The following is a 270,240-nucleotide window of genomic DNA, read 5'->3' as shown; positions in this document are numbered from 1 at the left end:
GTGGAGAAACAGCAGCTCTGAGGCTCAAGAGCTGTTGGTTTTGCTCCCAGACCCTCTTCCCTCTGAGAGAGGTTTACACACATGGAGGGTGTGGAGGCTCCTTCTCGGGAGGTTTCCAACCCCCCCTGGACACGTTCCTGTGCCCCCTGAGCCAGGGGCAGCTGCTGGAGCAGGGGTTGGGGCTGGAGCAGCTCTGCAGGGCCCTGCCAGCCCCCACCATGCTGTGACTGAGCCACTCTCTTCCCCCTCATCCTCCTCAAACATCCCCACAGGAGGTCTGAGCCTGCCCAGGAACGGGGAACAGCAGCAGAGACCAGAGGGAGGGCTGGGCTGTGAGACTCCTTCCCATGGGCAGCACCACAACTTGCCTTTGGCTTTTGTGTACTGCAGCCACCAGGCAATGGGTCCCCAGACAAGGGGATCAGAGCAGGAGCAGCTCTCACCCTCGAGGGTCCCCAGCACCCAGAGAGGCACCACATGATGTGGAGCTACAGCCCTGCCCCACTCCCAGCCTGGAGCTGGCTCTGCCTCATGTTTCTGTAGGCTGTTGCCCTAATCACAGATACTTTCTATGCACTTAGCAATAGGTTGGCTCTTCCTTTATTTTTTCCTGGTTTCCCCCATTTCTGGAAGGACTGGCACCCATCTCTTCTCCTTTCCCATCTTCTGGACAATCTGCCCTTTCCTCACATCTCCCCACTGACAGCTCAGCACCCACAGCCTGGAGTCTGCCAAGCACCAGCAGAGCTGATCCCTGGGCTCCTGCCCCTTCACCAAACCCCAGCAGCTACAGCTGCACCTTTTTGTTGATGTTCATGAAAGGTGAAGCAATGCTCAGCCTCCTCTGTCCTACCCCAGGCTCCTTCCCCCTTCTGGGACAGGGCCCCCCAGGCCAAGGTGAGGGTGATGATGTCCCTCATGCTGAGTGGGGCACAGCTTTGCCTCAGCAGCCCACAGGCTTTTTGCAAAGCATCGTGGTCCCAAGAGCCCAGGTACCATCCCCCAGCTGCAGAGCCAGTGCCCCACAGGTCCTCACCATGTGCCCACCTCAGGGAGTGGGGAGACATGTGGTTATCACACCTCTCTGCAGCTCACTGCAGCAGAAGGAGGGTTGGACAACCAGGGCCAGACCTCCCTGCCCATGCAGAACCCAACCAACCATGCACAGACCCCTCAACCATGCACAGTTCCCACCCCCCCCACAACCATACACAGCCCCCTTGACCATGCACAGCCCCTCTGTCTATGCACAGCACCCCTGAACATGCACAGCCCCCCTGAGCATGGACAGACCCCCTGAGCATGGACAGCACCCCTGACCAGGCACAGCACCCCTGACTATGCACAGACACCTCTGGCCAGACACAGGACCCCTGACCATGCACAGAACCCCTCTGGCTATACACAGCCCCCCTGAGCATGGACAGACCACCCCAACCATGCACAGACTCCTAGTCAGGGACCCTGGGAATGGGAGCTGCTGGGAAAAGGGCTTCAGGAATGGGAATGGGAGGGCTGTTGGCATCAGGAACTGGTAAGGGGCTAGTTGGGAATGTGAGCAGGCACTGGGGCACTGCTGGCCCCAGGAACAGGAACAAAAACTGGGAAGGAGAACCATGAACAGGAACTGTCAGTGGGTGGGGGAGCTCTGGTGGCACTGGAACCAGGCACTGGGAACTGAGGGGGCTCGGGTGAAAATGCTGCTGGGCAGTGGAGAGTGGGGCTGGGAATCAGGCACGGGGGCATGGGTGTGGGGATGGGGTACTGGGGAGGGGATGCCTGGGGATGGGTGCCCAGGATAAGTGCCCAAGGATGGAAGGGTGAGTGGGGAGAGTGCACCCAGGGAGGGGACCCAGCTCAGTGTCCCAGGCTGGGGTGCTGGGGGGTGGGTGCATGGGGATGGGGGGGTGACAGGACCCTGGCAGTGGGTGCAGCACCCAGGCAGCAGCAGCCAGACCCTGTGTGAGGCAGGTGAAGGGCTCAGGGCCACTGGGATTCATCTCCTGGCTGCCCACAGCAGCTGCCCCTGCAGCATCCCCAGCTCCTGCCCTCGATGGCATCTGCAGAGCAGCCCCGTGCCTCAGTTTCCCCACCTGTGCAGAGCAGCCTGAGGCCAGCACTGCTGCCCCATCTCCCCTCTGCCCAGGAGAAGGGACAATCCTGGGCTTAGGGTAGTGATGCCAGCCCTGATGCCTTCCCATTGCTGCAGGAGCTGAACCTGGCTGCAGCCTCAGGGCACTTCCCAGAAGAGAAGGAAGAGGATGCTGTAGTCACTGAAACAAAACCTTAGCTGGTGGCTGAAGGTCTCCACAAGCCTGCAGGACTTTGCTTGCTGTTTTCCCTGGTGTTTCCTTTGCCAGGGTGGCAGTGGAGGCTGGGGCTGTTATCACAGACCCCACTGAGTGTGGCTCTGGGTGTCCCTGGGAAGGGGGAGAGTCAGTGTCAGGCTCTGGTGCTTCCCTGAGAGGAATGTCACAAAACAGCAGTGTCATTGGCCAGGGTCAGTTGTGAGGGGGGTTTATGGTGAATTAAACACAGGTTTGTGCTTACATATAACAGAAAAATATGATGAATGATGCAGGAGGCAGTCACAGAACCCCAAAAGCACGGAATGGGGGCTGTGAGGGCCCTGCAGAGCTGCTGCAGCCCCAGCCCCTGCTCCAGCAGCTGCCCCTGGCTCAGGGGGCACAGGAACGTGTCCAGCTGGGGTTGGAAACCTCAGAGAAGGAGCCTCCACACCCTCCCTGGGCAGCCTGGGCCAGGGCTCCCTCCCCTCAGCACCAAAGGACTTGCTCCTCCTGGGCCAGGGGCACTTGCTGTGTCCCAGCCTCTGCCCCTTCCCCCTTGTCCTGCCACTGGCCACCACACACCCAAGTGGCAGCTCCTGAGCCTTTCAGCACCTTTTAGGACCCTTCAGATCCTTGTGAGTGTTGCTGAGGTGCCCCTGAGCTCAGGCTTCTGTTCCCCAGGCTGAGCAGCCCCAGGGCTGCAGCCTTTCCTCCTCACACACATGTTGCAGACCCTCAGCACTTTGGCAGCCCTGCACTGGCCTCTCTGCAGCACTTCCCTGTCTCTCTGCAGCTGGGCAGCCCAGCCCTGGCCACAGCACTGAAGAGTCACAGAATCACAGAATCTGAAGGGTTGGAAGGGATCTCAGCTACTCCAATCCCCTTGCCAGAGCAGAACCACCTAGAACTCTACCACAGTAACCAGTGCCACAGGAGTCTGCAAAGCTGCATCACGAGCTGATGCACCTGCACTCGTCCCAAGAGCAGAGCAAGTGCTTGGGATACCCCAGCCAGGCCTGGGGTCCATCTCCCACCCAGGTCTGCTGCCCAGAGGTGGCTCCTGAGCCCAGTTGGGTCCCTGAGCACTCCCCTTCCAGGATGGATGCAAGGTCATCCAGGAGCATCCTAGGAAACTTCACTGCCTTCAGGGAGTCCTTCTGCCCTTGCACTGCTGCCTCCAGACAGATTAACCCCTTCTTGCCATCAGGCTGCCTAAGCCTTCCTTGCCAGGTCTCTCCCCAGTAACAAACCAGCACTGCAGAGCCATTGCACTCAGACTTTCCCCTTGAGCGGCCCTGGCAGCTCTTGTGCTGCAGGGCACAGGCTGAGGCAGCACAGGCAGCTCCATGGAGCACAGAGCTGCCGTTCCTAACACACACCCAGGATGTGGGGAACTCACAGAACCCCAGGAGAACACCTGAAGGACCATAGAGACAGAACCACAGGATGGTTTTGGTTGGAAGGGACCTTCCAGAGCATCTCATTCCAACCACCTTCCCCCAGCCCAGGCTGCTCCCAGCCCCAGCCAACCTGCCCCTGGGCACTGCCAGGGCTGGGGCAGCCACAGCCTCTCTGGGCAGCCTGTGCCAGCGCCTCAGCAGCCTCCCAGGGAACAGCTTCTGCCTCCCAGCTCCCCTCAGTCTCCTCTCTGGCCCTCTGGAGCCAGCAGCCCTTGTGTCACAACTTGTGTCATGTGCAGACAGGAGGGCACTGGATACGCTTCTGCAAAGCTGCCTTGATGCCAACCCCTCTCCCTTCCCACCCCTGGATGGTGACCAAAGTGCAGACAAAGGCAAAATGCTCCTCCTGGCTCATCACAAGCAGCACTTTGTGTCCACAGGGAAGATGTTTGCCCAACGCTGCACTGAACACGCTGGGTAAACACAGCCCAGGAACCGTTTCTGAGGGTCACAGAGAAAGGTCCTAATGGGACCTGGGATGGAACATGAAACATGTCACTGTAAGAAAAGCAGGAGCAAAGGGCTCAGGTTGCTCAGATAACACAGCCCAGGTGGCTGCTCCTGTTGGGAATGAGGAGGAGGAAGCTCAGCCACAGCCCAGCCTGCAGCCAAGGTGTTGGTGCTGCAGCAGCAAAGGTCAGGGCAGCAAACAAATGGGATGGGGGTGTTTGAGTGTGTCCCTAGGCAGAGCCTGCTTGGGCACAGCTGACAGCCCACAGGACAGACATCACCCCTGCTCAAGCATGAGTGATGCAATCCAACTGTTCCCCACAGCCTGAACCTCCTGTGCCTCACGTCCCTGGGGGCTTCCAGCTATGCTGCAGGGGCTTCATCCTGCTGAGCTGGGGCTGAAACCACGGCTTGGTGCCACTGGTCCCATTGCAGACCAGCCTGGGAGCGAGCCCAGGGACCAGCTCAGCAATGGGGACATCCTCACCTGGCTGTGTCCACCCCTCAGCCGTGTCCTTCCCCCCCTGCAGGCTGCAACCAGCCAGGCCTGATGCAAGGTACCTCACGTTTGCCTCGGGGGTTGGCAACTGCCTCAAACACACACCCCACCTTCCTCCTGCCAGAGCATGCAGCGTGAGATCTGTGTCCCAGTGCAGCACCCACCACCTCCACCAGCCCCCAACAACCCCCCTTTGTGAGCACAGCCCTCAGCAGTGTCCCCATTGCCCCAGCAATGGCTCAGACCTCAGCTGGGAGTGCCAGGGGGATGCTCAGGGCAGCCCAGGGTCCTGCTCTCCTGCTGCTTCCAGATCCAGGAGGCTGAAAGGTACATCAGCATGGGCAGAGGAAGCAAATCCCTTTGTAAATCCCAGCGAGCAGGGGGAGTGCAGAGAGCAGAAACCCGGCACGAGCCACACAAAACCATCTCAGAGCAGAAGCCCAGCACGAGCTGCACACAGCCACCTCGGAGCAGCTGCTGGCTGCTGAGTGAGGAGCAGCAGCAACCCGTGCATGGGGGCTGATGGAGTTCAGCGGGTCACACGCAGCACAGCAGAAGCCAGAGCGTTTGCTTCGCCTCCATCACCTCAGGAACAGCAGCTTGTCCCGGAGCTGGGGCTGCCCTCAGCACCCGGGGCTGCCCTCAGCACCCACCACTCCCGCAGCCCAGGCGGGAGGGTCTTTCCCCGCCTCCCCTCTGCAGACTGCTGACGGCTCCGATGCCATCTGGTGTGTTTCACACCCCGGCGAGCACGGTCACACTCGCACACGAGCTGTAGGAGCGGCCAGACCTCGTGGGTGCTGAGGAAAAGGCTTTTTCTCTGCCTCCCCGCTCTCCATCTGCATTCGCATCTCAAGCTGCGGGTTGGGTTTTGTCGGATGTCAGATTTGCTGCTTCCCTCCCTCCACGTCCCTGAGCAGCCCCTGAACGGCCCCGTTTGCTCTGGCAGACCCCAGCAAGCGAAGCTCGGGGTTCCTCACGCTGCTCCGTGGGGAGACAGTGCCCAGGCTCCACAGCAGGGCAGGACAATGAGCTGCAGCCCCACACAGCTGCTGCAGCTGCAGAGCTGTTTGAATCACAGAATCACTGGATCCTTTGGATGGAAAAGCCCCTGGAGCTGCTGGAGCCCAGCCCTGAGCTCACCCTGCCACAGCCAGCACTGAGCCACAGCCCTCAGCACCTCACCCCAGGGCTTTGGGATCCCTCCAGGGCTGGGCACTGCCCCAGCTCCCTGGGCAGCCTGGCACAGGGGCTCACACCCCTCTCAGGGAAACAGTTCTGCCTCAGCTCCAGCCTCAGCCTCCCCTGGGGCAACTCCAGCCCCTTTCCTCTTGTTACTTGGGATAAGAGATGGACCCCCAGCTCCCTGCAGGCTGCTGTCAGGGAGTGTCAGAGAGTGCTGCTGTGTCCCCTCAGGCTCCTCTTCTCCAGGCTCAACACCCCCATTCCCTCAGCCCCTCCCCAGCCCCTTGTGCTCCAGCCCCTTCCCCAGCTCTGTGCCCGGCTCTGGCCACGCTGCAGCCCCTCAGTGTCCCTGTGGCAGTGAGTGAGGGGCCCAGCACTGACACAGCCCTGGAGCTGCAGCCCCTCAGTGTCCCTGTGGCAGTGAGGGGCTCAACATTTAACACAGAGAGGTGTCAGGACAGATGCTCAGAGACTCAGAGACCAAGCTCTCCCTCCCATAGGCACAAACCACCATCTTCCCCAACACATCACAGACCAGCAAGTCAAACCTGAGCAGAGTTTGGACTCAAGCCTCAGGTGCACACAGTGACCTAGATGTAGTCCCAAAATTAACACCTTTGACCTTGGTCCTCAACAAACCAGCCCATGGGGCATCTCCAGGGTACCACCAGCATCCCATCCCAGTCCCAGCACATTCCACTTCCAGGGCTCACTTGGGAGAGTCGGGAGCATCCAGAGACTGTGCTGCTGAGGAACCAGATCTTCTGCCCTGGAGGTTCATGACCACTGACAGCTGCCCTGGAATGGGGCACCTGCAATTAACCAATTCACAGATGAAGTGGAGAAAGGACTTTCCAGTCCCTCAGCTGCTCCTTCCTGTGCACATCCAGGATGAGACACGATCCCAGCTTCTGGAAGAAAGATGCCCAGTGAGCTGTCACCTTACTGAGCATCCCTGAAGCCTGAAAGGGGCTGCCAAGCTCTGTGTGTACAGCCACAGCAAGGTGGGGGTGACAGGGATCCCAGGGGGCAGGTCCCATGGCATGCAGACACATGTGTGTGTGTCAGCTCCTGCTGAATTAACTACAGCAAAATATTTCCACAGCACCCATAAAATGGCAAAGAATTACATACCATGACATGAGTCACACCAAACCTGAAAGCCCTTCTCATCTGCCAGATGCAGGGGAAGAGCAGCAGCTTCCCAAGCAGCCAGATAAACAGCAATTCCCCCACTGAAACCCACCTCCCCCAGCCCGTTTCTGGGGGTCCCCGAGCTCCTGGCTGCTCCCTGCTGAAGGTGGGAGCTCCCTGCCTGGTGTGTGCCCCTCGATGTGGCCTCAGCCAGGGCTGTGGCAGAAGAAGCAGGAGCAAGGACCATGAAATAGCAGGATGATGCTGCAGGCGTGGAGGGCTTCGAGCTGCATCTCCCCTGCAGGACAGCCCCTGTGTACAGGGCACTGGTCCCTCTGGGAGGAGGGGGCTGCTGCACCAGCCCCTCAGGCACTGCAGCGCCGTGGGGCACGTGGTGTGGCCCATGGCTGGGGCTGCAGATGGGCAGGAGCGTTGGTGCTGTGGCTGCAAAAGGGGTGATTCGCCCCTGGGGTGAAGGAAGAGCAGCCAGGTGAGAGGGGCAGGGATGGGGGCTGCTGGGTGTGATGCAGAGGGTGCTCCTCACCCAGGGCACTGCAGCAGCATGGAGAGAAGGTGAATGTGGGACCAGGGCAGCTTCACCTCATTGCAAGAAGGAGAAACAGCCAAGAAGGGCCAGAGACAAGGTGGATGTGTGGCACAGATGGGAGTGGAGACCCCAGTGAGCTGCTTCCCTCGATGGGGCAGCAGCCAGGACACTGTGGGTGGGCAGGGCTGGGAGCTTGCCAGGCTTAAAACCTCTCACTGGGTTTGTGCACAGGGGCTGATGTACCCCAGGCACTTACAGCATCCCCAGGGCCCTGAGCAGGCACCATGATGGTTTTCCCCATGCCACACTCGGGATGAGCTGGGGCTGGGCTCCAGGCCCCTGTGCTGCCCACTCACAGCAGTGCTGGAGGCTTGGGGTGATTTCCCAAGCACATCTGCGTTTTGAGATGATCCTTTCAGCTGTGGGAGAGCACTCACTGTCAGTCCTGACTGGAGAAAGGCCAATGTCACTCCAGCCTTCAAACAAGGCAAGGAAGGAGGAGCCAGGAGACTACAGGCTGGTCAGCCTCACCTCCATCCCTGGAGAGGTGATGGAACAGCTGCTCCTGGATGTCATCACTGAACAGATGAAGGAAAAGATGGTTATCAGGGGCAGCCAACATGGATTCACCAAGGGGAAATCCTCTCTGACCAACCTGATGCCTTCTGTGACAGTAGAACTGTCTGGCTAAATGAGGGGAGAGCAGCAGATGGCATCTGCCTTGGCTTCAGCAAGGCTTTGGACACTGTCTCCCACAACACCCTCATCAGAAAGCTCAGGCAGTGTGGCTGGATGAGTGGAGGTGAGGTGGATGGAGAGCTGCTGAGTGACAGAGCCCAGAGGCTGGGATCAATGGCACAGAGTGGAGCTGGAGGCCTGTGGCCAGTGCAGTTGCACAGGGATGGGTTCTGGGGCCAGTCTGGTTCAACATCTTCATCATTGACCTGGGTGAGGGCACAGAGGGAGCCTCAGCAAGTTCCCTGCTGGCACCACACCGATGGCAGGAGCTTGGTTGTGACGCTGTGGCAGCATCATCCCAGCACAGCAGAAGCCACGGTGATGGGCTGGTGAATTTAGAGCTGTGATGTTTCTCTTCCACGCCCTTCAAAAGCCTCAGACACCCCCCCAGTCGGTACCACTTGCCAGAACATTCTGGCAACAGCTGCTCTTTGCAGGTTTAGCCTCAGGCATCGTGTCCCCTGCCCTCACCCTCCCCTGCAGCCCCACCAGCCAGCCCAGCTCAGCTTGGCTCCCTCCTCCTGTGCCCACGCCTGGCTGTGCCTGAGGGTCCGAGGGTCCTGCTCATTGCCCTTGCAGACAGAGCTGGCACATCCATTACTCCGTGTATGATCCCACAAGGACCCTGAAAAGGCATCAGCCCCTGCTGCCCCTCTCCCAGCGCCTACCCAAGGCTGGAGATGTGCAGGGTTGCCTTTTTCTCCTGCTGCCTTTTGCTGAGGCTGCTGTAACTCTACCTCAGGAACTTCTTGGAGGGTGTCAGGGCACTGGGGACGTGTCACAGCCCCACAGCAGCTCTGCCCAGCCCCAAACCCCTGGGGCTGACACTCAGGAGCAGCCCTGAGAGTACAGGCTCTGCCTGGGCCATGCTGCAAGCCAGCAGGTTTAACAGTGGCTCTTTGCATTAGTTACACTGGGGTTTAAAACTTGGTTATCCATCGGGGTTTTGTTCCAATAACAAACAACAAAAAGTGGCTGTTTTTAGGTGCTTTTGCTGCAATTTCATGCCTGGCTGTAAGCACTGCCTGTTTTCATCTCCACTGGCACTTGTTTGCACTTCTTTAAGCAGCTTAATCACAGCAGTTATTGTTCCTGGGTGTGTTCTTTATCTTCCCCCTTTGCATTTTCTGCTGGTATCTGATTTTCCCCTCCCAACACTTCCTGTGCTTTCCCACTTCATTATCCCTCTAATTAGCAGCCAGCCTGCAGTGGCTGAGGGTGGTGCAGAGGAGGAACAACCCTGGGGAGCCTCAGATGGATCCTGCAAAGCAGCCAGAGCTGGAATTGCAGGTGGAAGTCGATCTGCATCAACGTGGGGTGATGCACATGAGAGGCAACGGCCCCAAACTCAGCTGCAAAACCCATCTCTACCGTCCCAGCCCAGGGGGTTGCCCCCACCCAGCTCCCCCATCCTTCTGCACAGCTCCTCACCCTCCTCGTGTGGGTGTCACAGAATCACAAGGGCTGGAAGGGGCCTGCAGAGCTCATCCAGTGCAGCCCCCTGCCAGAACAGCAGCACCTAGAGCAGCACACAGGGACTCATCCAGCTGGGTTGGGATGGCTCCAGAGAAGGAGCCTCCACAACCCATCTGGGCAGCCCCTGCCACTGCTCCCTCACCTCAGCAGGGAAGGAGTTTGTCCTTGTGTTGCTTTGGAACCTCTTCTGTTGCAGCTTGTTGCCCCTTGTCCTGTCATTGCCCATCCCTGAGCACAGCCTGGCTCCAGCCTCCTCACACCCACCCTTGATGTGTCTGTAACATGACTGAGCTCAGCCCTCAGGTTGCTCCAAGCTGCAGAGCCCCAGCTCCCTCAGCCTCTCAGCACAAGGCAGATGCTTCACTCCAGCATCTCTGTGGCCCTGCACTGAGCTCTCTCCAGCAGCTCCCTGTCCTCCTGCAACTGAGGGGCCAGAACTGGACACAACATCCCAGCTGTGGTCTCACAGGGCAGAGCAGAGGGGGAGCAGCACCCTCTGTTTGCTCCCCAGCCAATGGCATCCTGGGGTGATCAGCAGCTCCCACCACAGGACCTGAAGTCTCAGAGGCTGCAGGTTCCCAGCCCGTTTGTCTCCACTCGACCTGGCAGAGCACACCAGCAGAAGGCAGAGCCTGGTGAGTGCCCCCAGCTCCCCACAAAGGACAGGGCTGGGGATGGTGCCAGGCAGGGGGTCCTGGCCCCAGTGCCCATGCACACAGTCCCTCTCCCCTGCCTCCTGGCACAAGAAGTGCTGAGGTGTTGTCTCCTAATTAGCAAACTTGGGTTAGTCCAGTAGCATTGTCTAAAACCCCTTTGCAGGGGAAGCTGCTGTCTGGGGACAGACCTGGGCCAAGGGCTGAGGGTGATGGCTGCAGACCCTTCCCTGGTGTGAGTCCTGCCCTGGCAGCAGCCCTCCTGCTCTGTCTGCCCTCAGGGCTCTGCAGGGGGAGAGGGAAAGAGCAGGGAAGTGCCACCCCAGGCAGGGGACAGCGAGTGTGGCAGTTCACAGGCTCCTGGTGGCATTTGCTCTCTAGGATTTGCATCAGGAGCTGAATCATTAACCCATTAACCAGAGTGATGGCTCATTTCACCCCTGTCTTTATGGGAACAGAAGCTCCAGGTGACAGAATCAGAGAAACAGAAAATCAGAGAGTCATTTGGGTTGGAGAAGCCCCTGAAGCTGCTGGAGCCCAGCCCTGCCCTCACCCTGCCACAGCCCCACTGAGCCACAGCCTCAGCAGCTCTGGTTGTCTCTGTTGAGGCGTCTGGGTAGGAAAACGTTGGCATATGAAATCCTTCCATTTCGGTTGAAGATCAAGGTTGACCTTGAAGAGCATCAGGTCTAAAATACATACACAATACACAGGCTTTGGGGGCAAATCCTGTATGGGAAAGTTCACCTTGTGATGTCAGACACCTCCAAAGAGGGGGAAAACAACTAAGGGGGAGCTTTATGCTGGAGTGTGGAGCAACAGCAGCACTGGCAGAAGAAAAGGCTGCAGGCTTGGGAGCAAAGGCCTGGAAATGGAGTGTCCCCTGGTGCAGAAGCCTCACAATGGAGTGTCCTCTGGTGCAGAAGCCTCACAGTGGAGTGTCCTCTGGTGCAGAAGCCTCACAGTGGAGTGTCCTCTGGTGCAAAAGCCTCACAGTGGAGTGTCCTCTGGTGCAAAAGCCTGACAATGGAGTGTCCCCTGGTGCAGAAGCCTCACAGTGGAGTGTCCTCTGGTGCAAAAGCCTCACAGTGGAGTGTCCCCTGGTGCAGAAGCCTCACAGTGGAGTGTCCTCTGGTGCAAAAGCCTGACAATGGAGTGTCCTCTGGTGCAAAAGCCTCACAGTGGAGTGTCCTCTGGTGCAAAAGCCTCACAATGGAGTGTCCTCTGGTGCAAAAGCCTCACAATGGAGTGTCCTCTGGTGAAGGACTGGAAAGGGCCAGAAATAGCAGAGCGTGTGTGAATAGAGAAGGGAAGCAAAGGGGTGGTGGGTGTGCGTCAGCAGCGCTGCCAGGGGCTCAGGATCCAGATGAGAGCTGCAATGTGTGGCTGTAATTGACAGCACCAGTGTAATGAGTCTCCTGGAAACTCAACAAAAGGGAGAGGGCCAGGAGGACACAGATACCAAACAACCTCCAGGAAGGAGCCCATGCTGCAGCGTGGGGCATGGCTGGGCCCAGCAGAGCTTCACATTCAATTGAGTCAGCAAATTACATTCCTCAGCAAACAATGAAACACACCTGGGCTGGTATTCAAACCCTGGGAGCTCAGGGCTACGTCTGCAGCAGCAGCAGCTGCCCAGCAGTGAGGTGGGAGGGGGAATGGGGCAGACCTCCCCTGGGGACAAGGCCATGGGCACGCTCAGTGTCTCGTGGAGCAGCTCTTTGGGAGCTCCAAACTGCAAATAGCATCTGGGTTTGGTCACCAGGAGCTGCTGCAGGGAAGAGTAAAGCCAGCAAGTGTGAGGAGCTGGATCTCCATCCCAGGAGAAGGAAAGCCCCACAGTCAGTCTGGAGCCACAGGAGGGGCAGAGGGGAGCCAGCCTGGCTGAACAGAGGGGTGAAAGGGACAAAAATGCTGCAGGCACCTCCCAGAGAAGAAAAATAGGTGCAAGCTGTGGTGGGCAGATGTAAGGCAGGCTGGAAGCTACTTGGGCAAGCAAGCCTTAGGCTCTTCTTCAAACCCACTTGGTGCAAACCAGCCTTAGACCCTTCTTCAATCACATCTGGAGCAGGGAGCAGGGCAGAGAGCTGATGGTCCCAGCCAAAGGAGAAGATGGGGCCTTCGAGGAGAAGGTGGGTGAATTATTTGCATGTATCACTGATGGATCATTTCTTCTGCAGGAGAGCCCTGGCAGACCCTCCTGGGGCGGTGGGCTGCTTCCCAGCATCAGAGCACATCCCAGCAGGACCAGCTCCATCTGCCAGCCTGTGTCTGGCGTGGAAAGACTAGTTGCTGTTGTCTCTTCACCAGCGTTCTGGTGCATCTCACCAGCTTTAGGAGGCCCTCAGGCAGCATCTTCAGCGTGGGTCTTGTTCACAACCTCACCTTGAGGGTCTTCATCACAACCCATGAGTGAGGCACCACGATGTGAGACGCTGCCAGCACCAGCAGCCAGACTGAAACGCTGGAGAGAAGCTGAATTCAACAGGTCTTCTCCTTCCAGGGTGGTCACCACTCCCTTCTGAGCCAGGGGAACTTCACCCAACCCCACCACGCTCACTCTGCCCAGTTCCAGAGCCAAATCCCACCCAACAGTGTCCAACTCGTCCATCCCTTGTGCTCCCATCGCCTTGGCCTGGACACATGTTGTGTTGTGTCGTGTTCCTCTGGGGAGGAACCAGCCCCTGCAGCAGCACAGGCTGGGGGTGAGCTGCTGGAGAGCAGCTCTGCAGAGACAGACCTGGCAGTGCTGGGTGATAATGAGCTCAGCAGGAGCCAGCAACGTGCCCTCGTGGGCAAGAAGCCAACGGCAGCCTGGGGACAGCAAGAAGAGTGTGGGCAGCAGGGCCAGGGAGGTTCTGCTCCCTCTCTGCTCTGCCATATCTGCTGAGGCCTCATCTGGAGTCCTGTGTCCAGCTCTGGGCTGCCCAGCTCCAGAGGGACAGGGAAGTGCTGCAGAGAGGCCAGTGCAGGGACACCAAGATGATCAGGGCACTGGAGCATCTTCCTTGTGAGGAAAGGCTGCGGGCCCTGGGGCTGTTCAGTCTGGAGAAGAGGAGACTGAGCTCAGGGGCAGCTCATTAACAGTGACAAACATCTCCCTGGTGGGTGTCAGGAGCTTGGGGCAGCACTTGTTGTATCCAGCAACAGGACAAGGGGTGATGGGATGAGGCTGGAGCACAAACAGTTCCATTGAAACACAAGGACAAAGTGTTTCCCTGTGAGGGGAGGGAGCCCTGGCCCAGGCTGCCCAGGGAGGGTGTGGAGGCTCCTTCCTTGGAGGGCTTCAAGAGCCCCCTGGACACGTTCCTGTGTGACCTGATCTAGGTGGGAGCTGCTCCTGCAGGGTTTGCACTGGATGAGCTCTGCAGGTCCCTTCCAGCCCCCCCATGCTGTGACTCTGTGACTTTATGGTTTCTTAACCTTTCTCCCTGCATTTGGTACACAGTTTCTCCCAGAGGAAAGAGTAAAACCACCACTGAGTCAATGTGGCTGCTGAAACACCCAGTTTGTCCCCCCAGAGCCTGTGTGGGCTTCTGGAAAGAGCCAGCTGCTGCTGGCAGCTCTGTGCAGAGACATCCCGCTGTCAGGGTCACCCTCCCACGCTGATTTCAGCACAAACACTGTCATGGCCCCTCGTGTTTTGCTGCTTCACGTGTGAAAGGGCCCCTGTGACCTTCTCTGGTCATTGCAGGAAGGGGCTGGAGCTTTCCCCTGGGCAGAGGCATCACTTGAAGTCTGGCTGCTTCCCTGGAGCAGGACCAGCCAAGAGCTTGTCCCTGGCATGTGTTTGCATTGCTGTTACCCTCCAAGCAAACCTCCCCAGGTTTACACCAAACGAGGAGTGAACACCCCACATGCAAGTTCTTGTGACGTGGGGCACTTCCCCCACCCTCCTTTTGCCCACCTTGCAGTCCCTGCCAGCGTGCCAGAGCCAGAATCCGCTCACCCAGCCCTGCTGAGGGCTCAGCCCCGCTGGGGCCGAGGGCTCTGCACAAATACCCGGCGGCTGCAGAAGAGGGAGCTCACAGATTTGCAGATCAGGAGTCACTGCAGCACTCCAGCCCTGGAGTGCGAATCCCTCCCCAAACCTTCCCACCCAGCCCTGGCCAGGACGGGCCTGAGACAGCTCAGAGCAGCCAGGTCTCACCAGCACCTCCAGGTCTGCACATCCCACCTCTGGTCAGCACTAATGCCTGTGTGAAAGCACCTCCCAAGCTGACAGGGGCTTCTCATGCTGGGGATGGCAGCCAGCACAGCAGTGCTCAGTGCAGGCTGTGGCCATCACCCCCCACACCGTGGGGGACAGGGGCTGGGGCTGGCAGGGAGGCTGATGGGTGCTGGTCAGGATGGCACTGGGAGCAGCTCCACAGCCAACAACAGCCCTGGGGCTGGGGCACAGGCAGCAATGATGGGCAGCACAGCAACAGCAGCTCTGGGGGAGGCATAGGATGCATCCAGAAGAGTGTGGGCAGCAGGGCCAGGGAGGTTCTTCTCCCTCTCTGCTCTGCCATATCTGCTGAGGCCTCATCTGGAGTCCTGTGTCCAGCTCTGGGCTGCCCAGCTCCAGAGGGACAGGGAACTGCTGCAGAGAGGCCAGTGCAGGGACACCAAGATGATCAGGGCACTGGAGCATCTTCCTTGTGAGGAAAGGCTGCGGGACCTGGGGCTGTTCAGTCTGGAGAAGAGGAGACTGAGCTCAGGGGCAGCTCATTAACAGTGACAAACATCTCACTGGTGGGTGTCAGGAGCTTGGGGCAGCACTTGTTGTAGCCAGCAACAGGGCAAGGGGTGATGGGATGAGGCTGGAGCACAAACAGTTCCATTGAAACACAAGGACAAAGTGTTTCCCTGTGAGGGGAGGGAGCCCTGGCCCAGGCTGCCCAGGGAGGGTGTGGAGGCTCCTTCCTTGGAGCTCTTGGAGACTCCCCTGGACACATTCCTCTGTGACCTGATCTAGGTGGGAGCTGCTTCTGCAGGGTTTGCACTGGATGAGCTCTGCAGGTCCCTTCCAGCCCCACCATGCTGTGACTGTGTGATCCTGGGATGGCAGAGCCAGGGCTGCAGCTGCACACGATCCCATGCAGCACTCTTCCCTCTGCTCTGCTTCAGGTTTCCAACGTCCCCAGTGTGATCACATCACCCCTGAGACCACAGAAGTCCTCCCACCACCCTGAAATGCAGCCACGGACCAGGAGGGTGGGAGGAGATGGGAAGGACCACAACATGACCCCATGGGAAAGTCACCTGTGCTCCATGGCCACCACACACCCCTCAAAGGCTTTGCAGGGCAGCCTTGCCCTGATTGCTGAGGTCTGTGGCAGGGAGTGCTGGGCAAAGAGAAGCAGGTCACTGGTTTGGTTTGGCAAAGCACCAGTCCCCAGGAGAGATGAGACACAGCCTCACTGGGGGCTGTGACTCGGTACTGCTCCCAGTCTCAGCTTCTAGTGTGAGTTTACATCTAGAGTGTGGAGGAGAGCTGGCTGAGGTGAACAACTCAGCATCCTGGAGGAGGGAGGGTTCATACCAGAGCTGCTTCTGACAGACACTGACCTCCAGCAACGGGATGCAGAGGGTAAGGAGCTGGCCAGACACGTCCTGATGTGGCAGCAGTAACGAAGATCATCACTTCCCCAACCCCCTGCCTGTGGCAAAGGCAGATGTCAGGAGCTCTCACACAATCAGAGAAGCATTTTGGTTGGAGAAGCCCTTTAAGCTCATCAAGCCCAGCCCTGAGCTCACCCTGCCACAGGCAGCACTGAGCCACAGCCCTCAGCAGCTCAGCCCCAGGGCTTTGGGATCCCTCCAGGGCTGGGCACTGCCCCAGCTCCCTGGGCAGCCTGGCACAGGGGCTGACACCCCTCTCAGGGACACAGTTCTTAACAAACACCTTTTAAATGCTTGTGTTCATGAGTTCCCCCTGAGCTCAGGCTTCTGTTCCCCAGGCTGAGCAGCCCCAGGGCTGCAGCCTTTCCTCCTCACACACATGCTGCAGCCCCTCAGCACCTTGGCAGCCCTGCACTGGCCTCTCTGCAGCACTTCCCTGTCTCTCTGCAGCTGGGCAGCCCAGCCCTGGCCCCAGCACTTTGGAAACGTGGCTTTGGAAACTTTGCACTTGTGGACTGAGGTGAGATGGGCAGTCTGGAGGCTGCTGTGAGCAGCAGGCAGGGAGGGAGGCAGGGAGGGGCGAGTTTCCTTACTCATCTGAAGCCATGACAATGCAGAATATCTGGAGAACCGATTCCAGCACTGCTCTGAAAAGCACTGACCTTGAGGAGGTTGGATGAAGAGACAAAGTTGATCAAGTGAGCTCTGCAACTGAGGTAATTAACTAAATTGCCACTCGCCCGTGTCCAGGGTGGCACAAGCATCACTCATCCCGTGCTGCAGAGCGTCTGGGCTGGCTGAGGGATCCATCCAGGGTGCTGGAGGGTCCATCTGGGGCTGCTCGGTGCCAGGCTGGCTCTGCCCTGCCAGGCTGAGCTGTGCTGGCTCTTTGTGCACTCACAGCTCCAGCCCTGGGCGCCTCTGGGGTGATCAGTGGCTGCTCTCACCTCACTGCAGCCTGGACATGCAACTGTGCAGCTCTGCAGCCTGCAGCCAGGGGCTGCCTTCTGAGCAGTGTGGGGGAGAGGTGAAGGGACAAAAAGCCCCAGTCAAGCTTCCAGAAGGGGTCTGAATCACAGAATTGCTTCAGTTGGAAAAGACCTTTAAGATCATTGAGTCCAACCCTGCCCTCACCCTGCCCAGCCCAGCACTGACCCACAGCCCTCAGCACCTCAGCCCCAGGGCTCTGGGATCCCTCCAGGGCTGGGCACTGCCCCAGCTCCCTGGGCAGCCTGGCACAGGGCTGACACCCCTCTCAGGGAAACAGTTCTGCCCCAGCTCCAGCCTCAACCTCCCCTGGGGCAGCTCCAGCCCCTTTCCTCTGGCCACCCCAGAGCTGAGCCCAGCCAGGCTGCCCTTTGCTTCTTGCCCCCCCGGGCACGCTGCTGCCTCCTGCTCAGCTCCTGGCACCAACCCCCCCAGGCCCTTTCCCTGCAGCAGTTTCCAGCCCCTCTGCCCCAGCCTGGAGCTGCCTGGCCTTGGGGTGGCCCAAGGGCAGGATTTGGCCCTTGCCCTTGTCCAGCCTCATGCCATTGCCCTCAGTCCATGGCTCCAGCCTGCCCAGGGCCCTCTGCAGCCCCTTCCTGAGCTTTGGTCACTTGGCCTTTGATGCTGCAGCTTCTGTGAACTGTCACCAGGAGGGAAAATCATCAGGAGAGATGATTTGCCCTTGGTAGGGCTCTGGGACGTGGGGATTCCCATCCCCAGAGCCACAGGGGAGCTGGCACAGGAGGAGGGGACCGAGGGGACACGGGTCACTGCAACGCCTCAGCCCCCAAAACAAACACGTCACAGCAGGTCTGAGCACGGCAGCTCATCATCTGTCACCCAAAAGGGCTTCAGGGAGGGATTAGGAGGGAAGGCTTTTACACACAAGCTGTTGGCTGCTGAGGGGCAATGGCTCAGTGAGGGCAGCACAGGCAGCCACAGCCCCCAGCAGGACTCAGAGACCACCCCCAGCTCACCCTCTGAGACAAGTTACGCTCTGCTTGTTAAAAACAGGCTCCTTGGGATGATTCACAAGACACCAGCCCCATAAATCTGCTTCAGGGAAGCACAGCAGTGAAGGAGAAGGACTAAGTGCTCCGGGGAACGATGCATCTGGTTAATCTCCCATGGAGAAAACCATCAGGGCATTAAGGTGTAGGAGGGACTGAGGCTTCCTCAGCAGCCCCTGGATGGCTGCTGACCCCAGGGGCTCCACATCCAGGCATCAGACTGCTGCCCTGGACCTGGGAATCACAGCTCCTGGATGTCCTGCAGGATAAACACCGTGGGGGACGTCAGTGGGTGAGGTAAATGTTGCTGCTGTGGCTGCCAGCACAGTGCAAACTGAGGCTGGGGAGTCTCAGCTTCAGCTGCCAGGGCTCACCCGTCCCTGTCCCCTCCTCAGCTCCCCCTCACTCCAGGGTCCTCAGAGGCGGCCTCCTGGGGGCACAGGTACAGCCTGGGACGGGTGTCCTGGGAAGAGGATGCCATCAAACGTGGGAAGGGGAACGTGGGGGCTGAGGAGGGGTCGTCTGCCCAGGAACGCCTTTCAGAGGAGGCTGAGCACTGCTGGCCTGGCTCTGTCAGGCACAGGTAGGGCTGTTCCCCAGCCATCACGGTGCAGGGCACAAAGCAGCACCCAAAAGCCAAATTGGTGCAATTCCAAACGATTTGAGGTTAAGCCTGGGCCAGCTCAAGACCAGTTTCAGCAAGCAGGCGAGAGTCCTTGGGCATAAACACAGATAAAGGCATTAAAGCACGGCCGAGCTCTTCCCTGCCTCCGAGACACTGACAGAGCAGCCCTGAAGGAACAGCCTGCTAGGAGCAGCTTTTTACTCCTTAAGCAGAGAAAAACATCTTCTATTCAAAGGAACTTTCCTTGGAGGGCTTCAGGACCCCCCTGGACACGTTCCTGTGTGACCTGATCTAGGTGGGAGCTGCTTCTGCAGGGGGCTGGGCTGGATGAGCTCTGCAGGTCCCTTCCAGCCCCCACCATTCATAAATCCTCAGGCTGAACAGCCACACACTGCCCAGAGTGCCTGTGCCTCCCCCTCTCCATCCCACTCCCCTGCAGCCTCTGCTCCTGGCTGGAGCAGGGACAAAGGGCTCTGTGAGCAGCCACAGTCAGCTCCTTGGCAGACAGCTCTGAAGGACAAATGCAGGATGAGATGTGATTCCCTGGGAGGGCAGGAACAAGGTTTGGCAACTCCAAACCAGAGTTCACAGGCTGAGGCTGGCAGAGACCTCTGGGGTCCATCTGGAACAAGCCCCTGCTCAGCCTGGGACACGCAGAGCCGCCTTATCCCAGCAGGGTCTGAACATCCCCAAGGCACCACGACCTCTCTGGGGAAGTCAGCAGGCAGCCAAATCTGACCAAAGCTGCCATCAGAAGTGTTCAGGTGCCAATGTCTCAGCCAGAGCTGCACATCCAGGCTTGCAGCAGTGCTGCAACGATGGGAAATGGCCACTGGGGAAACAAGGAGGTGGAGAGCTGCTGCGAGGGGCTGCCATGGGCAGTGGCAGGCAGCTGCCTCCCCCTACGCCCTGCCCAGGCACCACAGGCTCGATGCCTGAGCAGCCGTGGCACTGAGGTTTAGGGCTCTCCACGCAGAACACAACCCCTGAGGCAGGAGCCAAGTCAGGCACTGGGAAGAGTCTGAACCTCTGGGATGTGTTTACAGCAGAAGGAGTGACTTTCCTTCACCTTTATTTATTTACTCTGCCATATCTGCTGAGGCCTCATCTGGAGTCCTGTGTCCAGCTCTGGGCTGCCCAGCTCCAGAGGGACAGGGAAGTGCTGCAGAGAGGCCAGTGCAGGGACACCAAGATGATCAGGGCACTGGAGCATCTTCCTTGTGAGGAAAGGCTGCGGGACCTGGGGCTGTTCAGGCTGGAGAAGAGGAGACTGAGCTCAGGGGCAGCTCATTAACAGTGACAAACATCTCACTGGTGGGTGTCAGGAGCTTGGGGCAGCACTTGTTGTATCCAGCAGCAGGACAAGGGGTGATGGGATGAGGCTGGAGCACAAACAGTTCCATTGAAGCACAAGGACAAAGTGTTTCCCTGTGAGGGGAGGGAGCCCTGGCCCAGGCTGCCCAGGGAGGGTGTGGAGGCTCCTTCCTTGGAGCTCTTGGAGACCCCCCTGGACACGTTCCTGTGTGACCTGATCTAGGTGGGAGCTGCTCCTGCAGGGTTTGCACTGGATGAGCTCTGCAGGTCCCTTCCAGCCCCGCCATGCTGTGACTCTGTGTGATTCTATGACCATGCTCAGTGCTACCCATGGCACTCTGCTCTCTGTGCTCCCCGTGACTCCAGACATGGAGCCTGCCCAGGGCCCCCTTGCAGACTGACATCATAGAACCACAGGGGGCTGTAAGGGACCTTTAGAGACCATCCAGTCCCTGCCAAAGCAGGTCCATTGAGCACAAGCTGGGTGTTTCTGCAGCGTTTGGTACCTGGGCACGAGGTAAATGCAAATGACTTTGGGGCAGCACTTGGTTTGTCTGTGGGCAATTGGATTATTGGGTTGTTGGCATGAGCAGCAGCAGTTCTTCCTTTTTAAGATCTTCAGGGAGATGCAATTTCTCCCTCTAAAGATCTCCAGACCATCCCTAATTTCCTAAAGCTCCCAGACAAACGTCTGTGCCTGCGTGTGTTCACCTGGACATGAACCACCCAGCAGACACACAGACCCTGACCAGGGGACCTGCAGCTCCCCTCCTCCTGCCTAGAAGCCAACAGGAGTTTGCCTGAAGGCTTCAGCAGGAAATGGGATGGCTTTTGCTTCGTGGCTGTGCTGGAATGAGGCTTGGCCCTGTCGCAGTGGGTCACAGCTGGAAGGCAAAGCAGGGAGAGCAGAGCAAGGCTTCTGCAGGATGGCCCCAGCCAAGGCATCCCCCACCGTGCTGAGGTGTTAAGTGAGACTAGATGTGTCCTCATGGGCAAGAAGCCAATGGCATCCTGGGGGCATCCAGAGGAGTGTGGGCAGGAGGGCCAGGGAGGTTCTGCTGCCCCTCTGCACTGCCCTGCTGAGGTCACGTCTGGAGGTGTTCAGGGGCTGCTGTTTACTGCACACAACAAGACACTTCCTCACCCTGCTCTGCCATGATGGTGTTTGCCTCTGACAGCACATTTCCTGGTCCTGCCATAGCCCAGCACCCTCAGCCTCGATGCTGCCTGACCCTTTCTGCTGCCAGGACACAGCTGAGTCTCCACACACCCACCTGCACCCTCGCTGTGACCCAGCTCAGAGTCCCAGCCAGGGGCTCGGTGTCCCAGGGGAGAGCAGCAGGGACCCAGCTCCTCAGGAGCCCGTGCTGGGACCAGGGCTGTTTGACATCTTTGCTGGTAACACAGACAGTGGGATCAGGGCACCCTCAGCACGTCTGCCAACGACACCAGCCTGTGCTGTGCAGCTAACACACTGAGGGAAGGGCTGGCATCCAGAGGGGCCTGGGCAGGCTGGAGAGGTGGGACCGTGTGAAGCTTGAGCTCAACAAGGCCAAGTGCAAAGTCCTGCACATGGATCAGGGCAATGCCAGGCACGGACCCAGGCTGGGCAGAGAATGGGTTGAGGGCATCTCTGTGGAGAAGGACCTGGGGGTGCTAGGTGGTGAGAAGCTCAACGTGACCCAGCAACAAGCGCTGGCAGCCCAGAAAGCCACCAGCAGCCAGGGCTGCACCCAGAGCAGCGTGGGCAGCAGGGTGAGGGAGGGGATTGTCCCCCTCTGCTCTGCTGAGACCCCCCTGCAGTGCTGCCTCCAGCTCTGGGCACCAACAGCAGAAGGACCGGGAGCTGCTGGAGTGAGCCCAGAGGAGCCACAGGGATGATGTGAGGGCTGGAGCCCCTCTGCTTTGGAGACAGGCTGAGAGAGCTGGGGGTGCTCAGCCTGGGCAAGAGAAGGCTCCAGGAGACCTCAGAGCAGCCTCCAGCCCCTAAAGGGCTCATGAGAAACATGGGCAGGGACTTTGTGCAAGGGGCTGGAGGGACAGGACAAGGGCTGCTGGCTCCAGAGGGCCAGAGGGGAGACTGAGGGGAGCTGGGAGGCAGAAGCTGTTCCCTGGGAGGCTGCTGAGCCCTGGCACAGGCTGCCCAGAGAGGCTGTGGCTGCCCCAGCCCTGGCAGTGCCCAGGGGCAGGCTGGCCGGGGCTGGGAGCAGCCTGGGCTGGGGGAAGCTGTCCCTGCCCATGGCTGGGGATTGGGATGGGATGAGCTTTAAGGTCCCTTCCCACTCAAACCACAGTGTGATCCTGTGCCTTGTCCTCTCTGTGCACCTTCTGGCCCCTCAGCAGGGAGATGAGCTCCAGTGCCTGCCTGCTCCAGACATTTCCCCTCCCCAGCCTTGGAACCGGTCGTTACTCAGCAATGTGCTTTCCTCCCAGACACAGCCACACCTCACAGCAAGAGCCAGGGCTGGGACAGTCACAGTTGTCAGAACAGCATTGCTAACACACTAATTGATATCAATTGTCACACCAACCCCCACTTTGGCAAACAGGCTGCATGCACTTCTGCAGGAGCAACAGCAGGGACGTGCTCACAGCCAGCACACAGTGCCAGGAAGGACCGTCCTGCCCAAGCACCACTGCTGCCCACCACCCTCCCTGTCCTGTCCAACCACCTTCCCTGTCACAGAGTCACGCTGTTAAGGGTTGGAAGGGACCTGCAGAGCTCATCCAGTGCAGCCCCCTGCCAGAGCAGCAGCACCTAGAGCAGGGCACACAGGGACTCATCCAGCTGGGTTGGGATGGCTGCAGAGAAGGCGCCTCCACAGCCCATCTGGGCAGCCCCTGCCAGTGCTCCCTCACCTCAGCAGGGAAGGAGTTTGTCCTTGTGTCTCTTTGGAACCTCTTCTGTTCCAGCTTGCCCTTGTCCTGTCACTGCCCATCCCTGAGCACAGCCTGGCTCCAGCCTCCTCACACCCACCCTTGATGTGTTTGTAACATGACTGAGCTCAGCCCTCAGGCTGCTCCAAGCTGCAGAGCCCCAGCTCCCTCAGCCTCTCAGCACAAGGCAGATGCTGCACTCCAGCATCTCTGTGTCCCTGCACTGAGCTCTCTCCAGCAGCTCCCTGTCCTTCTGCAAATGAGGGGCCAGAACTGGACACAACATCCCAGCTGTGGTCTCACAGGGCAGAGCAGAGAGGGAGCAGAACCTCTCTGCACCTCCTGCCCACAGAGCAGGGCAGAGGGGCTGCAGCACTTCCTTGTGTTGCTTTGGAACCTCTCATGTTCCAGTTTGTACCCGTCACCCCTTGTCCTGTCACTGGCCAGCACTGAGCACAGCCTGGCTCCATCCCACCATCACTGTCCAACCACCCTCCCTGCCCCGTCCCAGCCGGGGGTTCCCTCAGCCTCTGCCGTGCCCCCAGACCATGCAGGACACCAGACCCAAAGCCTGCAGCACCCACCACCCTCACAGCCCCGGGAGCAGTGGTTTGGCTGCAGGCAGCTTCTCCACTGACAGCTGACCTGCCCCACACCAAACCCACTGCCTGTGCTGTGAGGAGAATCAGCCACAGGAGCCCCAGTCTCAGCTGGAGAGTGGCTCTGCTCCAGAGGCTTCTGGTGCTCTCATGGAGAGCCAGGGAACCCCTTGGAGCCAGATGCCTGGGACAGAGAAGGCTGAGGGGGGACCTCAGCTGCACTCATCAGTGCCTAAAGGGTGTGTGTCAGGAGGATGGGATGCCACTATTTTTCTGTAACACTGGGGGAGCAAGTCCTGTGGTGCTGAGGGGAGGGAGCCCTGGCCCAGGCTGCCCAGGGAGGGTGTGGAGGCTCCTGCTCAGGAGGTTCCCAACCCCAGCTGGACACGTTCCTGTGCCCCCTGAGCCAGGGGCAGCTGCTGGAGCAGGGGCTGGGCTGCAGCAGCTCTGCAGGGCCCTGCCAGCCCCCAGCACTCTATGAGATCCCTTCCCAGAGGACAGCTCAGAGCCATCACAGAGCGAGAAGGTGCAGGGAGGTCCTCACAAGACCTCTCCAACAGCAGGACTGCAGCCTCAGCTGGGTTGTACGTGGGGTAAACAGCACATAGACACATTGTGCTGATCCTCAGTGGCTGTAACCCTGTCCCTGTGCCCAGCTGAGGAAGGCACAGTGCTGTCACTGCAGGACTTCAATGCACAGAGGAGGGAGCAGCACCACAAACCCACCTGTAAAGCAGCCAGAGTTCAAAGTCCCAAAGGGTAACAAGCAGGGGAAGGACTTGGAGTCCCTCTGGGGTCACAGTATCAGACTTCAGACAAGGAGAAAATCGCCTGGGAGGGGGAAACCAGTGAGTGGGTCACAACAACGGCCCCAGGAACTCCTGCTGCTCCCCCTGTGCGGGGCTGCACGTGAGCTACAGACCTCTGGAGACTGGTGGGATGTCCCAGATGACATGATGCACTTCACTCATAGAGGCAGCACCAAGCTTCTTGATGTGAAGCAGGGATTTACCCACTTTGATAGGAGGTGCAGCAGTGGTTTAGCAGAGGACAGGGTCAGGGAGACCTTGCATTGAGTCACAAGGTTCAGGAGGGACCCCTTTGTGCACAAGTGCACAATTGCATGTGCACAATCCGCCTTTCATATCCCTCAACACAGAGCTCAACGTTTCAGCCCGTTTATTCCCAACTTGCTGATCATGTCACACCACAAAAGGCACCAGGAACCCCTTCAGCTGCAGAAATCCTCACCATGGGGCTGTTAACAGTCACTGAACGACCCAGTGCCACAGGAGGGGTGTCCAGGGGGGTAACAGGCAGCGTGTTTGGTGGGCTGCTGCTGCTTTACAGCACTTAAAGGCTGAACCTTGTGCTTGGCCAAGCAGAATCTGCTGTGGGTGACACCACGTTGGCTGCTCTCAACTTGCCTTGCTGCCCTTCCTCTGTTTGCAGACAGGGATCACGGGAGGACACGCTCCACGTCTTTCCAGGCAGAGGCTGAGTGGTCTGGAGCCCTCTGGACTCCCCTCCTGTCCCTTCTGAAAGGCCAGAGCTGTGTCACCCCTTTTGAGGGATTCCTGCAGTCACCTCAGTTCTCTGTAGAGGGAAGACAGGAGCCTGAAAATCACACCAGGAGATCATCTTGGTGTCCCTGCACTGGCCTCTCTGCAGCAGTTCCCTGTCCCTCTGGAGCTGGGCAGCCCAGAGCTGGACACAGGACTCCAGATGAGGCCTCAGCAGATATGGCAGAGCAGAGAGGGAGCAGAACCTCCCTGGCCCTGCTGCCCACACTCTTCTTGCTGCCCCCAGGCTGCCATTGGCTTCTTGCCCACGAGGGCACGTTGCTGGCTCCTGCTGAGCTCATTATCACCCAGCACTGCCAGGTCTGTCTCTGCAGAGCTTCTCTCCAGCAGCTCACCCCCAGCCTGTGCTGCTGCAGGGGGTTGTTCCTCCCCAGCTGCAGGACTCTGCCCTGACAGAGTCAGCCTCTGGGCAATCAGCCAGTGCTCCCAGTGTGGTGCCAGCAGGGCACTTGCTGAGGGTCCCTCTGTGCCCTCACCCAGGTCAATGATGAAGATGTTGAACCAGACTGGCCCCAGAACCCATCCCTGTGCAACTGCCCTGGCCACAGGCCTCCAGCTCCACTCTGTGCCATTGATCCCAGCCTCTGGGCTCTGTCAAACCTCTCCTCACCCTCAGCAGTGATAAGAGACGTCCTTCTGGGACCTCCCCTCCCTGCACTTGGACCATCGGGTGAGGAGAGCTTCTGTTTGCCTTTTGACTTCCCTGTCAGGAGACACAGGGAGTGCTGCAGAGAGGCCAGTGCAGGGCTGCCAAGGTGCTGAGGGGCTGCAACATGTGTGTGAGGAGGAAAGGCTGCAGCCCTGGGGCTGCTCAGCCTGGGGAACAGAAGCCTGAGCTCAGGGGCACCTCAGCAGCACTCACAAGCACCTAAAGGCTCCTGCAAGGTGCTGAAAGGCTCAGGAGCAAGTGCTCTGGTGCTGAGGGGAGGGAGCCCTGGCCCAGGCTGCCCAGGGAGGGTGTGGAGGCTCCTTCTCTGAGGTTCCCAACCCCAGCTGGACACGTCTCTTCACCAGAAACCGTCGCAGAGAGAGGAGCCGAGACGAAAGGAGCCGAGCCGAGGCGAGCCGGGCTTGAGCCGACCCCGAGCCTGAGCCCGAGCCGAGCGGAGCCGAGTGAAACCGAAGCGAGCCGAGCCGAGCCCGAGCCCGAGCCCGAGCCCGAGCCGAGCGCAGCCGAAGCGAGCCCGAGCCCGAGCGGAGCCGAGCGCAGCCGGAAGGAGCCGAAAGGCGCCGATCGTCGCCGCCCGCCCCGCTGCGCTCACTTCCGGCCCCGCGCGCGTGCCGCGGCCCTTTTCCGCCGCGCGGCCGAAATGGCGGACACGCAGGTGGGAGCTGCGGGCCCGGCCCCCCGCCCCCGCTGCCCCCCGCTGCCCCCCGCCCCCGCTGCCCCCCGCCCCCGCTGCCCGCTGCCCCCCGCTGCCCCCCGCCGCCCCCCGCGCCCCCGGGGGACCCCCGAGGCACACACCAGCTCCCCCCCAGGCTGCGGAACCGCGGCGGGGGGCGGCCGCGAGCGGGCTGGGCCCCGGGGGGGCGGTGGAGAGGGAGGCGCTGTGTGGGCGGTAGCGAGCCGGGGGCCGCGGGGCGGGTGGCGGGGTCCTGGGGGTCGCGGGGCGGGTGGCGGGATCCCGGGGGTCGCGGGGTGTCCCGGGGGTCGCGGGGTGTCCCGGGGGTCGTGGGGTGTGTGGCCGTGTCCCGGGGTCCGGCACGGGGCTGGCACTGAGGATCTCTTCTCTCCCCCCTCCCCAGACCGAGCGGGCCTACCAGAAGCAGCCCACCATCTTCCAGAACAAGAAGCGGGTGCTGCTGGGGGAGGGCGGCAAGGAGAAGCTGCCCCGTTACTACAAAAACATCGGCCTGGGCTTCAAGACCCCCAAGGAGGTACCAGCAGGGCTGTGGGGGCTGGGGCTGCACAGCCCCACCGATGGGCACAGGCATGGGATGGGGTGGCTCTGGGCACGGGCAGGGAACCACAGAGGGGGTTGGGTTGGAAGGGACATTAAAGCTCATCCCATTCCAACCCCAGCCATGGGCAGGGACTCATCCCCCAGCCCAGGCTGCTCCCAGCCCCAGCCAACCTGCCCCTGGGCACTGCCAGGGCTGGGGCAGCCACAGCCTCTCTGGGCAGCCTGTGCCAGCGCCTCAGCACCCTCATTGTAAAGAGTTATATCTGTTCTAAATCCACTTCCTTTAGTTACCTCCTACTTTTGGTGATTTTTGACTCCTGGTCAGTAGTTGAACAGGAGCAGCACCGTGGGCAAGAAACCAATGGCAGCCTGGGGGCATGAAGAGAGTGTGGGCAGCAGGTCAGGGAGGTTGTGCTGCCCCTGTGCTCTGCCCCAGCTGCAGCTGTGCCCAGCTCTGTGCTGCCCCTGTGCTCTGCCCCAGCTGAGGGGGCTGTGGGGCTGCCCCAGCTGTGTCCCTGCCCGTGCTGACCCTCGTGTCTCCGCAGGCCATTGAGGGCACCTACATCGACAAGAAATGTCCCTTCACCGGTAACGTGTCCATCCGTGGCCGGATCCTCTCGGGTGAGTCTGGGGGGGCTGTGGAGGGGCCGCCCCTCACACCCAGCCCACGAGCCCTGAGCTGCCTGGAGCAGTGGTCCTGCAGCTGCAGATGATGCCTTTCTCTCACGATGGTCTTCCAAGCCCCGTGGTGAAGGGGCTGTGAGGACAACGCCACACGGCTTTGCTGATGCCCAGCCAAAGGACCAGCTGCTGGCTCTTGTCCCTGCACACATGCCCCTGGGCTGTGCAGGTGTGGACAGAGGAGGGGAACGTGTCCCAGTGAGCTCAGAGGGCCTTGGAGAGGGCGGGAGACATCGTTTGGCTCGTGAGGGAGGTGGTGGGAGTCCCCAGGGAAACGGGGGTAGTGGTTGGTAGGGTTGAATTCCGTGGGCTTAAAGGTGTCTTCCAGCTGAAAGGATTCTGGGACACAGAGCTGAGGTGCTGAGGGCCAGGGGTTGGTGCTGGGCTGGGCAGGGTGGGGACAGGGTTGAGCTTCAGGGGCTCCTCCAGCCCAGCAGGTTCTGTGACGCCATGACACGAGCTGGGGGATGCAGCAGGGTGGGAGGAGAGCCCTGGGCCCTGCTACCCACATGCCTCCCCCTCCCTGGGTGCCCCCAGGCCGTGCCCCAGGCGCAGGGGAGCGGCCTGGCTGAGGGCTGCCTCCTGTCCCCCAGGGGTGGTGACCAAGATGAAGATGCAGCGCACCATCGTGATCCGCAGGGACTACCTGCACTACATCCGCAAGTACAACCGCTTCGAGAAGCGCCACAAGAACATGTCTGTGCACCTCTCCCCCTGCTTCAGGTGCCTGGGGAGGGGGCTGGGGGCTGCTCAGGGGCACACGGGGGGCCCAGGCCGAGCCCTGGGGCGCGGAGCAGGACCCACCCCCGGCTGTGATGTCTCAACTCACGATGGTCTGCAGAGTCCCCGCTGGCACGGGGCTGCTGAGGGTGCCACTGGCAGCTGCTGAGCCGGGAGCAGGGTCCTGCTCAGCCCACACAGGCCATGGGGTCAGGCTCACAGGCACTGTGGGCTCGGTGCTCTGTGTTTGCCTGGTGTCTGGGTTGTGGGGTGGCCAGAAAAGCCTGTGTGAGCGTGGTAGTGCAGCCTTGAGCCTTGGAAGCACAGAGTCCTTTGGGTTGGAGAAGCTGCTGGATCCCAGCCCTCCCCTCACCCTGCCCCAGCCACCACTGAGCCCTGGCCCTCAGCACCCCACGGCTTTGGGATCCCTGCAGGGCTGGGCACTCCCCCAGCTCCCTGGGCAGCCTGGCACAGGGGCTGACACCCCTCTCAGGGAAACAGTTCTGCCTCAGCTCCAGCCTCAACCTCCCCTGGGGCAGCTCCAGCCCCTTTCCTCTTGGCCTGGGGAGCAGAAACCAACCCCCCATCTCCCTGAAGCCTCCTGTGAGGGAGTGTCAGAGAGTGCTGCTGTGTCCCCTCAGGCTCCTCTTCTCCAGGCTCAACACCCCCATTCCCTCAGCCCCTTATGCTCCAGCCCCTTCCCCAGCTCTGTGCCCGGCTCTGGCCACGCTGCAGCCCCTCAGTGTCCCTGTGGCAGTGAGTGAGGGGCCCAGCACTGACACAGCCAGTGAATCCTTGCCCTGTCCCTGCAGGGATGTGCAGATCGGGGACATTGTCACGGTGGGCGAGTGCCGGCCCCTCAGCAAGACCGTTCGCTTCAACGTCCTCAAGGTCACCAAGGCAGCCGGCACCAAGAAGCAGTTCCAGAAGTTCTGAGGGAGGTGTGTGGGGCAAATAAAGCGTTTGTAAGGACACAGCCCGTGTGTGACCTGCAGCCAGCGGCGTGGGGACGCAGCCTGAGCCCTGGGGATGGAGCGGGGGGGCTGCTGTGGGAGGGTGGGTGGGTGAGCCTGGGCTGCAGGAAAGGACACAACTGAGCCCCAGGGGACAGGGTCTGCCAGCCCTCAGGCACAGGGGAGGCTTTGGGTCAGGAGATTGGGGCAGCACTTGTTTCTGTTGCCCAGTGCCAGGACAAGGGGTGATGGGATGAGGCAGGAACAAAAACAGTTCCACTTAAACACAAGGACAAACTCTTTCCCTGTGAGGGGAGGGAGCCCTGGCCCAGGCTGCCCAGGGACGGTGTGGAGGCTCCTTCCTTGGAGCTCTTCAAGACCCCCCTGGACACGTTCCTGTGTGACCTGATCTAGGTGGGAGCTGCTCCTGCAGGGGGTTGGGCTGGATGAGCTCTAAAGGTCCCTTCCAGCCCCCACCATGCCGTGACTCTGTGATTGGAGGCTCATGGAATCATTTTGGTGGGAACCTTCAAGCTCATCAAGTCCCAACTACTGAGATAACAATCCTGCACCTCCTGCTCTGCAGCACCAGCGTGGCTGTGCCAGGCAGCCTGGCTGCAGTGCCCATCTGGTGCCTCTGTCTCCTTCCCCCATGGGTGAGATGCTCCCTCTGGTTCAGTTCCATGGGAGTTGTGTTTCTGGCAGCTGCCTCTCGGCTATGGCACATCAGAGTGTCCTGGGGCAGGGCACCCCGGGCTCCCCCTGCTCTGCACTCACCAGCCATGAGCTGCCAGTCTCTGGCACAAGCTTCTCCTTACCCCCAACTGCATTTCAGTGTGATGGAACTTCATCCTGTTCCCACCACGTGGGTCTCCAAGGACACAGAGTCCCTGCCACTTAGGAATCCTCCTCAGCAAGTTTCACAGATCCACAGAAGCATCTGGGCTGGAGAAGCCCCTGAAGCTGCTGGAGCCCAGCCCTGAGCTCACCCTGCCACAGCCACCACCGAGCCAGAGCCCTCAGCACCTCAGCCCCACGGCTTTGGGATCCCTCCAGGGCTGGGCACTCCCCCAGCTCCCTGGGCAGCCTGGCACAGGGGCTCACACCCCTCTCAGGGACACAGTTCTGCCTCAGTGCCAATCCAAAGATGCTTCTCACTGAGGGGTGACACTGGGGATGCTCCATCTCCCTCATTGTCTCCTCTCACTCCCAGGGGCATCCCCAGCAACTGAGGGGTGTTACTCGTGGCAGGACCCTGATGGGAGTGTTGATGCAGAGCAGCCAGGCCACAGATCTCACCTGGGACCCTCCTGGATGGGTGCTGGCAGCCCATTGTCTGTCCTGCTGTGGGTCAGGGCACGGAGCTGCAGCACAGCTCAACACCACAGCAAACAGCCACAGGTCCCTCCCCAGCTCAGCACCACAGCAAACAGACACAAGTCCCTCCCCAGCTCAGCACCACAGCAAACAGACACAGGTCCCTCCCCAGCTCAGCACCACCACAGCCAATAGCCACGGGGTCCCTCCCTGGTGCTTTGCACCCACCCCATGGCCGTGTGCCTGGGACCACCGGGACCCTTCCCCTGCTGAGGGGCAGGGAATGGTGGGACACTGCCCTGGCTCCAAGCTGGATGGTCCCACTCACGTGGCACCACTGGTGTGTGTGGTTGGGCAGCTTCAGCTCATGCTGAACCACCTGGCATCTTCCAGCACTGTGGAGCATCATCTGGCAGCTTCCAGCACCATCCAGCACCATCCCCATTCCTTCAAAGCCACCACCAGCACCCACCCACTGTCTGGCAGCCCCTTGTCCTAACCAAGGCTGTGGCTCTTGTCCCAGACAAGCCTCATCCTTCCTTTCTCCAACCCATTTGGACCGTGACCTCGCTTCCCTCTGACCCTGGCTCCCTGCATCCCCTCCCACCATTGCCCCGGGTGCCCCCTCCCCACCACAGCCCTCCCCACAGCACGCACCACTGCAGCTCCCCTCCCCTGCCCCAGCCGTGGCTGCTCCCTGCCTGCAGCTCCCTGCCTGCAGCTCCCCTGCCCCAGCCGTGGCTGCTCCCTGCCTGCAGCTCCCTGCCTGCAGCTCCCCTGCCCTGCCCCAGCCGTGGCTGCTCCCTGCCTGCATTGATCCAAACTGTTAACATTTTCACTGCATTTCCCACCCCGTCCCCCGGTGCCGTGTGGGGCTCCGGGTGTGGAGGTTTCCCTGCTCTCCTTCCCGTTGCTGGGCTGTAGATCAAACCAGCTCTACCAGAAGCCCCTGGGTTGTGCAGTGCTGAGCTCCAGCAGCCAGGACACAGCCCATCACTCCAGGACATGACACAGCTCCCCCAGTTCTCCTGTCCCCAGGGAGCAGCCCAGGACCCCCTCCCCACCCTGGAGCCCCCCACTCGCTGCTCCAGCGCCTGGCAGGGTCGGACCAGCCCCTCCTCACAGGGCAGAGGGGAGGAAGCCTCTGAGCAGCCTGTTCCTGCCCCCACACCATTTGGCACCGTTCCATCCCCTCCTTTTGCTGCCCTGGAGCACAGTTCCAGGCTGGGGTGCTGGAGCTCTGGGCTCAGGGTTCTGCAGCCCTTCTGCTGGGTGCGTGAAGAGAAGCCTCAGACAAAGCTCAAACAGAGCTCAGAGCCCAAAGCCTTTCCTTGCTGGTCTCTCAGTTTTCACGCTGTTTAGCGTGGAGGAAAAGCCTCTATTGACAAAACCAAACGCCTGAGGGTGCTGCTGGGAGCCTGGAGGGTGCTGAGGCCACGCTGGGCTCAGGATGTGACTCAACCCCGGCTGCCGTTTGTGGAGGAAGAGATAAAACCAAGCAGAGGAAAGGGCGACGTGCCGAGGAGCTGAAGTGGGGGCTCCGGTGTCAGCAGGATGGGATGGGATGGGATGGGATGGGGTGGGGTGGGATGGGGTGGGAGGGAATGGGATGGAATGGGATGGGATGGGATGGGATGGGATGGGAGGGAATGGGATGGAATGGGATGGGATGGGATGGGGTGGGATGGGATGGGATGGGATGGGGTGGGATGGGATGGGATGGGATGGGAGGGAATGGGATGGGGTGGGATGGGATGGGATGGGGTGGGATGGGATGGGATGGGATGGGAGGGGATGGGATGGGATGGGGTGGGGTGGGATGGGGTGGGAGGGAATGGGATGGAATGGGATGGGATGGGATGGGATGGGAGGGAATGGGATGGGATGGGATGGGATGGGATGGGATGGGATGGGAGGGGGTGGGATGGGATGGGATGGGATGGGATGGGATGGGAGGGGATGGGATGGGGTGGGGTGGGATGGGGTGGGATGGGATGGAATAGGATAGGATGGGATGGGATGGGATGGGATGGGATGGGAGGGAATGGGATGGAATAGGATAGGATGGGATGGGATGGGATGGGGTGGGATGGGAGGGGATGGGATGGGATGGGGTGGGATGGGAGGGAATGGGATGGGATGGGATGGGATGGGGTGGGATGGGATGGGATGGGATGGGATGGGATGGGATGGGATGGGATAGGATGGGATGGGATGGGATGGGATGGGATGGAATGGGATAGGATGGGATGGGATGGAATGGGATGGGATGGGATGGGGTGGGATGGGGTGGGGTGGGATGGGATGGGATGGGATGGGATGGGATGGAATGGGATGGGATGGGATGGTGTGTGCCTGCACAGCACAAGCTCTGATGTGCCCCAGGAGCACCATGTCAGGGCAGGATCTGTCCCCCCAGCCCAACCCGCAGTCCAGGGCTGTGTCCTGCACCACAGGAGCACTGCCCACTGCCCTGCACACTGCTTCATTAGCGACAACTCATTAGGCAAAGCCCCCCCCAGCCCATCCAGCAGCAGGCAGAGAATCACAGCATCCTTCGGGCTCCACAAGCCCCTGAAGCTGCTTCAGCCCTGAGCTCACCCTGCCACAGCCACCACCGAACCACAGCCCTCAGCACCTCAGCCCCAGGGCTTTGGGATCCCTCCAGGGCTGGGCACTCCCCCAGCTCCCTGGGCAGCCTGGCACAGGGCTGACACCCCTCTCAGGGAAACAGTTCTGCCTCAGCTCCAGCCTCAGCCTCCCCTGGGACAGCTCCAGCCTCTTTCCTCTCATCCTGTCACTCGGGAGCAGAGACCAACCCTCAGCTCACTGCAGCCTCCTGTGTCTCCACCTCCCCATCCTGACAAGGTCCTTCACGCCCCCACCTCCCCAGCCCCCCGCAGCCTGTGCACAGTCCAGGTTCATGGACTCAGCCTGAGGGCTCAGAGCAGCGCCAGACCCCCATGCAGCCCCCAGCCCAGGGACCCTCCAGCCATCCCCTCCTGTCACAGCCTCGCTCCCAGCTGCCCGACCCAAGCCCCTGCATCAGCTCGGGGGGAGCCCCCAGCCCAGCCCCCAGCAGCAGCACCGATGCCCTCGCCCAGACCCTTTATTACCGAAGGGCTTTGACACAGCACAGACACACGCAGCCCCCCCATGCAGCCCCCAGCCTGCTGCCCCCCGCCCCGCACAGAGGGGCTGCACGAGTGCCCCCGAGCCCTGGGGGAGGGGGGGAGTGGGGGGGCCCGGGGGCAGAGCCAGCGCGCCCCACAGCGCTCTGCAGAGCCCCCTCCCCACGCTGGGGCTGCCCAGGGTCCTGCCCTGTGCCCCCCCCCCGGCCCCCCCCCCAAACATTCGTCCCCAATAAATTAAAAAGGTCCATGTCCTGGGGTGGTTAAAAAGGCTCCAGCGGGGCCGGGGCGGGGCCGGGGGGTCACTCCTCGGGGGGCTCGGTGAGGAACGGGGAGGTGACGGCGTGGGCCTGGGCGATGGCCGCCAGCTCCTTGAGGAACTCGCTGAAGATGACGGCGCAGTACACGGCGTTGCGGACGCGCAGCGCCTGGCCCTGGCGCTCGGCCGAGCCGCGCAGCAGCGCCGGGCCGTCCCGCGCCTGCAGCGCCTGCAGCTGCGCCGCCTGCACCTGAGCCGCCTGCAGCTGCGCCGCCTGCAGCTGCGCCGCCTGCCGCGCCCGCGTCGGGCTGTTGCTGTGCCGCAGCAGCAGCTCCCCGAGGGACGGCTTCCGGCTCTTGGCTGCGGGCACACGGCAGGAGTGGACCCCTGCCCAGCACTCCGCCCCCAGACCCCTGCTCACAGCCCCTGCCCAACAGCCCCTGCCCAATGCCCCTACCCAGTGCCCACAGCCCCTGCCCAAAGCCCTCAGACCCCTGCTCACAGCCCCTGCCCTCAGACCCCTGCTCACAGCCCCTGCCCCCAGACCCCTGCTCACAGCCCCTGACTAATGCCCCTACCCAATGCCCACAGCCCCTGCCCAAAGCCCTCAGACCCCTGCCCAACAGCCCCTGCCCAGCACTCCCTGCCTGATGCTCCCTGCTCAATGCCCCCAGACCCCTGACCAACAGCCCTTGCCCAATAGCTCCAGCTCAATGCCCCCAGACTCCTGTCCAGTAGCCCCTGCTCACAGCCTCTGCCCCCAGACTCCTGCCCAACAGCCCTTGACCAATGCCCCTACCCAATGCCCACAACCCCTGTCCAAAGCCCTCAGATCCTTGCCCAACAGCCCCTGCCCAGCACCCCCTGCCTGATGCTCCCTGCCCAATGTCCCCAGACCCCTTGACCAACAGCCCTTGCCCAATGGCTCCATCCAGCTCAATGCCCCCAGACTCCTGCCCAATGGCCCCAGACCCCTGTCCAGTGGCCCCTGCTCACAGCCCCTGCCCCATGGCCTCTGCTCAGCAACCCCTGCCCACAGCCCCTGCCCACTGCCCCCAGCCCAACAGCCCTGGGCCCGCTGACCCCTACCCTGTGAAGCCAGCAGCCCACTGTACAGTGCCCTGTGCAGCCCCCAGCCCTCCCCATCACCCACAACCCGCCTCCCCTGCCCTGTGCAGCCCCCAGCCCTCCCCATCACCCACAACCCGCCTCCCCTGCCCTGTGCAGCCCCCAGTCCTCCCCATCACCCACAACCCGCCTCCCCTGCCCTGTGCAGCCCCCAGCCCTCCCCATCACCCACAACCCGCCTCCCCTGCCCTGTGCATCCCCCAGCCCTCCCCATCACCCCTCTCCCCACTACCAATGCAGCCCCCAGCCAGCACAACCTGCAGTCCCCCACCCCTCTGACCAGCCCCCAGCCCCCCGCCACCCCCATCCCACTGCCCCGTGCAAGCCCCCAGCCCCTGCCGCAGCCCCCCGGGGCCTCACCCAGCGCCTCGGCGCGGCGCAGCGAGGGCCCCGAGCCGGGCGCCTCGGCCCAGTCCAGCTTCCCGCGGGCGATCAGGTACTTCTTGGCTTTGAAGAGCAGCGCCGGGAAATCCTCCTGGCTGGCGGCAAAGCTCTCGATCTTGTTCTTCACCGAGCCGAGGACCTGCGGGGCCGGGGGAGGCCGTGAGGGGCGGCCCCGGGAGGGGCTGGGGAACGGGGAGGGGGGTGGTCCCAGGGGCCAGACCTGCAGCAGGGACTTGACGCTGGGCTGGAAGACCATGTTGGTGTTGAGGAGGAAGGAGCGCAGCAGGGGCTGGGGGTAGCAGGCCAGCTGGGCCACCAGCCCCGTCAGCAGGAAGTTGACGTAGAGCGAGTTGTGCAGCATGTTCTCCAGCTTCCCGAACAGCACCGAGACGAAGGGGCCTGCGGGAGGCGGCGCGTCACGGGGGGCGACGGCCGGCGGGACCCCCCCCGCCCCGTGCCGGCTCCCAGCCCCACCTGTGAAGGGCTGGCTGGGGGGCGGCCCCAGGGCCCGCGGGGGGCTGGCCACCAGCTGTGCCAGGGGGTCCGGCGGCCGCAGCGGCGCCCGGCCCGGCGCGTCCCCCTCGGGCAGCGCGGCGAAGCTGGCGAAGGCCTCCTCTTCCTCCCGGGACAGCGGCGGCTCGGGGGGCTCCGGGGGGGCGGCTCGGGGGGCTCCGGCGCCGTTCTTCATCTCGGCCTCGATCTCCCGCAGCTCCTCGGTGAAGGCCTCGATGGTGACGCCGGCGCCGTTGTGCTCGGCCGGGACGCGCGCCAGCAGCTCCTCGATCAGCGAGTCCACCGAGGGCAGCGGCTCCCAGCCCGCGGCGGCCACGGCTCCGTTCTGCGCCGGGGGCGGCCGCTGCTCCCGCTCCGGGGGGACCCCCGCGCCGTCGGCCTCGCCGTGGGGGCTGCGCCGCACCTTCTTCACCGCCACGTCCCCCTGGGGCCGGCCGGGCTGCGCCGGCCCGCGCGCCCCATTCAGCAGCCCCGCCGAGTCCTGCGCCTCGGGGGCCGGGGCCCCCCCGAGCCGGGCTCGGCCCCGGCGCTGCCCGGGAGCCCCCCGGGCGCCTCGGTCGCGCCCTCCTCCGGCAAGCCCCGCTTTTTAGTCCGCGGGGTGGGGGGTGCCGGGGGGCTGGCGCCGGGCTCCTCGCCGTCGTAGGGCGCTGACCAGACGCGGCAGGCCCACGCACAGCGGTCGATGCTGCGCCGAGCGTCCCGCAGGTACTCCAGGTAGTTCCTGTCCAGCTCCGACACGTCGTCGCAGCGCGCGGCACGGGGTCCAGGGCTGCCGCCCGGCGTGCCGGGGGAGCGCGGCGCCGGCCCCGCCGCCTCGGGCTGCCGCGAGAAGAAGGAGAGGCGCGACGGAGTGGAGGGTCTGGGGACCGTCACCACTGCCGAGGAGGAGCCGTCCAGGCCGGGGCTGCCGTGGCCTGCGGGTGACAGCGCAGCGAGGGCGTCAGTGTGGGGCTGGCGATGGGGGGGTCAGTCCCTGGACTGGGAGCAGCTCGCCCCACGACAAGCACGGAGCCTGGCACTGATCTGCGCCCCCAGGGTGAGTCTGTGAACCTGGACCGTGCACAGGCTTTGTGCTGCATGGGGCTGGGGAGGTGGGGGCTGGGGGAAGCTCATCCCACCCTGAGCATGGAGCCTGACACTGATCTGCGTCCCCAGAGTATATGAACTTGGACCATGCACAGGCTTTGTGCTGCATGGGGCTGGGGAGGTGGGGGCTGGGGGGGGTCCCTAGGCTAGGGGCAGCTCATCTTACCTTGAGCATGGGGCTTGGCACTGATCTGTGCCCCCAGGGTGAGTCTGTGAACCTGGACCATGCACAGGCTTTGTGCTGCATGGGGCTGGGGAGGTTGGGGCTGGGGGAAGCTCGTCCCACCCTGAGCATGGAGCCTGGCACTGATCTGCGCCCCCAGGGTGAGTCTGTGAACCTGGACCATGCACAGGCTTCATGCTATGTGGGGCTGGGGAGGTTGGGGCTGGGGGGTCCCTGAGCTGGGGGCAGCTCGTCCCACCCTGAGCCCAGGGCCTGGCACTGATCTGCGCCCCCAGAGTGAGTATATGAACTTGGACCATGCACAGGCTTTGTGCTGCATGGGGCTGGGGAGGTGGGGGCTGGGGGGGGTCCCTAGGCTAGGGGCAGCTCATCTTACCTTGAGCCTGGGGCCTGGCACTGATCTGTGCCCCCAGGCTGAGTATATGAACCTGGACCATGCACAGGCTTCATGCTGCATGGGGCTGGGGGGGTCCTTGGGGTGGGGGCAGCTTGTCTCCCCCTGAGCCCAGGGCCTGGCACTGATCTGTGCCCCCAGGGTGAGTCTGTGAGCCTGGACCATGCACAGGCCTCATGCTGCATGGGGCTGGGGAGGTGGAGACATGAAGGACCATGTCAGGATGGGGAGACGGGAACATGCTCCACCCCCACCCCCTCTGGGCCTCTGCACTGGGCTGATGTGGAAGATGGGGTGATGCTCCTGGTGGGAGCAGCTTCGTGTGTCTGTGGGGGGTGTGTGACCATCCCCCAGCCCCAGGCTGGGGGTAAATGCAGCCGAGGGGGTGACAAACCCGTGAGGGTGGGCTGCAGGGGACGTCCTGGCTTAGAGTGAGGCAAACCCAAGTGAGCCCTGTCTGAGAGCCCCGGCGTTACCCTTGGCCCAGGCCGCGTGCTCCTCGTCCCGTGGCGCCGGCGCCAGGCTCTCAGGGCGGCAGCAACGCGGGATCAGCGACAGGAACTTGGCAGCCGTCTTGCCGTAGATGTCCAGGTCCCTGACCGCCCGCTTCTGGCTCAGCATGACGTGGCTGCAGGGCAGCAGGTACCTGGGGGCAGATGCAGGGCGTGGATGGGGGATCCCACCAGCCCCCAGCGCTGTCCATCCCATGCACAGGGCTGGGGGTGACCCTGGGGAGCTGCGGCCCCGAGGAGGTACCTGAGCACCAGCTGCAGCATCACATCCTCGCAGTTGAGGCTGAGCAGCGTCCGGAACAGGCTCAGGGACACCATGCAGAGCTGGGGACAGGGCAGAGGTATGAGGGCTGTGGTGTGGGGGGAGGCATGGGGCTGAGGGGGGCTTAGGGAGAGCTGCAGGTGTCCACGGGAGGCTGTGAGGGGTCTGCAGGGGGCCATGGGGGGCTGCAGGAGGCTGTGGAGAAGTTGTGGGGGGCTGTGGGGGCTCTGCAGGGGGTCATGAGGGGATGCAGGGGAGCTGCAGGGGTCCGTGGGAGGCTATAGGGGACCATGCAGGTCTGCAGGGGGGCTGCAGGGGTCTGTGGGGGGCTGCAGGGGGCCATGCAGGTCTGCAGGGGAGCGGCAGGGGTCTGTGGAGGAGCTGCAGGGGTCTGTGGGGGGCTGCAGGGGGCCGTGGTGGGGCTGTGGGAAAGCTGCAGGGGGCCATGGGAGGCTGTGGGGGAACTGCAGGGGTCCATGGGGGTCTGCAGGGAGCTGTGGGGAGCTCTGGGGGCTGCAGGGGGCCGTGGGGAAGCTGCAGGGCTCTGTGGGGAGCTCTGGGGGCTGCGGGGGGCCCACAGCACAGTGCAGCAGCTCTCACCCGGGAGTTGCTGTTGATGCGGCCCACGAGGGTGTCGAGGATGGTGCTGTTGTCGTGGCGGTGCAGCAGCACGAAGCGCAGGAAGGTTTTGAGCAGCGCCGTCTCGCTGACGCTGCGCAGGAACAGGTCCAGGTAGGCCGTGCTGGCGATCATCTCCTCGATGGAGGTCTGTGGGCAGCGGCAGCTCGGCGTGGGGCCGGGCCACAGGGGGTGCAGGTAGGAGATCAAGCCCACTGCCCCGTGGGACCCTCACCTTGTGCAGCGCCGGCCCCATGACGGGCACCAGGAACCCGTTGTGGACGTAATCCACCAGCTGCTTCTGCACCAGTGGGTGGGCGACCTGCAGAGGAGGAGCAGTGGGGTGAGGGGGCCAGGGCCGGCCCCACGCAGCACCAGCAGCCGCCACGGCCCGGCCTGACCTGGATGACGGCGTTGCAGAACTCCAGGGAGTTCATGAAGAGCACGAGGGAGGAGACGCCGATCCAGTCCTCGCGGCGCAGGAAGTGCCAGTCGTCCCCCCGCACCTCGATCTTGCGCGGCAGCGAGGAGTACAGGGCGCTCAGGCCCGTGGCCAGCACCTGGGGCGAGGAGAGAGGGGGCACAGCGGGGATCAGCCGCCCGCCCCCGGCGCCAGCAGGCTGAGCCCACGCGGCCGCGCGCCGCCGCCAGCCGTTACCGGGCAGAAGTAGGAGTTGTCGGTGATGGACTTGGCCACGGCGAGGTTGCTGGCGGACATGGCCATGATGAGCAGCAGCGCGTCCCTGGCCTGCTGCCCCAGCACGCCCTCGTGGTGGATGAAGGGGATGAGGAGGGAGAAGATGATGAGGTTGGCGGGACCCTGGTCGGCGTGGCTGTGGAAGAACAGCTCCAGGATGGAGGGTTCCTTGGCCACGGAGACGCAGAGCTGGTTGAGCAGCAGGACCAGGCTGTTCTCCAGCGCGGTGGAGGAGGGCTCGGCGCAGAGGCTGAGCAGCCGCAGCAGCGGCGTCAGCACGGGCTTGTGCCTCAGCAGGGGCTGCCGGGCCTGGCTGATGAGCATCTCGTACAGCTTCAGCTGCTCCACCTTACGCTCCTCGCTGAAGTCTCCCTGCAGGTGCCAGCACAGCAGCCGCTCCAGCAGGTTCTCGGCAGCCACGAACTCGAGGATGGGCCCCGGCGCCGCCGCCTCTCCCCGCGGCCGGTCCTCGGCCAGCAGGTTCAGCATCTGGTAGGTGTTGTTGCGCACGGCGCTCAGGTCGTCGGCAGCCGCCTTGCAGCCACGGCGCTCCAGGATGTGCAGCACCTGCGGGCAGGAGGGCACACGGACACGCTGGGCAGCAGCACCACGGGCACCGGGCTCAGCACCGCCACGGACACCGCCAGGGTCGGTGCAGCTCACACCGGGGCTGCTGCGAGGTGTGGGTTGAGCCTGTGGGTCTGTGGTTCCATGAGTGTCCCCCTGTGCTGGGCCCTGGGGAGGCTGCAGCTGCAGGGCTGTGTCAGTGCTGGGCCCCTCACTCACTGCCACAGGGACACTGAGGGGCTGCAGCGTGGCCAGAGCCGGGCACAGAGCTGGGGAAGGGGCTGGAGCACAAGGGGCTGGGGAGGGGCTGAGGGAATGGGGGTGTTGAGCCTGGAGAAGAGGAGCCTGAGGGGACACAGCAGCACTCTGACACTCCCTCACAGCAGCCTGTGCCTGGGGAGGTTGGTTTCTGCTCCTGAGCTACAAGTGACAAGAGGAAAGGGGCTGGAGCTGTCCCAGGGGAGGTTCAGGCTGGAGCTGAGGCAGAACTGTTTCCCTGAGAGGGGTGTCAGCCCCTGTGCCAGGCTGCCCAGGGAGCTGGGGCAGTGCCCAGCCCTGGAGGGATCCCAAAGCCCTGGGGCTGAGGTGCTGAGGGCCGTGGGTGAGCGGTGCCCATGGCAGGGTGAGGGCAGGGGGTGCTCAGGAGCAGGGTGGGGGGTCACCGCCGCCAGCCCCGCGCCCGCTCACCTGTGCCCAGTGGTTCTTGAAGACCATGAGGCAGGTCTCGGGGTCGGCGGTGACGGGGCTCTGCAGGCTGGCGCTGCGGGGGGCCCGTGGCTGCCCACCCGCCCGCGGGTTCAGCTTGCTCAGCCAGCTCATCCTGTCCATCGGCGGGGCCGGGGACGCTCACGGGCAGCGGCGCGGCGCCGCGACGGATCCGAGTGCCGCCTGGCAGCGGGTGCGCCGCGGGACCCCTGTCTCCATGCTGCTGCCACAGCTGGCTCGGCTGAGGGGACAGCCGCGGCTCAGCCCCGGGGCAGCCACACCAAAACCCCTCCCCTGTGGGCACCCCCAGCACGTCCCGCAGCGCCGGGAGCGGGGCGGGAGCGGTGCAGGAGGAAGGGCGCCGGCACGGCACAGCCCACGCGGCTCCGGCTGCCCTGGCTCTGCCCCCGCTCCCTACACACCCTGCACCGCACTTCGAACCCGGCAGACAGCCTGGCACATGGCACCCAGCTCAGGCAGCACCGGCACAGCCTCTGTGACCATGCTGGTGGGACCACGTGCCCCCCAACAACCCCACAACAACCCCATGGCACGGGGAGGACACACACAGCCTCTGTGCCCACACCAGTGGGACCACAGGCCCCCCAACAACCCCACCACGGCCCCACAGCACAGGGAGGAAATTCCCAGCCCATGAGGGTCCTCAGAGCCAAATCAGTGCCAGGGCCCAGGGGCGACGCCACGAGCGGCCCCAGCAGCCCAGGGACAGGGGATGGGCGGCAGCAGCCTTGGGAAGGAGGGGAAAGCCCATCCCGGCGGCGGTGGCAGCACCAGCAGCACACCCACGGATGGTGTGGCACGATGGGGATATTTATAGGGCCCTGCACCCCGCCACCGCCCGGGCTCGCTGCGGCACAGGGACGGGCACAGCGTGCCGTGCCATGCCGTGCCGTGCTGGCCTGGCTCAGGGGAAGCTGCCCTGGCAGCTCAGCCCCCAGCCTGGAGGCCCCCAGCCCCCCGGGAAGCCGGCAGTAGGGAGAGCCGGCGGCAGCCCCCACAGCCAGGAATAACCTCCCCAGCAGCACGTGGCGGGTGCCAGGCATGTTGGGGCAGGGCTGCAGGCACAAAGCCCACCCTCGTGCCAGCAGCCCCCACACCAGGCTGGGGCACGGCTTGGGGCCGGCAGCAGCCCCATGGCACAGCCACCAGCAGCACCAGGGCTGCCGTGGCAGCCGGGCCCTGGCAGAGGGGTTCCCACGGCGGCTGGGAAGCCAAAGCTGCCACCAAAGAAAACCGAGACCACAAGAGGCACAAAGAGGGAAGCTGGCGGGGCTGGGCAGGGACAGCCAGAAGCTGCCACGGGCAGGGCAGGGCCACGGCCCCTCCTCAGAGCAAACTGCAAGGGGAACGAAGCCCCTGGGCAGCAGCCCACCCCCCACCCCCTCCTGCGGCTCCAGCAGCCACCAGCACTATTTATACCCGGCACAGCCGGTGTCCCGTTGCAGCGAGGGCTGACGGCAGCTGCTAAAGTTAGAGCGTGGTGATGCCGGCGTGCCAGGCCAGGGCCTGGGCCACCACGGCTGAGCCAGAGCAGAGCAGGGACACACAGGCCATGGTGTGGTGTCAGCCAGCGGGGACGGCCACAGCCCTGCACGGGACCCCTGTGCCACGCAGGCAGTGCTGTGCAACACCAGCCACCACGGCACAGCCACCACAGGACCCCTGTGCCATGCTGCCAGTGCCATGCAACACCAGCCACCACAGCACAGCCCTGCACGGGACCCCTGTGCCACGCTGCCAGCACTGTGCAACACCAGCCACCATGGCACAGCCACCAAGGGACAGCCCCATGAGCCAGGGCTTTGCCAGCTCACTGCCGGCACCGGCCCAGCCTCAGCCCCCGGCCCCAGGCAGAGGAGACCCGGCCGGGGCACAGCGCGGTGCCGCCAAGCCCACCCGTGTGCCAGGAGCCTGTGGCAAAGGTCCCAGCTGTGGGACACGGGGAGGAAGCCGGAGACAGGGATGGCGAGGGCACAGACACCCGCCTCGACCCCAGGCCCGGACCCTGCCCCTGCCAAGGCCGGGCAACCGGACCAGTGCCGAGCCCGCGGCACCGGCCGGCAACGGGCAGAGCGGGAGCCCCAGCGCCGGCGGGAGCGGCCAGACGGGACCGCGAAGCCCTCTCCCGGGGCTGCCGACCCCCCGCGCCCGCTGGCCGCACCGCGGGCACCCCCGGGCCGGGAGCGGGACCCCCTGTTCCCGGCCTTACCTGGGGTGAAGGTCGCGGCGCTCCGGTCCCATCAGCGCAGCACCTGCGGGGGCAGAGGCGGCGTCGGACACGGGGCCCGGACCCCGCGGCCCGGCCCCGGCCCCGGCCCAGGCCCGGCCGCTGCCCGCCCCGCCGCACTCCGCCCGGCTCGGCCCGGCTCGGCCCTGCCCGGCCGCCCCCGGCTCGGGCTCGGCGGGGCCGGGCAGCCCCACACGGCCAAGGGCAGGCGGCGGCCGCGGCCCCGCCACAGCCGGCCGAAGGGCGCGCGCGGGCCCCGCACAGCCCCGTCGAGCCCGGACCGGCCCTGCCGAGCCCCGCCGCGTCCCGCCGCGCCGCGCCCCGTCCCGTCCCGTCCCGGCCCGGCCCGTCCCGTCCCGTCTCGTTCCCCCGGGCCCCGCCGGCCCCGCGCTCACCGGCCGCCCCCGCTGCGGGCCCCGCGCTGCCGCCGCCATCTTCCCGCCGCCGCCCGACGCACTGGCCGCGCAAGCCCCGCCCCCAGGCCCCGGCGCCGCCGATACCGAGCGCTGATTGGCTCCGGCCGCGAGGGGGCGGGGAAAGGGGCGGGGCCTGGAGCACCGCGGGGACGAGTGGGACGAGGGGCGCGCGGGAGCCGGACACCGCTGCACCGGGCATCCCTGCACCGGGCACAACCTGCACCGGGCATCGCTGCACCGGGCATCCCTGCACCGGGCACAACCTGCACCGGGCATCCCTGCACCGGGTATCCCTGCACCGGGCACAACCCGCACCGGGCACAACCTGCACCGGGCATCCCTGCACCGGGCATCCCTGCACCGGGCACAACCTGCACCGGGCATCGCTGCACCGGGCATCCCTGCACCGGGCACAACCTGCACCGGGCACAACCTGCACCGGGCATCCCTGCACCGGGCATCCCTGCACCGGGCACAACCTGCACCGGGCATCGCTGCACCGGGCATCGCTGCACCGGGCATCCCTGCACCGGGCATCGCTGCACCGGGCATCCCTGCACCGGGCACAACCTGCACCGGGCACAACCTGCACCGGGCATCCCTGCACCGGGCACAACCTGCACCGGGCACAACCTGCACCGGGCATCCCTGCACCGGGCATCCCTGCACCGGGCATCGCTGCACCGGGCATCCCTGCACCGGGCACAACCTGCACCGGGCATCCCTGCACCGGGCATCCCTGCACCGGGCACAACCTGCACCGGGCATCGCTGCACCGGGCATCCCTGCACCGGGCACAACCTGCACCGGGCATCGCTGCACCGGGCATCCCTGCACCGGGCACAACCTGCACCGGGCATCCCTGCACCGGGCATCCCTGCACCGGGCACAACCTGCACCGGGGATCCCTGCACCGGGCATCGCTGCACCGGGCATCGCTGCACCGGGCATCCCTGTACCGGGCACAACCTGCACCGGGCACAACCTGCACCGGGGATCCCTGCACCGGGCATCGCTGCACCGGGCATCCCTGCACCGGGCATCCCTGTACCGGGCATCCCTGTACCGGGCACAACCTGCACCGGGCACAACCTGCACCGGGCATCCCTGCACCGGGCATCGCTGCACCGGGCACAACCTGCACCGGGCATCCCTGCACCGGGCACAACCTGCACCGGGCATCCCTGCACCGGGCATCCCTGCACCGGGCACAACCTGCACCGGGCATCCCTGCACCGGGCACAACCTGCACCGGGGATCCCTGCACGGGGCATCCCTGCACCGGGCACAACCTGCACCGGGCATCCCTACACCGGGCACAACCTGCACCGGGCATCCCTACACCGGGCATCCCTGCACCGGGCACACCCTGCAACGGGCATCCCTGCACCGGGCATCCCTACACCGGGCATCCCTGCACCGGGCACACCCTGCACCGGGCACCCCTACACTGGGAACCCCTTGCATCGGGCATCCCTACACCGGGCATCCCTACACCGGGCACCCTCTGCACCGAGCACCGCTGTACCGGGCACCGCTGTACCGGGCATCGCTGCACCAGGCACTGCTGTACCGGGAACTACTGTACCGGGCACCCCTCGTACCCGGCACCCCTACACCGGGCATCGCTGCACCCGGCACCACTGTACTGGGCGCTCCCTGTACCGGGCACCTCTGTACTGGCCACCGCTGTACCGGGAGTTACTGTACCGGGCACCCCCTGCACCGGGCATCGCTGTACCGGGCACTCCTGTACTAGACAGCTCTGCACAGGGCACCACTGCTCGGAGCACCACACTGAGCCCTGCACTGGAGACCCCCTGCACCGGGCATCCCTGCACCAGGCACCCCTGCACCGGGTACTCGTGTACCGGACACACCTTGCACTGGGCACTCCCTGCACTGGATAACCCCGCACTGGGTACCCGTGTAATTCGGTACCGGTCACCCACTGCCCTGGACACTTCACCGGGTGCCGCACCGGGCACAGACAAGTCCGTGGTCACGGACAACCGGGCTGCAGGAGGCACCGCGCTCCGCGCTGCCGGCTGTCCCGTCCCTGCTCCCCGTTCCCACGGGCACAGTTACCCCCGCACAGCAACCAGCGCCCCGTTCTCAGCCCCACGTGTGCCCGGTGCGGCCCCGCACAGCACCCGCGCCCTGCCGTGACCTGCGGCTCCCGCCTCGCACGCCCGCGGCCAGCTCCTCGGGGATTTCCCAGCACCCGCCGGCACCGACCCCCTGCGCACCCGGCCCCGGAGCCCGCGCCCCGGCACCTCTGGCGCTGGTTGTTTCGGAGGGGTCACGCGTGTCCCGGGGACTCCTGCACCGCCCGCGGCACGGCCCCGCGCCAGCCCACGGCGGAGCCACCGCCCCGCACGCCCGGGGGACCGGGACCGGGGAGCCTCCCGGGACGCCGCGTTGCCAGGACGCGCCTGGTCTCGCTGAGGGACGCGCTCGGTGCCGTGCCCGGGCCGCAGCAAGCGCTGGGTGCGGGGGGCGGCAGGACCCTCACCGCGGTGCGGGATGCGCGGACTGGACTTCTCACGGACCCGCCGCTGGGTTCGTTCGCAGCCGCCCGCCAGCACCGGTCCCACCGCTGCAGCCGAGCCCGGCACCGGCACCGGACGCGCCGGGGGGTGAGCGGGGTCCGGGGCGCGAGGGCACGGAGGGGACCCCCCCTCCTCGGTCCCGCTGGAGCTGCAGGAGCGGGGGGAGCACCCCTGCCACGGCTCAGCCCAGGAGCCGCGGGCAACCGGGGCACGGTGTGGGGCTGGCAGGCACAGAGGGATGGGGCGGCCCTGAGGTCCCCACGTCCCCCCCACAGAGCCTTCACCCTCTGGGACTGGACCCTGGACCCGTCCGGCGACTGGTACTACTGGTGGATCAGCATCATGGCTGTGCCCATCCTGTACAACTGGATCATCCTCATCTGCAGGTGCTGAAGGGTACCGATGCCCAAGGGAAGGTGGGTGGGTGGGACCACGGTGGTCGGGATGGGGGCTCCTGGCACCTACCTGCACCATCCCAGCAGCAGTGACGCTGCCTGGGCTGTCAGGTCCTGCTTCCCTGACCTGCAGGAGCAGCACGTGGGGCTGTGGCTGGCCCTGGACCATCTCTGTGACACGCTGTACCTGCTGGACATCGCCGTGCACCTCCACACTGGTCAGTGCCTGTACCCCTGAGCCTCTTCCTGCCCATGCCTGCCCCCCACCTGCCCCTGTCTGCCCCCTTCCTGCCCCTTCTTGCTCCTCTCTGCCCCTCGCCTGCCCCTCATCTGCCCCCTTCCAACTCCTTCCTGCCCTCTGCCAGCCCCCCCACCTGCCCCCCCACCTGCCTCTGCCTGCCTGCAGTCTCACACTCACACACATGCTTGCACAGGTGTGTTTATGCACACGTGTGCCCTCACAGGTCCATGCAAACAACCATGCATCATGCACATGCGTGTGCATGCCCCTGCATACGTGCATCCACCCACCCACCCACACACACACACGTGTGCGTGCACACCCACACACACAGAGCAGACCCTCAGGTGCACACACACACAATCCCCCCTCATCACCCCATCAGCCAGACCAGCAGGGGAACCTGGGTGCAGGTGGGCACTCTGGGGTCCCAGCACCCACCACTGGGCCCCTCAGCACCAAGGGACTCCCAGCCATGTCCCAGGGGACACTCATCCTGGGTCCCTTCCAGGAGACCCAGCCCCAGGGACCCCTCTGTGCCCTGTTCCAGTCACACCCCTGGTCCCCTCCCATCAACCTCCTCCCAGCACAGGGAAAGCCTGGGCACCCCAAGCCCCTCACACCTCACGTCACCCCCCCAGCTCTGGGAGATGCCGCAGCCTGCCCTCTGCCAGGGAGCCCCTGCAGCACGGGGGTCCTGACCAATCACCTCCAGCCTTCCTGGAGGACGGCATCGTGGTGCGGGACCGCGGCCGCATCCGGCGGCGCTACCTGTGCTCCTGGCGCTTCCCCCGCGACGTGGCCGCGGTGCTGCCCACCGACCTGCTGTGCCTGCGCCTGGGGCCCGCGGCACGCGCCAACCGCTGCCTGCGCGCACCGCGGCTCTTCGAGGCCTTCGACCGCCGGGAGACGCGCACGGCCCACCCCAACGCCTTCCGCGTGGCCAAGCTCATGCTCTACGTCTTCACCACCATCCACTGCCACGCCTGCCTCTACTTCGCTCTCTCGGCCAAGCTGGGGCTGGGCACCGACGCCTGGGTCTGCCCCAACGCCAGCAGCCCTGGCTTCGGCTGCCCGCTGCGGCAGTACCTCCACAGCTTCTACTTCTCCACCCTCATCCTCACCACCGTGGGCGACACGCCGGAGCCCCGGCGGGAGGAGGAGTTCCTCTTCGTCACCGCCGGCTCCCTCCTGGCCGTGCTGGGCTTCGCCACCATCACTGGCAGCATCAGCTCCGTCATCTGCAACATGAACGCTGCCGACACCGCCTTCTACCCCGACCCCGAGCCGGTGCGGCGCTACCTGCGGGCGCAGGGCGCGGGCGGGGCGGCTGGAGCGGCGCGTGGCCCTCTGGCACCATCACCTGCGGGCACAGCGGAAGCTGCCGGCGGAGCGGGCGGTGCTGCGGTACCTGCCGCGGGGGCTGCGGGCAGAGCTGGCGGCCGACGTCCACCTGCCGGCCCTGCGCCGCGTCGGCCTGTTCCAGAGCTGCGAGCGCAGCGTGCTGCGGCAGCTGGTGCTGCGCCTGCGCCCGCAGGTCTTCGGCCCCGGAGAGTTCGTGTGCCGCAGGGGAGACGTGGGCCGCGAGATGTACTTTGTCCGCGAGGGAAGGCTGGCTGTGGTGGCCGAGGACGGTGTCACCCAGCTCGCTGTCCTGGGCGAGGGGCTCTACTTCGGGGAGATCAGCCTCATCAACATCAGAGGTGAGCCTCCAGTCCCTCTGCCACAGCCCCCCCGGCCCCCTCCCCCCTGCCTCACCGCAGCCCCCACCCCACCAGGGAACACCTCCGGGAACCGGCGCACGGCCAACATCATGAGCATCGGCTACTCGGACCTCTTCTGCCTCTCCAAGGATGACCTGGTGGAGGTGCTGGCCGAGTTCCCCAGCGCCCGGGCCACCATGGAGGCCAAGGGCCGCGAGCTCCTGCTGCGCATGGGCAAGCTGGACGTGCACGCCGAGGCGGCGGCTGCAGCGGCAGAGGAGGAGGCTGAGAGCCGGGTGCAGGCACTGGAGACAGCGCTGGAGGGGCTGCAGACGCGGGCAGCCAGGCTCCTGGCACAGCTGGAGTCCAGCGCCTTCAAGCTGGCACTGCGTGTGGAGCGCCTCGAGCGCCAGCTCCGGCGGGGAGTGCCTGCCCGGGCACAGGGGTCTGCACGGAGACCAGGTCCTGCCACACGGCAGTGGCCTGCGGGGGCACAGGGTCCTGACAGGGCACAGAGGTCTGTGGGGGCACAGGGTCCTGACAGGCCACAGGGTCCTAGGGAGAGAATGGGTCTCACTAAGGTGCAGGGTCCCACCAAGGCACAGCTTTCCCCCAGGGCACAGGGTCCCTCTGGGGTGCAGGGTACGCCCAGGGCACAGGGTCCCCGAGGAGTGCAGGGTCTCCCCAGGGCACAGGGTCCCTCTGGTGTGCAGGGTACGCCCAGGGCACAGGGTCTCCGAGGAGTGCAGGATACCCTCAGGGCACAGGGACCCCCTGGAGTGCAGGGTCCCAGAGGGGTGCAGGGTCCCCCCAGGACTCAGGGTCCCTGAGGCGGTCGAGGAGCAGGAGGAACAGGCCCCACAGCGCTGAGGGTTATCTGGGGCCAGGGACGACGATGACGACAACAGCAGCAGCAACAACTGCCGGGGGACCGGGACAACCGCTGCTAGTAACCGTGACAACCGCTGCTAGGTAACCGTGACAACCTCTGCTAGGTAACAGTGACAACCGTTGCTATGTAACGATGAGTTGTTGGTGAACCAGGACGGCGCGGTGACCGCGGCACGACGGGACGGGACGGGACGGGACGGGACGGGACAGGGAGAGGGATGGGGATGGGGATGGGGATGGGGATGGGGATGGGGATGGAGCAAGACAAGGGGCAGAGGCCGGGCCGGTTGCGCGTGGGCAGTGGCGAGAACCGAGGGGACGGGACGGGCCACGGCGGCGGCGAGCCCGGCAGGAGGGGGCCGGAGCTCGGGTCTGCCAGGTTACCCCACGACCCCTGCCCGGTGACCGCGTCCCGGTGACCGCACCCCGGGACACTCCAAGCCCCCGGCGAGCACCATGCAAGCCCATCCCGAGCCCCTCCATGCCCACGCGCGGGGTCCTGCCGGCTGCGGGTCCGGCGGTCCCCGCGTCCGCCCGCTCCGCTCGCGCTGCCGGTGTCCCCGATGCATCGCGCCCCCCCGCCGCATCCCCCCCGCCTCTCCCCGCTACCGCCCCCCCGCCCCCGGCCCGCCCCGCGCCGGCGCCGCCCCCGCTCATTCTCCCGGCGGCTGCGGAGCGGAGCGGAGCCGCCTCCCGGTGCTGCCGCCGGGGCGGGCGCGATGGGCGCGGGGGGGCTCTGACGGCGGCTCCGCCGGCGCCATGGACCCGCGGCGACTCAACGAGTCGCTGCAGGAGCTGCTCTGCCGCCCCGGGAACGGATCCGGCCCCGCCACCGGCACCGGCACCGGCTCCGCCGGGAACGGCTCCGCCTGTGACCTCCTCCGCAGGGGCCTCCGCGGACCCCCGGCGCCCAAAGGTGAGACCGGGAGGGAACGGGAGGGAGCGCCGTGTCCCGCCGTGTGCGCCCCGCGGCACCCCGCATCGTCCCGCCGTGCCCTTCGCTTCGTCCCGCCGTGCCTCCCGGTGCCCGCCGGTGCAGCCCGCCGTGCCTCCCGGTGCCCGCCGGTGCAGCTCGCCGTGCCTCCCGGTGCTCGCCGGTGCAGCCCGCCGTGCCTCCCGGTGCCCGCCGGTGCAGCCCGCCGTGCCTCCCGGTGCCCGCCGGTGCAGCTCGCCGTGCCTCCCGGTGCTCGCCGGTGCAGCCCGCCGTGCCTCCCGGTGCTCGCCGGTGCAGCTTGCCGTGCCTCCCGGTGCTCGCCGGTGCAGCCCGCCGTGCCTCGCGGCGCATCCTCCTGCCCGCTGCAGCCCCGGTGCCCCTCGTCCGCCTGCCCGGTCCTCTCCGGTGCTACCCGGAGCTCTCTGCCCGCCTGCCCGGGGCAGCCCGCGGACCCCGCCGCGCTCCACGTCCCGCCGCAGCCCCGCCGGCCGCTCTCCCCGGTCTCGGTCCCCGGTCCCGGCAGGGACGCGCCCCGGGCGCTCCGCGTCTCGGCGGAACAGGCACTGCCCGGCGTCCCGGTGCCGGCTCCCGGGGCAAGGCGAGCAGCTCGATGCGGCACCGGCATAGCTGTTGTTCGTCTCCCGGGGAGGACCGGTCCTGGCCAGTCACGTCCCGGGGCTGCCGGGGGCGCGGGAGCCCGAACACCCGGGGGACAGAGGCCCGGGGCAGCCGCGGGCAGCCGCATCCCGCCGGCACGGCCGAGGGCTCAGCGCCGGGGACGGGCAGCACCGCAGCTCCCGGTGCCGGAGCCCAGCGCGGGTGGCAGCGAGGGGACAGCGGGACATCACACGGACACCTGCACGGAGGGAAGCCGGCAGCCTGGTTGCCCACTGATCCTACCAGGCACGGCCGGATCCAGACAGAGCCCAGCGTGCTCGGCAACGCTGCCCTCCCGTGCCGGGGTGACCCCAGGCACCGGGGTACCCCTCCTCAGCCAGCCACCCCTCTGTGCCGCGGTGTTCCAGGGTGCCAGGCTACATCTCCTGAGCCACGCTGCCCTCCCGTGCTGGGCTGTCCCTGAGGCACCGGGGTGCATCACAGCCACGCTGCCCCTCCCGTGCTGGGGTGTCCCCGAGGCATAGGGGTGCATCAGAGCCACGCTGCCCTCCCGTGCTGGGGTGTCCCCGAGGCATAGGGGTGCATCAGAGCCACGCTGCCCTCCCGTGCTGGGGTGTCCCTGAGGCACCGGGGTATATCAGAGCCACGCTGCCCTCCCGTGCTGGGCTGTCCCCGAGGCGCCCGTGACTGTGCCGTGCTGCCCGCAGAGCTGGACCTGACGGTGCGTGTCCTGCTCTACGCGCTGATCTTCCTGCTGAGCGTCTGCGGGAACGCCCTGGTCGTGGCGGTGCTGCTCCTGAACCGCCGCCTGCGCACCGTCACCAACTCCTTCCTGCTGTCCCTGGCGCTCAGCGACCTGATGCTGGCGCTCTGCTGCATGCCCTTCACCCTCATCCCCAACCTCATGGGCACCTTCGTCTTTGGAGAGGCCATCTGCAAGCTCATGGCCTACCTCATGGGTACGTGGGGCTGGTGGGCAGGGGGAGGGCCGAGCCGAGCCGTGCCACTGACCCGCGCTGCCCGCAGGCGTCTCCGTCTCGGTGTCCACCTTCAGCCTGGTGGCCATCGCCATCGAGCGGTACAGCGCCATCTGCAACCCGCTGCAGTCCCGCGTCTGGCAGACGCGCTCGCACGCCTGCCGGGTCATCGCCAGCACCTGGCTCTTCTCGGCGCTGCTCATGCTGCCCTACGCCGTCTACAGCACCACGCGCGCCGTGCCCGCCGCCGCCGCCCGCCCGCCCCTCAGCCAGTGCACCCACGACTGGCCCAGCGAGCACATCCGGCAGGCCTGGTGAGTCCACGGCCCTGGGACCCCCGCGCGGCCTCGGGACCCCCCGCACGTGATCCAGCACCGGCCCCACTGCTACAGCCGGGCTGGTGTGCGGACACGGAGCCATGGGTGCTGCATCTTCCAGGTACGTCCTGCTGCTCCTCATCCTCTTCTTCATCCCAGGCGTGGTGATGATCGTGGCGTACGGGCTCATCTCCCGCGAGCTCTACCGGGGCATCCGCTTCGAGCTGGACATCAAGGGGGAGGCTGCAGGTGAGGGGCTGGGTTCCCACAGCCAGACCACTGCACGGGTAGAGCCCCCTGAGCATGGGACGAGGGAGACGGCTGCACCCCCACCCCGGGTGCCCACTGCTCCCCTGAGGAGCCCTCCCCATGCCACATCCCGCATCCACCGCAGCCCAGGCGGGTCCATGCGGGGCCGCAGCCGTGACCGCAGCCGTGACCGCATCCCCTCCACCCCCCAGGGCAGCGCAACAGCGGCGGGGAGCCGGCGCCTGCCTGCGACGAGGGCGACGGCTGCTACCTGCAGCTGTCCCGGCCGGGCGGCGCGCTGGAGCTGCGGGCGCTGGGCGCCGCGGGCGCGCAGCAGGACCGGGCGCGCATCAACAGCTCGGAGGCAAAGCTGGTGGCCAAGCGGCGCGTGATCCGCATGCTGGTGGTCATCGTGGCCATGTTCTTCCTCTGCTGGCTGCCCGTCTTCACCGCCAACACGTGGCGCGCCTTCGCCCCGCGGGCGGCCCAGCGGGCGCTCTCGGGGGCCCCCATCTCCTTCATCCACCTCCTGTCCTACACCTCTGCCTGCGCCAACCCCCTCATCTACTGCTTCATGAACCGCCGCTTCCGAAAAGCCTTCCTGGCCACGTGCGCCGGCTGCCGCCGCGCCTGCCCGCGCCGCCCGCTCGAGGAGGAGGTGACCCACGCCAACGCCTCGCTCTCCAAGTTCAGCTACACCACCGTCAGCAGCCTCGGGCCCCCCTGAGCCGCCTCCTGTTTTGCCCCAGGCTCTGCCTGAAAGCCTCGTGCCCCCGTCTGCCCCGGCACCCTCCCTGTGCCCGGCACAGCTCGGTGCACCCCCAGCCTCCGGGACCCCCGTGTCGCCCCTCTCCCGTCCTCCCCGGGGCCTTGCTGGCCCTTGCCCAGCCCCAGGACCCTCAGTGCCCCCCAGGACAGCATGCCCAGGGCAGGCTGGGGATGAGGAGCTGGGGCAGGCCCTCGGGGCTAGGCAGGCTGGGGAAGGTCGAGGTGCCCCCAGCTCACACTGGGGTCTCCTCACTCCATTCCCTGTCTCCAGCCGCAATAAACTGTCCCTGTGCCCATCTGCCGCTGCCGCTTCCCACCACATTCAGCCAGAGCCGACACCGGGGGGTCCATGGGGCAAAGCTGGGCAGGATGGGGGGGTGGACACACACACAGACACACAGACACACACACACAGACACACACAGACACACACACACACACACACAGAGTCACACACACAGACACACAGACACACACAGACACACACAGACACACACAGACACACACACACACAGACACACACACACACACATAGACACACACACACAGACACACACACACACACACACAGACACACACACAGTCACACAGACACACACACAGACAGACACAGACAGACACCCACACCCACACCCACCCACACCCACACCCACACCCACCCACACCCACACCCACACCCACACAGACACACACACACACACACACACGACAGGGGAAGGGACCAGCCTCGGGAGGAGAGACCCCAAGGGGACTCCCATCTCCTCAGAACCTCACAGGGTCTCCATCCTCACAGTGCCCAAAGGAACTCTATGCCCCAGCATCTCAAGGTTACTCCATCTCCCCCAGTGCCCAAGGGTCTTGGTTCCCCCGTGTCCAGGGGGACTCCATCCCCCTAGAACCCCAAGGAGACCCCATCTCCCCATAGCCCATGGGGACCATCTGCCCCAATGCCCAAGAGGACTCATCACCCACTGCCCACGGGGACCTCATCTCCCCAGTGCCCCAAGTTACCTCCATGTCCCCCAGTGACCACGAGGACTTCCTCTCCCCAGAATCCCATGGTGACACCTCTGCCATGCCCAAAGGTCTCGTTCCCCCCGTGTCCACGGCGACAGCTGTCCCGCCGTGCCCAAGGGTCTCAGTCCCCCAGTGTCCATGGCGACCACTCTCTCGCTGTGCCCAAGGGTCTTGTTCCCCCCGTGCCCACAGGGACCGGCTCTGCCGCCGTGCCCAAGGGTCTCCATCCTCCCAGTGCGCACGGGGATCCCCTGTGCTGCTGCCGTGCCCAAGGGTCTCATGCCCCCGTGCCCAGGGTGACCGCGCTCCCGCCGTGCCCAAGGGTCTCGGTGCCCCGGTGCCCACGGTGACCCCTCTCCCGCCGTGCCCAAGGGTCTCCAATCCTCCCAGTGCGCACGGGGATGCCCTGTGCTGCCGCCGTGCCCAAGGGTCTCGGTGCCCCGGTGCCCACGGTGACCACTCTCTCACCGTGCCCAAGGGTCTCGGTGCCCCGGTGCCCACGGTGACCGCTCTCCCGCCGTGCCCAAGGGTCTCAGTCCCCCAGAGTCCACGGTGACCACTCTCTCACCGTGCCCAAGGGTCTCGGTGCCCCCGGTGCCCACGGTGACCGCTCTCCCGCCGTGCCCAAGGGTCTCAGTCCCCCAGAGTCCACGGTGACCACTCTCTCACCGTGCCCACAGGGACCCGCTCTGCCGCCGTGCCCAAGGGTCTCGGTGCCCCGGTGCCCATGGTGACCCCTCTCCCGCCGTGCCCAAGGGTCTCATGCCCCCGTGCCCAGGGTGCCCGCGCTCCCGCCGTGCCCCCGGTGCGTGTCCCGGTGCCGCCCCGTCCGTGTCCCGTCGTTCCCCGGAGGCCCCGCCCCGCCCCGCCCCGCAGCGCCCCGCAGCGCCCTCTGGCGGCGGAGGCGCGGCTGGGCCATGGCGGCGCGCGCTGGGCTGGGCGCGGGGGTCCCGCCGCCGCCGCCCCCCGCGCTGCTCCCCGCGCTGCTCCTCGCGCTGTCGCTGTCGCTGTCGCTGTCGCTGCCGTCGGGGCCGCTCCCGACCGAGCGCGAGGCGCTGCTGGCGGCGGGGCAGCGCCTGGGCTGGCGGAACGTCTCGTGCCCGGCCTGTCGCTTGCTCTTCGGGGCGCTGGACCTGGCGCTGCAGGTGGGCACCGGGGCAGGGGGGCACCGGGTGGGGGCACCGGGATGAGCACCGGGGCGAAGGGCACCGGGCGGGGCACTGGGGCGGGAGGCACCGGGGCGGGGGGATACCGAGGCAGGGGACGGGGGGCACCGGGGCGGGGGGCACCGGGGCGGGCAGAGCGAGGTTCCGGGCAGCAGGCGTGGAAGGGACCGGGACGGGGCAGCGCCGGGGCCGGGATGTCACGGGACATTGAGAGGGGATCGCGGCGGGACAGCGACAGGCGGGACCGCGACGGGGCCTCGTGACAGAACGTGCTGGGACACGTCGGGGCTCGTGACGGGCACGAGACGGGGACGGGGACGGGGACGGGGACGGGGACAGGCTGGGCGGGGGGGACGGGCGCCGGGGAACACCCCCTCCTGCCCCAGAGGGGAACCGGTCTGTGGCGCAGGGGGTTGGGGAGGGGGCAGGGGGAGCCGTGGTCTGTGGCGCAGGGGGTTGGGGAGGGGGCAGGGGGAGCCGTGGCGGGGGCCGTGGCGGGGCCGCGGGCAGCCCAGCCCGTGCCTGCCCCGCAGATGGAGCCCGCCGTGTCGCGCGTGGGGCGCGTGGCGTCGCGGCTGTGCCAGGACCTGCGCCTGGCCCGTGCCGAGATCTGCCGTCAGGCCGTGCAGCTCTTCCAGCGCGACGTGGTGTCGGCGTGGGCGCGCTCGGTGCTGCGGCCCGGCGAGGCGTGCGGGCTGCTGCTGGGCCGGCGCTGCGGCCGCTGGGACATCCTGGGCGCCTGGAACGTCACCCTGCCCGACACCCCCAAGCCCCCGGTGCGGCCGCCGCGGCCGCCGCCGCCCGGCGCCCCCACGGCGCGGCTGCTGTTCCTCACCGACCTGCACTGGGACCGGCGCTACACGCCGGGCAGCGACGTCGCCTGCCCCGACCCGCTGTGCTGCCGCGGCCCCGCTCGGCCCGGCCCCGGCGGCGCCGGCTTCTGGGGCGAGTACGGCAAGTGCGACCTGCCGCTGCACACCATCGAGGGGCTGCTGGCGCAGCTGCCCGGCGCCGGCGCCTTCGCTGCCGCATACTGGACGGGCGACATCCCGGCGCACGACGTGTGGCAGCAGAGCCGGCAGGACCAGCTGCTGGCCCTGCGCACCGTCACCGCGCTGCTGCGCCGGCACCTGGGCGACCTGCCCGTCTACCCGGCCGTCGGCAACCACGAGGCCACCCCCGTCAACGCCTTCCCCCCGCCATACGTGCGGGGCAACCAGTCGGCGGCCTGGCTGTACGACGCCATGGCACAGGCCTGGCAGGACTGGCTGCCCCCCTCGGCGCTGCAGACCCTCCGGTGGGGGCGGGGGCTGCGGGGGGTGGGCTAGCAGGGGCTGCAGTGGAGGGGCTAGCAGGGACCTAGGGGCTCTGAGCTAGCAGGGGCTGCAGTGGAGGGGCTAGCAGGGGCCTCAGGGCTCTGGGTTAGCAGGGGTCTGAGTGCTCTGGGTTAGCAGGGGCTGCAGGGGGTGGGCTATCAGGGGCTGCAGTGGAGGGGCTAACAGGGACCTAGGGGCTCTGAGCTAGCAGGGGATGTAGGGGGTGGGCTAGCAGGGGCCTGAGTGCTCTGGGTTAGTAGGGGCTGCAGGCAATGGGCTAGCAGAAGGGCTGCGGGCTGGGGGTCTTTGGGCAAGGAGGGCTCAGGACTGGAGCAGGGTGTGCTTGGGCTGGCAGGGGCTTAGGAGGGCTGAGAGGTGGAAGGGTAGAGAGTGATTTCCATATTGAGAGGGCACAGGGGGGTCCTGGGCTGGCAGGGGGGCTCGCCACTGGGAGGACACAGAGGAGTCTCCACGCTGGGGGGCTGTGGCTGGCAGCAGCTGAGCGGGCTCGCGGCTGGGAGGGTGTGGGGTGCTTTAGGGGGGCAGGGGCTTGGGGGCTGCCAGGCCGGGGAGTTTGGAGCAGGGAGGGTGGCTGTGGGGAGTGGCCACGCTCACTCCATCCCCCCATCCCCGCAGGGCCGGCGGCTTCTACACGACAAAGGTCTGGCCGGGGCTGCGCCTCGTCTCGCTCAACATGAACTTCTGCTCCCAGGCCAACTTCTGGCTCCTGATCAACGCCACGGACCCGGCCGGGCAGCTGCAGTGGCTCGTGGGGGTCCTGGCGGCCGCTGAGCACGCGGGGGAGAAGGTGAGGGGGGCACGGGCGCCCCGTGTGAGGGGGGGTCTGTGCGAGGAGGGTCCCGGGCATCCCGCAGCCCCCCCCGTGCCACGCTGCCCCCCAGGTGCACATCATCGGGCACATCCCGCCGGCGCACTGCCTGCGCAGCTGGAGCTGGAACTACTACCGCATCGTCAGCAGGTCAGCGCAGACCCCCGGCCCCCTCCCCCCTGCCGGGGGGCTGCCGCCCTCACCCCCCGCCCCGGCGCAGGTTTGAGGGCACCATCGCCGCGCAGTTCTTCGGGCACACGCACCTGGACGAGTTTGAGATGTTCTACGACGAGGAGACGCTGACGCGCCCGGTGTCCGTGGCCTTCGTGGCCCCCAGCGTCACCACCTACATCAACCTCAACCCCGGTGCGCCCCGACCCCGCCGCGATCACCCCCCCCGGCCCCCGGTGCCCCCCGGCCGCGGCGCCGCCGCCTGACGCCGCCCCCCTGCCACAGGGTACCGCGTCTACGAGGTGGACGGCGCCTACCCCGGCAGCTCCCACGCCGTGCTGGACCACGAGACCTTCATCCTCAACCTGACCGAGGCCAACGCGCCGGGGGCCGCGCCGCGGTGGCAGCGGCTCTACCGCGCCCGCCAGGCCTACGGGCTGCCCGGCGCCTTCCCCGCCGACTGGGACCTGCTCATCCGCCGCTTCCAGGACGACGAGCGGCTGTTCCAGCGCTTCTGGTTCCTGCTGCACAAGGGGCACCCGCCGCGGCAGCCGTGCCTGGCCGCCTGCAAGGCCGCGCTGCTCTGCGCCCTGCGCACCGGCCGCTCCGCCGACCCCGGCCTGTGCCAGCCCCTGCGCCCGGCGCTGCCCTTCGCCCGCGTCCAGGCGCTGTGGCGGCAGCGGCGGCTCTGCTGAGCCCCGAGCTCAATAAAGGTGTGACGGACCCCGCGGCCACTGCCGGGCCCGGCCACACGCGCCACCGGCCCTGCGCCTCGCGTGGCCCCGGCAGGGAGGCCCCGGGCTGGTGGAATGGGTTGTTTATTAATCATTTAGTACGACACAAGAGCTTCGTTACAGCGTGAGCGGCAGCTCCGGAGCCGGCAGCGCCGGCAGCCCCCCGCCGCAGGTTAGACCGCATGCATCGGGCTGGGGGGGCCCCGCGCCACCATCCCTGGGCTCGACCCCCTGGCCCACCGCCCTGGGGCACAGCTCTGGGCGCGCTTCCCCGGCGCCCCACGGCCCCCTCGCCCCCGGGGACCCCAGCCCCGGCACGGGCTCGCCCCCCCGCCAGCGCCCCGCACGTCCCCGGCGCTGCCGCCCCCTCCTGCCTGGCCTCGCAGCCCATCCTGGCGGCAGCGGGTGGGGAAAGGGGCCTCGGTCGCGTCTCTCGTCCCAGCTCACGGCGTCTGGGCCCCGAGGCGCTTGGGCTTCAGGCTGCCCAGGAGGGTCTGCACGCCGCGGCGCACAGAGGAGCCCACCCGGCGAGCCACCGAGTCGGCCGGCGGCGCGGGCAGGCAGGAGCTGGAGGCCTGGGGCCGGGCGTCCAGGCACTTCTGGTAGCGCAGCTGCGGGAAGCGGGGGTGAGCGCGGGCCCGGGGGGCTGGGGAAGGGGCCGGGGGGCTGCGGGGGGTCGGGACACACACTCACCATGCAGGCGGCCTGCAGCGCCTCGCTCAGCCCCGCGGCGTTGGGCTCGCACCACACCATGTGGCAGCGGAAGGCGCCGGGCGCGCTGGCCATGATGAAGGCGAAGGAGCGCACGTCCCGGCCCACCCCCATGAAGGACAGGAAGCGCACGCGGCACTCGCACAGCACCGCCTCGGTCTGCGGGCATGGACGGTGCTCAGCCACGGCACTGGCACCGGTAGCGCTCGGTCCCTGCCACGGTACTGGCACCGGTAGCGCTCGGTCCCTGCCACGGTACTGGCACCGGTAGCACTCGGTCCCTGCCACAGCACTGGCACCGGTAGCACTCGGTCCCTGCCACGGCACTGGCACCGGTAGCGCTCAGCCCCTGCCACAGCACTGGCACCGGTAGCGCTCAGCCCCTGCCACGGCACTGGCACCGGTAGCGCTCGGCCCCTGCCACAGCACGGCAGCGGCACCACGCACCTGCTCGTGGGTGATGGTGAGCGTGGCGGGTGCCACGTTGACCACAGTGGGGGTCCAGCGCTCCTTGGTGCCGGTGGCCAGCGCCGCCTCCAGCGCCGCGTTGATGACGTCCATGCCTGCGAGAGGAGGGGGGCGGTGAGGGGCTGAGGGATGTCCCACGGCTGTCCCACGGAGGGCAAAGAGTGCCCCCCGCCAACCCCCTGGCCCCACACTCACCCACGGGCTTGGCCACGGGCACACAGCCCAGGTAGCACACCGGGAACTTCTGCACCACCTCATTCTTGGGCGCCGGGAACTCCACTGTGGCACAGGGCAGGGTCAGCTCTGCACCGGCACTGCTGTGCCCCACATCCGCACCACAGCACAGCACCCCACACGCAGCCCCCCAGCACCACAGCCCCCGGCACCAGCACATCACCTCCCCAGCACCCCACATGCAGCCCCCTAGTACCATCATCATCATCCCTCTAGCACCACAGACCCCCAGCACCGCAGCCCACCACACACAGACCCCCAGCACCACAGCTCCCTGGCACCAGCACATCACCTCCACAGCACCCCACACGCAGCCCCCCAGCACCACAGCCCCCTGGCACAAGCACATCACCTTCACAGCACCCCACACGCAGCCCCCCAGCACCACAGCCCCCCGGCACCAGCACATCACCTCCGCAGCACCCCCCAGTATCATCATCATCATCCCTCTAGCACCACAGACCCCCAGCACCGCAGCTCACCACACACAGCCCCCCCGAGCACGACCATCATCACCCTCCCAGCACCACAGCACCCCACGCTCAGCCCCTCAGCACCACAGTCCTCCAGCACCACCACATCACCCTCCCAGCACCACAGCCCCCTGGCACCGCCACATCACCCCCCAGCACCACAGCCCCTCAGCACCGCACATGCAGCCCCCCAGTGCCAGCATCATCACCCCTCTAGCACCACAGACCCCAGCACCACCATGACCCCCTTAGCACCACAGATCCCCAGCACCACCATCATCACCCTCCCAGCACCACAGTCCCCCAGCACCACGGCACCCCACGCTCAGCCCCCCAGCATCACGGCGCCCCAGCACCACCACCATTCCCCTCACACTCCCCAGTAGCATCACATCACCTCCTCAGCACCACAGGACCACCACCATCCCCCTCACACCCCACCACAGCACCCCACATGCAGCCTCCCAGCACCACCACCATCAGCACCGCAGACCCCCAGCACCAGTGCACCGTGTCTCCCCACAGGCACCCCGACCCCCGGCCCTGTACCCTGGAAAGGGATCTCCACCAGCCGGGAGGGATCCATGCACAGCCCGTTCGCCAGCGCCCGGGCGCTGCGCCGCTCCGCCATGATCTGGGGAGAGCAGGGGGGCACCGGCCCCGCCAGCTGTCACACCACAGCCCCCAGCTGCCCCCTGAGGACGCCAGAGCAGGGACAGCCCTGCCTGGGAGCGGACCTTTGAGCTGGCAGGGCGTCTGGCAGGGGTCTCACCTGGGAGCACACCTCGTGCAGGCTGGTGGCGATGTTCTTGGCGGGGCTCTCACAGCGGAACACGTGGCACTTGAGCATCTGTGTCAGCTGGTCCCGGGCCACATAGGCAAAGTCCCTGCGGGCAGGGGTCACGCTCAGGACCCCCCTGGACCTCCCCTGAGCTCCTCCCACCCACCGTGTGCCTCCTCCACCGGCCCAGCGAGGCACAGGGCTGGGGGCTGGCGTGGGGCTGAGCCGTACCTCTCCCTGCATCCCCGGGCAGCGCAGCAGGAGAGAGCGAGAGCCGAGTTAGCGGGGCCAGGACAAGCACAGCCCCCCACCCCCTGCCCCGGTGTCCCCCCAGCAGACCCACGAGACCCTCCCTCTGCCAGACCAGCACCGCTGGGGGCTCAGCCTCAGGATCCCACGTGCACAGGACCCCCACAGCCCACCCCTCCCTCCACCCACATCCCACACAGCCCTACACCCCACATGCAGGGGACCCCCACAGCCCCCCCTGCAAGAGACCCCCACAGCCCTACACACACCAGCTCCCCACACCCTCCGCTCTGCAGCTGCACGGGCCCCCCCAGCCCGGCACAGCGAGCCCCCGGCCCCACCTGCCGCTGTCTCGCCCCACGCCCCAGACGCGGATGGCGGCCACGGGCTGCGCGTGCAGCAGCGCCTGGTCCTGCGGGTCCAGCAGCTTCAGCGTGCGGCCCTCCAGCTGCAGCAGCATGGCCCGGCCCTGGGGGGAGCGCGTCAGGGGGGCTGGGGCCGGGCCCGGGGGGCGCTGGGGGGGGCAGGGGGCCGCACTGACCTCGGCCCCGGCGCCGGGAGGGCCGCGCTGGTGCAGGGAGAGCTGCCGGATGCAGTTGTTGACGGCGACGCTGCTGCGGCCGGGCGCCAGCTCGTCCTCGCTCATCTCCACCCAGCCCAGCGAGCGCACGGCGAAGCGCTGCGGGGCACGGCGTGGCGTGGGGTCTCAGCCGCCCCCCAGCACCAGGGCGGACCCCAGACCCCGCGGAGCCAGTGGGGAAAGCGCTGCCCACGCCGGTGGGGCTCTGACCTACCTTGGAGCCCGGCTTGTCCTCCTCGGGCAGGGCCGCGCTGCAGGAGCGAGGGCACTGTCACCAGCGCTGACCCCGGGACCCCCAGAGCGAGCCCACGCAGCCCCCTCCCGCTGCCTGGGGTCCCAGCTCCCCAGGAGGCTGCACCCCCCATCCCCCCTGTGCCACACACACCCCTCTCCCGGCGAGGCCGGGCTCGGCGACGGCGGCTCTGCATCCTCTGCTCCTGGCTCCTCGTCCACGTCCTCAGCCGAGGGGTCCTGGGGAGGGAGTGGGGGGCTGCAGAGGCCGTGCGCCATGGGGGGCTGCCCCAGGCCACCCACTGCCCCCTCTCACCTTCCAGAAATCACCTTCACCAAAGCGCTCAGCCGGGGCAAAGCCCGTCCAGGCGAGCTGCAGGAACAGCAGGGCTGGCTCAGGGTGTGGCCATGGGGCAGCCCCCCGGCCCCACAGCCCCCTGGCCCCACAGTCCCCCAACCCCCAGCCCCATAGCCCGCTGGCCCTGCAGTCCCCCAACTCCCTGGCCCCCCAGCCTCCAGCTCTGCAGCTCCCCAGCCCTGCAGCCCCCCATCCCCCTGGCCTTTCAGCACCCCAGCCCTACAGCCCCCCGCTCTGCAGCTCCCCAGCCCTGCAGCCCCCCATCCCCCTGGCCTTTCAGCACCCCAGCCCTACAGCCCCCCGCTCTGCAGCTCCCCAGCCCTGCAGACCCCCAGCTCCCCGGCCTCACAGCCCCTCAACCCCCAGCCCCCCAACCCTCAGCCCCACAACCCCCTGGCCATGCAGCCCCCCAGCCCTGCAGCTCCCCAATCCCAGCCCCGCAGCCCCCCAGCCAGGACTCACCGGGGGCTCCTCAGAGGAGGGGGTGATGGCCGGGGAGCCCGGGGCCGAGCCGCGGGCCAGCCCCGAAGGCGGCTGCCACTGCGTGGTGCCGGTGGGGATGTGCCAGTAGTAGGTGCCCGAGGTGTCCTGCACCCGCATCCATCCCGCCGGCAGGTCTGAGTCCGTCTCGAAGGAGTTGCGGGTCCAGAAGGAGTCTGGGGGCACGGGGGGAGAGGCAGGGAGGTCAGTGTCCGCGCCCCTGGGGCAGTCCCTGCTCAGCCCCACGCCTGGCCCCGCGCAGAACTGCCGTGGGGCCCATCCCACCCCCCATCCCAGCAGCCCCCAGCCCCACGGCAGCGCTCACCTGCGCCGGGCTGGACCAGGCGTTGCCCCGGCAACCGCTGACGGCAGCACCGGGATGCGCATCGGGACCGGGATGCGCGGGGGGCGGGGACGGCGGGGGGCGGGACGGGGTTGGTGGGCTGGGACGGGGGGCGGAGGATGCGGGAACGGGGAGAGGGGCACGGGGGGACGGCGCGGCACAGGCTGGGGGGCTGCGTGGGGCAGACGTGACGCGGGGGGGGTACTGCCAGGGATAGGGACTGGGGTAGGGGGTTGGGCTGCAGCCTGGAAGGGTGCTGGGGGGCACAATGGGGCTGGGGGGCACAGTGGGGCTGGAGGGGGGTACAGTGGGGCTGCACTCCCAGACTGGGGGGTGGGTGAAGACAGCACTGGCGTGGGGGGCACAGGGGGGCAGGAGCAGGGAGAGGTGCTGGGGGGCACAGAATGGGCTGGGGGCTCACAGCAAGGTGTCACAGTGGTAACAGAAGATTGTGGGGCTGGAGCGGCCCCCCAGTGGCTGGGGAGAACAGGTATTAGTGGGCAAACAGGCAGGGGTGCAGGGGCTGATGGTAGCCAGGGGCAGCCCTGGGGGAAGCAGAACAGCTGTGGGGCTGGCAGCAGCAGCGGGGCTGGCAGAGGCTGGCAGCAGCAGTGGGGCTGGCAGAGGCTGCCGTGGGGCTGGCAGCAGCAGTGGGGCTGGCAGAGGCTGCCGTGGGGCCAGCAGGAGCAGCCATAGGGCTGGCAGGGACCCAGGGCAGTGGGGGTGGCCATGAGGCTGTCAGAGGCTGCCGTGGGGCCAGCAGGAACAGCCAAGGGGCTGCCAGGAGCAGCCGTGGGGCTGGCAGGGACCCAGGGTTGGCCATGGGACCAGCAGGAGCAGCTGTGGGGCTGGCAGTGACCTGGCAGCAGCCATGGGGCTGGCAGGAGCAGCCGTGGGGCCAGCAGGAGCAGCCATGGGGCTGGCAGGAGCAGCTGTGGGGTCAGCAGGGATGCAGGAGCAGCCGTGGGGCCGGTAGGGACACAGGAGCAGCCGTGGGGCCGGCAGGGGCAGCCATGGGGCCAGCAGGGATGCAGGGGCAGCCATGGGGCTGGCAGGGACCTGGGGGCAGCCGTGGGGCTGGCAGGAGCAGCTGTGGGGCCGGCAGGGACGCAGGGGCAGCCGTGGGGCCGTGGAGCGGCGGGTGCCCACCTGCATCGTCAGGGGAGCTGCCGGCCGGGCTGCCCTGGCTGAGCGTGGCCCAGCTGGAGTCCTCGTCGCTGGCGGTGCCGCCGCGGACACCGAACAGGCGGCTGGCGCTGCGCCCCGGCTCCCGCGCCACGCGCTCCCCGCTCGCCTCCGACTCGGCCGTCGCGGGGTCGCTCTGCACCGGCGTCGAGTCCCCGTCCTCCTCTTCGTCCTCCTCCTCGTCCTCCTCATCCTCGTCCTCGTCCTCCTCCTCCTCCTCGTCCTCGCGGGCGCCCCGCAGCTGCAGGAGCAGAGGCCGCGTCCCCGCGGGGGTGTTGGGGGCCGGGACCCCCAGCCCCTCCTCCTCGGCGAGGGGGGACCCGAGCTCGTTGCGGTTCTGGTCGCGCTCAGCCGCCCGGCGCAGCTGGTTCTGCCCGTCCTTCACCCACTTGGCGTTGGCCGGCTCCTCGCTGGGGGCGCCCGGGTCGCCCCCGGCCCGCGGCTGGGTGCCCTGCGGGGGGCCGGGCTGCGGGTGCCCGGGCGCGGGGGGGTCCCGCAGCCCCAGGCTCAGCCCCGGGTGGCTGTTGTCGTTGGCCAGGTCGCTCCGTTTGCTCAGGGCCCCCGACATGGCCGGGGCTGGTGGTGGTGGTGGTGGGGTGATGGTGGGCGCGCGGGAAGGTCGCGGGGGGCGGCTGCGGTGGGTCCGGCGTCTGCGGTGGCAGCGGCGGCGCGGGAAGGGACCCGGGAAGCCCCTCCCCGGGGAGCCCCCGCCGCCGGGCCCGGCCCGACCCTCAGCTGCGGCCGCTACAGCCCCCGGCGCGTCGGCACCTCGGCCTCCATGGGGCCTGCGGGGAGACGGGCAGCCGGGCACGGGCGGGCACCGACGGCAGCGGACGCCGCGGATGCGCCCCCCCCGCCCCCGGCCCCCGCACACCGGGGACGCCCGCGGACACGGCCCCTTCCCCCTCCGCCGGCCCCACGGCCGCGACCCCCACCCCGACGGAGCTCCCCTCCTCGGGTCCCGACGGAGCCCCCCGGGAGGGTCCCCGCGCCCTCGGGCCCCCGCTCGGCCCCGCGCCCGTGGGATGCCCGCGGGGTCTGCGCCGCCTCCGCCCCCCGCGCTGCGATGCCCGCCCGGAGCGGCCCCGGCCCGCAGCGCGCAGCAGCCCCGCTCCCCCGCTCCCACCCCCGGCCCCGGCCCCGGTGCGGTCCCGGTGCGGTCCCGGCCCCGCCGGTACCTGCGGCGGCTCCGCGGGCGGGGGGGGCGGCGCGGGGGGCGCTTCCGCTTCCGAGGGCGGGGCGGGGACAGCGCCCCCACCGGCACCGGCAGCGGCAGCGGCAACCGGCACCGACACTGGCACCGGCAGCGGCAACCGGCAGCGGCAACCGGCAACCGGCACCGACACTGGCACCGGCAGCGGCAACCGGCACCGGCAGCGGCAACCGGCACCGACACTGGCACCAGCAGCGGCAACCGGCAGCGGCACCGGCAACCGGCACCGACACTGGCACCGGCACTGACACTGGCACCGGCACCGGCAGCGGGGCGGGAGGGGGCAGCGGCACATGGACACCGGCCGCGAGCTCCTGTCAGGGCGGGGGACGGAGCGGGACGGAGGGGGGGGAACCACACACGGTCCGGTGCGTCCGGCCGGGGACACGGGACACGCAGCCACGGGGCTCGGCACGGCTCGGCACGGTGCTATGGGACACGGCACAGCCTGGCACGGTGTGTGGGTCACAGCCCGGCACGGCATGGCACGATGCCACAGGACACGGTGCCACGGAGGCTTGGCATGGCTGGGCACGGCTCGGCACAGTGCCATAGGACATGATGGCACGGAGATCGGCATGGCTCGGTGCGGTGCTATGAGACACGCTGCCACGGGGCTCGGCACGGCTCGGCACGGTGCCATGGGACACGGCACGGCCTGACACGGTGTGTGGGTCACAGCCCGGCACGGTATGGCACGATGCCACAGGACACGGTGCCACGGAGGCTTGGCATGGCTGGGCACGGCTCGGCACAGTGCCATAGGACATGATGGCACGGAGATCGGCATGGCTCGGTGCGGTGCTATGAGACACGCTGCCACGGGGCTCGGCACGGCTCGGCACGGTGCCATGGGACACGGCACGGCCTGACACGGTGTGTGGGTCACAGCCCGGCACGGTATGGCACGATGCCACAGGACACGGTGCCACGGAGGCTTGGCATGGCTGGGCACGGCTCGGCACAGTGCCATAGGACATGATGGCACGGAGATCGGCATGGCTCGGTGCGGTGCTATGAGACACGCAGCCACGGGGCTCGGCACGGCTCGGCACGGTGCCATGGGACACGGCACGGCCTGACACGGTGTGTGGGTCACAGCCCGGCACGGTATGGCACGATGCCACAGGACACGGTGCCACGGAGGCTTGGCATGGCTGGGCACGGCTCGGCACAGTGCCATAGGACATGATGGCACGGAGATTGGCAATGGCTCGGTGCAGTGCCATAGGACATGATGGCACGGGGCTCGGCACGGCTCGGCACGGTACCATGGGACACGGCACGGCCTGACACGGTGTGTGGGTCACAGCCCAGCACGGTATGGCACGATGCCACAGGACACGCTGCCACGGGGCTCGGCACGGCTCGGCACGGTGCTATGGGACACGGCACAGCCTGGCACGGTGTGTGGGTCACGGCCCGGTACGGTACCGGCAGGCAGGCTGCTGCCGGCGCGGATTGGCACCGGGCGCTGCTCAGCACCGTGGCAGGGCATAACCCGGTACGGAACGGCCCGACCCGGGAGTCCCCCAGCTGACACGGCCCGGCCTGAAGCCCCCCGCACCCCCCCGTGTCACCCGGCACGACCCCCGCACGGCCCCGCCCAGCCAGCCCGGGGTGGCACCGGGACCCCCGACCCCCGGCAGAGCGGGAGCTGCTGGGGGTCTGTGCGGTGTTTGTCGCGAGGGGCGCGGGGACACAGCGCGGAGCTGCTGGGGGTCTGTGCGGTGTTTGTCGCGAGGGGCGCGGGGACACAGCGCGGAGCTGCTGGGGGTCTGTGCGGTGTTTGTCGCGAGGGGCGCGGGGACACAGCGCGGGAGCTGCTGGGGGTCTGTGCGGTGTCTGTCGCGAGGGGCGCGGGGACACAGCGCGGAGCTGCTGGGGGTCTGTGCGGTGTTTATTGCGGGCAGCCCAGGAAGCGCGCGGAGATGCTGCCGAGGGCTGCGGGCTCCCGCGCCGCCAGCAGCTCGCCCACGCCATCGTACCGGGCGAAGCGGGGGCCGTGGAACAGGAAGACGCCGTCGGAGGTGCACATGGCCCCGTCCACGGCGTCGTGGGGCAGCGGCACCGCGGGTCCCGCCCACCGCGGCGTCTGCGACAGGTCCACGGTCCGGATGCTGCTCCCTGCGGGACGACTCCGTCAGCCCACGGGCACCGGGCAGCGGGGAGGGGGCGCGGTGGGGGTCCCGCGGCGCGGTGCCCACCTGAGATGAGGTAGAGCTGCGCGGAGCCGGGGCAGGTGAAGGCGGCGTCGGCGCTGGGGACCCCCAGCTCATCCTGCAGCGGCCGCGGGTAGCCCAGGACGGGCCGGTGGCCCTGCCCCGAGAGGAAGGCGGAGACCTGGGAGCCCTGCGGAGAGCGGCGGCGTGGGCCGGGGGCGGCCCGGGGCGGGCCGGGGGCGGGGCTGGGGTCTGTGGGATCCCCGGGGACCTGGGCTGGGCTGGCGCTGATCCCGGCGGTGACGGCCCCGGCGTGCCCCGGCCCCGGGGGTGATGTCCCCTGGGGTCCCGGTGCCGGGTACGACGTGTCCCCCCCGCCTCGGGTGCAGCCCTCGGGGGTGGCCTCACTGGCGGATCAGCGAACGGCAGCGGGGGCGAGACCCCCCGGGGCTGGGGAGGGGGAGAGCGAGGGGCAGCGGCCCCCAGACAGACCTGGATCAGGTAGGAGCGTCCCTCCCAGGCGAAGGCAGCGTCCACTTCCCCCTCCAGTCCCGGCCAGCTCTGTCCCACGGGCCACGCGTGGAGCCCGTCCCGCAGCGAGTCGAGGCGGAAGGACAGATTCCCTGCGGGCTGCGTCAGCGACTCTGCCCCACGGACCTGCCCCACCGACCTACCAAACACCCCTATCCCATGGCCCTGCCCATGGTTCTGCCCCACCGACCTGCCTCACAGATCTGTCCCACCAACCTGCCCCACAGCCCCATCCCATAGCTATACTCCACAGGTGTGCCCCACTGATCTGCCCCACAGCCCCATCCCATAGCTATACTCCACAGGTCTGCCCCACTGACCTGCCCCACAGCCCCATCCCATAGCTATACTCCACAGCTCTGCCCCATCGACCTGCCCCACAGCCCCATCCCATAGCTATACTCCACAGATCTGTCCCACCAACCTGCCCCACAGCCCCATCCCATAGCTATACTCCACAGCTCTGCCCCACCGACCTGCCCCACAGCCCCATCCCATAGCTATACTCCACAGGTCTGCCCCACTGACCTGCCACACCAATCCACCCCTCAGCACAGCCACAGCCCCCACGCCACAGCCCCCCCACGGCCCCACGGCCGCCTGCCCCGCAGCCCCCAGCACTGCCACGGGGGGTCACGGCTGTCCACAGCCCCATAGCCGCCCCCGGTGCCCCGCAGCCCCTCACCACGGAAGGCGTAGATGCGCCCGGTGTCGTCAGAGAGCAGGGCCTGGAAGGGCATCTGGCTGCAGGGCTCCCCGGCATCCCCCCACGAGGCGTTCCCCTGCCCGTGCCCTGCCGGGAGCCGCAGCGCTGACAGCGGGGCCGGGGGGCTGCGGGCAGGGGGCGCAGCCCCCAGGGGGCACGGCGGGGGTCCCGGGGAGGGTGGGGGAGTGCTCACCTCGTCCCGGGCAGGGTATGAAGTAGTCGCGGAGGTCGCGGGTGCGGGCGGGGCTCAGGGGGCCGGTGAGGGGGTGGAAGCGCTGGAAGCCGGTGCCCCGCAGGCAGTAGAAACGCTCCAGCCAGCGCAGGGCAGCCCCGCACGGCCCCAGCCCCGGCCACACGCGCGGCTTCGTCACCCGCAGCGACACGTCGAACGCCCATACCTCGTCCCCTGCGCCGACGGCACCGCACCGGTGAGCCCGCGGGGCACGGCTCCCAGCCCCACAGCCCCCCTCGGTGCCCCACGGCAGCCCCTCTGCCCACCCAGCCCCCACTGCCGCCCCACGGCACCGACGGCACCGGTGAGCCCGAGGGGCACGGCTCCCAGCCCCACAGCCCTGCCACAGCCCTCACCCTCCTGCCCCCCGGCCCCGGCGCCGCTCACCCTTGAAGAAGAGGATACTCTCGCCCCCGCACTCCTCGGCGGGGCACTCGACGGCCGCGTCCAGTCCCCCGGGGACCCCCGGGAACTCGTCCTCCACTCGCCGCGGGAAGCCGGGCAGCAGCTGCCCGTCGGCGTACGCCCAGACCTGCTCTCCCTGCGGGTACCCCACGGGCTGAGCCCCGCGGCCACCACCCCGGGGGGGACACAGGGCCAGACCCGGGGGACACTCCCAGGACAGGAGCCCCCTCTCGAGACAAGACCCTCCAGAGCCCATCCCTCCCGGCAGCCCCCAGAACTGGTCCCGTGGGCCCGCTCAGGGGTCTGGGCAGAGGACCCCCACCCCCACTACATGGCTCCCATGGCAGCACGTGGGGCCACCGAGCCCGGGACCCCCGCCAGCACCCGCCACCCCCCCGCGGCAGTACCTGGAAGAGGTAAAGGCCGTGGCTGTGCCCGGGGTGCTGCCGGAGGGGCAGGCGCAGCGCCGCGTCCACGGGGCCACTCAGCTCGGGCCAGGATGTGTGCAGGGGGCGGACGTGGGGCCGGGGGTCCCTCCAGGAGCTCTCCCACACCTCCTCGCCTGGGCAGGGCAGCGGTTGGCCCCATGGCCAGCGGGCCCTTGGCGCTGCCCTACACCCTGTGCCCACAGCCCTCGGGTGCTCCACAGCCCCCCTGCCCCACTACTCCCCACACAGCCCTTTGTTGTCCTCCCTGGAGCCCCATCCCCAGCCCATTCCACATTTATCCAGACCTCCAACTCAAAGCTCCCTTCTGTCATCTGCCCCCATGGACCTCATTATCCCGCCCATCCCCTCCCTCGTTCCCACCTCCAGTCTCCCAGTGCCAGGCTCGTCACCCCCCATTTCTCACAGACGCCTCAGGACCCACTCCCCAGTTCCCCCAGCCCCACAGATCCAACCCCCTGCCCCATTACAGCCCATTTCTAGTCCTCATTTTGCTCTAGTGTCCCCCAGGGCAGCCGCCCAGCCCCACCTCTGAAGAAGAGCATGGTGCCGTTCTCGCTGAGCGTGGTGGCGTCGAAGCCGCTCTCATCCGCACACAGCTGGGCCAGGTCTGGGGAGAGGGGTGTCAGGGTGGTGCAGACCCCCAAGACAGACCCCTGGCCTCCCACTCCACAGCACTCACTGTGTCTCACACACCTGTGACTCTGCCTCCCTCCCGCTGCCGTGGGCTCTCACCTGTGTCGTTGCCGGGGGTCTCAGCGCCATGGGGGTGACCCCCTCCAGCTGCCTGTTGTTTGCTGTGGATCCTGGGGATGGGAAGCACTGTGGGCTCACAGCTCAGAGCCCCAAACAGCCACATACACACCCCACGTACAGCCCCCACCCCATTTACCCCCTGCCCCAAACAGCCACCCCACCCCATACTCCCACCTCCTCTGTGCCCCCCAGTGCCCCACTCACAGAGGGTGGGCGCAGGCGAGGGCCAGGGCCCATGCCAGGCAGAGAGCAGTGGTGAGGACCCTCATGGTGTCTCCTGAGGCTCTGTCTGCCCCACAGCTCTATATAGGGCAGGAGGGGTGGTTACACAATTGCCCTGCCCCATTGCTCAACCCAGCCCACTCCACGAAACCTTTGGCTGTGCGGGGGGGGGCGGGGGGGCACATGGACAGGGCACTGCATGGGGGGGGCACATGGTCAGGGCAGTGAATGGGAGGACACATGGACAGGGCAGTGAATGGGGGGCACAAGGACAGGGCACTGCATGGGGGCAGAAGGACAAGGCACTGCATGGGGGAAACAAGAGCAGGGCAGTGAATGGTGGGACACAAGAACAGGGCAATGAGTGAGGGGCAAAGGGACAGGGCAGTGAATGGGGGGGGCACAGGGACAAGGCACTGCATGGGGGGCACAGGGACAGGGCAGTGAATGAGGGGCACAAGGACAGGGCACTGCATGGGGGAAACAAGAGCAGGGCAGTGAATGAGGGGCAAAGGGACAGGGCACTGAATGGGGGAGGCACAGGGACAGGGCAGTGAATGGGGGGGGCACAGGGACAAGGCATTGCATGGGGGGCACAGGGACAGGGCAGTGAATGAGGGGCAAAGGGACAGGGCAGTGAATGGGGGGGGCACAGGGACAGGGCAGTGCATGGGGGAAACAAGAGCAGGGCAGTGAATGAGGGGCAAAGGGACAGGGCACTGAATGGGGGAGGCACAGGGACAGGGCAGTGAATGGGGGGGGCACAGGGACAAGGCATTGCATGGGGGGCACAGGGACAGGGCAGTGAATGAGGGGCAAAGGGACAGGGCAGTGAATGGGGGGGGGGCACAGGGACAGGGCAGTGCATGGGGGAAACAAGAGCAGGGCAGTGAATGAGGGGCAAAGGGACAGGGCAGTGAATGGGGGGGCACAAGGACAAGGCACTGCATGGGGGGCACAGGGACAGGGCAGTGAATGAGGGGCAAAGGGACAGGGCAGCGAATGGGAGGTGCATCCCCCCCCATCATCCCCCCCAACCACAGAGCCATTGTGGGGAGTCGGGGGGGACAGGGCTCACACCCCATGGGAGGAGGTGACAGTAGAGCCTTGGCCCTCGGCCCAGGGACACCAGTGGGGCTCAGAACCCAAGGCAATGGGATGGGGATGGGGGTGAAGGGCTGCTCCCAGTGGGGCAGGAACAGGGGTGAAGGGCTGACCCCAGGGAGAGAGTCAGCCCCGAGGGTCCAACTCTGGTAGGGTTGATCAGCCCCCCATGTTGTGTAGTTGGGGATATGGGGAGCAGGGGCGTCCTGGCCCCAGCCCAGCCCCTTCCCAGCAACCCCCCCCCATCCCGGTACTGGGAAGGGCCTTGACCCCACGGGCACTGTTTGCTCTGGCCCCCAGCCATGGGCAGGGCCGGGCGCGGTGCCGGGGCAGCCGGGGGGCAGCCAGGGGGCAGCCGGGGGGCAGCCAGGGGGACAGCCGAGGGTCGCGAGGGGCACATCCCGCAGCTACCGGCGCCCTGGCCCCAGGGGCAGCCCCTGAGCGGGACAAAGCTGCCGTGGGGTGCGGGTCTGCTGGGCAGAGCCCGACAGGGAGGGCGAGCACAGACCCCCCCGCTCCATCCCTCTCCCGGCGCTGCCCATCCGACCCCGTCCCGCTTCCCGTCGGACCGGTCCGTGCCCGCCCCCGCTGTCCCGGCACGGCCAGTCCGTCCCGTCCCGTCCCGTCCCGGGCCGACGGCCAGCGCTGGCAGCGCTCCGGGAGCGGGGCCGGCCCCGCTGCACCTGGCACGGCGGCGGCTGCCCGGACACGGGGGTCCCGCAGCCTCAGGGAGGGCTCCGCGTGGCACGGGGGTCCCGCAGCCCCACGGGGGTCCTGCAGCCCCACGGAGGGCTCAGCGTGGCACAGGGGTCCCGCAGCCCCACGGGGGTCCTGCAGCCTCATGGACGGCTCGGTGTGGCACGGGGGTCCCGCAGCCCCACGGGGGTCCTGGTGTGGCATGGGGGTCCTGCAGATCCTGGGGGTCCCGGTGTGGCACTGGGAGTCTTTCAGCCCCATGAGGATCCTGGTGTGGCATGGGGGTCCTGCAGATCCTGGGGGTCTGGCACAGCATGGGGGTCCTGCAGCCCCAAGGAGTCCTGGCATAGCACCAGGAGTTCTGCAGCCCCACAGGTGGTCCCAGCATAGCATGGGAGTCCTGCAGCCCCAAGGGGTCCTGCAGCCCCATGGGGTTCCCAGAGCAGCACAGAGGTCTCACAGCCCCAAGGGGGTTTTGGTCTGGCAGGAGGGTCTTGCAGCCCCACGGGGCTCTCAGCATGGCACAGGGGTCCTGCAGCCCCACGGGGGTCCTGGAGTAGCACAAGGGTCTCACAGCCCCCAGGATGCCATCAGTGGCACCAGCCCAGCCCCTGAGCCCAGCCCCATCAAGGCTTTGCCGCCGGTGCAGGTGCTGCCGTGGCTGTGACCAGGGTGGGTGTCAGAGGAGCTACCCCCACTCCCCCTGACGTGGGGCAGCGCTGGGGGGCTCAGAGTACCTCCAGAATACTTTATTTGTACATACAGTTTGTCAGCGTGTGGCAGCGGCCCCGCACAGCCCCGCCGCGGGGGCAGGGGCAGGGGCAGGCACCCGCGGCTGCCCCACGGCCAGGGCTCAGGCTGCGGGAGGGGGCCGGGGCGGGGGGCACCCCCCACTGCCCCACGGCCACGAGCAGTGCGAGTCCGGCAGCCCCCCCACATCCCCCCCTCCCATGCGCCTGTGGGGCAGGAGGAAGGACACGACCACGGTCCCCCCTGGCAGCCCCCACCCCGGCCAGACCCGTCCTCGCCCGCGCTCGGGGCCCGGCTGCCCCCGGGATAAAGTGCACATGAAGGGCCGGGGCAGGCACGGGGGTCCCTGCCGTGGGGCTGCCCGCACCGGGGGTCCCTGCCGTGGGGGCACTGCCGGGGGTCCCGCGGACTCTGTCCCAGCACGGGCAGCGTCCCCAGCCCACGGCGGCTACTGCAGGTAGCGATAGGCCTTGAAGCAATGGTTGCCAGAGTCGGCCACCACCACGTGTCCGTCCGAGGTGAGGGCCAGGCCCTGCGGCCCGTACAGGGGGTCGGCCGCTGTGTTGATGTAGGACAGGAAGGAGCCCGAGCTGTCGAAGACCTGTGGGGATGGGCACAGAGATGCTGATGGCCCTGACAGCCCCCAGACCCATGGCAGCACCACCCCTCCCCAGCCCCACAGCAGCACCACCCCTCCCCAGCCCCACAGCAGCATCTTCCCGTCCCCATCCCCATGGCAGCATCACTCCCTCCTCAGCCCCACAGCAGCACTGTTCCCTCCCCAGCCCCATAGCAGCATTATCCCCTCCTCAGCCCCACAGCAGCATCTTCCCATTCCCATCCCCATCCCCACAGCAGCATCACCCCCTCCCCAGCCCCACAGCAGCATTATCCCCTCCCCAGTCTCAGCACAGGAGGGGTTGGGGCTGGTGGCCCAAGCGCTGACCCCAGCACAGGGCTGGGTCCCAGGAGCTATCAGGGCAGGGGCCGGAGGGGCCGCGGTGCCGGTACCTGGATGCGGCTGTTGCCCCAGTCGGCGACGATGATGTTGCCATTGGCGTCGACGGCCACGCCGGTGGGAGCGTTGAACTGCCCGTTCCCCTCCCCGTGCGACCCGAACTTGAAGAGGAACTCTCCGTCCGCGTTGTACACCTGGGCAGAGGCGTCACCACGGGCTGTGCCGGCACTGGCACTGGCACGGCGGGGCTGCACGGGGCCGGGGCCGCCGGCGGCCGCCCCCCACAGCCTGCCGCGGCTGTCACTCACCTTCACTGAGTGGTTGTGGAAGTCAGTCACCACGATCTCGTTCTTGTTGTTGACGGCCACAAAGTGGGGCCCTGCGGAGGGCAGGGGCTCAGTCCCAGCAAGGGGACGGGGTCCAGCACCAGCGCCACGGGGACGCCCCCGGGTCCTGCCCCGGTGCCTGGTTAGTGCGGTTAGTGCCGCGCCAGCAGCCAGTGAGGCCAGCACACGCACGGGGTTAGTGCAGGATGTGCAGGAGACCCCAGAGCCCAGGGCGCAGAGCCCACTGCCAGCACCACGGCTGGGACCAAGAACCAGAGCCCAGAACCCAAACCCAGTCTAGGACCCAGAACCCAACCCAGGAGCCAAACCCGAGCCCAGTCCCGGCTGTGCCGGTGCCCTGCGGTGCGCGGTACTCACCGTGGCGGCCCGGCCCCGGTGCAGCGGGAAGCCAAAGGCATGCAGTAAGGAAGAGGGGACTTGCCAGTCGGTGTATTACCATCGAGTGTACCTGCAAACTGCCGCTCGGCCGTGCCGCGGCTGCCAAACTTGGTGACCAGCTTGCCGTTGGACTGGAAGATGAAGACGCAGCAGGCCTTGTTGTCCACCACGATGATGTGGCCGTTGCGGTCCACGGCGACGCCTTTGGGGCCCATCAGCCGCCCGGCACCGATCTTGGTCTGCAGCCAGGGAGAGGGGTCAGGGCTGGGGATGGGGGCACAGCCACAACCCCCTCCCACCAGCTGCTGGCCCTCACCTTGAACTTGCCCTCGGGGGAGAAGATGCTGACCCAGCGGTTGTCGTAGTCGGCGATGATGATGTCCCCGTTCATGTCCACAGTGACGCCGGTAGGGCGCTGGAGCTGCCCCGGGGAGCGGCCCCGCACCCCGAAGCGCAGCCGGAACTGCCCCTCGTTGGAAAACACCTGGGGGGGCGAGGGCAGGGTCCGTCCGGGCACGGGGAAGGCGGGGGACACGCGCCGGGGCCACGGCCGGGGCCGGGGTCCTACCTGCACGCACTGGTTATTGCTGTCGGCCACCACGATGCGGCCGCTGCTGGAGGTGGAGATGCCCTGGAGGTTGGTGAACTCCCCCTTCTCCCGGCCACGGCTCCCTGCGGTGCAGAGCGGGCTCAGGGGGGGGCCCCAGACCTGTCCCCCCGCCCCATCCCTGCCGCCCCCGCCGCCGCCGCTCACCCACACGGAAGATGAGCTCGTCCTCGATGGGGTTCTCCTTCTTCTTGCCGCTGCTGTACATGCTGGAGGGCCGGCGCACGGCCTTCTGCCGGATGTGGCCGCTGCTGGGCGACTTGACGCGGCGCTTGACGTCGTCGGGGGACGGGGGCACGTCGGAGGCCTTGACGGCGCGGACGCGGAAGGGGCTGCCGCGGATGGGCTGCCCGTAGAGCAGGATGGAGAGCAGGAAGTCGCCCTCGGCGCGGGGGGTGTAGAGCAGCTCGTAGGTGCCGTTCTTGTTGTCCTGCACCTCGGCCTCGGCCGCGCCGCCGTCCGGCGCCGTCACCTGGAAGCGCAGGCTGGCGCTGCCGCTGCGCACCAGCTCGCCGTCCTTGTCCTTGGTGGTGACGCTGAGCGAGGAGGGCTGTCCCACCACGGCGTGCCGCAGCCCCTCGCCCGTGGCCACCGTCTTGTGTGCCGTGGCGCTGGTGGTGATCAGCACGCCCAGGTTGAGGATGGACTTGCGGACGCCCTCAGTCTCCACCACGTAGTCGAGCTGGGCGTTCTCGTGGGGGTGCTCGGGGAACTCGCGGCTCGCCAGCTCGCTCAGCCGCTCGCTCATCTGCTTCTTCACCAGCAGCACCTCGGTGGCGGTGCCGTGGTGCAGCGCCTGCTCGGTGAAGGCGCAGCTGCTGAGGATGCTCTCCTGGCCCTGGCGCAGGGCGTCCAGCTGCGTCTGCAGCACCTGCGGGACGGCGGCCGCGTCAGCCTCGGCGCTGGGACGGGGCCCCGGCTGGTGCCCGCAGCCCAGCGCGGCGCATGCCCGGTTACCTTCTGCTTGGCCCCGCAGGTGGCCTCCAGGTCCCGCACCAGCAGCCCCCGGCGCTGCCGCAGCGCCGCCTCCAGCTCCTCGAAGGTGCTGCCGATCTCAGACACGGCCTCGTTCTTGCGCTCCACCAGCTGCTGGCTGATCTCCGACACCAGCCCGATGGCCGCCGCCAGCTGCGGGAGCCTGCGAGGGGCCGGCGCTGGGTGGGGGGAGTCCCGGTGGCGCCCCGGCCCCGCTGCCCGCGCCCCCCCGGCCCGTACCTGCCGCGGACGGCATCCAGCTGCTGCTGCAGGGCCGCCTTGTGCTGCTCCACCACGTCGCGCAGCGGGACGGTGACGTGCTCCCGGTGCTCGCCCTCGGTGCACTCGCGGCACATGGCCGTCTCGCACGGCTCACAGTAGAACTCCATCACCTGCGCACCGACCGGCACTCAGGGCCGCCCGCGCCGGCCCCCCGCACGCCCCCCGCGCGCCCACCCAGCCCACGCCACACACCTTGCCCTCGTGGTTGGGGCAGCAGAGGGGCTGCCCGGTGACGGCGCTGACGGGGTCCAGGCCGCGGCCGGGGTGGGGGCCGCCGCTGTCGGGGTCCCGCTGCAGAACCTCCATCAGGTTGGTGATGAAGAAGTTGTTCTGGAGGGCGGCGACGCCGCGCTCGGGCAGGATGGAGGTCTGGCGGCAGACGGGGCAGGACAGGGTCAGGCTCTGGGGCGGGATATAGTTCTGGAGACACCTGGGGTGAATGGGGACAATCAGAGGGTCAGGAGCCACGCAGGCGGAGACGGGGCAGGAGCAGAGGGACGGGGCTGGACAGGAGGACAGACAGACAGACAGGAGGGGTTGGGGTGTGTGGGCAGGAGCAGAGGAATGTGGCTGGAGGGGCAGGCAGACAGACAGATAGGAGGGACTGAGGTGTGAAGGATGGCAGCAGAAGGATGGGGTCCGAGGAACAGGTGAACAACAGGACGTACAGACACACAGGAGGGGTTGGGGTGTGTGGGGCAGGAGCAGGGGGACGGGGCTGGAGGAGCAGGTGGACAGTATAGATAGATGAGAGGGGTTGGGGTGTGTGGGGCAGGAGCAGAGGGACAGGGCTGGAGGTGGACAGACAGGGTGGACAGGGGAGATGAGCATAGCCAGGGCAGGAGGAAGGGGGCCAGAGCGGATGGACAGTAGGACGGAGGGACAGAGGGATGGACAGAAGGGCCGCACTGCAGCTCAGCAGGGGCAGCGGAGGGGGCTGGCAGGGCAGCCGGACAGACAGGAGGGCGGCGCAGCAGGGAGCGTGGGGCTGGAGCGGAGGGATGGACGGACGGACGGGGGGGCCGGGCTGCAGCACGCTGGGGGCCGGGGGCAGACAGACGGCGGGACAGATGGATGGACGGGGGGGCTGCAAGCAGTGGCCAGAGCCCCGAGGTCAGCCGGACGGATGGATGGACGAGGGGAGAGCCAGGGGAGCTGGGGCAGGGGCTGAGGGGAGGGGTCTCTGGGGGTACAGAGAGAGCAGAGACCAGTACAGAGCCCACCACTAGCCCCCCCATCACCCCTGGACCTGACCTGGCTGCTGCAGCACGTGGGGGGGGGATGAGGGGGCCACAGGGGCAGGCTGCACAGCCCCCCAGGACAAGTGGAGGGGTGAGGACAGTTGTGGGGGCTCAGCCCCATCTCTCACTTGGAGGGTCAGGGAGCAGAGGGGGGTCTCTGGCTGCCCCATGGCAGGTGGGAGGGGGAGGCATGTGAGAAGGGCTGGCTGGGGAGCAGCTCTGCTCTTGCTGTGGGCCTGGGGGATGCTCTGGGAATGCAGTGGGGAGGGCAGCCTGTGGTGGGGGGCAGCAGGGGGACAGCACAGGTCTAACAAGGTGCTATGGGGATGCAGCAGGGAACAGTGGGGCTGCAGCACTGAGCCTTGGGGCGCGGCAGCCCCAGCTCCCCCTTGCAGCAGGTATAGGCAGTGGATGGAGACCCCAGCTCCCCCCTGCAGCAGGTACAGGCAGGGAACGGAGACCCCAGCTCCCTCCTGCAGCAGCTGCATGAGGAGCTGCAGGACATGGTGGGGGGGGATGTGGTGGGGCTGTAGCATGGCACAGTGAGCCATGGCGGGGCTGTGTGCTGCAGGGGGCTGCGGGGGGCTGCAGGGGGCAGACCCTCACCTCTCGCAGAAGGTGTGCAGGCAGGGCAGCACCTTGGGGTTGCGGTAGCGGTCGAGGCAGATGCTGCACACCAGGAACTGCTTGTCGATCTGCCGCACCACGGGGCTGGCGCTGGCCTCGCGCCTCGCCATGGCGGCGTCCCGCGGCGCTGCGCTCAGCCTGAGCCTGTGCGGCACGGTCAGCAGCCCCCCGAGCCCCCGCAGCGCGCCCCGCGCCCACCGCACCGAGCCCGCCCGGCCCCACGCGCCCTCAGGGGGGGTGTGTATGGGGGGGTCTCCCCGCCTCACACCGCGCCCCGCGCCGCCCCCCGCCCCCCCCATCGCTGCGGACCCCGCGCAACGCCCCCGCCTGCCCCCCGCAAACCCACACCCCCCCCGCGCCCGCCCCACGGCCCCGCCGGGACCCCCCGCCGCACGCCCCCCGTCCGCGTCCCGGTCGGTCCCGGGCCAGCCCCCCGCCCCCGCCGCCGCCCCCGGCCCGGCCCCGCGCTCCAGGCCCGGCCCCGCGCCGGCCGCCATTGTGCGGCACCGCCCGCCCCGACGGCACCGCCCCCGCGGCCGCCCCGCACCGGGCACGGACGGCGGCGCGGGGGGGCAGCGGCTGGGCGCGGGGAGGCACCGCGGGCGAACGGGGGGGCTGCAGCAGCGCCGGCCCCGGGCCCGGGCCCCTCCAGGACGCTGCGGGCACGGCCCGGCCCCACGGGCCGCCCCTCCTCCTGTGTCCCCCCCCCGGCCTCTCCTTGTGCTCCCCGTATCCCCGCGCCCCCGCCCTCTGTGTCCCCTCCGGCTCTGCCCACAGACCTCCCCATCCCTCCGACCCCCCGTGTCTCTGTCCTTCCTCCTTGTCCCTGCGCCCCTTTATCCCCGCAGCCTCTCGCCGCTGCCGTCCCTTGTCCCCGTCCCCCCTCGTCCCCGTCTCCTCGTTCCCGTCTCTCCTCCCCCCGACGCCCCCCATTCCGTGCCCCCGTCCCCCCGTCCCTGCCCCCCACCGCGTCCCCGTCCCCAACCCCACGTCCTGACCCCCATCCCCCCCTCCCCGCCCCGCTCATCCCTCTGCCTCCCCGGCCCTTGACCCCCCCATCTCCCCTCTCCCTGTCCCCCCAATTCTTCTCGCGCCCCTCCAGCCCACCCACACCCCCCCCCAACTCGCGACAGGCCACCGCTACGCCCCCACCCCCACCGCATTCCCCTCGCATACAGCAGGCCTGGCGTGTCCGTGTCCGTGTGCGCCCCCCCGCCCCCTCCCCACGCGTGCTCGCCCCCCACTCACCGTCCGCGCAGAGCCGCCCCCGCGCCAGCCCACGCCGCGGGACCCCCCCCCGCATCCTGGGCCCGGCCCGGCGGGGACTGCGCCAGGGATGGGCAGCGGCGGCGGCTGCCACACCGGACCGCACCACAGCCACACGGAAGGGGGGGGGGCGCATTCCACACGCATCCCCTCTCCCACGCGGAATGAGCGGGGTCTCCCCCACGCGGACCCACGCTCTGAGCGCCGCGTCGCCGTTCCCGAGGGGTCGGTCCGCCTGGGGAGGGGTCCCGTGGGGGAGGAGGAGGAAGAGAGCAGAATCCAAGTCCCCCCCCTCAGCGCGAGTGGTCGCGTCCGGGCTGTGGCTCTGCAGTGGGGGGGGGCTCCGGGCGCACCCCCTGCATCCTGGGGTACCCGGCTGTCGCCATGGCAACCGCATCCCGCTCCGGCGGGGCGTGACACCCCCCTCCCCAAAACCGGGAGGGGGTCCCCTAGTGATTCCAAGTGGTTTTGGGGTGGGAGAGGAGGGCAGTGATGCCGCAGTGGATCTGGGGGGGGGGGGGGATGTCATGGGGAGGGATCTGCAGACCAGGGGGCTGGTGGAGGGGGTCTCACAGTTGGGGGGTGTCGGTGGGAGATGGAGCAGGAGAGGGAAGAAGGGGTGCCAGAGCTGTGAGGGGAGGGTCATTGGAATCCGAGGTGTGAAGCGGGAAGGGGTTGCATCGTGCCACATCCCTCACGGAGCACGTGCTGATGGAGAGACACCCCCCCCCCCCCCCCCCCAGGGAAAGGAGCCGAGGGGCTGCCCTCCCCCACCCCAATAATCCCGGCCCCCAGCAGCGCAGGGAGCCCAGTGGCCATGGCACTCCTGATGTGCACCGTGGCCACGAGGCACCACAGGCCGCTGGGCAGCACGTGTGGGGGGCTGTGGGGCAGTGGTGTGGTGGGAGCTGGTGGAGCCGCTCCCGGAGCAGAGTGGGGGTCTCACTGCAGCCCCCTGCACCGTGGGGAGCACCACAGGGCCCCTGTGCTGCAGGCACACTGAGCTGGAGGTGGCTGGTGGTGCTGGGTACGAGGATGAGGATGGTGTGTGGCTCCTCACAGTCCAGCAGCTCTGGCGAGTAGCCAAGGGGTGAGTGGGGGGCAGGGATGGTGCCCCCCTTCCCACGTGTGTGGGGTCCCGGGGGTCTCTGCAGTGCCACATGCTGATGCCATCAGGATCTGGACGGAGCCCACAGCAGGTCTCTACTGCCAGCACTCACAGCTCCAGCCACCCGCCTTGGGATGGGGGTGTGGGACGGGACCCCCAGCATACGGGACCCCCAGCTCCCACCCAGGCTCCCCCCTTGGCAGGGGCGTGTGGGGCTCGGGGCAGCGGCTGGTGGGGGCTGTGGGGAAGGGGCACAGCGCCTGTGGGCAGAGGGGTGTTGGGAGAGCCCCCGAGCCCCCCCTCCAGCCCTCACCTCCGCGACACCCCACACGGCTGAGGGACACAGCCGCTGCTCCCCAGCAGCCAGTGAGACCCCCGGGGGGCGCAGGGATAGGTACCTGTGATGCCGCCCACGCCAGGACCCCAGGGGATGGGCACACGGGGGCCTCAGGCTGTGTGTGTGGGGGCTGGGGAGGTCTCCCCGGTGGGATGAGACTGTCCCGACACCCCGCGAGTCCCCGGTGGTGCCGGCGGGACGATGGCAACGGGCAGCACCGAGCCCCCCGCCGCTGCCTGTCGGGGCAGCATCGCCCGCGCGGTGCCGAGGCGGGGGAGGGACCAGGGGAGGGGGCGGCAGGGCCCGGGCCCACTATGCCCGGGAGGATGAGCAGGAGCTCCCCGAGCCCTGTCCCGCCTTCCGCGACCCCTCCCCAGGGAGCCCCCTCCCCAGCTCCGACGGGACGGGCAGCGCCGAGAGCTCGGGGCATCCCGGGCAGGGGCTGGGGGTGGGCTCCTCGTCCCTTCGCCCCTGGCAGCCGCGACTCCCCCGCAGGGCAGGACCCCGAGACGGTCGCTGCCACCAGCCCCGTGCACAGAGCAGGGAGGGGGCTCCTCTGCTGCCCCCCCGGACAGCGGGATGGAGTCTGTGCAGGGTCAGCTCCCCCTCGTCCCGCCGCCCCCTCCCCAGCCGAGGGACAGCCCCCAGCCCCACGCACCTGATCCGTACCGTTTTATTCTGGAGTCTTACAGAAGTCGAGGGGAGGGGAGGGGGGGTTCAGACCTTCACCAGGAAAGAAGGGGGGTGGGGGTCAGATCCAGACATTAAATTATCGGGGATTAAATTATCGAGAGAAACAAACGCATCTGTCTCAGGAGAAAGTGCCCAAGTGCTGCCCAGGGCTGGGCTGGGGCTGGGCAGCAGCACGGGGCAGGGACCCCCCACCTGCAGCCCAGGGACCCCCCACCTGCAGCCCAGGGACCCCCGGGGCAGGGACCCCCCGCACAGAGCACAGCAATCCCCCACCTGCAGCTCAGGGACCCCTGCACACGGCACAGGGACCCCAGGGCAGGGACCCCCACCCGCAGCACACGTCAGGACATGCCGGCACTTGGTCCTTGGTCCCAGCCCCTCCTGCTCCCGCTGCTGTCAGGGGTCTGCCGGTGCCCCCCCGGGCTATCAGCAGCACGGCCCCAGCCAGGGGGGTCCCGAGGGGACAAGGGGCACGCCACAGCCCTGGGGATGGCGGCGAGGGGAGTGTAGTGTGAGGCTGGGGGAGTGCGAGACCAGCAGCCTGGGACGGGCCGGGGCTCAGCCAGGAGGGCGAGAGGACAACCCCAGGGGTGGGGGTGAGGGCAGGAGCCCCCCCAGGTGCCGCCCCCCGCCTGGGAGCTCACGGTCCCCCGATGGGACCCATCCCGCTGCCATCGGACCTTCGTCTGCAGCTGGGGCAGGGCAGGGGTATCCTGGGGGGTCCCACGCCTGTCCCACCCCAGAGCTCAGAGGGAGGGTCATGGGGCATCCCCCTCCCCAGGAGTGCAGAGGGACGTGGGGTGTGGGGTCTGTGGTGGGGGCAGGAGGCAGGGGGGGCTCCGGCTGCCGTGCTGTGCCGTGCCGCTGGGCTGCAGAGGAGCAGGGCTGGGCTCTGCCCCACAGACTGGGGAGCCCCAGCCTCTCCCCAGGCAGGGCCAGGCCCCTCTCCCCACCCGGAGCAGCCCCACCGAGCCCGGCGGGCAGCCCCCAGGCGCAGCGGGGCCCGGCCCCGAGCCGGCGGCCACCGTTCAGGTCCATATGGCACCCCCAGGCAGCAGGCGCAGGGGGTGGCACCCGGGGGGCAGCTCACTGCTCCTCCAGCCAGGAGGGCTTCTCGGCACCGGGGGTCTTCAGCTTGATGTTGAACTGCTTGAGGGTCTGCTCCAGCTGCTGCTGGTTCCCGGCGAAGTAGGCAGAGATGGCGTTGTGGAAGAGCAGCAGCTGCTTGTGCATCACCTTGATCTGGGGAGAGCAGGAGGGGTCAGGGCCTGGGGCCTCAGGCAGGGTCCCGGTGTGGGGCAGGGAGGGGTCAGAGCTGCTGCTGGCAGCCCCCTAGATCCCCCCAAAACCCAGGGGAAGGCAGGGCTGGGGGGTGTTGGGGGTGGGCAGAGACAGGCACGCTGCACCCCCTCCCCATCCCTCTGCCCCATGGACCCCCTGGCTCAGGGGGGCAGCTCAGGGCCGAGGGTCCCCCTGAGCGAGCAGTCCCTTCCTCCCCAGCCCCACGGCCCGTCCCCACCTTGTTCTCCTCCAGGAACTTGAGCTTGATGGCCACGTCCGCGCGCAGCTTCTCGTACTTGTCCTTGTGGCTCTGGAACTGGCTCTGCGCCGCGTCCAGCCGACACAGGGTGCCGGCGTCACGGGGGCCCATGCTCAGCTCCTCCAGGTCCGTGCGGTACGCGTCGTACTCCAGCCTGCGCAGGACGGGGTGCTGGAGCCGTGCCGGGGCCGTGCCGTGCCGGAGCCGCCCCCAGCCCCCCGAGCCCCGCTCTACCTGGCCGTCTCGTACTGCTTGACCGTCATCAGCGTGTCCTCCATGGTCTTGTTCACCAGCGTGTTGATGCTGGAGACGAAGAAGTTGACGGCGCCCAGCAGCGTCTCCCCGTTCTTGCACAGCAGCTTCTGCGTCTCTGCGTTGTACCCAAACTCCTCCTGGCAGGGCAGGGGGAGCTGGGGGGGCTGTACCAGCGCAGCCCCCTCTCCTCCAGAGCTGGCCTGGGGGCTGCCGGGCGGTGCTGGATGGGGTCCCTCACGCTCCCCTTGCCCTGTGCTTGAGCTCAGCATCTTCACTATCCCCCCTGCTCCTCCTCCCACCTCACTCCCACCCCTCAGGTCCTTGCTGAGGGATGTGCTTTAGTTCAGGGGTGGGCTCGGCTCTGAAATGTTAGTGTTTGGTCTTGGATGATCCTAAAGATCTTTTCACAGTATCACAGCGTGGTGGGGGCTGGAAGGGACCGTTAGAGCTCATCCAGCCCAACCCCCTGCAGAAGCAGCTCCCACCTAGATCAGGTCACACAGGAACGTGTCCAGGGGGGTCTGAAGACCTCCAAGGAAGGAGCCTCCACACCCTCCCTGGGCAGCCTGGGCCAGGGCTCCCTCCCCTCAGCACCAAAGCACTTGCTCCTGAGCCTTTCAGCACCTTGCAGGAGCCTTTAGGTGCTTGTGAGTGTTGCTGAGGTGCCCCTGAGCTCAGGCTTCTGTTCCCCAGGCTGAGCAGCCCCAGGGCTGCAGCCTTTCCTCCTCACACACATGTTGCAGCCCCTCAGCACCTTGGCAGCCCTGCACTGGCCTCTCTGCAGCACTTGGGCAGTTGCTGCCCCCCAGCAGTGCCAGGTCCCTGTCCCAGAGTTGCTCTCCAGCAGCTCACCCCCAGCCTGTGCTGCTGCAGGGCCTGGTTCCTCCCCAGCTGCAGGACTCTGCCCTTGCCCTTGGAGACCCTCAGGAGAGTTGTGGGCTCAGCAGTGCGAGGTTAGTGTTTGGTTTTGGGTGACCCTAGAGGTCTTTTCCAGCTGAGAGGATTCTGTGCCTCCCTGTGCTGCTGGGGGGCTGCTGAGCCCTGTGCAGCCTGCGCCTGCCCCACACACACCTGCAGCTCGGGTGACTTCTGGCTGAGGTCGGCGAAGGCATCGCCCAGGGCGTGCTGGGTCTGCACCAGGCTGTAGAAGTGGTTGGTGAGGGCCCGTGCCAGCTGCAGCACGCACTCGTACTTGCGCTTGGTCTCCCGCAGCAGCTCGATCTGCGTCTCCAGCTCCAGATCCACCGTGCGGGACCCGCGCCCGAAGCGCTCCGAGATCAGCTGCTTGGTGCACTGTGGGTGCGGGATGGGGGTGTCAGGAGACCCCCCAACCAGCCTCCTCCCCCTACCACTGCCCTGGGGCTCCCAGGAGACCCCACAGCCAGATCCCACCCCCTGCCACTGCCCTGGGGCTCCCAGGAGAACCCCCAGCCAGATCCCACCCCCTGCCACTGCCCTGGGGCTCCCAGGAGAACCCCCAGCCAGATCCCACCCCCTGCCACTGCCCTGGGGGTCCCAGCAGTGTCCCACCTTGTAGGTGTTGATCCCCCACTTCTTGACGATGTCGAACTTCTCCACGGCGATGCCCCGCACGATCTCCTCCCCACTGCCAGCCGGGCCGGGGTGAGGCTGGTGGAGGCTCGTGCCTGGAACACACACACACAGCCCCGGCACGGCTCAGCCCCGGCACAGGAGCTGACCCAACGGCGGGGCTCAGCAAAGCCCACGCACCAGAGCAGCTTCGTGGAGCTGGGGAAGGGGCTGGAGCACAAGGGTGCTCGGGAGGGGCTGAGGGAATGGGGGTGTTGAGCCTGGAGAAGAGGAGCCTGAGGGGACACAGCAGCACTCTCTGACACTCCCTCACAGCAGCCTGTGCCTGGGGAGGTCGGTCTCTGCTCCTGAGCTACAAGTGACAAGAGCAAAGGGGCTGGAGTTGTCCCAGGGGAGGTTGAGGCTGGAGCTGAGGCAGAACTGTTTCCCTGAGAGAGGTGTCAGCCCCTGTGCCAGGCTGCCCAGGGAACTGGGGGAGTGCCCAGACCTGGAGGGATCCCAAAGCCCTGGGGCTGAGGTGCTGAGGGCTGTGGCTCAGTGGTGGCTGTGGCAGGCTGAGGGGAGGGTTGGGCTCCAGCAGCTCCAGGGGCTCTGAAAACCAAAACGATTCTGTGTTTCTGAAGTCCTGTCTGGGCAGCGCCCCCTCCTGCCCAGCTGCAGCACAGCCCTGGGTACCTCACCCTGCCTCGCAGTGCTGAGTGTCCCTTCAGCAGCTCACAGGCATCAGAGCCTGACACCTCGTGCAGGCAGCAGGGCCCCAGCCCCCTCCCCTGCCCCAGCCCCCTCCCCTTCCCCTGCCCACCAGCCCTTCCAGCAGGTCCCAGGCAGGGACCGGCACACGGCCCCAGCGCTGCCCCGTGCTGCTCACATCCTGCCTGACCCTCCTGCCAGGGCTGGAGGGGACAGGAGGTGCTGGGCAGCACCTGGGGGCTCCCCTGCGCTGCTCCCTGCAGGAGCCCCGCACAGTCAGGCACCTGGGCATCTCGCCTGTGGCCCCTGTGCCTTGGCAGCACCGGGGGGGTCTGTGGTGCCCCCCAGGGCCGTGTGGCCGCTGTACCTGCTGGAGCCGTGGCCTGAGCCGCCATCCTGCCGGCGGCCGACGCGCTGGGGCACACGGAGGCTCCTCGGGGCGGGGGAGGACGGACAAGGCAGCCTGGAAACGGAGGGGCTGGCGTGCGGGGGGCAGGGGGCAGGGTGGGGGCGAGCGTGCGGGTGGGAGAGCAGCGGGGACAGCAACAGGAGCGGGTGAGTGACGTGGCACCAGGGCTGGGGGCTGACAGACAGACGGAGCCCCCCGCACCCGGCGCTGCCCCTGCCGTCCCCTGCCCTCCCCAGCATCACCAGCACAGCCCTGGCACGGCAGGGACACGGGCACAGGCGCCCACCGTGGCACTCGCTGCCCCGGCATGGCGGGCTGGGGGCCAGCACGTGAGGCCTCGCTCCTGCAGAGCCCCACATCCCTGCAGCCCCACATCCCTGCAGCCCAGGGCAGGGCTGGCAGTGCTGGGGCACTGTGTGAAACAGCACTGGGGGAGAGCACAGGGGGGCAGCCTATCCCAGCCCCCTGCCCTGGGCCGGCAGGGACAGCATGGCCCTGCCATCAGGCACTTGCAGCCCAGGGACTGGCCCGAGGCAGGAGAAGAGGAAGGAAGGGGAGGGCACGGGGCTCGGAGAAAACCTGCCCCAGCCCACCATAAGTGGGCATCATGAGTGGGCTGTGCCCACCCTCGCCAGGGGGTCCCCAGGCACAGAGCCCTTCCCTGCCAGCAGACCCTGCAGCATGGTGCAGAGCCTGGGCACCACGAGCTGCAGCCGTGGGCAGCCCCCGGGGCCAGCCCAGCCCTCCCCAGCTGGAGGGGACCTGCAGCCCCCTGCCCGGGCCAGGCCCCTGCCCAGCACCTCTCACAGGGGCTGGGCTGCTGGGCCCTGTGGCTCAAGCTGCAGCCCCCTCCCCGCCAGAGCCCCAGGTACCTTTGATGGCACTGGTGGGGATGATGCCCTCGGCCGTGCCCCCGTAGCCGCCAGAGACGATGCTGGTTTCATTGAGGTTGGGTCCCGACACCATCACCTGCTGCAGGTCCTGGGGCACAGGAGCAGCGTGTGAGACACAGCACACATCCCGGGGCAGCCCCCATCGACCCCCAGCCCCCAGCCCCTGACCTGCTCCAGGCCGTCGTCCTCGGGCAGGCTGCCCGTGTCCCCGTTGCTGCTGATGGGGATCTCCATGGTGGCCGCTTTGCTCATGATCCCGTCCGACATCCTCAGGGCCTGTGAGGACACTGTGCTGACGCCCCAGCACCAGGCAGGGATGGAACCGCCCCCCTGCCCAGACAGGGTCTCGGGGCTTCCCGAGGCGGTGCTCCCTGCAGTGGGGGAGCAGGCAGAGGGTGCCCCCAGCCTCAGGGCCTGGCGTTCCCTCGGGGCTGCTGCAGCCCCACAGCCCCCCAGAGCCAGCCCCGGCCCCGCAGGAGCCTCCCTCAGCTCACAGCCGTGGCCGCCCCGAGCACCGGCCGCCCCCCGGCCCCGCAGCAGCCGCCGTCGGAGCGGTGGGTCCTGCCCCGGGCCGGCCGCGGCCCCGCGGCCGAGCAGCCCCTGGCCCAGAGCCCGCTGCCACGTCCGCAAAGGGAGCGCTGGAGGGCCCTGCTGCGCCCGGACCGGTCCGAGCGCATTCCAGGCCGTGCGCGCCGGCCACGGGAGCGGCCCGCCCCGACGGGGCAGCCCCAGGGCACGGCCCGCGCCCCTTCCCCCCGGCCCGGGGCAGCCCCAGGGCACGGCCCGCGCCCCTTCCCCCGGCCCGGGGCAGCCCCAGGGCACGGCCCGCGCCCCTTCCCCCGGCCCGGGGCAGCCTCCGCACCGAGCGCCCGCCCGGGGCAGGGGCCGCCGAGCCCGGAGCCCGCGGAGGAGCCGCGTCCCGCACCAGCCGCGCTCCGCACCACGGGGCCCCGGCGCCCCGCGCAGGCCCCGCCGAGCAGCGCCCGAGCCCCAGGACGCGGCGGGGTTCGGTCCCGCAGCCCCGGCCCGCCCCGGCCGCGCTCCCGGGGCCGCTCCCCCCCGCGCGCACCTGCGGCCGCCGCCGGCACCGGCACCGGGACGGGCACCGGGAGCGGCTCCGGCTCCGCCTGGGCCCGGGACGCGCCGGAATCGCGTCACGCCGCGAGCCCAGCGCCGGGAGTGACGTCGGGGCCGGGCATGGAGCCGGCGGCCGCCGAGCACCGGCAGCAGCTCCGCAGCGTGAGCGGCGCCGGGGGCCGTGGCTGGACCGGGCGGGGCGTGGCGGGACCGGGGGGGTCGGTGGAGGGACTGGGGGGGCTGTGGCGGGAGCGGGCGGGGCGTGGCGGGACCGGGGGGGCTGTGGCGGGACCGGGGGGGGCTGTGGCGGGAGCGGGCGGGGCGTGGAGGGACCGGGGGGGGCCGTGGCGGGTCCCGGGAGAGTCTCGGGCTCGGGGCGGCCTCGGTGCCGGCGGGTCCCGGGGGCTCCGGTCTGGTCCGGGGCGAATGCGTGAGCGCCGGTGCCGCCTGTGCCGCAGCTGCGGGATTTCCTGCTGGTCTACAACCGCATGACCGAGCTGTGCTTCCGCCACTGCGTCTGCAACCTCAACTACCGCCTGCTCACCGGCCGCGAGGTGAGCCCGGCTCCGGCGCCCGCCCCGGCCCGCCGGGCGTCCCGCCGCTGCCGCCCCGCGCTCACCCCCGTCCCCGTGCCGCAGGAGAGCTGCCTGGAGAGCTGCGCCGCCAAGCTGGTCCACGCCAACCACCGCCTGGTGCGAGCCTACGTGGCGCTGATGCCGGGCATCGTCCGGCGCCGAGCCGCCGCCGCCGAGCGCAGCGCAGCGGGGACCGGGGCGCCCGGGGCCTCTCCGGACCCGGCAGCGACAGACGCTCCGGGAGCCGACACGTAGCGCGGCCGCGGCCCGGGGCACCTCGGACGGCGCGGACCGGCCCCGCGCTGCAGCGGCGGGTCGCTGTGTGCCGAGGCTGTGTCTGTGGTGTCTGCGGCGCCGGGCCGTGCCGTGCCGTGCCGTGCCCAGGGGGGCCGCGGGGGGCCGGCAGCGCCTGCCCTCGCCAGGGAGCTCCCACGCTGCTGAGGAGCAAATCCCCAGCGCTAATAAACTGTCTCTTTGTGACGCTCTGGTCTGGTGGGGGTCCCTCCCCGCGGCCGGGGGCTGCTGCTTGCGGGAGCCGCTGTGCCCTGATTTGTCTGTCAGCATGGGACAGGCTGGGGGTGCAGCTCTGGGGACAGCACTGAGGTGCTGGGGGGCTGAGCTTGGGGCCATGGAATCACAGAATCATTTCACCATGAGTCCAACCCTGCCCTCACCCTGCCACAGCCAGCACTGAGCCACAGCCCTCAGCACCTCAGCCCAGGGCTTTGGGATCCCTCCAGGGCTGGGCACTGCCCCAGCTCCCTGGGCAGCCTGGCACAGGGGCTGACACCCCTCTCAGGGAAACAGTTCTGCCTCAGCTCCAGCCTCAGCCTCCCCTGGGGCAGCTCCAGCCCCTTTCCTCTTGTCACTTGTAGCTCAGGAGCAGAGACCAACCTCCCCAGGCACAGGCTGCTGTGAGGGAGTGTCAGAGAGTGCTGCTGTGTCCCCTCAGGCTCCTCTTCTCCAGGCTCAACACCCCCATTCCCTCAGCCCCTCCCCAGCCCCTTGTGCTCCAGCCCCTTCCCCAGCTCAGTGCACGGCTCTGGCCATGCTGCAGCCCCTCAGTGTCCCTGTGGCAGTGGGTGAGTGGCCCAGTGCTGAGCACAGCCCAGCCCTGGAGCTGCAGCCTCCACTGTGGCCTCTCTCCAGGGCTGGAGGCTGCAGCTCCTGGCTGTTGAAGCCACACACCAGCCGGTATCACCCGCGGGCTCTCAGGCAGCTGCTGTGGCACTGCTGGACACCCACCACGTGAGTGGGGCAGCTGAGGGAGTGACTCTGCCCTGGATGACTCCACACTGATGGTCTCTTGGCTGCCTGCCCCAGACAGGTCACCTTCTCCCAGGGAGCCTGGCCACCCCTGCCACAGTGGGTCTGCTGCCCAGGGGCTCGGTGTCCAGGGGCATAGTGCACAGGGTCTTGGTGCCACTGCTGCCCAGGGGCTTGGTGCCAGCACGGGCTGGGGGCTGCAGCCCTGCAGGGGCCTGGTGCAGCCTCCCCTGGTGCAGAGCAGCTGCAGAGCCCGTGGGACGGGACGCAGTGGGGCTGTGGGTCAGTGCTGGCACTTGGGATATGGCAGGGCTGTGGGTTGGTGCTGGCACTCGGTGCTGCTGCAGAGACTAGGACCTTTATACAGCACAGAAATGAAAAAGCAGAGGCTTCAGCTTCTGGCTCTGGCTCTGGTTAAATAAACTCTGTGCATTGTCTGAATTCTCAGTGAGGCAGCGCTGGTTTAACCCCTCCCTGACTGCACTGACACAAACCCAGGCTGGTGTCTGACTCCTGCTGATCCCTGTGCCTGGGAGGACAAACACCCAGAGAGGACAGCTGCTGCTGCACAAACGGCTGCTCAGGGCTTGGGGTGGCCAAAGAGTAAATGGGGTGATAGGAAAACAGGCAAAAGCCACAGTGGAGGACAAATCAGACCCTCCTAGAGGCCCCTCAAGTGGTAGAAGGGTCATTGTGGCAGCAGGGTGGGCGAGGGGCTGGGGCAGGCTGTGCCCATGGGGGAAGGGGCTGCTCAGCACACAGTGCTCACAGGAACCCTCTGCACAGCACAAGGCTTTCAAACCCTTGCTGACTCCAAACCACTGACATGCTCCAGCAAGTGCTTAAGGTCCTTCTGAGCTCCTTCCCCTTCCTTGCTTGCCAAGAATTGGCAGCTTCACAGCTGAAGACACTAAAAAAAAAGTTTTTGTGTCTGAAACATCTCCCCTGGCTGCAGTTTCACGTGGGCTCCCCTCAGCCCTGGGGAAGCAGCCCCAAGGAAGCAGCCCTGAGCCTCCCTGCAGCCCCTGGCGCCTGCTGGCCTGAGCTCCTGGCGTGGGACACAGCAGGGCCCCAGCACTGGGCCCACAGACAGGTTTTTGCAGCACCTTCCGTGCTAAAACTTGTGGACTCACAAGTTCAGGCCCCCAGGGGGGATTTATTCTGGGCTCCCACCTTGAGCTGAGCCGAGCTTTGCAGCAGACCCTCGGCGAGCCTGGTCCCAACATACCTTTGGTGGGAGGCTTGAGCCGAGCTGCCACCTGCAGAGGCAACACACGTGTCTTGAACAGCAAGTTTGTCATTTTCCACGGGCACACGCACTTCTGTTAATCCACATCGCTCCTCCTAATCAGATTATGGGCAGGAAGTGTCTGCAGGTCTCCCTGCACACACACAGGGGACTGTGCACTGTGCTGCCAGGCTGATGCCAGAATCCTTCCTGTAACCAGCCAGCAAAACGTCTGGCAGCGACAGAGAAGACCCCAGGGGCACCTGGGATCCTTGCAGAGTCCAGGCTGGCATGGAGCAGCTCCAGGCAGCAGAAATGCCCTTTCCAGAGAGCTGCTGCTTTGCCTCCCCAGGCAGCTGTCCTGCATCAGAGCTGCTCAGCAGGTTCTGCTGCCAGCTGCAGCTCCTGCAGCCTCCCCAGAGCACGGTGCTTCCCTCTGAGCCCAGCTGCATCTCCTTGTTGTCCTTGCCTGCAGCACAGCCGGTGCCCGTGGCCTGGCAGCGTGCAGGGCAGCTCAGCCCCGCTGCCAGCACATGCTTACGAGGTCTCACAGAGCAGGAGTTGATTCCCAGTGTGCTCCCAGTCTGGGGTCAGCTCTCACACATTATGTGGCAGTCAGAGATCAGCTGCCAGCACGAATTCTCCTGTCCTGGCTCTACTCCATGCTATGTACCTCCTGCCACTTTTGCCTGAGGCTTAAACCTTTTAAGAGCCTGGTATGTCAATGGTGTGTTACTGGAGAGGTTTCTCTCTCAGGACATCTCACAGTTCAATTGTTTTTGAACTGTGTGTGTGTGTGTCTGTCTATGTGTGAGCCCTTTGCCTCGTGCACTCTCGCTACTGCTCCTTGGGAAGGATCTGTCTCCCTTGGCTTTACACCTCCTTCCTGGGATTTACACAAACAGATGCAAACTCCCAGAGCCTTCTCTTCTCCAGGCTGAGCAGACCCAGCTCTCAGCCTTCCCTCATAGCAGAGGCTTCAGTCCCTTCATCATCTTCATGGCCCTTCACTGGGCTCTCCAGTGTGTCCATCTCTCTCCTGTACTGGGGAGTCCAGCACTGGCACCAGCAACTCCAGCTACAGCCTCACCAGTGCTACAAGAGGGGAAGGATCACTCTGATTCTATTCTATGAAGGATTCAGTGATTCCATGAGTGTCACTGCCTGGCTGCAGGCAGCCAGGGGACCAACCCACCCCCACACACCTCCCCTGCCTGAGGAGGGGCAGCAGCAGCAGCAGCAGCACTCCCCCATCACCACCTCTGTCAGACCCCCTGGCCCCTCTTCCAGGGCTGCCTCTCCCTAGCTGGGGAGGCAGCAGCTGTGCAGCCTGGCCCAGCACCACAGCCTCGCTCCTCTGCATCCCAGAGCCTGCATTTCCCTCTCCAGGCTGCCTGGACACGGGCCGAAGGGCCCTGGGGCAACTGGGCAGGGTGTCTGGGGAAATCACCCACCCCCTGAGCAACAACAGCCCCTGCATGTAGTAACAGCAGCCAAACTGCGGGTGGTGGGGTGGGCAGGGCCCTGCAGAGCTGCTGCAGCCCCAGCCCCTGCTCCAGCAGCTGCCCCTGGCTCAGGGGGCACAGGAACGTGTCCAGCTGGGGTTGGAAACCTCCTGAGCAGGAGCCTCCACACCCTCCCTGGGCAGCCTGGGCCAGGGCTCCCTCCCCTCAGCACCAAAGCACTTGCTCCTCCTGGGCCAGGGGCACTTGCTGTGTTCCAGCTTTTGTCCATCACCCCTTGTCCTGGCACCTGAGATAACACAAAAAAGTGCTGCCCCATCCTCCTGACAAACACCTTTTAAACAATTGTATTAATGAGATTCTCCCCTCAGCCTTCTCTTCTCCAGGCTGAGATCAGACCCCTGGGACTGCAGCCTCTGTCTCCAGCTCTGGCAGGGATGAAGGATGTGCAATGCAGCCCTGGACCCAGCAGCTCTGCAAGGCTGCCTTCCCCATGGCCCAGGGCTCTCCTGGGAGCTGCTGCAGCTGCTCTCCTGATCCCCCTATCCCAGCACATGGCAGCCCCAGAGCCCTCAGCAGCCCCAGAGCACCTCAGCAACTCCAGAGCCCCTCAGCAGCTCCAGAGCCTCCTAGCAGACCCAGAGCACCTCAGCAGCCCCAGAGCCCCCCAGCAGCCCCAGAGCCCCCCAGCAGCCCATGCACAGCCCTGGGGCTTGCAGTGAGCAGGGCCCCACGCTGCTGTGGGGCTGCAGCAGGACCCAGGGCTGCAAGAGCAGGAGGCAGAGGCCATCTCCCAGGGGGAAGGTGCCCGTGGGCTGCAGCGTGCCCGAGGCACAGGGCTGCCAGTGGCCCTCCCATGCTGCCTGCACTCCCCAGCCTCTGCCTTCCCACACCACTCCCCAACACCTTCACTACTGGGCAGCCCTGGTGGGTCACAAGCCAGGTCAGGGGGTCCTGCTGCCCTCCCACCCAGGGACACCCTCTGGCCTGTCTTATGCCCCGTGCTTTGTCTCAGGGCTGCCCAGATGGTCGCTGATGCTGTTCTGCTCCCTGCCCAGCCCTGCCCGCTCCCCTCCGCCATCTCAGAGCAGGACAGAAGGAACAGAAGCATCAGCTCACAGCTTTGCTCCCCCTACACACAGTCCTGCAGCTGCATCTCCCTGGGGCAGCTCTACCAGCTGCCCTGCCTGGCCAGCCCTCGGGCCATGCTGCTGTGGCACTGCCCAGCACCAGCCCTCCACTACCCAGAACAAAGCAGCGGGAGTTCACAGACCACGGCACACAGGGCAGAGGATGCTGCACCAGATGTGTGTGCAGTGGCTCCACGGGAAGCCTGTGCCCTCGCCCTTGCTGCCTGGAGCCACACAGTCTGGGCTGCAGAGAGCTCAGCTCGGCTCAGGAAGGGCCTGGGGGAGAGCAGGGGTAAAGAAAGCCCCAGGTACAGAAATAGATCGATATATTAGTGTGTAAAAAACATGCTGCTTCCTCTGTACAGCGCCCAGCCGGGCGCAGGCTCCCCCCAGGGAGGTCACACGTATATAAATAAGGCCCAGATGGGTGCAAACGGTATGTACAGCCCGCGGGGGGCTCGCGCCTGCGCCGGGGCCAGCCCCACCAGGACCAGCCGCTACGCCCGGCCCGCGGGATCCTCCTCCCCAGCCCGGACCCGCCAGGTTCATTTCAGGTCCACATCGAAGTCCAGCACCAGCAGCTTGGTCTCCTCGGTGCCGTTGCGGCTGCCCACGGCGCACACCAGCTTGGTGTTGGAGGCGCGGATGCGCCACACGACGCCCCCGCTGCCCCCGCTCTCCAGGGCCACCAGGTTCCGGACGAACTCGCCCGTCTTCAGGTCCCAGAGCTTGACGGTACCGTCGTCAGAGCTGGTCACCACAAACTTGGAGCTGAACTGCAGGCAGGTCACGGCGCTCTGGTGCTTGCTGGGCCCTGGGATCACAGAAGCATTTGGGTTGTTAAAGCCCCTGAAGCTGCTGGAGCCCAGCCCTCCCCTCACCCTGCCACAGCCAGCACTGAGCCACAGCCCTCAGCACCTCACCCCAGGGCTTTGGGTTCCCTCCAGGGCTGGGCACTGCCCCAGCTCCCTGGGCAGCCTGGCACAGGGCTGACACCCCTCTCAGGGAAACAGTTCTGTCTCAGCTCCAGCCTCAGCCTCCCCTGGGCCAACTCCAGCCCCTTTCCTCTTGTCACTTGTAGCTCAGGAGCAGAGACTGACCTCCCCAGGCACAGGCTGCTGTGAGGGAGTGTCAGAGAGTGCTGCTGTGTCCCCTCAGGCTCCTCTTCTCCAGGCTCAACACCCCCATTCCCTCAGCCCCTCCCCAGCCCCCTTGTGCTCCAGCCCCTTCCCCAGCCCTGTGCCTGGCTCTGGCCACGCTGCAGCCCCTCAGCAGAGGGTCTGTCAGTCAGTTCCCCCACACTCCCACCCCAGGAGTAGGCAGGAGCAGCCCTGCTCCAGCAGCCGTGCCTCAGCCCCTGCACTCACCCTGCAGCGTCTGCAGGCACTGGCCGGTCTTGATGTCCCAGATCTTGACGGTGGAGTCGGCGTTGCCAGACACGAGGATGTTGTCCCGCAGCTCCATGCCGCTGGTGAGCGACTGGTGCCCCATGAGGGTGTGCAGGCAGTTCCCACTCTCCACGTCCCACACCCGGATCGACGTGTCCAGGGAGCCGCTGACGATGTGCGTCCCATCGAACTGCCCCGAGAGACACGGCTCAGCCCCCACCACTGCTGGGGAAAGGGCTCCCAGCAGCCTGCTCCCCACCACTGACCAGAAAGGGGGCTGCTCCTGGCAGCCTGCTCTTCACAACTGCCCATGAAAGGGGGGCTGCTCCTGGCAGCCTGCTCCCCACTACTGCTGAGGAAAGGGGGAGCTCCCAGCAACCCCACCACTGGTGGGGAAAGGGCTCCCAGCAGCCTGCTCCCCATGACTGCTGGAGAAATGGGGGCTGCTCCTGGCAGCCTGCTCCCCACCACTGCTGGGGAAAAGGGGGGCTCCCAGCAGTCTGCGCCTCACCACTGCTGGGGAAAGGGGGCTGCTCCTGGCAGCCTGCTCCTCACAACTGCCCATGAAAGTGGGGCTCCTCCTGGCAGCCTATTCCCCACCACTGCTGGGGAAAGGGGGCTGCTCCCAGCAGTCTGCTCTCCACCACTGCTGGGGAAAGAAGGGGTTCCCAGCAGGCTCAATCCCAACAACTGCCCATGAAAGGGGGGCTGCTCCTGGCAGCCTGCTCCCCAGGCTTGGGCACAGCGCAGTAGGCAATGTGCTCATGGCCCCTCAGGCTACGCAGGGTGCCCACGCGCTCGGCAGTGTCTGCCCCCCAGGAAGCAGAGCCGTGGGGCGCTGCCCCAGGTGTGTGTGGGGCCGGGGCGGTGGGGCAGGCAGTGCCTCAGCGCAGGGACAGCCGGGGCCTGCGCGTCCCCTGCAGCAGGGGAGTGGGAAGGGCCGGGGCTCACCTGCAGGGAGTAGACGCGGTTGGTGTGTCCCTGCAGCGTGTGGGTGCAGCTCTCGCTCTCGGGGTCCCACACCTTGACCGTGTAGTCGTAGGCGCCGCTCACCACCTTGTGCCCGTCGTACTGGACGCAGCGCACGGCGGCCACGTGCCCCATCAGCACGTGCAGGCACTGCCCGCTCTCGATGTCCCACAGGCGCAGCGTGGCATCCCGGGAGCCGCTCACCACCCTGCGGGCACAGCCGAGGCAGCCGGGCACAGCGCCTGCCCTGGCTCACCCTCCACACAGAGCCATCAGGGCTGCAAAAGCCCCTGGAGCCCAACCCTCCCTCACCCTGCCACGGCCACCACTGAGCCACAGCCCTCAGCACCTCAGCCCCACAGCTTTGGGATCCCTCCAGGGCTGGGCACTGCCCCAGCTCCCTGGGCAGCCTGGCACAGGGGCTCACACCCCTCTCAGGGAAACAGTTCTGCCTCAGCTCCAGCCTCAGCCTCCCCTGGGCCAACTCCAGCCCCTTTCCTCTTGTCCTGACACTCATAACTGGAGAGAAGAGACTGGCCCCCACCTCACTACAACCCCCTTTCATGTACCAGGGACACCACATCCCACGTGGCAGGGACACCGAGATGATCAGGGCACTGGAGCATCTTCCTTCTGAGGAAAGGCTGCAGGACCTGGGGCTGTTCAGTCTGGAGGAGACTGAGGGGGGAGCTCATTAAGTGACAAACATCTCACTGGTGGGTGTCAGGAGCTTGGGGCAGCACTTGTTGTATCCAGCAACAAGACAAGGGGTGATGGGATGAGGCTGGAACACAAACAGTTCCATTGAAACACAAGGACAAAGTGTTTCCCTGTGAGGGGAGGGAGCCCTGGCCCAGTCTGCCCAGGGAGGGTGTGGAGGCTCCTTCCTTGGAGGGCTTCAAGACCCCCCTGGACACGTTCCTGTGTGACCTGATCTAGGTGGGAGCTGCTTCTGCAGGGGGTTGGGCTGGATGAGCTCTGCAGGTCCCTTCCAGCCCCGCCTTGCTGTGACTGTGATTGTATGATCTTCCAGTCCCAGATGCTCCCAGCCCCGTCCCCTCCCACACTCCCCCAGCCCCATGGGCTGCCGCAGCCCGTGGCAGCCCCCGCCGTACCTGTTGCCATGCAGGTGCATGCAGCGCACCGTGGACGTGTGCCCGTACAGCGTGTGCACGCACTCGCCCGTGTCCGCGTTCCACACCTTGAGCGTGCGGTCGGTGGAGCCGCTGATGACGACGCTGTCCCTCATCTGGGACGACCACACACCCCCTGTGTGGCCGACCAGCGTCTGCACGCACTGCGGAGGGCGAGAGGCAGGGCTGAGGCGGGAAGGGCTGAGCAGCCGAGGAAAGGCAGCGCCAAGCACAGGGCCCATGGGCACGGGGCAGCGGGGCTCTGCGGGGCAGACTCAGGCCCTACAGAGTCCTCCCCGTGATGGCAATCATAGAATACTTTTGGATGTTAAAGTCCCTGAAGCTGCTGCAGTCCAACCCTCCCCTCAGCCACCACTGACCCACAGCCCTCAGCACCTCACCCCAGGGCTTTGGGATCCCTCCAGGGCTGGGCACTGCCCCAGCTCCCCGGGCAGCCTGGCACAGGGGCTGACACCCCTCTCAGGTAAAAAGCTCTGCCTCAGCTCCAGTCTCAACCTCCCCTGGCTACCTGAAGCCCCGTGGTTTCTCCCCCTTCCCAGATCCCCAGGAGGGATGCCACATGTGCCGACTGCCAGTGCCAAGGTGCAGGGCAGCCCTTGCTCAGATGCTGGTGCAGCCCCAGGCTGGCAGCTCCTGGCAGCTCCTCCCACTGCTCTCAGCTGCCGTATCACCAGATCCTCTGTGGTTGTGCTTTGCCAGGGAACAGATAAATCCCCCCAAAACATCGCTGTTGCATAGGGAGCCCAGGCAGCAGTGTGGGGAGCCCCAGCAGCAGTGTGAGGAGCCCCAGCAGCAGTGTGGGGAGCCCCAGCAGCAGTGTGAGGAGCCCCAGCAGCAGTGTGGGGAGCCCCAGCAGCAGTGTGGGGAGCCCCAGCAGCAGTGTGAGGAGCCCAGCAGCAGTGTGGGGAGCTCGGGCAGCAGCGTGGGGAGCTCGGGCAGCAGCGTGGGGAGCCCCAGCAGCAGTGTGAGGAGCCCCAGCAGCAGTGTGGGGAGCCCCAGCAGCAGTGTGGGGAGCCCAGGCAGCAGTGTGGGGAGCCCAGCAGCAGTGTGGGGAGCCCCGGCAGCAGTGTGAGGAGCTCAGGCAGCAGTGTGGGGAGCCCCAGCAGCAGTGTGAGGAGCCCCAGCAGCAGTGTGAGGAGCCCAGGCAGCAGTGTGGGGAGCTCAGGCAGCAGTGTGGGGAGCCCCAGCAGCAGTGTGGGGAGCCCCAGCAGCAGTGTGAGGAGCCCAGGCAGCAGTGTGGGGAGCCACAGCAGCAGTGTGGGGAGCCCAGCAGCGGTGTGAGGAGCCCCAGCAGCAGTGTGGGGAGCCCCAGCAGCAGTGTGGGGAGCCCAGCAGCGGTGTGAGGAGCCCAGCAGCGGTGTGAGGAGCCACAGCAGCGGTGTGAGGAGCCCCAGCAGCAGTGTGAGGAGCCCCAGCAGCAGTGTGAGGAGCCCCAGCAGCAGTGTGGGGAGCCCCAGCAGCAGTGTGAGGAGCCCCAGCAGCAGTGTGAGGAGCCCCAGCAGCGGTGTGAGGAGCCCAGGCAGCAGTGTGGGGAGCCACAGCAGCAGTGTGGGGAGCCCCAGCAGCAGTGTGGGGAGCCCCAGCAGCAGTGTGAGGAGCCCCAGCAGCGGTGTGAGGAGCCCCAGCAGCAGTGTGAGGAGCCCAGGCAGCAGTGTGGGGAGCCCCAGCAGCAGTGTGGGGAGCCCCAGCAGCAGTGTGGGGAGCCCCAGCAGCAGTGTGGGGAGCTCAGGCAGCAGTGTAGGGAGCCCCAGCAGCAGTGTGAGGAGCCCCAGCAGCAGTGTGAGGAGCCCCAGCAGCAGTGTGAGGAGCCCCAGCAGCAGTGTGAGGAGCCCCAGCAGCACTGTGGGGAGCCCCAGCAGCACTGTGGGGAGCTCAGGCAGCAGTGTGGGGAGCCCAGCAGTGGTGTGAGGAGCCCAGCAGTGGTGTGAGGAGCCCCAGCAGCAGTGTGCCCCCACTCCCCACGCCAGCAGGGCCCGGCATGGGCACTCACCTCCCCCGTGACGGCCGACCACACCTTGAGCGTGTTGTCATCCGAGCCGCTGACGATGCGGTTGCCACAGAACTGCAGGCAGGTGATGACGTGGTCGTCGTGTCCCTTCAGCACCTGCACAGAGCGCCGGGAGTGAGGAGGGTACAGGGCAGATCCCTGCAGAGCCCCCTCAGCAGCCCTTGGGAAGGGAGGGCAGACGGGTCCCTGCCCCTGCCCTGCGCTACAGCAGGAGCCGGGGGGCCCGTGGTGGCTGCTGCTGGGGTACAGTGGGCTCCAGGGACCCCTGTGGCTATGAATGCTGCCCAAGCTGCTGAGCTCAGGGCTGGCGTCCTGCCCTGGGTCTGGAAGCTGTGGCCATGAGCAGAGGACGACCACCAGCTCTGTTCCTGTGGGCAGCAGCCGTGTTCCCCCTGCATGGGGGCAGCGAGGGGGCAGGGTCCTGGGGAAGGAGGGGGCACCTCAGACAGACCCTGCACGAGGACAGGCAGCAGCTCGGTGTGGAAACATGCCCAGAGATGCCTTTTGAGGGAATACACTCAATGTCCCCCCAGCTTGGGGAAGGGACAGAGTGGCCATCTGCGTGGTGTGGGGGGTCTGGGGAAGGGGCTGCCTGGTGCCAGCGTGCTGCTGTGGTGCAGCCCCTGCAGCCACAGCCCTGTGCAGGGCACTGCTGCTCTCTGCCTGTCACATCTGCAGACACATCTGTGTGTCTGTGACACATCTGCAGAGCGGGGAGCAGCGGGAGGGAGGCTGTTCCCAGAGCAGAGAGAAGGGGAGCTGGGGCTCTGCTCTGCTGCCTCTCAGGCAGGGCGACGGGTGGGCAGGGACCATAGTGGGGACTAAACACCCCCATAAGCTGAGACCTCGTGCCAAGGACGAGGTGTTGCTGAGCTGTGGCATGGCTGCACCTCTCCCTGGATGCCAGGAGGCTGCAGCCCTGCCCCGAGGCCAGAGGAGGGACAGGGAGACAGAAACGCCCTGCTCTGCAGCACAGGCTCACGGTGTTGCTGAGCCCAAGCCCAAAGTGCTGCTGGCTGGAGTGGAGCAGGGCAGGGGGCAGGTGGGAGCGAGCAGTGCTGGGGGCTGCAACTCCACATCCAGTTTTTGCAGGTGGATGCTCCTGGCCTGTGCCTCCTGAGGACGGGACAAGCTTGTGAATCTTCTCCCCAGGTGCTTTCAGAATTCCTAGTGTCATTCTCACCCTATTGCTCATGGATGTTTCTCTGCCACTTCCTACCTGCCAGAGCCTGGGGCCTGCCTCAGCAAGGCCCCTGCACACACTCACCTTGGGGGCTTTGAGCTCCCCACTGCGCCAGTTCATGTCGATCTTGTGCTGCCTCATGAAGGCGAATTTCCAGGGGCTGTACATGAAGCCGGGGCTCAGCAGCCGCCGCTTCCGCAGGTTCAGGGGCTCCTCGATGCCTGTGGCAGGAACACACAGTGGGATGCCTCAGGGTGCCCAGGGGGGCTGTGGGCTGCCCATCCCCAGGAGCACACAGTGCGATGCCTCAGGGTGCCTGTGGGGGCTGTGGGCTGCCCATCCCCAGGAACACACAGTGGGATGCCTCAGGGTGCCTGTGGGGGCTGTGGGCTGCCCATCCCCAGGAACACACAGTGGGATGCCTCAGGGTGCCTGTGGGGGCTCTGGGCTGCCCATCCCCAGGAACACACAGTGGGATGCCTCAGGGTGCCTGTGGGGGCTCTGGGCTGCCCACCACTGACCCCCTGGCTGTGCCACATGCTGTGGGGAGAGGAGCTCCTTACCCTCCTCACGGCATTTCTCTCTCCACAGCAGGTTGTCTTCAGCCAAGACCCTCCAGTAGCGACAGGTCTGGGCAGCTCGGAGCAGGTCGCGGGGCTCCAGGAAGGAGAGGACGTAGAGTGCCAGCTGCAGGAGCAGAAGCTGAGTCAGAGGGACACACACCATGGGCTGCTGGTGGGGCCAGTCCAGCCTGTGCCTCGACTCACCTCTTTGGGCAGCAGGGAAATGAAGTCTCTCTGGAACTGGGGCTCAATGACCTGCATCATGTACTTGATCTGGGAGGGCTCGCAGCGGTCGATGAGCTCGTCCAGAGCAAGCAGCTTCTCTGGGCCACTCCATCGCTGAGGAGACGACATCAGTCACATTGCCAGCGTGAGGGGCAGCCCCTGGCAGTGCCCGTGCCCCCACCCCAGCCCTGGCAGAGACAGCCCCAGCACGGGCACAGTGGGCTCTGCCCTTAGATCCCAAGAGGAGCCACAGCAATGGGACTGGGAGCTCCATGAGCCACAGGAGATGGAGCACAATCCTGAGTGATGGCAGACAAAGCAACATCACTGCAGGGCGCAGGGGGCAAGGGGGGGGGGCTCACACTGCCAGTGTGCCCCTTGACCCTGGGCAGAGCCTCACCAGAACCCCGCTGTGGCACCCAAACCCCTGCCTGTGGTGGGCTTCATGCAGGCAAGCTCCCTGGGGCCGGGCTCCCTCTCCTGCCTGCAGCCCCACAGCTCCCCTGGCGCCCCCGAGGCGAGACCCCCAGCCCACCTGGAAGGTGCGGAGCCAGTCCTGCAGCTCGGGCGGAGGGGCCACCGAGGGCATGCAGCGCCGCCGCGCCTGCGCCGCCTTGGCGTTGCGCAGCTCCCCGAAGGTGGTGGTGGGGCTGGGCATGCAGGGACCCAGCGTCCTGCACGGAGCGAGACACACCGAGCCAAAGGTGAGACGCCTGTGCCGCTCTGGGCCACGCTGCGAGCCCCCAGCCCCCACATCGCTTGCACCGGGCCACAGCTACAGGAGCAGCCTGCCCCACGGACTGGTGGGGCTGGGAGCCCCTCGGGACCAGCCCCAGGGGGGTTCTGCATCTCTGCACCGCCTCAGCGGGACAGGGAGGCGGCTGCAAGCTGCGGCTGGTGGCAGAGGCTCCTCCCAGCTCTCACCTGCTGAACTCGGAGCCCTTGCACAGCTTTTTACCGGGGGACAGGGCTCTGCCGTCCAGGCCGTTCTCTGACTTCCGCTTCATCTGCAAGGAGACGACAAGTTAAAGCAGCAGAAGCTGGCCCTCCGTGCCCAGCCAGCCATGCACTGCCCACCCAGGCCACAGGCAGCCCCTGCCCAGGCCACAGGCAGCCCCTGCCCCCTCTGCAGCAGGCACAAGAGTTAACTCCAGTGGGAGAAATGGAACTTGGTCCTTGCGGGGGCAATGTCAAACCTGATGGGAAAGGCAGCAAAACAGCTGCCCAGGGGCAAAGCCAGGGACTGAGAAGATCCATGGGCAGTTCTGCTTGGCCACAGCCCCACACCAGCAGGCAGAGCTGCTCCAGCACAGCCCCACGCTGGGCAGCCACTGTGAGCTGGGCTGGGCACAGACCCAGCCCCGACACGGCTTCATCAGCACGTCCTCCTGGCTCTGTGTACGAGGTGCAGTGACTGGGGATGGTGGGGAGGGTGAGGAGCGCTGGTGGGTAGCTGTGGGGGAGCTGGGGGTCTTTCCCTCCCATCCTGAGCCTGATGCATGCTGCATCTACACTCAGGGGAGTCCAATGCTTCTTGCCACAACATCCATCCCCAGCAGAAACCTGCCTGAGGCCTTTGCTTGATCCCCCAGCTCAGGGACCCCGGCATGCTGGGGGCAGCTCTGTGGGGCTGGGCACGGCCAGGGGCTGCCAGGGGACCACCAGCAGCAGCCAGACGGGTCAGGACCAGGCTCCTTCCCCCAGCCCCACAGCCAGACAGGACAATGGCTGCTGAGCAGCCTCTGTGCCAGGGAGCTCCCAGGGGGTCCAGGCACCTCCAGCTCTTGGCACATGCTGGGGGTCTGCAGCAGCAATGACCCCCCAAGCAGCAGGAACCTCAAATGCTGTGGCAGCCCACGGCCCCCTCCGGCACCACCACTGTGGCGAGCAGCAGGGGTCTGTAGGCTCTGAGGCCACCAGCTACCAGCACAGGACCACGGGTGGCCTGTCAGCATCAGCTGCTTGCAGGGTGCCCCAGCCCCACGGCAGAGCCCGTGTCCGGGCCCCCGGCGTTACCTTGGGCCGCACGTGCCGGAGGAGGCCGCCGTCCTCAGTCCGCTGCAGGTAGTCGATCCAGCGCTCCCCGATGGTGTAATAGAAGTACACGTTGCCGCCATCCTCCCCTTCCTCGCTGTAGCAGCTTCCTTCTTCCTCGTCTTCCTCCTCCTCCTCTTCCTGCTCCCCGCTGACTGTGGGGCCGGCGGGCTCCTGTGCCACTTGCCCAGCAGAGCTGTCGGCCTCTGGGCCCGACCCTGGGCTCCCTTGCCCAGAGCGCTCCGGCTCCCAGGGGCCAGAGCCATCCTCCTCCTCCTCTGCCGCTGGCACCTACAACCCAGGGAGAGGGAGGGTCAGGTCAGGGCTGTGGGGTGTGCTGGGTCTGGCCCACGCCAGGGTTGCTGGGGGAGCACGAGGGTCCCCTCTGCAGCATGGAGCGGGGGGTGATGAACCCAGGGGGCCGAGGGTGGGGACAGGGGAGCAGACTCAGGCACCCAGGCGCTCCCTGGGCTCACACTCAGCTGCAGCCATGCACTGACCTGGGGATCAGGCACTTGCCAGCCCTGCAGGGCAGCGTGGCTGCAGCGGGACCTGAGACAGTGGCACTGGCAGCTCTGTGACTGAGCAGAAGCAGGGACACCCTGGGAGTGCCAGCGAGGAGCTGCCTCCCTGCCTGCAGCCTCAGCAGCCCCTGCTCTCACCCACTGCAGTGGGGACACTGCAGAGCTGATGCATGTTGGGGCTGCTGCAAGGGGCTGCTGCAAGCCAGGGCTGCCGCACGCCAGACACACTGTGGTCGCCATACACAGGGCCACTGTGTGCTAGGGCAGCTGCACGCTGGGGTTGCCACATGCTGGGGCCACTGTACAGGACCATTGCATTCTTGGGCCACTGCAAGCCAGGGCCACTGCACATCAGGGCTGTCACACACCAGGGCTGCTGCATGCTGGGGCTGCCACATGCCAGGGCTGCAGCACAGAGCTACCACACACCAGGACCATTGCATACCGGAGCTGCTGCATGCTGGAGATGCCGCACAGGGCTGTTGCATGCTGGGGCCACCACGTGCTGGGACCACTGCACATCATGGCTCCCACACGAGGCTGCTGCACACCGGAGCTGCAGCATGCTGGGGCTGCTGCATGAGTACAGTGCACTCTGGGGTCACTGCAAGGGGTTGCTGCACATTGGGCCTGCTGCATGCCATGGCTTCCCTACGTGGCCATCACACACCAGGGCTGCCATACAGAGCTTCACATGCCAGGGCCACTGTATGGCCGGGCCCCAGCACCAGAGGGGAGGCACATGCTACATCTCAGACCTCTCCTCACCCTCCAGTCCACCTGAGCAGGAGCAACTGTCACTGCAGAGGCTGGAGCAGTGTGTGCCTGTCTAACACCACCTGAACCCTCCCTGCCCCGAGAGCAGCACTGAGGACACAGCTCACACCAACTGCAGCAGCGACCTGGAGGATGCAGCACAGGGCCCCTGTAGGGCACAGGGACAAGCAGCTGTGCTCCAATGCATCACCCCATCAGCAGCCTGGGATAACTTGCACCCAAGAGTCCTGGAGAGCAGCACAGCAGATCACAGAATCTCAAGGGCTGGAAAGGACTTCAAAAGCTCATCCAGTACAAGCCCCCTGTCAGAGCAGCAGCACCTAGAGCAGGGCACACAGGAACTCATCCAGCTGGGCTGGAATGTCTCCAGAGAAGGAGCCTCCACAGCCCATCTGGGCAGCCCCTGTCAGTGCTCCCTCACCTCAACAGGAAAGAAATTCTTCCTTGTGTTTCTTTGCAACCTCTTCTGTTCTTCCAGTTTATACCCATTGCTCCTTGCCCTTGTCACTGCCCACAGCAGTTACCTCAGGTAAATGCTGGAATGCAGGACAAACTGCAAGGACCAGGAGAGTGAGAACTGTGCCAAAATCAAGGAAGGCAGGAGAAAAACAAGTCTTTCCATCACCAAACACCTGGCAAAAGAGAGGCTGGCACAGGGTCCAACGAGTGATCGATAAAGGACAGGGCCCAGTGTCAAACTGAGATGAGTTTATTCCCAGGTCTTCTCAAACAGAAACAGACAGTTCGGGCAGCACTGAGCCAGCCAACAGGCCCCAAAACATCCCTGTCCATGGGAAACAGCAGATCCTCCATGGCAGGCCCAGTGTAGACCCCCAAGGAGGAGGTGTGGGAAGCCACAGTCTGGTTTGTTTATCATATGGCAACAGATAAAACCTTTCCTGACTGTATCTTAAAACTGACACTTGGGTGGGCAGCAAGGAGAGGGCAGTCAGAGGGTGCGACCTGCAACGCTTGGCAAGCTGGCTGAACCTGGTCAGAGGCCCTTCAGCACAGCCAGAGGCTCTTCAGCACAGCCAGAGGCAAGGCTGGGCAGGCAGGGCCAGGGATGGCTCATCCTGCAGTGCAGGGGCCAGGGAGGAGCGGGGGTCACTGGGGGAAGCTGAGCAGGGAAGCAGAAGGAGCCCCCAGCTGCAAGCCAGCCCTGCACTGCCCAGCCCAGCCCATACTTTTAAAAAGGAAGCTTAAAGCATGAAGATATTGCTCAATCTCCTCCCTGAAACGACTCGAGATCTGCACACAGCATTTTTTGTAAGGGAAGAAGCTGTTTGGTCACATACAAAAACACACCTGGGGAGGGAAGAACCAGCTGCCCTGCAGGGCCCCTGCCAAGCACCACAAGGTTCTCTGCAGCCAGGGCTGGGTTTATTCACGAGGACCACAGGGCCTCAGAGAGCACGTGCCAAGCCCTGGAGTGTCCCCAGAGCAGGGCAGGCTGCTCATCTCCTCACAGCACCCAGCCAGGGCCGCTCCAGCACAGCACATGGGCTTGGAAGAGGCTCAGGCCAGAGGCAGTAGCCAGACCAGAGGTGGGACACCAAAACTCCCCTGGACCCATTTTCTGTGGAGGGAGCACCCAGCCTGGGCTTCTCCAGCACTTCTCTGGTATCCAGGACAGCAGGATGATAACAAACTCGAGGACAACGCTCCTGGGGCAGCACAGGGCCAGAACCACTGCTGACATCTCCCAGGCAGGAATGCAGCTCAGGGCAGCCACCTTCCCCTGCCCACGCTGCCAGGGGCTTGGCAGGGCAGTGCAGGGAACAGCCTCAGCCCCACAAACACCCCCAGGCTGCTGGAGGAGCCCCTGGGGCCGGGCTGGGCACGTGCCAGCCCACACACTGGCCACTGCTCCCACCAGACACAGCTCGGCTGGAGATGTGGGCTCTGGCTCTGGCCTTCCCAGCTGTCAGTCCAGGGGAAGAATCTCCCTCCACACCCAGCCCTGACCTCCCACGGTGAACAATTAGTGGAACTGAGCAAGAGTCTGCAGGAGCTGCTCTGGGGCAGAAGCAGCCCAGGGTGTCCTCTGGGGTCAGGGCATTGCTGGGGACGTTGGGGCTGAGGCACCGCAGCAGCCAGGGCAGCTCCAGCCCAGGCTCAGGCTCAGGGCTCCATGCAGGACACACAGAGCAGAGCCAGCTGGCAGCCTCAGCCTCTGTCAGGACACTCCCATCTCACAGGGGGCTGTGGACAGACCCTGGGGCTGTTGGAAAGGGCGCAGCATTCCTCAGCATCACCAGGGCTTCCTGATTCAGCCTCAAAACAGGTGAGTCTCCTCCCCCATAAACTTCCTCCATCCCTCTGCCAGTGCCAGCTGCCCTCCCCAGCCCCTGCACTGCTGGAGGGAGCATCCCAGGATCCACACCAGGCGGGCAGAGGAGCCCTACCCTGCTTTTCACAGAATCACAAGGGCTGGAAGGGACCTGGGAAGCTCATCCAGTGCAACCCCCCTGCCAGAGCAGCAGCACCTAGAGCAGGGCACACAGGGACTCATCCAGCTGGGTTGGGATGTCTGCAGAGGAGCCTCCACAGCCCATCTGGGCAGCTTTTCCTACCTGGGGTGCAGCAGCTTTGCTGTCTCCTTGCAGACTGGGGTTTGGCCTTGCAGCTTCCGAGTTGCTTGGCCTCCTGCAAGTCATCCGCTGACTGTTCAGCTCCAAGATGCGGGTGGTGATGCCTTTGACGTGGAGAAGATCATCAAGTGAGTTGAAGCCCTTCAGCTCCTGTGAGAAGAGAACCAAGATCTGACATTTACAAGGGCCTGGAGGGACAGGACAAGGGCTGCTGGCTCCAGAGTGCCAGAGGGGAGCTGGGAGGCAGAAGCTGTTCCCTGGGAGGCTGCTGAGGCCCTGGCACAGCCTGCCCAGAGAGGCTGTGGCTGCCCCAGCCCTGGCAGTGCCCAGGGGCAGGTTGGATGGGGCTGGGGGAAGGTGGCCCTGCCCATGGCAAGGAACGGGGAATTAGGTGACCTTTAAGGTCCCTCCAAACTCAAACCATTCTAATTCAATACAGAGCCAAGAAAGCCAGGCACCAGCCTCCAAACAGCACCAAGCTCCCTCAGCCGGGCTCTTTCCTGCCCAGCCCAGCAGCAGCTCCCTGCAGGGAGGAAGGAGGGTCAGGGTGCCAGGGCAGGCTTTGTGCTGCAGGTCCCTGTGCCCAAGGGACACCTCCTGCCCTGAGCAGCCCTGCCCCTGCAACCTCCCCCAGCTCACAAACCTGCCCTGTGCCGAAGGACGGCTGCAAGGAGCAGGCACAGCACCGAGCTGCTGCAGACATGGCCAGCAGCAGCCCAACAGCAAAGGCTGAAGGCTCAGGAAGGGGGAGAGAGCCTCCCAGGCAGCTGGCACCAGGAGTGGGAGCAGCCCCTGGCCCTCAGCTCCAGGGAACGCCAGCCCCTGCCTGCTCCCGGGCACACACAGACACGCGTGTGTGTGGCACCCACAGCCCTGCGCTGGCAGCCGGCCCCACCGGCCGTGGGGTCCCGAGAGGCAACTGCCACGGGGCGAAGGGGGGGGGCAGGACCCTAGGGTGGGAAATGTCCCCCCAGCTGACACGGGCACCGAGGCCAAAGCAAGGTCTGGTTATCCATCCTCTCAGACTCGTCGTTTCAAGGCATTTCTGCTGCTTCTCTCCTGGGAAGGGTCCAGCCTGAAGCGCAGCCCCAGCCCCAGCGCCCAGCCCCTCTCATGCCCCCAGCCCGCTGCTGACACGGCTCCCACTCTCCCGGCTCCGCAGCCTTCACCCTCCTGCTGGGGACCTGCCCCTCGCAGCCCCCTCTCCCAGACATCCCCCCAGCCCACCCTTCCCCGGCCCCGGGCCTCCCGCTTGCCCTGGCTTGGGCACACACCGTGTCCCAGCACCGATCCTGCCGGGCCAGCTCAGCACCGATCCTGCCGGGCCAGCCCAGCACCCATCCTGTCGGCCCAGCTCAGCACCGATCCTGCCGGGCCAGCCCAGCACCGATCCTGCCGGGCCAGCTCAGCACCCATCCTGCCGGGCCAGCCCAGCACCGATCCTGCCGGGCCAGCCCAGCACCGATCCTGCCGGGCCAGCTCAGCACCCATCCTGCCGGGCCAGCCCAGCACCGATCCTGCCGGGCCAGCTCAGCACCCATCCTGCCGGGCCCAGCCCAGCAGCCATCCTGCCGGGCCAGCTCAGCACCGATCCTGCCGGGCCAGCCCAGCACCCATCCTGCCGGGCCAGCCCAGCACCCATCCTGCCGGGCCAGCCCAGCACCGATCCTGCCGGGCCAGCTCAGCACCCATCCTGCCGGGCCAGCCCAGCAGCCATCCTGCCGGGCCAGCTCAGCACCGATCCTGCCGGGCCAGCCCAGCACCCATCCTGCCGGCCCTGCCGCGGCAGCCCCGGCCCAGGGCCGCGGCCGCCCTCCTCGGGGCTGTGTCACGGCTCAGCCCTCCCGAGTGACGACCGCGGGCGGGCGGCTCCTGCGCTGTCATTTGGAGATGACGGGGCCGAGCCGCGGGGAAGGGCAGGAGCTGCAGCCCATCCTGACCACACCGGACAGGCCTCTGCCCCTTCCCGCTCCGGCCCCCGCCGCCCGGCAGCTCGGGCTGTCTGCGCCCGGCGTCCGACGCCAGCGGCCTGGGAGGGCTCACCCGGGACACGGCCGGCAGCGGCCCGGGGGACACGGCCGCAGGCCCCGGCCGCCAGCGAGGCTCTGCCCGGCCCGGCCCGAGCGCGCCGGCCGCTGCCGCCTCCCGCCCGGCTCCGTTCCGTTCCGCCGCCCCCGCCCCGGAGCCCCGGCCCGCACCTCTCTCTTCCGCACGATGCCGCGGGCGCGGCGGCGGCCGATCCCGCTGAGCGCACCCTCGAGCTCGGCCACGCCGGCGCGGTTGATGTCCAGCGGCCCCGCGCCGGGGCCCGGCCCGCCCGGCGCCGACATCGCGGCTCGGCCCGGAACGGAGCGGCCGGGAACGGAACGAGCCGCCGCCGCGCAGGCCCCGCGCCCCGCGCACGCGCCGCCCCGCCCCCGGCCCCGCCCCGCACCAGGCGCGCGCCGTGCGGGATCCGCGCGTTTATTGCTCAGCGCCGCTTGTACAGGCACGGCCGCAGCCGCAGCCCCGGCAGCCGGCGGCAGCGGGCAGCGCCGGTCTTGGAGAACTCCAGCAGCACGAAGAAAGCGTTGGACAGGTCCTGGGGGGGGTACGGCCGCCGCCTCAGCACGGGCCGCGGGACCCCCCCAAATCCATCCCCCACCGCTTCAGCACGGGCTGCGGGACCCCTCCCAAATCCATCCCCCACCGCCTCAGCACGGGCTGCGGGACCCCTCCCAAATCCATCCCCCACCGCCTCAGCACGGGCCCCGGGACCCCCCCCAAATCCATCCCCCACCGCCTCAGCACGGGCTGCAGGACCCCCCCAAATCCATCCCCCACCGCCTCAGCACGGGCCGCGGGACCCTCCCAAATCCATCCCCCACCGCCTCAGCACGGGCTGCGGGACCCCTCCCAAATCCATCCCCCACCGCCTCAGCACGGGCCCCGGGACCCCCCCCAAATCCATCCCCCACCGCCTCAGCACGGGCTGCAGGACCCCCCCAAATCCATCCCCCACCGCCTCAGCACGGGCTGCAGGACCCCCCCAAATCCATCCCCCACCGCCTCAGCACGGGCTGCGGGACCCCTCCCAAATCCATCCCCCACCGCCTCAGCACGGGCTGCGGGACCCCCCCAAATCCATCCCCCACCGCCTCAGCACGGGTTGCGGGACCCCTCCCAAATCCATCCCCCACCGCCTCAGCACGGGCCCCGGGACCCCCCCCAAATCCATCCCCCACCGCCTCAGCACGGGCCCCGGGACCCCCCCCAAATCCATCCCCCACCGCCTCAGCACGGGCCCCGGGACTCCCCCAACCCGGGATGCCCGACCCCATCAGCACCCTGGATTCCACCCGCCCCCACACCGTAATCACCCCCCTGCCCCCTTCAGCACCCAGCGCTCGTGATTCCTCACCCCCATCTCTCAGATCCCATCAGCACCTGGGCCCCATAACACCCCCCATCATCACACAGGACCTATAATCCCCCTCCACCTTCCAAGCCTCCTGACCCCATAACTTCCCACCCCCCTAAACACCCATGTCCCCCAATTACCCCATCACCTCCTGACCTCATAACCCCCCAGCACCATCGGCACCCAGGCCTCATGATCCACCTCCCAAGCCCCCGGTCCCCACCAGCTCCCAAGCCCCGTGACCCCCACCCCACTGCCTCCAGGGTGCTGGGACACCCTGGGGCCACCTCCCACCAGCACCAGGCTGCACCATGCCCTTGAAAGAGACCCCAGCTCCTGTCTCGGGGGCTCCCCGCTCCCCAGAGGCCCAGCACCCCCAGTGCCCAGCACCCCCCACCCGAGGACACACCTTGGAGACGCTTTTGAAGCCCAGCTGAGCCATGGCGTTCAGAAAGGCTCGGATGTCCTCGAAGCGACTGGTCACCTCGGCCACCAGCAGAGTGCCCCTGCGGGACCCCCAGCGCTGAGCGGTGCTGGCCCCCAGCCCGGAGGGCAGCTCAGCCCCGTCCCGTGCCTGGCAGCCTGGCCTGGCCCAGCCCTGCCTACCCCTGCTTCAGCACACGGTTGGCCTCTCCCAGGATCTCCTGCAGGTTGGTGCCCATCAGCGCCAGGCAGAACACCGCGACGTCCACCGACTCGTCCGCCAGTGGCACCTGCCAGAGCCCCGGCCCGGGAGCAGGATGGTGACGGGGCTGGGCAGCTCTGCACAGCCTCGCTGCCCATCGGGCTCCCAGATCCAACCCAAGCCCTGCTCTGGAGAGCCCACAGAGGCACCCCAGTCTCCGAGACACACACTCCTCCTTGCCCGTGGGACCCTCTGGATCCCCCAGCACCCCCTGCCACCCCCCACACGTTCCCCACGACGTGCTGCCTGGCGTGCAGCCTGCCAGGCAGCGCCACCCCGCCGATGCCTGTGGGCGCGATGCCGTGCCGCTCAGCCCCGTGCCCCTACCTCGGCCATGTCGCAGACGGTGACCAGCGGGCTGAGAGGCACCAGGTCAAAGCAGTGAACCTTGTTCTTCACGCTGGTTGCGAGTTTGCAGTCCCCGCACCCAAAATCCGCCACCACGAGCGAGGCCGGCCTGCAGGGGGCAGCGGGGGGCTCAGGGCTCTGCTTCCCCCGGGCCCCCCGGCGTGGGAGCGGCCCCGTCCCGGCCGTGCTCGCTCTCACCGTCGCCGCAGGTAGCGGATGATGCGCTGCACGGGGTTGTGGGGCCAGCGCCCCACCTGCTGCGCGAAGCCGCGGTGGTAGATGTCGAACGCCTCGGGGTCGCTCTGGAAGAGCCGGGCGGCGTCGCGGCTGCTGGACGTGTAGAGCTGCTGGTTGATGTACCGGAACCGCGCGGCCCGCAGCCGCTCCTCCATCCGCGCACGCAGGGCCGCGGACCGGCCCGCGGGAGCCGCTGCCGGGACGGGCAGCTCCGAGGCCGCCGGTGCCGCCGGGAGCCCGTCGCTCTCCTGCCGCCGCTTCTTCTTTCTCCGCTGCTGCTCCCGCCGCTGCCTCCTGCTCGGCCGCCGTTCCGCCGCCCCGGGCTCCGCATCTGCGGGAGCGGGAGGAACGTGAGGGCGGCGGCGGGCGGTCTCCGGCCGGGTTCCCGTCACGGCCGGCCCCGGGGTACCTGTGGCCGGGCGCTGCTCCGCCTGGGGCTGCCCGGGACCCGCCGTGCGTCCCTCCACCGCAGCCCGCTGCCCGCCGGCCTGCCTCCGCTTCCCGACACGCTTCCGCGGGGGCTCCCCGTGCGCAGGCTGCCCCCGGCCCCGCCGCCGCTTCCCCGCGGGGCCCTGCGGGAGGGAGGAGCGGGGAATCGGGTCACCTGCCGCGGGAACCGGCCCGGCGCGGCCTGGCGCGCACAGCCTTACCGGCCGCGCCGGGCCTTGCGCCGCGCTGTTCCGCTGCTCCTCCGCGAGCATGGCCCGGCGCCCGCGGGGCTGCCCAGGACCGGCCCCGGCCCCGGCCCCGGCCCCGGGCTCAGCGGCGCCGGCGCGGCCGCTACACACGTGTGGGGCGGCCGGAGGGGACAGAGCGGCCCCGCGCCGGCAGCGCCCCCCTGCGGCCGGGAGGCTCGGCGGGGCCCGGATCGCTCCGTCCGGTGCCCCCCTCGCTCGCCCCCGGCTCCCCGCCCCGTCCCCGCCCCCGCAGCCGCCGCTGCCCGCAGCGCGGAGCCCGAGGCCGGCGGGCGCGGGGCGGCCGGCAGGGGGCGCTGTCGCGGCCGGGGCGGAGCCCGCGCGCTGCCCGCGAGCCGCCGCCCTGCGCCGCCGCCGGAGCCGGTAAGGGGCGGCCGGGCCGGGCCGCGACGGGCCGGGCCGCCCGGGGACGCGGCGGCTGGACGCTGCGCCGCTGTGCTGTCTGCCCTGGCCCGGCCCCAGGGCAGCGGGTGTGCGGCTGCGGGATGGCTCGGGCCTGGAGCGAGGCCAGGCCGGGACAGGCGGGGGTCGGGAGGAACGCGGCGGGGGCACGACACGGCCGGGCCGGGCCCGTCAGGGCTGGGGCCGGGGCCGGGGCCGGCCCGGGCCGGGTGATGGGCGCGGGGTGCCGATGCGGCGGGAAACGGGAGAACAGCGGCGCGGAGCCGGGGCTGGGCCGGGCAGCGGCTGGGGCTGCCCCGGGTCCCTGTGCCCAGGGCTGGCGTGGGGCCGGTACCGGGCGTCGAGGCACGCTGGGGCCCACGGCTGGGCCGAGTCCCGGGGCAGGATGGGGATGGGGCTGGAGGGGTGCAGGGAGCCGTGGGAAAGGGTCTTGGGACAGGGCTGGGGGCGGGTGGGGGCAGCACGGGGCAGCCTGGGGCAGCCTTGGCCTCCCCACCCTGGGGCCGTGGTCTGAGTGGTGTGGGGAGGGACCCCGGGGGCTCAGCAGGGCTGACGTGGCTACTGGGCAATTGGGGAGCTGGTGCCGTGCTGGGCAGGAGCTGGTGTGGTGCTGAACAGGAGCTCGTGCGGTGCTGGGTTGGGCAGGAGCTGGTGTGCTGGGCAGGAGCTGGTGTGGTGATGAGCTGGGCAGGAGCTGGTGTGGTGCTGAGCAGGAGCTGGTGTGGTGCTGGGCTGGAGATGGTGTGGTGCTGGGCAGGGAATGGTGTGGTGCTGGGCAGGAGATGGTGTGGTGCTGGGCAGGAGATGGTGTGGTGCTGGGCAGGGAATGGTGTGGTGCTGGGCAGGAGATGGTGTGGTGATGAGCTGGGCAGGAGCTGGTGCGGTGATGAGCTGGGCAGGAGCTGGTGTGGTGCTGGGCAGGAGCTGATGTAGTGCTGGGCAGGAGCTGGTGTGGTGATGAGCTGGGCAGGAGCTGGTGTGGTGCTGGGCAGGGGATGGTGTGGTGCTGGGCAGGAGCTGGTGTGGTGCTGGGCGGGGGATGGTGTGGTGCTGGGCAGGATTGCGGCAGCCCCAGCTGAGCAGGGCTGGTGGAAGGGAGGCCGTGGTGACAGCAGGATGCAGGTCCCACAGGGATGAGGTGTCGCTGGGGTGTCCCTTCCCTGGTCCTGTCCCAGATGAGTGAGTGGGGAATCCCATCTGGGGACAGTGCCATCAGCCCTGGGGCTGGCAGGACCTGTGGGATGCCAAGTCAGGGCACGGTCCCTCCTCCCCACAGCCCCTGTGGGCAGGGCCACTCTGTCCCCTGCAGCCAGTGAGACAGGAGCACTCAGGATGCTGCTCTGGCAGTGCCAGGGCTGATTCTGGTGCCTGTGAAGACCCTTTGAGGGTGTGGGCTGTGAGGCCGGTGCCTTGGCTCCCTTGTCCCATGCAGCTGCCAGGCTCAGGGGGGTGTGTGCTGGGGCACCGTGCTGGGTCTGTCTCTGCATCCACGCTGGGGCACTCGCCAAGGGCAGCCCCATGTCCCCCCACCTGCCCTGGGCAGACACAGCCCATGCTCCTGGGGAGCTGTGACAGCACAGCCCTGGGGTCTGTCAGCTCAGTCTGGGGTGCCAGCAGAGCCTGGGGTGTCTGTCAGCTCAGCTCTGAGTGTCAGCTCAGCTCCTGGTGTCAGCAGAGCCCTGGTCTGTCAGCTCAGCCCCGAGCGTCAGCAGAGCCCTGGTGTGTCAGCTCAGCCCTGGTGTGTCAGCTCAGCCCCGGGTGTCAGCTCAGCCCTGATCTGTCAGCTCAGCCCCGGGTGTCAGCTCAGCCCTGATCTGTCAGCTCAGCCCCGGGTGTCAGCTCAGCCCTCATCTGTCAGCTCAGCCTCGGGTGTCAGCTCAGCTCAGGGTGCCAGCAGAGCCTGGGGTGCCAGCGAGGCCACCGCTGTCAAGGCCTTGACAATGGCAGCAGGAGCAGCCCTTGGCCTGTCTCTGTGCTGGGATGTCAGTTGGGAGCTCAGCCGTGCTCGGGGCAGAGCTGGGGACCGGGAGGGCCTGTGGGGCTGCAGGATCCCGTGCAGGGGGGCACTGGCCCTTGCAGCTCTGCCCCCTCCCCTCCCCTCCCCTCGCAGGAGATGCGGGCGCTGGGGTCTGTCTGGGGCTGCAGATAAGCCTGTGGGTGCCAGATCCGCTTCCTGCGAGCTGCTGGAGGCACCCAGGGCGCTGGAGCCCGTCCCAAACTTCCCCTTCAGCCCCGAGTCCAGCTCTGCCTGCGGTGGTCTGAGGGGGACACGCAGCTCCTGCCTTCGCTGCCCCGGGGACACGGCCCAGCCGAGGGCTGGGGGGAGCAGAGGGGCCGTGGGAGCCCGTGCCCGGGCCCCTGGGCTGGTGTGGGAAGGGGGGGTCAGGAGCCCTGCGTCCTCACAGCCCCCTCCCTGCAGCTCCCGCCGCCATGGACGACATCTTCACACAGTGCCGAGAGGGCAACGCGGTGGCCGTGCGGCTCTGGCTGGACAACACCGAGAACGACCTCAACCAGGGGTGAGCAGGAGAGGCCCCGGCTCTGCCCCGGCTTGGCCCCGCCGCTGGACCAGGCCTGGGGCTGGCTTCCGCTGCTCCCTGTCCTGGGGAGGGGGTGGGATTCGGCTCCTCCTGCCGGAGGAAGTTACGGCATGGCTGAGGCATGAGGGCTGCACGTCCTCCGGCCACTGCCGGACGCTGAGGGGCTGGGGGGTGCTGGGCACAGCCCCTGCCCCCGGCCCCTCTCCCTGCCCCCGGCCCCTCTCCCTGCCCCTGATCCCTCTCCCTGCCCCCGGCCCCTCTCCCTGCCCCTGGCCCCTCTCCCTGCCCCCGGCCCCTCTCCCTGCCCCCGGCCCCTCTCCCTGTCCCTGGCCCCTCTCTGGGCAGGATGGGGGGCAGGGAGCTGCTGCAGGGCCAGGGGCTGTGCAGGGGTCTGTGCCCAGCTGGCCCTGTCCGCATCTGCCCCCACAGCATCTCCTTGCACCAGCAGCTCCTTCAGGACCCTGGAGGGGGGGGTGTGTGTGTGTGGGTGCGCCCTGGTCCATGCTGGGTGCAGGGCACAGGTTGGGGAGCTGGAGGGGGCCAGGGATGCTGCAGCCTCTGCTTGCCAGGCCCTAATATCCTTTTAAGGCCCGGCTGGTCTCCTCCTCCCTTACTTGGCCAGGCGCTGCCGGAGCAAGGGGGGCCAGCAGAGGGGATGTGGCTCCTGTCAGCGCCTCCGTGATTCAGCCCTGGAGAAGATGGGACTTGGCCGGGGCCTCGGGGGCCCCCGTGGGGCTGGGATGAGCAGGGGAGGTGCTCAGCCTGTCCCTTTCACCCCCATGGGTCGGTACCCCCTGGCACGGGGCTGTGGGCAGCGCCTGGGCAGCAGCAGCCGCTCAGCAGAGCCCTGCAATCATGGAATAGAATCACAGAACCGTTTCAACTGGACAGACCTTTCAGCCCATGGAGTGCAGCCTCTGTCCCAGCCCCAGCACCCAGCAGCCCATTGCCCTCAGTGCAACACCCACCCGGCTCTGAAACCCGTCCAGGGACAGTGACTGCAGCAGCTCCCTGGGCAGCCCCTTCCAATGCCTGGCAGCCCCTGCAGGGAATAAACTCCTGCCCGGTTCCCCTCGCAGGGATGACCACGGCTTCAGCCCCCTGCACTGGGCGTGCCGCGAGGGCCGCTCCAACGTGGTGGACATGCTGATCATGCGGGGAGCGCGCATCAACGTCATGAACCGCGGCGACGACACGCCGCTGCACCTGGCCGCCAGCCACGGGCACCGCGACATCGTGCAGAAGGTGCCCAAGGACACACACGGCCCCTGCCCCAGCACCCTGCCCCTGCACCCTGCCCCTTCCTCAGCACCCTGCCCCTTCCTCAGCATCCTGTCCCTGCCCCAGCACCCTCCCCTTGCCCAAACACCCTGCCCCAGCACCAGCACCTTGTCCCTTCCCCAGCACCCTGCCCCAGCGCCCTTCCCCAACGCTCTGCCCATTCCCCAGCACCCTGCCCCTGTGTCCAGCCCCTTCCTCGTGCCCTGCCCCCGTGCAGCCCCCAGCTCTGCCTGCCCAGCACTCACCCGCCAGCTCCCTCAGCATGGGTGCACACCATCCCCACCTCTGCACCCCTCAGCACTAATCCCCTCCCCACAAAAGCCTGTGCCCAGCCTCAGCCCCCTTCCCAGGGCAGCACCGAGGGGGTTGTGCTGCTGGTGGTGCCTTTGCCCTGTCCCAGGGCAGGGTGGGCTCTGGGCTGACGGGGCCTGTGTCCCCCTCCCCAGCTGGTGCAGTTCAAAGCCGACATCAACGCGGTGAACGAGCACGGGAACACGCCGCTGCACTACGCCTGCTTCTGGGGGCACGACACGGTGGCCGAGGTGAGCAGAGGCACTGGGGCAGTGGGGGGCATGAGCAGGGAGAGGCAGGGGCAGCCAGGGGCATGGGGAGGGAGAGGCAAGGGGGCACAGGGAGGTGAAGGGTGGCTGGGGGGAGATGGGGAGGGAGAGGCAGGGACAGGGGGGCACAGGGGTGAGGCAGGGGCAGGGGGGCACAGGCAGGGAGAGGCAGGGGCAGCTGGGGGCATGGGGAGGTGGGGGGTGGCTGGAGGGGCACAGGGAGGGAGAGGCAGGGGCAGGTGTCTGGGACGAGGCTGAGGAGAGCACAGCAAGCTCTGCAGGTGCTCGCTGCTCCTCTCTCAGGACCTGGTGGGCAACGGGGCCCTGGTCAGCATCGCCAACAAATATGGTGAGACGCCGCTGGACAAGGCCAAGGCACCGCTGCGAGACGCCCTGAAAGGTAGCAGGGTCTGTCCCAGCCCCCCAGGCAGCAGCAGCCAGCTCTGCTCCTGCTGCCCAACGCCTTGTCCCCTGTGCCCCTGCAGAGCGAGCGGAGAAGCTGGGCCAGAGCCTCACCAAGATCCCCTACAAGGACACCTTCTGGAAGGGCACGACCCGCACGCGGCCCCGTAAGGATGCTGCTTCCCTCGGCCTGGGGCACACGGCAGGGGCTGCACCCCCTGTGCCCCCCGGGGGCTGCACCCACTGTGCCCTCCAGGGGCTGTACCCTGCTGTGCCCCCCGGGGACTGCAGCTCCTCCTTCTCTTACAGGAAACGGGACACTCAACAAACTCGCTGGAATTGACTTCAAACAGCTGAGCCTGAGCCAGAAGCTGAATGAGAATCAGTCAGGAGAGGTAGGTGAGCGTGTTGCCCCCAGGACAGGGCAGCTGAGCCCCACTGCCCTCCTCAGCCCCACAGAGTCTTCCCCAGCCCCACAGCCCACTGCCCTCCTCAGCCCCACAGAGTCCTCCCCAGCCCCACAGCCCACTGCTCTCCTCAGCCCCACAGAGTCCTCCCCAGCCCCACAGCCCACTGCTCTCCTCAGCCCCACAGAGTCCTCCCCAGCCCCACAGCCCACTGCCCTCCTCAGCCCCACAGAGTCCTCCCCAGCCCCACAGCCCACTGCTCTCCTCAGCCCCACAGAGTCCTCCCCAGCCCCACAGCCCACTGCCCTCCCCAGCCCCCACAGAGTCCTCCCCAGCCCCCACTGCCCTCCCCAGCCCCCACTGCCCTCCCCAGCCCCACAGAGTCCTCCCCAGCCCCACAGCCCACTGCCCTCCTCAGCCCCACAGAGTCTTCCCCAGCCCCACAGAGTCTTCCCCAGCCCCACAGCCCACTGCCCTCCTCAGCCCCACAGAGTCTTCCCCAGCCCCACAGCCCACTGCCCTCCCCAGCCCCACAGAGTCCTCCCCAGCCCCACAGCCCACTGCCCTCCTCAGCCCCACAGAGTCCTCCCCAGCCCCACAGCCCACTGCCCTCCTCAGCCCCACAGAGTCCTCCCCAGCCCCACAGCCCACTGCCCTCCTCAGCCCCACAGAGTCTTCCCCAGCCCCACAGAGTCTTCCCCAGCCCCACAGCCCACTGCCCTCCTCAGCCCCACAGAGTCTTCCCCAGCCCCACAGCCCACTGCCCTCCCCAGCCCCACAGAGTCCTCCCCAGCCCCACAGCCCACTGCCCTCCCCAGCCCCACAGAGTCCTCCCCAGCCCCACAGCCCACTGCCCTCCTCAGCCCCACAGAGTCTTCCCCAGCCCCACAGCCCACTGCCCTCCTCAGCCCCACAGAGTCCTCCCCAGCCCCACAGCCCACTGCCCTCCTCAGCCCCACAGAGTCCTCCCCAGCCCCACTGCCCTCTCCAGCCCCACAGAGCTGAGCACAGCTGCCTGGGGCTGCAGGGTGGGCTATGGGGCCGTGGTTTGCTCTTTGGGTGTCGCTGGGGACCGCTCGGTGCAGGGGGCTCCATGGCCCCCCCAGCTCAGTGCGAGGGGCCAGGAGGTGCTGGGGGTCCCTGCAGCCCTGCCCCAGTGCCCCCACTCCCACAGCTGTGGAAGGGCCGCTGGCAGGGCAACGACATCATCATCAAAATGCTGAAGATCCGGGACTGGACGACCCGGAAGAGCCGAGACTTCAACGAGGAGTACCCGAAGCTGCGGTGAGGGGCTGGCTGCAGCGCCCGGGCAGGGCTGGCTGCGGGGGGAGGTGGGCAGGAGCCCCCCGGGGTCAGGGGGGCCCTGGGAGCACAGCTGGCAGCGCTTGTGCTCAGGGCTGTCACTTTCCTCCTACAGGATCTTCTCCCACCCCAACGTGCTGCCGGTGCTGGGCGCCTGCCAGGCCCCCCCAGCCCCCCACCCCATCGTCATCAGCCACTGGATGCCCTACGGCTCCCTCTACAACGTGCTGCACGAGGGGACGAGTGAGTGTGGGGCCAGGGCAGCTCCCCCTCCCCACAGAGCTGCTTCTGCACAGGCTGGGGGGCGGTTGGGGCCCCTCCAGCTGCAGCTCCAGCGTGCTGGGCTCAGCCTGCACCTCCCACACGCATCCTCTTCCTCACTCTCTGCCCTCTCCCTCCCTCCGTCCCTGCAGACTTTGTGGTGGACCAGATGCAGGCGGTGAAGTTCGCGCTGGACATCGCTCGGGGCATGGCCTTCCTGCACACGCTGGAGCCGCTCATCCCCCGCCACCACCTCAACAGCCGCAGCGTCATGGTGAGCGCTCAGCCAGGGCAGCCCCCTGCTGCAGGGCAGCCTCACGCTCCTCTGATATCCCTAACACCCCAATATCCCTCTGACACCCCTCTGATGCCCTCTGACACTCCTGACTCCCATCTGACATCCCTCTGACACCCCTCTGATGCACCCCTGACACTTCAGACACCTGCCTGATGCTTCTGACAACCCCCTGCCACTGCCCTGACGCTCCCGACACCCCTCTGACACCTCTCTGTCCCCAGATTGACGAGGACATGACGGCACGGATCAGCATGGCAGACGTGAAGTTCTCGTTCCAGTGCCCGGGGCGGATGTACGCGCCGGCCTGGGTGGCACCAGAAGGTGAGCAGGGGGTGGCCAGGCCCCTGCTGCTGGTGCTGGGCCCCTCGCTGGCCCCCTGCCCCGCTCAGCCTCTGTCCTGCAGCCCTGCAGAAGAAGCCAGAGGAGATCAACCGGCGCTCGGCTGACATGTGGAGCTTCGCCGTGCTGCTGTGGGAGCTGGTGACCCGGGAGGTACCGTTTGCAGACCTGTCCAACATGGAGATCGGCATGAAGGTGAGGAGCAGGCTGGGCCAGACCCCACGGCCTGGGGAGGGGAAGGACAGACGTCCAGGGGCCTGATCCTGCCCTGATGCCGCTCGCAGGTGGCCCTGGAGGGGCTGCGTCCCACCATCCCCCCCGGCATCTCCCCACACATCTGCAAGCTGATGAAGATCTGCATGAACGAGGACCCGGCCAAGCGCCCCAAGTTCGACATGATCGTGCCCATCCTGGAGAAGATGCAGGAGAAGTAGCGGCTGCGGGAGACGCCTCCCCCAGCGCCGCCCCCGCCCCCGCCAGCCCCAAGTGCCTTCACCCCCCCGGGCCGGGGGGCCGGGGCCGCCCCTCGCCCGGCGCCAGCCACGGACACACGGTACAGACGCTGCCGCCGCCCCGGGCCGGGACAGGGCTGCCCCGTGCCCCTGTCCCCAGGCCCCCAGCAGCTGCCCCCCAGCCGCCTCACACCAGGCAGGGCCCGGCCCCCGGCTCGTCCCGGGGCTCGTCCCGCTGGCACCGTCCCGGCTTCGCGCTTCACCGCCGCCTCCGGCCCGGCCACGGAACAGCCAGCGCCCAATAAACCATTGTTACCGAAACCTGGGGAGGCTGCTGGGGAGGGCAGCGCCTGCGGGGCCTGGGCAGCGTGTGCCAGCCAGCACCGAGGCGGGGGGGCTCGGCACCAGCACCAATCCTCCTCCTCCCCGCTGTGCAGAGCTCCGGAGGGCTCATGGCCAGCTCCCAGGTAGAGGGGCCGGGCTCTGCTTTGCTCTGCTGCTGGTGCAGACCCCGAGTCCCCTCCTGAGCCAGTGGGCACCTGTGGGAACCGGAGATGGCAACAGGCTGGGCGGTCTGTTCCCACTGTGCCAGGCCACAGCTCCTCGCTGGCTCAGGGCATGGCTGAGCCCCCTCTGAGGGGTAGATGGGGCAACAAGATCCCACCAGCAGTGTGCCTTGGGACAGACCCTCTGCACTTGCCCTCAGAGGCACCGGCCCAACTGGTGTCAGAGTAGCAAGAGCAGAGGCCAGGGCAGGAGCAGCTCATCAGGCAGACGCTTTGCAGGCAGGGTGCTGGCACAGGGGCAGGACACAAGGTGCCTTTCCACAAAAACCCCTACCCAGCTGTTTAATGGCACAGAAGTGACCCTAAAACAGTTCCCAGTGACCACCCCTCGGTCTCTATGTGAAGTAATGTGGCTTTTTCACGTTGATGCCGTACTCTGCAAGCGCTGGAGTCAGATCCTCCATGGTCAGCGTGTACTTCTTATCCTGGAGGGACAAGCAGTGCTGTCAGTCGCAGGAGGACGAGCTGCCAGTGTCCCTCACACCCCTGTGGGTTCAGGGCTTTTCCCTGCAGGCTGTGGGGACACATCTGTGCTGCAGGTCAGCTTTTTGAGCATTAACCAGCCCCTGAGCACCACATTGCTCCGTGCCCTCTGCTGCCCTGACACACACACACTGAGCACTGCTCCCTGCCTGCAGCACAAACTGCCCTGACACACACACACACACACACACTGGGCACTGCTCCCTGCCTGCAGCACAAACTGCCCTGACACACACACACACACACTGAGCACTGCTCCCTGCCTGCACTCGAGAGGCCCTGAACCACAAACAGGGGAATTCCCAGACCCAGAGCCGTGCTGCTCCCTGTGCCCTCTGCTCCTTGTCCCCCCTGCTGCTCCCTGTCCCCTTTCCCATTCCGCATCCCTGCTGTGTGTGTGGCTGTCAGAGGGAGGTGGCAGGTGCAGGAGGCTCCATCCCGTGGCCTTCTCACCTGCTCCTGTGAAGCCCCCAAAGTGACATCCCCTCATCCCAGCACCCACCTTGCCCCCCTCAGCGTCCCTCCCACTGGCTCAGCCCCACGGTGTCGCCCAGCACGGTCCCACAGTGTCACCCAGCACAGCCCCACGGTGTCACCCAGCACAGCCCCATTGTGTCACCCAGCACAGTCCCACGGTGTCACCCAGCACAGTCCCACGGTGTCACCCAGCACAGCCCCACGGTGTCGCCCAGCACAGCCCCACGGTGTCACCCAGCACAGCCCCACGGTGTCACCCAGCACAGCCCCACGGTGTCACCCAGCACAGCCCCACGGTGTCGCCCAGCACAGCCCCACGGTGTCACCCAGCACAACCCCACTGTGTCGCCCAGCACAGCCCCACGGTGTCGCCCAGCACAGCCCCACGGTGTCGCCCAGCACAGCCCCACGGTGTCGCCCAGCACAACCCCACAGTGTCGCCCAGCACAGCATCACGGTGTCACCCAGCACAGCCCCACGGTGTCACCCAGCACAGCCCCACGGTGTCACCCAGCACAGCATCACGGTGTCACCCAGCACAGCCCCACGGTGTCGCCCAGCACAGCCCCACGGTGTCGCCCAGCACAGCCCCACGGTGTCACCCAGCACAGCCCCACGGTGTCGCCCAGCACAACCCCACAGTGTCGCCCAGCACAGCATCACGGTGTCACCCAGCACAGCCCCACGGTGTCACCCAGCACAGCCCCACGGTGTCACCCAGCACAGCATCACGGTGTCACCCAGCACAGCCCCACGGTGTCGCCCAGCACAGCCCCACTGTGTCGCCCAGCGTGGCCAGGGGTCCGAGGCTGTGCACAGCCCCCTCCCTCGCGCACTGCGCCCCCGGCCAGGCTCTTCCCCTCCCCTCCCTCACCTTGCTCTTGTTGCGGGAGCTGCCCGAGGCCGTTCCTTTCATCTTGCAGTGCTGCAGCGCGTCGTTGGCGATGTCGGAGATGAACTTCTGCGCGGCCAGAGAGATCAGACGGATGCTGCCCCGCGGAGAAACGAATCGTTCGGACGGGGCACAGGGCTCGGCACCGGCGCCCCGCGCGGCCCCGCCGGCCGCCACTTACATGCGCGGGTCAGAGGCCTCGAAGCCGGCCCTGTTGAGGTAATAGCCCGTCACGGCGTCGGGGATCGTGGGTGTGTAGTCCTCCAGCTGCATCAGGAAGTCGACCAGCGGCGTGCTGGACACCACGGGCTTCACGTCGCCGTTGGCCGCGCTGGCCGGCACGTACACGCCGTTGGAAACGGTCCCCTCCGCGGGAGCGGCGGCCGACACGGGCGCTGCGGGCACAGGCGCTCAGCGGCCGCCGCCGGGACCCGGCCCCCGCCCCGCCGCCCCCCGCCCGCCGCCCGCCGCCCCGGCCCGGCCCCCGCCCCCGCTCACCGGGCCCTCTGCCGCCGGCCGCGCCGCCCTCGGCTCCCCGCGCCGCGCCGCCCGCCGCTGCCGGCGGCGCCCCGGGCAGCCCGGCGCCCAGGCCGGAGCCCAGGCCGGCGGGGCTGTGCTTGCTGTCGGCGGCGGGCGGCGCGGGCGCACCCGGGGCCGCGGGGCCGGGCTCGGGCTCGGCGCTGCCGCTCATCGCGCGCGGCCGCGCACACCGGGGGGGGGGGGGGGGGGGGGGGGGGGGCGCCGCCTCCACCGCGCCTGCGCGCGCCGCCGCGCCCCATTGGCCCCGCCGCGCCCCATCGGCGCCGCCGCGCCCCAGCGCGCCCCCCGGCGGCACAAAACGGACTCGCGGCGCTGGGCGGAGCCGCGCGCTTTATTGGCCGCGCGCCCCCCGGCGGCGTCAGGGCGGCAGCAGCGCGCGCAGCAGCCGCGGGAAGTCGGGGCTGCCCCAGCCCGTGACCGGGTCCCACGACGGGCCCGCGCAGAAGCCGCGGCCCTGCACCGTGCCGTCCAGGCAGGACAGGTGACAGCCCTCCGTGACCTGCGGGGACACACACGGCGCGGCTCGGCGCGGCCCGACGGGACCGCCCCCCAACCCCGCCGCGGGGCGGGAGCCGCCGGGGGCGCAACCCCGGGGACCCCCGGGACATCCCCCCCCGCCCCGCCCCATCAGCGCGAGGGGTGGCCGAGGGGACTCCCGGGCGCAGCCCCCTGCCCGGCCCGCTGCCCCCCGCCAGCCCAAGCGGCCCTCCCGCCCCTGCCCAGCTCACGTCGAACAGCGCAGCGCCGTGTCCCTGCTCCTGCAGCTGGTAGAGCACGGGGTTGAGGAAGCCCAGCGTCGGGAGCCCCCGCTGCAGCCGCAGGTCGTTGACGAGCGCCAGCATCCCCCCCACCACGGGCGTGGAGGCCTGCCGGAGGGAGACACCCCCTGAGCACCCCGCAGCCCACCCCCGCGGGCCGGCCGCGGGCCGCCTCCTTACCGAGGTGCCCGACACCCAGGGCAGCGGGATGCGGTTCGTCACCACCCAGTAGTTGTCGGACAGGGCGGCCAGGTCAGGGTAGGCTCGGCCGCTGCTGTTGTAGTAGGAACTGGGGGGCAGCTTCGAGGCCGAGCGCAGGAAACGCCCAACAGCAGCAGCCTGGGGGAAGGACGAGGTGAGGATGCTCGGCAGCCAGCCCCTGCCTGGCCCCTGCCCTCCCTCCCTGTCCTGTCCCACAGCCCCCGGTCCCTGCCCTCCCTCCCTGTCCTGTCCCACAGCCCCAGCCCCTGCCCTCCCTCCCTGTCCTGTCCCACACCCCCTGGCCCCCGCCCTCCCTCCCTGTCCTGTCCCACAGCCCCAGCCCCTGCCCTCCCTCCCTGTCCTGTCCCACACCTCCAGCCCCTGCCCTCCCTCCCTGTCCTGTCCCACCACCCCCAGCCCCTGCCCTCCCTCCCTGTCCTGTCCCACACCTCCAGCCCCTGCCCTCCCTTCCTGTCCTGTCCCACACCCCTTGGCCCCTGCCCTCCCTCCCTGTCCTGTCCTACACCCCCAGCCCCTGCCCTCCCTCCCTGTCCTGTCCCACACCCCCAGCCCCTGCCCTCCCTCCCTGTCCTGTCCTACACCCCCAGCCCCTGCCCTCCCTCCCTGTCCTGTCCCACCTGGTAGCTGGGCCTGGGGAAGACGTTGCTGAAGCCGCCCCCGCTGATGTAATCCGTCACCTCGGCGGTCACCAGGAAGGGGTTCTTGAAGGCCGTCCCACCCACAGTGGTGACGTAGGGGCTGGGGGCACAGATATGTGCTATGGGGGGTCCTCAGAGGCCCCCCACATGCCAGCCCGAGGTGTCCCCCCCCAGCTCCAAGGGCTGACCCTCGGGGGTCCCAAAGCACGCAGCTCCTGCTGGAGGCAGCGGCTGGGCTCGGGCCGGGGCTCCGAGCTGCAGCCGCCAGCGCTCCCGTCTCCAGGGACACGGAGTCACCTCCCCCCATCTACCTGGAGGCTGGGAAGCTGGGACGGAACGTGTGGTTCCCCCCGGACACCCTCCTGCAGCCGGCCCCGTCGTCACCTGCCGACAGAGACGGAAGGGGCAGCCTGGCAGCAGCCGGAGCCCCACATCCACCAACCCGGCCGGGGTCACCGGGGCAGGGCTCTGCCCCGCTCCCATCCCCTCCCCATCCCGGGGCTGCCCCGTGCCCACACACACCTGAGGCAAACAGGATGGTGAGGCCCCGGGCCGCTGCCTTCATGAACTCGGTGTTCACACGCTGCATGTAGGCCACGGACAGGCTGTCCTCGTCATCCCCGTAGCTCACCGAGTGCACCCAGGGCACGGATGACATGTTGCTGAGCAGCAGCAGCCAGGCCAGGAAGGGCTCCTGGCTCTCGTGCCTCCCTGCAGGGACGGAACAGGGGCGGCTTCAGCGGCTGCTGGGGCCACAGGCTGGAGGGAAATTGGGGAGGGGGCCACACCAGCACCACCAGCACCAGAGCTGAAGGGCCCCCAGCTCCTGCCCCACAGAGCAGAGCCCTGGCACGGCTGGTTTGGAGCTCTGGCTGGTGGCACAGCCGGGCTTGGGGACTGCCATGGTGGGTGGCACCTGGCTCAGGCGCTGCCAGCGGGTCTGGCCAAGGGCTGCCCTGGATCCCAGAGCAGGGGGTCTACCCTCAGCCACTCCTGAGAGCGTTGCAGGGCTGCAGCCACCCTGGGCTTGCAGATAGCCATGAGCCCTCCAGAGGCCCTTCTGCTCCTGACAGCAAGTCCAGAGCCACCTGATGCCCGCTCCATCTGCCAAGGTCACCTCTTGCCCCTCATCACTCTCCATGGGGCAGGGGAGCCCCAGCCATCCCTTGTCCTCAGCTGCTGACGTTTAGTCCTGTTTGCTGCCTTTCCCCGTGACCTCAGCACAACTGCACAGGGGTGGGAGTTAATTCAGGGCTGTGCCTGCCTTCACCATCCGGTGGGCAGAGCTGCGAGCCCCAAGGGCACCCTGGCTCCTGTTCAGCCAGTTCCTGATCTGGGACAGGTTACAGCATCACAGCCATGTTTGTGCAGGCTGTTTCACAACCCTGTTTTCTCAAATTGCCTTACTCTCCTTCACCCACTCTGCTGCCAGGTTCATGGGCCAGAGACCAGCCCAAAGCAGCAGGAGGAACAACAAGGCACAGGCGTTGTGCTCTGCTCCAGGCAGTGGAGAGGGGCAGTGACAGCGTGTAGCTGAGGTGTGGAGGTGTGGGTGCTCCCTCCTGGTGCCCAGAGCTCACACAGGTTCCAAAGCACCAGCCAACAGAAGATATTTCCCCATGACCTGCTGGCAACCAGCACCAGCCCCGAGCTGGCAAGGCCCCGGGGGACATCCCTGCTGTGGCTGGGAAAGCATCCTGGGCCATTCCCACGCCTGTGCAGGCCCCTACAGGCGCTCCCCCGCCCCCAGAGCCCGGGCAGCCTCAGCACAGCCATCCCTGCACACAGCAGGCGTGTCGGTGGCCACGAGCTGGGGATGCCTGGAAGCAGCCACAGGGCAGCCCTGGAGCGGGGTCTGTACCTGGGTTGCTGAAGACCCACGTGGAGATGTTGGCACCGGTGCTCATGATGTATTCCACGTCCAGACTGGCCTCCAGCCCGGCCGTGCCCGTGCCCTGGTGCCCGACCACTCGGTCAACCTGGGAGCGGTGTGTGAAGCTGCTGCCGAAGAGCCGCATGAACTCGGCCACGTCGGCCTGGTGGAAGAACTGCTCCAGGAACTGGGGGCACAAGGACGGGACACGTTGGCTCTCGCTTCCTCTTGACAAACCAAGGTTTCCTCCTGACTTAAAAAAGCTGACCCAGCATGTGACACACTGGCCCAGCACAGGACACACTGGCCCAGCAGCACGTCCCACCAGCAGCTGTGGGATGTGGCCCAGGAACAGCAGAGCCCCGAGGTGCTGGTGAGACCCCAGTGCCTGGGTGCCCCAGCCCCACTGCCCTGCCCCAGGCTGCTCTCCTCATTGCCTGGGTGCCCCAGCCCCACTGCCCTGCCCCAGGCTGCTCTCTGCATTGCCTGGGTGCCCCAGCCCCACTGCCCTGCCCCAGGCTGCTCTCCTCAGTGCCTGGGTGCCCCAGCCCCGCTGCCCTGCCCCAGGCTGCTCTCCTCAGTGCCTGGGTGCCCCAGCCCTGCTGCCCTGCCCCAGGCTGCCCTCCCCGGTACCTGAGCGCAGGCCTGGCTGTTGTTGGGCTGCAGCCCCACGTCTGCCCCCGTCATGTTGTATCTCTTGCGGATGATGGATGGTGTCACACCCAGGTGGAAAGCTGCTTTGCCTCTGTGCTGCTGCCTCGGCTCCATCTCCTTCTTGGCCCAGGCCCTGCTGACCACCTTCCTCTCGGCAGGGAAGCGGTGCAGACCCCCCACTGGTGTGCAGACGAGCAGGGGAAGGAGCAGCTGCTGGGGCCCAGCCTCCAGGAGGACAGTCCCTCCCCTGCCCTCACTGAGGGCAGCCCATGCCCTGCACCTCCTACCCCCAGCACAGCACAGGAGACTGGGAAGTGCTCCCTTGGCCTCCGCACCAGCCCTCACAGGCAGCACAGCTCGGTTTCTCCACGGCCAGCCCACCCCTCTGCTCTCCCTGGGCACCAGCAGCAGGAGCCCACACCAAAGGGACTCACAGGAGGGAGTTTTTCCACCCCAGAAGCAGCTGCATGTCCAGAGACAGGCTGCACCTGAGCTCCCTGCACCGAGCACCCAGGCCCCCAGTAACCAATCCTTTGGCTGCTGTCTGTCCACACCATAAAGCCACAGACTGGTTTGGGTTGGAAGGGACCTTTAGAGGCCATCTAGTCCCAACTCCCTGCCACAGGGAGGGACATGTCCAACTAATGGGGCTGCTCAGAGTCCCCCTCAGCCTGACCTTGAACGCTTCTAGGGATGGGGCACCTACACCCCTGTGCATGAAGCTCCTCGGGGTCCTGGGGCAGCCGTGGCTGTGGCTGGAGGGCCGTCGCTGTGCTCTAGGACACCCAGATGGCCGGTCCTGGCTGCTCTGTGCCTCACTCCCCTCCACCCCCCGGATCCTCTGGGCAGCCTCAGCTGTCATGTCCAACGTACCGAAGTCGATGTGCTGCACCAGCTCCTCAGGGACGGTGTAGGGCAGCGGCGAGCGCACGACGCTGCGCTGGCCCTTCACGTACCGGTGGAACTCGGCCCCTGGCAGGAGGCTCTCGGCCGTGCTGCAGCACAGGGACAGTGTCAGCAGCTGCTCTGCCCTGCCCCATGCAGCCCTGCCACCCCCCTTGCTGCTGGGACAGGTCAGAGACCAGCTCCACTTCCCACCAGCACAGCTGAGCTCGTAAAGCAATGAGCTCCTTCCATACTCAACTGCCTCCCCTCACCAAACTGACCAAAGCTCTGACGCTGTGAGGTCCCCTGCAGTGCCACCCCCAGCCCCCCAGCAGGGACTCTGAGGCCCCATGGAAAGCAGGAGGATGTGCAGGGATGGCCCAAGCACCTAATGGACACACAGCCTTGCAACACGCCCCTGGCACCAGGACCCGGTGTGCAGCCAGCCAGCGCAACTGCAGAGCCCTCAAGCCCCAGCAGAAATGTGGCTCAGCCCTGGGTCACCCAGACGCCCCAGAGCCCGGGGAAGGGGAAGCTGCAGCAGGCAGAGGCAGGGTCTGGCTTCTCCTGTCTTTGCAGGACCAGCACGGCTACCACAGCAGGGCTCATCCCCCTGGGCTCACCCCAGCTCAGGTCCCCGGGCTCACCTGGGCTCAGCCCCCCAGCTCAGCCCCCCATGCTCATCTCCCCAGGCTCACCCCAGCTCAGCCTCCCAGGCTCCCCATAGCTCAGCCCCCCAGGCTCCCCATAGCTCAGCCCCCCAGGCTCCCCATAGCTAGGCCCCCAGGCTCACCTGGCTGGCATGTGGCACTCCAGGAAGTCAAGGGTGGTGACGCTCTGGCACTTGTGGACCCCGTGGCCCTGCAGCCACTTCAGCACCGCCATGAACGTGGCTGGGGACGGCTGGACAAGGTCCCGCAGCTGCTCCAGGGACAGGTACTTGCCTGCAGGGCACGCAGCGGGTCAGCGGGGCAGGTCCCGGGGGGCGGGCAGGGCTCAGGCACGCCGGCCTTACCGTAGGCTGGCGAGAGCGGGTCAGAGACGGCATCGACGAGGCGGGCGAGGCGTCCCACGCCTCGCTGCCGGATGGCGAAGGTCAGCCACAGCTCGTGTCCCGCGTCCACGCGGCCGCCGTGGGTCCATCCCGGGGGCGCGCTGCGGCGGGCGGGGGGGCGGCCGTGAGCGGGGGGCGGCCGCCGCAGCCCCGTCCCGTCCCGTCCCGTCCCGTCCCGCAGCGGCCCCGGCACCTACCGGAACGGCTGGTCGCGCTCCAGGGCCAGCCCCGCGGCACAGCTCCAGGCGGCCGCGCACAGCACCAGCGCGGCGGGGACAGCCCCGCACCTGCAACGGCGGCTCAGCGGGGACCGGGCGGCGGCGGCAGCGCCCGCGCCGGGGCGAACCCGAACCCTGCCCGCTGCCCGCTGCCCGCCGAGCCCCCGTTAACCCCCGGAGTCACTCCCCGGTGTCACCCTCCCGGTGTCACTCCCACCGCGGTGTCACACCCCCCCCGGTGTTAATCCCACCCCAGTGTCACCCCCCGGTGTCACCCCCCGGTGTCACCCCGCGTTACCCGCGCGCCATCCCGCCACCGCCTCCCTGCCACGTGATCGGGGCGCGTGACTCGCCGTCACGTGCCGAGGCCGGGGCGGCCGCCGCTGGCACCAACGCCCGGAACGGAACGGCGCGGAACGGCACGGAACAGAACGGAACGGCACGGCACGGCACGGCACGGCACGGAACGGCACGGAACGGCACGGAACAGAACGGAACGGCACGGCACGGCACGGCACGGAACGGCCCCGCACCGCCCGGGAGGGCTCCAGCGCTCGGAATGGAACGGAACGGAATGGAACGGAACGGCACGGAACGGAACGGCACGGCATGGCACGGCACGGAACGGAACGGCACGGAACGGCACGGCACGGCACGGAACGGAACGGCACGGCACGGCACGGCACGGCACGGCACGGCACGGAACGACCCCGCACCACTCGGGAGGGCTCCAGCGCCCGGAATGGAACGGAACGGCCCGGCCCCGAGCCGTGGAGGACCTGAGCGTGGAGCCTGGGCTGGAGGCGCCATTCACACACCCAGTTGCTCCTTGAACACCATTGAACAGCCTGACTCCACTCCAGCATCTCTGTGCCCTGCACTGAGCTCTCTCCAGCAGCTCCCTGTCCTTCTGCAACTGAGGGGCCAGAACTGGACACAACATCCCAGCTGTGGGCTCACAGGGCAGAGCAGAGGGGGAGCAGAACCTCTCTGCACCTCCTGCCCACAGCCCTTCTAACCCAGCCCAGGCTGCCACTGGCCTCTTGGCCATGAGGGCACGTTGCTGGTTCATGCTTATCCTGCTGCCCACCAGCACCCCCAGCTCCCTTTCTCCTATCACAGAACAGTGGGGGCTAGCAGGGCCCTGCAGAGCTGCTGCAGCCCCAGCCCCTGCTCCAGCAGCTGCCCCTGGCTCAGGGGGCACAGGAACGTGTCCAGCTGGGGTTGGGAACCTCCTGAGCAGGAGCCTCCACACCCTCCCTGGGCAGCCTGGGCCAGGGCTCCCTCCCCTCAGCACCAAAGCACTTGCACCTCCTGGGCCAGGGGCACTTGCTGTGTCCCAGCCTCTGCCCCTTCCCCCTTGTCCTGCCACTGGCCACCACACACCCAAGTGGCACCTCCTGAGTCTTTCAACACCTTTTAGGACCCTTCAGACCCTTGTGAGTGCTGCTGAGGTGCCCCTGAGCTCAGGCTTCTGTTCCCCAGGCTGAGCAGCCCCAGGGCTGCAGCCTTTCCTCCTCACACACATGCTGCAGCCCCTCAGCACCTTGGCAGCCCTGCACTGGCCTCTCTGGAGCTGGGCAGCCCAGCCCTGGACATAGTACTCCAGACGAGGCCTCACCAGGGCAGAGCAGAGGAGGAGCGGAACCTCCCTTGATCTGCTGCCCACACTCTCCTCATGCCCCCAGGATGCCATTGGCTGCTTGCCCACGAGGGCATGTTGCTGGCTCGTTAGTCATTCAGTTTATTATCAACCAGCACTCCCAGGTCTCTCACTGCAGAGCTGCTCTCCAGCAGCTCACACCCAGCCTGTGGTGCAGGGAAGTGACTGCAAGGTCTGAGCAGCCTGTGTGCCCCACTCCTGTGCCTGCCTGGGGCTGGGGCAGCGAGCTGTGCGGGCAGGCTGCAGCCCAGGCTGTGCCCTGCACACAGAGATGCTGTCACCCGTGAGCCCAGTGAGGGCCAGGAGCCATGGAGGCAGTGGCAGAGCCTCACTGCATACCCTGCGTGTCCAGGGCTGCCGCTGCCTGACCCTACCACCATTCCCACCGCTGTGTGTGGGGCCGGGGGGAGCTGTGGGCACAGGGATTCTGGTCCTGGGCAGGACAAGGGGCAATGGGGACAAGCTAGAACAGAAGAGGTTCCAAAGCAACACAAGGACAAACTCATTCCCTGCTGAGGTGAGGGAGCACTGGCAGGGGCTGCCCAGATGGGCTGTGGAGGCTCCTTCTCTGCAGCATCCCAACCCCAGCTGGATGAGTCCCTGTGTGCCCTGCTCTAGGTGCTGCTGCTCTGGCAGGGGGCTGCACTGGCTGAGCTTTGCAGGTCCCTTCCAGCCCTTGAGATTCTGTGATTCTGTGGTCACTCAGGAGTGTAGGGGATGGGGATGCAGCAGAAAATCTGAGGACTGGGGGACAGGAGTGTGGGGGAGGCTCAAGGGGCTTAGCGAGTGTTGTCCCTTGGTCATGGGAACAGGCCGTGAGGGGGCTGTGTGCCTTGTGTCAGGAGCCATGCCCATGTCCCGCTGCCAGGTGAGTGGTGCAGCCTGTGGCCAGTGCACCCCATGGCTGGTGCAGCCCGTGGCCAGTGCAGCCCGTGGTCAGTGCAGCCTGTGATCGGTGCAGCCTGTGGCCAGTGCACCCCATGGCTGGTGCAGCCTGTGGTCAGTGCAGCCTGTGGTCAGTGCATCCTGTGATCAGTGCAGCCTGTGGCTACTGCAGCCCATGGTCAGTGCATCCTGTGATCGGTGCAGCCTGTGGCCACTAGAAACTGTGGCTGCTGCAGCCCATGGTCAGTGCATCCTGTGATCAGTGCAGCCTGTGGCCACTAGAAACTGTGGCTGCTGCAGCCCGTGGTTGGTGCAGCCCATAGTTGGTGCAGCCCGTGGCCGGTGCAGCTCATGGCCGGTGCAGCCCATGGTTGGTGCAGCTCATGGCTGGTGCAGCCCATGGTTGGTGCAGCCCGTGGCCACTGCAGCCTGTGGCCAGTCCAGCTGGCACAGCCACCGGCAGCCACTTGGCTCCCGCAGCTGCTGAGCTGCAGCTCCCGGCTTCCTGTGCTTGTTCTCTCCGGCGTTTGTTCCCACAGTAGGAACTGCTCTAATTAGGATCACACGAGTGGTATTTGATACTTGGGGCTCTTGGGGCTGGGTCCAAGCAGTTTTGCAAAGCTGCTGTGGTAGTGGTGCCCCTGCCCCTGGTGCCCCTGCCCCTTGCCCAGGGGTGCTGAGGAGGGCGCTGCCGTGACCCCATCTGCCCCAGCTTTGGCTCAGCTTGCCCAGTCCTGTCCAGCCCTGCTCACATGTGCAGATGTGATGCATGCCCTGGCTCCAGCAGCTCCTACTCGCCTTTCCTGCTCCTGTGGAGCAGAGTCCAAGCCAGGAAGAGACAGACAATGGGAAAACCACCTGCCTGGCCCCGGCTGCCACATCTCCCACGCCAGAGCTGTGCCGGGACTGCTCTGAGCAGCAGCTGCCAGGGGAGAGAGGCCTAGAAGGTCTCTCCTCCTAGTCACAGAATCACAGCATTGCAGGATCTCAAGAGCTGGAAGGGACCTGGAAGGCTCAGCCAGTGCAACCCCTCTGCGAGAGCAGCAGCACCTAGAGCAGCACACAGGGACTCATCCAGCTGGGGTTGGGATGTCTCCAGGGAAGGAGCCTCCACAGCCCATCTGGGCAGCCCCTTCCAGTAGCATTCACCTCAACAGGAAAGATATTTGTCCTTGTGTTTCTTTGGAACCTCTTCTGTTCCAGCTTGTCCCCGTTGCCCCTTGTCCTATCATTGGACATCCCTGAGCACAGCCTGGCTCCATCCTCCTCACACCCACCCTTGATGGCTTTGTAATATGAATGAGGTCTCCCTTCAGGCTCCTCCAAGCTCCAGAGCCCCAGCTCCCTCAGCCTTTCATCACAAGGGAGCTGCTCCACTCCATCATCTCTGTGGCCCTGCACTGAACCCTCTCCAGCAGCTCCCTGTCCTTCTTGTCTCTGTGGTAGCATGAGGCACTCTTGGAGAAGAGGGCTGATGTGTGAATTGCTGCAGGGCAGGTGAAGGCCCTTTCCCAGGTGAGGCGAGGGCTGCAGCTTGCCCAGCGCTGTGCAGGACGTGCTCTTGCAGCTGCACCGTCTGTGCAGCCCAAAGGTGAGGATGCCCCATGCCCAGGTGGGCAGTGCCTGCTGCAGACCTTTGACTCTGCTCTCTTTTTGGGTGAAGGGAGGCAGCCAGGAGTCCCTGCAGTGCTTCACCAACATCTTTCACATTCACAGAGCACCGCTCAGCCCTGCACTGGCTCGGGCCTCAGCCATGTTCCTCAGGCTCACCCAAGCCTCTGTCTGGCCTCCTCTGCCACCCTGAGGCCAGTTCTCCATCCTGTCCCTTGCAGGACACCAGCACTGCTCTGTGCGTGCTGCCCAGTTCAGCAGCACCTCTGTGAAGCCCCAGGGCACTTCTGGTTCTGGGGACATACGCTGTGTTACGGTGCCTGTGATGCAGTGTGTCTCAGCTCAGCTCAGCTCGGCTCGGCTCGGCTTGGCTCAGCTGGATTTAGCTCAGCACATTTCGGCTCAGCTCAGTTCAGCCTGACTTGGCTCAGCTTGGCTTGGCTGAACTTGGCTTGGCTTGGCACAGCTCGGTATGGCTCGGTACAGTTTGGCTCAGCTCGGCTCAGCTCAGCTCAACACAGCTCGGCTCCACTAGGCTTGGCAGAGCTTGGCTCAGCTCGGCTCAGCTCAGCTCGGCTCAGCTCAGCTCGGCACAGCTCGGCTCAGTTTGGCTTGGCTTGACACAGCTCGCCTCCACTAGGCTTGGCACAGCTTGGCTCAGCTCGGCTCAGCTCAGCTCGGCTCAGCTAGGCTCAGCTCGGCTCTGCTCGCAGCAGCCCGAGCAGTTGCCTGCCTGAGCCGTGCAGCTGCACCGTGCGAGCCAGGGGGAGCACGCAGCTGTGTGTGAGGGGAGACAGCAGGGACAGAGGGGAGGGGGCTGGGCCCGGCGGGGGCCAGTCTAGCAGAGGAGGCTCAGAGGGGACAGCCCCACACAGCCTCACACGCCGCGAGCCCCGTCCCGCAGCCTCACCGGAGGGATTTGCTGCAGGAGGGCTCCTGGATGCGGCGAGGGGCTGCCAGAGTGTGGGTCTGCCCCGCCAGCCGTGCCCCGGGATGCTGCCCCGGGGATGTGGGGGGCTGTGGCAGCTCCCCGGAGCTGCTGCAAACAGAGGCAGCTGCACCCCGGGCTGTGCCTGGCTCTGTCTGGGCTGCTGCGCTGCCTCTGACCCTTGCAGCATCCGTGTGCTGTCCCTGGGCACACACACAGCCCTTTCCCTTGCACACACACACAGCCCTTTCCTTGCACACACACACAGCCCTTCCCTTGCACACACACACAGCCTTTCCCTTGCACACACACACAGCCCTTCCCTGGCACACACACAGCCCTTCCCTGGCACACACACACAGCCCTTCCCTTACACACACACAGCCCTTCCCTTGCACACACACACAGCCCTTTCCTTGCACACACACACAGCCCTTTCCTTGCACACAAACACAGCCCTTCCCTTGCACACACAGCCCTTCCCTTGCACACACACACAGCCCCACCCTCACACACACACAGCCCTTCCCTTGCACACACACACAGCCCTTTCCTTGCACACACACACAGCCCTTCCCTGGCACACACACACAGCCCTTCCCTTGCACACACACACAGCCTTTCCCTGGCACACACACAGCCCTTCCCTTACACACACACATACAGCCCTTCCCTGGCACACACACACAGCCTTTCCCTGGCACACACACAGCCCTTCCCTGGCACACACACAGAGCCCTTCCCTTGCACACACACACAGCCCTTCCCTGGCACACACACAGCCCTTCCCTTGCACACACACAGCCCTTCCCTTGCACACACACACAGCCTTTCCCTTGCACACACACACAGCCCTTCCCTGGCACACACACAGCCCTTCCCTGGCACACACACAGAGCCCTTCCCTTGCACACACACAGAGCCCTTCCCTTACACACACACATACAGCCCTTCCCTGGCACACACACAGCCCTTCCCTTGCACACACACACAGCCCTTCCCTGGCACACACACAGCCCTTCCCTTACACACAGACATACAGCCCTTCCCTTGCACACACACACAGCCTTTCCCTGGCACACACACAGCCCTTCCCTTGCACACACACACAGCCCTTCCCTGGCACACACACAGCCCTTCCCTTGCACACACACACAGCCCTTCCCTTACACACACACACAGCCCTTCCCTTGCACACACACACAGCCCTTCCCTTGCACACACACACAGCCCTTCCCTTACACACAGACATACAGCCCTTCCCTTGCACACACACACAGCCTTTCCCTGGCACACACACAGCCCTTCCCTTACACACACACATACAGCCCTTCCCTGGCACACACACAGCCCTTCCCTTGCACACACACACAGCCCTTCCCTGGCACACACACACAGCCCTTCCCTGGCACACACACACAGCCTTTCCCTGGCACACACACAGCCCTTCCCTGGCACACACACAGAGCCCTTCCCTTGCACACACACACAGCCCTTCCCTGGCACACACACAGCCCTTCCCTTGCACACACACACAGCCTTTCCCTTGCACACACACACAGCCTTTCCCTTGCACATGCACACAGCCCTTCCCTTACACACACACACACAGCCCTTCCCTTGCACACACACACAGCCCTTCCCTTGCACATACACACAGCCCTTCCCTGGCACACACACACAGCCCTTCCCTGGCACACACACACAGCCCTTCCCTTGCACACACACAGAGCCCTTCCCTTACACACACAGCCCTTCCCTTGCACACACAGCCCTTCCCTTGCACACACACACAGCCCTTCCCTTGCACACACACACAGCCCTTCCCTGGCACACACACACAGCCTTTCCCTTGCACAGACACAGCCCTTCCCTTGCACACACACACAGCCCTTCCCTGGCACACACACACAGCCCTTCCCTTGCACATACACACAGCCCTTCCCTTGCACACACACACAGCCCTTCCCTGGCACACACACAGCCCTTCCCTTACACACACACACAGCCCTTCCCTTGCACACACACACAGCCCTTCCCTGGCACACACACAGCCCTTCCCTTACACACACACACAGCCCTTCCCTTGCACACACACACAGCCCTTCCCTTACACACACACACACAGCCCTTCCCTTGCACACACACACAGCCCTTCCCTGGCACACACACACACAGCCCTTCCCTTACACACACACACAGCCCTTCCCTTGCACATACACACAGCCCTTCCCTTGCACACACACACAGCCCTTCCCTTACACACACACACACAGCCCTTCCCTTACACACACACACAGCCCTTCCCTTGCACACACACACAGCCCTTCCCTTACACACACACACACAGCCCTTCCCTTACACACACACACAGCCCTTCCCTTGCACATACACACAGCCCTTCCCTTGCACACACACACAGCCCTTCCCTGGCACACACACACAGCCCTTCCCTGGCACACACACACACAGCCCTTCCCTGGCACACACACACACAGCCCTTCCCTGGCACACACACACAGCCCTTCCCTTGCACACACACACAGCCCTTCCCTTACACACACACACACAGCCCTTCCCTTACACACACACACAGCCCTTCCCTTGCACACACACACAGCCCTTCCCTTGCACACACACACAGCCCTTCCCTGGCACACACACACAGCCCTTCCCTTACACACACACACAGCCCTTCCCTCACGCACACACACACAGCCCTTCCCTTGCACACACACACAGCCCTTCCCTTGCACACACACACAGCCCTTCCCTTGCACACACACACACAGCCCTTCCCTTACACACACACACAGCCCTTCCCTTGCACACACACACAGCCCTTCCCTTGCACATGCACACAGCCCTTCCCTTACACACACACACAGCCCTTCCCTGGCACACACACACAGCCCTTCCCTTGCACATGCACACAGCCCTTCCCTTGCACACACAGCCCTTCCCTTGCACACACAGCCCTTCCCTGGCACACACACACAGCCCTTCCTGGGGCACAGCCCTTCCTGGGGCACAGCCCTTGCCCTGCCTCACTGCCTGTGGGGTCCCTTCCCAGCGTTACAGCCTGCGTGGCACTGGCCCTGCAGCTGCAGATTGGAGGGACTCAGCATTGCTCATTGCTGGCGCTGGGCAGTGAGTGCTGCCAGGGAGCTGCAGCCCACCCAGCCCTCCAGCTGGTTACAGCTTTGGGCAGTGAGTGCTGCCAGGGAGCTGCAGCCCACCCAGCCCTCCAGCTGGTTACAGCTTTGGGCAGTGAGCGCTGCCAGGGAGCTGCAGCCCACCCAGCCCTCCAGCTGGTTACAGCTTTGGGCAGGACTTTAAGTGGGATGAGATTTGCAGGAGATTATTTCCCGGATCTGTCTGGCCAGCACAGATTAGGTTGCCCTGACAGAGCTAATTACTCTATCAAGCATCTGCTGCTTGTCTCACAGGCTGGCCTGCAGCAGGGAGAGCGTAAGAGAGCCTGGACATCCACTGAAGCTGCTGAGGTGTCCAGCAGGGAGCTCTGCTCATCCTGGGTGTGCTCATGCTCGGTGCCTGAGGCAAACGTGGCCCTCCCCGGGCAGTTGGCATCCCCCGAGGTCGGTGCAAGGATGGGACAGGAGCTTTGGGGCCTTTCCTGCTGGCCGGTGACACCCTTGGTCATGGACACAGAGCAGCAAGTTGCTTGCTGGTTGTTGGGTTGTACGTTAAGGAGTGCAGAGAGGCAGCATCAGGCAGAGGCACCACTATAGCAGTGAGGGGACACAGTCCCCAGCTCTATCTGGGCTGTCCCTGGCCCGTGAGCTGGCACTGGGCAGGAGGAGGGAGTGGGAGCTGCCATCCCAGCCGTGCCCAGGCCTGGGGCGTGAAACACCTCATGGGAAGCAGGAAACAGAGCACCCCAAGATTACAGAATCACAGACTCTCAAGGGACCTGCAGAGCTCAGCCAGTGCAGCCCCTGCCAGAGCAGCAGCACCTAGAGCAGCACACAGGGACTCATCCAGCTGGGTTGGGATGGCTGCAGAGAAGGAGCCTCCACAGCCCATCTGGGCAGCCCCTGCCACTGCTCCCTCACCTCAGCAGGGAAGGAGTTTGTCCTTGTGTTGCTTTGGAACCTCTTCTGTTGCAGCTCACACAAGATTGTACAAGGTTTACTATGGGATGTTTAGCAGAAGAACTAAAGGGTGAGGAAAGAGAGGGGTCAAGGTGGTTTGGGGAGGAACAAAATGAGAAAACAGGGGAAAAGGGAATAAAAGTGTCTTTGTCTGTCCATGTCCTGCATCCAGTGACTGGGTGGCCTGTCCTGGCTGCTGCCTGAACACAGTTTCTATCTGTTTTCCTGGGTCAGGGGTACTCTCCTCTGTGTATTTGTGTGTGAGGGCAGAGAAGTCACAGGCCTGTGGTGCCAGCAACTGGAGAGGGCAAGTATAGGTGTGTGGTGAGTGTGCCACGGCCAGCAGTAGCCATCAGGGCAGAGAGAGGTGCAGGGCTGAGGTGGGGGGGGGCTATGGCTACCAGGGGGCTCAGGGGGAGACTGTAGGGTTTGGAGATAGGCTGGGAACTACTTGTGTGTCTCCGTGTCCATGGCTGTGTGTTACCCACAGGGTCTGAGGAGATCCAAAGGCAAACTGCGGGGTGGTCTGATCTTCTAAGCCTTACTGCAGAGACACACAGCGTGTGTCTGCAATGGAGGGGTCTGCAGCGGCTGGAGGGGGGCTGCAGCCTCAGGGACTCCCATGTCCGGGTGTCAGTCACTGGGGAGAGGGAGAAGCCCGGAGCAGTGCCTGGGCAGGCTGCATGTGTGAGCCCAGCTCCTGCAGAGCTCCACATCCTGCAGAGCTCCACAACCCACTGGTGCCTTCCTGCCAGCAGAACTACACCAGCCACTGAGGGAGGAGGAGGGTGCTGGTGCTGTGCCCGATCCTGCTCTGGAGGTGCTGGTGCTGTGCCTGTCTGTGCTCTGGAAGGTGCTGGTGCTGTGCCTGTCTGCTCTGGAGATGCTGGTGCTGTGCCTGTCTGTGCTCTGGAAGGTGCTGGTGCTGTGCCTGTCTGTGCTCTGGAAGGTGCTGGTGCTGTGCCTGTCTGCTCTGGAGATGCTGGTGCTGTGCCTGTCTCTGCTCTGGAGATGCTGGTGCTGTGCCTGTCTGTGCTCTGGAAGGTGCTGGTGCTGTGCCCAATCCTGCTCTGGAGGTGCTGGTGCTGTGCCTGTCTGTGCTCTGGAGGTGCTGGTGCCTGCCCATGGCCAGCTGTCTGCACACAGGTAGAGGCGTCTGGCACACGTGTGTTGGTGCGTGTGTCACGCTGCTGGTTGGAGCTGGGGCCATGGCACTGTGGCACTCACCGGCTGGACCCAGCAGCCTCTCATGACAGGGCCTGGCCTGATGTGATTGTTCCCACGGGCACTGGGGGCCTGGCTGGGGCAATAGCCAAGCCAGAGCCCCATGGCCAGCGATGCCAGGACACGGCAGCCGCACCACATGCCACTGGAGGGCTGGAGGTGCCCAGGCCGCCCATGGTGCTGTGCTCAAGCTCTTCCAGCTGCTTCTCTGTGCTCAAACTGAACTGCCCACACCTCCTGCAGAGGCTGGGAGGCAGGGGCCAGGAGCCCCCAGAGCACAGCCCACCTGCCCAGCCCACGTCCCACCCGAGGAGCTGCTCAGCGCCAGGCACAGGACACAGGTCCTGCCCGGTGCCCGTGGCTGCAGACAGGCCCCGTGCCCAGCCCTGCCATGCCTGGCTCTGTCTCCCCAGCACACTGCCGGCCCGCAGCAGCAGCCACCATGAGCATCTCTATACAAACAAGTGTGGTTTATTAAGGCATTTCATTTGAGAGGTTGGCACTTGGGTCCAGGCTGTGCTGGAGTGGCCCAGGGTGCAGGCCGGTGAGCAGCCCAATACATGCAGCTCAGCGAGACACGATACAAAAGGTACAAACAAAGTACAAAACAGGGATCCTAGTACAATGTGTAAAAATAAATAACAGGAGGCTGGGCTCCTGGCTGCAGGCAGCAGCGTGGCCATGGCTGGGGCTCCTGGCTGCAGGCAGCAGCGTGGCCATGGCTGGGGCTGGGGCTGCTCTGCTGCAGGCAGCAGCGTGGCCATGGCTGGGGCTGGGGCTGCTCTGCTGCAGGTAACAGCTACGGCTGTGTCCCCCAGCCCACAGGCAGCAGTGTGGCCATATCCCCCAGCCCGCAGTGGGGCTGCTCTGCTGCAGGCAGCAGCTGTGGCTGTGTCCCCCAGCCTGCAGGCAGCAGTGTGGCCGTACCCCCAGCCCGCAGTGGGGCTGCTCTGCTGCAGGCAGCAGCTGTGGCTATGTCTGCTGCTGGGGTCTGCTCCATGTGCAAGGGAGTAACCCCTCGCCACCCCCTGCCCTGGACAGGCAGTGATGAGTGGGGCTGTGTGGCCATGGGGCCCATGGCACCCTCGGCCAGCTCCCTGAGAGCAGGACAGCCCGGGGTCGAGAGCAGCCTGCACCAAGAACCATGGCAGGGTCCATGTGCTGCCCTTTCTCCCCTTCCAGAGCTGCCTCGGGTCCCCCGGGAGTCCCAGGGCCCTGCAGCCCCCTCGGGGCCGCCACAGATCCTTGTCCTGTGCCACTGCCCCATGTCCAGGCAGCTCCCAGGGCCCCCAGCACCAGGGACCCACACACATGTGGTGGGGAGCGGGCACAGAGCTGTGCCCAGGTCATGCAGCACCAAGGGAGCCCTGGGGCTATGGACAGAGGGGCTGCAGAGGGGCTGGTGGGGAATGGGGAGGAAGGGTGCAAAAGTGACACGTTTTGGCTGTTGTGATAAAATGTTTGGGGCTGAGGGTGCAGCCATGGTGCTGACGTGCTTTGGGCTGAGGCTACGGAGTGGGTCTGGGAGAAGTGTGACAGGAAGGGAATTCCTCCAGATGCCCCTTCTCAGGCAACCTGGCAGCTCCCTGACACCACAGGCGTGCTCACCCAGGTGTGGGGCTGCTGCCCCTCGCTCTGCATCCACCTCTGCAACTGTCAGCAGCCAGGGCACAGTGCCAGGGCACAGGGCTGCAGCGAGGGGCCCTAGGGCTGCAGTGATGGGCACAGGGCTGCAGTGAGGGGTCCCAGCGCTACAGTGACGGGCCCCTGGGCTGCAGGGATGGGTCCCAGCGCTACAGTGATGGGCTCCAGGACTGCAGTGATGGGCACAGGGCTGCAGTGAGGGGGCCCAAGGGCCATGCGGCAGGTGCCTGTCCCACCATGAGCTGCCATGGGCTGGGGGTGAGTGGGGGCAGGCGCTGGCCCTAGTGTGAGCACGACACGATGCTGCTGTGCAAGTGGTGCTGGGGTGAGGATGGGGACCAGCCCCATTGGACTGTGGCTCTCTCCCATGCTCACAACATGCTGTAAGGAGTGGTGCAGAGCAGCCCCTGCACCGAGGGCTGGGGGCCAGGGACTGGGGGTTCTGGAGGTGTCCCTGATGGCCCCGGCTGTGCTGGTGAGTGCATTGCACTGCAGAGTCCTGGGCTCACTGAAGCCAATACGCTGGCTGCCACCACCTTCAGGCCACCTGGCCCTTTGGGGTCCTCCCTCCCCTCCCGGTCCCCTGCAGCTGTGGGCTGGCCACAGGCCCTGGGGGTGATGCGCCACATCGCTGCCTTTGCTTGGGGCCAGCTCTGCTGCAGCTCTCCCGCTGCTGCTCCCACCAGCTCAGCCACACACCCTGCCAGGCCCGTGCCCGTTGCCCCAGCCAGCCCACAGCCTGGACAGGCAGCTGGCCCCGGGGAAGCTTCCCTAGGAACGGGGCTCTCGTGCTGAGCAGGGCACCTGCCTCCCAGCCCAGGCCCCCAGGAACAGGGCTCTCCAGCACCTTGGGGAAAGAGATCCCTTAAAAGGTTCCCATGTGGTGGTGGGAGGTGGAGGGGCTTTGGGAGGCCCCAGAGGATCCCCTTTACGCACACCAGCCGTGGACATGCAGCAGAAAGCGAGCACGGCCTCGTCCCCCTGCTGCAGCTCGTCAGGGAGCAGTCTCAGCCCTGCTGCCCGGGGCAGGGTGTGCAGACTGACAGGCTGCGGCGGCTGTGCCTGCTGAGCTGAGCACCCCTGCCCCGGGAGCCCCGGCGGGAAGCGGCCAGCGGGGCCAGCTCAGCGTCCTGCGGCACCCAGGCTGCTGCGTGGCTGCAGTCTGCAGTCCCCCAGCCCAGCAGGGAAGGAGCCCAGCCTGTGCCCAGCCTCCCTCAGAGCACAGAGTACCATGAAGCACCATCCTGACACCACGAGCAGTACAAGGAACCGTCGCCCCGGGGTGCTGGCGCCAGGATCGGCGGGTCCACAGGGCAGCACCGAACCCGCCAGAGCGCAGCGAGTGAGACGCCGACAGCCCCAAGGGACACAGGAACCCACGGCCCGGGGTGGCCCGGGCCAGGCACGGCGCTGGGAGAGGAGGATTAGCACCCAGGCACAGCAGCCCTGGGCTCGCCCCCATGCCTGGCCCCACGGCTGCGGGCCGGGGCAGCCGAGTCCACGGCCCAGCTCTAAATCCTGAGCTCGGCCTCCTCGGAGGGCTCCAGCGAGTGCTCGGCACTGATGGCGGAGGCGGAAGGCCCCTGCGAGATGCCGAAGGGCGAGACCACAGGGGAGCGCGCAGCCAGCGGGGACAGCGAGGGGGAGAAGCTGGGCGACATGGCGGAGGACGAGATGGAGCCCTCGTGGCTGATGGGCGAGCGGCGCAGGGAGGACGGGTGCGGGAAGGTCCTGCCCGGCGGCGGCTTGGGGGGCACGGACTTGGCTCCCGGGTGGGCCACCGAGGTGATGAGGGGCGGGGGGTCGATGCGGGGCTTGGGCTCTGCCTTGGGCTTGGTCGGGAAGGGCTTGCGCAGGGAGCTCTCGTCCTTGAGGCGGGCGATCTCCGTGAAGACGCTGGCGAGCGGCTGGAACTGGGGGCACCAGTTCAGCAGGTAATCCCAGTTGTAGCTGCCGCGGAGCTCCTCGTCGCTGGCCACGATGGCGGTGAGCGAGCCCTCCACGCAGGGCTTGCCGTCCTCGGGGAAGGCGTAGTCCTGCGGCTGCGAGGAGACGCCGAGGCCGCAGCGCACGCCCAGGAAGGCGCTGCCTCCCCCGTCCTCGCGGTACAGCGGCGCCGGTGGCCCCGGCAGCAGCAGCCCGGAGCCCTTCTTGCTCTTGAACCACTGGGTGCTCTCCAGCGCCGCCGGCTCGCAGGAGATGTCGGAGAGCTGGTCGGCGTCCTGCTGGATGCCGGAGTCGGGCCCGCGGGCGGAGATGTGCTCCTGCATGGAGGCCGTGATGGAGGCCACGCGCGGGTACTCGTTGATCATGCGGATCTCGTCGTCCTCGGCGGCCTCGGCCGAGCCCCGGCCGCTGGAGTGCGAGGGGTCCAGCGAGCCGCCGCGTGTGTAGGGCCCCGTGGGCTCGGCGCCGTACCCCGGCAGGGCCTGGTGGTAAATGTGCTCGGTGCCGGGAAGCGCCGGCTCCTCGCGGCCCAGCTTCTGCAGGGAGCCGCTCTGCACGCGGCCCAGCGCCCGCTCCCCCTCCGGCTTCTCGCGGCCGCGGCGGTGGTGAGAGCGGACCAGGGCCAGCACGATGGCCACGGCGGCCAGCACCACCACGACCCCCAGCGAGGCGGCCACGGCCACCAGCAGCAGGTTGAGGTCGGGGGCCAGGCCGAAGGAGGTGTGCGTGACGTCGATGGTGACCTGGGCGGCCGCCGAGCGCGAGGCGGGCAGGGGGCTGCGCGCCTGCACCTCCAGGCTCATCTCGCGGGGCTCCCTCTTGGCGCGGCCGGCCCCGGCCTGGGGCTGGCTGTCCACGCGCAGGTAGATGGTGCCTGTGGTCTGGTTGATGGCAAAGTATGGCGAGGGTTTGGCCAGGGAGTACAGCACGACGCCGTCGGCGCCCTCATCCTCATCTGTCGCCAGCACCCGCCCGATGCTCTGCCCTCTGCGAGCGCCCTCAGGCACCTCGAAGTTGAAGGAGGGGCTCAGGAAGATGGGGTCGTACTCGTCCTCTCCCGTCACCAGCACCCGCACGGTCACCGTGGCAGAGGCGTTGCCGGCGTCCGTGGCCTTGACCAGGAGCTGGAAGGCTTTGGCTCGTTCGTAGTCGAAGGTGAGGCGGGAGCGCAGCTCCCCGGAGCTGCTGTTGATGGCGAAGGCGTCGCCGGGCCCCGCAGCCGGCTGCTCCAGCACGGCGTAGTGCAGCTCCCCGAACACGCCGGTGTCGGCGTCGATGGCGCGCAGCGTGGTGACCAGCGTGCCGGGGGGCAGGTTCTCGCGCAGGCTGGCGCTCAGCACCTCCACCGGGAAGTACGGCTTGTTGTCGTTGACGTCCTTCACCTCGATGGCCACGGGCACCAGCGCAAAGTGCCCGCCCGGCGCGTCCGTGGCCTGCACCACAAGCGCGTGCAGGGCCTGGGCCTCCCGGTCCAGGGGCCGTGCCAGGCACAGGGCCCCCGTGCTCTCGTGCAGCTGGAAGAGCCCGTGCTGGTCGCCTGAGCTGATGGCGTAGCGGACGCGGCCGCGGGGCCCCGAGTCGGCGTCGTGGGCCAGCAGGCGCAGCAGCTCGGTGCCGGGCGGCGCGCTCTCGCTCACCGCCGTGCGGTACTCGGCGCGAGCGAACACCGGCGCGTTGTCGTTGACGTCCTGCACCGTGATGAGCACGGGCACCGTGGCGCTGCGCTGCGGCAGGCCCCGGTCCGAGGCTGCCACGGTGAGGTTGTATACTGGGATGGCCTCAAAGTCCAAGGGCTCCACGAGCACCAGGGCTCCCTGCGTGCGGAGCTGCCCCCCTGCCCAGGACACGCGGCTCTCCACCTGGAAGGCGTTGCCGCCGTTGCCGCTGACGATGGTGTAGTCGAAGCCGGCGTTCTGGCGGGACAGGTCGGCGTCGCCCGCCTCGAGCGTCAGCACAGTGGTGCCCGGGCGCAGGTCCTCGGGGACGCTGGCGTTGTAGCGTGGCACCTGGAAGCTGGGGCTGTGGTCGTTCACATCCAGCACCTGGAGCTGCACCGTGGCCCAGGACGAGAGGCTGGGAGAGCCCCGGTCGCGGGCCTCCACCACCAGGTCCAGGGTGGGCTGGCTGGCGTCGAATTCCACCCGCCGGATGGTGAAGAGGGTCCCTGCGAGGGCACAAAGGCAGAGTCAGTGTGGCAGCTCACAGGGAGCCAGCCGGGGGGCTGGGTCATCGGCTGGGGCAATCCCCCCACATCCACCCCACGGACCACCCCGGGCAGCAGCCTGGTGCAGCTGAGCCTGGTCTGGCGGGTGGGCACCACGCTCTGCAGGCGCCACCAGCCCCCCGAGCTGGGCCCCACACGGCAGCCAGCCCCACGTACCATTGCTGGAGTCGATGGCGACATCGGGGCTGGGCACGGCCAGGTGGAAGGTGACGTCCCCGTTGCTCCCCGAGTCTGGGTCGGTGGCGCTCACGGTGAGAATGGCGCTGCCTGCAGGTGTGTGCTCCGGCAGCGTCACCTGCCACAGCGGGAGCCCCCTCAGCGATGGTCCCTGCGCGGGCACCGCTTCCCCCATACTGCAGCCTCGGGGCTGCCAGAAAGGCCTGGGCCGCCAGTAGCCACGGCAGCCCAGCTCACAGCTGGTCGGGGCATCCCCCACCTCTGTGCCAGAGCCATGGCCGGCACACTGAGGGGCCCATCCCACAGGCACAGCACTTCACTGCCTTAGAGTGACTCGCAGCCAGCTTCAGCATCAGGTTACTGATCCTTTACTTTGCTGTCCTACTCTGGAGGACTCTCTAACAGCTGGTGTTTTCTCCACAGAAGGCATTTTACACAGATCAAAACGGCCCTTGTCTTTCTGGTGTGCCAAACAGCACGCTCAGACAGACAGTTCCGCTGCTCTGTGCTCTCACGACCCTCAGGCACGTCTGTGGCTTCCCAGCTTCCTGCGTCTCCGCTCCAGAGACGCAGCACACTGCACGAGGCAGCTTTTATCCACTGATCTGCCCATGGGGCCCCGGACCAGGGCTCACCAGGAACACTTGCCGAGGTGTGACCTATCTCCCACCACTGCTGGCCTCCCCAGTGCTCCTACCATCCCAACACGTGGCCGCTGCAGCCCCACGGCTGCTGCTCCCAGCGCCACACGTCTGGTTCCAGCCTCCTGCCCACGCCACAGCGACAGCGTGAGGCTGTCGGGATGTGGGTGGCAGTGCAGCCTCAGACCCATCCCCAAGGCTGCTCTGCGAGGCCGGGTGAGCCAGGCAGGAGCCGCGATGGGCCGGTGCAGGGCAGCCTCGGTGCGCCTGGGCGCTGGTACCTGGTAGAAGCCCTGGCTGAAGGTGGGCGCGTTGTCGTTGACGTCCTCCACCAGCACGGTGAGGTTGGCCTCGGTGTCGTGGCGGCTGTCCGAGGCGCGCAGCGTGAGCGTGTAGCGGCTGCGCTGCTCGTAGTCCAGCGGCGCCGTCAGCGCGATGCGGCCCCCGTAGCGCAGCACGCTGAACGTGCCCACGGCGTCCCCGTCCAGCTGCAGCGAGTACGACAGCGCGGGGCCCGAGTCCACGTCGTTCCCTGTCAGGTGGGCTATCTGGGTGCCCAGCAGTGTGTCTGGAGAGAAGCCAGGCGTGAGCAAGCGGCCCCAGCTCCTTGGAGGAGACGTGGCTCACGTGGTGGGGATCTGGCTCAGTCCTGAGCCTGGGAGGTGGGGATGAGGAGGAGGTACTGGGGTGAAGGGGAAGCTCTTGGGAAGGTCTGGGCAGGGCAGGTCAAGGCTGGCACTGGTACAAAACACAGGCAGGGAGCTGGAAGGGCGGGGGTGTGCAGCCAGAACCCCCCAGCACAAGCCAGGGCCAAGGCCAGGGATGGGTTTACTTGGGGCACAGCTGCAGCATCAGGGGCCAACAGATCCCAGCCTCAGGCCATTGCAGACAAGACAAGGCTGAGGAGGTCAAGGGGAGCTCAGCCAGAGAGCCAGCACAAGCCAGCCCCTGGCCAGGGAGCAGACAGGCCTCCCCGGGGCTCCCCCCAGCCCACAGGAACCCGTCATGCCTCGGCTCTCACCATCGGTGCCATGCTGCCTCACGGGGCTGAGCTGCACTTACTCTCTGGCACCCGCACCTCCCAGGGAAAGGGGATGGTGGGGCTGTTGTCGTTGACGTCCATCACCACGACAGTCAGCGTGGCAGAGCCCACAAGCGGCGGAGTCCCTCTGTCCATCGCCGTGACCACCAACCTGCAGGCGGGCACAGGACACGGCATGAGCTTCACTGACACATGGCCACGTGTGGGAGTGAGCCTTGGAACAGGCTGGAGGGTGCTGCATGTGTGCATAGGGGCTGGAACATGCTGGGGGGTGCTGCATGTGTGCATAGGGGCTGGAACATGCTGGGGGGTGCTGCATGTGTGCACACAGGCTGAGCGTGTTCACGTGGTGGTGGAGCTGTGCACAGCATCTGGAGGTGCAGAGCATCTGGAGTGCACGTGTGGGACAGCGGATGCATGTAGGGCAGGACAGCGGATGGATGCATGTGTGAGCGGTGTGCTGGGAGGGCACTGGGGTTGTGTCCACCCCTGGAACGCAGGAGCAGGCAGTGCACGTGGGCACCAGCCTCTGCAGCATGTGGCAGGCAGTGGAATTGTGTGCAGCTCTGGCACAGGCACGTGGGACAAAGGTCATGTGCAGGATGGGAGGGTTCTGCAGGGGCAGATGCACCCGTGGCATTTTCAGCCTGGGCAAGGGGCAGGAGCCTGGAAAGCATGAGAGGTGATGCAGGCAGAGCATCCAGTCGGGTGCGAGGAGAAAGGCATTTGGAGCACACCTGGGTGCTGGGGAATGCGTGGAGCCTCTTTGTGGCACAATGATGGGTATGTGAAGAGGCTGGATGCCCCTGGCCTGCCCCATGCCTGGGCTGAGGAGGCAGAGATGTGTAGCCACTAGAGCATGCACACAGGGGAGAGAACATGGCCTAGGTGGGGTGTCAGAAATTGTTCCTTGCATCTGAATGATTAATGTGTAAAAGGGTAGAAGACTTGAATTCATTGTGTGTAATGTTTGCTATTACCTACACATGTGTGGCCAGAGTGTGTGTGTGGTGAGGGGCGCAGAGGACCTGGGCTGAGTTCAGGAGGCCTTGCCAGAGCGCTGAGGGCAGTGCCCAGCACCTGGAACGCGTGTCAGTGCAGAAGGGTGCAATGCACAGGAGTGGGAAGGGACTGAACATGTGTGGCCTGGATTATGCGTCAGGAAAGGGAATGACTGCAGCCACTGAAAAGAGTCCATTGGCCTCTCACAACCTCCTCAGATTTGCAGAGACAGGCTGAAGAGAGCACTGGCTCATCCCATGGCCATCTGTCTTGCCTCCGATACCAGGTGCTCCCCATGTTCACACTAAGCCCCAGCTCCTGCTGTCTGGCAGAAGCGTGGGGCTGAGGCAGCTCGAGTGGCCCCGGGCACTCTGCTCCTCAGCTGTGCCCCTGCCATGGCTGTGGCACAGGTCAGTCTGGCTCCACTCACCGTGTCTGGGACCAGATCTCCCTGTCCAGGATGGCAGCAGTGGTGATTGTGCCAGTCTGAGGGTCAATGTGGTACAGGCCTGTCATTGGCAGGGACTGGTTGATGGCGTAAGTCACCTGCCCGTTTGCTCCCTGATCCAGGTCGTCTGCCAGGACCTGCAAGGCCACAGGAGAGACTCTGCAGTGCAGCTGTGCAGCACGCAGCTGGCAAACCACAGCCCTCCAGGGCTGGAGCTACCCACAGACGCCAGCTCCAGGGCCATGGCATAGCCCCCAGCAGAGAGGCAGGCAGGGGGCCCTGGCTGCGCCCCAGGGATACCTGGATAACCGGCGAGTCGTAGCTCTGTGACTCCCAGATGAACGCCACGTAGTTCTGCAGCTGGAAGCGTGGCAGGTTGTCGTTCACATCCTGCAGGTTCAGGTTTATTGCCATGAAGCCAAAGGAAGCTGCTGTCTCTGCCTGGACCACGAGGCGCAGCCGGGGGCTGGCCTCAAAATCCAGGCTGCTGGAGTCCTGAACCGAGATGGCACCTGGGAGCAGGGCACAGCAGATGGGAGGGTGAGGGGGGCATGTGTGATACCCCAGCACATCCAGCCCTCGCCTTCTCTTTTGTTCCTTTGCACTCAGCCTATCCCTCTGCTCCCCATCCATTCTCAAACAGAGAGAACAAACATACAATCACAGAATGACGGGGGTTAGAAGGGACCTTTAGAGATCATCCAGTCCAATCCCCCTGCAGCAGGTCCCACCTAGGTCAGGTTGTAAACATGCTGAGCTCTTCAGAGCCCTCTCCACACTGACACCCTTCTCTTCAGTCCCAGCCTGGGGTGATAAATCCTGCACCTTACAGTCACAGAATCATTGGGGTTGGAAAAGCCCCTGAAGCTGCTGGAATTCAACCCTCCCCTCACCCTGCCACAGCCACCACTGACCCCTGGCCCTCAGCACCTCAGCCCCAGGGCTTTGGGATCCCTCCAGGGCTGGGCACTCCCCCAGCTCCCTGGGCAGCCTGGCACAGGGGCTGACACCCCTCTCAGGGAAACAGTTCTGCCTCAGCTCCAACTTCAACCTCCCCTGGGGCAACTCCAGCCCCTTTCCTCTTGTCACTTGTAGCTCAGGAGCAGAGACCAACCTCCTCAGCCACAGGCTGCTGTGAGGGAGTGTCAGAGAGTGCTGCTGTGTCCCCTCAGGCTCCTCTTCTCCAGCCTCAACACCCCCATTCCCTCAGCCCCTCCCCAGCCCCTTGTGCTCCAGCCCCTTCCCCAGCTCTGTGCCCGGCTCTGGCCACGCTGCAGCCCCTCAGTGTCCCTGTGGCAGTGAGTGAGGGTCCCAGCGCTGACACAGCCCTGGAGCTGCAGCCCCTCAGTGTCCCTGTGGCAGTGAGTGAGGGGCCCAGCACTGACACAGCCCTGGAGCTGCAGCCCCTCAGTGTCCCTGTGGCAGTGAGTGAGGGGCCCAGCACTGACACAGCCCCGGAGCTGCAGCCTCCCCAGGGCCCAGCACAGGGGGACAATCGCTTCCTTGTTCAGGACAGACAGCTCCTGTTGACATCAAAGCCTGCAGTGGTCCTCCCACTATGGAGACACCATCTGAGGTGTCCAGTTTTAAGAGCTGCTCCATGTCAAGCCTCACACTGCCGCACAAGCACATCAAGCTGTGTCCTCACCCCCTGCACTCCCCGGGTTGGAGCTGGCTGCGCTCCCTCGCCCATCCGGCACCATCTGGTTGCTGGAGCAGCTCCCCAGGGCTGGCCTGGCCCAGAGACAATGCAAGGAAAGCAGCCAGCAGTAGTCTCCCTTCTGAAGGGCTGCTCCTGCCTGAGACAGAAGCAGCAGCACCTGAGGGGCCGCAGGATGGGGCTGAGGTTGCTCCTGTGACATTCTCCTGCTCTGGTCTCAGCCACAGCAGGCACTTTCATGCTCTCCAAGGCAAAGCTCTCACAAGCTCCTGTGGACATCACCTCTGGCCCTCCCTGGGGAGGAGATAAGGCTGGAGATGGCTGAGGATAGCCATGGCCTGGCACCCATTCCCATGCCCATTATCATAGCAGAGCTGAAGCAGTGTGCAGGGTCTGGCTGCAGACCTGGGTGGAAAACTAAGGGAGTGCAGCTGGCACAGGGCTTGGGTTGTGAGCTGCTGCAGGGCTGTACCGGGTCTGCTCAGGGACAGGCACTGGGCAGATCACAGCAGCTGCTCTCCTGCACTGTCTGGTTCTGACCTGGACTCACACAGACAGCCTGGGATGCACTGTCACCTTCATGTGTGCTCAGTGACAGCCACAGGCCCTCAGCAGCACTGCAGTCGCTGCAGATACATGCACAGCAGAGCAGAGCGTGGCTGGCTGGGTGCAGCTACAGGGACACGCACAGCAGAGCAGAGCGTGGCTGGCTAGGTGCAGCTGCAGGTACACACACATCAGCAGAGCGTGGCTGGCTGGGTGCAGCTGCAGGTACATGCACAGCAGAGCAGAGCGTGGCTGGCTGGGTGCCGGCACTGAGTTCCAACACAGGACATGTCATCTGCCCAAATCTGCTCTCTAAGGCAGGGCTTGCACCTAGATCATTCCCAGCCATGGTCCTGGCCTCTGAGCTGGGCCTGGGGCTTCTTGTGGAAGGTCTGGGCAGGAGAGACCAAAATTGTGCACAGCCCCTGGACAATGACAGGCTGGTGTCCACATCCTAATGCCAGCCCTGTGTCAGGGACTGGTGCTGAGCTGTGTCCTGTGCTCCCGTGCCACCGTGGCTCCAGCAGTGGGGCTGTGCCCTGTGCTCCCGTGCCACAGTGGCTCCAGCAGTGGGGCTGTGCCCTGTGCTCCCATGCCACCATGGCTCCAGCAGTGGGGCTGTGCCCTGTGCTCCCGTGCCACAGTGGCTCTGGCAATGGGGCTGTGCCCTGTGCTCCCGTGCCACAGTGGCTCCAGCAGTGGGGCTGTGCCCTGTGCTCCTGTGCCACAGCGGCTCTGGCAGTGGGGCTGTGCCCTGTGCTCCCGTGCCACAGTGGCTCCAGCAGTGGGGCTGTGCCCTGTGCTCCCGTGCCACAGTGGCTCCAGCAGTGGGGCTGTGCCCTGTGCTCCCGTGCCACAGTGGCTCCAGCAGTGGGGCTGTGCCCTGTGCTCCCATGCCACCATGGCTCCAGCAGTGGGGCTGTGCCCTGTGCTCCCGTGCCACAGTGGCTCCGGCAGCAGGGCTGTGCTGTGCCGCGTGCCAGTGGTGCCGTACCTGAGCCAGGCTGGATGCGGAATGTGTTCCTCTCGTTGCCACTGACGATGCTGTAGGTGATGCGGCCCGAGGAGCCACCGGTGTGTGTGGCCTGGATGCTCGCCACGGCTGTGCCTGTTGGGGCACGAGAGGGAGTGTGAGGGGCTGCAGAGCCCCGGGCAGACACAGGGGAGGTGTGAGGAGCAGGAGGAGCTCTGCCCGAGGATGCTGGAAGCCAGGTTTAATGGCAGCTTTGTGTTGGGAGCCTGGGTTCGTGGAGTGTGTCCATGGCCCTTCTGTGGTCCCACCACAAGCCCCAGAGACCTTCCAGGAACACTGTGAGGCAATCCCAGGGGCATAAGCACCCTGAGCAGCCTGGGCACCGGTCAGACCCTGCAGTCCCTCAGGTCTATGCAAAGCACAGTGGTCCCTGCTCAGGACCCTGCAGTGCTTCCAGTAGCTTTGCCAGCCGGGCACCTACCCCCTCTCCTGCCTCGTCCCCTTTCCCCTCGGCAGCCCAGCGCGTACCTGGGGCAGCGTTTTCCGGCAGGGCCACGTCGCTGGTGCTGCGGGGGAAGCGCAGCCCCCGATAGGGCTCCTCCTGCAGATGGATCACCACCACGCCGGTGGAGGACAGCGGCGGCTGCCCCAGGTCCGTGGCCAGGACGAAGAGCGTCCGCTGGCGCTGGCTGAGCGAGCCCAGGGGCTGCAGCAGCTGGATGTCTCCCGTGTAGGAGTTAATGGCGAAGGCAGAGTTGGGGGTGGCGAGGCGATACAGGATGGAGGCGTTGGCACCCGCGTCCCTGTCCTCTGCCCTCATGGTGGCCACGACCTGCTTGAGCGGCGTGTGGCGGGACAGGTTGACGGTGAGGGGGTTGTGCAGGAAGGCAGGAGCGTGGTCGTTGACGTCTCGCACCGTGACCGTGACGCGCACGGCTGAGCTCTTGGGCTCCCACGGCGCCGAGTCCACAGCCTTGGCCAGGAAGCTGTACGTGGGGTGGCGTTCCCGGTCCAGTGCCTGGGCGCTCCTGACGTGCCCACTCTGTGGCTCCACCTGGAACATGCCGAGCGACTCGTTGCCCAGGTAGTAGGAGACCTGCCCGTTGGTGCCCTCATCAGGGTCTTCGGCCACCAGCTGCAGCACCAGGGCACCAATGGGCAGGTCCTCTGGCACCTCCACGGTGTAGGAGACCTGCGCGAAGCTGGGCGCGTTGTCGTTGAGGTCCAGCACCCGCACGCTGACTGACATGGTAGCACTGCGTGGGGGGCTGCCGTGGTCCTGCACCACCACCGTGAGGCTGTAGGAAGCCACTTGCTCCCGGTCAAGGGCGCGTGCCGTGGAAAGGACACCGGAGACTGGGTCTAGGCTGAAATCCTGCCCAGGGTCTCCGTCTGGAAGAGGGGAAATAACAGGACAGCGTGACTATAACTGGTATAACTCGGCATGACCTGCCCCATGCTGCCTAGAGAGGACAGCGTGAAGTCCATCCCATCAGCAGGGAGGGATGGAGTGAGCTGCTTTCTGCAAGGCCACAGTGGCACTAAACCTCCTCGGTCCAGCAACGTGCATGTGTGGCACAGAGAAAGGCTGAGAGGTGGCAGCCATTCCATGTGTTTCAGGAGGGAGCTGCAGTGGACCGGGAGCTGCCACAGGTGAGCACCACGGGCAGCCTGGGTGAGGAGCCCTGACTGCGGCCCGTGCCCCTCACCTGCCACACGGTACTCCAGGCGCCCGTTCTCGCCTCCGTCCGGGTCGGTGGCCCGCAGGGTGTAGAGAGCCACACGGCTCTGGTTCTCAGGGACCTCCACGGAGCAGGACGTGCTCTCCAGGTGTGGTGTGTGGTCGTTCTCGTCCCCCACTGTCACCCGCACGGTGGCCTTGGTGAGGCTGGGCGGGAGGCCGCCATCCCGGGCGTAGACTGCGGGACACAGAAGGGCACTGCAGGCTCCTCTGCTGACGAGGAGGTGCTGTCACATCAACACCCAGCCAGCCACAGAGCCAGCCAGCCACGGGACCATCCTGCACCCTCAAGTCACCCAACAACCCTGTGGCCCCACAAAGCCCCACCAGCTCCCACGGGCTGCTCTCCCTGAACTGCTGCAGGACCCCAGCAGTGGGGAGCACCCACTTGCCCCCCATCCCCGCCTCCTGCTGCACCCCACGTGCCCCAGCACAGCCCTACCTGTCAGCATGTACTGCTCCTGCTCCTCGCGGTCCAGGGCATGTGTGGTGACAATGAGCCCTGTCTGTGGGTGGATGGAGAACGGCCCCCCAGAGAGAATCCCATAGGACACTTGCCCATTGGCACCTGCAGGGAGCAACAGCTTTGGTTTGAGGGCAGCCCAGCAGCAACTCCAGAAGCCTCTCGTTTGGCTCAATGCCCTGCTCCTCCCAGGCTTCCCACCGGGGGCTGTGCAGGATGTGGGAGAGGATGAGCTCGTTCTTGGGCAAGAAAAGCTGGGGCAGAGATGTGTGGTACAGGGAGGTCCCAGCCCAGCTCATGGAAGGGAAGATGAGCCAAGTAATCCCCAAGAAACAAGGGCCATTGTCTTGGGGAGCAGAGGGACTCACAGTCCCTGTCCTCATTCTCAGTTTCTCCCAGGACTCGACCCATCTGTTTTATCTCAGAACAAGGGGTGACGGGATGAAGCTGGAACACAAACAGTTCCATTTAAACATAAGAAAAAACTCTTTCCCTGTTGAAGTGAGGGAGCCCTGGCCCAGGCTGCCCAGGGAGGGTGAGGAGGCTCCTTCCTTGGAGGGCTTCAAGGTCCGTCTGGACGCGTTGCTGCGTGACCTGACCTAGGTGGGACCTGCTTCTGCAGGGGGGTTGGACTGGATGATCTCTAAAGGTCCCTTCCAACCCCACTATTCTATGATTCTATGATCTCAGGCCAAGTGATGATCCTTCTCTCCACAACCAGCCAGGTTCTGCACATCAGGTGGAAGGGAGCAGAGTGCACCCAGGCTCGGGTGCTGCACCTGCAGCAGGGCCCCTGACCCGACTGGGCAGCTCACCCCGGCCCTGCATCCTCACCCAGGTCGCGGTCTGTGGCCAGCACCTGCAGCACAGGGCTGCCAGCCGGCAGGTTCTCCATGACGTGCGCCTTGTACTCCGGCTGCTCAAAGACGGGAGCCTCGTCGTTGACGTCCAGCACACGCACGGACAACAGCTGCGTGGCAGAGCGGCGCGGGAAGCCGTGGTCTGTGGCCACCACGGTCAGGTTGTGCTGCGCCACCTCCTCCCGGTCGAGGGCCCGCACGATGGCGAGCGCGCCTGCGGGCACGGGCAGAGGGGCGAGCTGGCACCACGGCCACCACTCCCGGCACAGAGCTGGTGCCAGGCTGCGGGCACCGCAAGCCAGGGACACCTCAGTCTCCAGAGGGACGGCAGTGTCACGCCAGCCGGGTGCCGTGCTTGGGACTCTCTGTGACCCCTACTGCTCCCTCCGCTGTGTTCCCAGTGCATGCCCTGGTCCCACACACCACACTGCAGCCCTGTACCCCACTGATCTCTGCACCACACTGTGCCCCTGCACCATACTGTGTCCTTGCACCACACTGCACCCCTGCAACACAGTGCCCCTGCACCATGCTCTACCCCTGCACCTTGCTGCACCCCCTGCACCTTGCTGCACCCCTGCATCTTCCTCACCCCCTGCACCTTCCTAACCCCCTGCACCATGCTGCACTCCTGCACCCTGCTGCACCCCTACATCTTCCTCATCCCCAGCACCATGCTGCACTCCCACACCCTGCTGCACCTCTGCACCACACTGCACCCTGCTGCACCCCTATATCACGCTGCACTCCTGCACTCTTCTCACCCCCCACCCCCCCCATGTCCTCGTGCGCCCTCACCAGTGCTGGGGTTCAGGTGGAAGCGGCTGTCGCTGTTGCCCGCTCGCACTGAGTAGCTCACGCGCCCGTTCTCGCCCAGGTCGCTGTCCTGGGCCACCACGTGCAGCACCACGAAGCCAGTGGGCTGGTCCTCCATGACGCTGACGGCGGCGGGCGAGAGGAAGGCGGGCGCATTGTCGTTCTCGTCCGTGACGAAGACGCGCGCCGTGACGGCTGCCGAGTGGCGCTGGCTGGCGTTACGCGCCTGGTCCGTGGCCTCCACCACCAGCAGGAAGGAGGCAGCGGCCTCGCGGTCCAGGCCCCGGCGCAGGGTGAGCAGCCCGGAGCGGCTGTCGAGCTGGAAGGCGGCGCCGGGGGGCTCCTGGTGCAGCAGGGCGTAGCGCACCTGGCTGTTGGGCCCCACGCCGTCCCCATCCAGCGCCTGGAAGGTGAAGATGGACGAGCCGGCCGGGGTGTTCTCGGGCACCACGATGGTGATGGGGTCTTCGGGGAAGGTGGGCGCCTGGTCGTTGCAGTCCTGCACGTGGATGTGCACCAGCACCAGCCGGCTGGAGGGGTAGCCGTGCTGCATGTCCTCGGCGCTCACCTGGAGCACGTGCCGTGCCCCGGCCTCATAGTCCAGCTCCCGCGCGGCATAAATCTCCCCCGTCACGCTGTCAACCACGAAGGTGCCGTCCCCGCCGCCTCCCACCACCGTGTAGGTCAGCTGTCCCCGGGCAGGGGCATCTGGAGGGGCCACCGAGCCGATCACAGACCCTGGCTTGACGCCCTCGAGAGGGTGCAGGGTCAGCACGGTGGCATCGGGCCGCGGCAGCACCCGGGAGGACGGCAGCACCTGTGGGGACGGGCAGCAGTGAGGGGCACGCACTCGCCTGCTGTGTCCCACCGCGTGCCCCCACGGAGCGAGGGGGAAGGGGGAAGGGGGGCCTGCAGAATCGAGGGGCAAGGCCTCAGCTCCTGTGGCCTGACAGATGAGCAGCCACCCGAAACACGTCCTGACGATATGCACAGGTTTGGCAGGGTGAAAGACGGGCCTCATCTGGGGAGCTACAGGACAAGGAGGTATGGAGAGGGCTGCTGGCTGGGCAGAGGAGGCTCAAACGGGATCCCACCAGACGTATATCAATACTCAAAGCAGCGCACAAGGAGGATGGAGCCAAGCTCTTCCCAGCGGTACCCTGTGCCAGGGCCAGAGGCTGGAAGGCAGGAGGGTCCCTCTCAACATTAGGAAACACTTTTCACTGTGAGAGTGACTCAGCACAAGCACAGGATGCCCAAGGAGGTGGCAGTCAAAAGCCACCTGCACACTGTCCTGGGCCACTGGCTCTGGATGGTCCTGCTTTAGCAGGGGTTTGGACAAGGTGAGCTCCAGAGGTGCCTCCCCACCTCAACTGTGAGCCTGTGATCCTGGGGTTGTGCTAGACACCGCAAAGGCACAGACACCAAGCAGGAACAATTCCGTGAAACACAGACTCACAGAATCTCAAGGGCTGGAAGGGACCTCGAAGGATCATCCAGTCCAACCCCCGTGCAGGAGCGGGCAAGAAGAGAGGCAACACTCATCCAGATGAGAAGGACACAGAAAGATCACCCAGTATGACCCAGAGACATATTAAAGATGCTCATATTAAAGATCCGTGAGCTAATTTGTGGATGAGGTGCACTTGTGGGTGGGTGGGAGAGGATGCCTGAAAACAGACTGCAGCAAACCCATCAGCCCATAGGGGAATCCAAACCAGCAACTGGCAAGCAAATAGCTACCCTACAGGGATGGGATGCAAACAGGCACCTCAGGAGAACCAGGCTGCCAGCCTGGCCTCAGCACTGAGGGCTGTACTCTAATGCCAACACCAGTGACAGACAGGGTATAAAAAGGAAATGGTATGAAACGTGTTGTGGAACGGCTAAAGGCAGATGCCCCAGGCTAACACAGTGCCTCTCTCCTCAGGGACAAAGGAAACATGGGGCACCTGCTCTGCCCGGGTTTCTCCAGGCTCTGATGCAGCAGTACACGGGAGATCACTCACTGAGCTGGGGAAAGGTACCGTGTGAGCATGGCTGTGTGACGGAAAGGACTGAAAGGCTGACTGGCTCAAAGAGAGTGACCAGCAGGCCTTTGCAGAGAAGGCTCCTGGTGCTGACACACTTGCTAGGTGCAAGGGCAAGTATGTTATGAACTTGCTGACAATGTCAGAGGGCACTGCCTGCAGAGTGAGGCAGCAGAACAGCAAACAAGGAGAGTCAAATGGCCTTGAGAATGGCGAGAACAGGGCTGGGGAGACGTTAAATAGTGTACTGGGACCGGTGGAAACTGGGTCTGGAAGGAAGCTCATTACTAACAGCAGAGAAGGGCCTTGGTTGCCTGGGCCAGTGCTCCAGACAGTGGCTGTCAAAGCCACACAGATGTAAAGAACACCCTGCATGTCAGGAACCGCTCTCAGTAGGTGCTGGCAAGGAGGAATGTCTCTGAGCAGAGGATCTCTAAGGTCTTCTCTGCAACAGCACATCTGGGACAGGGTTGGCTGTGTGCGTCTGGAAAAGACAGAACTGCTAATCCTGTTGACCACTCTAGAAATTAGAACATGCACAGTGGCAGACAGCCCCAGCCCTTCCCAGCACAGGCTCTCCACAAAGACTTTGGGGCTGGATCTGCAGCTGAGCGAGGGCAGAGGGTGCCCTGCGATGGAGGCGGGCGAGAAGGTGGGGAGGAAGGCTGCCAAGTGCTCTCTGCGAGGCAGAGGGTGCAGGGACAGGAGCTGCCACGCTGCTGGGTACCTGGATGCGGATGATGGCCGAGGTGCTGCGAGGCTCCGTGCCGCGGTCGCTGGCTGTCGCTGTCAGCAGGTACTCGGCGCGATCGGAGCGGCGCAGAACCGTGGCCGTCCGCAGCTCGCCCGTGGCCGTGTGCAGCGTGAAACGCTCTGCCCAGGCCCCTGCAGAGAGGAGGAGAAATGCTGCAGGGAGTAGCAGGGGGAGGGAGGGCAGGGGGCAGGTAGGGATGGAGGAGGGAGCGTGGCAGGGAGGGGGTAGTGGGTGCAGGGCCGTGAGCAGCATCAGTCAGTTCCGCAGCTCATACCTATCAGTGAGTAGACGATGGTCCCATTCTCACCCTCGTCAGGGTCCTTGGCCTGCAAGGAGGCCACCAGAAGTCCCGATGGCTTCTCTTCCAGCACCTACAAGCACAGCCCAAGGAGCAGCTGAGTGGCACAGGGCACCCCTCAGACTACCCCCACAAACCCCCGAGCACAGCACAGGACCTGCACCTTCCTGCACCAGCCCTGCACCTCATGCAAGGCACAGACACCCCAGCAACGTCAACATTTGATCTGCATCGTGCCAGAGGACACACAGGCCATGCTTGAAGCTGGACAACATGGAGAAGTCTGCAGCACAGCTGACAAAGGGAGTTTCGTCCTTGCCAGTCCTCTTCTCATTCTGCCCTGTTTAACAACCAGCTCAGCAGGGCTGGGGCATGCTGCACAGAGAGCTGCAGGGCGGTGGGAGCACATCATTTCACCCATGTTACATCCAGGGCTCCACAACAGTCCTGGTTCCCTTCAGCTGCAAATGCCAAGGTGTGAGCACCAGCAGGCTCAGCTGTCAGCCACCCTGGCCACGGAGGGGGAATTCCTCAGTTCCCACCAGCCAGCCCAGGGAGCTTTGCAGTCTCTGGAAATGCATTTGGGCTCAGACACCCTGACCCTCAGGGCTTTCCCCCTCTCTCCTTTGTTCCCAGCTAGCTCTGCTGTCTGCCTGTCTGCAGGCACTCAGGACCACTGTTTTACACCAGCGCATCACAGCACCATCAAGCCACAAGTCACGCACGTGCTCAGCTAAAGCCCACATTCTGAGGTGAGTCACTGGCTCCCTGACAGGCAGCACACGTAAGGGCACTGCATGCAAGCAGCCTTCCTGGACAGTTCATGGCCAGGGACAGTTCATGGCTGGTCCTCACCACGTGCCAGTTTTTGGGAGCACTCTCAGCAGACAGTCTGTGCCTGCTGGCAGACCCGTCTCTCCTCCAGCACAGACTCCTTGCACCTACCCACCCCTCGCTGGAAGGGCTGGTTCCCCACTCGGCACAGACTCTGTGGGTTTCTTCCACACCAGAAGACCCCAAACTGCCACTCCGAGGTTTCAGAGCTCACATTCAGCTCCTACCAGCACATCCCACGGCACAAACCACCCTCAGAGACCCAGTTGTGCCAGGTGAGCTCTGTGTCGTACCACTTCCATGCCTTCACGAAGGAGACCAGTGGAATCCGAGCAAGCACCCAAGGAAAGAGGCAGCAAGCTCCCAAGAGGAGGCAAGTGTTAATGGTGTTGCACAAGCTGCTGGCACTGCGCTGCTGGCGCTCGGGGAGGGAGGCCAGAGGAGCTGGACTTGTTTAGCCAGGCCGAGCAGTGATGTGACTGCACTCTGTAAACACTGGGGAGAGGGGAGGGAAATTCCGAGGAGAGAGAAGAGCTATTTAAGCAAAAACACAATATTGGCAGGAGAACAGATGAGGATAAAGTGGTCAGAAATTAGTTTAGGCTGGAAATTAAGAGACGGTTTCTAACTACCAGATCAAGGAATCTGGAACAGCATTTCACAGCAGTGATGGAGGCAGAAGACCTTCTAAATATAGCCTGGCTGTTTATGAAAAGGAGTGTCTGCGTGGACACCTCTGAGCAGGGCTGCGCTTCGGAGGCCCCTTCCAACCCCTCCTCTGGAACAGGCTGGGGCAGGGCCTGTCCCCCGGGCTGCCCATCATCACCCTCAGACCCTCACAAGGGGCTCCTGCCTCGGCTGTGTGGTCACGCTCCTCTTCCCCCTGAGGAAAGCAGTGACTCGGCACAGGAGCTAAAGGAGCAGCACCCACACAGGCTCCGTGTACAGACACCACTCCAGATGCACAAACAGACGAATAAACAGCAGCAGAAGTGGGCTTGTCTCTGCAAAACCCTCAGCCTTGGTAAAATTGCTACGAGGCAGGCTTGTTCAGGTCAGACGTCCACCCTCCAAGAAGGCTGTTGCAAACAGCAGCTTGGTCCAAAGACCAGAGAGCCACCTTAACCCCTGGCACAGCTCTGACAGTGGCTGGCACCGGATATACGGAGAAGATGCAAGAAACAGGGTATGTATGGAACAACCCTCCCACGAAACCTTCCCAGCTTCCAGCAGCCTGTGGCCAAGTCACTTCCTGAGCCACAGATCATATTTTTGTTCAACAGCCTTTGATGGATTTTTTTCTTTCCATGAATTCATCTAATTCTGAACCCATGCAACTCTTGGCAGTGACTTCAGCATTTACTTATGTTCTGCATGAAAAAGTATTGCCTTTGTTTATTTTAAACCTGCTGCCTGGTCATTTCTTAGGAAGCTGCCCAGCTCTTGTCCTGTAGAAAAAAGCAACTTTTGACTCCCCTGCGACTTTCTCTGTGCCCCTCACTGCACACCTCTGTCACGTTCCTGCAGTTTCCTCCAGGCCAAGCAGTGTTCAAGTGTTCTGTTTCTGCATGGAAGCCATTATCTACCGGAGATCACATCAACATCCTCTCCTGAACCTCTGCTGGCACCGCTGTGCATTCAGTAGAACAGTGAGCAGTGTGCAGGATTGGAGAGGGAAGGTAATGATGTTTTCTTTCATTCCCTCTTCATTTTATAACAACATCCAGCATTTGATTTGCCTCAGAGAGCATTCAACACCATGCTCCACTCCTCTCCCTAAGCAAGCAGCCAGGTCAGAGCCTACCCCAGTGTGACATCCACAATGCCTGGCATCACGTGTTATCACTTCCCAGTCAGCAACATGGAATTTCATCTCCCATCTTCTCTCTTAATTGAACAGGAAAACAATACCCTTTGACAGCTCTCCACAGGGAGCCTTCCCCTTCATTACTATGGGCAGACCAGTCACACCAACAATCACTCACCTGTCCTGGAGGACATAAGAAAATGCTGCCAGGACACCAGCACCAGTCCTAGACACCCACCAGTGACATCCCCTCTGTGAAAACAGACCCCTCCTCCCTCCCTCTGCCCCCTCTTCCCTTCCCAGGAAGGAGGACCCATTCCTACAGCAGTTCCTGTGAACACCCTGGTGCTGTCAGTGTGTTACCCACAGGCTCATCTCGCCACCCCACAGTGGAGATGCCCCTCAGCAAGGTGCTGAGACAGAAACCTCCCTCTGCTTTGCCTAACACACGTGGATGTGAACACCCCACTGAGCAAGCTGGCCATCAGTCACTGAGCTTTGCATTTATCTTGCAGCTCTTACTTTTCCCTCCAAGCCTTTCTTCCACACCAGAAGTGGGATGAACAGTGGCCTCGTCACGTGCTTCATCCTCCTCTACCAATGTTTCCAGCAGACGAGCTTCAAAGTGCCCAAAGCATTTATCTGCTTTCAGGACCCTCAGCCTGTCCCAGCCTTGCTGCCTCCTGAGGGACACGTTTTCCTCTGTGGTGCCTCTGTACGAGAAGAGACCTCCCGAGCTCTAGAGGGAAGCTCCCAGCATGTCATGTCCTCAATACTGGGGTCAGCTGCGGAGCCTGATGTGTGTGTGCTGCCTCATGTACTGCTGTGCACTGCTCTGCATGCTGTGTGTGCTGCTCTGGGTGTGTGTATGTGCTGCTGAATGTACTGCTGTGTGCTGCTCTGAGTGCTGCTCTGAGTGCTGTGTGTGCTGCAGGTGGCCCTGCACAGGGGACAGGATGCTTGGCAGCAGCAGACACAGTGTGAGTGAGGTCGTTCTGCAGAGCCTGTGTGGCCTCAGCCCCGGTGACACCCCAGGAAGCTGGTCCCTGGCCTGCAGCAGTGACTCAAGGGCCAGGGCCTTGCTCAAACAGAGGACAAGATTAACTTTGCTTTCCTCTGCCTCCACCAGGCCCTGAGAGACGCCTTTATTCAGGCCAAGCCTTTGTTTTGCAAGCAGAATGCCAGCTGGACATGCGAGAAGGAGGCTGGGCAAGGGGTGTCTGGGACTGGGAACAGGAAGGGAAAAACTAATGAGGAGGGATGGCCTGGCTGGTACTGCAGAGTGCTCCAGGTCCCATGCCGACAGCCACCCAGGTGTGTGTGACCTGCCCACACAGTCCTGCCTCTAGTGTGAGGCTCAGCCAGGGCAGCTGCTTAAACCTTGGTGTTTTAAACCCAGCACAGTTTAAGCAACTTTGAGCTCTCTGCCTGAAGCACAGCAACGTGCAGAGCAAGTACATCGTTTCAGTTGCAGGTTCTCCCCACTGTGTGCAGAGGAGATGAGGACATGCCCTTGACTGCCCGTCCTGCTGCTGCCAGTGCCACCCGGCCAGCCCAGACGAGCCCTCGGCACATGAGCTACTGCACAGCAGCCACAGCAGAGCAGAAACAGCCACATAGCGGGAGGGTTGGTCCTCACCCACTTGTGTGGAGCAGCACAGTCACAACTCAGACTGCAGCACACTCAGTGCCTGGGTGACAGTGCTGAGAGGGAAAGCTGGGCTGGGATCCATGGCAGTCTCACAAAACCCTTGGAAGTGCAAAGTCCAGTTGTGCAACACTTTCCTCATCTCCCAGAAAGCCAAGTGGCTAAACCAAAACGTAAGTGGCTGTACCAAAAGTCCTAAGACCCAGAAGTGAATGGCACCCTGTGTCTCCCTGCTTGCAAGTGTCCATTCCGTGGCACTGGTGGGTCAGCTTTAGGGCTTCCTTTTGCTTTCCCTCCTTGCAGGCACAAGTGAGCCAAAAGCTTTTGCCTGCTGGTCAGTCCTACTGGTCTCAGAGCTCCTTGCAGTCCTCACCTGCTCTGTGCACAGGGATGTCTGTATTTCCCAAGGACATGCCCACATTTCAGTCAGATTTACCAGACCGCCCTGGCTGCTGCACGGATGCAGCTTGTGCCTGCTCATCTCCCACCCTGAGACTCGCCTGGATGCCCCTGCCCCCTGCAGAATTGCCTGTCCCCAAACTCAGAGGCGACCTCACCAGGGCTCCAGCCTCTTGCCCCTACCTGCACAGGCAGCTCCTGGCCGCTGGCCACGTGCAGGAACGCGGGCGCGTTGTCGTTCTCGTCCAGCACGGTGATGTAGACGGTGCCGGTGGCACTGCGGGGCGGCGCTCCCCCGTCCTGCACGATCACCAGGAGCTGGTAGCTGGACTGCTGCTCCCGGTCCAGGCTGTGCTTGGTGCTGAGCTCTCCTGTGAGGGAGAGGTGGTGACACAGTTCAGCCCCAAAACCACCTTAAAGAGCCTGTGCTCAGGTGTGTTGCTGGGAGCTCAGCACCACAGGGGCAGGAAGGTGAGTGCTCCATTGTGGCACTGGCCTGGCCCACATCACTTTTGACCTGGCCTGGGCTCTCTTCCCAGCCCAGGGAGCCAGGAAGCTTCTCACCTGTCTGCGTGTGGATGAGGAAGTTGTGGTCGTGCTGCAGCAGGCGGTAGGTGAGGCGGCTGTTCTGCCCAGCGTCCCGGTCACTCGCCATCACCCTGCCCACGCTGCTGCCGGGAGCCTGGTTCTCAGACACAGTGAAGAAGTACCGCTCCTCGCTCAGCCGGGGGCTGTTGTCGTTCTCGTCCGTGACGCTGACCCGGACGGTGCTGGTGCCCGTCTTGCGGGCGTCCGCGCCGGCCGGGGCTGGGCCCGAGGCCGAGGCCAGTACGGTCAGCACGTACAGCTCCCGCGTCTCGCGGTCCAGCGCGCTCTTGACGTAGAGCCAGCCACTGTCGGGCTCGATGCCGAAGCTGGCGGCGTCGCCGTCGGCACGCAGGTGGTAGGTGACGGCGGCGGGAGCCACGGCGGGCGCCAGGGCCCGCACCTGCAGGAAGCGCGTGGACACTGGGGCCCCCTCCTGCACCTCCACGCGGTACGTCAGCGTGTCGAAGATGGGCCCATCGTCGTGCTCAGCTTGCACGTGCACCAGCAGCGTGAAGGTGGAGCTGAGCTGGGGAACGCCGCTGTCCCGGGCCACCACGGCCAGGTTGTAGGCTGCCGCGGCTTCGTACTGCAGGGCCACGAGCAGCCGCACCGCCCCCGAGGAACGCTCCACGCCGAAGGCGCCGTCGCCTCCGGACGCCAGCTCGAATGTCACCTGGCCGTTGGCACCGCTGTCGCGGTCCTCGGCCTGCAGCGTGTACACCGTGGTGCCGGGCTCCGTGGCCTCCGGCAGCAGGATGGAGTCGGTGGGCGCCGGGAACGTCGGCGCGTTGTCGTTCACGTCTGACACGGAGATCTGCACGCGCGTGTTGCTGTAGGCGGGAGGAGAGCCGCTCCGGGCCTGCACGTCCAGCACCAGCACTGCCTGCGACTCGTGATCCAGGGGCAGGCTGGTGCGGAGCTGCCCGGACGCGGAGTCGATGGAAAAGTAGCCGTGAGGATCCCCCGCGGAGATGGAGTAAAAGATGTCATCGGCGTGACCTGTGCAGGAGGAAGCAGAGACAGGGAGAATGATCTGTGTCCCCAGCTCACCTCCCGCTCTGGGGCACACGGCAGCCCCGTGCGTGTGTGCACAGAGGCACACGTGTGAGAGCTGTGCTGAGTGACAGCCGTGCAGGGGTAGATGCCTGTGCCTCCATGCATGCTCACAGCTCCCAGAGCGGGGCTGCTGTGTGAGGAGCATGGCACTGCACCTTCAGGGGGATGTAGTGACAGGAATAAAGCTGGAATACAAAAAGTTCCACTGAAACTTAAGGAAAAACTACTTTACTGTGAGGGTGAGGGAGCCCTGGCCCAGGCTGCCCAGGGTGGGTGTGGAGGGGCTGGGGCCAGTGTTCGTTGTGTGGTGGCCAGTGGCAGGGCAAGGGGGAAGGGGCAGAGGCTGGAACACAGCAAGTGCCCCTGGCCCAGAAGGAGCAAATCCTTTGGGGCTGAGGGGAGGGAGCCCTGGCCCAGGCTGCCCAGGGAGGGTGTGGAGGCTCCTTCTCTGAGGTTCCCAACCCCAGCTGGACACGTTCCTGTGCCCCCTGAGCCAGGGGCAGCTGCTGGAGCAGGGGCTGGGGCTGCAGCAGCTCTGCAGGGTCCTGCCCACCCCCACCACTCTGTGTGATTCTATGACAGGAGAAGAGGGTGTACACAAAAGGGATGAGGCCATACCTGGAGGGTTCTGAGCCCAGACAGCCCCCACACTGGCACCCTGTGGCGTGTCCTCGGGCACTGTGAAGAAGTACTGAGCTTGCTCAAAGACAGGGGGTGAGACCGTGCCCTCCACGATGCTGATGTTCACCCGGGCGTTGGGCTGTGCCTGCAGGCCCCCACCGTCTTGTGCCGAGATCACCAGCTGCACCAGCGTGTTGGCTTTGCCACTCAGGGACCATGAGAGGGAGATGACACCTAGGGAAGAAAGCAGTTTGGAGGGCACTGTGCCTGCACCTCTACCTGTCACCCAGCACCAAAGGAATAGGTCAAACCTGAAGCCGAGCCCTGAACTAAGCAGTGGTGAGGGCTGGGGGGAATGAGTCAGAGGTTGAGGGAAGGAAAGGAGGAGGGAATAGGGCTTCTAAGCTGGGGTGCAGGGTGAGGATCACGACAGCAGGTGGGAGCTGGGCTGTGGGGAGACCCTAAGCTCCATCTTTGACAGGCCTTACAAAGGAAGTGGCCCTGCATCAGCATGGCTTGTAGGCCTGTCTCATCCCAGTCACACTCTGAGAACTTGGGGACCAGTGCGGAGAGACCTTGATGCCTGCACTGAGCACAGGACACCTTCCTGTCCTGCTGAGAGCCCCAGCACCACATACCCGTGCACTTCCCTCCCCTCCCCAGCAGAAACTGCTCTGGCTCTGGCTGCCAGAGCACGGAAGACAGTGAGAAAGGCGGGACTGAGGGTGAAAGAGAGCTATAGGTGTGTAAATTGGGCAGGGGAATGGGGGAGAACTGGGCAGGGGCAAGAAACTAATCAGGATAGAGCCCGCTGGGGCAAAGTGAGCGGTGTGCAGGAGTAAGGGGCAGTGAGTCAGGGCTGGGGAATGAGGGAGAGAAAGGAAAACAGGTCAAATGAGGAACAGAGCAGGGAGTAGAAACAAGAGGTCAAAGACTGAGTATGGGAAGAGGCTGCCAGAGGCTCAAGCAGCCGAGGCAAGGGAAGATGTGTCAGGGAGAGGCTGGTGGCAGACTGTGCTGCTGAGACGGCCAAACGCTGACCCCTGGGCTGGGTTTTACGCCCACTCGCACCCCATTGCCTGCTCTGGCTGCTCTCTTGGCTCTCTCACCCGTGTCCTTGTTGAGGGAGAAGAGGGGAGGTGAGTTCCCCAGGACGATGCGGTAGGTGACCTTCCCGTGGAGCCCCTCGTCCTTGTCGTGGGCGGCCACGCGCAGCACGGCCGTGCCTGGCATGCTCTGGGTGCTGATGCTGGCAGCGTACTCCAGCGGGTAGAACACCGGACGGTTGTCGTTGACGTCCTCCAGGAAAACCTTCACGTACACCATGGAGTTGAGGCCGCCCTGCAGAGGGATCAGCTCAGAGCTGGCGCTGTGACAGCAGCAGCCCTGGTACAGCGCGGAGCCGGCAGTGCCGCGTGCCCACGGCCTCTCCAGCACTAACCCCCTGCTCATGGCCTCCCAAGCACCAACCCTGTGCCCACAGCCTCCCCAGCACTCACCCCATCGACAGCAGTGATGGTGAAGTCGTAGGCAGCCGTGCCCTCGTCACGGTCCAGAGGCTGCACAGTGCACAGCTGGCCTGTGTGCTTGTCGACACTGAACTGTGTGGGGACGACGCTGCCGATGCCAGAGCCGATGGAGTAGGAAAGGGAGCCAAACGTGCCGCTGTCTGCGTCTGTGGCTGTCACCTGCACCAGGGGAGACACTGCATGGGCAGGACCAACAGCACAGACCACCCGCCAGACCCAGACCACCACCATCCCCTCAGTGCTTCCCGCTGCTCCACAGCCACCACACAAAGCCGGCTGGAGTCAATCAGATCGACAGTTACCACCTCAAGCCTCTGATTCCTTCGGACAAATTTGTTCCCTGTTGAGGTGAGGGAGCACTGGCAGGGGCTGCCCAGATGGGCTGTGGAGGCTCCTTCTCTGCAGCCATTCCAACCCAGCTGGGTGAGTCCCTGTGTGCCCTGCTCTGGGTGCTGCTGCTCTGGCAGGGGGGTTGCACCGGATGAGTTTCCCAGGTCCCTTCCAGCCCTTAAGACTCTGTGATTCTTGCCCCAGAGAAGCCACCACTTCCCCTGCAGCCCTCCCTGCAAGAGGACAGGGTGTCCCAGGGGCTCAGTGCTGCAGGTAGCTGTGGGGCACCGCAGGATCAGCCCCTGCTGGCCCAGCCCCTGGGAGGGGACACAGAGATGGTGGAGCACAGCATTGCAGCCTTGCAAGAGTTGCCCTGTGCCTTCTGTCTGCAGTGCTGCCACGGGTCCCTGCAGCACCAGAGCTGCCTTGTTTCAGGTGACACCTCCCTTCTTGCACCCCTGGGGCAACATCCATGACCCAGGACAACAGACTTGCCTCAGCAAAGGAAAAGGCCATATGGAAAGGGGTTGCAGAACAGCCTATAGACATATCGCACAGATACTCAGCAGCCAGGTGTTTTCCCAGCTTTGCAGCAGCTGCCTCAGCCCTCTGCTCCTTCTGTTCTGCAAACACCTTCATGACAAGACAGGAGAAAAGAACAGCCTCCTTTTCACCCTGACCCCATGTCTGTCCTGCTCGCAGAGCTCTGTACCCAGACGCCCTGTCTCGGAGGGTGATGACTGAGGGTGGCATTGCCCCGTGACAGCCAGGGCTCACAGGAGCCTGGGCACAGGAACTGCATCAGCAGTTATGGGCACAGCAGGAGGATTCCAACCTCTCCCGGCCCTGGGCTCCTTGCAGAGCTCAGGTCAGCAGCGAGCGGCTCCCGGCCACAGCGGCACTGCCCACAGCGTGTCCACCAGCCGGGAGCTCTGCGCAGAGAACAAAGCTGGAGCAAGGAGCCAGGAGGGAGGCAGCTGGGCCAGGCCCGGGTGAAGTGGAGTTCAGGCCTCGTCAGCCACGGCTCCTCCCCGCAGCAGCGCTGGGGCCTCGGCTCCCGTGAGCGAGAGGCGCAGGAACGCTGCTCACGAGCCAGAGAAAGGGCCCGGCTGGGGGCTGCAAACAGCCCTTTCCTTGGGCAGGGCCCCAACCTGAACCACTCCCCCAGCACCAGAGAGGGATGAACAACGGCAAACAGAACGGAGAACAGCTGGGACATGGGAGGAAATATAGAGCAGGTAGAGGTGGGACCCCTCTCCATCCCTCCTGTTTGCTGCGTGCCCCAGGAGTACAGGCAGCCCCCAAAGCAGCCCCTTGCCCACCACCCTGCCCCATGACCCAGGAGCACAGGCAGCCCCCAAAGCAGCCCCTTGCCCACCACCCTGCCCCATGACCCAGGAGCACAGGCAGCCCCCAAAGCAGCCCCTTGCCCACCACCCTGCCCCATGACCCAGGAGCACAGGCAGCCCCCAAAGCAGCCCCTTGCCCACCACCCTGCCCCATGACCCAGGAGCACAGGCAGCCCCCAAAGCAGCCCCTTGCCCACCACCCTGCCCCATGACCCAGGAGCACAGGCAGCCCCCAAAGCAGCCCCTTGCCCACCACCCTGCCCCATGACCCAGGAGCACAGGCAGCCCCTGAAGCAGCCCCTTGCCCACCACCCTGCCCCATGACGTGGGAGCACAGGCAGCCCCCGAGGCAGCCCCTTGCCCACCACCCTGCCCCATGACCCAGGAGCACAGGCAGCCCCCAAAGCAGCCCCTTGCCCACCACCCTGCCCCATGACCCAGGAGCACAGGCAGCTCCCAAAGCAGCCCCTTGCCCACCACCCTGCCCCATGACCCAGGAGCACAGGCAGCCCCCAAAGCAGCCCCTTGCCCACGACCCTGCCCCATGACCCAGGAGCACAGGCAGCCCCCGAGGCAGCCCCTTGCCCACCACCCTGCCCCATGACATGGGAGCACAGGTAGTGCCCGCAGCCGCCCTTGCCAGCTCCTCTGCTCTGCAGTCTCTGCGGAGGTCTGGAGCAGAAGCTGAGCCATCTACAGTGAGCATCGTGTTCCCTGCACAGAGCATTTGCTCCCCAAGCCCGCAGCAGCTGCCAGAGGAAGTGCCATGAAACAGGATCCCCCTTCCCTGCTCCAGCTGCAGAGCACTCAGAGCCACAGGTGCCATGACAGCAGCTCGCCAGAAAGCACTTGGGGAAACTGGACCCACCTGCATCTCCCTCGCTCCCCATCCTCCCTCCTGCCACAGCTCCTTTTGCTGTGGAGCTGCTCATTTGAGAGGAAAATCTGAGCTCACTGACGTTGCTGTTTCAGGTGTACTTGGGTTACCTGCACTCTGGCTCCCTGATGGATATTATTACTGGGGTAACAGCCGTGCACCAACACACTTAAGCTGTGCCCTGTGCCTGGGTTTTAGCTGGTTGTGTTCTCTACCACTGCAGATGGAAATGGTCCCGAAACCAGTGAGCTGCCACAGTGACTGGAATAGGCACTATGTGGCATATTAATAACTTATTTCCTTTGAAATGAACTGCTTGTCACTCTGAAAGTGCTCTGAACTGCACACCAGCTGCTTTGACACACTGTACAGCAACAAGCTCTGCAGCAGAGGAAGAAAGTTTTCTTTGGTTCTCAGGCCAAAGTGCTCCCAGAACAGCCTCACTTCCCCACCTTCACCATCCCCTGACATTCACCAGCCTCAGGGAGAGACCCACAGGGCATGCCATCTGAAAATCCAGCTTTCTGCCCCAGGAGCTGGGTCAGATTTTGAGCACAGGGGAGACACAGACAAGCTGCACTGCTCTGCTCTGTACTGCACTGCAGCACCATGCCCTGGCTGCTCCCCAGCACCCAGAGCCATCCCCTCCAAGGCTGCCTCATGAGCTGGTGGTCTGGCATCACAGCCAAGCCCAGCTGCAGAGCCAGGGCAAGAAAACTCATCCTCAGAAAACCTTCCTGTTCACGTGTGTCCAGTACTCCAGCTCCCCATCTGCTGTGGGATGTCCCTGCACCAAAGCTCTGCAGAAGCCCTGCCTCCACAAGCCCACCCAGGGTCTGAGAGGCCACTGGTGCAAGCACTGCTGGACTCCCATTCCTGGTGCTGGTCTCACTTGTAGGGGTGGTGCTAAACTGGTGCCCAGAGAAAAGGCACCAAGAAGATAGCTGAAGGAGCAGTTTGGTGGAAGTGTCAGCTCAGTGTGGGCAGTTTGCTTTGTTTCTCTCAGAAGAGGGAGTGATGCTGTGGCTGGCACATCCCCAGCCTAGGCTCTGCAGCCCACAGGCAGGCGGGGCCTCATCCTACTGATGCTGATGCTGCCCATGTTCAGCAGCCCCGACACAGCCCTGAGGGCAGTGCAGATCCCTACTGCAGCTGGGTGATGCCTCCCAGGACTTGTCTGGGAGGCAAAAGAAGGTTCCCCTGGCCCCTGCTCCAGCAGCATCCCCCAGCCCAGCTGGGACCCACCGCTGTAGCCTCCCCCTCAGCCCAAATGGGATCCTCCTCCAAGCTCAGATGCATCCCAACACAGAGGAACTCAGGCAAAACCATGAGGAGACCTGTGTGGGTGAACAAGCTCCTGGACAAACTCCATCACAAAAAGGAAGCCTCCAGAGGGTGGGGGCAAGGACAGGCAGCCTGGGAGGAATACAGGGATATTGTAAGAACAGTCAGGGATCAGGTCAGGAAAGCTAAAGCCCTGAGGGAATCTGTCCAGAGACATCAAGGGCAACAAGGAAACCTTCTATAGGTAGGTCAGTGATGAAAGCAAGGGATAATGTGTGTCCTCTCTGGCAGGAAAAGGGACATCTGGCTACCCAGGACACAGAGAAGCCTGAGGTACTCCGTGGCTTTATTTGCCTCAGCTTTCACCAGCCAGTGCCCCAGCCACACTGCCCAAGTTACAGAGGGCAAAGGCAGGGAACGAGAGATCGAAGAACTGCCCAGTGTAGGAGAAGATCAGGTTAAAGACCACCTAAGGAACCTGAAGATGCAGAAGTCCCTGGGACGTGAGATTTATCTGCAGCTCCTGAGGGAACTGGGAGATGAAGTGGCTAAACCAGCATCCATCGTATCTGAGAAGTTGTGGTGGTCAGATGAAGTTCCCACTGACTGGAAAAGGGGAAACAAAACCTCTGTTTTCAAAAGGGAAGGAAGAAAGACCTGGGGAACTACAGGCTGGTCAGTCTCACCCCTGTGCTCCTGGAAGCTGTGCTAAGGCAGGTGGAAAACAAGCGGGTGATTGGTGACAGACAACAGGGCTTCACTAAGGGTAAATCAGGCCTGACAAATTTGGTGGCCTTCTACGACAGGGTTACAGCCTCCGTGGGTAAGGGAAGAGCAACTGATGTCATCTACCTGGGCTTGGGCAAAGCATCTGACACTGTCCCACATGGAGCCCTTGTCTCTGAATAGGTGAGATGAGGATTTGACAGATGGACACTGGGTGGATGAGGAATCGGCTGGATGGTCGCGCTCAGAGAGCCCCAGGCAAGGGCTCGAGGCCCGAGTGCAGAGCAGGGATGAGTGCAGCTCCTCAGTTCTTAAACTACAGGGTACATTGAGGTTAGAGCTGAGGCAGAAGCTCCTCGCTGGGAGGGTGCTGAGGCCCTGGCACAGGCTGCCCAGAGAGGCTGTGGCTGCCCCAGCCCTGGCAGTGCCCAGGGGCAGGTTGGATGGGGCTGGGAGCAGCTTGGGCTGTCCCTGCCCATGGCTGAGGGATTAGAACAAGGTGAGCTTTAAGGTCCCTCCAAAGTCAAACCATTCTAAACTAAATGCAGGGCAACCTCAGGCTCTGTATACAGCAACCACTGCAAATCTCGGATCAGCAGCTGGCTTTACTGTCATTTACTTATGGGGCTCCTGATGTTTGCCTGAGAAATATGAAGGAAACGGGCTCAAGCTGTCTATGTGACAGCCAAGGAAACGCTCCATTTGGGGATGTGCAAGGCCTGCCACTTGAGTATGTGGGAGCAGGAGTCAGAGCTCAGCCTGAATGGAGCCCTGGAAGAACCCTCACCTCTGACTTCTTTGTACATCCTGCAGGGACAAGACTGGCTGTTCCCAGGAGGTGCTGTGTGAGGGGAAAGGAGAGAAGGCAAAGGAAGCTGGGAACAAGATATGTGCATGAGACTGCAGGGCCAACAAGCAGATAAAATAAGTGGACAAAGTTGTAGGGTGCACAGGACACCCACACACGTGTGCAGGATCCTCACAGATACACTAGGCACACTGTGCAGAGGCAAAGTGCAGGCTGCATTTCTGCCCAAGGCTGCAGAACGTGCAGCTGCAACCCCACATGCCACAGGGCAGGGAGTGTTTACACAGAGCAAGTGCAGGGAGACTCTGGGTGACAGCATGGTGTGCCATGCTGTGACAGCAGCAATGCCAGAGCACAGCACTGTCCCCGTGGGGTGACTCCAGAGGAGGAGTCTCCAAGGACTCAGGAGGCAGAGAGTCTGGCAGCCCTGGAGCTCTGACACTGAGAGTCCAGATGTTCCCATCCACAGACTGAGGCAGAGCAGCACCAAGGAAGCCATAGTACATCGTTTCTTCTCTAAGACCTACTGCTGCTGCCCCTGAGTCTCATTCTGCCCTTGTAAGACTGTTCTCAGGAACCCTCTCGGTATTGGTTTTGGTGGGTGGACCAGGCAACCCATCCCCTTCCTGGATAAGGCAGCTGCACAGTCAGTGTGTTTTCTGGCCTGTAGCTTTCCTTTTGTATCCTGTAGAACTCTTCTCCAAAGGGAGATGCTTTGCCACCAGGGATAACAGCTGCACAAAAGCATCCTGCTACTGCACATGGGATGTGCTCCTGACAGCAATCAGCTCCCAGTCCTGAAGGGAGAGGGAGGCGAGACTCAGTGTCCTGCAGAGCTTCCTGCTGGAGGCCAGGGTGTGTGAGAAGCACAGGGCCAGTGCTCCCACCTGCCTTTTGTCCTTGTGGAGACGTGCTTGGTTGCAAGCTCGGTTTTTCTCTGGAACCTGCTGCAGCTGTGCACAGCATATGGAACATTACTGTCCTTCCATGCCTTGTCATGCTGCCTGCAGCATGCTCCTGGGATAGCCCAGCCCTCACACAGCCTCACAGAGTCCACTCAGCCCAGGCAGCACTGTTGTCCCCAACACTGCACACCATGCTGGCCATGGCCAGGCCTGGCCTGCAACAGGCTGCTGCACCTCTCCCATGTCCCACAGCACACTCCATCCCTACCTGCCCCAGCTGCTCCACACAGCCCCATCATGTCCCAGGCCCTACACATCTGCTTCCATGGGCACTAGGACCCATGACTTTCTCTTGTCACCCCAGTGACACCTCCATCACCTCCTTGTACTGCCAGCTCCCTCCATCATCCCTCTCCAGGATTTCCTCCTAGCCATACAGTAACGGCCACAGTTTTGCTGTGGCTGTGCAGAGCCAGCACCCGACCATGGGCTGGAAAGCAGAGGTTGGAGAGCACAGCCTGGGCTTGAGGCACTCGGCCTCTCCCCATGTCTGCCTCCTCCCTCCCAGGGCAGCAAGCACAGCAGTGCAGCATGCTGTGAGGCAGTGCTGGCAGTGCTCTGATTCAAGGTACCCAGAGATCTCCAATAGTGCTCTGGTTCAGGGTGCCCACAGAACTCCAGCAGTGCTCTGGTTCAAGGTACCCAGAGATCTCCAATAGTGCTCTGGTTCAGGGTACTCACAGAACTCCAGCAGTGCTCTGGTTCAAGGTACCCAGAGATCTCCAATAGTGCTCTGGTTCAGGGTACTCACAGAACTCCAGCAGTGCTCTGGTTCAGGGTGCCCAGAGATCTCCAATAGTGCTCTGGTTCAGGGTACTCACAGAACTCCAGCAGTGCTCTGGTTCAAGGTACCCAGAGATCTCCAATAGTGCTCTGGTTCAGGGTGCCCACAGAACTCCAGCAGTGCTCTGGTTCAAGGTACCCAGAGATCTCCAATAGTGCTCTGGTTCAGGGTACTCACAGAACTCCAGCAGTGCTCTGGTTCAAGGTACCCAGAGATCTCCAATAGTGCTCTGGTTCAGGGTACTCACAGAACTCCAGCAGTGCTCTGGTTCAGGGTATCCAGAGATCTCCAATAGTGCTCTGGTTCAGGGTACCCACAGAACTCCAGCAGTGCTCTGGTTCAGGGTGCCCAGAGACCTCCAGCAGTGCTCTGGTTCAACAAAACAACAAAAATGTGGAATCCCTTGCTGCAGGGCACAGTGACATCAAATTGTACAGATCCAGAAAGCCACTACCCACATTCACATAGAAAAATGCACTAAAGGCTTTAAAGACAAGGACATCAATGCTGGGCTAGGAAATCTCTGAGTTGGAGCTGCTAAGAAGGCAGCAGCACCTGATGGAAGCCTCTGGATCATAGACCTCAGATCTCACAAACACTTTCCATTTCCTAGGCCAACCAGGGGTGACATGAACTGACTGGGGATGTCGTTATCAGTGGAGACATTGGCACTAGTGACCATGAAGTGCAATGTTCAGGATCCTGAAAGAGGGGTGGTAGATCACAGACAGATTATGCAGGCAACTGGCAGGTGGGACAGATCCCGTGGGAGGCAGCTCTGAGGGCCAAGGGACCTCAGGAAAGATGGTGAGCTTGTTCCAGGCACAGGGACACTCCATCCCAGTACTCAGGAAAACAAGGAGACAGATCAGCAAGACTGCCTTGGCTGAGCAGGCACCTTAGGGCTCTGCTGCAATGCAAAGAGGTAGCACATGGGAGACAGACTCAGAGGCAAGTGACAAAGGAGGGATACACATTGCCCAGGCCTGTAGGGATGGTGTCAGGGAAGTCAAAGTTCAAGTGGGGTTGAGACCTGCAAGAAAAACCGAGGGTGCTGAGAAGAGCCTCTACCACTACATCAGTAGTATCGGGCTGAACAAGGGCCTGTTTCTGGATGTGGTGGGTGATTTAGTGACAGCAAGCACAGGTAAGACTAAGACACTCAATGCCTCCTTTACCTCAGGCTTCACCAACAAGGTATCCCAAGCCTCTGTGCGTTTTGAAAGGGTTCAGAGAGCTACCAGACAGGGATGAAGACTTAGTCAGGATTTCTTCAGTGAGCCTGATCCACACAAGTTCATGGGACTCAAGAGGTTGCATCAATGGATGCTGACAGAAACAGATTTGCAGGGCTGCTCCTTCAAGAGATCAGGGGAGGTCCCTGACAACTGGAGGAAAGCAGAGGTTGCACTCCACCTACAAGAAAGGCCAGAGGATGATCTGAGGAGCTACACTCCTGACAGCCTCACTTTGGTCCCTGGGTGAACCCTGGGGTGAGTCCTCTTGGAGTCTTTGGTGACATGGAGGGGCCTGGGAAGGGAAGAGCTGTCACAGACTGACTGTCCCAGTGGCTTCTGCAAGGCAACAAAAGCCTCTGTGGCTGAAGGGATGGCAAGTGCCTCGACTGCAAGCATTTCCACACCTTCTCCCACAGTCCTCGTATCCAAGGCAGGATGTTACAGTTTGGAGGGCTGGACCAGAGGTGGCTCTGCCCGGAGATGACAAGGGGAGCACCACAGGTATGAGCACAGGGACTTCTCCTGCTTCATGTCATCAGCAACAACCCTGTGCAGGCACAGAGTGTACACTCCTTAAAGTTATGGATAACACCAGTCTGGGGAGGGGGAAGGAGCTGACATATCTGAGAGTGGCACTGGAGGCTGACTGGAACTGCATGAAACTGCAAGGACAAATGCCAAGTCCTGCTCTGGGAAACAAAGTACCCCTGAAACAGCACAGGCCAGGGTGGGGAAGCAGCTCTGGGGAGAATGTGTTGGAGGTCTGGGTGTGCAGCCAGCAGCACATGATCCACAGTGCACCCTGCCAACACGAAGAGCCCAGCAGCTCACATCCTGGTCTGTGTGAACAGGGACACAACCAAGAGGTAAAGAGCAGGGATTGGCCTCCCCTCTACTCACCCCTCACTAAACCACATCTAGACACTGCATCTACTTTTAGGGCCCCAGTACAGGGAAGACTTTGACAAACTGTGGCAAGTTCAGGGACAGCCATTGAGCCACTCCAGAGGCTGGAGCACCTGCCCTGCAAGGAGCTGCTTGCTCAGCCTTCAGGAGAGAAGGCTTGCAGACCTAACAGCCAGCTGCCAACATCACTGGTGAGCTTATCAAGGAAATGGAGCCAGGCTCTTCACAGTGGCATACAACAGCAGAACAAGAGACCACAGGGACTGGTTGAAATGAGAACTTTGGGCTGGATACAGGGTAAAGATCTTTCCCTGTGAGGACTGTCCAGTATTGGAGCAGGTTGCCAAATGAGGTTGTGCAGCCTCTATCCTTGGAGGTTTACAGATGCTACTGGATGAGGTTGTGAGCAGCCTGGTCTGACCCCAGAGCTGCCCCTGCTTCGAGGACCGAAGACCTTCCAGGATCTCTCCAATCTGAATTACTCTGTCAGCTAGTGATCCAGCTTTCCCCAGAACAGACTGTTGGACACTAGTAAAGCAGCTTTGCTATGCAGAGCTTTGCTCTGCTGTACTACAGCTGCTCTTTGGCTCCTCATCCAGCACTCAGTGTAGCCCTGTGCTATGTGGCCCTTCACCTTCCCTATCTCAGGACTCACAACTGTTGCACACCCAGCAGCATCCACAGATTTGCTGCAAGTCCAGCCAGCCCCAGCAATACCTGCTCCCCCTCCTCTTCTTCCACTCACACATGGGGCCAGGCAAACACAGGGCACTAAGGAAGACTCCAGCAAGTGTCCTCAATTCTCTGTCCATTTTCTAAGCAGAGGACTGCAGGACTAGCGGGGTTTTCCTCAGGGTCTGTGTCTCTACAGGAGCTTTGCACCATTGCCAAAGGCAGTGCAGCACCCCAGCATCCCCCTACAAGCACAGAGCACAGGTAGCTGCCTTGCCTCTGCTTACAACCCACAGCAGGGTCACAGCATGCTGAGGGCCAGCAGGGAACAGCGACAGGTACACATTCCCTGGAGGTCTTTCCAACAGGATCTGCATCTGCCAGGCACAACAACATGCATTGACTCTTCCAGGCAGGCAAAGAGCAGTGATTCAATACTTTATAGCCTAGGAAGCCTTCAGTCACATAGCAGAATGCACACACATCCATGTGCTCATTTTCTGCTCCCTTAGCCTCGCCTGCAGGCTGCTTCTCTGCTGCACCACTGCCTTGGCTTCACTGACACCCTGCACTAGGCCTGGGCCCATCTCTAGCACCTCCTCAACTTCTGTCTCCTATGTTTTCAGAGCTTCAGCATGTCCAGGGTCCGTTTAATGCATTCCTGGATCCTAGCAAGGGTAAAGGCTGCTTAGGCTGGCACAAGCTGTGAGTTCCCAGGTAGCCAAAGAGAGGATATACTCCCTGGGGAAGCAAGAAAGCAGCATGAATCAACCCCTTTCCAAGGGCCATGAGACACCCACTGCACTTGGCTGGGAACAAGTTTATACTCAGGCAAGAGACAGAAGTGGTCAGCAGGATCCTGTGCCCTTCATTAGTGTTTCAGTCCAAGCTCATACTTGAGCCCTAACAACATGGGCTGGCAATTTTAAAGCTATTTGGACACAAGCTGTATGCCTGGCTTTTGTTGGTTCCTCCTTACGCCACACAAAGGAAATAAGAGAATACAGGACAGAACAAGGGACACACTGTGCAGCAGCACAAACCAGGAGCTGGTCTGCAAAAGAAAACCTGATGGAAGCAAAATAAGGGTTTTGCTTGCTAAACAAGTGAAGCAGAGGAGAGAGAGGCAGGAGAAGCCAGGGAGGACAGCTCACTTCAGTATGAGGGGCGAACCAGAGGCCAGCATCCTGGTGCTGTTGAAGGCAGCAGACAATCTGGACATCAGGGGCTGGAGACTGATTCCAGGGCCAGAAACCAACAGCATCCCCAGGGGAAAAGCTGCATTTCACTGCAGACTTTGGAGACAAGATGTTTAGTATAGGCAGTTGTTAACCAGTGCTGCAGCCATGCCCCAGAGCAGGATGAGGGAGAGGGGACAAAAGCACATGCTGACAGCTGCTGAGTGGGCAGAGAGCCCTTACAGACAGCCCCAGAAGGATGCTTTATACATTGGGCAGCCTCTCTGTGTCTATAGAAGTTGTTTGTAACCACTACAAAATGGTTGAGGATGTTCTCAAAGTCTATATGCAAGACAAACAGTGAATAAAAGTCCACTTAAATATAAGAAAAAAGTTCCACCTAAATATAAGAAAAAACTCTTTCCCTGAGAGATGAGGGAGCAGTGGAACAGGCTGCCCAGAGGGGTTGTGGAGTCTCCTTCCTTGGAGGTCTTCAAGACCCTTCTGGACATGTTCCTATGCGGCCTGATCTAGGTGACACTGCTTCTGCAGGGGGGTTGGACTGGATGAGCTCTAAAGGTCCCTTCCAACCCCACCATTCTGTGATTCTATGATTCCATAATATTTAGAGGCATGATCAGTCAGATATGGTAAAGTCAGACTTGGGACCTGTCCTGCAAAAGCTAGTATTGATGAGGGAGAGGATTCTCCCCCTCTGGTCCTCTCTGGTGAGTCTCCCCCAAAGCACTGCAAACAGCTCTGGGCACCAACAAAAGAGCATTGAGCTGCTGGAGCGAGCCCAGAGGAGCCACGGAGAGGATGTGAGGGCTGGAGCCCCTCTGCTCTGGAAACAGGCTGAGAGAGCTGGAGGTGTTCAGCCTGGACGAGAGAAGGCTCCAGGAGACCTCAGAGCAGCCTCCAGTCCCTAAAGGGCTCACGAGAAACATGGGCATGGACTTTATGCAAGGGGCTGGAGGGACAGGACAAGGGCTGCTGGCTCCAGAGTGCCAGAGGGGAGACTGAGGGGAGATGTGAGGAAGTTCTTTACTGTCAGGTTAAGGTCCTTTCTAACCCAAACCACTCTATGATTCTGTGTTTTTCTGCCAGCAGGAGAAATGTGCTAACTGAAAAACACACAAACATGCAAAATGTTGTCATGAAATAGCTACAGCTTGGCACATTCACCATCTGTGTGCCCCTGAGGAGAACTGGGAAAGGCCTAAAGGGTGAAAGGCAGAGGGAAAAGGAGTAAGAGGCTAAATGCACAAGGAACTGCACAGTGTGGTGGTGGCATGAAGCTGGGGTATGCTACTGTTATTTCTGCATTAAAAATCAGAATCATAGACTCATCACATAGCTTGGGTTAGAGGAGACCATAAAGGGCACGTAGTTCAACTCCACTGCAATGAGCAGGGACATCTTCAACCAGATCAGGTTGCTCAAGTCAAGTCAGGGAAAGAAACCGTGTGAAAGTGACAGACAAAAGATGTTATTCCTTTCAGATAACAGATGCAGGTGAAATGCCACTGTGCCCCTTGGGATCCAGGAATGTGTTACAGAACTCAGGGGATGAACCCGATGTGTGTTTTGAGGAGTTTTCTGTGACAGGCATAGAGGAGGCTGCTCCCATGGAGAGGCTCAGAGAATGCATCTGGTGCATTTTCTGCTGAAGTCACTGACTGATCACTGAACCAACACAATCTGTCTGCATTCAATTCTAAACGTGATTTGAATCTGGGTTTGAATCTGTCAAGGGATTTCAAAGCCAAGAAGGGCTTCTGCAGTTGCACAGGTGACAAAGGGAAGGGCAGGGAAAATGCAGGCCCACAGCTGAGGGAGATGGAGGTGTAAAAGACTGAGGTACTTAATGCCTTCTTTCCTCAGTCTTTACTAGTAAGACCAGTCTTCAGGAACTGCAGGTCCTGGTGGCTGGAGGGAAGGCTGGAGCAAGGAAGATCTCTCAATGCCCTGCCCTGGCCTTGGGGAGGCCACATCTGCAGTGCTGGGGCCAGGGCTGGGCTGCCCAGCTGCAGAGGGACAGGGAAGTGCTGCAGAGAGGCCAGTGCAGGGACACCAAGGTGCTGAGGGGCTGCAACATGTGTGTGAGGAGGAAAGGCTGCAGCCCTGGGGCTGCTCAGCCTGGGGAACAGAAGCCTGAGCTCAGGGGCACCTCAGCAGCACTCACAAGCACCTAAAGGCTCCTGCAAGGTGCTGAAAGGCTCAGGAGGTGCCACTTGGGTGTGTGGTGGCCAGTGGCAGGCCAAGGGGGAAGGGGCAGAGGCTGGGACACAGCAAGTGCCCCTGGCCCAGGAGGAGCAAGTGCTTTGGTGCTGAGGGGAGGGAGCCCTGGCCCAGGCTGCCCAGGGAGGTGGGGGAGTCCCCATCCCTGGAGATATTTAAAACACACAGAGATCAGGTGCTGAGGAACAGAGGTCAGTTTAGTGATGGGCCTGTCAGTGTGAGATGAGGGGTTGGACTTGATGCTCTTAAAGGCCATGAAGATGATGAGGGGACTGAAGCCTCTGCTGTGAGGAAAGGCTGAGAGAGCTGGGTCTGCTCAGCCTGGAGATGAGGAGGCTCAGCGGGGGAGATCATCCATACAGGAAAGAGAACATCAAGAGGACAGAGCCAGGCTCTTCCCAGTGGTGCCCAGTGCTAGAAACAGAGGCCATAGGCACAAACTAAAGTACAGGAGTGTCTCTCTGAATATCATGAGGTACTTTTTCACTGTGAGGGCAGACCAAGCTCTAGCACAGGTTCTCCAGGAAGGTGTCTTGAGTTCCATGGTTGGAGGTACTGAAAAGCTATCTGGACATGGTCCTGAGCCACCAACTCTGGACAACTTTGCTTGGGCAGTGTGGGTTGTACTAGATTATCTTGAAAGGTCCGAACTCAACCATTCTGTGATGTCCAGCCAAAGGCACTCCTGAATCTCCTATTCCCCATTCAGCTCCGACCCTTCTGAGACAGCTGATATGCCGCTCCAGCGCTGCACCACAGCTCTGACAGCACTGCAGTTCTGCTCAGAAGACTTCACCTGTGTGCCCTACAGCTGCTGGGAGTGCTGCAGCCAAAGCAGAGCACAACTGGATGACAAAGATCAGCAACACAGGCTAGGCAGAAAGAAACAAGAGCACCAGCCTTAGGGAGCTACGACTGCTGTGAGGGAAGGAGGGCAGGTGCTGGGCAAGTATGGCTCTCCCCACTGCATGAGGAATTGGGAGGAGAAAGATGGGCATTGAGGCCTGGTTATTTCATGCCCTTCTCTAGTCCCTCAGCTAGATGGTCCCCAGAGCAGGGGATGGATAGAGAAGCACACTGGGGTCCTCAGCTGCATCACCTGTAGCAGTCAGTTTCTCCTTCTCACAGACCCATCTAGAGGGCAACACTACAGCCCCTGAGACAGAGCCATCGGCTCCCCCAGCCTCACTGCTGGCCTTGGTGAGCCCCTGTACAGCACAGGGAAGCGATGGAGTGCTCAGGCCTCCATCTCTGGCTGTTCTCTCCAGCTCCAGCGAGCACAGTCAGCAGGCAGGGAGCTCATCTGGAGCCCTGCCCTGGCTGGATCTCTGCTACGCACATGTTACGCTGTGGCTTTGGCAAACATCTGGCTCTGGGCTCCCGCCCCTCCGAGTGACGGCTCTTGGTGGGAGAGGAGGGGAGGCTGGCGCCAGTGTGGTCAGCGATCCCACGCACGGCTCCCTGTGCCTGAGTGTGTGCCAGGCATCCTGCCCTCCCCAGCCCTGGCACCACTGCTGACCAGCTAAAAGCAGCCAGGGAGCGGCCACGGCTGCTATTTCAGGAGCCGTCCCGGGCTGGCGGCTGCGCTCAGCCCCCAGCGCACACAGGCCCCGGGGACTCAGGGGTCAGGGGCTGGCCCCAGCTATTGTCCAGCACACGTGGCCGAGGCGAGGGTCAGACTCGAGGCTGCAGGCAGCAGAGTGTCTGGGGAGAGCCCCTGCACAGCTGCAGCACTGCCTAAATCACTGACTCCTGCTGCCACATGGCACTGCCTGCACTGCTGGCTCCTGCAGCCCTGCAGCCACATGGCACTGCCTGCACCGCTGGCTCCTGCAGCCACACAGCACTGCCTGCACTGCTGGCTCCTGCAGCCACACAGCACTGCCTGCACTGCTGGCTCCTGCAGCCACAGAGTACTGCCTGCACCACTGGCTCCTGCAGCCACACAGCACTGCCTGCACTGCTGCCTCCTGCAGCCACACAGCACTGCCTGCACTGCTGGCTCCTGCAGCCACACAGCACTGCCTGCACTGCTGCCTCCTGCAGCCATATGACACTGCCTGCACTGCTCACTCCTGCAGCCCCAGGGCACTGCCTGCACTGCTGGCTCCTGCGGCCCTGCAGCCCCAGGGCACTGCCTGCACTGCTGGCTCCTGCGGCCCTGCAGCCCCAGGGCACTGCCTGCACCACTGGCTCCTGCAGCCATATGACACTGCCTGCACTGCTCACTCCTGCAGCCCTGCAGCCCCAGGGCACTGCCTGCACCGCTGGCTCCTGCGGCCCTGCAGCCACATGGCACTGCCTGTACTACTGGCTTCTGCAGCCCCAGGGCACTGCCTGCACTGCTGGCTCCTGCAGCCATCCCAAGAGATATGCACAGGGCTGCCACACACACACAGAGCAAAGTGTGGAGAACAGGGGCTCCCTGTGGCCTCCAGCACTGCTCTGGGAGGGGGTAAAGCCTCCAGTCTTGAGGAGGTGCAGTTTAATCACAGCCATCGTCTGGGAGGTGGGACTATGGAGGGTGAGACTGACCAGCAGGCTGTGGGAGCCTACGGGCGAACATTGCCTTTCTAAGAGCTGGGGCAGAGCCAGGCACAGGAAGATGAGGAGCAAGGCTCACACATGGGCACCCAGGTGTCCTCTCTGGCGCAGCAGCAGGGAGGAGAAATGAGAGCTGCAGCAGGGAGCTACAGGGCACTGGGAGCTCAGCAGAGAGTGCAGAAGCGGAGAGAGCTGAGCTGGGCATGGAAACCGCGTCCCTGCAGAGGACAAGTGCTCAAGGTGGAGGGCTTGAGTAGGGGAGCAAGAGTGCGGGGTGCCAAGGGATTGGGTCTGGGCAGGACTTCCTGGGGGAGTGCTGATGCCAAGGTCTCCAGGGTGCTGGGCTGGGTTTCGTCTGTGCAGAGCTCAAGGGGAGTGCTCACAGAGTAGGTCAACACAGAGAGATGTGGGACAAGGGCAGGCAGGTGAGGCTGGGGCTCAAGGCAGCATGAGATAGAGCGTCCTGGGCCAGGTAACCATGGAGAAACTGTCAGGGATAGGGAGCAGGGAGGGTCTGGAACGTCCCAAGAGCCACACAGGTGAGGGAGAGCTGTGCTGGGTGCAAAGCTGCCAGGATCCCTGGGGGGAACAAGCAACAGCAGCCGGCAGCAAGCAAGGGGCGTGCAGAGAACCTGAGGGAGCAGAGGCTGAGGGATGGAGAGGCTGAGGGACAGAGGGTCGCTGTTGGGAGGCACAGGGCCGGCGCGTGGGAGGGCAGCGGGCCCAGGTGTGGGGCTGGGGGCTGACACGGAGCAGGGAGGCTGTGAGCAAGGGCTGTGGGAGGAAGAGGAGTTGTAAAGGGCCTGAGGCTGAGGCAGAGGTGAGGGAAAAGGGGCAGCTGTGAGGGGGCTGGGGATCTGCGAAGAGGAAGGAGGGAGCTGTGCGAGGGGGCTGGGGGAGGAGCAGAGCATGGGGGGAGAGCAGTGCGAGGGGCTGGGGCCTCTTGGCTGCAGTGGAAAAGCTGCTGCAGCTCCAGGGGAAATGCTACTTGAATTAATCATGGCGCTGGCTGCTGTGCCAAGCCCAGGAGGAGGCTGCTGGCAGCGCAAGGAAATAACTTTCACAGGAATTTGGAACAAACGCAGCTCTTCTGGCAGTAACAACAGCACTCACCTCCCCCACAGCCTCCCCATGTCCCAGCAGCTCCCTGTGTCCCCGCTCCTCATGCACCCCCAGACTGCCCCACGCTGCAGCCTGCTCTCCCAGAGGTGTGATGCACTCCCTCCCTTCACATTGCTCCCAGCAAGCCCCCATCTTGCCTCCTCTGAGGAGGGGGAGGCCTGTTTCATGTTGTGCAAAGGTCTGGAAATAGGTTAATGCCAAATCCCTTGTCCCAAGAAACCAAATGCATGTAGTCATGTCCTCCCCACCTCCTGCCACTCTCTTTGGCAGTAATGTTGGTGAGCATTAGTCCTGCTGCTGTTCCACTCCTCATGCAGGACTGCTCCTCTCGCAGCTGCCCCTGCAGCAGCAAACCCAGTGCATCGGGACCCTCTTTCAGTGATACAGACCGTGTGGCCTGGTCTATCCCACAGCCCCTCATGCAGGTCCTTCTGTCTGGGGCACAGCCTGTGCATGCAGCACAGCCAGCATGGCCACTCAGGACCCACACCTCAAGCCTCATCAGACTCCTCCTGGGAACTGCAAGGTAAGGCTGGGTGTTAGCTGTGGTGCAGCTCAGTTTTTGACTTCTGATGGTCTGTTCGCCAGCAATGGTGCATATGGATGCAAAGGAAATAGGTAAACCTTGGTTCCAAAAACTATTAATATTGGATCTATGCAAGAATCAATAATCCACCATCTCATCCACAGTTCTGTGGAATCAGCCTGTGCTCACAACATGGGGCTAACACAGCTCTCCGTGCTTCATGCTGGCTGCCAGAGGACAGACAATACTTGATTTAGCATGAGAAGTTAGAAAGGCTCAGAAAGACAATATCTGACCATGCATGCAGCTTGCTGGTACAAAGTCAAATGTTTCAAACAAATTTAAGCCAGAAGGGTGAATTTATACCAGAACAGTGCTTCACATCATGCAAGCATAGCATCTGAATGCAGTCTGATGAGCCCTAAAGCCTACATTTTATCAAGGCCACAAAGAGAAAGAGAGACACCCAGGCAGTGACAATTGCTCTGTTTTCTCCTGGTTTTGTGTTCACTGATTCCCTGGGCTCCTGCTCCACTGGTGTTTCTCTCTCATCTCAGACTTGAACTGCGAGTTGGGTATTTCCTTTGCTTAGTGCTCATGCAGAGTTTGCTACTGTGGGACCTGGCCCATGATAAACACAAGTAATAAATAAAGAAGTTATGAGATACTTTTACTTTCTCAGGAGCTACGGCCAGCAGCATGCTTTGCTCATCTCTGTACACCAAGCACAAACCCCAGCCTGGCACAGAGGATGGGCTGTGTAAGGGAGCAGGGGACCTGCAGCCGTTCTACAAGTCTCTTCTGGCCACTCACACGGACTCCTCCGTTCCCCATCACTCTGTCCAGCCCATGGGGAGCAGATATCACCAACTCAAATATACCTGAGCCTCCCAAGACTTTTTGCTTAGAAACACGGCAGTCTGATGAGAATTGAACCTAGGTCAGCTCTGTGCTGATCCTGGAGGCAGATCATGCTGTGGCTTAAGCACTCGTCACCATCATGCGACCAGATCCAGCCCGTGAGAGAGACCCCTCAACGTCCCAAGGCAGAACAAACCCTGATGCCTGAAGCCACAGGGTGAGAGCAACCTCCCACCGACCTCTGGGACACGATGCTGGCTGCTGGCCCCAGGCCCCAGGCAGCATCTCTGAGCCCGTCCTATGCGGGGCTGCAGGGCTGTAGGGCAGCCGTGCCTGAGCACCCGCTGCCTGCCCCAGCCCTGCCCGGCTCCCCGGCCTGGCCGTGTCCTGCGCGGCGCAGAGCCCAGCCGGCAGCCTGGCCAGCCTCCTTTCCCATCCTCTCACATTTCCCGGCTCAGAGGAAGCAGCAGCAGATGTGTGAGCTGTTTGCTTTGTGCCGAGGCCACGCGGGAGTTACCTGCGCTCAGCCCAGACGCGCCGCTTCCAAGCGAAACACGAGGCCTGAGCCAAGGCCGTCGAGATCTGTCCAAGCCCTCAGTCGCTGCTGGCCGCAGGGCCAGCACCATTCCCTGTGCAGCACGGAGTTGGGCTGGCGCCGGCACCAGCCTCACCACAGCCAGGCAGCCACACGCTGCACCAGCTCCTCTGTCACCCCGGCACCACCCTGGCACCGGCCTCACCACAGCCAGGCAGCCACACGCTGCACCAGCTCCTCTGTCACCCCGGCCCCGGCACCACCCTGGCACCGGCCTCACCACAGCCAGGCAGCCACACGCTGCACCAGCTCCTCTGTCACCCCGGCACCACCCTGGCACCGGCCTCACCACAGCCAGGCAGCCACACGCTGCACCAGCTCCTCTGTCACCCCGGCCCCGGCACCACCCTGGCACCGGCCTCACCACAGCCAGGCAGCCACACGCCACACCAGCTCCTCTGTCACCCCGGCACCACCCTGGCACCGGCCTCACCACAGCCAGGCAGCCACACACTGCACCAGCTCCTCTGTCACCCTGGCCCCAGCACTGCCCCAGCACTGGCCTCACCACAGCCAGGCAGCCACACGCTGCACCAGCTCCTCTGTCACCCCGGCCCCGGCACCACCCTGGCACCGGCCTCACCACAGCCAGGCAGCCACACGCTGCACCAGCTCCTTTGTGCCACCCTGGTCCTGGCACTGCCCCTGCTCCTCTGCAGCCCCGCTGTCCCTGTCCCACACGGCCCAGCTCCTCTGCAGCCCCGCTGTCCCTGTCCCACACGGCCCAGCTCTTCTGCAGCCCCGCTGTCCCTGTCCCACACGGCCCAGCTCCTCTGCAGCCCCGCTGTCCCTGTCCCACATGGCCCAGCTCCTCTGCAGCCCCGCTGTCCCTGTCCCACACAGCCCAGCTCCTCTGCAGCCCCGCTGTCCCTGTCCCACACAGCCCAGCTCTTCTGCAGCCCCGCTGTCCCTCCAGCTTGTCCCGCACTTGGAGGCAGGAGCTCGGCCGCCATCTCCGATTGCATTTCCAGAAAGGCTCCCACACGGCAAGCGGCCCTGAGCAGGAAGGCACGGAGAAGGGGAGAGAGGGGGCCTCCCTTCAGGGGCTGCTGCAGCCCAGACATCCCTGCACACGCCTGGGGCCTCCACACTCGCCCAGGGACGTACAGCCCCTCCATTCTGCCCCTGTCTCTGAACTGACTCCTTCCCCATCTCTGTCCCCAGCCCAGCTCCTGTCCCCATCCCCTCCCACTGGAGACCATGTAGAGAGTTTCTCTGCACCAACCAAAGCCAAATCTTCCCCCACCCAAATCTGCCATCCACTTCTTCTGCCCAGGCTTCTCCTCAAACCCCAGGCTGACCCATCCCCTACTCCCTCAGATCTGTTCCATCCTAAACTTGCTCCTGCCCTACATTTCTTCTCAGAGCTGTCCCTTGCTTCCACTCGATTCCTCCTTCCCCCCACACTCTCCCCCTCACCCCTACCTCCATCCCCTGCACTCACCAAGCCCACCAGCCCCTCCTGTCCCATACTCCCGTCCCATCCTGCCAGTCCCCTGCATTCACACCCCGCACACGGCCTGCACTCACCAGCCCGAACACTCCTACCTGCCATGCCACAGCACTACACCTACAGCACACACCTATACATCCATTTTTCTCAACAGCTCCCCTTCTTCCTCCAGGCCTATCTGGAGGCTCTTTCTCCTGGCCAGGTCATAGGGATCTCCTCCTGCCTTGTCTCACAAGTACCAGAGCTCCTGCTTCCTCTCGCCGCCTGCTCCTGGCACTATGGGCACAGCTCACCACTTGGCCCCAGAGCTCCTCCTGGCCCCTGCCAGACATCCTGGTGCCCCATCACCCCAGCAAGGATGTGCCCCAAACTCTGTGTTTGTCCTGAGGGACAGCCTGGACACTGCCTTGGCTGTGCTACCGCACCAGTTCTCCACTGTCAGCCCCAAGTCCCACGTCCCTCAGACGTGCTGCTCCATCTGTCTCCAGCAACCAGGACTCGAGCTGTGATTGAAACAGCAAATGCAGGGTACATCAAATATGCAAAACACAAACAGCACGGCTGGCACATCTCAGGGTGCACAGAACCTGTCAGAGGGGCAGCACCTCTCCAGGCCTTGCCTCCGACCTCTGACTGCTGATGCAGCCTCTCTTAGCTCAGGTTGCACAGATGTTGTTCCCAGGGTGATATAACAATACCAATTGTGCATAATTAATGCTAATGTTCACAACCAGACTTGCAAACATTGATCAACTTAGGCTAATGACCCCACAGAGGGAGAGAGAGGATAGCAGTGTCACTACAAGCAGCTTCCTAGGGGTCTTACCCATGTCTCAAAGAACCATTCTGAGCATCCTGGACTGCAAGGCAGCTCCACTCTTGCACAAGCAAGGCTTGGCACAGTGGGTCTCAGTATTAACTGAAGTCATCACCCTGCTTTTCACAAAAGGCATCCTTGAGGTATGCCCATAGTATCAGTGGTAGCACCCAGTGCTCACATGTAGAAAGGGTGAAACAGTGCTCTGCCCCTTTTCTGACTCACACTGAGCAAGAGGATCCCTGTTCCAGCATTCCTGCTGCAACTGGTGCCCATCCAAGTCATCACAACTGCACCAAAGGGCCTCTGGTGACAGCTTTCCCACCCCAAGCCTCTCACGGCCCTGGCCGTGGCCTCCTTCAGCTCCGTTCCTGACAGCAGTGCCTACCTGTAAGAAGCAGGTCCCAACAGGAGTGTTCTCCTTCAGGGACACGTTGTAGAAGTTACTCCTGAACACTGGTTCGTTGTCATTGACGTCCTGCAGGGCCACGTGCACGACAGCTGAAGAAGAGAGGGCAGGGGTTCCCCTGTCTGTGGCCAGCACAGTCAGCTGCGGCTGGGGATCCTTCTCGTAATCCAGTGGGGCAGCGGTGGTGATGATGCCCGTGGCAGGGTCGATGGAGAACCAGCTGGAGTGCGTGTCCCGGCCATGCAAGATGCTGTACCGCACCTCCCCGTTGGGGCCCTGATCCTTGTCACGAGCTGTCACCTGCAGCACGAAGCTGCCCGGGTACACCACCTCAGGGATGCTCTGCCTGTACTCCTGCTGGTCAAAGAGCGGAGGGTTGTCGTTGATGTCCATCACTTGCAGCACAAAGGCCGACTCTGCCCGCAGCGGGGGTGTCCCCGAGTCGGTAGCTGTCACCCGCAAATCGTAGGAGTCTCTTTCTTCCCGGTCCAGCAGCTGGTCCACACAGATCAGGTAAATGATGTTGTCTTTGGTAGTGAGGGCGAACTTGCCATCCCCTCCCTCTAGCGTGACGTTGACGTTGGAGTACTCGCCATAGTCTGGGTCAGAAACGGAGATGCGTGCAACGTACTGCCCGGGCTGGGCTCCCTCGGAGATCTGCGGGGAGCCATCCTCGCTCAGGAAGATGATGGTCATAGTGGGCTGGTTGTCATTGTAGTCACGCACGTGAATGGTGACAAAGGCTGTGGTGACCTCGGGATGGACAGCTTTGTCCCTGGCCTGCACCACCAGCTCGTGCACCTTCCTTACTTCATAGTCCAGACCCTTGTTGAGCTTGATGACTCCGGTCCGGGAGTCGATAGTGAAGTACTGGTCGGGATCGCTCTGCCGCCGATTGATCTCATACACCACGTCTCCATTGTCGCCTTCATCCGCGTCGGAGGCAAAGACCTGCAAGATGCTGCTGCCAGGCTTCAGATTCTCCGAGATGAGAGTGTGATAGCGGCTCTGGTTGAAGGCAGGAGCGTTGTCATTGATGTCCTGGACGGCCACATCCAGCATCATCTGGGTGCTGCGGGGGGGAGAGCCCCCGTCATAGGCCTCCAGTAGCAGCGAGTACGACGAGCGGTTCTCCCGATCCAAGACGTTGCTGACCACCAGATCCAAGTACAGGACCCCATTGGGCCCTCGGCGCGTTTCCAGGCGGAAGGCCTGCCCCACGTTCCCCGCCTTGATCACGTAGCCTTGTGTGTTGAGCAGGCCACTGTCAGCATCGAAGGCTGGGTCCAAGGGAAATCTGCTGCCCACGGGGGTGTGCTCCGGGATCTGGAAGGTGCTGTGCTGTTTGGGAAAGGCTGGAGCGTGGTCATTGATGTCATTCACTTGGATGTTCACTTCTACCGTGATGCCCTCCGGGGTTACAGCAATGAAGCTGTAGTGGTCCCGAGTCTCTCTGTCCAGGACACGTGCTGTTTTGATGATACCGGTGTTCTCATCTATCCCCAGGTCGGTAGTGACACCGCTGCCCTCCTGTGCTGAGATGAAATACATGTAGGCACTAGTTCCAGGGGGCAAGCCAGCACTGATGTCCCCAATGATGGTGCCAGCTGGCTGCTCCTCATCTATTTGTAGATCCAGGGTGCCAAGGACAGCAGAGCCCTTCCCTGCTCTCAGGCCTCCGAGAATTAGCAGCTCCAGCAGAAGCACCGCTGACCCCTTCATCTGCTCCATGGCTGGTGGTTTGCAGAGCAGAGGGCGGCTCGATCTCCTTTGCAGCGGGCGCCTTAATCCTGCACGGAATGCAGACCAGAGGATGCTGGTTAAGAGAGAGCAGCAGAAGTAAGACAGAAAGAAAAAACTGGAGAGGGAAGGCCTGCCATGTACCCCCTGTCCAAATGCTCCATGTCACCTGCCCCTCACGAGGCACAAAGGTGTCTGGGCAGAGGGTGCCTGGGACAGCACCTAAAGTCAGCCAAGCAGGTCACAGCCTGGAGTGCACTGAGGCTGGCAACCAGGATCTCATCACATACTCTGTTGTCTACAGAGGGAAATAGTCTCCCCAACCATCCATGCTCCTGGCAATGCTGCAGCCAGCTGCCCTGGAGCACAGTGTTCCTGTGCCTTGAGCAGCTGAATCCTTCCTGCCAGGCTGACAGAGGTTGTCCGCAGGACGAGAGAGACCTCTGGGCAAAACAGCAGCCTAGCACCTCTCCACCCTGAAAAGTGCTGGTCTCAAACTGGGAGAAGGCTCGAGAAGTGGCTGTGCTGAGACCCCCTCCAGAGGCATGCCTCTGAGACCTCCCTCCAGCCCCTGCTCCCAGAGGCATGCTTCTGAGACCCCCTCCAGCCCCCACTTGCAGGACTGTGGGGACAGAGGTGCCAAAAAACCCAAGAGGTGCAAATCTGGTGTCCCTGGGGAGGAGCAGCAGAACTGGAGTGGGCTTAAATCCAGCAAACAATAAATCAGCATGGCTGTGTTCCAAAGGATGCACCCACAGCTGGGAATGCCCAGGATAAAACCAGACAGGCTCATTGTTTGGCCTGGCACAGAGATCTGTGGATGCCCCAAGCTGGTACCATGGAGGGTGGTGGCAATACAGCAGGAACGAAGCAACTCCCTCTGAACTGCCAGCTGCTCTGGCTCCTTCCGAGTCCCACACCCTCCACAGCTCACTCTCCTCCTTTGTCTCCTCGCTGCTCCTTGCTCGTTCTGGCTCCTTCACTCCATTTCCCCCTGCCGTAGCTTCATTTCACTGCAGCAGTGGGGGAGGGACAAGCAGGGAGGAGCAGCTCCTTGCAGCAACACCACCGCTGGACACGCTGGACTCGTTCCCAGTGCCCAAAGGCTGTCAGACCCCAAGGCTCTGCCTATCCTCCCCATGAACAGCCAGAGGAACTCAGCAGTCAAGGAGTTTGTGAAGAGCACCAGCCCCAGCGCCGCATTCAGCCCCTGGTATAAGGGAGGCTTAGTGGTCTGCAGGGATGGCGGCAGCATGAGCTCACACTTGGATTCTCTTGAAAGCATTTGCTGCTGGTCCCATAACCACACTCAGGAGCTGCTCATGTCAGGCGCAGGACGGCAGGGACCTCCCTGTCTTGGGGGATGGAGGTGGCTGACACTGCCTAGTTTGGGGACTAGGAATGTCAGCCCTGGACCTAAAGAACCCCACAGCAGCATTAACCCTTTCCAGGGGATTTAGGGTGATTATCCCTGGGTCCTCTTTCCCACCTTGGGTCAGCTGTTCAGATTTTATTTCCCTGTGGAAATCCTGGGTTAGTGACAGAAAGAAAAACATTAAACAGCCTTTTCCTACATATAAAGAAGTGTTTGTTTACTTCAGTGGGCATCCAGTGTCTGAGGTCTATGGCAAGTCAATTTACACACTCTTCTTCCATCTAGCAAGTACAAATCCTCATTATTTTTCAGAAGCAGAAGTCAAAAAAGACACTTTTATCCCTGGTAGCTGGGGATCTGTGGCTCCTGAGCAGCAAGCAGAAGGGCGTGCAGTGAGGCTTTGTGTGCTGCTGGCTGGGAGAAGAGATGCTTGAAAAGTGAACCCAGGGAGCATGAAGAGCAGCTGAGAGCACTGGGGCAAACAGGGAACAGAGATTAGGGTCCTTGGGGTGGGGAGCTAGTGATGAAAGGCTATGTAAACTTCTCCCTTTCTGTCCTTCCTGGATATAAGTGGGTAGTTTCAGAGCGTGGCTACGTCTTCAAGCAAGAGATGCAACTGTCAGGTTGCCAAACTGCACCAGCCCAGGATGGGCAGAAGGCCATCCATGGTGCCAACAGCCCTCTGTTCCTATGGAGTTTGCAGGCTTGGGTCGTGGAGGAAGACAGCAATGACCTCAGTGGATGCAGAGTCACCAAATCTGAACAGCTGCTTCCAATTAGCAGATTGCTCAGCGCGAGGGGCTGGCTTGGCTGGTCCAGGCCCAGCCCCTGTAACACGAGCCAGGCTGCCCTGCTCCCTCTGTCCCTCCCACCACCGGGCACCCAGTTCACTGGTAAAAATGGCAACAGCAGCCTCTGGAGAAAACTGCTAGCACGAAAATCGGCCCAGAGAGGCGTTTGGAGTCCAGAGCCACAGTAAGGCTGACAGGAAAGGCAGCTAAAATGGAGTGAGCTGCACTATACATAAGCACCTCCAAGCCCAGGGTGCCACCAGAGCCCAGCCGAACTCAGCTGGTAAGTCACATTCAGGATACAAAGGCACAGAATGACAGGAGGAGCACCGCAGGCATCCCTGCCTGCCTGACAGGGGCACCTCACCTCCCATGTTGGCCACGAGGAAGGGGAAGCAGGCCCACAGCGGCCCCAGCAGAGGAGCTGGGAAGACGGCACCCACTGTGCATGCCACAAACAGATGTCAGAGTGCTTGCTGTGCAAAAGCTCCATCAAAGTGGCAGATGCTGCTGATGCTGTACCCAAAATCTCTCATGAGAGGCCATGACTCATGTAACAATGTTTTTGAGACTCCAGTCCAGATGATGAAGGATTCAGAAGCCTGTTTAATCTTTGCTGAGCAGCAATCACTGACCTGGAATACGCTTCTCCCTTCTACATTCACACAGAACTCTCTCTCACAAGGGCTTCAGATTATCTGCCCTGAGAACCAGACACAGCCCAGGCTTGCCTGCAGCGCAGCCTCAGGCTAACAACTCACTTTCAAAATCTACTTAGTCTGCCACTACCTACAGCCATCTCCATACCTCCTGGCCCTCCTACCACCTCCCACCTGGACCTGCAGGACCAGAACTCGACTGCTCACCCCCAGCCCAGCCCCACAGCCTCATTGCCTCTGACAGCAGCTGCAATGCCTCTCTTCTCATGGGGATCCAGTCAAGCTTCACTGCACTCCTGTGCATCCCATTTCTGAGCCATACCAAGGCTTCCTGCAGGCTGTTCTCTCGCTGAAAACGCTTCCCCCACAAAGGAAGCTCTAGCAAAATTTCCTCACACGTTTGCCAGTTCCCACAGCCGCAGCCTACACCCAGCACCGACCTGGCCCTTGCCACCCTCTGTGCCCATCGCAGCGGTGCTGGGGGCCTTGTCTGCTCCTGGCCACCGCTGCCCGGTGGCTGTTGGGCTCCGTCTCCCTCAGAGCTCCCGGGTGGCCCGGGCCGTAGCTCTCGGGGCTTCCCGGCCGTCGGGCCCACCGGCGGCCGCTGCTCCCCGTCCCCGGGCGCTCCCGGGCGTCCCGCACAGTGCGGTGTCCGCGCTGGAGCTCCGCCAGCCCCGGTCCCCGCTCGGCTCGGGCCCGCAGCCCCCGCCCGGCGCCGCCGCCGAGCGCCCGCCCCGCGCCGGGTCTGCCCCGCGGCGCCGGTCCCGCGCCCGCGCCCGCACCGTCCCGCCCGCCGCCGCCAGCGCCGGCCCCGCTGCCATCGCGCCGGGGCTCAGGCCGGTCTGGCCCCGGATCCGTGGCCCCGCGCCGCCGCAGGCGCCCCCCCTCGTCCCCCCGCCCCATTGTCTGCGCGGCGGAGACAGAACAAAGCGCCCGGTCCCGGTACCGCCCGGCCCGGCCCGCGGCGCGGCGGCGCCGACGTGCGGAGAACCGGGCGAGGGCGGCGGGATCGGGTCGGTCCCCGGTGCTGACACTTACCCCGCGCGTCCCGCGCTCACATCCCGCAGGACTCGACCCCGCCGAGGCGTCCCGCAGCCGCTCCGGTGCCGCTCGGGACCCGCCGCCGCCGCCGCTCCCGCCGCGCCGCTTCCCGCCGCGCTCCGGTGCCGCGGCCGCCGCGCTGCGCCGGTTCCCGCTGCCGCGGCCGCCCCGGTGCCGCGGTCGCCCCGCGGAGCGCTCGGCGGCAGGCGGAGGGTCGGCGCTGGCTCGGCGCGGAGGCTCCTGCTGAAACCCGACCCAGCGCCGCCCTCAGCCCCCCGCTCCCCCCGCCGCCCCCATCCCCGCCCCGACACCGGAGCGCGCCGGCAGAGCGCGGCCCCGGGGCGGCCCGGGGCGGGGGTCCGGGGAGACGGGACGGGGTGGCGGGGCTAGGGGTGCTCGGGATGCTCGGCCGGGAAGGAGCGGGAGGAAAGGCTGGAGCCGGGGCGAAGAGGGATGGAGAGGAAGCAATGGGCGCCCGGACCCCGGGAGAATGGGGACGGGGAGGCAGGAGCAAGAGGCAGGGCGGCGATGGGACGGGATGGGACAAGGAGAGGGCTGGGCAGGGGGATTGGGGCAGCTGTGGGTGACATTGGGGGCACGTGGGGACACGATCGCAGAAGCACAGCCCCTTCTCTGCTCTCTGACTCCCTTCCTAAGCTCAGAGCCCAGAGTCCACGTACCTGTCACCTGCCGACAGCCTGGCTCTCATCAGGGCTTCCAACGTCCTTGCTGTAAGGTGCTGGAAGGCAGCCGTCTGTGGGGCCAGCACTGCAAGTGATTGGGGTCTTACCAGTCTATCCTGAGGGACAAACCCAGGCTCTGGTGAGTGACTGTCTAGGCTTTTCCATCAGTGGCTGGCTCCCTGGCTCAGCTTGGGCACTTGGGCTGTTTTCCTCTGCTCCAGGCAGGATGGGTCCCAGCAGTATTGGTGCATATGTTTGGGAGCCACAAAGCCTCCAGGCCAGGGATCACTACTGGGTCTCCCTGTATTTCTTAGTGGAGAAACTGCCATTGACTACTGTCTGTGACGGACTGTGTGCTGGGAAGGCCACAGCTCAGTCTGCTTCATCAGGAACATTTCTAGGTTCTTCCACCAGTGACAATTCAAACAGAAAATATGGTCTACTGGGCTAATTTGGTAGAGGAGGAACCCTTCTAGACCTGTGTCAGCACCCCTTCCCAAATATCACACAGGCTGAGATGCATTTAGAAAGAAAAAGTAACTTTGGGTTACTTTGACTGATGTAAAGGTACTGGAAACAAACAGCCTACTAGAAAGCAACTCTGACTCTAGGGGACAATGAGTCCTTAGAAGCAGGGAGGGGTGGTGGGGCTGTGCGAGGTGGCACTGCCAGGATCGGTCACGCTGCCCCATTTTTGCTTTGGGGGGTGTCTCAGGAAGATTCTGTTTTCTTTGTATTTGCCTGGAACTTTCTCCAGCTGCCCACACAGCCATCCCGACTACCTTGAAAGTTCTTCTGCCATTCTCACTCCCATTTAGCTTTCTCTTGTGCCTGTCTCCTCTTCCCTTTGATGCTTCCTTTCATGCGTTTCTTTTGTCTCTCTTTCTTTCCTCTTAATCTCCAGTTCAGCAAAGAGCTTCATCACCTGTCTGTACATGGCTTCTCTGAAACCTTCAGGATCGTCCTCTCCCATAGCAGGAGGTTTGCCATCCTTCTTCAGCTGCTTCATTTTTTCTTTCAGAGTGTGCTCCACATACTCTTTTCCTGCCTGTATCACCTCCAGAGCCCACTTCTTTTGCCCCTGATAGAGCAGCAGCTTGTTTGCTTTATCTGTGACTTCACACATTTTCTGGGCTCTGTCTGCATCATCTTGATTTTTGTCTGGATGCACCAATATTGGCAACTGTCAGAATCTTTTATCTCTTCATCAGTGGCTTCAGGGTCCACCTGCAGCACCTCAAAAGGGTTCAGGTTGAAATAGGAAGGTCCAGGTCGGGTCAGCGATGCCGTGAAGAAGCCGGTCAGGACTCAGTAGCCAATGTGACTATGAAGCAGGGATTCTTTATTCAGATGGGGAACACGGGGGATTTCTCCACCAAACATGCCCACCTCAGCCTTCGGATTTTCAGTTCATATGAATATTCATCACATTTCCAGGAAAGGGCCCGCCCATAGTCCCGTCTTGGTCCACCCCAGTTACACCTCCATCGCGCTTTTTTTCGGTGTCTTCTTGTTTCCTTCAGTGATCATTAGGCATTGATTGCTGTTGGATTACAACCCAAACTTTCCTTGCAATGTATCTTTACCCCTGGTCCTTAGACAGGATGAAAACTGGCCTAAAAGCTCTGTCATCCCAGATATCAGTTTCGTTTAGAGCTAGGCAGGCCTTGTAATTATCAGTGGTGTACATGTTCAAATGTTCGAGTGTAGAACTAATGTAATAGTTTTGTCATAATAATTTTGTTTAGATACACACCAGCCTTGAAACTGTCAGCGCTAAGCAACAGTTATGTTACAAGAAATAACAAGCTCTGCTTGTGGGCTTACAAGACAAGCAATTTCATAAAACTATATGTGTGACTCTCTAACTAATACTGTAAGTTTTAATAAGCAAGCTTCCATAACCTGAAGTTATCTATCTACCTATGAATCATCAGCCTGTCAGTTTGGTTCCTTGATGTTAGAACAGAGTCCCGTTTTTGTTCTAGAGCCCTGCCCAGGCTGCCCAGGGAGGGTGTGGAGGCTCCTTCCTTGGAGGTTTCCAAACCCACCTGGACACATACCTATGCCCCCCTAGTGAGGGGAACCTGCTTGAGCAGGGGGTTGGACTATATGATCTCTAAAGGTCCTTTCCAAACCCCACCATTCTATGCTTCTATGATTCTTACTGCTATGATCAGCCATGCATTACTGCTTTCCTAGATGCTCTTCCACATGTATGTCTTCTAGTATAATGTCTCCTTAATATAGCAGATCACAATCCCCACTGTTCTGAAGAAATGCCACAATCATAGAATGACATAACCTGTGCCAGGGCCTCAGCAGCCTCCCAGGGAACAGCTTCTGCCTCACCTCAGTCTCCCCTCTGGCAGTCTGGAGCCAGTAGCCCTTGTTCTGTCCCTCCAGCCCCTTGCACAAAGTCCCTGCCCATTTTTCTCATGAGCCCTTTAGGGGCTGGAGGCTGCTCTGAGGTCTCCTGGAGCCTTCTCTCCTCCAGGCTGAACATCCCCAGCTCTCTCAGCCTGTCTCCAAAGCAGAGGGGCTCCAGCCCTCACATCATCCCTGTGGCTCCTCTGGGCTCACTCCAGCAGCTCCTGGTCCTTCTGCTGTTGGTGCCCAGAGCTGGAGGCAGCACTACAGGGGGGTCTCAGCAGAGCAGAGGGGGACAATCCCCTCCCTCACCCTGCTGCCCACGCTGCTCTGGGTGCAGCCCTGGCTGCTGGTGGCTTTCTGGGCTGCCAGCGCTTGTTGCTGGGTCACGTTGAGCTTCTCACCACCTAGCACCCCCAGGTCCTTCTCCACAGAGATGCCCTCAACCCATTCTCTGCCCAGCCTGGGTCTGTGCCTGGCATTGCCCTGATCCATGTGCAGGACTTTGCACTTGGCCTTGTTGAGCTCAAGCTTCACACGGTCCCACCTCTCCAGCCTGCCCAGGCCCCTCTGGATGCCAGCCCTTCCCTCAGTGTGTTAGCTGCACAGCACAGGCTGGTGTCGTTGGCAGACGTGCTGAGGGTGCCCTGATCCCACTGTCTGTGTTACCAGCAAAGATGTCAAACAGCCCTGGTCCCAGCACGGGCTCCTGAGGAGCTGGGTCCCTGCTGCTCTCCCCTCGGGCACCGAGCCCCTGGCTGGGACTCTGTGAGTACTGAGGGAACTGGCAGAAGTGCCCATGAAGCCACTTTCCATCATTTATCAGCAGTCTTGTCTCACTGAAGAGGTCTCCATCTACTGGAAGATGGCAAATGTGATGCCCATCTACAGAAAGGTCCAGGAGGGTCTGGGGACCTACAGGCCTGCCAGCTTGACCTCGGTGACACGGAAGATTGTGGAGTAGAAAATTGTGAGTGCTACCACATGGTACATACAGGACAACCAGGTGATCAGGCCCAGTTCACATGGGTTTATGAAAGGCAGGTCCTGCTTGACTAACCTGATGTTTTATGACAAGGTAATTCAATAGTGGATGAGGGGAAGGCTGTAGCTGTTGTCTACCTGGACTTTAGTAAAGACTTTGACACCATTTCTGGAGAAATTGGCTGCCCATGGCTTGGATGGGTGTACTCTGTGCTGGGTAAAAAGCTGTTTTGCTGACTGAGCCCAGAGAGTGGTGTTAATGGAGTTAAATCCAGTTGCTGGCTGGTCACCAGTGGTGTTCCCTGGGGCTCAGTGCTGGGGCCTGTTCTGTTTAACAACTTCATCAGTGATCAGGACAAGAGGACTGAGTACACCTTTAGTCAGTTTGCAGATGACTCCAAGCTGGGCAGGAGTGTTGATCTGCTTGACAGCAGGAAGGCTCTACAGTGTGATCTGGCCAGGCTGGAGTCATGAGCTGCGGGCAATGGGATGAGGCTGAACAAGGGCAAGGGCCAGATCCTGCCCTTGGGCCACCCCAAGGCCAGGCAGCTCCAGGCTGGGGCAGAGGGGCTGGAAACTGCTGCAGGGAAAGGGCCTGGGGGGGTTGGTGCCAGGGGCTGAGCAGGAGGCAGCAGCGTGCCCAGGGGGGCAAGAAGGCCAAGGGCAGCCTGGCTGGGATCAGCTCTGGGGTGGCAGCAGGCCCAGGGCAGGGATTGTCCCCCTGTGCTGGGCCCTGGGGAGGCTGCAGCTCCAGGGCTGTGTCAGTGCTGGGCCCCTCACCCACTGCCACAGGGACACTGAGGGGCTGCAGCTGCAGGGCTGTGTCAGTGCTGGGCCCCTCACTCACTGCCACAGGGACACTGAGGGGCTGCAGCGTGGCCAGAGCTGGGCACAGAACTGGGGAAGGGGCTGGAGCACAAGGGGCTGGGGAGGGGCTGAGGGAATGGGGGTGTTGAGCCTGGAGGAGGCTGAGGAGGGGCAGGGGCACTCTCTGTAACTGGACATGAGCTGGCAATGTGCACTCTCAGCCCAGAAAGCCAGCCAGATCCTGAGCTGCATCAAAAGAAGTGTGGCCAGCAGACTGAGAGAACTGATTCTACCTCTCTGCTCTGCTCAGGTGAGACCCTACCTGCAGTACTCTATCCAGCTTTGGAATCCTCAGCACAGGAAAGACACGGAGTTGTTGGAGCAGGTCCAGAGTAAGTAATCACAGAACTGATTGGCACACCTCACTTGTGAGGACAGGCTGAGATGGGGTTGTTCAGCCTAAAGAAGGCTTCAGAGAGACCTTTTTGCAGCCTTTCAGTACCTAAAAGGGGCCTATAAGAAAGATGAGGACAGACTTTTTAGTGGGGCCTGTAGTGACAGGAAAAAGGGAAATGGTTTTAAACTGGAGAGTAGATTCACACTAGATGTAAGGAAGTTTTTTTTTTACAGTGAGGGTGGTAAAACACTGGAAGAGGTTGTGCAGAGAGGTGGTAGATGCCCCATCCCTGGACACATTCAAGGTCAAGTTGGATGGGACTTTGAGCAACTGGATCTAGTTGTAGATGTCCCTGCTGCTTGCAGAGGGGTTGGACTAGATGGTCTTTAAATGTCCCTTCCAACCCAAACCATTGTAGGTCTCTAACATTACACTCACCTTTAAGAAAGGCAAGGAGGAACTCAGACCCATTGGTTTGTAAGGGTCAACTCTGTATCCAGAACTCACAGAATCACAGAGTGTTAAGGGTTGGAAGGGACCTGGAAAGCTCATCCAGTGTAACCCCCCTGCCAGAGCAGCACCACCTAGAGTAGTCACACAGGAACTCGTCCAGCTGGGTTTGAATGTCTCCAGAGAAGGAGCCTCCACAGCCCATCTGGGCAGCCCCTGCCAGTGCTCCCTCACCTCATCAGGGAAGTTTGTCCTTGTGTTTCTTTGGAATCACTTCTGTTCCAACTTGTGCCCATTGTCCCTTGTCCTATCATTGGCCATCACTGAGAACAGCCTGGCTCCAGCCTCCTGGAACCCACTCTTTATGGATTTGTAAACAAGAATGAGATCACCCCTCAGTCTCCTGCAAGCTAAAGAATTCACGGACCACATTCTCTCAGAATCAATTTCTGAAGACATGCAGAACAAGAAGGTGATCCAGACCAGTCAGCACAGATTTTTCAAGCACAAATCATGCTTGACCAGCCTGATGAACTTTTCTGACAGAATAACTGTCTTTGGGGACGAGGGGAAGCTGTGGGTGCAAAGTGCTTTGACAGCCTTGACAGTGGCTCCCACAGAATTTTTGTTAATAACCCAAGGAGGTATGGCCTGAATGAAAGGAGCATTAGGTAGGCTGAAAAGTGGCTGCACCTCTGGGCTTAAAGGGTAGGGATTGATGATTCAATATGAGGTTGGTGCTGGCAGCCAACATAGTACACCAAGCACTGATTTGTGAGCCAAGATTGTTCAGTATCTTCATTAATGTTCTATGATGACACACAGTGCAAGTTTGCAGATGACACTAGAAGAGGTGGCTGATATGTTGCATGGCAGAACTTTGGTCCAGAGTTGTCCAGGAACTCAAAGAACTGGATTAGCAGAAACTTCATGAAGTTCAGTAAGTACATAGTTCTGCACCTGAGGCAAAATAACCCCATAACTGGTACAAGCTGGGAAGCAACTGTCTGAGTTGCAGTTCTGATGAGGAATGGGGAGGTAGGGGTGGTCACTGAATCCAAAGTCAGTAGCATCATAGAATCATAGAATGATAGGGGTTGGAAGGGACCTCTAGAGATCATCTAGTCCAACCCCCAACCTTCTAGTGCAGCCTTCCTTGTGTCACTAATTACCTTCTTTCTGAGATCTTTACTGAAAAACAATGAAACAGATGAGCTCCAAAACTGACCCTTGAAGACTGTGCATTTCCTTGAGCATAAATCACAGAATCACAGAATCTTAAGGGTTGGAAGGGACCTCAAAAGGTCGTCTAATCTAACCCCCCTGTCAGAGCTGGACCACCTAAAGCTTCTGAGTAATCCTGGTAATCCTTTTTTTTTGCCAGTCTCCCACTTTTTACAGTTTTCGTATCAATTTCTGTCTTCTCCACGTGAATCAATAATTTCTCCCGTGTTACTGTAGCACTTGCAGTTCAAAAAATCCGATAAACCTTTTTTTTCCCTGGTCCTCAAAAAATCACTCCTAAAGCAAGTTGTGCTGCTCTGGCATGATTTGGCAAACTTGCTGCATTTATCACATCAGACATTTATTGTCATGTTTGCAAGTTACCATTTCCCTTTAAAATCACAGAATCATGGGATGGCTGGGGTTGGAAGGGACCTTCTAGAACATCTCATTCCAACCCCTTGCCACAAGCAGGGACACCTTCCCCCAGCCCAAGCTGCTCCCAGCCCCATCCAACCTGCCCTGGGACACTGCCAGCACTCATGGCTCATGGAGGACCCCACACTGGGGGAAGTGCCTGTGCTCAGAGGGGCTGTGACTCTGTGGGCAGCCAGTGTTGGAGCAGAATGTGGCCCAAGTTCTGCTGCTGCAGAGGAGACCCATAGGGAGAGTCTGTGTGGAGCTGCAGCCCTGGGGGAAGGACTCATGATGGAAAGGTTCACTAAGGACTGTCCCATGGGAGGAACTGGAGAAGTGGATGAATGTGAGGAGTTGTACTCCTCTGAGAAGAAAGAAGCAACAGAGACCATCTATGAGACACTGACTGCATCCCCCATTCCCTGCCCCCTGCGCTGCTGAGGGGGAGGAGGCAGAGGTATGGGGAGCAGGGAGCTGAGCCTGAGAAGAGGGAAAGGTTATGGGAAGGAGGTTTTAATGGGCTGGTTGTATATTTCCCATCATCTGACTCTGGTTTTGCTTTCTGTCTGTTCTGTTTCTAGTTGTCAGTGGATTAAACTGATCCTCTTTTCCTCCCTAAGTTGAGTCTGTTTTGCCCAGAGCCACAATCAGTGAGCAGTCCCACCCTGCCCTTCTCTTGATCCACAAAGCCCTTGGTTATCTTTTCGCCTTCCATCTTGCTGGGGCCCCCATTATCCCACAGGAGGTGGGGGTGGGTGTGAGGTGAGTGAGCAGCTCTGTTGCTGGCTGGGTTTAAACCATGACACCTTTTTGAAGACAGAGGGTTTGTTTTCCCCTTTTCCAGTCAGTGGGAACCTCACCCGACTGCCAGAACTTCTCAGCCAGGACGGATATGGGCTTAGCCACTTCATCTGCCAGTTCCCTCAGGAGCTGCAGATAGATCTCATCAGGTTCCATGGATCTCCAAGTTCCTTTTGCTACGATTATTATTATGAAGACCAGACTATGGAGAAGGGAGCAAAATTTGAGGATGAGTTCTTTGGATTAATCCATGCTTTGGTGAACTTCAGAAACTGAAATAACCTAAAAGCTGGTGAAAAATATCAAACTGGAGTCAGTCAGTAGTGACCAAGGCAGAGCTGTAAGGCAGCACAGAAAACATGGTCTCTGCAAGCTCCAGGGAAATACTGCAGAGTAATGGGATGTCGTGCTCTCTGTCATGCTGCTGCTTTGCCACCACCATGGCCCTGATCCTGGAGTCATGCACATCCCCACTCAGAATGGACATTGCATGGTCCCGCCCTCATCCAGAGCAGGTGGGATGTGGTCTGGCAGTTTAGCACCTTCCTGCAAGATGGTATCTTGCTCCTGAACCGGATAGGAGAAATCTGGCAAGTAGCCCATTGGGACCGAGTATGCTGCTCAGAGGTTTCCACTCCTGCACGCTGGAGTTGGGCTCAAAAGTCCCAAACAGGAAATCCTTCTAGGATGCGCTTAGGCTCTGATTCCCGGATGTTCACAGCAAGCAACAGCTTCCTGCATTTAGAATGCAGGTTAAAAATAAAAGAAGATAGGCACCTGCTAGGAATGTCCATGACTGGAGGGGCAGGAGTATGGGGGAACTGAAGCTCCTCCTAAGAGAGGAACAACTTTTTTTTAGATGAGCTCCCAAGTTTGCCTCTGCCATTTGAAATGCCCTTGGAATCCATGAGTATAGAGGAGGAGTTACAAGATCATTTCACCCATCAAACAGAGCTGGTACCTCAGCTTTGCAGCTCTGTATTCACAGCATGGTCAAAAGGAAATGGTGCTAGGGCACTGCTGTGGGATGGAACCTGGCTAGATAGCTTTGAACCTTACACTGGAAGAGTTTTTTTGCATCTCTTGCTTGTCTCGATGGACACAAAGCTCCTGTCACAGAAAGCTCTTGCAACAGGCATATTTCTGTGCTGTGGAGTTTGTTCATGGGCACCCTGGAGCTCTAAACATAAGGTCCTCTCTCTGGGCTGCATGTGAGGGATGATTTTAGGGTAGAGTTCATGGCTTCTGTTAATCTGTTGATGAAAATGTTTACAATTACGGAAATTTGGTGATGCTCTGGCAGTGTTTGAAACAGCTGGATTGAGCAATGGTCTTAACATTACACTAATGCTACATCATGCTTGAAGTAAGGGTGTCTAGTCATCACCTTCCCTGGCTTCTCATCTTCCTTACAGTAGCCTGGCAGGGACTCCCATAGTCTATTTTCCAGGGCTCTATCTAGCACGGTCCTTAATGCCCTGAATACTTGACTGTCAACCTTGCCTCCCTTATTAGAGAAATCTGTAGCACAGCAAAGTCTGTGAAATAGTCAGGCTTAAAATGCTGCACCTTGACACCTCCTTGTCTTGAACTTTCGTTATACCATGCATCTTGCAGGCTGTCAGTCCCACTGCTTATCGTTTTATCTGTCCCAGCCCTGGACTTGCTCTTAATTTTGCCAGTTCCTTGCATTCCCATCTAGCAGCTCTCTTGTCATTCAGCTTGGGATTTTTTCAGTTACAGCAGCTTCTGAAGGTTAGGGCTTCAAGTGCAGTAATAAGTCAATTCTTGCCCACGAGAAAAAATAATCGAAAGGGAAGACAAGTAGGTAGATACAACAAAGAGCATGGAAGGATAAGGCTACAAGTGACATAGCAATTACATTATTTGCAGGTACTTTCTAAACAGCATAGCACAGGCAGATGTGAAAACAGTAGGAAAAAACCATTCTAGGGACATCAACTGCTTCATTCCCATACCTCAAAGAGAGTTCAGCTGAACCCAGGAGCCCCTGTCACGCTCAGCAGTGACACCTAGTTAGTTCCTAAAGTCCTCCCACAATGAAGACTTCACAAACCTGACAGTCAGTCTGTTCAGTGCTATGATTTTCTTTCCCACTATATAAACCTGTTGTTTCTTCTACTACTTGTCATGATCTCTTTGCAACCATCTTTTACAAATCAAGGTGGTTATTTTATCTTCTCACTCTTCTTTAAGCTACACTGACCCAGAGCATTTCATCTTTTAATACTGTATTTTCTCAGCCTCTCATTGTCTCCTCTGGACTCTCTCAGATTTGTCTACATTCTCTGCAGAGCACTGAGACTGGACACAATACTGCAGCTAAGGGCCTTATCACAGCAAAGCAGAGACAAATGTTACTTTATGCATCCTGCCAGTCATATTCCTGTTTATACCATCTTTTACGGTGTTATTTTGCTTTTGACACAACTTGCCCTCAGCTGATTCCTATTCAATCTACAGTTCACTATAAACTGAATACAGAAAGCTACTGTACAGATTGTTGCTTCTCAGTCTCTAGCTGTACAGCTTTTCATTCCTACCAAGCAGATAATCTTCCTACCAAGGAATAATTATGAAGTTAATATTTCTGTCAATGTTATTCAGTGTCTTGACTTATCTGCAAGGAAGTACTGACTAACTAAACAGAAACCCACAGAACAATAGGGAAATCATGACTGCAGCTTCAGTGATGAGAATTAATTCTCAGTATTTACACAGACAGTAGAAAACTCACAGTGAAAAGGTACAAGAGCAAGTCAAGGTCTGTAGAACAACTGTCCCCATGGAGAGCTTCAGAAAGATTACAAAATTAAGTGATTTCTAAGGATCTGTAATAGTGAAAATGTTTAGTTGTGTATAATGCTTCAGTCTAGCAAATGAAGGCAGAACAGGAGCAATGGAGTGAAACTGCAATCTAAAAGAAAAGAGCAACAGCTCAATGGAAGGAGGAATTAACCACTAGAAAAACTAAGAAAAAGGCACAACAGCTTCCTAGCAGTCAAGGCTGTCTGTCTTTGGCTGGACAGGTTGCTGGGCCATCTTGTCTAGACCGTCCTTTTGCCAAGAAAGGTTGGGCCAGATGATCCATGAGGTCCTTTCCAACCTGGTAATCTATGATTCTACAGTCTTCCTCAAGAGAGGTGAAAGTCCAGGTCAGTGAAAGTTAGAGGGTTTGAAATGAAAGTCTCTCCTCTCCCTGGGGTTCAGTCAGCTTTGTGATTTCCAAAAGTCCCAGTGTCACCTAGTCTTAGTATCTGAACTGTCCTCTGAATGTGCATGTTAAACTCTTCCCAAAGGGACAGACAAACCATGTCAAACCAAGGAATGGTGAGAAAGGGGATTGAGAGAACAATGAGAAAGAAACCATCTAATACATTTGAGCCTGTGAGGAGAGAGAAAGCTGAAATCAACATTTCCAGGGAGGGGAGCTGACTGAGCCGAGCCCTGTGCTACTGACTGCTCTACTTCCTGTCCTGGCTTCTTCCATCCTCCTCTTCTGGAATCTCTTCATCCTCATTTCTGCAGCAGGGTGACCTCATTTGGCAGCAGCTTCTGCAAGCATATACTGACTGGAGTGCACCATTCTCATAGGTGCCTCTTAGAAAGCTGTTCACTAAGGCCTGGACTTCCTCCCTGCTAGCAAACAAGTCTCCTTCTGTTCCCCTGAAAATCAGCTGGGAGGAAGTGAGATGGGGAGGTGGTTTCCGAAATACTGTGGATTGTGATTACAGACATAGTCTCAGAATCCAGGGGCTGGGGGTGGGGAGCACGGGAGCTGCATGGGGAATCCAGATGATTTTTCTGTGAGGTAAACACGTGCCTTTGATCAACAGCGTTTACAGATACGAGCCCGATGGCAAACAGCCTGCTGGTGCCTTGTGAAAGGAAGAAAACAATCTGAGGAATATTTCTTCCCAAAGAACATGGCTTTTGCTTTGGAGGAGCTTTCTATATATAGTGAGGTGATTATTTCAGAATGGAAAATGTTTGTTCAGGAAGGAAAGACTCTGAGATCAGCAGAGTCAAGTCTCACCCACATGCTGTCGACTCCATTGCACTCTTCTGCCTAGCAGCAGGGAGCTGGGAGGCATCTGCAGCCGTGATGTGACTATCCAGGAATCAACCATCTACACCTGAGCTCTCCTCTCTCAGGAGCTTGGGTTCAAGCTCTGGTCTGACACAGAGGAGCAGGTTCTGAAGGAATCTCATGATTCCTCCAGGCAAAACAAAAATGCAGAAGGTCAGGCCTTCTCTTCACCTCTGACAAATCATCACCCACAACTGATGCACACTGGGATACAAGAAGATAGCCCCAAACACACTTTACTCATGTACGTACCACCAGGCAAACTGGCAACAATGCACACGCTGACCAAACAGGCTGTGCTAAATGTGCTGCTAAATGTGCTATATTTGATCTGAAAGGCACTAAATATACCTACCACAAACAGGCACCGGAACCTGTGGTTCCTAAACTGGAAAGGATGTGTGTCTCCCCCGCACACATATACCTCTACTCGCCCTCACCCTCCCCTAGGGAGGAAGGATCCGGTAGAACACAGCTCCATCTAGTGCAAGCTCATGTATGTTACTGGTGCTGTAGCACTGCTGATGAGCCCCAGACACAGACCAGTAACTTGCAGTATCTAAATTATATTGAAAACCGAAAAAATTATAATTAACTTGCAGCTTAAGATGCTGTGATGTACATAAACTGACAAAGATGGTAACGACAAACACTGATCATCCAGTCATAGAATGGTACAGGTTGGAAGGGACCTTTAGAGCTCATCCAGTCCAAACCCCCTGCAGGAGCAGCTCCCACCTAGATCAGGTCACACAGGAACGTGTCCAGGGGGGTCTTGAAGCCCTCCAAGGAAGGAGCCTCCACACCCTCCCTGGGCAGCCTGGGCCAGGGCTCCATCACAAGTCACAATCCCAAAACATGTCATAGGTTAAAAATGCACATACAAGCCATGCTTTAAAAAAATCAGTCAGACTTCCAGGTTAAATCACAGCTGTGTAGCTTCTCCAACAGCAGGATTAGGCTATAAACAACCGCTTAGTTGATTCTGCTTTACATAACTGTTAAGGGCCACAACTCACTGAGCAGAAGGAAAAGAGTAAGTTTGGTTTATAAGTCAAACTTAATGACTCTTAAATGCTGAAAAATAACTCAGGCCACTGTGAGACAGAAGCAGGTGATGGGTAACCCCAGGAGGAATATAGAGATGTTATCCAACCAAGCAGATATGGAGTAGAGAAAGCCAAAGCCCACCTGGAGTAAAATCTGGCAAGAGGTGTGAAGTGCAACAAAAGAGGCTCCTGCAGGTGTATCAGAAGCAAGAGGAAGCCTAAGGAAAACCTGTGTACACTGCTAAATGGGAGTTGTCACCCTGGTGACAATGTCACAAATGACATTAGCTTGAAGAAGAGGAGACTGAGAAGAGACACGATCCCTCTCTACAACTAGCTGCAGGGGAGTTGTAGTGAGGTGGGGGTCAATCTCTTATCTCCAGCAATGAATAACAGAACACGAAGAAATGGGTTTAAGTTGCACCAGAGGAGGTTTAGATTGCAGCTGAGGAAGAACTTTTTCTCTGAGAGGATTATTAAGGACTGGGACAGGCTGCCCAGGGAGGTGGTGGAGTCACCATCAGTAGAGGTGTTCAAAAGACACATAGATGAGGTGCTGAGGGATGTGGGTTAGTTTAGTGCTGGGCCTGGCAGTGTGAGGTGAATGGTTGGACTTGATGATCTTAAAGGTCTTTTCCAACCATAATGATTCTGTGATCTGTGATTTCTATGACAAAGCACATGGAAAAGCAGCTGTTGGGAATCCCAGTCCCCTGAGACCAACAGGAAACTGGAGCAAGGAAGACTTATCCTCAGTGGCAGTGGGTAAGGTTAGGAACCACTTCTAACAGATAGGGTTTACAAAAGTGCCTGGGACCCGAATGAATACACCCAGAAGCGGTGAGGGAGCTGGATGACATCACTGCAAGGCCACTCTCAATTGTCTTTGAAAGGCCATGGTGACTGCGAGAGGTTCCTGAGGAACAGAAGGCAAATATCACTCCAAGAAGGGCAAGAAAGGAAGATGCAGGGAACTACAGCCTCACTTCAATTTATCATGGATAGAGCAGTAAATAGACATGACCCATTTTTCCCACCTTTTGTCACTGCATCTCCCACCTCATGGACACTGTCAGTAGAGGACATGAGAGGTCAGCTCTGGAAGGTGTTTAGATTTTGTATGGAAGGTAATTATAAACATTATAAAGTGGAAATTGTACCTTATCTGTTTTGTGTGCCTGTGTCCTTCAGGTAATTCAGTACTTGCCAAAGTTTTACATGATGAATCACAGATAGGATCCTCCCTTGTTCATCAAAGAGAACATCAGGGAAGAGTTTCACAAACATTGAAATTAAAATTCACAATCACACTAAGGCTCATGAAAAAAAAATCTGAAGGGAAAACTAACAACACTGGCTTTAAAATCTGTAACCGTGCAATAACTCTGGGACTAACATTCTCTGCAGTTACAGAAAGTATGATATAATTCAAATGGAAGGAGGAAGAAAATCCTTTGCTGATGTTTTTAAAGATCATGTGAGAAGTGTGTAACTTATCTGGTTGCTGGAAGTGTTCCAGGTCAGGTTGGATGGAACTTTGAGCAAGCTGAATTAGTGAAAGATGTCTCTGCCCGTGGCAAGGAGGGTTGGACTAGATGATTTTTGGGTTCCTTCCAACCCAAATCATTCCATGATTCATGACTGTGACTGTGATTATCCTCCCTGATGTTACTGCACTGGATAAGTGTCCCCTTAGTGTCAGGTGACAGAGTGTTTTGTGCTATTGTCACAGAATCCTACAATAGGTGAGGTTGAAAGGCACATCTGAAGTCAAATCCCTCTGCTCAAGGCAGTGTCAACTACAGCAAGCTGCTCAGGACTGTGTCCAGTTTTGTTTAGTGTATCTCCAAGGCAGGAGACTACAAGATATTCCTAAACAACCTGATCCAGTGCTTGAACCCCCTCATAAGAGAAAATCTTTTTGTATGTTTAAACAGAATCCTGTATTTCAATTTAACAGTGTTATTGAGGTGGGATACCTTAAGCAGCAGTGGAAAAAGTGGGCTATGTCCATATAAATATTCTCTGTAACAAATGAAGAGAAGGAAAAACAGGAAACAGAGAAAGAAACAATGCTGAAAAATGAGGAAGTTCATTATAGTCTGTGTTGTTACTGAGATCTGTTTCCTACACTGACATTGGTACTATTGGACAGTAATAGCATGCCCAGGGGGACAAGAAGGCCAAGGGCATCCCGGCTGGGCTCAGCAGTGGGGTGGCAGCAGGAGCAAGGCAGGGATTGTGCCCCTGTGCTGGGCCCTGGGGAGGCTGCAGCTCCAGGGCTGTGTCAGTGCTGGGCCCCTCACTCACTGCCACAGGGACACTGAGGGGCTGCAGCTCCAGGGCTGTGTCAGTGCTGGGCCCCTCACTCACTGCCACAGGGACACTGAGGGGCTGCAGCTCCAGGGCTGTGTCAGTGCTGGGCCCCTCACTCCCTGCCACAGGGACACTGAGGGGCTGCAGCGTGGCCAGAGCCGGGCACAGAGCTGGGGAAGGGGCTGGAGCACAAGGGGCTGGGGAGGGGCTGAGGGAATGGGGGTGTTGAGCCTGGAGAAGAGGAGCCTGAGGGGACACAGCAGCACTCTCTGACACTCCCTCACAGCAGCCTGCAGGGAGCTGGGGGTCAGGCTCTGCTCCCCAGTAACAAGAGGAAAGGGGCTGGAGCTGCCCCAGGGGAGGTTGAGGCTGGAGCTGAGGCAGAACTGTTTCCCTGAGAGGGGTGTCAGCCCTGTGCCAGGCTGCCCAGGGAGCTGGGGCAGTGCCCAGCCCTGGAGGGATCCCAAAGCCCTGGGGTGAGGTGCTGAGGGCCATGGATGGGTTCGTGGTGGGCTTGGCAGTGGTGGGTTAATAATTGGCCTAGATGATCTTAAAGGGCTTTTCAAACCAAATCTATTCTATGATACTAAGTCAGTGACCATCATTTCACCTCGCTTCATTCATAATTTATCAGCATGCTCCATTACACTCTGCTTTGAAATGCAATGCAGTTGATTACTGCGGTCCCCAAAACACAACTGATTTAAAACCAATTGCCTTGTCACTGGATCATTGTTTTCCGTGTTATGATTGCATCCAACAGGCCGTGGGCAGCTGATGAAACACTGGTGTGGTGGGATAACTTTGGCTGACTGCCAGATGCCCAACAAGCAGCTCTCATTCCTCCTCGGTGGCACAGGGGAAGGAAATAAGATGAACAAGATGATATTAAGTCATGGAAAAGATAATTCAGGGAAGTTCTGTAGCATGTGTTTTACAACATGACAGACTGAGTCATGGTTCTCTTTTTGTGTTTTCATGATTTATGAAAGCTAGCAGTCATATCCCAGATTAGTTGTAATCCTGCTGCTCTGAAGATAAAACCCACGTTACACATGAAATTAGACTGTAGATTTTATAATTGTAAGATATAATGAAAAATGAGTCAAAAAGGTCAAGCACTGGAGGTTTTTAAGGATAAGAATATTCAGTGTTACTTTACCATGGATTGCAAAAACACAGGCTTTAATTTTAGGAGCATGTCTGCTTTTGGCATATCAAAACTGTACCTTGCAAATAGAGAAGGAAGCAATTGGGAAGAGGGAGTAGATAATTTAGAAGTGACACAATTCCTAGGTCATGGAAAACTGAAGCCAAGGGGAAAAAAAAGAACAAAACCTTGACAGCACTGGAGATTTTTTAAAAAAATACACTTTGTTTTTGAAGTAAACTGAGAACAAAAGAAACCCAGCACAGAGCAGTCTGTTACATGCAGACAGCAAAAATGTTAATGATGCCAAGGAGGAACAGTTGGTCAAAATTCTCTTTTCTATGTGTGAGATGCAAGATCAAAATGTTAGAAGATAATTAACAGTAGTTTAGCAATAATAAATGTGAAGCTTTTTAAATCAACAGGCCAAACTGATTAGCACCTACAGAAGCTCACTGATGAGATCACCAATCCTGGATGAGAATGGGGCTTGCATAAGATGACTTCCAAAGGTCCATTCCAATCTCAACCATGCTGCGATTCTGTGGTTATCATAGAATGGTTTGGGTTAGAAGGGTCTCTAAAGATCCCTTAGTCCAATCTCCTTGCCATGACCAGGTTGCTGCAAGCCCCATCCAGCCTGTCCTTGAACACTTCCAAGGACTGGGCATCCACAATTTCTCAAGGCAACCTTTTCCACTGTCTCACCACCCTTACAGAAAATAACTTCTTCCTTATGTCCAGTCTAAGTCTACCTTCTTTTAGTTTAAAACCATTAGACCTTGACCTGTTAAATACAGTCCTTGGCAAAAAGTCTTTTTCAGTCTTTCCTAGAAGCCCACTCTAAGTACTGAAAGGTCACAATAAGGTCTCCCCAGAGCCTTCTCTGGGTCCAAGCTGAACACCTCCCAACTCTCTCATCCTATCTCCATCAGAGAAGGGCTTCATCTTGGTGGCCTCCTCTGGACTCACTCCAGCAGCTCCAGGTCCTTTTGATGTTGGTGCACAGAGATGGATGCAGTGCTCCAGGGAAGGTCCTATGAAAGTGGAGTAGAGGGGAAGAATCGCCTCCATCAACCTCGATACAAGTTCTTCCCCTCTACTCCACTTTCATAACCTATAAGTGCACATTGCCAGGTCATGTCCAATTTTTCACCCACCGATATCCCCAAGTCCTTCTCTGCAGGGCTGCTCCCAATTCCTTCATCACTCCATCTCTATTGATACTGGGGATTGCCCTGACCCAGGCTCTGTGGCTCATTCTTGAAGGCAAAATATGATCTTAAGCAACATGTCATTTTCCATTTATCATGGATCTGACAATTCCAAATAAATTTTCAGAGTAAAATCACGTGAGCAGGGGTCACAACAGTGGAGGAATTGGGAAAACTCTCATTTTTTTTACTGTTAGATGATTCTTCACCCCAGTAATTCCACTAGCAGTTTGTCATTTCTAACTCTTCAGCAGTGTATTGCCATAGCCAATGTAACTCAGTGAAGCTGCACTGATTTCATTAAAACAAACATTCTGGCCAAGAGCTGGCTGAAATCTAACTTTCAGAGGTTGATTATTCCCCCATCAACCTCAAAAATCAGTACTGTTTCAAAAGTGTAGCCCTATACTTACACACTAAGCGTCTCTCTGAGATTTGATACAGATATCTTTTGGTTTTGTTTTCTTTTTTCTGGAAGATGAGATATCTTATAAAATAAAAGCTTCACAATATTTCTCAGGAGCTTGTGTGTTTGTGATATACAAAAGGATGTATAAGGATGAGGGAGGCCTGGCATAGGCTGTCCAGGGAGGCTGTGGAATCCCCTTCTATGGAGCTTTCAAAACTCACCTGGATCTTTTCCTTTGTGACCTGATCTGTGTGGACCTGCTTTAGTAGGTGTATGATCTCTAGAGGTCCCTTCCAATCCCCACCATTCTATCATTCTATGATTCTATGATATGTAAAGGCACTGGTGGTATGTAATAGCATAATGAAGTGAGAGCTGCCAAACTCTTGGAGGGTTGCAAGTTGGGTAAGACCTTTAAGATGACCAAGCCTAACCACTACTCTCTCACAGCACATGCCTAGAAAAACGTGAGAAAAGAGGAAGCAGATCATGACATTTCCCCAGAATGCCACTTGTACACAGACTAGGACACCTTTTCTGGCTTTTATGAGAATATGAAATGCAGTTTTGTTTTATCTTAACTTTTGAAACAAACAAATTACTGAGTATTTGGGCATATACTTTCTCACATTAAACGGTTTTCTTCCATTATTGTCATCAGTGTAATAAATGCCCACCACATGCATATAGAGGGATGTGAAATTCATACCCCATAAATGAAGACATCACTCTAAAAGGTAAAACATCCAGTGGGTCTGTTCTTGATCTGGAGGCTTTGAGCTGGTACTGTGCAGAGGAAGGGCAAGCTTTAATTACTGTGAGTGTATCCTGATTATCACTGAGGACTGCTCAGCTAAACTGCGATGATGCTGCAGGTATTCCAGCAGTTTCTTTGCAGCAGTTTACAGAAATATTTTTTAGAGACAGAACTACACACACTGTCCAGTGAAAGATGCCTGCTGCTAATGTAGGACTCTGCTGTTGCCAGCTCAGATGCTTTTGAGCTGCATCATAGAATCCTGTAGCAAGTCACCTTCTATTTCTCCACAGTCCTTTGCATGAGACTCTTTAACATTCCTTGTTTCTCTCTTCTTGTGACCTAATTCCTCTTGTTATAATTCCTTTGTGAGTCTTAACTGTGTGGGTTTTTTCTTAGAACAGAAACTCACCAAAGTGCCTGTTAGCGTGCTGCAGAGCAAGATTAATTTTTATATGCTCTGATCTACTAGGATGCAGAGTCCTCAAGAGCTCTCCTGTTTCACCTCTTATTAAGGCTGACTTGTGCAACTGACTGGAATGTATGCGCCACTGTTACAACTGTGATGCTCTTGATCTCATGTGAGTGTGGCTGGGGTAGTAAGAGCAGTACAGCTGGTCAGTCTCTTCTCCCAAGTAACAAGTGATGGGACAAGAGGAAAGGGTCTCAAGTTGCACCCGGGATGGTTTACATGGCATACTAGGAACAATTTCTTCACTGAAAGCGTTACCAAGAATTGGAACAGGCTGCCTGGGGATGTGGTGGGGTCACCATCCCTGGAGATAGCCAGAAGATGTGTAGATGTGATGCTGAGGGACCCTAACCCTATCCTTTATGCTTTAACTTTTGGTCAGTCCTGAAGTGGTCAGGCAGTCAAGAGTAGATGACCATTGTAGGTCACTTCCAAGTGGAATTATTCTGTTCTAATACAGGATAGGAATATTATTATCTGGGTTTATTGCCGTCAAAGGTGAACAACACTTCTGAGCACTTTCCCAGGTCTGTCCCATCCAGTGTCCAGATCTGCACTTTGAGAGCAGCATAGTCAACATGACTCACACCAGAAACATTAGGATGTACAATTTTGGCATCCTCTGGCACACCCATGTGACAGAATGAACAATATGCAGCATTTAGAACCCTATAATTCTAAGAAACATTACCCCTCCCCTCCATTGCACACAACTACAGGTCTCCTGTTTTATGCCATTTCTCAAATAAAGAAGCAAAATACAAGGTTTCAGTGTAATTTACAGAAAATTACCACATCTTACAGCACTTGCTTTGTGCCTGTGTGACTTTGTGCATCACAAGTTTTTCTCACCCTCATTGCATCCTGTAGCCTTGGAGGCCAAAGTCCACAAACTATTTGTTGTAAAAAATACCATCTACAAACTTAATCTTCCCTTTTAGAGCAAACAATGACAGAGTCACATACATTCTCTGAAATGTTGCACTTGAAATCCTCTGAACATGTCACCTGGGATGACAATAACAGAATAAAGTAGGTAAGAAATTTCTGCAATTGTGATGGGGAGAAGAAAGAAGAATGAAAGCAAGGCAAAGAAAAGTAAGAGGTTATTTCTTGTTCCTTTCCTGTGGGAGGAAGCAGAAAGCTCTTACAAAGAAAGAACTGAAAGTAGCAGGAGGAGAAAGTCTCAGGAATGAGCTAAAACAAGCCAAGGGAACCTGAAATTGAGGACAAGGGCATAAATAAAACTTGGAACCATCCAATTTTATACAAGGAAGATGGCAAAATGAGAGTGGGAGGAAAGGCAGTGAAGAGGCAGAATTCAGACAGTTTATGGGAGTATGTTAATACCAATGCAGGAGGTGAAAGAGATCCCAGGAGTGTGTAAGAGCTGAGGACTTTCAGGGATGAGCGTGTAATGGAAGAATCATAGAATCATAGAATGGTGGGGTTGGAAGGGACCTTTAGAGATCATCCAGTCCAACCCCACGGCTCAAGCAGGTCCACCGAGATCAGGTCACACAGGAACACATCCAGGTGGGTTTTGAAGACCTCCAAGGAAGGTGACTCCACATCATCCCTGGGCAGACTGTTCCAGGGCTCCCTCACTCTCACAGTAAAATACCTTTTTCTTATGTTTAAATGGAACTTTTTGTATTCTAGCTTCATCCCATTACTGCTTGTTCTGTCACTAGGTACAACAGAAAAAAAAAAAGGGATGTCCCAAGCTCCTGACACCCACCAGTGAGATGTTTGTCACTGTTAATGAGCTGCCCCTGAGCTCAGTCTCCTCTTCTCCAGACTGAACAGCCCCAGGTCCCGCAGCCTTTCCTCACAAGGAAGATGCTCCAGTGCTCTGATCATCTTGGTGGCCCTGCACTGGCCTCTCTGCAGCAGTTCCCTGTCCCTCTGGAGCTGGGCAGCCCAGAACTGGACACAGGACTCCAGATGAGGCCTCAGCAGGGCAGAGCAGAGAGGGAGAAGAACCTCCCTGGCCCTGCTGTCCACACTCTTCTTGATGCATCCCAGGATGCCATTGGCTTCTTGCCCACGAGGGCATGGTGCTGGCTCATGTTTAGATTACCAACCAGCACTCACAGGTCTCTCTCTGCAGAGCTGCTCTTCAGCAGTTCGACCCCCAGCCTGTGCTGGTGCCTGTAGTTTCCTCGGTCGTACTTCCTACCCTGTTGCAGCCTGCAGTGACATTGGCCTTTCTCCAGTCCTCATGCACCTCACCTGTCCTCCACAATGTTCAAAAATGATAGAGACAGGCTTAGCAATCACATCAGCCAGCTCTCTCAGCACTCTGGGATGCATCCCATCAGGACCCATTGACTTATGAGCCTTAAGCTTGGCCAACAAGTCTTTAACCTCTTCCTCATCCAGGGCAAGTCCTCTGCTGTCCTGGCCATTCTGTTATCCTTGCCAGACTGGGCTTCCCAAGGGTCAGCCTGGGCTGTAAAGACTGAAGCAAAGAAGGCATTCAGTACTTCAGCCTTCTCTGCATCCTCAGACACCAGGGCAGTCTCTGTGTTCAGCAGTGGGGCCACATTCCCCCTCGCCATCCTTCTGCTGCTGAGGTACTTGAAAAATGGCTTATTGCTGTCCTTAACATCCCTGGCTAAATTTAATTCTAGAAGGGCTCTAGCCTTCCCAGTTGCACCCCTGCATGCCCTGGCAATGTTCCTATACTCTTCCCAATAAAGAGTAGATAGAGAAGAAAAAGAACTGAAGATAGAGAACAACAGAGCATGGAGAGATTAGCCAGTGGAGAAGCGTGAGCGATGACTGTAAGCAGAAGAGAGAGACAGAAACTGAATGAAGAGAGAAAGTCTGGCAGGTTGGACCTGGTGTCAGCAACACTGAAAAGCTGAACACAGCCTGCTCTGAAGAGGAAAAGAGGGAAGGAAGCAGGGTAGAGGAAGAGGCAGCAATGGAACGCCTGACCTGATTCAAGCAACAATGAATTCAAGATCCATCAGGAATTCAGACCTTGAGAAATGTCAAATAAAGGCATCAAAGTCTTTGAAGGACTCAGGACATAGGGAGGCCATGAAGATGCCATGGACAGATGCATTTCTTACAGAAGGCATTTCAGAAACAGCAGGAGAAGGCAATGTTACGTTAAAATCAGCAACGTGACCTGGTGAGTAAGCAGAAAAGGTGGAAGCAAGTATTAATCAGACTAAGGAGGAGGGAAGGAAGTAGCAGCTCTTGCAACAGGGATGCAGGATTTAGGTTTATACTTACAAAGGGAAAGTAAAAATAAGGGGAAAAATCTAGCAAAGATAAAGGGAACCACTAACAGATAAGGGTAACAAGAGGGAGAATTAGCACCAGGACAGGAGGAAAAAACCCAGTATGAATGGCACATAAACAAGAACCCTCCCTCGAAGCATTTGAAAAGTGTTGAGCAGATGATTCTCATAGAGAGACCCCAAATTGCTGGATTGTATCAGGCTACCGTGGAGGAAAAGGGTATGATTGCAATGCAAGGCATAACAACAAAGACAACAACAACTTCCACATGTTTGCAACGTTCCCTGCTAGGAATGAACAGAGGTTACGAACAGAGTTATGAGCAGAGTGCCAGTCTCTATAGTACAATGCAGAGTTGAGAGATGAGAGAAAGGTGAGAAATGCTTTTCCTTCTATTTCTAATCGGTGTTTGCTTTACTCTATTGCTCTGAGTCTAGCAGAGGGATTCCTCTGCTCTTGCGATGAGCTCCATTCTGTATCTTACTAAGAATTGGTCTCATCCTCCAACCCATTTCCCATGGGGCAAGAACATGCTCCATTGCTACAGCCCTTCTCACTGTAACAGACTGGACTGGGATTGCACTGTGCCTCAGCTCCTGCAACTGCAAGCAGCCTGGCTGCCATGTACTGATGGCAGATAATTAAAACCTTCCTTAGTACCGCTTTCTCCACTCAGAATAGAAAGTGCCTCCCTCTCCATGATGAAACCCATCCCCAGCCCAAAACAACGGCTGGAAGTTTCTGGCAAGTACAGACTTCACCACAAGAAAACAGGGGCCAGCATAACTTATATTGTTTCCTCCCTTGCCATCTATGTGTGTGGCCCCAAAGTGATGACACCGTGGCTCAGATGCTATAAACAAGGCCAAATTCAGGGACTAGAGACTCCCTGCAGACTGTCTAGATGTCTTTGCTATGAGCTTCTGGGAGCAGAGATGATAGCAGGATGAAGTTGACAGAATGGGAAGTTGCAGACCTGGGGGTTAGGACACGGCAGAGATACTTTCCCTTTGCTAGTCCTGTTCATCTGAGCCTCCTAGGAATAGGTGATCCTTAAAACTTTAGGAAATGGGTAAGAAATAATGTCACCTGCCAGAGGAACACGGAAGGCATCAATCACGTACCTGCGACCCTGACAAATTTACTCACAGTCCAAATAGACATCAGACTTTCTTTTCTCAAAGTCATGTTCCACACTGTGTAATTTTACAACCATTTTAAAACTAAAGAGACTCCGTGTCTTCAATCTCTGAAAGCAGGGGAGATTTCCAGGTCACCGAGAACTTTCCACTTGTAACCAGAATGGGGTTGAAATGCCGATCCCAATACACTATTGTGCTAATAATCACTATACTAATTAAATACACATATGTAACACCAATCCTTTGCAGTTGGCCTTGATGACTGCCACAGGTCCCCCACAACTGAACTATGCTGTGCTAGGCTATCCTATGATATTGTCCTTTTTATTTGCCTTACAGAAATCCCTTATCCGTCTCTGATGTGTCCAAATTCCTGCTTGTTTTTTTTTCCTCAAGCTTTTACCCTAGGAGGTATGAACTTTGGTCTTACCTCGTTTTACAGATAGGGAACTAAGACAGAGATTTGAGGAGGAAACAGTGAAAGATCCAGATTTTTGAAGGCTTTCAAGTCACCAAAGACACTATGGAACAGCCAGAGCACATTTTTTTTTAATTTTGAGAGAAGAACAAGGCAGATACTCTATCCCTAAAATACAGAGGAAGGCTTGTGTCTGTTGATCAGCCAGAGGAGCAGCACCTCCATATTTCAGGCCCTTGAACACAGGCAGAAGGGCTACTTTTGAAACTTCCCTCAATGGAAGTTGAAGGCTCTTATGTTGCTCATTCCTCTTTGAAAAAAGATCCACACTGGACAGTAATTCAAACTGGAGTTCAACCTGTTCAGAGAGAAAAAGCAAACTGAGATGGTGTGGTAAGCCTTTGAACAGCACAAACATACGTGTAGTACAGCAGAAAGTGCCATGTCAGTTTATCACAAGTCTCTTGGGTACTTCACCCCAATCCAGGTTTATTCATAAAATGTAGAGAATCACCAAACATAAATGCAACAGATACATTTGGTAATGTGTTATTTGAAATGGGGAGAGCATCAGGCAGGACAGGAACTCTGTAATGGGTAAGGAGATGGAGAGTGACTCCCTCCAAGCCGGTGAAAGGCGGAGTGGGGGTGGTGTCACTGGATGTGAATGTATGAGCACTCCCCTCTAAGATGTCAAGGCATTTTTTGGGAAGCTCTGGTAGCTTTTCAGGAAGATATGATAATAGCAGTGCCCTAGGTCAGGCTCTCATCCTTCAACATGGAAGGGACAACAGCATTTAATGAAGCCCTGAATTATTAACAAGTTGCTTCTAAAAGATCACAGTATTACACAGGAATAAAACAGGGAAGCGAACATCCTAGGATATCAGCATCTCTCCACCGGTGGTATCCAAACAGACATACAATTATCTTGCTCAGACATATGTATTGGTTGTACAGCTTACAGCAAACACCATTCCCTCTTACAACGTGTGGCCAACCCTTCCACTGCTTTGCCCAGGGCTGATACTCTATTAAGCATCCAACAGTTTCACCAGATGTGTCATTTCATCCTACAAATATCAGTGCACTGGTAATTCCCCAAGATCCTTTGGTCCAAGATCTCTGCAAAAACAAAAGAAAAACAAAACTCCACCTCAGCATTTTTTGTCCTCACACCTCCTCAGATGGTTCTTTTCACCCTTCTTGTTGATTCACAAGGGTAAATCCATATAATACCAGTTCTAACGTTATTTGTCCCAGGTAGTATTTTAGCCATTTCCATGCCTCAGTTCCCCCTTCTTTACTGCAGTGTCTCTACAGCTAATAAACAAAACCACTTATTTTAACTTTTAAAAGTTCTCATAAACGTTTCCTGCAGTTCCTAAATTGAGTGACAAGATGGAATCCCAGAATCACTGAGGTTGGAAAAGCCCTTTAAGATCATTGAGTCCCAGCGTTAATCCAGCACTGCCACGGCCACCACTCGCCCATGTCCCTCAGCACCTCTGCTCCATGGCTTTGGAATCCCTCCAGGGATGGGGACTTCACTGTGGCTTTAGGCAGTTTGTTCCAATGCTTGACACATGACAATTGTTCTCTCCACTTCCAGCATCACTGCCGTTAGTGTGAGCTATCTGCTAAACTTAATACAGGATAACTTCTAAGCTTTCTTCCCATCACTTTTATTGAAGGAGAAAAGACTCCACTGAACACCAGAGAATGAGACAATCACAGTATCATCCTTGACAATGGTGGACTTTTTGGAAGACGTGTACATTCTTAACCAGGCAGTGGGTTCCTGTGGTTGCATTCAAAGCATTGAAGTGCAGGCTGGATGGGGTTTTAAGCAATCTGCTCTACTGAAAGATGTCCCTGCACATGGCAGAGGGTCTTTAAAGTTCTCCTGCAACCCAAACCATTCTGATTATGTGCTTGTGTCTTGTTTTGTTTTATCACAGCCTCTTTGATGACACAGATGTGTTTTGTGAAACATTTAGGTTGTACACTTATAGGTTCCCATGTGCATAACTTAGAAGTTGTACTGTTTATCTCTACATTTTGCTGCATTGGCTTGAGCCTGACAAGGTCTTGCCCTGTCACCACCAAGGTCTCTGTGATATTACAACACAACCATTGAGATCTGAGACTTGTGTCGTATGTTTTGGATCCAGCTCTTACCACACTGTCCTAGACTGGCAGATGGATCCAGCCCTCAACTCTTGGGGTGACTGGGGGCAACAGGACAATATCAATAGCATTAGAAGCAAATATCTTGGGTAGCAGTATTTTTAAGGCTGAGTCCTGCTGCTTAGCACAGCACAGATCTGTAACTTCCACGTGGTTCCTAGAACTGTTTCCCAGCTGCAGGCAGATACAGAGACTGCTGCAACCAACAACCTTCAGCATGCACCCAGGTGGTTACGAAAGTGGAAGGGGTAAGGGAAAAGGCTTGTAACACATCAAAAGTGCAGATCTTGTGTTGCTGAGCCAGCAACATGGAAAGACTCCAACTTCTTTGGTCCACCTTGAATTGAAGCCAGAGACTGGATGCTATGGGTACAGAGTACCCTTCTGTGGGAACACCACCTCCCATGTAATTTCCTCTGTTGTTTAGCAGTGCTGGTGTCTCCCTGTCCACCTGGGAAGCCCAGCTGTGCTCCTCTCTCTGGAGCACTCCCTGTTACTCATTTGGGGTTCTCTGACGTCAGCTCTGAGGTCAGGCAGGCAGGGCCACGCCTGCCCCTTGCCTGCTCCCAAACACAAAAGACTATAGATAACTGCTGCACCAAATGCTTTTCATTACGGACTTCCCTCTCCTCAGCCTGACTGCCTAGCTGGGGGTGGGAGCAGCATGGGGCCCTGAGATGCCTGTGCTGCTCTGCTATGTGTTTTCTATTATTTGGGGTGAGTTGTGCATTCCTCACAAGCTTTGAATGTTGTGCAGGGCCCCAGGGGTCCTCAGAGGAGTGGGAGGAGAGACCAGGCAGGGGAAGGTTGCCCATACACACCAGTGAAGAGGCATCCTCGCCCCCATGTCAGCCTGTGAAGATGTCCAAACCAGAGGGAAGTGCCAGGGCTATGGCAGCGTGCCCTTTGCACACAGCATCAGTCCCATGCCCTCTCAGAAATGTACAGAAAAGCTTCCTACTTCCCACTAGTGGAGGCAGCTTAGCTGGCCTTAATTTGCCACAACACGGACCAAGGTGACAAATCTGTCTGCTGTACAGGAAAGGAGCCATTTCAGATTAAGACTAACAGTGATTTGAACATAAATGGTTAAATTCGGCCATTAATATATGTGACAAGAAATCTGAAGGCAATTTCTAGCAATTTACAGCAATCAGGCTCCAAAACACCTTTCCAAACTAAGAAGAATATAGAAGCAAAAATCCCATCTGCTTCTAAACTAGAGTCTGATAAAATTGTTAAGTTGGAAAAGACCTTTAAGATCATTAAGTCCAATCACTCACACTGCCAAGCCCAGCACTAAACTAACTCACATCCCTCAGCACCTCATCTATGTGTCTTTTGGACATCTCTAGCAATGTCCACCTCCCTGGGCAGTCTGTTCCAGTCCCTAATAACCCTCTTGGTGAAAAAGTTCTTCCTTAGCTCCAATCTGAACCTCCCCTGGCACAACTTAAACCCATTTCCTCATGTTGTATTATTCATTACTGGAGATTGACCCCCCCACCTCACTAAAACTCTCCTTCAGGTAGCTGCAGAGAGAGCTCCTGTCTCCTCTCAGGCTCCTCTTCTCCAGGCCGAACACCCCCATTTCCTCAGCTGCTCCTCACAATCATTATCAGTGATTACACGATTTTATATCTGTGACCACTAGTGATTGGACACATAGACCCGGGAATGGCTGCACATCACCTTGGCATCCTTCACCAATGGAATCTGCCAGACTCCTTTCCTGGAGCACACACACGGTGCCTTGTACCGGAGACTAACCTCCCAGCCACCTCTTGCCCTCCAGACCATTAGGATCTGTGTTCTTGTGTCAAACCCAAGATGCCCAGTTCATGTTTTAGTGCCAGCTCACGGAGTTTGCACAGCAAACTGGGACAGTGAGACACTGGATGCAGTGAGTTCAGTGACCACTCCCCAACACGCCATCATGTGTTTTGTTCCATCTCAATTCCCGGCTAATATAACTGCAAATCCCAGGAATCTGAGGGCCAGCAGGTTGGGCTGCCATTCCCTGTAAATCTTAACTTATAACTAAATAAAATCATTGTTTCCAGACCCCAGACACCTGATAAGATCGACAAAATGATGGAACAGCTCAGACAAGTGAACCTGGACAAAAACAAGCTCTGACCTCTGCAGAAACTGTGCACAGTTCTAGAATACAAATAGAAATGTAGGAGCTACCACAAGGTCCTGTATCCTGCACTGTAACTGCAGCAGCTAGGACTGGTTGCTTCAGGTAGTCCAGGAATCATCTAAAAGGCAATACTAATAAAATACATCTCAGAGGATGTTGATAAAATGCTATTACTGGGCCAACAATTGAGCTTTATGGCTCTCAGTCAGAAATCAGCACACTGGCCACTCTCTATAAAAGTGACATTTTGAGACTGTAGCTTATTTAATGCACAGTAATCTAATTTGTGGAGTGCAAGATGTGTAAATACACTGAACAGGACAGCAAGCATGGTACGTGTGACATCTCTCATAGCTCAGGCTACCATGGCTGCTCTTACAACTCCTGTTACAAATCCTGAACAGAAATACCATGAAACATTCACAGAATCATAGAATCACAGAATGGTGGGGTTGGAAAGAACCTTTAGAGATCATCCAGTCCAAACCCCCTGCAGAAGCAGGGTCACCTAGATCAGGTCACACAGGAACATGTCCAGGTGGGTCTTGAAGACCTCCAAGGAAGGAGCCTCCACAACGCCCCTGGACAGCCTGTGCCAGGGCTCCGTCACTCTCATGCTGAAATAGTGTTTTCTTATGTTTAAGTGGCACTTTTTGTGTTCCAGCTTCATCCCATCACCCCTTGTCCTGTTGCCAGCTACTATAGAAAAGGGGGATGTCCCAACCTCCTGACACCCACCCTTTAGATATTTATAAATGTTAATAAGATCTATCAGTCTCCTCTTTTCTAGACTAAACAGCCCCAGTTCCCACAGCCTTTCCTCATACTCCTCTCCTCTACCACAGGTACTCCCGTGCCCATGCCTGGTTATCCTCAACACAGCCAACTTGTGAAGAACCCAAGAAACCATGTCCCAAACCACGGTCCCAAACCACTCCCCAGGCGGCTCCGCACCCTGCCCCGGCGCTGGGCACCCCGCGGGCGGCTCCGCACCCTGTCCCGGCGCTGGGCACTCCGCATGCGGCTCCGCACCCTGTCCCGGCGCTGGGCACTCCGCGGGAGGCTCCGCACCCTGTCCCGGCGCTGGGCGCTCCCCGGGCGGCTCCGCACCCTGCCCCGGCGCTGGGCACTCCGCGTGCGGCTCCGCACCCTGTCCCGGCCCTGGGCACCCCGCGGGAGGCTCCGCACCCTGTCCCGGCGCTGGGCGCTCCCCGGGCGGCTCCGCACCCTGTCCCGGCGCTGGGCACTCCGCATGCGGCTCCGCACCCTATCCCGGCGCTGGGCACTCCGCGGGAGGCTCCGCACCCTGTCCCGGCGCTGGGCGCTCCGCGGGAGGCTCCGCACCCTGTCCCGGCGCTGGGCACTCCGCGGGAGGCTCCGCACCCTGTCCCGGCGCTGGGCGCTCCCCGGGCGGCTCCGCACCCTGCCCCGGCGCTGGGCACCCCGCGGGCGGCTCCGCACCCTGTCCCGGCGCTGGGCACTCCGCGGGAGGCTCCGCACCCTGTCCCGGCGCTGGGCACTCCGCGTGCGGCTCCGCACCCTGTCCCGGCGCTGGGCACTCCCCGGGAGGCTCCGCACCCTGTCCCGGCGCTGGGCACTCCGCGGGAGGCTCCGCACCCTGTCCCGGCGCTGGGCGCTCCCCGGGCGGCTCCGCACCCTGTCCCGGCGCTGGGCACTCCGCGGGAGGCTCCGCACCCTGTCCCGGCGCTGGGCACTCCGCGTGCGGCTCTGCACCCTGTCCCGGCGCTGGGCACTCCGCGTGCGGCTCCGCACCCTGTCCCGGCGCTGGGCGCTCCGCGGGAGGCTCCGCACCCTGTCCCGGCGCTGGGCACTCCGCGGGAGGCTCCGCACCCTGTCCCGGCGCTGGGCACTCCGCATGCGGCTCCGCACCCTGTCCCGGCGCTGGGCGCTCCCCGGGAGGCTCCGCACCCTGTCCCGGCGCTGGGCACTCCGCGGGAGGCTCCGCACCCTGTCCCGGCGCTGGGCGCTCCCCGGGCGGCTCCGCACCCTGCCCCGGCGCTGGGCACCCCGCGGGCGGCTCCGCACCCTGTCCCGGCGCTGGGCACTCCGCGGGAGGCTCCGCACCCTGTCCCGGCGCTGGGCACTCCGCGTGCGGCTCCGCACCCTGTCCCGGCGCTGGGCACTCCGCGTGCGGCTCCGCACCCTGTCCCGGCGCTGGGCACTCCCCGGGAGGCTCCGCACCCTGTCCCGGCGCTGGGCACTCCGCGGGAGGCTCCGCACCCTGTCCCGGCGCTGGGCGCTCCCCGGGCGGCTCCGCACCCTGTCCCGGCGCTGGGCACTCCGCGGGAGGCTCCGCACCCTGTCCCGGCGCTGGGCACTCCGCGTGCGGCTCTGCACCCTGTCCCGGCGCTGGGCACTCCGCGTGCGGCTCCGCACCCTGTCCCGGCGCTGGGCGCTCCGCGGGAGGCTCCGCACCCTGTCCCGGCGCTGGGCACTCCGCGGGAGGCTCCGCACCCTGTCCCGGCGCTGGGCACTCCGCATGCGGCTCCGCACCCTGTCCCGGCGCTGGGCGCTCCCCGGGAGGCTCCGCACCCTGCCCCGGCGCTGGGCACTCCGCGGGCGGCTCCGCACCTCGCTCCTGATGCGGTTCTTCGCCCGCCCCTCCGCTTACCGCGCAGAGACTGCTCGTTGCCATGGCGACGTGCTTCTGGCCGTCCCTCGGTACCGGGCCCGGGTGCGGGGCCGCGCTCGCACGGCCGGGCCGGGGCCCCACGTGGGGGCGTCGGTGCTGGCACAGAGGGGCGGCCCCGGGCCGGCAGGGGGCGCGCTCGGTCGGCAGCCGCCCCCGCCCCCGCCGCGGCCCAGCGGGCGCCGCGCGCGGAGCGTCACTGAGCGCGGCGGCCGCGTCCCCGGTGATGGGAATGGGCGGCGGGCGGCCGCGCTCCGGCGCCGTGAGTGAGGCGCGGCCGGCAGCGGCGGGGCCGGGCCCAGGGCCAGCTCCGGGGGACGCGGGGAGGCGGACGCGGGCTGGGGAGGCCGGGACCTGAACGGGGCTGGGCGGCGCCGGCGGGAGCGGCCTCGGAGCCCCTCGTCCGCCTCTGCCCGGCCCCGGGCTCTCGCGCTTCTCAGCCTCGCTCCAGGGCTGTGTCCTTGTCCCGGCAGGTCCAAGGCACCGGCGGCACCAGCGCCGAGAGCAAGTGCTCGGCGGCGGCGCGGGGCTACATCCGGGACCGGTTCCTGCGGCTGCTGGCGGGGCGGCGGCGGCGGCGGGCGCCGCTTGTGCACCGGTGAGGAGCGATCGCGGAGCGGGGCCCTCGACTTAAAGTCATCGAAATGGCTGCGCATTGCCACGGGAGTGTAATTCAGGGAAAAACAAACCGCCCGAAGTACTGCTCAAGCAGAAGCTTGCCGGCCTGAGAAGGTGAATGTCGCTCAGGTCAGGGAGCAGAGCCCGTGTTGCCTTGCCGCACAACAGTGACATGCTGATCTGAATTCACAGAGGTTGCATCTTGCAGTTGTCGGCGCTGTTGTCATGAATTTTGGAACGTCCTAGATACCCAGTGATACCCCCACATCCCCGCGTGGTGTGGGAATGATAACCTGCCTGTTAAAGGGGGTGAATGGAACTGGTAAGCCTGGCAGGTTCAAGAGGCACCACTCCTGTCCCGGGTAGGCAAAGGGTCAACACTTACCAGGAGTTAGACTGATTTGGTTCCATTAATTCAAAAAACAGAGGATGAAATCCCTTTCCTGATCTCCTTCTCTTTTTTGCTCCCCTCTCCTGGCATTTGCACACACTCTCATTCATTGCATTACAAACAATAGCCCCGTGGAACTAAAGGAGTTGAATTTCATATTGTTATGGCATCAGATTTGGGGCAGGAACTCTCGTCCACCCACATTGCAGGGGAGCATCCTAACTCTCTGGATTCATACCTTTTCATCCAATGGATGCTTATTTATGCAAAAGGGAACAGGTCTAGCTGCGACTGTCTACGTGTTTTCTCTGGCTTATTGCTTACTGAACATAGGGGATCTGTATTAGTAAGCTGTAGACATGACAAAGTCATCAGATGTCTCCCAGTGCAGACCTATAAACATGGAGTTATTGGGTAAAAGCTGAGACTAAAAAAAACACCAGTATTTTGCAATGGAGGGTGCCAGTGCTGCAGAAATGATGTTCCTGGGCAGTGAGTACAACTGCATGTCGTTCCACAGGGGTTATTACATCCGCGCCCGAGCTGTGGATCACTGTGTTCAAGACTTCCTGCGGGAGACCCAAAGCCACCCAAGGACACAGGTACTTTTCTTCTGTCTGGGTGCACTGGTGGTTTCCACTTTATGTTTGTCTTCTTGGCACTGCAGTAGTTTATCAGTACATCTGTTGTGATCCTTACAGAGAATCTGGCACTCCTGTGGCTATCCACGTGTCACTTGGGCAGGAATGTCTGGGAGGGGGCAATACCTACACAAAATTCTTTTGCCTCTTGTAGGAAATGGCCTGATTTTGTCACTCATATTGGTGATAACTGAATATCTTTCACAGCCAGGTGGTCAGGATGCAGCTAGGGTCTGACACTTTTCTCTGCAGATCCTGTCTTTAGGTGCTGGCTTGGACTCCTTATACTTCCGTTTGAAGGATGTAGGTCTTTTGCATCACACCGTGGTGTATGAGGTGGATTTCCCAAATGTGGCGTGCCAAAAAGCTGCTCTCATCAAAACAATGAAGGAGTTGTCAGCAATGGTGGGAGATACTGGAGGAGAGCAATCAGGTATGATAGTTATAGAAGGTTTTCTAGGTACTAAATGTTTAGGAGAAGCAAACATAGCTTCAGTCTTTAAAAGATGAGATACGATGGTAGAGGAACTGTGAAGCTGTAGACGAGAAGCATGTTCACTTTCTGGCAAAAGCTGGAACAAATCAATCATTTGTAAGCATTGGGAGACAGAAAGAAAATGTATAGCTGGCAGAATGGATTCGTCAGGAGCAGGTTATATCAAACCAAGTTCAGTTTGTGTTATAGTTTCTGAAGTACTGTGTCCAGCTCTAGGCTCACTAGTACATAGATAGTGGCAAACTGCAGTGAGAGGTGATGGGAGTGATGAAGTGGTGGAACATATGACACAGGAGGGAGCAGCCTGAGAGAACTGGGTTTGTTCAGCCTTGAGAAGAGGGAGTGAGCGAGGTGGCTCTTACTGCAGTCTTCAGCTGTTACAGGACAGTGTAGAAAAAAATGGAGCCAGACTTTTTTTGCAGGCACAAAGAAAACATTCAAGTGTCAATGGTTGCAAGTTGCAACAGAGGAAATTCCAGTTACATATAGTGAAAATATAGTTGTCTTCTTTTTCCCTGCCATGTGAGCAGTTAAAAATAGGAACTGATGGCCCAGAAAGGTGGTGGAATCTCCAGCCTTGGAGACAGTTAGAGCTTGACTGAACAAAGCCTTAAGCAACCTGATACAGGTAACTGCAGTGAGCAAGGAGTTTGACTAGAGGACCTTCCAAAGCCCCTTTCAACCTAAATTATTCTGCAGTTTAAGGTCTTTATGGGTAGGAGAGAAGGAGGAGAGACTTGGGTGTCCTGACTGTAATAAACCGTCAGTTGTTGATGTTACATGGGTTTATTTTCCATCTCCAAGGCAGGAAAAAATTGAGCCTTATGAAAGTACTGTATAATATAAGCAGAGCTGAAAGGATTTTTATGGCAGCTAAGTGCTAAGGGACAGTTCAGTGGCAAAATGAAGGAGTGTATAGTCTGGGCTTCACTAGAAGTTTCTCCTGTGCCTGATTTCCTTCAAGGTTTCCACTAATGTTCTAGATGTTATGCTGCAGAAGGTGAAAATGTAATAAGCCATCAGGAAACAGGAAGAGTAGGATTTTGACCCAAGTACATGAGTGATCTGGAAAATGTGGAATGAAGTACAGCGAGGACACACGTCAGTCAGCTGCTACGTTTGGGCTGTAATAGTCAATTCAAATATAAATGGAAGACAGCTACAGAGCCAGGTGCAGAGCACAAGTCCCTGGCTCCCGTGAGCAGTTGAACAAGTCTTAGTGAGTAGCTCTTCCATGAGCTTGTTCAGTTTCCTCTTGAATCAGTTTGCTTTTATAATGTTGGCAGCGTCTTGTGGCCAAAAAAAAATTCTGTCCATACTAATCAAGTACTTCAACTGAAAAGGAGATGTCACAATAGCTGGGAATACCCTATTCACTGTGTCCAGAGGGCAGGAAGGGACAGACAAGTCAGAAGTTAACAGGGAACACTGGGATGGGTTTCTGAAGAAGGCCATTTTGCCTCCAGTAGCAAATGCCTTAGAGACAGTTCTCAGGAGGGATGCAGTTGTTGGACTGGTACAGAGACAAAGAGCAGGTAGTTCCTAAAGGTACTTTACAGTTCGCTTTGGATTTGATTTGGTTTTGGTTGAAACGTCAGCATGCCATAGATAAGGGTATTTTTATGGAGTACAGAGGGATGCCAGGGTAATGCTGGCAATTCATGAATGGAAACTGACTTCTGAGAATGGCAATCTATGAGGCTGGTCCTGGTATTTGCAGAGGCCTGGCAACACACTGCTTCGGGATTCAGGATTAATGAAGCTGGAACACAAAGAGTTCTATTTAAACATGAGAAAGAGCTATTTGTCTGTGAGGTGAGGAAGCCCTGGCACAGGCTGCCCAGGGGCGTTGTGGAGGCTCCTTCCTTGGAGGGCTTCAAGACCCGCCTGGACATGTTCCTATGTGACCTGATCTAGGTGACCCTGCTTCTGCAGGGGGGTTGGACTGGATGATCTCTAAAGGTCCCTTCCAAGCCCACCATGCTGTGACTCTGTGATTTGTTGTCATTTTACAGAAATTAAATCTATTTAAAAAAAACACAACCCCCAAAAAACTTGGGCATGGTTCAAATTCTATCAAGGCAGTGGTACTTTCTTAGCCTAAACTGAAAGGTCTACAGATGAGAAGCTTGAAGATTTGGTTCTGAGTTACAGTGATGCTGTAAAGGTTTTGTTGAAGTAAATACAATAAAGTTTTGTTGTTACAGTAAACGTGATCATTCCAGGAGAACTCTGTAGGGGAATTTTGCGTTAGGAATAATGGAGTTTTAGATCTGCATTTAATGGATTGTTTATTGACACTATCTCTTGGTGATTCATTTAGTGGTAGGGCTTTTCTTGCACGTCCCAAAGAAATTGAGTTGACGGGCACAGCCTTGTGAGCCTTTGGGGTTGATTTTTCTGTTTGTTCCTTTTGGTCTTAGTGTTGCATCAGTGCTGTAGTGAGAGTGTGTCATTTTTGTCTCCCAGGAGCCATTACCTTTTCTGGAAAGGACTATAAATTGCTGGGGGTGGATTTGTCAGAGCTGTCTGAGCTGGAGAGAGCCCTGGAGGAGGCAGGACTGGCCAGTGAAATCCCCACCCTTTTCATAGCAGAGGTGGTGCTCACCTACATGGAGAACAGCAGGTCAGTTGAGTTACCCCTTGCTAGCTAGGTGGTGAAATGAAAAGAAGGAGCTTCTCTGTGCATACTCTGTTCCTGGGGCTGGGAGACCTGCTGTCTTACGAGTAAAGACACAGGAATTCTGTGGCAGTCCCAGCCAACTCCTTCCATTGTAATGAGGTCCACATGACATCCTAAAAGGGAAGGAAAAAGAAGAAAAACCTTGTTTTTGAGTTTTTTGTTCTTCTCATCCCCTGAACTCTCAGCACAGACCAAGGAGGAGATGTTGGTACATGCACAGTACAGGATTCTATTTTGTGCATCACCTCTGCCAGGATGCCTTGACAGCATGCTTTGTGGTGTTTCAGGAAGATATGTTCTGAGGTGGGCCCTCACTTATCCAATTTCTTCTGCACAATCTGCCTGACAGGTCAGATGCCTTGATTCAGTGGGCAGCAGAGCACTTCTCTCAGGCATGCTTTCTGCTGTATGAGCAGATGCACCCAGAGGACGCCTTTGGACGTGTCATGCAGCAGCATTTCAGCCAGCTGAATACTGCTCTCCGTTCTTTGGCACAGTACCCTGACTGTGAGGCACAGCAGAGGCGCTTTTTGGAAAAGGTGAGTACCTGCATCTCTGTGGCACAGATGAAGCAGGAGTTACCTGGGAAAGATTGTAGCATGCAATAATTCTGAAGTCGTGGGCTGTGGGTTGAAGTGAAGAGGGCCAAGGCTGAGACACTGCCTTCTCTAGTAGCATGACTATTCATTTGAAGGTCCTTCCAGCTTGCTTTTTGATGTGAAATTAAGGCGTGATGGGTTCCTCTGAGACTTTTGGTACAGTAAATTAAATTCTTAAGAGCTTTACATATAAGAGATCTATTCTCACCAGATTCTGGGCCGCTGCTCCAGTTAGACAATTGTAATGGCTCATGCAGGTCTTTAGGGTCTTTGTTCTCTTGCAGGAAGTGAATCTCTGTCCTTCCAGAGGTAATCATTTTGAGGGATTTCTGTTTTAGGGCTGGACTGAGTGCAGTATTATGGACATGAATGAGTTTTTCACCTGTTGTACTCCAGAAGATGAGCAGCAAAGAGTGCAAGCTTTGGAGCCTTTTGATGAATACGAGGTAACCCTCTTTTGTTCTGAACACCAGTGACCCGGCTTTGATGTTATAAGGTGTCCACAACTTGTTGTGGGCATGGTTCTGTATGCTGCTGAGGCATATGTGTTTGTGTAGTCAGAAAGGATATTGAATCAGACTTACTGCTGAGCTCCCAGGAAGCTTCATGTGGAGCTGGAGTTAGTAGTATTGGAAGAAGACTGTCTTTGGTGTTAGAAAAGCTTGTTCCTTCCTCAGTGAGTAGTCTCCCAGGGAGACAGTCTTAGCAGAGCAAACTAGCTGGTGGTGTAAAAGGTGTTACAGATGCTAAAAGTTTTCATGGATTCAAGAAGCAATTAATTTGATGACAGTGAGATCCACTGAGGATTACTGAATACATAAAACTAGATCTCATGTGAGGTTGCTGACTGCAGAGGGTTGGGAGCATTCCTAGGAGAAGCAGATGCACTTGTCCTGCACTCTCACTTCCGTAGGCCATTACTGTTTGTCATTGCTGGGTACAGGTTACTGTAGTTTCTGATAAGTTTTAGTCTGTGTACAGCCATTCCTGTGTTAGTGACTGAGATTTAACTATGAGTTTGCCATTTTTATGTTAAGTGCTGCCAAAGTTTGCACCTATTTGTAGTCTGGAGGGCAAGATAAATAAAAGCTACTGAGCAGCTTCAAGATAAATATCCTGTAGGATAATTACTAGAAGTTTCCCATTTGATTTTGTGGTTCTCTGTTTATAATTCTCTCTAGAAGTCTAACAGACTGCAGTACGAAAACAATTTACCGTGCTTGCATTTATTCTGCCAGCATGCAGGGCCTGCTCTGCTACATGAATGCAAAAGTGATGCCTGAAAGATGCTGGCAAATTTGCAAAGTGTTGTAGAAACGTCTGCAAGAATTACTGCAGTTGCTCATACTGTGAGAAAGTAAAGACCTTCTGTCATTTCCCTTCTAGAGAAGGTTAATGTGTACACAAGCCCAAGCTGAAAAATGTGCATAGGAGTAAGACGGGTGATAACGGAGAGTTCTACCATGAGCCTTGGAGACAAAGTAAGGTCCAGGTCTTACTGGAAACAAGCTTGATGAAATTGGAAAAGAAATGTGAAATACACAGTGCAGAGGGCAAGTTATCTTTAGATTAGTTTGCCTAGGGACAAACAGTGGGTTCTTCCATTCTCAGTATTGACATGAATTTTTGGATATCACTTTTCAAAGGATGCGTTTTTGCTTCTGGTAGAAACTGGGGTGATAATGCTCATGGTGTGGTCTCTTGTGCCTTTCAAATTCACCTTTACGCCTTTTAGTCTCATAGTTGGCTGAATATATCCCATCCCCTGGAAATAAACATGCTCAGTTCCCTAAAGTCCATAAAAGCCAGAGTGGACTCTAGCATTGCTACGGACTTCCCATAGAGTCCTCTTGCCTCTGAGTGGTTCCAAGGCCAGCCTAGAATTCATGTTTGTGTGTTACTGGCCAGTTGAGACCATGTTGCATCTTTGAACATTTGGGATTTCTTTGGAATCACGTTCCATGACCTTTAGGAAACTTTCATGTCTCCGTTTTCTGTGGTCAGAACTGGGAAGCACAAAGAAGAGCTGACTGCAAAAAGAAGAGTTCCTCATGCAATATATCATTAAGGCATGGAACTCATTGCTACAGCATGCTGCAGATTATAAGCATTTATGTGAGGTCAAAGAGCAATTGGGTAGGTTCATGGATGAGGAATCCATCAAGGATTGGTCAATATAAGACACAGCTTCTTGCTTAGAAATTTCCTGAGCTGCACATTTTGGAAGCTTGGGATGAGGAAGGTGTTTACACACTTGCCCTTTCTCAGAATCTGATTTTGGCCAAAGTTGGAAACAGTTCTAGGCCAGTTGGTGTTTGATCTGATCACCCTGGCCATTCTGAGATCCTTACAGCTGCTTGCTCTAAGATTTTGAGGGGAGTTATTTGCTTGTTTGTTTGTTTATTTTTTTTCCTTTGGACTTGCTACAGGAATGGCATCTGAAATGTTCTCATTACTTTGTCTTGACTGCATCAAAGGGGATGGAACCTTCCTGGACTCCATTGTTATCCAAAATGACAGGTACCTACTGACTAGTTTTCCTACTATTTTGTCTCATGCAGACTTCTCTGAGAGACTTTAGGAGACAGTAAAACCCTGGAAGGAACAGACGGGATGCTGCCATCTGAGTAGCTTTCTCCATTCCTCTAGCAATGGCTCTGCTGTCCATAGCAATGCCAGGGTCATCTTATGACTGATGGTTTCTGATTTAGTACAAAACAGTGATTTACCCATGTTCGATAGTAGATGCATCAGTGGTTTAACAGGATTCAGTGTCAGGGTTCATAGACTCATAGAATGGTGGGGTTGGAAGGGACCTTTAGAGATCATCTAGTCCAACCCCCCTGCAGAAGCATATTCACCTAGACCAGGCCGCATAGGAACATGTCCAGGCGGGTCTTGAAGACCTCCAAGGAAGGAGCCTCCACAACGCCCCTGGACAGCCTGTGCCAGGGCTCCCTCACCCTCACAGGGAAATAGTTTTTTCTTATGTTAAGTGGAACTTTTTGTGTTCCAGCTTCATCCCATCACCCCTTGTCCTGTTGCTGGCTACTATAGAAAAGGGGGATGCCCCAACCTCCTGACACCCACCCTTTAGACATTTATAAATGTTAATAAGATCCCCCCTCAGTCTCCTCCAGACTGAACAGCCCCAGGTCCCGCAGCCTTTCCTCACAAGGAAGATGCTCCAGTGCCCTGATCATCTTGGTGGCCCTGCGCTGGACTCTCTGCAGCAGTTCCCTGTCCCTCTTGAGAAGCTCAGAACTGGACACAGGACTCCAGTTGAGGCCTCACCAGGGCAGAGTAGAGAGGGAGAAGAACCTCCCTTGACCTGCTGGCCACACTCTTCTTGCTGCATCCCAGGATGCCATAGACCTCCTTGGCCACGAGGGCACATTGCTGGCTCATATTTAGCTTATTATCAATCAGGACTCCCAGGTGTCTCTCTGCAGAGCTGCTCTTCAGCAGTTCGACCTCCAGCCTATACTGGTGCAGGGGCTTGTTCATTCCCAGATGCAGGATTCTGCACTTAAGGGTTCACTTGATATTTTCTGCATAGAGGACAGAGTCAGGGAGACCTTCCTTTGAGCCATGAGGTTCAGGAAGGACCCTCTTGTGTTCTAAACTCCGTCTCAGAAGGGAGTTCAGATGTAGCTGGACCCAGACTTAGTCCCAAACTTGGTCAATGGTTTATGCCTAAAGGAAGCAGTGGAGTCCCTGTCCCCAGAGCAGTCCCAAAGCCATGGAGCTGTGGGTCTGAGGCACATGGGTTAGTGGGGACTGAGATTAGTGCGTTAGTGGGGGCTGAGGTTAGTGGGTTAGTAGGAGCTGAGTGACATGGGTTAGTGGGGACTGAGGCAGTGCTGGGTTAATGCTGTTCTACATCTGTAGATCTCTGAGGAATTCTATCCTCCCAGCTCCCAAAAGGTTGCCGTGCTTTACTTCCTGCGCCATCGTAGCGGTGTCCCGAAGTTTGTGCTTTGTTTTGTTATCCCCTGCAGGTGGAATTGTACATGCAGTAGTTCTTTTTCAGAAATGCTTTTAAATCTGTGTGTTGCTTTCTTTTAGATGGGAGAAAAGCCATACAGCTGGGGAAAAACCAAGACCAGGACTATGTTTCTATGATAAAAAGGACTTTGCAGCAGTAGCAGTCCAAGAAACTCCTGGTTTTGACTGCTTGCTTCCTTTTTCAGGATGGAAAACAGGGTTATTGTTAACCTGCTTCAGATCACTGGTCTTGTTCACAGAATAGCACCACAAGTAGTTTTATCTGCAAATGAAAGTTGAAGTCTGTGTTCTAGGGAACAGGAAAAGCACCTGGAAAAGAATAAGGCGGGATGGCATTCCTTAAGCCAGTAAGGCCACTGAATCTGTTGTGTTGTCTCTTGATTAGATCTGAAAAGGTGTAGTGAAAAGGAAGGTGTGTGTGGTTAAATACACTGTGTGATTGTCACTGGTCCTTATGTTAAAGCCTTGAAGGCTCCTAAACGTGTAGGAACTATCCTGAAGTTTAAGGAGAAAAAATCTTAACATTTGCTTAACTGACATTAGAATCATAGAATCACAGAATGGTGGGGTTGGAAGGGACCTTTACAGATCATCCAGTCCAACCCCCCTGCAGAAGCAGGTTCACCTACATCAGGTCACACAGGAACATGTCCAGGCGGGCCTTGAAGACCTCCAAGGAAGGAGCCTCCACAACCCCTCTGGGCATATTTTCACAGTGTTAGTCAGGAACAGGGTCTTTCTGCTGCTCTCTCTGTTGTATCTGAAACCTAACAAGAGCTTCAAATTATCCATGCTTATAAGTTTGGGGTTTTTTTTACTGGCAATGGCTAAGGGTATGCCTGAGGAGCAGCTGAGGGCCCTGGGAGTGTTCAGCCTGGAGAAGAGGAGACTGAGGGAAGACTGTCTTGCTCTCGGCAACTCCCTGACAGGAATCTGTGGCTGGGGTAGGTCGTTCTCTTCTCACAAATGGCAAGCAACAGGACAAGAGGAAACTGCCTCAAGTTGCACCAGCAGAGGTTTAGATTGGTTATTAGGAGAAATTTATCAACTGAAGAGGTTGTCCAGCAGTTATTTCTGGGTATGGTATACAAATGTGGGCCAAGAGTTGCTTCTCCTCTGCCTCATCTTCTCTTAGAACATGAGAATTAAAGTCCCTTTAATCAAGGCACTTGATTAAAACAAAGAAAATGCAGGTTCAAATATAAGATAAAAGACCAATTTGTACAATATCTAGCTAAGCTAGAGTCCTGTGTTGAAAGCTTGATTCACACTAGGGTGTACAGTATTTAGAGAGAAGATATGTAAGTAACTGAAATTATTCTCTTACAGTAGGACTATTGGAATGAACAGAGATTATTTGTCATGCTTTAAAGCTTTATTTCAGTGTTTTTATGAAGATAGGATCAAAATCTGGCAAGAAACCTTGAAATCCATCTTCCAAGCATTTGTCCTTTTCCTGCTACTCTTTGCTATTTAAGTAGCCAAATAGTGTCTCCCTCACAAAGGTGTTCTGCTCCTTTGGAAGGTACTGCAGTGGTTCTTCCTTGCTCCTCTGGATGGTACTGCAGTGATTCCTACCTCGCTACAGGAGTTTAGAACACTATAGTCTCTGAGCTAGTCTTACCTCTACCCTATTAAAGCAACCTCAGAACTGTGTCAGGAGTTGAGGGAGCAGGTAGCACAAGTGGAAAGCTGTCACAGTGCTACTTTAAACCATTACAGCTTGATTTCTAGGGCATGTCAGATGGTCTGTGCACTCTGCTTCACGTTTTTTACGTACTAAGGCTGAACAGGCTTGATTACTCTCTCAGTTAAAATGTAGTGCTTGAATCTTGTTTGTGCATAAGTTCTTTGTTTCTCTTTGGCTTACAGTTCCCTCTCGAGTTGGTTGTGTGAGGATGGCTGGAAGTATCCCTGCAGCAGTGTGTGTGGGGCACTCTGAGACTCCTGGGCTGAGACGTTATGGTCACCGCTCCGTCCTTATAAAACCCAACGTGATTCTCACCACTGGGGGCTTTGGGGAGGAGGATGGACAGCACTGCAGGATGAGACATTTCCATGTGCTGATTAAGTATGCAGGCTACTGGAAAGCTGGCTGTGTGAAAAAGCAAAATCCTGACACAAGATGGGGTGAGTTCTGATGGCAAGGGCAAGGAAGACAGTCTGTGATGACAACGAAATAACGTCTAGTGGAAAATTGATGTCACAGCATAATTAAACTGGCAGTTAAAGAGATGAAGGTTCTGAACCCTCAGTGACCAGTCCTGCACTTGCATCTTAACAACCCCATGCAACACTACAGGCTTGGGGAAGCTGGAAAGCTGCCTGGGGAAAAAGGACCTGGGAGTACTGATCAACAGCAGCTGAACATGAGCCAGCAGCTTGCCCAGGTGGGCAAGAAGGCCAAGGGCATCCTGGCTGGGCTCAGCAGTGGGGTGGCAGCAGCCCCAGGGCAGGGATTGTGCCCCTGTGCTGGGCCATGGTGAGGCTGCAGCTCCAGGGCTGTGCTCAGTGCTGGGTCCCTCACTCACTGCCACAGGGACACTGAGGGGCTGCAGCGTGGCCAGAGCCGGGCACAGAGCTGGGGAAGGGGCTGGAGCACAAGGGGCTGGGGAGGGGCTGAGGGAATGGGGGTGTTGAGCCTGGAGAAGAGGAGCCTGAGGGGACACAGCAGCACTCTCTGACACTCCCTCACAGGAGGTTGTGGCGAGGTGGGTGTTGATCTCTTTTTCCCAGGTAGCAAGTGATAGGACAAGAGGAAACATCTTAAGTTGCCCCAGAGGAGGTTTAGATTGGACATTAGAAAATGTTTTTCGTGAAAACGTTTGTCAGGTGTTGGAACAAGCTGCCCCTGGAGGTGGGGGAGTCCCCATCCCTGAAGACAGTTAAAAACGTGTAGCTGTGGTGCTGAGTGACGTGGGTCAGTGGTGGACTTGGCAGTATTAGGTTTTATGTTGGACTTGATGATCTAAAGGTCTCTTCCAAAGTAAACTGTGATTCTGTACATCTGATGGGAGGATGATGGATGTGAACCCTGCTGTTTGTGTATCTGCAGGTGAGCGGCTGTACCACACTGTGTCATGTCTCTCCAACAGTCTCGCCCTCGTAGTAGGAGGACGAACATCCCCATCAAGTGAAGGCTTGGGGATGGTGTGGCTAAAGTTCCCTGAAACCTCTAATGCCTCAGACCCAGATGACATTACAGTGGAGGTTTTAAGTGAGCAGCCTGTTGCTGAACCAGCTGCTCTGCGTTGGAGACACAGTACAACTGAAGTAACATTCAAAGGTAAAAAGGCTGTAGGTACTGCAAGTGCCTGTAGATATGCAGAGGTATAAAAAATGCCAGAACTTATGAAGTGCTTCTGCCCAGAGACTGAGGTCTAAAAGGCAAATTATCATGCTGCAGCCTTATGAATTATGTAGCACACGCAGTGCTGTTAATGTTGCTGCATCAGATTCATTTGTCTGAAGTAACAGCTTTTTGCTGAACGTTTTGGAAAAGATATGATTCTGATTGATCCATCACTGCCTTGCAGAAGCCAATTACATTTCATAAAGATTTTGTTCCAGTGGGGAATGTTTTTCCTGGGCTTAAAGACTTGAGGCTTAAACTTCATTCGAATGTATTTTTCTTACTGTCTTTAAGCAGTTCTTGTTGTGTCTTTTGTCATTGATCAAGTCCAAAAGTACTTGTGAGAGGCTTTACTAAACCTGGCAAGATGGAAAGACTGAGCAGTCTCAGACTAGTTTCCTCAGCTGAGAAACTGAATTGATGGATCCAACTGTTGAGCAGGATTTCAATTATCTGTTCCATTAATACACAGTCAATTTCCTACAGAACCTATACAATAGATACCTTGTGATAATGACTTTATTATAAATGAGCTGCAGTCTTGTTAGTTTCCTAGATGCAGGACAGAATAAAAACCTATGTGTGATTGTATAGTGCCCCAAAAAGCTCGCAGTGCATTTTTGAATGTGCTACAATATGTACTTGCAGCTGCATTTGGGTTGGCTCCCCTCTCACACCTACCCATAAATGAAGAGACTGGTTTTCAGCTGTTGTTTAGGGTGCAAGATGTGGTCAGACAGGCATACTGACCAGTAACCTCTTTACATGTCACTATTCCTTTTTCAGCTTTTAATCCCCCTGTTTTCCTGTGTTTATGCCTCTCCAGATGACCTAAATCCATCCCTTTTCCTGCCTCTGGTTCCTCTCAGGAGCATCCCATAATAAGTCTTATGCTTTTCTCCTGCTTCTTACCGCTAGGCAGTACTGCCTCAAAAGTGCTCCAGGGAGTTGCTCTTATTTGCTCCTTTAGATGGGTTTCACAGCTGGACAACGGGGCTGACAGTTCTCCTAAGAACAGGACAGATTGTCTGGTTCTGTAAGCACGTAACTGGAGTTCTGCTGCCTGCACACCTGCCACTTCCTCTCTGTGCTCCTTCTGTGCATGAGGAAGTAATCCTTTTACAGCTCAGTTGTTCCCCTGGCATGAGTCTGGAAGTAGCTAAGGCAGGATATTATTTGGGTTCTCCCACTCCGTTTTGCCTCTCTACTCCTCTGTGGGTGTGCAGGTGAGCTTTTTAGCTCATGACCTTGCAGTGCGAGCAGATGAGGCTTTGTAACGATAACCAGATGTTTAAAAGAACAGCAAATGTTACAAATTCTTAGCATTAAGGATTACTTACAGAGGAACAGAAGCCAGAGTGGAGAACACTGTTCTGCTGTTATGCAAATCATAGAATCACGGGACGGGTTGGGTTGGGTTGGGTTGGGTTGGAAGGGTCTCATTCCAACCCCTCAGCCATGGGCAGGGACACCTTCCCCCAGCCCAGTCTGCTCCCAGCCCCATCCAACCTGTCCTGGGACACTGCCAGGGCTGGGGCAGCCACAGCCTCTCTGGGCAGCCTGTGCCAGCGCCTCAGCACCCTTATAGTAAACAAATTCTCCCTGATATGCAATCTAAATCTCTTTTAATTTAAAACCACTACCCCTTGTCCAGTCCCTACAGGCCCTGGTAAAACATCTCTGTGTCTTACTTACAGGCCCTTTCTAAATATTGAAAGGCTGCAGTAAGGCCTCCCTGAAGCTGTCTTTTCTACAGGCTAGACAACCCACACTCCTTCAGACTTTTGGTATAGGACAAGTGTTCCATACTTGTAATCATTTCTGTGGAGTTCCTCTGAAAATCCAGATGTGGTGGGGAGGGGCTGAGGGAATGGGGGTGTAGAGTCTGGAGAAGAGGAGCCTGAGGGGACACAGCAGCACTCTCTGACACTCCCTCACAGCAGCCTGCAGGGAGCTGGGGGTCAGGCTCTGCTCCCCAGTAATGAACAGGACAAGAGGAAAGGGGCTCCATTTGCCCTAGGAGAGGTTGAGGTTGGAGCTGAGGCAGAACTGTTTCCCTGAGAGGGATGTCAGCCCCTGTGCCAGGCTGCCCAGGGAGCTGGGGCAGTGCCCAGCCCTGGAGGGATCCCAAAGCCCTGGGGTGAGGTGCTGAGGGCTGTGGCTCGGTGGTGGCTGTGGCAGGGGGAGCTCAGGGCTGGGCTCCAGCAGCTTCAGGGGCTTTAACAACCCAAATGATTGTCTGATAATATTTTCATTCTAGAGCATTGTGGAGCAGGATCCTTAGCTGTTTATCCAGGAGAAGTGCCTCAGAAAATGTGTTGCTCTTCTAGGAACAATTGAGAAATATCCAATAGTTCTGAACAAGTGAAGAGTTCAGCCGTGCAGTGGCAGGCTGAAGGTTGGTTTGGTAAAAGATATGGATCATAAGGTGCCAAAACTTCAGCAGTTGTTAGCAATTCATTGGTGGCTCTTGGTGGAATTCAGGAGGAGAAAGCTGTCCCTTCTTAAGCTGTGTCATTCTCCACTGGCTGGCAGGGAGCTCCTGAAGGGAAATAACCAGGGGAATTGTTAAACAGTTTGCATGGTTCCAATTGTTAGTCTAGTCTGGAGCATACTTGGAATTTGTGGAGCAGTGTTTAATTAACACCCTAATGTAGCTTAGAGTTCAGCCTTGGAGTCAGAATTGTATATCAAAGAGTCAAATGCTAAATGGGTAGATAAAATTTTATAATAATACAGTGGGTTTTGTCGTTATCAGACTGTAGTGTATTGGTTTTGCCTTGTAGCTGAAGTGAGGGACCAACACTTGTGTTATTTGTATAGCTGAGAAGGAAAAGTGCAGTTAATGTATATCCTTGACATCCACCCAAAGTACTTTTGTCTCTTTTGTACCTCCTTGTAGAGGCTTCTTCACATTAAACCGTACACAACTTATCATCATCTCCCTCTGTATGAGGATTTGTCCATCTTCGTGGGATAAGTAGATTGTATTGCTATGATTTATGTGCTTTGGGTTTTCCAGTTTTATTAGTTCTACAGATGTAATCTTTCTGATGCCTAAATTTTCATTCCCCAAGACCAGTAAGTGTGCTAAAATACACATTTTTTACTTTTGATTTTGAGACCATAGTGTGTGATTTCCATTCAGGCCTTAAACATCAGAAACTACGTAAGTGGATGATGGGGGTCTTTTGAAGACCACAAACATGAAGAATACAACTCCTTAGTAAAAATTCTTATCCTTCTCAGGGACATGGTTTAGTGGTGGGCCTGGCAGTGTGAGGTTAGTGGTTGGACCTGATGACCTTAAAGGTCTTTTCCAACTGAAACGATTCTGTACTTTCTTGTGCCTTGTAAAAGATCTGCAAACGAGTAATTTTGTATCTGGGAAACATTTTTTTGCATTTATTGGTAAAGTCTGGGAGTATTCATCAGGTTGTAGGTTGTCTTCATGTAAATAGTGTATAAAACTTCTGCCTCACTGCATTAATCTCTGTCTCTGGTCAGCTCCCCTTCTGTGTAAACAGCAATTTTGCTTTTGTGACATACCCAGTTCTAACTTCTCTTTTCACCTGCTTCTCTTTTTCCATAGGTGAGAAGTACCTGTTTCTGTATGGTGGACGCTCTGCTGTGGAACCTGTACTAGGGGACTGGTATTTCCTGCACGCTCAAGGACTTTCCTGCGCTATGGTAAGAACTTCAGGGGGCCCTAGGGAGTAGAAATTGCCTTCATAGGTGTTGTATTGGAAGCTCAACCAGATGACAGTGGTATTACCATATTGAAGCAGGTGGCAGTGATTAAAGTTAGAGCTAACTTCTAAACACCTTGCTATTTAGAGAGAGTTCAGTGCAGAGATGATGGAGTGGAGCATCTGCCTTGTGCTGAAAGGCTGAGGGAGCTGGGGCTCTGCAGCTTGGAGGAGACTGAGAGGTGACCTCATTCATGGTTACAAACCCATCAAGGGTGGGTGTCAGGAGGATGGAGCCAGGCTGTGCCCAGTGATGGCCAGTGATAGGACAAGGGGCAACAAGGACAAGCTGGAACATCAGAGGTTCCAAAGAAACACAAGGACAAACTTGTTCCCTGCTGAGGTGAGGGAGCACTGGCAGAGGCTGCCCAGATGGGTTGTGGAGTCTCCTCTGGAGACATTCAAACCCAGCTGGATGAGTTCCTGTGTGACCTACTCCAGCTGGTGCTACTCTGGCAGGGGGTTGCACTGGATAACTTTTCGAGGTCCCTTCCAACCCTTAGGATTCAGTGATTCTCTGAATACAGTCTTCTCAGAATAGTTGAGATTGGAAGGGGCATCTGGAGATCATCTAGTCCAGCACCGTTTCTTAAGATAGATGTAACTAGAACAGGTTGCTTAGGATATTGTCCAACTGGGTCTTGATTGTCTCCAAAGATGGAGACTCCACAACCACCATGTGGAAGAGATACTTGTGGAAAAACAAATGGCAGTTTAATATAAAGATAGGCCAAGCTTTTAAAATATTAAACAGCTGCATTAAGCTAAATGTGAGTAAGCAATATCACACTGTTGTGGAAGGGCCTAAGTTCCTATGTGACCTGATCTAGATGGACCTGCTTCTGCAGGGCGGTTGGACTGGATGATCTCTAAAGGTCCCTTCCAACCCCTATCATTCTATGAGTCTATGATATGTAACCAAGAGTGTAACCTGTAGTGGATAGGATGCAGTAGAGGTCTGCAATGAGAATGACCAGACCTTAGCAGGGTTTTTGAAGAGCTTATAGCTGTTGAGTCTGGAGAAGATTCAAGATAGAGTAAGCCTTCAAATATGTAAGATGTAGCTGCAGAGAGGACAAACAAATTGTTCTCCATTTTCACTTTGAGTAGTACAAGGAAACTATAGAAAGGGTAACTTCAACTGAACACCACAAGCAGCTCTTAATTGTGAGGAGAGTGAAGTGCTGCAATAGACTGCCTAAAGAGGTGAGGAGCTCTTGTCACTTCAGACTTCCAGAAACTATTAAATAACCACCTCTCCAGGTGATAATGTAGTTGAATTTGCTTTAAGAGGAAGGGGATGGACCAGAAATTCTCTCTTCTGCTTGTTTACTGTCATATTCTTTTAAACTTATCACCTTACATTTTTCCTTCACTGCTTACACTAAAGGTTTTGCTTCTGCATGCCAGTTCTGCTGCTCAGCATTTTGTCTTCCTCTGGTCACCTGCTTTGCTGGTCACTGTGTCAGTCCACATGTTTGTAACTTGCGGTTCTCAAGTGCATCCCCTGAGCAGAGAGCAGCATGTAAGAATGCAGATAAAGTTACCTCTAATAAATGTGCAGAAATAAAGCTCTCTAAAGACTGAACTGTGAAATATACTGAGGGACAGAGAAATATTGCAGAGAATGTAAATGGAAACACTTCTACTTGGCCATCCCAAGAAGAATGTGTGTAGATTGGGATTTTGTGATTGACCCCTATCCTGCCTTCTCTGTCCCCTCCAATTCCTATCCTAAGGCAAGAAAGAATGTTATATCCCACAGGACATGGCAGTAGGCAGAGATCATTTCAGAACCTGGGCACGAGGAGGACACTTGGTGTGGTGAACTTGAGCTTTGGGCTTATGTTTTCCCAGATTCCCGTTGAGGGTCCAGTACCAGAAAGCCGCCACTCTCACAGTGCCTGTGGCTGGAAAGGAGGAGTGCTGATTGCAGGAGGTCTGGGAGCAGCTGAACAGCCCTTAGGCTCAGTTTTCTTCCTGAGGGAGTTCGAACGTGGCTTCCAGTGGCAGCCACTAGAGACGTACCCTCCTCTCATCCCAAGGTAAGCAGAAGGCACTCAGCAGTGAATCTTTGGCCTGTTTCTGCCTGCCTCTCTTATGAAGGAGTTCAGTCTCATTTTTAACTCACAGGTATTCACATACTGCACATGTGCATGATGGAAAACTTCTGCTTGTTGGTGGAGTGTGGTTTCACTCGTCCTCTGTGCCAGGCATCACCATCCTTGACTTAGTGACTGGTCTCTGCTTGGACTATGCGATTAATGTGGTAAGTACTGGCATTTTTCTTTCAGGGTAAACAGCACTGTGTGGAGTGTGTACATTTAGGGCTGTTACCTAAATATTCAGGGCTAGGTACAAGGTAGACATTTTTCAACAAAGGTGGTGGAACACTGAAGAGATTGCCCAGAGAGGCTGTAGATGCCCTGTCCCTGGACACATTCAAGGTTGGATGGGGCTCTAGTTGCAGGTGTCCCTGCTGGTTGCAGACCAGGTGATTTTAAAGGTCCCTTCTAACCCAAACCATTCTGTGATCCCATGAGAAAGCTTCTGTTGCTTGACAGGTTTTTATTTACCTTTCATGTAAAGAAACAAGTTTATTTTGATATCAGTACCTATGGATGCTGTCCTTGGTGAAACTGGGATTTGTGACTAGTCTGTTGTCTGTAACAGGCAGTATGTGAGCATCTGACTGACCCTGCAACATTTTCCTGAGGATGGAGAGCATGAAGTGTGCTTAAATGGAGCTTAATTTTTTAACTTGCTCTTTATAGCAGCCGTTATAAGTGAGGTAGTATCACAGAATCATTTGGGTTGGAAAAGGCCCTGCAGTTGCTGGGGTCCAACCCTCCCCTCACCCTGCCGCAGCCACCGCTGACCCCTGGCCCTCAGCACCTCAGCTCCACGGCTTTGGAATCTCTCCAGGGCTGGGCACTCCCCCAGCTCCCTGGGCAGCCTGGCACAGGGGCTGACACCCCTCTGAGTGAAACTTCTGCCTCAGCTCCAGTCTCAACCTCCACTATCCATTAACCTTTCCTCAAGAATATAAAAGCTGCCTTCTGCCTGGAGCATTTTACAAAGGAAGCCTCTACAACCTGTCCTCTTCAGATTCCAGCAGTCCCAACAAATTAATTACTTTCAACATTCTTTCAACAAATGAAAGAGTGGTCTTGTTACTGCTATATTCTGTTATCTGCAACAAGTGTGTCTCCAGGGTTCACTTTCCTGACCTTCTGAATGTTGGTTATAAATCGGATGTTTCTTGGACCTCAGATGTAGAACTATGTACTTTAGGCTGTCTGCTTTGTGGAGGGGAGGGCATGACTCTTCATTGCTGCTTCTGATAAGAGCTAGGAGACATGAAAAGCAGCTGGGAGGCTGAAACAAGTAACCTCTGGAACTCCTTGCCATAGGATGTGAATGACAAGGTGCCTGGCTGTGTTCTTGGAAGGAAAAAACATGAAGTACATTTAAAAAAAACACTGAACTTCAAGTTGTTGGGTGTGTGGAGAATACCAGAGGAGTATGCCATGGTTTCCTTTGTCCTGTGTTCCCTGGCTATTTTTGGCAACCGTGCTGGGTATTATAGTGGCCTAAATGGCCCCAGATAGGACCCAATGTGGCTTTCTAATGAAGGTACCATATGAAATATCTCCATCATTGTATGAGGTACACATGTGTTGAAGTCCTGTATGTTCAAAATCTCCCTTTTTAGGAGCATCTGGAGTGGCCATTAATGCTACATAATCATAGCAGTGTCCTTCTGCCAGATGAGGAGGAGTTGTTGCTTATTGGTGGTGGTGGGAACTGCTTCTCCTTTGGGACACACCTGAACCAAGAGCCGGTCTCATTGAGCCTCAGTGACATCCTGACCAGCGACTGATTGGGACCAGCCAGGGCTGGGCCGTGGTGCTGCACTGCAGTGAGACATCTGCTCACTTGCAGGAGCAAGAGCAGCAAAGTGCTTCCACAAAGGTTTTGTACCAGAATGCATTTGTCAGGTGGGATTAGGGGGCACAGTTGTGACAAGGGCTTGCATACCCCATCTGTCTTCTTTTTTGTACTGCTTTTTGTGTTGCTGTAAGTAAAGTACCTCAGAAACAGCTCTGTGGTGGCAGCAGGAGTCCTCAGGGGTGCAGCGAGGAGCAGTGCTGTGTTCAGAGGGTCGTGTGTCTGGTGGAGGGAGATGCTGGGCAGGGGACTGGTGCTTGTCCCAGGCAAAGACCACTGTGTGGAAGTCTCTTTCCAAGTCCACCTTCAGGCCTGTGCATGCATGTGCCTGTTTGTTCTCTCCCTGCAGTGGGTATGAAGTTGTCCTTGTCCTGCCCACAGCCATGGGACGGCACCCTCAGCATCTTGCTTTTGGTTGGGTGTGTGGTAATGGGGATCCTTCCCCTCCCTAAACACTCTGTTGAACGAAAGGCTGTGGAGCTGCCGTGCCTCCTTGCTCCCAGCCAGAGCCAGCTGGCAGCTCAATCCCAGTTCCCAAAGGCTGGGAACCCATCGGAGATGAAACTGCCAAGTCCCTGCCCTGCTCTGTCCTTGCATTTGCCCAAAGGGCTGCCAAGTGTCCCCCCCGGGGCAGACAGCCCTCCCCATGCCCTCTGGCATGTCCTGTGTGGCCCACGAGCCCAGCCTCACAGGGATGGAGCCCAGTGTCCCATGTGTACCCCTGCCTCTGCTGCTTCCATCCAGCCCTGCGGTGCATCCCCTGCATGGCTGTGACGCTGCGGACCCTGCACGCCGTGTTGAGCTGGGGCAGAGCTGGGGGCAGTGGCTGCATCCTGCATGCTGTGTTGAGCTGGGGCAGAGCTGGGGGCAGTGGCTGCATCCTGCATGCTGTGTTGAGCTGGGGCAGAGCTGGGGGCAGTGGCTGCATCCTGCATGCTGTGTTGAGCTGGGGGCAGTGGCTGCATCCTGCATGCTGTGTTGAGCTGTGTTGAGCTGGGGGCAGTGGCTGCATCCTGCATGCTGTGTTGAGCTGTGTTGAGCTGGGGGCAGTGGCTGCATCCTGCATGCTGTGTTGAGCTGTGTTGAGCTGGGGGCAGTGGCTGCATCCTGCATGCTGTGTTGAGCTGTGTTGAGCTGGGGGCAGTGGCTGCATCCTGCATGCTGTGTTGAGCTGGGGCAAAGCTAGGCACAGTGGCCCGCACTGACCTCCCTCTGCTCTTGCTCTTCTTGAGCTGGAGAGCCCAGAACTGGACACAAGACTCCAGATGAGGCCTCAGCAGAGCAGAGTAGGGGGAGAGGAGAACTTCCCTTGACCTGCAGCCCACACTCTGCTTGATGCATCGTAATCATAATCTTAAAAAAAGCCATTCACAGCTCCAGGCTGAGCGCTCCCATTGCACTGATCCCAGAGGCAGTGATGAGTCCTCCTGACTTGTCTGCAGCAGCATCTTCCCACAGCAGCCCTCCTCTCTTCAGGGATGATTGTACCATTTGTTTCCTTTCAGGTGGAGTGTCCATGAGCCTCAGTGCATCCCTGTAGGAACCGTTCCCCAGGGCTGACAGGAGAACACGTGAGTGGCTGATGGGCCATTGCCCGGCTGACCTGGTGCTTGGGAGAGGAACAAGGGGGAAGCCCTGGCAGCCCAGCCAAGAGAGCCCTCAGGGTCCAAAGCATTGTTTTAAGGGTCCAGCTGGTCATATTTAGGGTCCACACCACACCTTGAGTGCCCAAACCATAATTTTTATGCTCCAAGCCCTCCTTTTATGCTCCAAACCACACTGGTTTCTGTGGCTAGCTGGCACTGTGCCCAGCTCCCTGCCTGCTGGCACCACTGCCTGGGCTTGCTGCTCCAACAGCCCAGACAGCTCTGCTACCGATGGCTGTTTATTGCTCTGTAGAAGCATGTTTTATTTCTTTACAAACAGTCGACACATGCAGCTCTCTCCTCACATCTCCAATCTGTAGGCTGATGGGGCCACCTCAGCCCTTGCAGGAAGATGAGCTCCCAGCTCCAGAGGGACAGGGAACTGCTGGAGAGAGTCCAGTGCAGGGCTACCAAGATAACCAAGGGATTTAAAAGGTGTTTGTCAGGACGACAGGGCAACACTTTTTTTCTGTAGAGTGACAGTGACAGGATAAGGGGTAATGGACAAAAGTTGGAACACAAGAAGTTCCAGCTGTTTTACTGTTGCAGGGGAGGGAGCCCTGGCCCAGGCTGCCCAGGGAGGGTGTGGAGGCTCCTTCTCGGGAGGTTTCCAAATCCACCTGGACACATTCCTGTGCCTCCTGATCGAGGGGAAGCTCCTTGAGCAGGGGCGGGGGCTGCAGCAGCTCTGCAGGGCCCTGCCACCCCCGCCATTCTGTGACTCTGTGAAGACGAGGATAATGAAAGGGTTGAGGGGTAGGGGGCTGGAGGTTGCTGGGCTGGTCCTGCAGCTGCTGTCTGGCTGAGATGGCAGCCGTAGGGGCCAGCGTGGGGCTGTCAGGGGCAAGTGGGCAAGTTCCCCACTGCTCCTTGGCACCCTGGACGGTCTCCGAGGCACAGGCGGTGGCTGCTGGTGTCAGATCCAGCTCTGAGGTGTGCAGGAGCATGCAGGGAGGCTCTACCGGCATGAAGGGCAGCTGCAGGTGAGGCACCTGGTAGGCTTCCACGTCTTCAGAGAGGTGCCTGTGGAGAGTGGAGGCTGCTGAAGCCCCACTGTGCCTGCAGGGCCAGGTCAGGACAAGGGTGCCTGGGAGTGCTGGGCACATGATGGGGTGCAAGCAGCTGGCTGCACGTGGGAGCTTTGTGCTCCGCAGCCCTCGTCTGCGGCTCTGCTCGCCTGCCCATCTCTTGCCTCTGACCATCCTGACCTGCCTGCTCTGCACGTGCCAGCAAGGGACCTGACCCCAGCACACTCAGGGGATCGAAGCTGGGCACAGGACTGCAGGGCCCAAGAGCCTCTTGTTCTCCTTCCTTGGCACACCTGGCAGAGAGCAGCATTGGCTGCCCCTTCCCATCCCTCTCCAGGCAAGGTAACAGCCTCGGCTGTCTCTCTGGTGAGGTGCACTCCAGAGCACATCTGCAAAGAGACACGTTCCCCTGCAGAGCCAAGCCCCTGCCTGTGCCGAGGACACGCATGCTGGCAGTGCTGGGCTGCAGCAGGGACACGCTGCCTCGTGCTGCAAAGCTGGGCTGGGAGCGGGGAAGGTTCCTCACGGCAGCCTCAGTTGCTGGAACACCTTGGCTGAGGTGAACATCGGGATTTATGGCATCACTCAATGGGGTGATGCTGCTGGCAGGTCCCTGGTAGGGAGATGTCACCGTGCCAGTTTGCACTTTCTACGGCCAAGCAGCCCTTGCTGTTTGTGCTTTCTGACCTTGCTCTGCCTATGGCTGTCCCTGGGTCTCCTCATGCCAAGGCAGGGGTCACTTTTACCCAACACTTCCCATGGGAAAAAGGGGATCAAAAAGAATGCCTGCAAATGGAGGGGGCAGTTAAACCACCTGAAGCAGAAATCTCAGGGTCTGAGCAGTAACTCACTCAGCACTCAGTACCCTGCCTCTAAAGACTTTGTGGTCAAGAGCTGCCACCTCATACAGAAGTTTGGCCTAAAAACCTGTTCCAGTAACTCACTTGTTTCTGTTCTTCCACCAATGGAGCCACAGTGTGATCCCAATGAGACTGGAGATGAAAAGCACCATGGCTCCGGTTGCACAGTATATCCTGAAACCCTCAGGATCCAGAGCATTTGAGTTTCTCCTGCCACTTGCACCTGCAGGGACAATTCTGTGGGTCAGTGTGTCCCGCTGGAAATCTCACTGGACACAGCACTCCAGATATGGCCTCACTGGGGTAGAGTGGAAGGGCAGGAGAACCCCCCTCAGCCTGCTGCCCACACTCTCTCCATGCCCCCCAGGATGCTGTTGGGGTTCAGAAGTTCCCAAAATGGCACAGGGATGGAATTTCTGTGAAGGGGGCTGCAGTGGGCAGGGAGCACCTCACTGCGTCCATGGGAAGTTATGAGTGAACATCCTTCTGGCACAACGTTGGCAACAACCTCCACCCCCAGAGCTGACAGTTGTCCTCAGAGAGATGTTCCTGGCTTCTTTTAGAACACTTGCTCTGTACCAAGAGTTTGGCTGCAGACACACAATTGCAGAACCTGGAACCAGGGCAAGAGCCTGCAAACACCCCACAACTTTGGTGTATGTCTCGGGATGACCAAGGGACAGCAATTACCTGTCCGGCTTCTTGACTTAACTGCATCTGCTTTGTCCTCAGAGACTGCCACTGCCCGGCTGCCTCCTCTCTGAGCCTCTGGCTTCTCCAACGGCTCATCGGCTGTCTCTTTAGAAAACAAGAGGGTCAGTTGAATTAGATGTAAGAAGGTTTACTTTGAAAGAAATAAAGTTTACCAGTAGACAGCTAAACTTGATCTGCTGAGAGACCAGGAGATTGCAGGGGACCTTCTTGTGTGCAATCCACTTAGGGCATGTTTTGGCAAACTGAATGACCTCCTGCAGAGATGACAGGTAGATGCTGCAGCCAAATCAGCTGCAGAAGCAGCTGATGGGAAGTACCAAATCAGCTGATGGGAAGCATTACCCATCTTGCCAACTCCAGCTGGGGAAGAGTGAAGGGGGAAGAAAACCACAGCCAAGTTTTCTGAACCACAACTAGAAACAGACAGCTAAACCACCCGAGACTGAATCCATGGCCCTTTCTTTTATCTGCCTTCGAGGTAGGTGTCCAGCCTCAAGCTGAGGCTCCAGCTTCTACCTGTCCCTTACCCTGAAGTGCCACCAAGAGTCCAATGGGGCTGGACTGGGCTGTGAAGCCAGAGCTGCTCCGAAGCTGGCCAGGGTAAAGTCTGCCAGCCTCAGCTAGCCCGAGCTGCCTGCGAAGCCTCTCTGCCACCCCAGAGCCCTCTGCCATGCGGGGGCTGGCAGGGTGCTGGCCCTCTCACTGCTCAGCAGCAGCAACCCGCTCCCCGGCAAGTCCCTCACAGGCTGCAGGCGTGAGCCCCGCCAGTTCCTACCAGCTGGACACCGACGTCTGCCCGGAGCAGCTGTCACTGGGGCAGCTGCTGCCCCTGGCACCGGGCTCGAGCCACAGCTGTCAGCAGAGGCTCTGGGCCACCTCTGCGGCTCAGCAGCGCCTGTGAGGCAGGAACTGCAGCGTGGCTGCGGCGCGGCTCGGGTTGATGCCTCCCTGCTGTGAACGCTATGGCTTATCCGTACGTGCCCCCATGAGAGCAGCTTCCCAAGTCTGCTGCTTACAGGTGAGACACAGTCACCATGTTCTGCTTTGCCCAGTGCCTGCAGCAGTTTCTTCTGTTCTAATGACTGCTGGGCAAGTTCCTCTATTTTGGCTTTTTTCTCTGGCCTTTGAGGACCTTAATGGAAAGCATAAAGTTACTTTTTTCACAAATGAAATGCTGGAAAGCAGTGCTGAGTCCGTGGAGTCAGTCAGGGCTGACTACTCACCCCTGGGAAGCCAGGTGGGTTCCAGCAAGGGATCCAGCTGGGGAGATGGAGCAGTAGCCAAGTCTGCAACAAAAGAGCCGTGGGAAGTTTGTGTCATGCATCGTGAGATACACCGTCACAACTGAAGAGCAGAACACTGGAGGAAACCACCTCACGCTGTGGCACACGCAGCGCAGATCTTCACTCCAGTGACATACCTGTGGGGTGGCTCTGAGGCTCCCAGACCAGATCTGGCTGAGGGGTCAGGTGGTTGTCACCTGCAGGCATAGCTGTGACCAAGGACATTTCCATTAGAGGCTGTGATCTGCTGCTTTCTCAGTGACATACAGGGACTGGAGGGGGTTGGGTAATGAGGTGGGATCCAGGTGAGCGCAGAGATTTCCCAGGCTCTAGAGAGGGGCCTGAGTGACCTGTTCGCCAGCACCTGGAAGCTCTCCACATGCTGTTTCCAGGCCATGTGGAACTCCACTCCAGGAGCGGATGGGCAAACATAGATCCCCTCAGGGCTTTCTTATGGGGACATGTCTCTGTACCGAACAGAAGCCGCATGGAAGCAGTGGAGAGGAAAATTGACCATTTTCAGCTTCCCGGGGAAGAGCCGGTTGGGCAGCGAGAGGCTGCACCAGTGCTGCCCTGACAGTTCCCCAGGCTGGGGCTGGTGCTGGGGACCCGCATTTGCCCAAGGAGAACACTGCAGGGCTGGAGCACCCAACCTCCTGAGGGGACATGTCCCAAGGGTGGACATGCCCAAAGCCGAAAGCCGGGACCCAGCTGGGGAGCAGCTGAGCCTGGCCTTGCCCTGCAGCTCTGGCCCCAAAAGGCAGGCTGAGGTCCGGCTGCCCTGGGACAGGCAGTTCAGAGCTTGCTCTTGGGACAGTCTCTCACCCCACGGCACTGCTCCAGCCCCACTGCCCACCTGGAAATGCTCCTGCAGTGGCCACGGCCTCCTGTGCCTCCCTGCAGGGCACCTGCCTCCTGCTTGTTCATGGGGTGGCCCCACTGCTCTCCTGGCCCTGCCTCACCCCATTCCCAGCCCCAGTGAGACCCCCAAGGTCTTGGTGCTGCTTTTGCCTGCCCACCTACCTAATTGCCGCACTCGCCATGGAGCAGCCTGGGCGTCCTGGGCTAGCAGGGACACCAGCAGAAAGAGGACAGGGAGGGAAGTGCGGGCCATGGTCTCCTGCACCTGCACTGCAGCGCTGCTGCTGCTGCTGCTGCTGCTGCTGCTGCTGCAGCTGTTGTACTGGAGCAAGTCCTGTGCACAGCACAGCACCGCACTCCTGTGTGTGGAACTCCTCTGTGACATCACAGCCCGTCCCTGCACCATGGCATGGGTGCTCGTTTTCATGCTAGCTGAAGAAATTTTTACTAATATCAAAGATGTAAAACTTGTGCATATAATTATTGATGGTTTTGGGAGCAGGGTGAGCTGCCTTGGGACAGGCACCCCACACACACTGCAGTAATGAAATATCCCCATCCAGTGTGTGAATGCACACTAAGGGCATTGTTCACACAGAGGAGACCTGGATTCCAGTTTTCTATCACCTTAAAATGATTATGGAAAAAAGCCATTCACACATTTGTGTTTATGTAAAAATATTGGCTGCAATGTACTTTTCTAAGTGAGAATCATTCTCACAGGACCACTCTGAGTCATTTCAACCTCTCTCACCTCTTCCAAGCTGTCCCTGTATCACAGAGATCTGGAGAAGCAGCTCCTTCCTAGCCTACAGAGCTGTGCTTCTGGCTTCTGGTACAGACACTTTCCCAAAACAAGGTAACAGAAATGTTCTGTGGATTTCCCTCTCTCTAAGCTGAAACCCACTGCAGATGTGTCTGCACTATTTAGAAAGGTTACCTTTCCACCCAGCAACCAGGAACAGGGATATTTCAGTCCAGTGAAGGCAACTCTTCAGAGGATTCAAAATAATTAACAGAGACTTACTCTGCAGGCTTGGCAATGGCTGACACCATGGTGAGTCTCAGCTCTTCATCAGCAAGCACATCACGTTGTGTTGCAGACCACACTGATGATGGACTACACTGCCTAGAGCCACAGCACCAGCTCAGCACCTCCATGGAACTCAGCCAGTGAACCCTTCAGGATTTCTAGCTATGCCTTTGCCACATCTCCCCCAAACTTTCTGTGCTGAAGCTTAACGTGCAAGACACTCAAATGGCTCTGGGCAGAAAGAAGCAGCTACAAATGTCTGTCCATGGCACTGCCAAGGAAATGCCAGTCCTGAGCCCAGAGCAGTGGTCAGTGCCAGGCACACATTTCACACCCCACAGCCCTCACTGAAACACCCTCCAACTCAGAAGGAGACACTGGCAACACATGGAGGAAGCACTGGCAGCATATGGAGGAGCTGGAGCTGCCTGGGAAGAGGTTGGCACAGCAGCACAACTCCTCTTGGCACCCTGACTGCCAGTGCTCGCTGGATGTTCAAAAGGGAGGGTCTCCTCCACACATTATGTGACTGAATGTGATGTGCAGTCAGTGGGTTGTGTTGATTACACCGTGAGCTCGGGTAGGAAACCCCAGTGGCCTCAGCATCCTGGAGGTTATCACCAACTAGCCAGAGGGCAAAGATTTTGGAATATTGCCTGAAAAGGTGACACATGCTGAACAGGCCCCACCATACAGTAATCTGAGAGAAGACAAGTCCTATGGTGATACTGCACCCCAGAAATGTCATAGCATCACAACATCGGATTTGTTATGATTGGAGAAGACCTTGAAGATCATCGAGTCCAACCACTCACACTGACAAGCCCATCCCTAAACTAACCCATGTCTCTCAGTACTGCATCTGTGTGTCTTTTGAATATCTCCAGGGATGGAGACTCCCCCACCTCCCTGTGCAGCCCCTTTCAATGCTCAGCATCCCTCTCAGTGAAAGTCAGATAATGGGACACATATTCCAAACAACGTGCTAGACCTCTGGGCCAAAGCACGTGGCATTGACGCGATCTCTCACCCTTCCTGTCATGCACCAACCTCTGCAAAAACCGAACACTGCACCCAGATGCTGAGGACCTCACTGGGAGCTGCTTTAAGGAACCCTCAAGGCTGCCTCCCTGCTTCCCTCAGAGGTGTGTCAGGTTGATTTTGCAGCCTCCAACTCTCAGGTGGCTGCACCACAGATAACTGGGCACTGGTACTTTTACCCCTTTCCTTGCAATGCTCTCCTCATTCATCACTCAACAAGCCTAAATCACGCTCCTGTGTAACAGCAAACGAAGGGGATTTGGGGCTCTGGATGAGGAGGGGTCTGCAAATGAGACATCTCTGGAGTTTGGTACTAGTGTGACCTCCAGCACGGCCCAGGCCAGCCCCGCCAGGCACCCCCCGGGGCTGCCCCCTGGGACCCCCCTGGCACCACCCTGGCACCGCCACGGTGCTGCAGGCACGAGAGGGCAGTGGCTGAAGCGATGAGCAGCGCCCGTGTTGTTCACTGTCTGGCTGCAAAGCCATGGAGCTGAGGTGCTGAAGGTGGGCTTGGCAAGGTGAGGGGAAGGGGTGGATTCCAGGAGCTCAAAGGGCTTTTCTGGCCTAAATGACTCTGTGGTTCTAATGGTACTTTGGCGTTGAGGTGTCTGTTCCTGATGTCAGTGACACCTTTGTGCCAGACAGGAGGCAACCATGTTGCCCAGGGAGCCCTTGGGGCCTCTCCCCCTTCCTGGGCCCCAAGGAGCCCCACTGTGATGTCAGAGTTCTCTGCCCATGGTGACAAGGGAAGGAACCCTCAAAGGCTGTTTGGCAGTTGCCTGGGGCAGTTACTTCTGGACAGCTGCTTTGGCCTGACCAGGTAATGACTGGGAGTGAGAAGGGAGGCGTGAACAGAGATCCTGCCTATGCCCAGAGATGCCAAGAAGAAGGGCAACCACGGCAAGACGCCAATATGTCAACTGGAAGCCAGAGGAGGAAGCAGTGGAGCCAACCCCTTGCCAGGAGAGAAGGTATGAAGGGGAGCAGGGAGGGATGAGGGGAGAATGGGGCTGGGCTGCTGTCGCTTTGGTTCCTCTCCACCCACTGCAGACCCATATTGCTAAGGATGGGGAGAGGAGAGGGGAGAGCCCTGGAAGCAGCCCAGCCTTGCTGCCCTCTCTCTCTGCAGCTGGGACATGGCGTGGGAGACTTCGAGAGCTCAGATCCTGGCAAGGCCCTAAGCTCACACAGCCTGGGGACAGTGGGCAACTGGAACTTCTTTTTTTTTCTCCTGCCATAGGTCCATCTATGTAGAGATGGATTTCAGCTTCCCATTAGCTCCCACCTGGGACACTGCTGAAGAACAGCCTGTGGCATGGTACCACAGAGCCCGAGAAGTTGCAGGTAAGCTCAGCACTGCTACTTGCTTTTGGGTCCTCGAGGTGAGCTGGGAGAGCTGCGCTGTGCCCGTGGCAGGAGTGGCAGGAAAAGTGCAGACTTGCCTGCCCTTTGTGCCTTTGTCCTCTGCCCATATCCCCAGAGGGAGACAGAACACACCTGGCTGGGCATCCATGAGAAGAGGCTTCAAGAGATAGTCCTGACTTTTCTCTGGTTTCTTTGCCTAGAGATGATGATCAGCTTCGCCTGCACACTGGCAGTCTGCCTGTGGAACTGGCTGCAACACTCGTGCACCTTTGCTAGGTACGTGCTACATGGTTCTGCTGGGGCCTGTGTTCTCAGCCATAGAGCAAGATCCACAGCAGAATGACTGCTGAAATGCAGTCTCCATGTTTGCCCAACCTCTTTGCTTCCCATCATGATTGTCAATGCCTTTTGGAAGGTGCTCCTGGAGCCCTTCCTTTGGGGAAGAGCTGCTGGCACTGCTGAAGGGTGAGGACAGAATGTGTTCCTCCTGAGTGCTGCTCTGCCAGCTCTCTCTGTCAGCAGCAGGCTTTCGAAACACTGGCTTTTCAGCCTGGAAAGGGAAATCTGCCTGTGAAAGGCTTGGCTCACTGACGGCCACAAGACTCCCTCTGTTTCAGGCTGAAGACATCCCTGGAGAACAAGAGGTTCAAGGCAGCCCTGGAAAACAGGTTCTTGGTGCTGCTCGTAGTGCTTCTGGGTGAGTTGGTGTGAGCAAATGCCTGTCTGTGCTGGATGGCAGCCTTCAGATGGCCAGCTTTCCTGTTTATGTGTGGTAATTCTGGGCCCCAAGTGCTTCCTGAGCATGTCCTTGACTGAGACTTGCTTTTGAACTGCCGCTAAGGCTGGGAGTCTCCCTGGCATGCTGCTGCTCAGCCTGTGTCTGGGAGAGAAGGGCCTTTGTATCTCCAAGCCTGAACTGGAGATTGCCAGAGGGGCCGTGCAGGGGACTGATGGAGAGGTACCTCTCCTGGCCCCTGCAGCCTGGTCACAGTGCTCAGGGAAGCAGGGAGGGTAAATGGGGCCCTGAACACCATGGAGCCCAGGGCTGCGCAGCCCCTGAAGCCTGGGCAGAGGCACATGGCCTCTCTCTGCAGCCCTCGTTCCCCACCAACCCAGCCAACCTGCTGCCCCAGCTCAAGGCAAGAGGGAGGAGACAAGGTGAGTGCAGGACTGCTTGCAGCCCCAGGCAAATAACTGTCTCTTGCTGATGTGAATTGCAGTTGGCATTTACTGTGGGACTCTGCTGTCAGCGTGGAAGATGCAGGCGAAGGCAGGCACAGAGGTTGGTGACACTGGTGGGACAGGCACATCTTGCAAGGGAGCAGCTGGGGCCTTGCTGGCTGAGCTTCTGCCCTGCACAGGCCCTTCTGCAGGCCCAGTTTAATGGGCAGGACGCGCCACGTCCTTTTAGTGGCGGTGCTCTGGCTGCACCCCTGAGGCACGAGGGTGTGGAGACCCTTGTCAACCCACCTCACAGCCACAGCCTCAGACAGAGTTTCTCAGCCTTTGTGGCTCAGGTCAGCAGCAGTGAGTCTGCCACCTCCATGGGGAAGGCTTGCCTCGCATTGCTGACACTGACCTTTTGCATCTCTGGGTGCCAGGAGGCACGCTGAGCAGCCTGCTGATGTGGTTCTTTTCTGTGTTCCTTCATGGCTTTCCCAGGAAAACAACCGGGGAGCATTGGAGATCGATTTGGAAGATAACATGATGAATTCGGACTGTGCCCTGAAAAGCTTGGGTATGGACACAGGCAGCCCCATCTCCTTGCCCCGTGCCTGGCTGCAGCAAGCCCCAAGGAGGCTGTGCTCCAGGCACTGCTATCAAAAGTGGGAGAGTTGACACGTTCAGTGGAGCCCAAGAGGAAGGCTGTGGCAGCGTGGCTCTCAGAGTCCCTCCCGCTGCTGCCCTCAGCCCGTGTGTGCCCCTGCTGCTGCCCCCACACAAGTTCCTGTGCTGATGGAGGGACTCTGCTCCTCTCCAGGGCAGTTGGAAGGGGACTGGCTGGGTCATCCTTTGCTGCCAGTGCAGCAGGCCCTCAGCTTTGGTCTGCTGACACCCACATGGGCGCCTGCTCTCTTCCAGCACCCTCAGCCCTTGTCCTTGGGCTGCTGGGAGAGAAGCAGTCACCAGGGACATGGCTGCTGGCAGTGCCCTGCGCAGCAAGGCCCCCGCCAGAATGGACACAGGGGCAGGAGTGACAGGCTTGGAGCTGCTCAGCTGCCTCAGAATCATCTAGGGGCACCAAGGCCTCCTGGTCTGTGTCTCTTGCAGTCATCTTGCAGCTGGTGTCAGGTCCAGCTCAGAGTGTGCAGGAGCATGCAGGGAGGCTCTACCGGTACGAAGGGCAGTCATCTGCTCTCCCTTCCTCACAGGTGCCACCATTGACATGAGGAGAACTTCCCCAACCTACAGGTGCGGATGGAACTGGGGCTACAGTCTTTTGCTGAACAGAAGGTGCACTGAGGATGAGCCTGACACCATCTTGCAGGTACTGTAGCAGAAACCATCAGTGCTGCTTGCCTGCCTGTGGTACTGTGGAGGCATTGATGAGGTTCCTGAAGCCAAAGCTCCAACACAGGGCAGGGCTTGCTGGAAACCTACTGCTGCTGTTTTGGGAGCAGGAGGCATGAGGTGGGGGCCCTGCCAGGGCGGTTTCACAGCCCATGTTCTCTTTTCCTGAAGAGGCAGAGCCCCTTTGGCAGGCAGGGAAGATGCCTCCTGCTCCTGTCCGTTTCCTGGCAGGCACCTCCTGTGCTCCAGATGAGCAGCTGTGCTGGCCCCAGCACTCACTCCTGTTTCGTTGCTCTCCTATGCTGCTTTGCAGACGGATCTCTCCCTGGGCAAGCGCTGGTGTTTCCGTGGGCATTATGGCCAGGTGGTCATCAGGCTGCCAACCCAACTCGACCTGACTGCCATCGCTGTGCAGCACATTGCTGAGGAAGGCTCCTTGTCCACTGCCAGCAGTGCTCCCAGAGATGTGGCTGTCTATGTAAGTGTGTGCTGGGCACTTCTGGCTGCACCTGGCCCTGGGAGGACGTGGCAGGGATTCTCCTGCTTTTGTGCCCCCTCTGAGGCTACCGCCCCGCTCTCTCCTGAGCACTGCAGTGCCCTGGCCAGGTGCTTCAAGGGCCTGAGAGGTTTCTCCCCTCTCAAGACTTACTCTGGCCAAAGCCTCTCAGGGTTCTTGACCAAAGCTCAAGATGGAGACTGAGCCCATCCCCAGCCAGCACTAGGCTGTGGCTGTTGCCCAGGAGAGGCTGGGTGGGTAACAGGGCTGGTGCAGCATGTACGAACATTCCCTGTTTGTTGAGTCTGAGCTCTCTCCTCATGTTTTGCTCCCGAGGGATCTGAGGCTGAAAGTGAAGAGGAAGCTTGGCTCGGTTTGTTCATCTATGATGTGGCAAAAGAGTCCATTCAGTCCTTCTCTCTGAAGGTACGGTCTGGGCATGAGGGCGAAATGCCATGGAGCAAAAAGGGTTTGCCTGCAAGTCCACAGCAGGAAGCATGTGAATGCTGTCTCACTGGGCACTGAGTCACTTCGAGGGAGGCCTGGTTGGGTTGTGAGAGCCAAAAGCCGTCGGGCCAGCACCAGCGGTCCATCCTGTGGCCTGTGGCGGGTGGGACAGTGTCCTCTCCTCCCCACACAGCCCCTTCTCTCCCCTGCCCTCAGGCTGCAGGGGAAGGCGAGCCGAGGGGACAGCGGGAGCTTGGTGGGGTTGCCCAGCAGCTGCCCTAGGCGGCGCAGCCCCTCCTGGACCTCTCTGTCAGCACAGAAGAAGCAGCAGAGGCAAAGGACTGAGGGAAGGAGACGCAGCCCCAGCAGGGCCGGCGTGCACAGCATGCCCGGCTGCTTTGGGGAGCCTGTTCCTGAGCAGGAGCAGGGCTGGCAGGGGGAGATGTGGCTGCACTGCTGCTCTGAACAACTCCATTTCCTTTTGTCTCTTCACAGAAAGCGCCGCTTCCCAGAGCACTTTCCAACATCAAAGTTCTTGTACTGAGCAACTGGGGAAACCCAAAGTACACGTGCCTTTCTCGAGTGTGGGTACGTGGGAGGACGGTGAAATCAGAGAGACTCAGCTGAAAGTAGAGACTAGAAATGTTCCACAGTTTCATGGAGCCATCCCACTATCTCCAGCCAGGAGAATACAAATTGTACCTCTGACTGAAAAGCAGAAATGGTTTAAAGAAGAAGAGGCAATGCCTTTATGCCTCTTACCTAAATTTAAGATTATAACAGTAAAAGAAATGTTGTGAGGGTTCGCCTGTAGGCCACAGGACCAACTGAAATGCTGAGGCCTGAGCAACAGGCCCCAAAGTAAAGCTGACCTCTAGGCTATTAGTGAGATATGTATGATGATTAGCGACAGATGTAGCATAGACAGAATTACCAGTGAAGATAGATGTCATGAGAATATATTTCTGTGCTTGTTTGGAGGCAGACTGTCAAGGCCATGAATCCAGGGGTCTGGCCTTATGTGAAAATACATGATCAAAACTGAATAGGTCAAGAAACTCCCTTGGTTCCTCCCTGAGACCTGACCAAGCTCTGAGGAGGATCTCAATGGAGTGTGAAACCAGATGCTTCCACACTGGAAGTGATGTCACGTTGCTGATTTGAGAAGAGCTGGACCCTCTTGCAGCGCCTTTGGAGACCTCCCCTACGAGTGGACGCACTGCGTGGGACTCCCCAGTTGCCGGGATAGGGCTCCCCAGCCACTTCGGGTCTGAGTGATGGTAACTCTGGCCATTGCTCGTGTATTTTCCTTAATTACCGTGGCTAACCTATGTAGTAAATGTTAGGGGCACTGCTTTCCTTATTCAGCTGCTTATTTAGCTGCATTATTTCACTTGTTCTCTCGGTGTTTTAGACATAAATAAAAATCATCCTGTTTCCTTTTATCATAGAATCATAGAATGGTGGGGTTGGAAGAGACCTTTAGAGATCATCCAGTCCAAACCCCCTGCAGAAGCAGGATCACCTAGATCAGGTCACACAGGAATGTGTCCAGGCAGGTCTTGAAGCCCTCCAAGGAAGGAGCCTCCTCACCCTCCCTGGGCAGCCTGGGCCAGGGCTCCCTCACGTCACAGGGAAAGAGTTTGTCCTTGTGTTTCAATGGAACTGTTTGTGCTCCAGCCTCATCCCATCACCCCTTGTCCTGTTGCTGGATACCATCGAAAGAAGTGCTACCTCAACCTCCTGACACCCACCAGTGAGATATTTGTAACTATTAATGAGCTCTCCCCTCAGTCTCCTCCAGTCTAAACAGCGCAAGTTCCTGCAGTCTTACCATAGAATCATAGAATCACAGAATGGTAGGGGCTGGGAGGGACCTTTAGAGATCATCCAGTCCAACCCCCCTGCAGAAGCAGGTTCACCTAGACCAGGCCGCATAGGAACACGTCCATGCGGGTCTTGAAGCCCTCCAAGGAAGGAGCCTCCACACCCAGCCTGGGCAGCCTGTGCCAGGGCTCCGTCACTCTCATGGTGAAATAGTGTTTTCTTATGTTTAAGTAGCACTTTTTGTGTTCCAGCTTCATCCCATCACCCCTTGTCCTGTTACTAGCTACTATAGAAAAGGGGGATGTCCCAACCTCCTGACACCCACCCTTTAGACATTTATAAATGTTAATAAGATCACCCCACAATCTCCTCCAGCCTAAACAGCTCCAGCTCCTGCAGCCTTTCCTCGTATGAAAGATGTTCAGCACCAGCGGTCCATCCTGTGGCCAGCCTGGTATGGCGCAGCCTTCTGCAAAAGGAGACTTTGGGGCTCCCCGGTGCACCAGGCTGAGAGCAGCCCGTGTTGTCCAGTGCCAAAGGACAAACGGCCGCAGTGACCGTCTGGTGGAAAAGCCCTAAAAACAGGCGGGGAGCGAATGCGACGTCCCGTCCTCCGCTGTCCCCCATGGCGCTGCTCCGCGCATGCGCAGAGGCGCTCGCAGCCCCGTCCCGTGCCCGCCTCCTGGGGACACCTGGCGCGCCCCCTCGGGACTCCTGCTGCGCATGCGCACTGGCCGCTACCCTAGCAGGCGCTCGCCGCTGCCATCCTGTGGTCTCCGGCCGCTATTGCAGCCCGCTGGGGGAGCGGCGCCGCGGGACCTGGTGCTCGGCGCTGCCGACCTTTAGTTCGTTCTCTTCATTCCTTCTTGCTTTCCCTTACTGCTGCCTCTTGGAAAATCGCTGTTCTATGGCTTTTAGTTTCCTGGCATAGTTTCCTAGTTTTTTTAATCTCTTTTTTAATTTCCCGAAGCTGCTCCTTAATAAGCTAATTGGTTTCTAAATGTTCTTTCTGTGCCTAGTTGTAGTCCCTGCCTACATCTCCTTTTTAGGGAAATGCCACTATTTGGAAATTATTCCTTTAATTGCAATGGTTAGTAACAGCCTGTCTGCTTTTATCCTTACCTGTTTTTTTTAACATGTCTGGCCTTCCCAGAGACCTAATGGTATAAATTTTTCATTCTTGTGTCCATTTGAGTTTGCTGCCTCTGCATTTTACAGGTTTGCCTTCTTTCCTTCACCACACTTGCTTTCCTCGCTGCCTTTCTGCCTTGCCTTGCTCTTTTTCTTTCTTTGCTCTTCACTGCTCTTTTTCACTCCTCTCTTGTAACAAGAGTGGGTTTTTTTAAATTTCTTGTCTTGTCTTTCATTTTTCTGTTCTTTTCAGTGCTTCACGACAGCTGCGCTTCATGGCAGCCACGCTTCTCTTAATTGGCTGGAGGCAGCATCTCTGCCGCAGGCCCATTGGGCAGTAGGCCTGTTGCAGTTGGAACTGCCCGTGCATGGCTGCCGTGTGAGGGGCCCCGCGGAGGTGCAGGGAGGACTGGCGTGGAGCCGCCTGCCCTGAGGAGAGATGAATGGCAGAAGCCACCAGGAGCTGGCTGACTGAAACCCCCATTCCCTGCCCCCCTGGGCTGTTCAGTGGGGGGAGGAGAGAAAGACACTGGGATCAGGGCTCTGAGCTCCGGAAGAGGGAAGGGGTGGGGAGGAGGTGGTCTTAAATTGTTCATCATTTTACCACTCTGTGTTGTTTTGTGTTATGTTTTGAGGTTTTGTGGTTATGTTTTAGTTGGTGTTGGTTTAAATTATTTTCTGATTTCTTCCCCAAGCCCAGTAGCCTGGTCTGTTTTGTCCTGGACCATAAGCGTCAATTAAGCCCTCCTTGCCCTTTCGCAATTTTCAGGTCTTTAGTACTTGAGCCTAATAGTGGTTCTTTGTCCCCTGATGGGCCTAAACTATGGCAGTTGGTCTGGAATGGGGTAAATGTCACCCCATGTCCCACACATTGCTCAGGGTACAGGAGGAAGCTGAGTGTGAGGTTTCACCAGTCTGTGTCCTTTCTTCTGGGGATTGAAGATGATAACATTTTTCTTATCCCATCCCCCTAGTTTTTCTCAGGATTCCCCTCCCCATCCCTGCTGGGTGGGAGGACGTGGCCAGTAGCTGAGCGGCTCTTTGAAAACATGTCAGCAGTACGATAAGGGGGTTTTGCCATAAATTGAAAGTAGGGTTGTTTTAACATAGGGTAGATTTTTTTTTTTTAACTGTAAGATGAAATTGTTTCCCTTAAAAGGACTTTTTTGCCCTCAGAAAATATGGCTGTGTTTGTGTGCCATAGTATGGTTTGTAGCCAATCTGAGTTAGTCCTGATTTTGCACAACTCCATCTGATGTTTTACAGAATTATTTTAATGCCTGAAAGAAACAGAAACAATGAAAGAAGGCAATGACAGAGTAAAATGTTTGCAGAGAATGTCAAAGCAGTGAGTACACTGAGAGAAGGAATATTTGAAAGCTGTCAAAGGGAAGAAAGTAAATGTAAAAAGAGGGTTTTACAAGCGAGGGGGATGAGGAAGTGGATAAAAAGCTCCAAACAAACCAAAAAGAGGGACAGCAAGTTCAAAGTTCAGAGCTCACTCCTCCCCTGCTCAAGTGTGGGTGGTAAATGCCTGGTGTGACCAGGGGTATATGAGCCAAAGCTGCTCCACTGGGAATTCATTCTGCTCCTGAGACGGTCCTGGGTGTGTGCTCTGATGGTTTGGAGGTTTCTGAATTGTGTATGCAGAATATTCTGAGCTCCAGTGAAGGCTGAGGTAAGAGTGTGGGTACCGAGCAATGCGGTGAGATGCGATTGGGCAGAGAAGCCAGATGGTTCTTTTGTTCTGGGAGATTCTTACTTGTGAGACTGTTGAAGTTGGAGTTGGGCTTTGGGGAGAGCAAGGGTGCAGAAGGCCGGAGCGTCCCCTGGGGGCTCAGTTGAAGGCAGGAAAAATCCGTGGGTGTGAAGGCAGGGTTGGCATCATCCTGCTCTCCTGTTTTGTCTAATTTTCTAGCTGTCCTGTTAGACTTCTCTTGGGGTTTTTTTTGAGTCTTGCATATTTACATTTTTTAAATATTTATGAATATGTTTAACTTGTGTAATAAGGGACCAATTGATTAGAGTGATGTAACGTGTAAAAGTAACAACTCATCAAGGTAAAGGGTAAATTTAATGAACAATTCTAAGCAGGCTTTTATGCAGAGTAATAAAGAACAGAAGAATGTTGGGGATAAGTATTTGTTAATTCCAGTGCCTTATTAGCTGTTCTTTGGAAGTGATCCCCTCTCTCCAGTGTGCATCATCAAATTAAGGATGTCTCTACTTTCTGACTTTGTGTAGATGAGTTTTTCTTCCCCAGCAGATTTGCAGCAGTTTTGGTGAGTCTGATAGAATACTGAGCTTAACTTATTGTGTACATGTATTTTAAAGAATTTCTCTCTGATAATTGGATAACTGCTGAATTCACTGTGTGCACATATCTTAAAGTTACGTAATTTCTGTCATAATTGGAGAACTCTGCTTAATTTATTGTGTGCACATATCTAAACCTTAAGGAATTTCTGTCTGATAGAGTATTCCTTTGAATATATTATGTGCACCGAGTTAAAGATGTCACCTTAATGAGCTCCAGATGTTAGAAGACATTGGAGGAGTTCTTTCGCAGTCCTTGGAGTTCCATGAGAGATAAAAACTGATAATGGCTCGGGACATATAGCCAGTATAACACAAGTTTTTGAACTTATGGAGTGTCAAACATACTACTGGAATCCCAGGCAATTCTACCAGTCAAGCCATTATTGAATGCACTCATCAAACTTTAAAAGGACTGCTAGGAAAACAAAAAAGCAAGGGAAGAGAGGGTGAACCCTCAAGATAGACTTATGAAAGCCATTAATACAATGCATCATCTAAGAATTGTGGCAAACCAGAATGAACCGCCAGCATTAACACATTTAGACCAAATGAGTCGGGATTAATGGATTTTACTAATAAACCTAAAGTTTAGTATAAGAATCCCGCTACTGGAGAGTGGCAAGGACCTGCAGATCTGTTAACGTGTGGAAGAGGCTATGCTTGTGTTGTTACAGATCAAGGTCCCCGGTGGAATCTGGCAAAGTGGATCAAGCCATATCAACCAAAAGGACTTAATGACTGTAAGACCAATGGAAAAGACAATCCTCCAAATAATCCACCTTCAATCCACAACCCTATTAAAATGTAAAACCTTTCAATGGTGGCGCCGCGTATGTTGCTGCAAATTCCTCCAGCAACCTGTATCTCATTAGAAAAATGGAAGAACTTAACAAGATGGCCGATGGAAACTTCAAAGCAAAAATGGTGTGTTTTTACAGATGAAGAGCTATTTCCAGCTCACGGGTAATGCTCACAGATAAGCATGCTAAAGAAGTTGAAGAAAAGTTCGAAACTGCATTCAGGAAACAGAAACATCAGAGAACTCATCCCTTCTCGCCAGTGTGCGTCCCTCCTAGCAACAGATATCAGATTATGTTTATTTTGAATTTATAGATTTCTATGTTAAATTGTTCAGTGATGTAGCTGGTTTTGACTTTTTGTTGTAAACTCATGACCATGGGTAAAAATACTCAGAGTTTCTTCATGTACCTTTAATTTTGAAATGTGTTGCTGAAGGCTGGCTGGTCCAAAAAGGAAAAGGAGGGAATTGTAGGTACAAATATGACTTGGACCAGCCAGCTTGAATCAACATGGTAGGGACAAGTTAATGCAGCTGGCAAGCTACTTCCAATTTTCAGAAACAGGTGCTGCAAGGTAATCAGTTTGGACCTGGATGATGGCAGAGGTGGAAGCAGCATATAAGTAGCTAGCAAAAGCAAAGTGGCTTTGAGTCAACTCTGTTGGTTGCACTACGTTGCCTGCGCACGTCTCTGTATGTGCATTACCTAGCTTCTGTACGTCTTGGAATGAATATTGCTTGCAACATTGCAACGCATACAGCATTTCTGTGGGATAATTGGAGTAATCTGCTGAATTTGTTGTGTGCACACAGTTAAATGTACAGAAATTTTTGTCTGAGATTTGGAGTAATGTGCTGAATTTATTATGTGCACATACCTGAAATTTAAAGATGTTCTGTGTGAAAATTGGAGCACTCTGGTGAATATATTTTGAGCACACCTGAAACTTTTAAGACTTGTGCCTGATACAGGACTCCTTTGATATATTGTGTGCACAGAGTTAAACATGCAGCATTTCTGTCTGAAAGTTGGAGCAGTCTGCTAACTTTCTTGTCTACATACATCTGGAACCTAAATGATTTGTCTGATAATTGGAGGACTCTGTTGGGTTTAGTGTGTGCGCACAGTTAAACATACAGAATTTTTGTCCGAGGATTGTAGCAATCTGCTGAAATTATTGTTTCCACATATCTGAGAGTTTAAGGTTTTCTTTTTGATATTTGGAGTATTCTGTTGGATTTATTGTGAGCACACATCTTAAACTTTGAAGAATTTCTGTCTCATAATTAGAGAAAGAAATTGCTGTGAGCACATAGTTACACATACAGAATTTTTCCTGATAACTGGAGTACTCGTCTGAATATATGTTCTGGTTTAGCAAGGAGCAGGTTTTGGCTTAGTAACAGGGGGAGCGGGTTGCACTGAAGACCCGGTAAAGAGTTTGCGGACTCTCCCCCGGCTCCTGGGTTCACACCCACCTCCGGCCCGGCTGGGCCAATCTGGCGCCTCTGCCATCACTATTTAGGGGACGGGAATTTGAAATGCGAGGCAGGAGGTGTAAGAGTGACACGAGATGGAGGCGACCACGCGGACCCTTCAGCCAGAGAAGGAGGAAGGAAGGAGAAGCAACAGACCAGAGACTCCTCTGCAAGCCGTGGCGAGAATGCAGCTGTGCCCCTGCAGCCTCTGGAGATCCATGGCAGGACCGAGAGTTCCCAGCAGCTCCGTGTGAGTGAGCCCGGACGGGAGAGGGACTGTGTGGGGAGGGGCCATGGCCCAGGCCGTGCTGGAGAGCCTGCACGCCGCAGAGCAGCCCCACACGAGAGGCAGAGACGAGCTGCAGCCTTTGGAGTCAGTGGGCATCGGAGCAGCCCGTGCAGGGCTGCCATGCGTGTGAGTTACCCCACGGACTCGCAGGGAGGACTGGTGTGGAGTTCACCCGTCCTGAGGAGGGACAAACGGCAGAAGCTATCGGGAACAGGCTAACTGAAACCCCCACTGCCTGCCCCCCCGAACCGTTCGGGGGGGACAGGGTAAAAGCCCCGGGATCAGGGCTCTGAGCCCGGGAAGAGGGGAGGGGTGGCAAGAAGGTGTTCTTCAAAAGGCTGGTTGGACTCTTCATTGATGTATCACTCTGTGTTGTTTCATTTTGGTTATGTTTTGGGGTTTTTTGGGGTTTGTTTTAGTCGATGTTGCGTTAAATTGTTTCTCTGTTTTCTTCCCCAAACCGAGTGGCCTGGTCTGCTTTGTCCTGAACCTTAAGCGGCAATTAAGCTCTCCCTGCCCTTGAGCAATTCTCAGCCTCTTCCCTACTCGAGGCTAATCGTGGTCTTTGTTCCCTGAGGGGCCTAAACCAGGACAATATATTACAGGTAGCTATCTAAAACTGAAAAGATTTGACTGTTAATTGGAGGACTCTGT

The 270,240-nt window shown here is 60.8% G+C and overlaps 15 protein-coding genes, 1 long non-coding RNA gene and 2 other non-coding genes across 29 annotated transcripts; 8 read left to right on the top strand and 10 right to left on the bottom strand.

Annotated features, from left to right (window-relative positions):
* Positions 1–26,252: 26,252 nt before the first annotated feature.
* Positions 26,253–29,311, top strand: RPS11 (ribosomal protein S11). The gene is made up of 5 exons (XM_062020317.1): positions 26,253–26,357; positions 26,779–26,910; positions 27,482–27,557; positions 28,211–28,340; positions 29,150–29,311. Exons 1-5 carry the CDS (start codon positions 26,343–26,345, stop codon positions 29,271–29,273), a joined length of 477 nt encoding a protein of 158 aa, XP_061876301.1. The 5' UTR covers positions 26,253–26,342; the 3' UTR covers positions 29,274–29,311.
* LOC133624722 (small nucleolar RNA SNORD35) lies at positions 27,641–27,733 on the top strand. Its single transcript, XR_009818073.1, has one exon. It is a non-coding gene; the product is annotated as a small nucleolar RNA SNORD35 (small nucleolar RNA).
* LOC133624723 (small nucleolar RNA SNORD35) lies at positions 28,425–28,515 on the top strand. Its single transcript, XR_009818074.1, has one exon. It is a non-coding gene; the product is annotated as a small nucleolar RNA SNORD35 (small nucleolar RNA).
* A 4,408-nt stretch (positions 29,312–33,719) lies between the features above and the next one.
* FHIP1B (FHF complex subunit HOOK interacting protein 1B) lies at positions 33,720–43,767 on the bottom strand. The gene is given in 14 exon segments (XM_061989969.1): positions 33,720–34,357; positions 35,486–35,648; positions 35,730–35,908; positions 35,984–36,521; positions 36,524–36,936; positions 38,163–38,332; positions 38,443–38,522; positions 39,061–39,228; positions 39,314–39,400; positions 39,480–39,638; positions 39,737–40,342; positions 41,030–41,288; positions 43,278–43,320; positions 43,691–43,767. Coding segments are annotated over 12 exon segments (3,021 nt in total). The 5' UTR covers positions 41,171–41,288; positions 43,278–43,320; positions 43,691–43,767; the 3' UTR covers positions 33,720–34,040.
* A 6,485-nt stretch (positions 43,768–50,252) lies between these two features.
* On the top strand, positions 50,253–53,315 carry CCKBR (cholecystokinin B receptor). The gene is made up of 5 exons (XM_062020322.1): positions 50,253–50,409; positions 51,753–52,004; positions 52,072–52,336; positions 52,461–52,588; positions 52,801–53,315. Exons 1-5 carry the CDS (start codon positions 50,253–50,255, stop codon positions 53,313–53,315), a joined length of 1,317 nt encoding a protein of 438 aa, XP_061876306.1.
* A 1,972-nt stretch (positions 53,316–55,287) lies between these two features.
* Positions 55,288–58,665, top strand: SMPD1 (sphingomyelin phosphodiesterase 1). The gene is made up of 6 exons (XM_061989956.1): positions 55,288–55,518; positions 56,073–56,836; positions 57,492–57,663; positions 57,758–57,834; positions 57,905–58,050; positions 58,141–58,665. Exons 1-6 carry the CDS (start codon positions 55,291–55,293, stop codon positions 58,548–58,550), a joined length of 1,797 nt encoding a protein of 598 aa, XP_061845940.1. The 5' UTR covers positions 55,288–55,290; the 3' UTR covers positions 58,551–58,665.
* On the bottom strand, positions 58,658–65,880 carry APBB1 (amyloid beta precursor protein binding family B member 1). Of its 2 annotated transcripts, none has more exons than XM_061989937.1 (14): positions 65,861–65,880; positions 64,647–65,467; positions 63,137–63,330; positions 62,633–62,689; positions 62,471–62,556; positions 62,300–62,336; positions 62,047–62,184; positions 61,847–61,974; positions 61,248–61,362; positions 61,025–61,109; positions 59,964–60,047; positions 59,748–59,863; positions 59,283–59,459; positions 58,658–59,200 (listed from the first exon to the last, which is right to left on the bottom strand). In XM_061989937.1, exons 2-14 carry the CDS (start codon positions 65,248–65,250, stop codon positions 59,033–59,035), a joined length of 1,989 nt encoding a protein of 662 aa, XP_061845921.1. In that variant the 5' UTR covers positions 65,251–65,467; positions 65,861–65,880; the 3' UTR covers positions 58,658–59,032. The 2 variants fall into 2 exon arrangements, with proteins under 2 accessions (XP_061845921.1, XP_061845928.1); XM_061989944.1 differs by having other exon boundaries at positions 61,847–61,917.
* A 1,902-nt stretch (positions 65,881–67,782) lies between these two features.
* On the bottom strand, positions 67,783–71,420 carry HPX (hemopexin). 2 transcript variants are annotated; one of them, XM_062020319.1, is made up of 10 exons: positions 71,338–71,420; positions 71,074–71,183; positions 70,907–70,987; positions 70,339–70,493; positions 69,914–70,067; positions 69,488–69,700; positions 69,274–69,381; positions 68,550–68,680; positions 68,103–68,247; positions 67,783–68,022 (listed from the first exon to the last, which is right to left on the bottom strand). In XM_062020319.1, exons 1-10 carry the CDS (start codon positions 71,400–71,402, stop codon positions 67,796–67,798), a joined length of 1,389 nt encoding a protein of 462 aa, XP_061876303.1. In that variant the 5' UTR covers positions 71,403–71,420; the 3' UTR covers positions 67,783–67,795. The 2 variants fall into 2 exon arrangements, with proteins under 2 accessions (XP_061876303.1, XP_061876304.1); XM_062020320.1 differs by having other exon boundaries at positions 71,113–71,183.
* A 2,463-nt stretch (positions 71,421–73,883) lies between these two features.
* TRIM3 (tripartite motif containing 3) lies at positions 73,884–80,653 on the bottom strand. 2 transcript variants are annotated; one of them, XM_061989921.1, is made up of 12 exons: positions 80,569–80,653; positions 79,300–79,464; positions 77,645–77,882; positions 77,411–77,562; positions 77,153–77,333; positions 76,343–77,066; positions 76,157–76,260; positions 75,905–76,072; positions 75,647–75,827; positions 75,172–75,242; positions 74,917–75,057; positions 73,884–74,506 (listed from the first exon to the last, which is right to left on the bottom strand). In XM_061989921.1, the coding sequence occupies exons 2-12, from the start codon at positions 79,428–79,430 to the stop codon at positions 74,354–74,356; spliced, it is 2,244 nt and encodes a 747-aa protein (XP_061845905.1). In that variant the 5' UTR covers positions 79,431–79,464; positions 80,569–80,653; the 3' UTR covers positions 73,884–74,353. The 2 variants fall into 2 exon arrangements, with proteins under 2 accessions (XP_061845905.1, XP_061845913.1); XM_061989929.1 differs by having other exon boundaries at positions 75,659–75,827.
* A 2,033-nt stretch (positions 80,654–82,686) lies between these two features.
* ARFIP2 (ADP ribosylation factor interacting protein 2) lies at positions 82,687–89,314 on the bottom strand. 2 transcript variants are annotated; one of them, XM_061989887.1, is made up of 9 exons: positions 89,132–89,314; positions 88,231–88,338; positions 88,042–88,150; positions 87,128–87,238; positions 86,050–86,165; positions 85,591–85,812; positions 84,499–84,656; positions 84,244–84,418; positions 82,687–83,966 (listed from the first exon to the last, which is right to left on the bottom strand). In XM_061989887.1, exons 2-9 carry the CDS (start codon positions 88,327–88,329, stop codon positions 83,811–83,813), a joined length of 1,146 nt encoding a protein of 381 aa, XP_061845871.1. In that variant the 5' UTR covers positions 88,330–88,338; positions 89,132–89,314; the 3' UTR covers positions 82,687–83,810. The 2 variants fall into 2 exon arrangements, with proteins under 2 accessions (XP_061845871.1, XP_061845880.1); XM_061989896.1 differs by lacking the exon at positions 87,128–87,238 and having other exon boundaries at positions 89,132–89,311.
* Positions 89,157–90,194, top strand: TIMM10B (translocase of inner mitochondrial membrane 10B). The gene is made up of 3 exons (XM_061989909.1): positions 89,157–89,301; positions 89,598–89,693; positions 89,778–90,194. The coding sequence occupies exons 1-3, from the start codon at positions 89,260–89,262 to the stop codon at positions 89,967–89,969; spliced, it is 330 nt and encodes a 109-aa protein (XP_061845893.1). The 5' UTR covers positions 89,157–89,259; the 3' UTR covers positions 89,970–90,194.
* Positions 90,195–95,110: 4,916 nt separating this feature from the next.
* Positions 95,111–117,206, bottom strand: RRP8 (ribosomal RNA processing 8). 6 transcript variants are annotated; one of them, XM_061989811.1, is made up of 18 exons: positions 117,142–117,206; positions 113,300–113,462; positions 112,852–113,221; positions 112,633–112,762; positions 112,227–112,333; positions 112,030–112,126; positions 108,203–108,370; positions 104,308–104,616; positions 103,216–103,298; positions 102,827–102,965; positions 102,271–102,405; positions 102,067–102,190; positions 101,588–101,724; positions 100,303–100,416; positions 98,274–98,455; positions 97,141–97,366; positions 96,169–96,379; positions 95,111–95,615 (listed from the first exon to the last, which is right to left on the bottom strand). In XM_061989811.1, exons 3-18 carry the CDS (start codon positions 113,043–113,045, stop codon positions 95,347–95,349), a joined length of 2,625 nt encoding a protein of 874 aa, XP_061845795.1. In that variant the 5' UTR covers positions 113,046–113,221; positions 113,300–113,462; positions 117,142–117,206; the 3' UTR covers positions 95,111–95,346. The 6 variants fall into 6 exon arrangements, with proteins under 6 accessions (XP_061845795.1, XP_061845768.1, XP_061845759.1 ...); XM_061989784.1 differs by lacking the exon at positions 117,142–117,206 and adding an exon at positions 113,541–113,675; XM_061989775.1 differs by lacking the exon at positions 117,142–117,206 and having other exon boundaries at positions 113,300–113,675.
* Positions 113,890–122,150, top strand: ILK (integrin linked kinase). 3 transcript variants are annotated; one of them, XM_061989843.1, is made up of 13 exons: positions 113,890–113,948; positions 116,407–116,506; positions 117,607–117,772; positions 118,255–118,350; positions 118,672–118,768; positions 118,854–118,937; positions 119,080–119,165; positions 120,352–120,461; positions 120,595–120,722; positions 120,893–121,014; positions 121,260–121,359; positions 121,442–121,572; positions 121,662–122,150. In XM_061989843.1, exons 2-13 carry the CDS (start codon positions 116,418–116,420, stop codon positions 121,809–121,811), a joined length of 1,359 nt encoding a protein of 452 aa, XP_061845827.1. In that variant the 5' UTR covers positions 113,890–113,948; positions 116,407–116,417; the 3' UTR covers positions 121,812–122,150. The 3 variants fall into 3 exon arrangements, with proteins under 3 accessions (XP_061845827.1, XP_061845836.1, XP_061845845.1); XM_061989852.1 differs by lacking the exon at positions 113,890–113,948 and adding an exon at positions 113,970–114,055; XM_061989861.1 differs by lacking the exons at positions 113,890–113,948; positions 118,672–118,768; positions 119,080–119,165 and having other exon boundaries at positions 114,444–116,506.
* Positions 122,151–122,607: 457 nt separating this feature from the next.
* Positions 122,608–124,944, bottom strand: TAF10 (TATA-box binding protein associated factor 10). Its single transcript, XM_061989873.1, has 4 exons — positions 124,746–124,944; positions 124,429–124,642; positions 124,230–124,344; positions 122,608–122,820 (listed from the first exon to the last, which is right to left on the bottom strand). Exons 1-4 carry the CDS (start codon positions 124,936–124,938, stop codon positions 122,731–122,733), a joined length of 612 nt encoding a protein of 203 aa, XP_061845857.1. The 5' UTR covers positions 124,939–124,944; the 3' UTR covers positions 122,608–122,730.
* Positions 124,945–125,100: 156 nt separating this feature from the next.
* On the bottom strand, positions 125,101–131,426 carry TPP1 (tripeptidyl peptidase 1). The gene is made up of 13 exons (XM_061989832.1): positions 131,388–131,426; positions 131,069–131,158; positions 130,833–130,972; positions 130,611–130,761; positions 129,806–129,927; positions 128,912–129,111; positions 128,267–128,465; positions 126,928–127,116; positions 126,717–126,789; positions 126,385–126,505; positions 125,726–125,884; positions 125,516–125,653; positions 125,101–125,286 (listed from the first exon to the last, which is right to left on the bottom strand). The coding sequence occupies exons 1-13, from the start codon at positions 131,396–131,398 to the stop codon at positions 125,146–125,148; spliced, it is 1,734 nt and encodes a 577-aa protein (XP_061845816.1). The 5' UTR covers positions 131,399–131,426; the 3' UTR covers positions 125,101–125,145.
* Positions 131,427–141,966: 10,540 nt separating this feature from the next.
* DCHS1 (dachsous cadherin-related 1) lies at positions 141,967–196,625 on the bottom strand. Its single transcript, XM_061989752.1, has 21 exons — positions 196,552–196,625; positions 190,928–192,738; positions 169,234–169,422; positions 168,844–169,075; positions 167,732–167,968; positions 166,034–167,056; positions 165,653–165,840; positions 160,758–160,854; positions 160,457–160,614; positions 157,682–158,516; positions 156,858–157,097; positions 156,003–156,128; positions 155,529–155,738; positions 154,348–155,211; positions 153,841–153,954; positions 150,941–151,152; positions 150,623–150,777; positions 149,211–149,341; positions 148,430–148,716; positions 147,487–147,625; positions 141,967–147,270 (listed from the first exon to the last, which is right to left on the bottom strand). Exons 2-21 carry the CDS (start codon positions 192,677–192,679, stop codon positions 144,671–144,673), a joined length of 9,789 nt encoding a protein of 3,262 aa, XP_061845736.1. The 5' UTR covers positions 192,680–192,738; positions 196,552–196,625; the 3' UTR covers positions 141,967–144,670.
* Positions 196,626–221,145: 24,520 nt separating this feature from the next.
* Positions 221,146–228,046, bottom strand: LOC133629643 (uncharacterized). Its single transcript, XR_009821101.1, has 3 exons — positions 227,952–228,046; positions 221,949–222,108; positions 221,146–221,341 (listed from the first exon to the last, which is right to left on the bottom strand). It is a non-coding gene; the product is annotated as an uncharacterized LOC133629643 (long non-coding RNA).
* A 121-nt stretch (positions 228,047–228,167) lies between these two features.
* LCMT2 (leucine carboxyl methyltransferase 2) lies at positions 228,168–248,595 on the top strand. The gene is made up of 14 exons (XM_062020316.1): positions 228,168–228,231; positions 228,443–228,567; positions 229,499–229,580; positions 229,872–230,052; positions 232,585–232,741; positions 233,148–233,337; positions 233,736–233,843; positions 235,827–235,917; positions 239,278–239,535; positions 240,461–240,691; positions 244,350–244,447; positions 246,364–246,551; positions 246,640–246,775; positions 248,222–248,595. The coding sequence occupies exons 1-14, from the start codon at positions 228,196–228,198 to the stop codon at positions 248,387–248,389; spliced, it is 2,049 nt and encodes a 682-aa protein (XP_061876300.1). The 5' UTR covers positions 228,168–228,195; the 3' UTR covers positions 248,390–248,595.
* The last annotated feature ends 21,645 nt before the right edge of the window (positions 248,596–270,240 follow it).

Source organism: Colius striatus, chromosome 1 (genome assembly GCF_028858725.1).
Source record: "Colius striatus isolate bColStr4 chromosome 1, bColStr4.1.hap1, whole genome shotgun sequence".
In the NCBI taxonomy this organism is placed as follows: Eukaryota; Metazoa; Chordata; class Aves; order Coliiformes; family Coliidae; genus Colius; species Colius striatus.
This window is presented reverse-complemented; position numbering and strand designations above follow the sequence as displayed.

What these genes read in the sequence shown, in the direction of transcription:
- RPS11 (XM_062020317.1), top strand. An exon ending in CCGTGGCCGGATCCTCTCGG is followed by an intron (nt 27,558 to 28,210) that starts GTGAGTCTGGGG and finishes CCTGTCCCCCAG; the next exon opens with GGGTGGTGACCAAGATGAAG. An exon ending in CACCTCTCCCCCTGCTTCAG is followed by an intron (nt 28,341 to 29,149) that starts GTGCCTGGGGAG and finishes CTGTCCCTGCAG; the next exon opens with GGATGTGCAGATCGGGGACA.
- CCKBR (XM_062020322.1), top strand. Translation starts at nt 50,253, where the DNA reads ATGGACCCGCGGCGACTCAACGAGTCGCTGCAGGAGCTGCTCTGCCGC. An exon ending in GCTCATGGCCTACCTCATGG is followed by an intron (nt 52,005 to 52,071) that starts GTACGTGGGGCT and finishes CGCTGCCCGCAG; the next exon opens with GCGTCTCCGTCTCGGTGTCC. An exon ending in CATCAAGGGGGAGGCTGCAG is followed by an intron (nt 52,589 to 52,800) that starts GTGAGGGGCTGG and finishes TCCACCCCCCAG; the next exon opens with GGCAGCGCAACAGCGGCGGG.
- SMPD1 (XM_061989956.1), top strand. Translation starts at nt 55,291, where the DNA reads ATGGCGGCGCGCGCTGGGCTGGGCGCGGGGGTCCCGCCGCCGCCGCCC. An exon ending in TCGGCGCTGCAGACCCTCCG is followed by an intron (nt 56,837 to 57,491) that starts GTGGGGGCGGGG and finishes CCATCCCCGCAG; the next exon opens with GGCCGGCGGCTTCTACACGA. An exon ending in CTACATCAACCTCAACCCCG is followed by an intron (nt 58,051 to 58,140) that starts GTGCGCCCCGAC and finishes CCCCTGCCACAG; the next exon opens with GGTACCGCGTCTACGAGGTG.
- APBB1 (XM_061989937.1), bottom strand. Translation starts at nt 65,250, where the DNA reads ATGTCGGGGGCCCTGAGCAAACGGAGCGACCTGGCCAACGACAACAGC. An exon ending in CCGGCCTCGCCGGGAGAGGG is followed by an intron (nt 62,337 to 62,470) that starts GTGTGTGTGGCA and finishes TCGCTCCTGCAG; the next exon opens with CGCGGCCCTGCCCGAGGAGG. An exon ending in GGTGGAGATCCCTTTCCAGG is followed by an intron (nt 60,048 to 61,024) that starts GTACAGGGCCGG and finishes CCTGTGCCACAG; the next exon opens with TGGAGTTCCCGGCGCCCAAG.
- HPX (XM_062020319.1), bottom strand. Translation starts at nt 71,402, where the DNA reads ATGAGGGTCCTCACCACTGCTCTCTGCCTGGCATGGGCCCTGGCCCTC. An exon ending in ACGGCCTTTACCTCTTCCAG is followed by an intron (nt 70,068 to 70,338) that starts GTACTGCCGCGG and finishes GGGTACCCGCAG; the next exon opens with GGAGAGCAGGTCTGGGCGTA. An exon ending in GACGCTCCTACCTGATCCAG is followed by an intron (nt 68,248 to 68,549) that starts GTCTGTCTGGGG and finishes CGCTCTCCGCAG; the next exon opens with GGCTCCCAGGTCTCCGCCTT.
- TRIM3 (XM_061989921.1), bottom strand. Translation starts at nt 79,430, where the DNA reads ATGGCGAGGCGCGAGGCCAGCGCCAGCCCCGTGGTGCGGCAGATCGAC. An exon ending in CTGCACACCTTCTGCGAGAG is followed by an intron (nt 77,883 to 79,299) that starts GTGAGGGTCTGC and finishes CATTCACCCCAG; the next exon opens with GTGTCTCCAGAACTATATCC. An exon ending in GCCCCAACCACGAGGGCAAG is followed by an intron (nt 77,563 to 77,644) that starts GTGTGTGGCGTG and finishes GTCGGTGCGCAG; the next exon opens with GTGATGGAGTTCTACTGTGA.
- ARFIP2 (XM_061989887.1), bottom strand. Translation starts at nt 88,329, where the DNA reads ATGTCGGACGGGATCATGAGCAAAGCGGCCACCATGGAGATCCCCATC. An exon ending in AGGACGACGGCCTGGAGCAG is followed by an intron (nt 88,151 to 88,230) that starts GTCAGGGGCTGG and finishes CCTGTGCCCCAG; the next exon opens with GACCTGCAGCAGGTGATGGT. An exon ending in GGGGGATCAACACCTACAAG is followed by an intron (nt 85,813 to 86,049) that starts GTGGGACACTGC and finishes CCGCACCCACAG; the next exon opens with TGCACCAAGCAGCTGATCTC.
- TIMM10B (XM_061989909.1), top strand. Translation starts at nt 89,260, where the DNA reads ATGGAGCCGGCGGCCGCCGAGCACCGGCAGCAGCTCCGCAGC. An exon ending in ACCGGCAGCAGCTCCGCAGC is followed by an intron (nt 89,302 to 89,597) that starts GTGAGCGGCGCC and finishes CCTGTGCCGCAG; the next exon opens with CTGCGGGATTTCCTGCTGGT. An exon ending in GCCTGCTCACCGGCCGCGAG is followed by an intron (nt 89,694 to 89,777) that starts GTGAGCCCGGCT and finishes CCCGTGCCGCAG; the next exon opens with GAGAGCTGCCTGGAGAGCTG.
- RRP8 (XM_061989775.1), bottom strand. Translation starts at nt 113,591, where the DNA reads ATGCTCGCGGAGGAGCAGCGGAACAGCGCGGCGCAAGGCCCGGCGCGG. An exon ending in GCTTCAAAAGCGTCTCCAAG is followed by an intron (nt 108,371 to 112,029) that starts GTGTGTCCTCGG and finishes CTCTTCTCACAG; the next exon opens with GAGCTGAAGGGCTTCAACTC. An exon ending in AAGGGCTCCGAGTTCAGCAG is followed by an intron (nt 102,966 to 103,215) that starts GTGAGAGCTGGG and finishes CGCTCCGTGCAG; the next exon opens with GACGCTGGGTCCCTGCATGC.
- ILK (XM_061989843.1), top strand. Translation starts at nt 116,418, where the DNA reads ATGGACGACATCTTCACACAGTGCCGAGAGGGCAACGCGGTGGCCGTG. An exon ending in ATGAGAATCAGTCAGGAGAG is followed by an intron (nt 119,166 to 120,351) that starts GTAGGTGAGCGT and finishes CCACTCCCACAG; the next exon opens with CTGTGGAAGGGCCGCTGGCA. An exon ending in TCAACAGCCGCAGCGTCATG is followed by an intron (nt 121,015 to 121,259) that starts GTGAGCGCTCAG and finishes CTCTGTCCCCAG; the next exon opens with ATTGACGAGGACATGACGGC.
- TAF10 (XM_061989873.1), bottom strand. Translation starts at nt 124,938, where the DNA reads ATGAGCGGCAGCGCCGAGCCCGAGCCCGGCCCCGCGGCCCCGGGTGCG. An exon ending in GAGGCCTCTGACCCGCGCAT is followed by an intron (nt 124,345 to 124,428) that starts GTAAGTGGCGGC and finishes TCCGCGGGGCAG; the next exon opens with CATCCGTCTGATCTCTCTGG. An exon ending in GCTCCCGCAACAAGAGCAAG is followed by an intron (nt 122,821 to 124,229) that starts GTGAGGGAGGGG and finishes TTGTCCCTCCAG; the next exon opens with GATAAGAAGTACACGCTGAC.
- TPP1 (XM_061989832.1), bottom strand. An exon ending in CCCAGCTTCCCAGCCTCCAG is followed by an intron (nt 126,506 to 126,716) that starts GTAGATGGGGGG and finishes CTGTGCCCCCAG; the next exon opens with CCCCTACGTCACCACTGTGG. An exon ending in TCCCCAGGCCCAGCTACCAG is followed by an intron (nt 125,885 to 126,384) that starts GTGGGACAGGAC and finishes TCCTTCCCCCAG; the next exon opens with GCTGCTGCTGTTGGGCGTTT.
- DCHS1 (XM_061989752.1), bottom strand. Translation starts at nt 192,679, where the DNA reads ATGGAGCAGATGAAGGGGTCAGCGGTGCTTCTGCTGGAGCTGCTAATT. An exon ending in TTGGGACCTGCTTCTTACAG is followed by an intron (nt 169,423 to 190,927) that starts GTAGGCACTGCT and finishes CCCCTGGTGCAG; the next exon opens with GTGACAGCCACAGACGCAGA. An exon ending in ACGACTCGCCGGTTATCCAG is followed by an intron (nt 150,778 to 150,940) that starts GTATCCCTGGGG and finishes GTGGCCTTGCAG; the next exon opens with GTCCTGGCAGACGACCTGGA.
- LCMT2 (XM_062020316.1), top strand. Translation starts at nt 228,196, where the DNA reads ATGGGAATGGGCGGCGGGCGGCCGCGCTCCGGCGCC. An exon ending in TACTGGAGGAGAGCAATCAG is followed by an intron (nt 230,053 to 232,584) that starts GTATGATAGTTA and finishes TTTGTCTCCCAG; the next exon opens with GAGCCATTACCTTTTCTGGA. An exon ending in ATTGTTATCCAAAATGACAG is followed by an intron (nt 235,918 to 239,277) that starts GTACCTACTGAC and finishes TTTGGCTTACAG; the next exon opens with TTCCCTCTCGAGTTGGTTGT.